The sequence below is a fragment of the Schistocerca gregaria genome, chromosome 9 (genome assembly GCF_023897955.1).
Source record: "Schistocerca gregaria isolate iqSchGreg1 chromosome 9, iqSchGreg1.2, whole genome shotgun sequence".
NCBI lineage: Eukaryota > Metazoa > Arthropoda > Insecta > Orthoptera > Acrididae > Schistocerca > Schistocerca gregaria.
Genome location: NC_064928.1, coordinates 237,586,648 through 237,875,005, shown reverse-complemented (window position 1 = coordinate 237,875,005; position 288,358 = coordinate 237,586,648). Strand labels below are relative to the sequence as shown.

Sequence of the window (288,358 nt, the reverse complement as noted above, 5' to 3'; positions counted from 1 at the left end):
GCCATTTCCACCTGGAGCCTCAGTTGGACCAGTGTTCGTGCTGGACGTGCAGACCGCGTGAGACGACGCTTCATCCAGTCCCAAACATGCTCAATGGGGGACAGATCCGGAGATCTTGCTGGCCAGGGTAGTTGACTTACACCTTCTAGAGCACGTTGGGTGGCACGGGATACATGCGGACGTGCATTGTCCTGTTGGAACAGCAAGTTCCCTTGCCGGTCTAGGAATGGTAGAACGATGGGTTCGATGACGGTTTGGTTGTACCGTGCACTATTCAGTGTCCCCTCGACGATCACCAGAGGTGTACGGCCAGTGTAGGAGATCGCTCCCCACACCATGATGCCGGGTGTTGGGCCTGTGTGCCTCGGTCGTAAGCAGTCCTGATTGTGGCGCTCACCTGCACGGCGCCAAACACGCATACGACCATCATTGGCACCAAGGCAGAAGCGACTCTCATCGCTGAAGACGACACGTCTCCATTCGTCCCTCCATTCACGCCTGTCGCGACACCACTGGAGGCGGGCTGCACGATGTTGGGGCGTGAGCGGAAGACGGCCAAACGGTGTGCGGGACCGTAGCCCAGCTTCATGGAGATGGTTGCGAATGGTCCTCGCTGATACCCCAGGAGCAACAGTGTCCCTAATTTACTGGGAAGTGGCGGTGCGGTCCCCTACGGCACTGCGTAGGATCCTACGGTCTTGGCGTGCATCCGTGCGTCGCTGCAGTCCGGTCCCAGGTCGACGGGCATGTGCACCTTCCGCCGACCACTGGCGACAACATCGATGTACTGTGGAGACCTCAAGCCCCACGTGTTGAGCAATTCGGCGGTACGTCCACCCGGCCTCCCGCATGCCCACTATACGTCCTCGCTCAAAGTCCGTCAACTGCACATACAGTTCACGTCCACGCTGTCGCGGCATGCTACCAGTGTTAAAGACTGCGATGGAGCTCCGTATGCCACGGCAAACTGGCTGACACTGACGGCGGCGGTGCACAAACGCTGCGCAGCTAGCGCCATTCGACGGCCAACACCGCGGTTCCTGGTGTGTCCGCTGTGCCGTGCGTGTGATCAATACTTGTACAGCCCTCTCGCAGTGTCCGGAGCAAGAATGGTGGGTCTGACACACCGGTGTCAATGTGTTCTTTTTTCCATTTCCAGGAGTGTATATTGTCAATGGTAATTATTATTCACACATACTTCATTATTCCACTTTGAATTCATCTTCACATGGGGTAGGTGATGCTCTGTTGTGTACATAGTTCGGTGTAGTCAGCGCATACACATCTTTCCCACTAAAGCGCGCCCTGCTAAGCACAACAGCGCAGACGCAGCACTCGTCCGTCTCCGCACTACGAGATGGCGCTGCCATAAAGGCGGACCAAATTCTGCTTCTGGCGATCTGCGTATTAATATGTATCGCAGCCAATGAGATTGCTGCTAACATAGAATCTTTTCTCCTCGCGGATCACACTCGTGCAGTGATACCTGAATGCTCGAGGTATTATAACGAGTGTACAGACCTCCTATTAGTCAGTCTGCATTACTCTGTGCCCAACAAGATTATCATATTCCTGTACATAACCATGAAAAGAAATGTATAGACACTTTGTCAAGTATCAGAGATATGTGAGAGTAAGATTAACGTACCAAGACCAAAGGAACTTCAGATTGTCAATTGTAAACAGCATCCAGAATCAAGTTACGTAATATCTATGATTTTTATTATTTTAATAAATGTGTGTGAAAATTAATCAAGTTCTGTTTAAAGTTGGTCGCCGTCAATCTGCTACTGTAAGCGTGCAAGTGGCATTTCTATCGTATGACCTAACGGCAGAAGATAAACACGGCACGATAAGACTACGGGACATATTGCTGACACTCGCCTACTTCGTTAGAGCGACAAGTCAAATAATGTGATGGTTTGTGTACCAAAGGTCTTACAGTACACACACCACATGCTCGTTGAGCAGATTGGAGTGGGTGGTGATGGTGGGAGGTTGTATCAGACAGATCTTGCATTTAACAATACAAGAGAAGGAAAGTTGCTACTCACCATATAGCGGAGATGCTGAGCCGCAATAGGCACAATAAAAAGATTCACACAATCATAGCTTTCGGCCATTAAGGCCTTTGTCAGCAGTAGACACACATAAAAGTGCGTGCATGTGCACACACACACACACACACACACACACACACACACACACACACACACACACACACACACACACACACACACCTCCAGTCTCAGAGAGCTGAAACTACACAGTGAAGTTTCAGCTCTCTGAGACTGAAGATGCGTGTGCAAGTTGCCCTTCCGTAAGTGTGTGTGTGTGCGTGTATGTGTGTCTACTGCTGACAAAGGCCTTAATGGCCAAAAGGTATGATTGTGTGAATCTTTTTATTGTGCCTATCGCGGCTCAGCAGCTCCACTATATGATGAGTAGTAACTTCCCTTCTCTCGTATTGTTACATTCCATCCTGGATTTTCCATTGTTAGATCTTGCATTTAGGTCTATTACAGGGACATAAACCATGAGTGAAGGGGTTGGGTTGGGGGGAAGGGTGGGGTGGATTCTGACTCAGTTCACTCCTCCATTCAATTGTGATTCAACTCCACTGCCTTCAAATCACCTACTGCTAATTTCCACCTTGCCTTACCATCATTCCTCAAATCCCTCAACATGCAAGTTAACCTTACATTCATATAAAGAACTGCAATCTACCACTTAAAAACTTATCCTGACCTAATAATCCTACATGCTGACAAAGGCTACACTACTGTGGTTTTGAACCGCAAGGATTACTTGGTGGGACAATGCTGTGAGCTGTCAGATTTGTCCACCTACAAACCACCTAACAGTGACACACATTCCGTAAACACAGCAAGATCTCCAGTCTCTCCTCAGATCATGAGACCCATCCCAGAATCTCTCCCCCAAGCCTCTGTCTGTCTTCATCCCTCCCACTCACCGCACTTCTACCTTCTACATGCCTCCTAAAACCCATAAATCCAACCACCCAGGATACTTTGTTGTGGCTGGTTACTGTGCCCCCATGGAGAGAATCTCTGCTCTCATAGACCAACACTGGCCTGTTACCCACAACCTAGCCTCTATATAAGACACCAGCCATCCCTCCACCAACTCTCCACAGTTCCTGTTCCTCTACCACATGATGCCCTGCTCATCACAGGTAATGCCACCTCCCTGTATACCAGGGGTGAGCAAACGTTGCACGCAGCTCATGAGCGCATAGCGCTGCATGTATGCTGCTGCCGTGCAGTCATCAACCGAGCCAGCAGTGGAGACAGCAGGCACGTTGTGGCAGCGTAATACCATGCTAACCTGCGGATGTTGATGAGAAGCGACCGCTTCATAGTGAACGTTGTATTTCAAGAACCGGAAAATTCAGAGTGAATCAAGGAAACGGAGAAGTGAAGGTTTGCTATCTTTTAGAAAGGAATGGAAGAATCATTTTTCCTTTGTGCAAAAACTTGAAAATTGAAAATGTTTAATATGTGGCTGTATTCTCTCTGGTCAGGGGAAGCTTAGCATTGAACGTCATTATAATAAATTTCACAAGGACGAGTACAATTTACTGTTGGATTCTGAACGGATGGGGAAATTGACTGAGCTTAAGAAGAGCGATCTGACGATAATAGATTAATCTAACGTAAGTTCCTGTTGCCATGAGATATCTGCAACTTTCTTTCATCATGTCTCTCATCTAACTGATATAACATTTTATGGAGCAATGTTTTCAGTTTTTCAGGACAACAATGATAGCACAGCAGTAAGTGCAAGTTATAAGATTGCACTTAATATAGTGACAGCTGGAAAATAATTTGCTGAAGGTGAGTTTATAAAGGAGTGCATCAGTGGCACTGCTGATTTACTTTGCCCACTGAATGCAAATTAGTTTCGAGCTATCACTCTTTCTCGGCAGACAGTAAGTCATCTTATAAGTGCCATGGCAGATGACGTTTACCGTCAATTAAGGAGTTCAGTGCAGGAGTTTATTGCAGTTTCCATCGTGCTTGATGAGTCCACAGATCTTTCAGACACTGCGCAATTAGTGATTTGTGTCCGGGGCGTAGACACTGCTCTGCACATAACAGAGGATTTTTTAGGTATGATATCTTTAGAAAGCACGACCACCGGTGCATACATCCTAAAAGCCGTTGAAGAAGCTGTCGATTCAGCTGTCTTAAACTGGGAACGTTTGGTGTCAGTGACAACAGACGGAGCACGTGCAATGAAAGGAGAATAAATGGGATTTGTTAGATTACTAAGAAAAAAGTTACAGCGTATGAAAGAATGGTTGTGGTAATGTACTCAAAAGATTTATTGAGCTGAGAATTCCAATAAATCAGTTTTTAAAGGACAAAGGAAGGTACGACCCCAAGTTAGAAAGTCCAGAGTGGATTGCCGGCCTTGCAGTTTTAGTGGGCATTACTGAACACATGAATGCACTGAACACAAGTTTTCAAGGAGAAAATCAGCTAATTCGTGAAATGGCTGGAAAAGGTGCCAGCTTTCACTAGCATGCTTGAGCTGTGGAAACGACAGCTCTCGTCAGGGAACGCAATACATTTCCCTACTCTGTCTACTGTGCGAAAACATAGTTGCAAACAATATGTTTCCGTACTTAGTGCAATAAAAGAGGAATTTCTCGAGCAATTTGGGGATATATCATATTTATCTCAAGCTTTTGAAAGGTTCTCGAGACCATTTGCTGTTCTTTAGATGATATTCATCCCAATTTGCAAATGGAATTAATAGATTTACAGTGCAATTCTCGTCTGAGAGATAAGTTCCTTCTGGCAAGACGTGTAATAGACTTTTATCATGACTTTCCACAGCAAGAAATTCCTCGCCTCCATCATGAAGCCGGAAAGCTAATGTCAATGTTTGGCTCGACAAACGTTTGTGAGAGATTTTTTTCTGTTATGAAAATTAATAAGCCTCTGTTAAGAGCAAACATCAGTTACGAAAATTTACGTAACTATTTGTGTTTGTCTGTATGTAGAAATTTTGTACAGACATTAAACGTATTGTAAATTCCACCTGTCATAATTAAATAAAACATATCGTAGGTAATAGGTACTCTTTCAAATCATGATTTCTTTCAAGCACTCCTGCTAACCTTATTCCATCATTCAATAAAGCAGACTAGGAAACAAAACACATTACAGGGGAAGGAGCTGAGAGACGGGTATGGTGGGGAGGGGAGAGAAGTGGGTGGCCAGCTTGCCCATGTGTTAACACCTGTTAACTGCACACGTGCAAGTGCACCACACACGAGCAGGATTCCTGCCCGCCCCTGCTCTATACTTACATCCCTAATGAAAGTGGCCTTGCCACTATTGAAGACTACCTTTCCCAAAACCTACAGCCTCCTTCTTAGTTGCCATAACCAACTGTACTCCCACCCACAACTCTTCTGCTTTGAATGTGTCACCTACAAACAAATCTGGGGTATGACAGTGGGCACCCACATGGCATTATCCTTATGCCATCCTATACATGGGTCATCTAGAGAAATTCTTCCTAGCCACCCATCCCAAACCCTCTATCAGGTTCAGTTTCATTTATGACATTTTTGTGATATGGATCTAGAGTGAGGACATCCTATCCACATTCCTTCAGAACCTCAACACCTCTCACATTTGCTTCACTTGGTCCTCTTCAACCCAACAAGCCACCTTCCTCCTTCCTCGATGTTGCCTCCACCTCAAAGATGCCTACTTCAGTATCTCTATCCATATCAAATTTACAGATCATCACCACCACCTCCACTTTGACAGCTGCTACTCATTCTGTATGAAGTAGTCTCTTCCATACAGCTCAGCCACCCGTGGCCATCATGTCTCTAGTGACAAGAAGGCTCTCTCGAAATATACCAATGGTCTCACTGAGACCTCACACAGCCTTGTACAGAAACAGATTTCCCGTGCCGTATCTCTCCAGTAATCCACCATCTCCCAAAGTCCCTCCACCCAGCCACAGAGCAGCATTCCCCTCGTGACTTAGTACCACCGAGTACAGGAGCAACTGAATCAAATTCTCCACCAGGGTTTCTACTGCATTTTGTTGTGCCCTGTTAAGAGAAATTCCCCTAGCCACTATCCTTCCAACACTTCCCACAGTTGAATTTCACTGCCCACAATACCCTACTCAACCCCAGGTCCCAACCCCTTGCCCTCCTGGCTCATATCCCTGTAATAGACGTAGATGTAAAACCTGTCCCATACATACCACCACCACCACCACCACCACCACCACCACAACTGCCACCACCATCACCTACTCTAATTCGGTCACAAGCATTACCTATCCCATCAAAGGCAAGGCTACCTATGAAACCACTCATGTGATATACAAGCTAAGCTGCAACCACTGTGCTGTGTTGTACATGGGCATGACAACCCACAAGCTGCCTGTCTGTTTGAATTGCCGCCAACAAACTGTAACCAAGAAATAGCAGGACCTCCCAGCTCCTAAGCCTGCTGCCCAACACAGTGTTCTTATTTCTTTGACTGCTCCACAGCCTGTGTCATCTGGATCCTTCCTACCAACACCAGTTTTTCTGAATTGCACACAGGTGCGAACTCCTAGCAATATATCCTATATTCCTGCAAACCTCCTGGCCTCAGCTTTTGTTAGTCACTGTCCCTCACCCACCTATTCCCTGTTCCCATTCCAGAATTACACAACCTTCCATCAATGCACCCACAGCAGGGTGGCTAACAGAGCCAAAAATGAAAATTCAAGATTTTTTCCAGGGTTTCAAGATTCAATTTTTGATGCTGCCTTCCAGTCTACATATTATCAAAATTTGTTCGTAAACATTCAAATTTTCTAAAGTAAAAGGTGTCTGTATGTCCATATTGTATATCAAAACTGAAAATAATAAAGAGAAAAATGGTGCACTGTACTCACCAAGTGTCTGCAGCTTAACACACAGCATTTCTTGTTATACTGTATAAACAAAATTTTTTTGTAAAATACTTATTACTGGTTTTATTTCATTAAGCTGAGTTTCTCTCTATATACAAGTATTCTTACAAAACAGTTTGCCAAATGATTTCAGGGCACAAAAAATACTATGATAACTCACTAAACATGAATGTGTTCATCCAGTAAGACTTTAAAACTAGTAAGAGAAAGAAATGTTTTTATTAAAAAATACCATTCCATCATTTGCTTTTCCATAACTCTGAGATCAATTCTTCTATTTCAGTAGCATCCACCAAACATCTCACTTTCTGAATTTACAGTCCTTTGGTTTTACTCCTTTTGCATTTTTTGAGAGATTCGTCCTCCATTTTTTTTTTTTTTTTTTTTTTTTTTTTATCACTCTGTATTGTAGCCAAATATTCCTTATACTTAGAATGTGTGAAACTTCTGTTGATAGCTATACATTCCATATGTCCTGCATCTTGGACTGAATCATAAATTCACCATAGTGCCACCAGTTTTTCTCCATGTGATATTCCAGTAAATGAGTTCGCAGGGAAGCCATGTTCGATACTTGCACTACCGTGGGATAATATAACAATATTTATTTTAAAAAATCCTTAACAGATTCACAGGGTTTATGTGAATTGCATATTAAAGCCATCCTAAATTTATCAAGATGAGTTTTAGAACTGTTGAAGGTTCTAAGGACATCCTTTACAAGTGCAACTGACTACAAAGATCCATATATTCTTGTTTTACACGGTCTGCCTTAATGTCGGAGTGTCTAGCTTTAGAAATTAGAATTTCTAAACAGGATAACTGTTTTTCTGCTGAAGAACATCTGTGAAGTCTATTTTCCAAAAGGAGTGGATTCTAAAATATTGGGGCTGATTACACACTGCATGAGAGAATGGTCTAAAGATTACAAGTCACTGTACTAGAATGGAGCCATGGGAATAGTCATGTGGTACTCTCACAGAAACGGCTCAACTAATGGCGCTGTTGTACCAAAAAAAAAAGCAAGTTTTGGTGCAAGCATTTTATCATTCAGAGCAACAGATATAGTTTTGAAGCTCTGTGAAGTTGTCACAGATTTGTTTTTTATTGATTCAGAAACATATATATTTTTTTTTTAATTTGGCAAAATTTCCAATGCTCTCTGAGCAACATCAATATTCTCTGCCCATCAGGTTGAACAAAAAATTTTAGGAAAGACTGTACATTTAAAGTATTCTACACATTTTGCTCTTCTAGCAGCAGAAGCTTTAAATAAATAATAAATCACACTTAGAGAGACAATAATGTTGCAATTAGTTTTTATTGTACCAATCTTAAATGCCTAATGTACCACATGAAGCCCTCAATTGTCCAACAGTGTTTACACTTTCATCAAATCCTACAACTATATCCTCACAACAGGTAAGTAATGAGAACAACAATTTGGTAAAATGGGGAGCAATCACATGGACTATACTTATGGAAGTTTCACACCAACAACATTGTGGTCCAAAATTAGACCAATGAACAATTTTTTCCCCATGCTGTGTCTAATTCACGATGTAATCGTACAAACTGTCAAACACATGTCCGTATGATTGTGTACTGCACAAAAGATGGCATTCTGGTCACTGGAAAACCATGCTAACAATGATGTTGGGATTCCCAGGTAGCCCCACATCTGCAATCACTGTGTACACAGTCACAGACAGAGCACTATGCCATAGAGAAGATGCTACCAGACTCTTTGCAGTGGAGTGCCAGAGAAAGAAAGGAAACAGGACACTCGCAAATTGATGTGGCCTGATGGCTTTGTGTTAATCATTTTGTTGTTTCTCGGATGTGGCAAATCTGTATACAGACTGAAACAGTATCCCAAAGACCAGGAGAGCTGACCATGTGTGACTTTAGCAGAGAGGACTGTTATTTGGCTGTAAAGGTATGACAATGCTGCCTTAGTACTGCATGCCAACTGACTGCATGCCAACTGGCATGTGAGCTCACAGCATCCACTGGACTTGTATTGAGGCAGATGGTGTGCAGAGTGGCTTTATTGCCGGAGATCTAGCTTGAGTCGTCAACATGCAACTTGGGCGTTCAAACAGTAGGCCAACGTTTTCACACATAGTCCCAATTTAGTCTGGAGAGTGATTCTCAATAGATTCATATCTGGAGGGAGTGGGAACATGATTTCAGGACCCAAAAATTATGTAAAGAGACCAGTATTGAGGAGGATCAATAATGGTCTGGGCTGGAATTATGTTTACCAATTGAACTTCGGCTCATGAAATTGTATGGATGAATTGGCAGTGTTTAACTGCTGTCAGGAATTGTGAGAGATCTTGGGACCTCATTTGCAGTTGTGAGGTGCTGTAGGCCCAGACTTTGTATCGATGGACGATAGTGCTGGACCTTATAGAGCAATGGTGGTTGATGGTTTCTTAGAAACAGAAGATATTTTAGGCATGTGGCCAGCTCACTCTCCTGATTTGAATTCCAAAGAGTATATCTGGGATGTACTAAGGAGACAGCTTGCATCACGTCAGCATCCACCAGCCCCTCTCCAAGGATACAAGCAGCTCTCAGGAAGAATGGGTGTTATTGCCTCAACATGACACTGATGACATGATTCACAGCTTGCCCTGCCATTGTCAAGATACAAGCAGCTCTCAGGAAGAATGGGTGTTATTGCCTCAACATGACACTGATGGCATGATTCACAGCATGCCCCGCCATTGTCAGGCCTGTATTGCTGCCAGAGGTGGTCACACCCCATACTGAGCACATTAACCAGTTGTTGGTATGTGTTTGTACAAATTCATTAAGTTGGATAAAACAAAGAACAGTTTTGTCTACCTTTATGAGTGTTGCAGTTGTTAATGTTCTGTATTTGTTACATTGTTTCTATTTTACTATCACCTGTTTATGCTGTTTTGTGGCAAAATAAATGCAACCTTGCAAAATTTCGTTTGTTGCTTTGGAATTTACATACTCCAGCCATGCTACATACTCTGTTAACATTGGGGTCAGCCATATTTTGTCAACTTTCCAAGTCACACTGCGAAGAGAAACAAAAACATGGAAGAATATTTTTTTTGTTCCTGTTTTAACACTTCTGGCTAGCATGAAAGGGTGATTTTTGTCACCGTGACTGTTTTGTCACTGATGTCCAGTCTGTAAGTATACATGGAGGTGCAGGCATGTTGCAATGTGACAGTCGGGTGGCACTTTTGTCCACCAGCCCACAAACAAGCCTGTGACAGAACTGTCACTGTTTTGCTAGGATTTAACAGCTGTGCTTGTGGGTGACAAAATTGAAACTTTCAGTGCATTCTCTGCTCCCTGTTTGGTTGCCAGCTGTCAGCACAATGGGTCGTATGAATAAAACGAAGAATGCACTTTATTCTCGGAATTATTTATGAATAAAGTGTGCTGAATAATTTCTTAATTATAAACCTTGACACCTGTTTCTCGTGACATGGTGCGTCACATTTAACTGAAATTATCTCGTTTTACCAGTTCTGGTTTGAAGTAGATGAAAAGTGATATATTCCTAAGATTTCATTCGCATTGTGTGTTCATCTAACTTTAATACTAAAATATTTTTTTTTTACCATGCATGTCAAAAATTAGGTTAAAAAAACTTTCCACTTTCTAGCTTGCCACTCCAAAGAGGGTACACTTTTGATTCAGTTCCTGATGTACCTGCCGAGAATCCTTCAGACCACGCAACAATGTAACAGTAGTAACTGAGTATGTAGCTTTAAATTCCAGGATGTTGATTGAATTCCCTGGCTTTGTGTTTGTTTCTCCTTTTCTTCTGTTCCTAACTTTTATTACATTTTAAGCTTAAAACTTGATATTTACATATGTACATTTTTTTTAGTCCCCCCCCCCCCCTCTCCCTCTCTCTCTCCCTCTCTCCCTCTCTCCCTCTCTCCCTCTCTCCCTCTCCCGCTCCCTCTCTCTCTCTCTCTCTCTCTCTCTCTCTCTCTCTCTCTCTCTCTCTCTCTCTCTCTCTCTCTCTCTGTCGGCATATAAACCACTTTAGAGAGAGACTGTGTCTCATCAGCTGTTAATACTAATGTACAGATTTTCCCAGTATTAGGATACCCCAAGAAGTAACATCCCAGATGCGGAGTTTTGATTATGGCATAAGGTCCACAGTCAATAATTGCCATTTACATTTATTTTCTTATACTTAGTTGATTTAGGATCTGTGCAGAAGAGTACTTCCTGGCCTACCTGGAAGGTACACACGTCATAAACTTTTGAAATACATTTTCTTTCTAGTTGCAGCTATTTCAGTGGGAGTTACCATTGTGGAACATAAGTTCTGATGATGTAAAACCAGTGGAAGTATGAGGCAAATTACTAACCATTTCTTGGAAACGAGTCAAATATTCTATATATTTCATTTATTTGGGATGTACATCCTGAAAAATCTGTTGACTTGTTTAAGGGGGTAGGGCATCAAACAGGTCGACTTGGAGTAGGAGAGGCACCACAGGATATTTTAATTTCCACTGTCTGTACTTTTACACATAAATTTGTAAAACTTTTGTCAGCATGACCAGGAAGGATTCAGGATTCATACTCATGGCATTGGAAGTTCAAAAACATAGCAAAATAATTTATATTAAAAGCAAAGATTCCAAGACTTACCAAGCGGGAAAGCGCCGGTAGACGGGCACAATAAAATAACACACAAACACACACACAAAATTTCGAGCTTTCGCAACCGGCGGCTGCTTCGTCAGGAAAGAGGGAAGGAAAAGGAAAGATGAAAGGATGTGGGTTTTAAGGGAGAGGGTAAGGAGTCATTCCAATCCCGGGAGCGGAAAGACTTACCTTGTTTGATTGGAATGAGTCCTTACCCTCTCCCTTAAAACCCACATCCTTTCTTTCCTTTTCCTTCCCTCTTTCCTGACGAAGCAGCTGGCGCTTTCCCACTTGGTAAGTCTTGGAATCTTTGTTTTTAATATATTTTCCCATTTTGAAGTTTCTTTCAATTTTATTTATAGCAAAATAATTTTTTTTACATGTGAAATTTCATAATTTTTCACTTATGATTGGCTGCATTTGTTGCTGTAGGTACACTTTTCTTCACAAGTAAGAGATTCTTTGATTAATTTTGCACAGTATTCAAAACTCTAGAATTAATTTAATTTATGAAAAAATTAATTCGCTGTTACATTTTAAACTTCATGTTAAGAAAAAAACTCAAATTACCTCAATTTTCACCACAATTTTAATGTTGTTGTGGTCTTCAGTCCTGAGACTGGTTTGATGCAGCACTCCATGCTACTCTATCCTGTGCAAGCTTCTTTATCTCCCAGTATCTACTGCACCCTACATCCATCTGAATCTGCTCAGTGTATTCATCTCTTGGTCTCCCTCTACAATTTTTGCTCTCCACGCTGCCCTCCAATACTAAATTGGTGATCCCTCGATGTCTCAGAACATGTCCTACCAACCGATCCCTTCTTCTAGTCAAGTTGTGCCACAAGCTCCTCTTCTCCCCAATTCTGTTCAATACCTCCTCATTAGTTATGTGATCTACCCATCTAATCTTCACCATTCTTCTGTGGCACCACATTTCGAAAGCTTCTATTCTCTTCTTGTCTAAACTATTTATCGTTCACATTTACTTCCATACATGGCTACACTCCATACAAATACTTTAAGAAAAGACTTCCTGACATTTAAATCTATACTCGATGTTAACAAATTTTTCTTCTTCAGAAATGCTTTCCTTGCCGTGGCCAGTCTACATTTTATATCCTCTCTACTTCAACCATCATCAGTTATTTTGCTCCCCAAATAGCAATACTCTTTTACTACTTTAAGTGTCTCATTTCCTGATCTAATTCCCTCACCATCACCCGACTTAGTTTGACTACATCCCATTATCCTTGTTTTGCTTTTGTTGATGTTCATCTCATACCCTCCTTTCAAGACAGTGTCCATTCTGTTCAACTGCTCTTCCAAGTCCTTTGCTGTCTCTCACAGAATTACAATGTTATCAGCGAACCTCAAAGTTTTTATTTCTTCTCCATGGATATTAATACCTACTCCGAATTTTTCTCTTGTTTCCTTTACTGCTTGTCAATATACAGATTGAATAACATCGGGGAGAGGCTACAACCCTGTCTTACTCCCTTCCCAACCACTGCTTCCCTTTCATGTCCCTTGACTCTTATAACTGCCATCTGCTTTCTGTACAAATTGTAAATAGCCTTTTACTCCCTGTATTTTACCACTGCCACCTTCAGAATTTGATAGAGAGTATTCCAATCAACATAGTCAAAAGCTTTCTCTAAGTCTACAGATGCTAGAAATGTAGGTTTGCCTTTCCTTAATCTTTCTTCTAAGATAAGTCGTAGGGTCAGTATTGCCTCACGTGTTCCAATATTTCTACGGAATCCAAACTGATCTTCCCCGAGGTCGGCTTCCACCAGTTTTTCAATTCGCGTTAGTATTTTGCAGCTGTGACTTATTAAACTGATAGTTTGGTATTTTCACATCTGTCAACACCTGATTTTTTTGGTATTGGAATTATTATATTCTTCTTGAAGTCTGAGGGTATTTTGCCTCTCTCATACATCTTGCTCACCAGACAGTAGAGTTATGTCAGGACTGGCTCCCCCAAGGTTGTCAGTAGTTCTAATGGAATGTTGTGTACTCCCGGGGCCTTGTTTCGACTTAGGTCTTTCAGTGCTCTGTCAAACTCTTCAAGCAGTATGATATCTCCCATTTCATCTTCATCCACCTCCTCTTCCTTTTCCATAATATTGTCCTCAAGTACATCGCCCTTGTATAGACCCTCTATATACTCCTTCCACCTTTCTGATTTCCCTTCTTTGCTTAGAACTGGATTTCCATCTGAGCTCTTGATATTCATACAAGTGGTTCTCTTTTCTCCAAAGGTCTCTTTAATTTTCCTGTAGGCAGTATCTATCTTACCCCTAGTGAGATAAGCCTCTACATCCTTACATTTGTCCTCTAGCCATCCCTGCTTAGCCATTTTGCACTTCCTGTCAATCTCATTTTTGAGACGTTTTTATTCCTTTTTGCCTGCTTCATTTACTGCATTTTTATATTTTCTCCTTTCACCAATTAAATTCAATATTTCTTATGTTACCCAAGGGTTTCTACTAGCCCTCATCTTGTTACCTATTTCATCCTCTGCTACCTTCACTATTTCATCCCTCAAAGCTACCCATTCTTCTTCTACTGTATTTCTTTCCCCCATTCCTGTCAATTGTCCCTTATGCTCTCCCTAAAACTCTGTACAATTTCAGTTTATCCAGGTCTCATCTCCTTAAATTCCCACCTTTTTGCGGTTTCTTCAGTTTTAATCTACATTCCATAACCAATAGATTGTGGTCAGAGTCCACATCTGCCCCTGGAAATGTCTTAACATTTCATAAATCTCTGTCTTACCATTATATAATCTATCTGATACCTTTTAGTATCTCCAGGGTTCTTCCATGTATACATCCTTCTTTCATGATTCTTGAACCAAGTGCTAGCAATGATTAAGTTATGCTCTGTGCAAAATTCTACCAGGCGGCTTCCTCTTTCATTTCTTAGCCATAATCCATATTCTCCTACTATGTTTCTTTCACTCCTTTTTCCTACTCTTGAATTCCAGTCACCCATGACTATTAAATTTTCGTCTCCCTTCACTACCTGAATAATTTCTTTTGTCTCGTCATACATTTCATCAATTTCTTCATCATCTGCAGAGCTAGTTGGCATATAAACTTGTACTACTGTAGTCGGCGTGGGCTTCTTGTCTGCCTTGGCCACAATAATGCGTTCACTATGCTGTTTGTAGTAGCTTACCCATACTCCTGTTTTTTTTATTCATTATCAACCTACTCCTGTATTACGCCTATTTGATTTTGTGTTTATAACCCTGTATTCACCTGACCAAAAGTCTTGTTCCTCCTCCCACCGAACTTCACTAATTCACACTATATCTAACTTTAACCTATCCATTAACCTTTTTAAATTTTCTAACCTACCTGCCCGATTAAGGGATCTGACATTCCACGCTCCGATCTGTAGAACGCCAGTTTTTTTTTCTCCTGATAACGACCTCCTCTTGAGTAGTCTCTGCCTGGAGATCCTAATGGGGTACTATTTTACCTTTGGAATATTTTACCCAAGAGGACGCCATCATCATTCAATCATACAGATTTAATCATACAGTAAAGCTGCAGGCCCTCAGGAAAAAATACGGCTGTAGTTTCCCCTTGCTTTCAGCCATTCGCAGTACCAGAACAGTAAGGCCATTTTGGTTAGTGCTACAAGGTCAGTTCAGTCAATAATCCAGACTGTTGCCCTTGCAACTACTGAAAAGGCTGCTGCCTCTCTTCAGGAACCACACATTTGTCTGGCCTCTCAACAGATACCCCTCCGTTGTGGTTGCACCTACGGTACAGCTATCTGTGTCATTGAGGCACGCAAGCCTCCCCACTAGTGGCAAGGTACATGGTTCATTTTTAATACATTTGAAAAATTATAGAGTTTTGCATTAATAAGCATACAAAGTTTGAAGTAATAGGATATTTATTCTGGATGCCACATGTACCTAAGTACAGAAATTTGTTTTTTGTGGAAAATGGCCATTAAAGTTTCTTCTTGTATTTGGCATTCTTTTACAACTGTTCAGCACCACAAGCAGGTTCTTTTTGATTTTATGAATCAGTTTTCTTCCTTTTCACATTCCTGTAATGCACTCTTCTAGATTTTATCACCGCAAAAAATTATTTACATGCTTTCACTACACATTCTCTATCGCATACAAAGCTCTGATGCAGTTCACTCGGCTTGATTCCCATTTTCTCTATAACATATTTCCTGCTTTGCACACCATCATTAAAACATGAGATTGCATCACAAACACCAAGTTTTGGCTACCTCCATGAAGAGTTTCTTCAATAAGTTTTCATTTGCAAGGTCCCTGAATATAAGTTTGATGGCTTCCTTTTAGATACAAGTTGTGGATAGGGTTATTGTCTGTGGACCTTTGTGGAAGTATAAGGCCCAAACTGCTTGCTTCATATTTTTCAAGTTGCCTGTGTTCCTTCTTATTGCCAAGCCATAATATGTCTGTAGCTTCTCAATTTCTGCTTCCGTCAGTTGCTCTTTCCCTTTTATTCCCTTCCCATTAGATAATTTTTTTCCTGAAAAATCTTGTCTCAGCCTTCTAAGTCTAGTGGTAAAATTTGTGATAAGACCTTATGGGATCAAACTGTGAGGTCATCGGTCCCTAAGCTTACACACTACTTAATCTAACTTATGCTAAGGACAACACACACACCCTCTTAAGTCTAGTACCAAGTCTTTTCTGTACATGTCCCTCACAATCTAATTTCTGCACTGTAGTCTCAGTACCACATGAAGCACATTTTTGAACCACAAGAAAAGCTTTAGTATCACCATCACCAAGATACTTCACATATTACAGGCCATGGGAGGCAACAGATCTATCTGACAGCTCCCTGCACTTCCATTTCAACACTTGAGCCTTCATAGTTCATATTATATTCATGATCTGGAATGTTTTTCACACAACTATGAAAAAATATGCTCAACACTTCAACATCTAGTACTTTGGCAATGTCAACAGATATTGTAACAACACCATTCAATGAGCATGCCTCCTTTTTTGCCAGGTACCATCAAAAGTGGCCACTATGTCCCTTTGCAATGATTACACTGAGACTTCTTTTACAGCCACAAGCAGTAAGTCATAATATCTCTCAAATAGCTGAAGGAGGTGGAAGATTGGCCACTGCACAAAGTGTTCTTGCTGCCTTCTGTCCCCTACCAATACAGCATATGCCATATGCCACCCTCAGATTCACATCATAACCTTTGTTTACGATTTTAGATGCCGTGCAAGACGCACCAACGTTGTATTTGCTGCATATCACAGATAAGTTCGTAGCAAGACCTTTCCTGGCACACTCATCTTCCACCACAGAAACACAATGCACAAAAAAGCAGTGCTTGCACATAACATCGTCGAATATTAACTGTGACAGTATGTTACCATGAGCAATAATATTACACGAACCTTCCGATTCCCTCCATTTTCATTAGCACCAAAAACAAGATTCCTTCTTGAAGCACTCAGCGGTGGTTGGTTTACCGGCTCTGAGAGGTTGCAGTCTTGAGTCATTGGTGTAACATTTGTTGTAGCACCCTTTACTGTGTATCTGTTATCCTGGTGAAGTTGTTTACGATTGAAGTAACGAATTCCAGGCATCTTGTGCGGTAATATGCCACAAATGAACACAGCCAAATGAAAATCGTTTCGAAATTCACAACACCACGCTGTCAGTCTTTCAAAACAAAGAACGAACAAAATCAGCGATCAAAACAATGCACTCAATAGCAGCAGACAAAGTATCGATATCAATAGTCCCATGGAGGTATATACCTCCATGAATAGCATGATGAATACCTCCATGATGAATAGGCCTTTCATTCACATATGACAATCTCTGACGCAGATATAAAACTTCCGAATTCTACAGAATACAGAGCGAAATACACTTACTTATGAGAGAAGAATGCTGCACAGAGGGATGTGGTGTGGCGGTGCATCTTGGTACACTTAAGACCAAATAATGTGTCTTGTAATCTCTCAAATATATACGTTTTATACATCAAACTATTCAAGAAGATGTGCGCTACATCTTACCCCCTCCCCCCCTTAAATACTTGTTCAGCCAGGCTCTCTTGACGGTGGAATCATGAAACCAAGACATGTTTAATTTGCTGTTCCTTTACTAAATTTCTCCACTTATTGCTCATTAAAAAATCATCCGTTATCTGTCCTAATCATTACCAGTTTACTAACACTGGATAAATAATCACGCCTACCCTGTCTAATAATAGGAGCTGAGGTCACTGTTTTTACAGCATACATACAGATGTACTTGTGAAAAACAGCATACAGTGCAATTACATACTTTACCCCACCCCTGGCCTGTGGCTATTGATTGGCTGCGTCCAAAGATTACTTAATGTAGGTGTGTTGTGGGGATGATTGGCTGTAACTCTATTAAACAGGATCAGTTAGAGTGTTTTGGTTTTGGCATATGGTGCATCCCCTTATTACCTGTTGAATTTTTCGGCAAACATTGAGAAAATAGCAGTATGATACAATTTTTTTTAGTATACTTTGATACTCCATAATAGCCGTAAGTATTGTGAGTATCCTTAATGAAATATGTAAATCTGTGGTAAACATACGCACCACCTAGATCAGGGCTGGGCAAATACCATTACGCGAGAGCAGGCACTTGCAGATGCATGCACGGCCTGTCCGCAGATCTCAACCTGGCAGCCAGCAGTACACCCACCATCTACTCACCTAGCCACGCATGTCACTGCACCGTGCAGAGCCACTTGGTGCATCCACTTCCCATCGTTTCTATTGTCTGTGCAGACATCGCGTTCAGTGTTTGTGATAAAACAGAACTAGTGGATGGAAAATGGCTGAGGAGGAGTTAAAACGTTGAAACGAAAGTCCTTGGAACTCGTATTCATTAATCCACAGTGAGAAGAAGAGTACTTTTTTGTAGGAACAGAAAGCGGACCACAGTGTTTGATTTGCAATGCAACATTGTCTTCATGGAAGAAGTACAAAGTGAAGCAACATTATCAACTGCTTCATGAGAAGGATGTAGTTGGTTTGAATAATGAAGAAAGAAAAACCAAACTTACTGAACTGAAGCAGAAAAGGGTAGAAGACATATGTATATGTGTAGATAATTATGACATTGATTCACATTATTACTGTTTTAATAATATGTTATGTGCATTTTCCATCACTTTTACCTTCTCCTGTAAGTATTTACAGGACGGAAACCTCATCATCCACAACGATGCAGCAATGACAGTAAGCTATCATGTAGTGGTAGCTCTTAAAATAGCTAAAACAGCACAGCCCTTGGAGAATTTGTGAAAGCCTGTTTGTTGCTGCTGCAACAATTTTGTGACCAGTAAGTCTTCCTGTTTTTGAAACCGTTCCTCTTTCACGGACAACGGTTTACAGGCGCGTTGAGAAATGGCACACGATGTGGAGGTTCAATTCAGAAACAGGATCAAAGACTTGGTTTTCTTTTCATTAGCATTGGGTGAAAGCACTGATGCCTGTGATGTTGCTCAACTTGCAGTCTTTTTGTGAGGAGTTGATCCTCCGTTTAATGTGATTCAAGAACTCCTCGATTTAGTGGCAATGCATTACACAACAATGGCTGTCAATATATTTTCGTCTGTAGAACATATAATAGAGAAATACGAGCTATGTCAGGAAAAACTTTAATCGATTGCAACATACGGGGCTCCTGGAATGATTGGTCACAAGTCTGGTGTCATTGCTTTGATACAAAAAAAGCCATCGGTGTCCAGCAGGAACTACCAGCAATACATTGGATTTGTCACCATGTTAATTTGCGAAACAAATGTGCCAAGCTAGCTGGCGTCATGGGCATGGTTATAGAAACTGTTAACATTCTGACTATACGGTTTGGGACCCAGACAATTCAATTTATTCCTGACAGATCTTGAGTGTGAATATGGCAATGTTCCATATTTTTGTGAAGTACGCTGGTTGAGTCGAGGTGTTATTTTAGAACGATTTTTTTAATTTACGTAACGATATAGCGTTATTCATGGATGCAAAAGGAAAACCGGTAAAAGAATTGGACGACCCACAGTGGATTTTAGACCTTGCATTCTTAACTGACGTAACCAAGAATCTGAATAGATCGCATGTAGCTTTGCTAGGTAGAAATAACGTAATTAGCGAAGTATTTGACACTATTTTGGCATTCAAAAGAAAACTACTTTTGTGGGCAATGTAACTGTCAAAAATGTTGTGTGTGCACTTCCCGAGCATTGCACTAGTTGTTAGTGAAACCAATTTGGAACAGGAAAGGCTCAAAGAACATTTCGATTGGTTTGTAATGGTGCTACAGTCTCTCGAAGGCATTTTTCATTGTAGATTTGAGGACTTAAATCGACTGGAATGCGATGTCAACCTTTTTGTTACTCCTTTTGCAGTTAATATTGAAAATGTGCCTTATGAAATTCAGTTGGAACTAATTGACTTTCAGTGCAATTGTATGCTGAAGGAGAAGTTTCGCCCTGCAGAAACCTTGGAAAGCTACAAATATTTCCCACGTGGATGGTTTCCATTGTTATTTAAAATAGCTGCTCGTGTGTATTGTTTTTTGGAACAACATACCTGTGCAAAAGTGTTTTCTCCATAACGAAACTGACATAATCGAAGCTTAGGAGTTGCCTTACTGATGTTCATCTGACTGGTGCGCACGCCTTATGACTAGCAATTTCACACTAAATATCAAGATGCTAGTTCAGAATCATTGTAAAAACTTGCAGGATAATGTAAATTAATGTGTATATCCTATTCGTAGGTAGTACCCTTCCTCTGAGCTACACGCTTCCGTGTAAATATAATGTAACATTTACAATACAAATGTGTTCATTTCTTAATCCTTTATTTATTTATTTATTTATTTTTATCCATCTTTTGATGTCGCCAGAAGAATTACAGCTGTTTGTACATTGTTTTACATAACAAAATGTGGTGTGCCTACTGTAAGACCTTCAGTACACACACCATCAGATTATTTGACTTGTCGCTCTAACGTCGCTTCTGCCGTTAGGTCAGATGATAGAAATGCCACTTGCATGCATAGAGTAGCAGATTGACGGTGACCAACTTGAAACAGAACTTTATTAATTTTCACACACATTTATTAAAATAATAACAAGCATAAAAATTACTTAACTTGGTTCTGGATGCTATTTACAATTGACAATCTGAAGTTCCTTTGGTATTGGTACGTTAATCTTATTCTCAGATATATCTCTGATACTTGACAAAAGTGTCTATACATTTATATTCATGGCTATGTACAGGAGTATGGTAATCTTATTAGGCGCAGATTGAAACTTGACTATAGACTGGTACAGACAAATGTAGAACTCGTACAGACTGGTGCAGACAAATGCAGACTGGTACAGGTAATATTGGGATACTGCCTAATCGGAGGTCTGTACACTCGTTATAATACCTCGCATGTTCATGTATCACTGCGTGAGTGTGATCCACGGGGAGAAAAGGTTCTACATAAGCAGAAATCTCATTGGCTGCATTAAATATTAATACGCGGATCGGCGGAAGCAGAATTTGGTCCGTCTCTATGGCAGCGCCATCTCGTAGAGTGGAGACGGACAAGCGCTGTGCCTGCACTGTTGTGCTTAGAGGGGCGCACTCTAGTGGGAAAGTTGTGTACGTGCTGACTAAGCGGAACTATGTACACAACACAAAATATTACATGGTAAAAATATAGTAATGTTGCACCCTATTAGCTTATAACTGTCTCTACATGCCTATCTATACCGAACAGTAAGCCTTAATTTATCAGCATTAACATGCAATCGATGTCATCAGAAGAATTATAGCTATTTGTACATTATGTTTCATACAGCAAAATATTACATGGTAAAAAATATAGCAGTGTTGCGCCCTATTAGCCTATAGCTGCCTCTATTCCCATATCTCTACATGACAGTAAGCTTTAATTTATCAATGAATTAGGTCATCTTTACAACTATTCTGAAATTCTTCTATACTATAAAAGGTATTTTCCTTCATCCACACTTTGGTTTTAGTTTTGAAAATATCCAGTGAACCAGTTGAGCCTGAATTACGTGTTACACTTTGCCCACATCTAGTACTGGGAGATGAAGAAGCTTGCACAGGATAGAGTAGCATGGAGAGCTACATCAAGCCATTCTCAGGACTGAAGACAACAGCAACAACAACTAATGGTTATCAGCAGCACAGCAACACGTGAAGGAAAAAGTGTTGAATAATTTTATGGCTATGTATTCATAACTAGATCGGGTTTTCTTAAACCTGATTGTGGGCATATCAATCATATTTGTTTGTCGATTATTGTGTTGATGAACAGATTTCCTTATAGTGTAGGGGTTTAAGTTTTCTTTATGTTTAATTGACAACAATATATGTAAAGAGATGGGACTGTGAGAATTTTAAAGTCTTTAAAATAAGGTCTACATGAGATCTTGTTGTCAGTGATTCCATAAAGACGTCTAATTGCTTTTTTCTGCCAAGTGAAAATTTTTTTGGCTCCTGGGGAGTTACCCCATAAAAGAATGCCAAATTGTAGATGGCAGTGAAAGAAGCCATATTATGAAGTAATAAATGTTGTGTAGCATGTGCGTAGTTTGGCTACTAGGTAGATATCTCGTGATAACATAATCTGTATGTGTGTCCCATGTTAATGTCGAGTCAATGTGTATTCCTAGTAGTTTAACAGATGATTACTCAGTGTTACTGTTTGACAGACTGAAGATTATCTTGACAGTCTTTTCATGGTTCATACTTAACTCATTAGCTTTAAACCAGATATTAGATATTTAGAGACATTCTTCACTTTCCTCCTTCAATTTATGTCTGCACCTTATTTGTGGCCATGAAAGTAGAACATATTACAATGGTTTGAAATGGTGTTTCATCCATACTTTGACAACTGTGCATGGCACTGGATGCACAAACTACAGATAACCATGTTTTACACTTAGGTCCCACACACACTTGTTGTTCCACATATGCTTGTCCTCCCAATAGCCCTGTACCAGTGCCATGTTCATGGATGCCTCATATGTATGAAACGGTTCGGATGTATATGTGTTCCACCTGCACTACGTACGTTAGCTTGTCCATACTCAGCTGTGTGCACGAAGCGCTCTCACAGCAGCACAGTTGGGCCCGGTGCAACGTGCATACCCAAGAGGCCAGCCACATTGTACAGCTCTGCTACCCACACTGCGTCTGATCACAGCTGCTCAGTGTTGCCCTTGCGGCTCACGGTGCCCTTGTGCAACCATGTGAGCAGCTCTCGTGCCCACCCCTGACGTAGATGATTCTGCCTTGTGACGATGAAAGAGTACACTTTAATGTACACTTGCCTAAATTTTTTTGTTATCATTTTCTTGAAGTCTCTGCATGAATATCTACCAGTACGTGTCTACTTATTGTAATTGTCACATGTTGCAACATTTTATGTAGTACAGATGTTATCTGCTGTCGTGCACCAAAATATATTACCTCAAAATTAAATTCTTGTAGGAAGAGCCACCACCTTGCTATTCGTTCGTGTAATAGTGTGCATACTAACAGAAATGACAGATCTTGGTGGTCACAAAATACTTTTATATCTATCTCCCACAGGTAATATTTGAATTTCATGAACATCAAAACCACTGCCAATGCATCAAGCTTGGACACCGAATACAATCTCTCACATTCTGCAAGTGTTCTACTCAAAAAAATAATTACACATGCTGTTGCTTTCCCTTTTACTTCTCCGATCTGAAACAGACATGCCCCCCACTCCTTCTAATGAAGCACCTGTACTTACTCATGTCTGAGTGGCCCAATAAATTAATATTTACTAAAGGTTTCTTCTCAATAAATTTAGCAATGCATAACTATTCAGTAGCTGATACAGAACTAATTTCCTAAAAAATGATGTTAACCCCAGAAATGGCTTCTGCTGTTTTTTGTTCCGAGTAGCTAGAAAGTGTTTGATCACATCAATTTTTCCTGTATCTGAAAGTATCTCTTCTGAAGAGGTGAGGCAACCTAAGAATTTTTATTTCCTCTTGCCTGAAATCGAGTTTTTCCAGATTTATAGTAATACCCTTTTCTGAGTAATTGTACGTGATCTTCCCATGTGCTGGTCATGATCAGTAAGTCATCTACTTAGACCATCACTCTACTTAGCAGCTCTGTGCCCAACACTGTGTCCAGCACTTCTATGAATACACCGGCGCTAACGTTTAGCCTGAAAGGATAAAATTCAGAATTGATAACCTCTACTGAAACAAATACATGTAGTATATATTCTGCTGTCAGGTTGTACTGCTATTTGCCAGTATGATCTCTCAAGTATCCAACACCATAAAATTTTAACTGTTGTTCATGTAAGTTCTCAGGTCTTGACCTAACCTGCACAATGATTTTGTTTATCTCCCTTGCATCCAATATGAGTCTCACACTCCTTTTAGGCTTTGTAATGGCTAAAAGAGGACTGCAGTATGGTGATTGTGAAAGCTCTATGATCTTCCAATTGAGCCTCCTTCCGATTTCTTTTCTTACTGCTTCCTTTTTCGGCCATGGTATCGGATGAGATGAATGACAAAATTTTTTGTGATGATAAGCATCGATTTTGTAACCATAATCTGAGGTCACTTCTCAAACACTTGTGATTATTGTAATAGTAATGTAGCTAACAAATATTTTTGCATCAGAGATAAGTAGGGAGGTTCTTTACCTTATCTTGTACCAACTGCATGTCTAAGAACTGGTTGTTACATTGTTTATTTAAAAAAATACTTTGTTTAACAGAATGGCAAATCTACATTGCTGTGTATTTTGTTAGGACCTGTTTTAGCTCGTAACTAGTTCCAGCGAAGTCTTATGTTTGTCCAATTGCAAATGACAGTTGTCATTACCCAAATTTATCTATAATTTGAGCTGCCAAAAGAAATCTACTCTGAAGATATAATGAAATATTAGTTTCTTCACCATAAGAAATGCATATTTGATTGTAACCTTGTTAAGGGTGACGGGTATGCATATTTGTAATTTTATTCCTCTTGATCTGCTTCCCATGGCAGTCAAAATTTTAGTTTTGAACAGGTAAGGGTGGTATATGCATAGTCTTTTTGATATTGTGAAATAAACTTATCGATATTACATTGGTCGAAGCCCCAATGTCAAGTACAATAGTTTCTAAAATATTCCCTGCTTTGGCATTTATTATTGCTATAATTACACCAATGTTTTCGTCGTTCAGTACCTTGCCCTCCTATAACTCACCTCTTACATTGTAGTCAGTATCATAATGTGAAAAATACATAATCAAAATATCCACAGGTGTACTGCTGATCTACAGTGGCCAACGGGCACAATATTTCAGCGATCATACATGTTGCCATCATCAGGTGAACTGACGGACTGAGCTCCTGTGAACGTGCCGGCATGGAGATCCGTATGCTATGGCTGCTCAGAGGGAACTGGGTTCGGTCGCGGCGGCGGCCGATTTAAATACCCGCGGCGCGCAGGCTCCGCTGTCCGCACCCCGCGCCATGGTCGCGCGGTGGAACAGATTGCAACGGCGTCTGTCCGCCGTGGTCGTCACAACTATACGTTTGCCAGATTTACTCTTGATTAACCCAATTGCTGGTTCCCAAGCCTTGCTAAAATTATAGCCACAGTCACGGTTTATGAGGTCGTCATTGGTGCACATTTCGATGGCCTCTCTAACAACGCTGTCCCAGTATCTCGACATCTGTACCAGAATCCTCATGCGTTCATACTCCATAGCGTGATTTTCCGACAAACAGTGTTCAGCGACCGCCGACTTGCTCGGATACATCAGTCGAGTGTGCCTCTTGTGTTCAAGGCATCGATCCTCAATGGTACGCATCGTCTGACCAATATGCGACTTGCCACATTGACACGGAATCCGGCACACTCCGACCTTCCTCAAACCGAGGTCATCTTTGGCGCTCCCCACCAGTGCACGAGTTTTATTCAGAGGACAAAACACAGTTCCGACCCTGTGTTTCTTCAAAATGCGGACGATTTTCCCCGAGATTGTGTTTGTATATGGAATAAACACAGTGCCTACCTCCTCCCTCGTGATTTCATCCATCTCCACAGGATATGCTGTAGTGTTTGGGCGGAGAGCACTTTGAATCTGCCACTCTGAGTACCCATTTTTTCGAAGTACAGTTCTCAGATGTTCCAATTCCTGGGGTAGACTCTCTGCATCAGAGATAGTGCGCGCCCTATGTACTAGAGTTTTAAGTACCCCATTCCTCTGTGAAGGGTGGTGGCAGCTGTCTGCGTGCAAATGCAGATCAGTGTGCGTTGTCTCCCGATACACCCCATGACCTAGGGTGCCATCAGCCCTTCTCTTGACCAAGACGTCAAGGAAAGGTAATTTACCCTCCGTTTCAGTCTCCATAGTGAATCTGACATTGGTGTGTATGGAGTTTAGATGTGTAAGGAAGTAGAGGAGTTTATCCATACCATGTGGCCAGATGACGAACGTGTCGTCCACGTAACTGAAAAAGCAAGTAGGTTTCCATTCAGATGACGACAGGGCTTCCTCCTCGAAGTTCTCCATGTACAAATTCGCCATCACCGGTGAGAGTAGGCTACCCATGGTGACTCCCTCCGTTTGTTCGTAGTATTCTCCACTAAAAAGAAAGTACGTGGAAGTCAAGACATGCCTAAAAAGTTCAGTTATCTTCTCGTCAAACTTCTGACTAATCAATTATAGTGGCTCTCGCAGGGGTACCCTCATATACAAGGAAACAAAGTCAAAACTCACCATGATATCTGACTCATCCAACCTGAAGCTATCAGGACATTTAACAAAATCCACGGAATTACGGATGTGATGAGAGCACTTACCCACATAAGGACTTAATATTCCCATCAGGTATTTGGCCAACAAATATGTAGGTGCCCTGATGTTGCTGACAATGGGGCGTAATGGTACCCCCTCTTTGTGAACCCTCGGGAGTCCATATAGTCTAGGCGGTACCGGACCTTGGGGTAACAATTTCTTAGCGTCACCCCCCGTTAAATCTGCATCCTTGAGAAGCGACCTCATCTTGTTCTCCACCTTCTTTGTAGGGTCAACGTGGTAGGAATCGTCATTTAGCAGGCTCTGCATCTTATCAGTGTAGTCCTTATGGGAGACAACAACTGTAGCATTGCCTTTGTCAGCCGGTAAGACAACAATTTCAGAGTGCTCTCTCAGATCACGAATGGCCGCCCTCTCTTTACTCGTGATATTTGACTTCATCAGCTTGGACTTCGTCAGCACGAAAAGTTTAACAACGTATTTCCTCAGTTGATTCAGGCGGAAGTCGAGCTGCAACCTGTTCAACAGCACTAACAATTTCTGCTACCGGAGTGAACTTAGGGGTGGGAGCGAAGTTGAGACCTTCCTGCAAAACCAAGACCACATTATCACTCGACACCATGCCACTCAAATTGATGACAGTCATGTATGGAACCTGCAGAGATGATTTGTCAAGGAGACGTGAGAACTTAGATGTTTGACATCCCGTTGCCTTTGCAACCCAGGTGACACCATCAATCCAATCCCAGGAAAAAGAAGTGAAATTACTGGCCAGTTGCAAATGTAGTTTGAGTAATTCCTGTGAGATAAACTCAAGGCTCCGGCAGGTGAATTGCACTCTCTCACGTACCAATGCTAGGCTGGCCCATTTCTTGATTCTCTTAGCTGCTGCAGAATCGCTGTGATGCATAACCTTAGTAAAATTTGGAACAACATTCTCTGAATGACATCACTTTAGAAAGGCAAGAGTACTTAGCAAACAACATCTACAGTGGCGCACCGTTCAAATTTCTTCATGCTGCGATACATCTCGTCCCCGTAAAGGTGTATAATGTGATTCTTGAGTTTCTCCTGGCGTATTTGATAATCAAAATATCCACGTTTGTACTGCCTGTCCACAGTGTCCAATGTATCTGGCATCTTGTTGCTTCGCTCGCCATTCATTTCATTATTGTCTTTTGATTACATTTTATATTTAGGACTGTCACTGAGTTGATTCTGCATGTGAAAATAAACTGTAAAAGTCGTATGAACATGTGTGCAAATTTTTATTGTTACAGAACTGGAACAGGCATTGAAGACTACACATATCCATGAACAAATATGAAGGCAAGTGTGAATATTATTTACCAAAATGCTGTTCAGGCACTGTGGTGGACAGACTAATGGTGGGACAGATGACTGATCCATCTTACAAGATGTGTGGGGGCTCCCCAACAGTTGGTAGCCTGTGACGTCTCACCAAGGCAGGAGCTGCACGTGTATTCAGTATGCAATTGTGGGTTGGATCAGTTAGCAGTCATGAGGCCCTGTTCAAGCTGAATATGCAGATGTGCTGTTTGTGTAAGGGTACTGTAATGGGTGTGGCTGTGACAGAATGCCAGAGATGTTTCCCTGATCGACAAACCTCCTGTGCCAGGGTATTTTCCATGGTTTTTGAACATTACATGAATCTGGAACCTAGCCATGTACATGCAACATCAGAACACAAGGCCGTACAGTCAGATGAGTGAAGTACGTGGTACAATGGTACAACTGAGTCCCACCACCAGTACACAGCACGTTAGTCATCAGCTCAGTATTCCACAAATGCAAGTGTGGCGTACATTATATTCCAATTGTTTTTACCCCTTCATGTGCAACCCTTGTAACATATGCATCCAGGTGAGTCAGTAAGCAGACAACAATTTTGTAAATGGTTGGCTGCATGCATAGATGCCATGCAATACACTTTATTTGCAGATGACGCTACATTTACATGGGCACCCACAATTCTCATAGATGGACAATAGTGAATTGACATGATGCTAGGGAATCAAGATTCCAAGTTAGGTTCTCACTGAAAGTCTACTGTGATATGATAGATGACCTGGTGTCAGGGCCTGTGTTCCTGCCAAATCGCATGGTATTAGAGCAGCAACAGCAAATGTACCTGCTACATGATGGATCGCTAATTCACTGTACCAGACAAGTATCCCAGTATCTGAATAACATATTTCCTCAATGGTGGATTGGTCATGGTGGACCCATTAATTGGCCTGCCTCATCGCCCAACCTAAGCTCGTGAAACTTCTGTTTATGGGACTGGTTACAGGGAGAGGTGTATGCTACGAAGGTGGATACATGTGAGGAACTTGCATCACTGACACTGTTGCCTGCATTAAAGTCCACTGAGATGATGTTTGATGTGCAACACAACACACTCTCCAATGCATTGACAAGTGCGTAGAGATGGGTGGGGAAATTTTTGAACAACTCTCACAGGATGGTCAGTCATGTGCCAGACCATTATTCTGTTCACTACAGCACCTACACAACATTTCAGCAAATAATGTAGTATGCCAATTGCACACAAGGTGGGTGCTGTTCCTTGAACACAAATTAAATGGTGCTTTGAAAAAATGTTCAAACAAAATTTTTGAAATTACTGAAAGGAAGAAAAGCAAGGGTCTATTGCTGTTGCATCTAGCTATGGAGAGCTAAGGACTAAGATAATTGGCAATATTTGGTCCTACCTCGTCTTCCGCTGATGTGGTCTTTGTGTATGTATGTAAATTTTCTTTTCAATTTTGGTTTCATATTTCCTTTATTGTTGTTTTCCAAATTTCCTTTTGGGCTTTTTTTGTACAATCTCGTATCATGCAACAAAGAAAATGTACTTCTTTATTATGTGAAGAAAGAAATTCTTTACGCCCCATGTGTGTGTGTGTGTGTGTGTGTGTGTGTGTGTGTGTGTGTGTGTCCGTCCGTCTTCATACCTTCCATAAAATTGTAACACAGCTTTGTCTTTCAGAAATATCTTTCAGACAGCTAAACATAAATAGTTACAGCAAAAGAAATGCATGAGTCCTGGAACAAATATCAGCATTCTGGAACAGCGTTCTTTACCTATGTGTTTTCAGTAGATATTTTACGAGTATTACTTTTATGAAAAGTGTAGACTTTTTGGAACTGTTTATTTCAAATCTAGTGTTGTGCAACACTAAAGTGTAGCTTAAATATGTATCTGAATACAGTGATATATTAGTTTACAAATTTTGGATTCAGTCACTTACCTTTTAATTTTGCACATATAATTTCCCAACACTTTCAATGTATCAGTGTCATGTCACAGTTTAGTTCCAGAATGATGTAACCTGATAAGTGAAAGTCTTTTGACTTGTCAGCCAATACTATGCATAACCAAACTATCAAAGAAACAGAAATTACTAAATCATTCTAACAGTTAAAAGTATCTACTGTTATTAAACTGTTTGCTGATTCTTCTTTGAATTACAGCTGGCGACTTGCTGTTGAATCATAAGCAAAGCACTAAATTGTCATACAAACTAGATAATAAAATCATGAACTCCCAGTCCACCAGTGAACCTGTTACAAGGTGTACCACAGGGCTCAATCTTTCTTTCCTTATATATATTAACAACATCGCGCAACCCATGAACTCCCACATTGTAAGCTATGCAGATGACATGTCAGTCTTATTCTATCGGAGCGAATCTAAAGAGCTAGAATCTCTTGCTACTAGTGGTGTAACAGAAGTAACAAAATACTTCAATTATCAGGGACTCAAGGTGAATGTCATCAAATCTCAACTACCGACATTTAAAACAGGCAGTTCTCATCACAAAAATATGAATAGTGTGTGTAATATCTGTGCAACAGAAAATGGTAACTGTAAATTCCTGGGTGTATATGGTGGTGGTGGTTAGTGCTTAACATCCCGTCGACAACGAGGTCATTAGAGATGGAGCGTAAGCTCGGGTTAGGGAAGGATTGGGAAGGAAATCGGCCGTGCCCTTTCAAAGGAACCATCCCGGCATTTGCCTGAAACGATTTAGGGAAATCATGGAAAACCTAAATCAGGATGGCCAGAGACGGGATTGAACCGTCGTCCTCCCAAATGCGGGTCCAGTGTGCTAACCACTGCACCACCTCGCTCGGTCTGGGTGTATATGTTGATGAAAATTTCTGGTGGACATACCACATTAATTTTGTATGCGGAAAAGTCAGTAGTGCCACTTTACCCCTTTCTCAATTACGGCATTGAACTATGGGGCTGTGCCTCTGATGTACATTTAAAAAGGCTACTACTACTACAGAAAAGAGCAATAAGACTTATACGTGGGATGGGACATAGAGATTCATGTTGTGAAGTGTTTGTGGAGCACAAATATCTGACAATATATTCTCTGTACATCTTCAAAATAGTTGTATTGCTTATAAGTCAACCAACAGAAGCTATCAAGGGCAGTGATGTACATGATCACAACACTAGAACAAAGTGTAACTATTTCCGTAACAGAACAACGTTAAAAATTACTGATAGAAGTCCATATATCAGTGGTTTGATTTGGTATAACAAGCTACCAAACTCTCTAAGAACGTATATGGTAAATGTTTTTAAAACAAAATTAAAATCTTTTCTAATAGAAAAATGTTTATATTCTTTCAATGAATTTTAAGATAGTGATTGTAACATGAGGCATTAGCATATCAGTTGTAATGTGATAATAAGTCTGACATTTGCAAAAGCCATCATTACGATGGCTCCACGCAAAGAAAATGTAAATAAATAAATAAAAATCTTTCATATAAGATGGAAATTAAATGGAACTGTAGAAAATGTTGAATGCAAATCCCATGAACATATGCTGAGTACATTGAGCATATTTGGAGAATTGGCATGACTCCCTCACAACCACAGTCAGCACGAAAAGAAAGAAACACATCACCAATTGAAGGAGTTGATGAAAGAAAGTGTTAATCCACGAAAACATTGTTTTGTTATTGCCAGCTACAATACATGCTTTGTTAAATCTGTAAATTGTAAATCACAGTTGATTTGTTGGTATATTTTACTACAAATTATTACACTGTTTTTAATTATGAAATCTTTTACATGTGGATAAAACTGTATACCCTAGGAAACCGTTTACTTGTAACATTTTCTTATTTTTCCTCTCCATTTAAGTGTACCAGGAGCTTTTTGAAACCAAATGTGTAACTAATTATCTTTTACCATAAAACAGTGTACCAGAACCACAAAACATAAGATGGAAAAGTACTACTAACACACAAGTCTTAAATCATTCACTACGTAATAATGCTATTTTTTTTCCTTAGTTTGGTCACTACACAAGTCATTTCCAAGCTGTCATGTTTGTTTTCTTTTTGTATGAGTAAAAAAATATTAAGGAATCAAAACTAGTCACATTCATCAAAAACAACACAATAGGAAGAAATAATACCTGTGAGTTTTTGTAAAGTGTAGTCACAACACAAATAAAGCAAGTCCAGATTTTCACTTTTTCCCAGTTCATTTGGAGGCTTTCAAAATATTGACAATAATAATAATAAAGTATAGACAGTATGTACGCACGTGAGTAATGATTTTGCGTCACCCTAATTTGTGTCAACACCTACACTCTGCAGACCTCTGTGAAGAGCAAGGCAGAAAGAACTTCCCATTCTACCACGTGTTAGGGGCTCTTCCTGTCCATTTGCTTGTGGAACACTGAAAAATAACTGCTCAATTGCCTTGTGTTCACTGTAAGTAGTGTAATATTTTTTCTTGAAATATTCCCAGTGAACAGTATCTTCCTTCAAGCACTTCTTCAATTAGATTTGGGGTGCAAATTTCTCGACCTCCGCTATCGGATGGAGAAATGTAGGGTCCCCCTGAATAGGTCAGGCGTGCACTACACACTGGAAGCGGCTACAAGGGTAGCGGAGTACGTGTGGAGTGCACATGTGGTTTTTTTAGGTTAGAGAATTCCCTCCCTAGGCTCAACAAGACGCCTCCTGAGACGCAGCAAGGTAGGAGTAGGCAAAATGCAACAGGGAATAACAATATTAATGTGCTAATAGTAAACTGCAGGAGCGCCTATAGAAAGGTCCCAGAACTGCTCTCATTAATAAATGGTCACAATGGACAAAAAGTTGGCTGAAACCAGGAGTAAACAGTAATGAAATCCTAAAGTCAGATTCGAATGTATACCGCAGAGACAGGCTGGATAGTGAAGGGTGAGGCGTTTTTATAGTGATAATAAGTGCAATAGTATCGAACGAAATTGGCAGAGATCCGAAATGTGAAATAATTTGGGTGAAGGTCACGGTTAAAGCAGGCTCAGACATGGTAATTGGATGTCTCTATAGGCCCTCTGGCTCAGCAGCTGTTGTGGCTGAGCACCTGAAGGATAATGTGGAAAGTATTTCGAATAGATTTCCTCACCATGTTATAGTTCTGGGTGGAGATTTTAATTTGCCAGATATAGACTGGGAGACTCAAATGTTCATAACGGGTGGCAGGGACAAAGACTCCAGTGAAAATTTTTTAAGTGCTTTATCTGAAAACTACCTTGAGCAGTTAAACAGAGAACCGACTCCCGGCGATAACATGTTAGATCTCCTGGTGACAAACAGACCCCAACTATTTGAAACAGTTAATGCAGAACAGGGAATCAGCTGATTATAAAGCTGTTACTGCTTCGATGATTTCAGCCGTAAATAGAGATATTAAGAAAGGTAGGAAGATTTTTCTGTTTAGCATAAGTGACAAAAATCAGATTACAGAGTACCTGATGGCTCAACACAGAAGTTTTGTCTCAAGTACAGATAGTGTTGAGGATCAGTGGACAAAGTTCAAAATCATTGTACAATATGTGTTAGATGAGTATGTGCCAAGCAAGATCATAAGAGATGGAAAAGAGCCACTGTGGTACAACAACCGAGTTAGAAAACTGCTGCAGAAGCAAAGGGAACTTCACAGCAAACATAAACATAGCCAAAGGCTTGCAGACAGACAAAAATTACACGAAGCGAAATGTAGTGTGAGGAGGGCTATGCAAGAGGCATTCAATGAATTTGAAAGTAAAGTTCTATGTACTGACTTGGCAGAAAATCCTAAGAAATTTTGGTCTTATGTCAAAGCGGTAGGTGGATCAAAACAAAATGTCCAGACACTCTGTGACCAAAATGGTACTGAAACAGAGGATGACAGACTAAAGGCCGAAATACTAAATGTCTTTTCCCAAAGCTGTTTCACAGAGGAAGACTGCACTGTAGTTCCTTCTCTACACTGTCACACAGATGACAAAATGGTAGATATCGAAATAGACGACAGAGGGACAGAGAAACAATTAAAATCGCTCAAAAGAGGAAAGGCCGCTGGACCTTGTGGGATACCAGTTCGATTTACACAGAGTACGCAAAGGAACTTGCTCCCTCCTACATATATGTCGCAAAGAGACCATGAGGATAAAATCAGAGAGATTAGAGCCCACACAGAAGCATACCAACAATCCTTCTTTCCATGAACAATACAAGACTGGAACAGAAGGGAGAACCGATAGAGGTACTCAAGGTACCCTCCACCACAAACTGTCAGGTGGTTTGCGAAGTACGGATGTAGATGTAGATGTAGCTTGTTTAGCATGCATCCTGGATAGCATTATTTTGTTTTCCAGTATTTTTGCTGGTAACCTGACAACTGAAATACTGGATGCAGAAATAATATTAGTCCGGATGCATGCCTGAAAGGTGTTGAAATAGTGTAATCATGTCTTTGTGGTCCTTACGGAAGTAATACATTGGAAGCTGCCATTCATTTCTCTACTCCTCACTTCTTAATAGTTCTTACAACTTTGCAAGCAAGCTTACTCTCTGTTTACTTGGCTCCACAGTCCTGCGGTATTGTAGAAATGACAAAATTTTCCACCTGGAGTATTATTAAATGTACTTATTCACATTCACCATTTCAGTTACTGAACCATACTTGAGTGACAGCTTTAACAACATAAATTGCTTAAACACCTAGTCAACTTTACATACTGTTCTCCAAAAAGCCAAATTGTGTTCTCATTATGTAGTGCCACAGTGCATGATTATTCATTTTAAGAAGGCTCTATCTTCATGTCAACCATTCAGTATGAATAAAATATAAGATTATTTGTCATGTAAGGAAGGGAATTTAGCATTTCACTAAAATCACACCGAGTAAGGTGGCGCAGTGGTCAGACACTGGACTTGCATTCGGGAGGACGATGGTTCAATCCCGCGTCCGGCCATCCTGATTTAGGTTTTCCGTGATTCCCCTAAATGACTCCAGGCAAATGCCGGGATGGTTCCTCTGAAAGGGCACGGCCGACTTCCTTCCCTAATCTGATGAGACCAATGACCACGCTGTCTGGTCTCCTTCCCCCAACCAACCACTAAAATCAGAACATTATCTCAAACCAGGGACTCACGAATGAATTATGAATGCAGTACTGATTCTAATAAATTCATGTGATAACATACTGCATTCTTAATTTCCACTGTGCATGCACAAGGTATGAATGTGCAGGATGCTACTACCCAAAGATCAAGTCTGTAGTGTCAGAGATAGAGTTTAACATAAATTCTATTATTATATAGGGCATTATTTAATAATTATAAATGCAAAAATTTTTTTAAAAGTGTCACATACATATCCAAAAAGCTCAATTCAGCATCTTTTGCACAGATAATAATTTCTAGAGTTTGCAGTGCAGAGTGTACAAGGTTAGTGTATATAGCTTATTTCGATTCTATTATATTCTATGGAATAACATTCTGGGGTGCAACTAAATGTTGCTTGAGAGAGGTTTTTAAATTATGGGAAAAAGAGCCATTAGAATTATTACACACAGCTCTCCACAAACACACTGCAAGCCCTTGTTCGTGCAGACAAACATACTTACAGCACCATCTTTGTACACATTAAAAGCATGCTGCAGACAAGAACACACTTGAGTAGTTTACATGTAAATTCAGATCTTCAAGACTACAATACACATATCTGTAAGAATCTGCATGTAGAAAGAACAAGAAAAACAAAAACTCAAAAACATGTGAGCCACTATTGAATAAATCTTTATAATGCTCTGTCACTCTGCATCAGGGGAACAGAAGATGAAGGAAAATTTAAGTCAGAATTAAAAAAGTATCTGATAAATAAATGTTTTTATAGCACAGGGGAATATTTTGAATCCTTAAATCACTAAGTGATAGTTGTATTGTCAATATCATGTTGTTCTCATTGTCAGTTCTATGTCTCATTTATACTCTTTTAATTCTAAATTATGTGTAATAGGTGTTTTCCAAAATGTACTAAATATATATAAATTCATCACATACGGTACATGTTTAAAGAGCATGTAAAAGAACAACCCATTAATTCAATGTTTTAATTTTCAACATATTACATAATGTTAATGTTATGTGTTTGATAGAAATTTGTGATATTCTGCTGTGCATATTCTGAACAGTATTATGAAAATTCCTATATCATGTAAATGATGCAAAGGATGATAATAAATGAAATGAAAAAATGAAATGTGCCTACATTCGGGTCACTGTATGTGCTAATTCAAGCAGTATACCAGACACAGTGTTAAACATTTCCTTCATTTGGTTTTCTCAAACAAAACAAATGTAGCTTTTGCTCACCTAGCTTAAATTAATGACTTCCAAAAAAGGTACATTTTAACTGATAATAAGCATTTCAACAAGTGGTTTCAAACAGACTCACAGATGTCCGTGCATTACTGCATTTTCATGTGCACAAGTCCTTAAATTTGCACTTTCAATGACCTAATTAGCTAAGGTCAGTGCTAATTAAATCATAAATGGCACAGCATATCAAATATTTTCTTAACAGTTATTCTTCAGCACAACCTACCTTGCACCACCTTTACAGGCCTTTCAGACTGTTTCTGACCATCCTACATTGATAATCAATTTATAAAATCAGGTTACTACATTTAACTACAAAGTTTGTAAAAACAATGGAAACTCCCTGCATAGAGTACCAATGTATAGTGTAAAAATAAAAAATTGAGTTACTACACTTAACTACAAAGTTTGTTCAAAGAATGGAAACTTCTGTTAGGAATATCAGTGATGTAAGAAAAGATAGATTGCTACTACCTGTACAGGAGACATGTTAAGTTGCAGACAGGCACAATTAAATGACACTCATATATAGCATTTGGCCAAAGCCTTCATTAATAAAGCTCACACACACACACACACACACACACACACACACACACACACACACAAAACCCAAGCACACCTCATGTGCACGACTGAGATCTCAGGCCGGAATGCAACTATCATGTGGGATACAAGCAGCAATCTGGAGGGGACAGTGAAGGGGAAGGGATGGTAGTGAGGAGTGTATTCAGGTTGGTTGCACCAATAATAACACCCTTTGAGCAGTAGTTCATTTATTAACCTCAACACATTCAAGGATCACAAAGAACTGAACTAAACATGGCGGAACAGCCAAAGATAATGTTTAGAGTCCAAAGATGAATGCATATCGATGTTGGTGCCGATTTCATCGGAGCCACAGTAGTATACAAGTGGGCAGAGAGTGTGAAGGGACTAGACTGTCAACAGGTGCAGTGTCAGGAGGTTGTGGAGCAGGGGGATGGGGAAAAAAGGAGTGAAAAAAGATAGGAGCAGGGTAGATGGTCAGGTGCATTGACAGAGTGCGGCAGACGAAGAGGGTGGAAGACAAGAATGTGGAGGAGAATATAGGACGGAGGGAGTGGGAGCTCTTGAGGGGAGGGTGGGGGGACAGTATGTTAGAGTAGGTTGAGGCCAATATAGTTACAAGAGCTGATAATGTTTAGTCAAGATAATTCCCATCTGCAGAGTTCAACAAAGATGGTGGTGGAGGGGAATTGCCAGGTGGCTCGGGTAATGAAGCAGCCACTGAAATCGAGAATATTACATTCAGCTGCATGTTGTACCAGAAAGTGGTCTACTTTGGTGTTGGCCACAGTTTGGCAGTGGCCTATCATCATCGTGAACAGGTGTTAGCAGCCATACCAATATAAAAAGCTGTGCAATGATTGCTAGTGACATGGCTGCTTTCCAGGCGACTGGCCCCTGATGACCAGAGGGGCTCCAGATGCTGGAGTTGGTGGTCAAGTGTGCATAAGGTGTGCTTGCTCCTGTGTGTGAATGTTGTATATTTCTCTTTTGCTGATGGAGGCTGTGGCCAAAAGCTTTGTGTAAGTGTCTTTTAATTGTGCCTGTTTGCAACTTAATGTGCATGTCATTTACCAGCTCTGCTGCAATCATTGCACAGCTTTCAGCTGTCCACTAGAATGAATGGCCACCACCAAACTGTGTCCAAGAGTAAAGTACACCACCCCATGGCACAACATGCAATGTGCTTGATTTAAAAGGCTGCTTCCCTACACAAGCCACTTGGATCCTTCCCTCCACCATCACCTTTGTTGAACACTGCAGATGTGAGTCATCCTGACTAAACTTTACCTGCAATCGTAATTATACCGGCCTCAACCTATGGTAACATACTATCCCCACACCCTGCACCCAACAGTGCCAATGCACCTGACCATCTACTGCGCTCCTCTCTTTTTTCCTCCTTTTTCCCTACCTCTGTGGCCTACAACCTCCTTACACTGTACCTGTTGGCACTCTAGTCCCTGCACACTCTACCGGACAGTGGGACAGTGTTTGTCTCTCTCCCCACTAGTACACTGCTATTCATTTCCCTTCCCCACCCCCTCAAGATTGCTGCTTGCATCCCACATGATTGTTGCATTCTGGCCTGAGATGCTGTAGTTGGTGGTCGTGTGCATGAGGTATGTATGAATGGTGTGTATTTCTCTTTTGCTGATGAAGGCTGTGACCAAAATCTTTGTGTAAAGTCTTTTAATTGTGCCAGTGTGGAACATAATATGCCTCCTTTACGGTAAGTATCAATCTATCTTTACCTACGCTGTTAAAAAGTTTGTTCATCTTAGACTGCATTGCTACACAAGTACATCTCTGCTGCAGAGGCACTACAATCACATGCAGAAAGCATCATTTTTTATTTAAAAAGTGATACAACATGTCATCACACTGGACAAATGTGAAGGCTACCTGCCCTATTTTGATTTTGGGTGCTGTGGAGCAACCAGCTTGCGTAGAGATGTGGCAAATCTTTGGCATTGTAGTAGTTGTACCAATCCCTCCATGTTTATGAAGGAGCAGCTTGATCTTGAAATTCAAAGCTCATCTGGTTGTAGCACAGATAGAACAGTTGTGAGCTGTAGTTGGAAGCAGTAAGATTAGGAATAGGGTAAAAGAATAGGCTGCGAGTGGGTGCATACCTAGTTAAAGGACAAAAACACTCAGGTCCTAGAGGAAGGCTGGGGAAACCACTGAATATCACTTGTTATTCAGCAATTCCTAAAACATTTATTAACCAACAAGAAATTCTTTTCCAAAACAGTAACCAGTATAACCATAAATATTTTCTCTTTTATTTAAAAAGAAAAAATGTTAAAGATCAAACATTAAGATAAATTATTAAACTGCTAATGCTATGTGTTAAGCATTCTGGACAGTATTCACAATTCTATAAGGATTACAAGAGATCACACACATTAAATATTAATAAAGTACAATTGAAATGCCTGACATCATTGAGGGATGAGCCCTCTGGCAGCACAACAGATACTAAGTGTAGAACTCTGTCCCCAGCCCCCCCCCCCCCCCTCTTCCTCCCAATAACAAGGAAAGTGAGAGCAAGTTGAGAGTTACAACATGTATAGCAAACATTATAACAATGAAGTGGTAAAACGAAACCAAGTCTTTGACCAAGCTCTGAAAACAGATATAAACATGAGAATAACAAAGAATCAAAAGTTATTTATGCTTTAAGTGTAAAATAAGTAACACCAAAATTTTGAAAAATGTTGAAGCCTCTTTCAGAAGTAGTATACACAACTCAAACTGTATCTTGACCCTTTTAGTATAAATGATTCTTTATTAACTCAGTGGGCACATCAAGGGTTTTTAAATACTTCTGCATCTACATCTGCACTGTGTAAACCACTGCGAAGTACATGACAGAGGGTACATGCCATTGTATGAGTTATCAGGCTTTCTTCCTGTTCCATTCACATATTGAGCATGGAAAGAGTGATTGTGTGGATGCCTCTGCATGTGCAGTAATTATTCTAATCTTATCCTTATGATTCCTATGTGAGCGATATGTAGGGAGTGTAGTATATTCCTAGAGTAATCGTTTAAGTCAGTTCTTGAAACTTCATTAATAGAATTTTTCAGGACAGTTTATGTCTGTCTTCAAGAGTCTTCTAGTTCAGTTCTTTCAGTATTTCTATAACACTCTCCAATAAATTAAACAAATCTGTGACTATTCATGCTGCCCTCTGTGTATACATTCAATATCCCCTGTTAGTCCTATCTGGTATGGGTCCCACACACTTGAGCAATATCTAGGGTAGGTTGCACGAGTGATTTGTAAGCAATCTCTTTAGTAGACTGATTGCACTTCCCCAGTATTCTACCAATAACCCAATGTCTACCACCTGCTTTACCCATGACTGAACCTATATGATCATTCTGTTTAATATCCCTACAAAGCATTACACCAAGGTTCTTGTATTAGTTGGTCAATACAAACAGTGACTTATAGATATTATAGTCATAGGATACTATGTTTTCTTCGTTTTGTGAAATGCAAAGTTTTACATTTTTGAACGTTCAGAGCAAGTTGCCAATCTCTGCACCATGTTGAAATCTTATCAAGATCTGATTGAATATTTATGCAGCTTATTTCAGATAGTACTTCATTATAGATTACTGCACCACCTGCAAAATGCCTTATTTTATTATTAATGATGTCTGCAAGGTCATTAATATATAACATGAACAGCAAGTATGCCAACACACTTCCCAGGGGCACACCTGAAGATGCTTTTACATCTGAGGGTGGTTCTTCATCCAAGATAACATGCTGTGTCTTCCCTACCAAAAAGTTCTCAGTCCAGTCACAAATTTTGCTTGATGTCCCATATGATCATACTTTTGACAATATGCATAGGTGCGGTACAGAGTAAAATGCTTTTTGAAAATCTTGAAACATTGCACCTACTTCATTGCCTTGATCTCAAGCTTTCAGCATGCCATGTGAGAAAAGTGCTAGTTGGGTTTCAATTGATCAATGTTTTCGAAAACCATCTTGGTTAGCATTGAGGAGGTCATTCTGTTGAAGATATCTCATAATGTTTGAGCTCAGAATATGTTCTAAGATTCTTGTAGTCGTGCGTGACCTGTGTCTTTTTGCAAGAACTGGGTACAGTTTTTTGTTCAAGGGATCTATGATAGATTATAGTGAGAAGAGGGGCTAACTCAGCCACAATTTCAGTATAGAATCTGACAAGGATTCATCGAGTCCTGGAGCTTTACTCAGTTTCTATGATTTCAGCTGTTTCTCAACACCACTTGCACTAATATTTATTTCATTCATCTTTTCAGTGATATGAGGATTAAATAGGAGCAATTCTCCTGGGTTTCCCTTTGAAAAGCAACGTCTTACAAACGACTTAAGCATTTCAGCTTTTGATTTGCTATTCTCAATTTTAGTTCCTGCCTCATTCGCCCTGGACATGTCATTTGAAAAGCAACATCTTACAATGGAGTTAAGCATTTCAGCTTTTGATTTGCTATCCTGCCTCATTCACGCTGGACATGTCGTTTTACAATATTCTGCTACAGTAGTCATTGAAGGTATCATGCATTGCTTTCTTGACAAACAAAAGTGTTCCTTTCAGCATCTCTCTAACTATAACCCTATCCTTTGTTTTACATCTGTTATGCAGTAATTTCTGTTTCTTTAGAAGTATCTTTACAGTGATTGTACACCATGGAGTTTCCACACATTATGAACTGTTCTACTGGGTACATATGTATCCAGTGCATGGTCAACAATGAAATGTGAGCCAGAGTTCCTCTACATGCTCGTGACCTGTGCTGAAAGTTTAAAGTTCCTCACTGAGATACGACATTGCTGATGTTGTGGTCTTCAATCCTGAGACTGGTTTGATGCAGCTCTCCATGCTACTCTATCCTGTGCAAGCTCCTTCATCTCCCAGTACCTACTGCCACCTACATCCTTCTAAATCTGCTTAGTGTATTCATCTCTTGGTCTCCGTCTACAATTTTTACTCTCCACGCTGCCCTCCAGTACTAAATTGGTGATCCCTTGATGCCTCAGAACATGTCCTACCAACCGATCCCTTCTTCTGGTCAAGTTGTGCCACAAACTCCTCTTCTCTCTTCAATACCTCCTCATTAGTTATGTGATCTATCCATCTAGTTTTCAGCATTCTACTGTAGCACCACATTTCAAAAGCTTCTATTCTCTTCTTGTCTAAGCTATTTATCGTCCATGTTTCATTTCCATACATGGCTCCTCTCCATACAAATACTTTCAGAAACGACTTCCTGACACTTAAATCTATACTCGATGTTAACAAATTTCTCTTCTTCAGAAACTCTTTCCTTGCCATTGCCAGTCTACATTTTATATCCTATCTACTTCGACCATCATCAGTTATTTTGCTCCCTAGATAGCTAAACTCCTTTACTACTTTAAGTGTCTCATTTCCTAATCTAATACCCTCAACATCACGCGACTTAATTCGACTACATTCCATTATCCTTGTTTTGCTTTTGTTGATTTTTATCTTATATCCTCCCTGCAAGACACTATCTATTCAGTTCAACTGCTCTTCCAAGTCCTTTGCTGCCTCAGACAGAATTACAATGTCATCGGCGAACCTCAAAGTTTTTATTTCTTCTCCATGGACTTTAATATCTACTCCAAATTTTTCTTTTGTTTCCTTCACTGCTTGCTCAATATACAGATTGAATAACATCAGGGAGAGACTACAACCCTGTCTCTCTCCTTTCCCAACCACAGCTTCCCTTTCACGCCCCACAACTCTTATAACTTCCATTCGTCTCTAAAGAATCCACATCAGTATTTTGCAGTTGTGACTTATTAAACCTACAGTTTGGTAATTTTCACATCTGTCAATACCTGCTTTCTTTGGGATTGGAATTATTATATTCTTCTTGAAGTCTGAGGGTATTTCGCCTATCTCATACATCTTGCTCACCAGATGGTAGAGTTTCGTCAGGACTTGCTCACCCAATGCTGCCAGTAGTTCTAATGGAATGTTGTCTACTCGTGGAGCCTTGTTTCAACATAGGTCTTTCAGTGCTCTGTCAAACTCTTCACACAGTATCATATCTCCCATTTCATCTTCATCTACATCCTCTTCCATTTCCACAATATTGTCCTCAACAACATCGCCCCTGTATAGACCCTATATATACTCCTTTTACCTTTCTGATTTCCCTTCTTTGCTTAGAACTGGGTTTCCATCTGAGCTCTTGATATCCATGCAAGTGGTTCTCTTTTCTCCAAATGTCTCTTTAATTTTCCTGTAGGCAGTATCTATCTTACCCCTCGTGAGATAAGCCTCTACTTCCTTACATTTGTCCTCTAGCCAACCCTACTTAGCCATTTTGCACTTCCTGTTGATATCATTTTTGAGATGTTTGTACTCCCTTTTGCCCGCTTCATTTACAGCATCTTTGTATTTTCTCCTTTCATAAATTAAATTCAGTATCTCTTCTGTTACCATAGGATTTCTACTAGCCCTCGTCTTTTTACCTACTTGATCCTCTGCTGCCTTCACTATTTCATCCCTCATAGCTACCCATTCTTCTTCTACTGTATTTCTTTCCCCCATTCCTGTCAATTGTTCCCTTATGCTGTCCCTGAAACTCTGTACAACCTCTGGTTCTTTCAGTTTATCCAGGTCTCATCTCCTTAAATTCCCACCTTTTTGCAGTTTCTTCAGTTTTAATCTACAGTTCATAATCAATAGATTGTGGTCAGAGTCCACTTCTGCCCCTGGAAATGTCTTAAAATTTAAAACCTGGTTCATAAATCCCTGTCTTACCATTATATAATCTATCTGATACCTTTTAGTATCTCCAGGGTTCTTCCATGTATAAATCCTTCTTTCATGATTCTTGAACTAAGTGTTAGCAATAATTACGTTATGCTCTGTGCAAAATTCTACCAAGTGGCTTCCTCTTTCATTTCTTAGCCCTAATCCATATTCTCCTACTGTTTCCTTCTCTTCCTTTTCCTACTGTTGAATTCCAGCCACCCATGAGTATTAAATTTTCGTCTCCCTTCACTATCTGAATAATTTATTTTACCTCATCATGCATTTCATCAATTTCTTAATCATCTGCAGAGCTAGTTGGCATATAAACTTGTACTACTGTAGTAGGCGTGGTCTTCATGTCTGTCTTGGCCACAATAATGCGTTCACAATGCTGTTTGTAGTAGCTTACCCGCACTCCTACTTTTTTATTCATTATTGAACCTACTCCTGTATTACCCCTATTTGATTTTGTATTTATAACCCTGTATTCACCTGACCAAAAGTCTTGTTCCTTCTGCCACCGAACTTCACTAATTCCCACTATATCTAACTTTAACCTATCCATTTCCCTTTTTAAATTTTCTAACCTACCTGCGCGATTAAGGGATCTGACATTCCACGTTCCGATCCATAGAACACCAGTTTTCTTTCTCCTGATAATGATGTCCTGTTGAGTAGTTCCCGCCCGGAGGTCTGAATGGTGGACTATTTTACCTCCGGAATATGTTACCCAAGAGGATGCCATGATCATTTAATCATACAGTAACCCTGCATGCCCTTGGGAAAAATTACGGCTTTAGTTTCCCCTTGCTTTCAGCTGTTCGCAGTACCAGAACAGCAAGGCCATTTTGGTTAGTGTTACAAGGCCAGATCAGTCAATCATCCAGACTGTTGCCCCTGCAACTACTGCAAAGGCTGATACCCCTCCGTTGTGGTTGCACCTATGGTACGGCTATATGTATCATTGAGGCACGCAAGCATCCCCACCAACAGCAAGGTCCATGGTTCATGGGGGGGAGAGGATATGACATTATTGATTTTTATCTAGCTTACTGTCCTTTGTACTTTGGTAATCATTACTACCACAACCGCATCCTGGTCACTTATATCAGTTTCGATGTGGATATCCTCAAAGAGGTCAGGTCTATTTGTTGCTATTAGATCCAATATATTTCCACCATGAGTAGGGTTTCTAACTATCTGGTTTAGGTAGTTCTCAGAAAATATATTTGGTAAAGTTTCACAGGATGTCTGTCACACCCACCACTAACAAAACTGTAATTTTCGCAATTAATTGTGGGATAATTAAAGTCTCCACTGATGATTACAGTATGATTGGGATACTTAATTACTAGTGAACTGAGATTTTCTCAGAAGATTTCGGTTACATCAGGAGATGATTCTGGAGGGCAATAGAAGAATCGAATTATAATTTTATACTCACCTCTGATACTGAGTCTTGCCCAAACAATTTCATATGCAGCTTCAATTTCTGTCCTGATGAATATGAGATTTTTGTCTACTGTGACTAGCGCAGGTGTTATGTAACTTGGCGGGTGAGGACTGGATGCGCAGTGGCACGGAAATCACGTGAATTGCCAACCAGTAGGAGTCAGTCAGTCGTTCTGTGCAGAGCAAGTTTACGATTGGTTTTAACATTTGTGTGTGGTGCTTTTTCGGAAGTTATTGCAAGGCATTGTTTTAATATGAGTGACAACAGCAAATCTCACTCAGTATTACACAGGCAGGCGAGAGAAATAATATTACGCGTATCAGTTCTTTAGACGGGAGCTGGATGTGGCAGCCACAGCTGACAAAAAAGCGTCGCCCACTGTTGCCAAGAACGAACAGTTGAAGAATGTGGTATCGGTTTGAGAACTGTACAACGGATCGCCAGTGAAGCCAAAGCATCTACTGAAAACAATGTATCACCTATTTTTAAATCACCTGGTAAGTGCCGAAATCGAAAGAAATTTGTAAGTGAGCTCGACGATTTCAGCAAGAATGTGTTATGGTGCAGACATGTATAGCCAAGGTGAATATCCTATGACTGATAAATTATGTTCCTACATGAAAGAAGCCGCAAGTTTCAATGGTACCAAATCTACCATGCTTAGAACATTAGGGGAGATGGGATTTAAATACAGAGAGAGCAATGATGGAAGAAAGCTGCTCTTAGAGAGCTGCTCTTAGAGAGAAGTGACATTGTAGCAGCAAGAACTGTGTTCTTGAGAGAAATGCACGAGATAAAACAAGCCAGAAAATCACGTATTTATTATCTCCATGAAACATATGCTCACCAGAACCATTCAAGACCAATGTGCTGGAAGACAAGTGACGATGTTGGTTGCCTCAAGGCTCCTGTGGGGAAAGGGAGACGCCTTGTGCTTCACACTGGTTCTGCAGTCACAGGCTTCATACCAGAGAGTAACAGAGAGTAAATTAATATCTAAAGCATCAAAGATGAAGGAATCGGATGACTATCACTCTGAAATGACCTATGCTGTCTTCAAGTAGTAACTTGTGCAACAGCTACTTCCGAATATGGCAGAGAATTCTGTTGTCATGAACAACGCAAGCGTGCACTCTGTACAAATGAATAAGGCTCCTGCTTCAAATACCGGGAAGGATAAAATTAGTTCATGGTTGTCGTCTAATGGAATTCCTCTCACAGCATCACAGACCAGAGCAGAGTTCAAAAAATGGTTCAAATGGCTCTGAGCATATGGGACTTAAAATCTGAGGTCATCAGTCTCCTAGAACTTAGAACTACTTAAAGCTAACTAACCTAAAGACATCACACACATCCATGCTCAAGGCAGGATTCAAACCTGCGACCGTAGCGGTCATATGGTTCTAAACTGAAGCACCTAGAACCGCATGGCCACTCTGGTCGGCAGAGCAGAGTTACTCATGCTTGTAAATACATACAAGCCTAAATACCGCACTTATGAGACAGATGAACTGACAAGACAGCATGGTCACCGAGTAATCAGGTTACCATCATATCACTGCTGCTACTACAATCCTATTGAACTGCTATGGGCGCAAGTTAAAGCCCATATCTCAGAAAGAAACAGCACCCTCCGAATTGCTGACGTGAAAAGATTCACACATGAAGCAGTGAGCAATGTAAGCATATCTGCATGGGCAAACTGCGTCAGACATTTGGAAACACTCCAGGAAGAAGATTTTAAAAAGAAAATCGACAGAGACTCGGTGATGGAGGCTTTCATAATTAATCTTCACGATTCGGATTCGTCTTTATCAGACAGTGAGGATGAAGACAATGTTTTGGGATATCTGTGACAGTACTGCAATGCTGTGGTAAGCAGTTAAACAGATATCATAAATCATAAGCTTATATTATGTAACTTGAGTCTAAATTTCCTGGCTGGTAAAGTAATTATAAAAAGATTTTAGTTTCTTACGCAATTTCGTTGTGGACTTTATTTAAAGCTTGTCTTCAGAGATTACACTTGTCGACTTTCTTATTGAATTATCTGTCAAAGTATGTTAAATTTCTTTTGTATTTATGCTAGTTGGACTGCTGTCTTCATTTTTGAAAAAGTAATTCTTCTTGCTTTCCTGAAAATTATTCCCAAGAAACAGCATGTGGAAACTTGTTTAATATTATGTATGACAATAACTATGTACAATAGACACAATATCAACAACTATAAATTATTTGTTGGAAGTTAGGAATCTAGAAATAGAAAGTGCCTTTGGTTCTTTTAATAACAATTTTTAATGTGTGACAGGCTCTTTCTAGATTTTCTGAAATATGATTCTTTCAGCTATGTGCCGAAAAGATGCTCTCCATGTAGGCTGCTCATACGTTTGCTTAGGTCACTTAAAAAACTGGCATGTAAAAATTTCACATGTGCGAATATTTCACCCGCAATCCAAACAAATAATTTTGACTACAGACAAAGCCATTACAGGGTGAACATATTCTCTGGGTTCGAAAGGGAGACAGAAATACTCCTGTATGTGCCGCGATTTTTCCCAGTACTCACAGGTATTGCAAAACATTGTAAGTGTATTATAAAAATTGTTTGAGTATCAGTAGGTATACATTTTTTCGTGAGGTTTCTTCTACTTTTCAATATTTTATTTTTCAAGGCAGCACAAGAAGATTGTATTTTATGAGCTAGAATAGGAAAGATAAATAAATGTGCAGCACTTTTCCCAGTTACTCAAGATGGTATTCTTGTGTTGATCAACAGACACAATAAACAATGCAAGTCTGTTTATTATTCTTGCCAATGTTCATAGCTTTTATTATTTTTACACATTTTGTACAACTCCATATTTTAAAGGCAGATGATTCGATGACAATGGATTTCTCACAAAGGCGTATAGGTATTATTGCGCTTGTCACCTTTCCTGCATGCGTGCGTACTTCAGTGCGCGGCTGTCGGTAGCTGACAATCGAATGGAGTGGTAACGCATAGTGTGGTTACACTGCCACAGCTGGCTCCCTCACCACTAACTGCTGGCTGCGTAGAACTCTCTCCATCAAAATACGTGACTCCCGCTCTAATACACCACCTGCATTTCCCAGTTTACTATCCTTTTGATATGCACTTAAATTTTCCTCAAAAATCTCACTGCTATCAACTTCAGGCTTCAACCAGCTTTCTGTACCTAGTACTATGTGAGCTTCAATGCTTTTCATGAGCACTTCAAACTCTGACACTTCAGTGCAAGTGCTTCGGCAATTTACCATTGGGATTTTAATACTCTCACCTGTGGGAGGCATTTCTAAGATTAAATTTAAACTTAAAATTAAGCACAAGCCACAAGATTTTAAAATCAAAACCACAGGCAAACAACAGTTTGAACTTATACTTAAAGTCAGGTCCTCAAAATTATGAAAAAAAAGAAAGCGCACTCAAAACAGATAAGCCAATTTCCATATGGGAGAAAGTTGAGCAAATGCCAGTGGTCCCTTCAAATAATCACTAATCAAATGTGGAATACAGCGGAGCAGCACACGTGAAGCTGACAACTAAGCAGAAGGCAGGTGCCAAGCTGCTTCAACAAACTGCAGACAACTGAGACAATTTTCTGGCGAACATTACAAATGATGCTTACCCATAAACAGAAGGAGAGAGGATGTGGCTCTGACCTCAACTAGAAAACCAAAGGAGGCGTTGTCCCTATGTCTGACAAGATCCTGAGTGACTAGGGCAGTCTGAGGTGCAATCTGTAGGCTTCACGGAATTATGCTAACTTCTCCAGGAGGAACCAAGAAACCATACGAGCTAGTGCAGCTAGGACACGGGTAGCCTGGCTGAGTGCATCACTTCAACAACCACACCGTCCTGTAAGGTAAGTGCTGGTCAAGAGTGCTCACACTAGAAAATCTGTGCACCAGCAATACTAGCCAATTACTCTCCAAGAAACACGTCAGACACCACGTCTGTCGGATACCACTACCAACTATCGACAACTTCAACCAACTCCACCTCACTCACTCCACTCTCTCCTTGTTACCACAGAGACGAAAGACCTCAAGAAAGTGCTCAACTCACACGGCCGGAGCTATCGACCGTGCATCATCGCCCATTGATCTAATTTGCTGTATAAGGAAAGATATGTTGCAAGTCTGCTGGCTTTAGTTTAGGTACCTCCAACAGCTATATTGCTCTGGAGACTAGGAGGAAAAAGTATGCAGCCAACCCAAGGAGTTTGGGGACACAAAAACACAGTGGAGAAGGTACAAGCTGCAGTCAGTAGTAGTCAGAGGGACGAAAAGACCAAGTAGATCCTTCTGCTGGAGAGTAGTCAAGGGAGGAGTAGCATCCGAACTAGTACAGAACTCCCTGGGTAGTGAATACCAGGTAACTAGTATTTTAAGCCAAAAGTAAGTTTCAGGATGTTGCCTGTGAGTTGGGCTATTGGCGGGAGGATCATGTATTTGTTGTTTGGAGAATCGGGAATAGCTGGGACCATAAGCTCAAGTAGTCAATTGAGGATCACAACAGGCATATTGCTGGAAATTAGTTGTTCACAGTATGTTTATATGTTAAAAATACAGTAGCCTGGTTGCCTTCTGTTTTGGCAGTAGCTTTCAAAGAGCACAAAACCCGTGTTCTGGCAGTAAGATTAACCCGAGGTTATTCTGTAAAGTTTTAGCCTGAAGTGAAACAAGCTGCTAGTGCCCACTGGAATACCTTCAGTACTGATGCAGAACAGCAAGTGAGGGACACGAAGCTGTACTATGCCGTCACAGACAAGACTATTTAACACACAAAATTTACTATTTACACATTTTTATACCAGTTACCTTGTTAGACCCCTATGACAACTGAGTGGTAACATTGAAGGGATTTCTGCCTCTGTAATACTGCTATTTTCTCTCTATTCCGTTTCGCATTGAAGCAGCACATTAATAAAAATTTGGACATAAGAATATTTTAATTATGTGTGGCACTATGGGAGGATATTTCCACAATATGCCAGCTAATTTCTTGGAAATTGTTTTTTCTTTTGACAAATTATCAGTTCCATTACTCTCGGCGATCTTCTTCTTCTTCTTCTTCTTCCTGACACGTTTCTGCTTATACACATTGATCACATAACCTCTTCCAAGCTTCTCTTTTCATCCACAGTCTATTATTCATCTTTTCCTCCCTCAGTAGGCCTTTCTGATTCACATCATCCTTCGCATGGTCTCTCCATCCTGTTCACAGTCTTTCAATTTTTCTTCCTCCAGATTCTGTCCATCCTAAGGCTCTTTTTGGAAGTCTTTCTTGTCCCGTTCTTTTAATGTGCCCAAACCATTTAAGCCTCTTTCTCCCCGTGGTTTCCTTTTGAGGATTGGTCTGAAAGGTGTTTCCTATTGTTTCATTCCTTATCCAGTCCCTTCTCATCTTACCCAGGATGTGTCATAGAAAGCACATCTCTGTCACTTGAATTCTGTTTAGATCTTTCTTTGTCCAAGTCCAGCATTCTGATTCATAAGCCAAAACTAGTAATAATGTGACTTGTATATCATGATCTTTGCTTTGGCTGGAATTTTCCAGTTCTGAGTTAAGTCTAATGGACAATAATGAAATTGAGTGATTTTATATGCTTTATGTAATTTCATCCTTGATATTTCGTTCCTTGCTTAGCTTAGATATTTTAAGCATCTGGTTCTTTAATAATTCTCCCATAACAACTTACAACATTCACTTATTCACTTTTCCTGATAATTTTCATTACTTCACTTTTTGTTAAATTTATTTCCATACCTACTTCTTCAGTTATCTTGTATCAGGTATTTAGGTGTTCTTCCAATTTTGGGTCATTGTCTTCCTAAATCATCACATCGTCTGCATATGCTACAATCTTATCATATGCTATTGACCCTTGGTGAATGTTTATAATGCTAATGTCCACGACTGTATTGAAAACCACTGGTGAGAGCACGTTTCCTTGTTGAACCCCTCTATCTTTTCTCAACCTTTCCGGTTCTTCTTCTTCTTCTTCTTTTTTTTTTTTTTTTTTCCCATTGATTGTATCACAGTACAGCCACTAGTTATACATGGTTTTGACTCTGAGTTGCATTCTGTTTGACAATTGCAGTCTATGGAGACCACGTCTCTTCCCTTCTAACAGCACCTTATGCATTTTTATATGAACCTCTGGAACTACAGTGTCTTTCCCAAGTTCTAGTTTCTGCTCTACTACCTGTCCAGCAGTAAATATGGTTGTCTATAGTTGATCTCCCGGGTCAAAATCATTGCTTTTCATCTCGTAATGGTGGTTCCATCTTGTTCCTGATTTTCTGTAAAAATTATCCTTTTTTTTCACAGAAATTTTTGAAGTATTTTTTCTATACTTCAAAACTGCTTCTTCCTCCTACATGGGTTATCTTTCTCTGTTGATGACTTCTGAAGTATTTTCGTTTTGCCTACTTCTGTTACCTAATATGTGATATAATATCTTCTTGTTATCCTTAAATCACTCTTCTATTCTTTTGTGAATTTTTCCCAAAATACCTTCTTATCCAGTGCTATAATTTTCCTTGCTGGTCTCCTTTGTTGTTTCCTTTTATCTCTATTATATTCTGTTTTGTTTTTCATTCATTCTCTCCCTTAATTCTTCTTCTTCTTGAGTGCTTCTGCAGTTCTTTCATTTCACCACAATGGAGTTTCTTTGTGTCTGACATTCATTAATGTCCTCCCACATGTTTCTTTTGCTGCCTTAATTAGACCCTGTTTGAAACTCCCACATTCTTCCTCATTGAACAAGAGCTCAAATTCCGAGTTCTGTCACGTTCATTTAGCCAACAGCACTAACAAACAGCCCCATGGTAGAAATTCTATCCATCTGTATTCTCAGAGGGTGCTGGAGGAGAGAAAAACTTCCATTGAGCATTCAACATCTTCTGTCACACCAGATGCTCCAGCAGCATCACAACCGAAACTTCAGTAAATCTGTTAACACAGACCTTTTGAACTTTAGTTGCTTGGGAGTAATGGTCTCAGATGTTTCCAGTGTCCTTTCAATCTTTGCTTGCGCCTGACACCTGTTGTATGTACTTTGTTTTCATTGACAGCTCTCTTTGCAAATCCTGGACACAATCATCTAATTTAAAATGCCATGATCATACATGAATGTGGTCTGTTTTGCATTCGAGCCCCCTCTGGTTTAGCCTGTTTGACAGACCAACACATGCTGGCAGCCTCACACTTACAGTATTACATAATAGGCCATAGCTACCTCAGGTGCAAAATTCTGTGTGTAATGAATCATGGTGTAATACAAGGATTTTTCAATAAGTAATGCAACACATATTTTTTCTTGGTCAGTTTCTGTTGAAAAAAATGAGGATTTTGTAATGGGACGTCATTGAATGTTCTTTCATTAGGCCCTATACTTTCATGAAGTTCTGTTAGGTGGTAGCCCTATATGTAGCCTTCAAAATGATGTCTGTGCTGGTATGTTCCAAGCAGAGAGCTGTCATTGAATTTCTTTTGGCAGAAAACCAGAGCATCACAAATGTTCATAGGTGCTTGCAGAATGTCTACAGAGACCTAGCAATAAACAAAAGTATGGGGAGTCTTCTGACGAGGCACCTGTCATCATCGCAGCAAGGTTGCCAACCCTGTCCAATCTCCCACATGCTGGCCAGCCACACGCAGCTGGACTCCAGCAATGTTGGCATGTTCAGACACACTCATTCGAGGTGATTGTTGGATCACAGTCAAACAACTCGGTCCTCAACTGGACGTCTCTGTTGGTAGGGCTGACACACTCATCCACCAGTTGGGGTACTCAAAGGTGTTTGCCTGTTGGGTTCCTCACAGCCCAACATAAGGCCATAAAGAACAATGAAGAACCATGTGTTTGTCCCAGTGATGAGGGTGCACTCTGCAGAAAGTGGTACATGGATGACGGGAACATTATTGAAGCAGCAAGATATTGGTTCTGACATCAACCAGTAGAATGGTAACATGAGGGAATATAGGCCCTCCCAGTAAAGTGATGTAAGGCCGCCCCTCTGAACAGAGATTATGATGAAAAATAGTGTGAGGAATAGTATACATAAAAAAAGAAAGAAAGAACATGTTGCATTAATTATCGAATGCGCCTTATACTCATTGTTACAATAATCAGCAAACTGTGAAGTTCAAAGTTTTGTGTAGTTACTAAATCAATAATACACATGCATAGTGCTCAGAGCCATTTGAATCATTTAATAAGACACATGCATATAATAAAAATAATGTAAGTAAAAATCATATATTATTTTGATTGAAAATATCATAATGAACATTTATATGCACAAAATCCAATAGACAACACTGTTAAAATACCTGTCACAAGACAATTGAAACATCTTTGCTTTATTTTGTATAACTTGTCATATGGCAAGTTAATATGTTCAAAAATATTTTGTTAGACACTGCTGAATGGCTTCATTAATTTTAGCAACTTTGTCATTTGATATGCAGCTACACTATTCTTTTTTTTATTTAATCATTTTTGAAATGTTCCTTTTAGGTATAATGTATTATAACAAACATGTACTTGATCCTTTTTATGGAAATATTTATGTCTTGCAAGAGAGAGTATGTGTTTGTTATAACACTTTATACCTAAACAGGACATTTTATAAATGATTACTGATTGCAGTTGTGGAATCCACAGTTGAAAACCTCTTTTATGATTCAAAGATGGTCTGAATTTGACCAACATTAATAACCAAAATAAAGAAAGTATTAAGTGATGCAGTTCCTAACATAATACCTTTAAGTTTGAAATTTTACAGAAGAAGAAAACAAAATGCAAATCTCACATTTGACCAAAAAAACACACATCACAAATTCTGCAGCAAAAACAAAATAGCTTTGTTGCATATTCCTCATAGGTCTATGTAAGTTATCTGATGTCTAAATAAACGCTCGAAATACAGTTTTGTAAGACATCACTGGATTTTCCAGATTATCTTACCCTGGAGCACTGATGGGTGATGTGCTCCACAGCCTTGCTATGCTACTATGCAGTCACACTCATGGCAACATGCCCCATTTGTATAGGATAGTAGTGGTACATTTGAATACAATTGCAAGGCACCAAAAATTTTGTGCTTAATATGGAACATGGTGCTGATATACACTGAAAACATTTGTTTGAATTCCTTACAAAAAGGGTAGTTGCTACTCAGCATGTAGTGCTACTCAGCATATAGTGAAGATGCTGAGTCACAGATAGACACAACAAAACGACTGTCAAAAAAAGCTTTTGGGCAAACCAACCTTCATCAGAATTAGAGAAAAAAAAGGGTAGAAAGGCAAGTCATAAAACATACACATTCAGAGAAGAGATTTAAAACTTATTTTGCTATCTCACTTTATCCACTGGACTGCGTTTCTGGTCTTCTGTTTTCAAATAATTTGCAGTAATAATATCAAAAGAAAGAGGGAAAATGTGTCTGTAGCACAGTTTGCGACTTTCAGTTACACAAGTCTTTTTCTTCATCTTTCCAATTAGTTCCATCGTTGATTTCACTTTTTAAACACATCAATTAAACTGCATTTGTTATCTTCTTTTTATGCACTTATATCACTGTAATTCATTTCCTGAAACAGATAAATCAATACATCAGTAGTATTTACCAGCAGGCATAAATTACATACAGATTGTACATAAACAATAGTTAAGTGGTTGGTCTTACCTCACGAAGTGTTGTGTCTCCCCAATTTCCTTATTGGATCAATGTTCTATTGCAAATATATATAATCAGAACAGCACCATCTGTCAGTAGCTGTACATCAGGGCATAAAATATTTTAGTTCATCAAACTGATTCTTACATTTGAAAATGAAGCTACATTTACATTCCACACAAGGATTTCAGGGACCAATAAAATTCAAATCAGACACACTTTATCTGCTTGCAAGAAGGTAGAGTAAATTCACGCAATGACAAAAAATAGTATAACATTGAGCATTACAATAATTTACAATTCAGATGGAATTAATGTAGATGTCTAGGTTAATGAGCTTCACCCTAATGATAACCGCTGTGTGTTTTCCCCAAGACTTGTTGTTGTTGTTGTTGTTGTTGTTGTTGTTGTTGTGGTCTTCAGTCCTGAGACTGGTTTGATGCAGCTCTCCATGCCATTCTATCCTGTGCAAGCATCTTCATCTTCCAGTACCTACTGCAACCTACATCCTTCTGAATCTGCTTAGTGTATTCATCTCTTCGTCTCCCTCTACGATTTTTACCCTCCACGCTGCCCTCCAGTACTAAATTGGTGATCCCTTGATGCCTCAGAACATGTCCTACCAACCGATCCCTTCTTCTAGTCAAGTTGTGCCACAAACTTCTCCCCAATCCTATTCAATACCTCCTCGTTAGTTATGTGATCTACCCATCTAATCTTCAGCATTCTTCTGTAGCACCTCATTTTGAAAGCTTCTCTTCTCTTCTTGTCCATGTTTCACTTCCATACATGGCTACACTCCATACAAATACTTTCAGAAATGACTTCCTGACACTTAAATCTATACTCGATGTTAACAAATTTCTCTTCTTCAGAAACTCTTTCCTTGCCATTGCCAGTCTACATTTTATATCCTCTCTACTTCAACCATCATCAGTTATTTTGCTCCCCAAACAGCAAAACTCCTTTACTACTTTAAGTTTCTCATTTCCTAATCTGATTCCCTCAGCATCACCTGACTTAATTTGACTACATTCCATTATCCTCGTTTTGCTTTTGTTGATGTTCATCTTATACCCTCCTTGCAAGACACTGTCCATTCCGTTCAACTGCTCTTCCAAGTCCTTTGCTGTCTCTGACAGAATTATAACGCCATCAGCAAACCTCAAAGTTTTTATTTCTTCTCCATGGATATTAATACTTACTCCGAATTTTTCTCTTGTTTCCTTTACTGCTTGTCAATATACAGATTGAATAACATCGGGGAGAGGCTACAACCCTGTCTTACTCCCTTCCCAACCACTGCTTCCCTTTCATGTCCCTTGACTCTTATAACTGCCATCTGGTTTCTGTACAAATTGTAAATAGCCTTTCGCTCCCTGTATTTTACCCCTGCCACCTTTAGATTTGAGAGAGAGTATTCCATTCAACATTATCAAAAGCTTTCTCTAAGTCTACAAATGCTAGAAACGTAGGTTTGCCTTTCCTTATTCGTTCTTCTAAGATAAGTCGTAAGGTCAGTATTGCCTCACGTGTTCCAGTGTTTCTACGGAATCCAATCTGATCTTCCCCGAGGTCGGCTTCTACTAGTTTTTCCATTCATCTGTAAAGAATTTGTGTTAGTATTTTCCAGCTGTGGCTTATTAAACTGATTGTTCGGTAATTTTCACATTTGTCAATACCTGCTTTCTTTGGGATTGGAATTATTATGTTCTTCTTGAAGTCTGAGGGAATTTCGCCTGTTTCATACACCTTGCTCACCACATGGTCAAGTTTTGTCAGGACTGGCTCTCCCAAGGCCGTCAGTAGTTCTAATGGAATGTCGTCTACCCCGGGGGCCTTGTTTCGACTCAGGTCTTTCAGTGCTCTGTCAAACTCTTCACACAGTATCGTATCTCCCATTTCATCTTCATCTACATCCTCTTCCATTTCCATAATATTGTCCTCGAGTACATCGCCCTTGTATAGACCCTCTATATACTCCTTCCACCTTTCTGCTTTCCCTTCTTTGCTTAGAACTGGGTTTCCATCTGAGCTCTTGATGTTCATACAAGTGGTTCTCTTATCTCCAAAGGTCTCTTTAATCTTCATGTAGGCAGTATCTATCTTATCCCTAGTGAGATAAGCCTCTACATCCTTACATTTGTCCTCTAGCCATCCCTGCTTAGCCATGTTGCACTTCCTGTCGATCTCATTTTTGAGACGTTTGTATTCCTTTTTGCCTGCTTCATTTACTGCATTTTTATATTTTCTCCTTTCATCAATTAAATTTAATATTTCTTCTGTTACCCAAGGATTTCTACTAGCCCTCGTCTTTTTACCTACTTGATCATCCGCTGCCTGCACTACTTCATCCCTCAAAGCTACCCATTCTTCTTCTACTGTATTTCTTTCCCCCATTCCTGTCAATTGTTCCCTTATGCTGTCCCTGAAACTCTGTACAACCTCTGCTTCTTTCAGTTTATCCAGGTCCCATCTCCTTAAATTCCCACCTTTTTGCAGTTTCTTCAGGTTTAATCTACAGGTCATAACCAATAGATTGTGGTCAGAGTCCACATCTGCCCCTGGAAATGTCTTACAATTTAAAACCTGGTTCATAAATCTCTGTCTTACCATTATATAATCTATCTGATACCTTTTAGTATCTCCAGGGTTCTTCCATGTATACAACCTTCTTTCATGATTCTTAAACCAAGTGTTAAGTATGATTAAGTTGTACTCAGTGCAAAATTCTACCAGGCGGCTTCCTCTTTCATTTCTCTCCCCCAATCCATATTCACCTACTACGTTTCCTTCTCTCCCTTTTCCTACAACCGAATTCCGGTCACCCATGACTATTAAATTTTCGTCACCCTTCACTATCTGAATAATTTCTTTTATTTCATCATACATTTCTTCAATTTCTTCGTCATCTGCAGAGCTAGTTGGCATATAAACTTGTATTACTGTAGTAGGTGTGGGCTTCGTATCTATCTTGGGCACAATTATGCGTTCACTGTGCTGTTTGTAGTAGCTTACTCGCATTCCTATTTTCCTATTCATTATTAAACCTACTCCTGCATTACCCATATTTGATTTTGTGTTTGTAACCCTGTAGTCACCTGACCAGAAGTCTTGTTCCTCCTTCCACCAAACTTCACTAATTCCCCAAGACTTAAGTAAATTGAAGAATTTATTACTTATCTATCATATGGCATATTTTAAGAGCTTATAAATCACAAGGATACTTGTACATATATAAAGATTACTGAACTACTACATATCAACACCTCAACATAGCTCTCCAACATAATATAATACAAATACCAATAGTTACAGGTGAATATCAAGCAGAGTTATTTATATAGTGTACCACTCCATTTGTCATTTTCAGGAAATCTTAGAAAACACTCTTGTAGGCATGTGCAGGACTCATTGATACAACATAAGAAACTGTCAGTCGTTCCCCTTAGTCACAAGATGATGATTTCCCCCATGTGTGGAGAGTTTATGCACATCTTCCATGGGCCATCCTGAAGCACTTCAGAGTAGTCGAAATTTCCCAAAGCTGGTCAAATCTGGGGAGTGTGTTCTGAATGCAGCTCAGGATCAGACATTTTGGGGGACAATTTAATTGCCTCGAGTGTTCCCATTCATCCATGACAGAATTAATCTTCAGAAAGAATCCTGGCTGTGATAAGAGTGGGATATCTTGATCTCAATCTTTTTTGCTCCACAGGAAATACATCATTCAATATCAGAAGGTCAGGCTTATCCACAATCTTCTGATATTCACATAGTAGTGTACTCTGCCATATGACTAGAGGAGGTGGGATGTGACTCAAGACAGATAACTGGTATGTGTTAACAGGCCGCATTGACTAACAAGCAATGTGCATGCATTCTTTAAGTAGCACCGCTGACTATCACATATTAATTATTAAGTCAGACAGACGCACAGTACTTTGCTGTTGCTTAGACCAACCTAAGGGTCCAAAATCTATGAATGTCTGCAGCCAATCCCAGCTAGTGCCACAGAGCAGATCTTAACATCAAATATTCCTTAGGTGAAAGTGACTTATCCAAGGTGATTCCAAGGTATTTTGGAAGCATGTTATGGTGAAGTTCATGTCCCTCAAAATAGACATAAAGGGTTCTGTATGCCAATTTATGGGACAGATGAAAATGTGCAACTCCTGTTTTATTTGAGTTGGGTTGTTTGATTTGATTTGATTTATTTTGTATTGCATAGGTCCAACTGTGTTGAGCTCACAAGGACATGGAATGAGTCAGTTTTTTACAAATACAATATGATAATCTTATAGCATATACAGACATTTGAGTACATAATTATATAAAAATTTATACAGTAAATTCTTTGAGCAGCAATACAGTAAAAAGAAATTACATATTTTCTTAGAATCATTAAAGCACTACAGAAAACAGATACAGAGCACATACAGGTACAGAGCTCAAGTCAAATAACATGCTTAGTGGCATTATGTCAACTTTTATTATACAATATTAAAATTTTACAATTTATTTAGTTAAAAATTCATCTAGACTGTAAAAAGCTTTTTCTAGCAGAAATATTTTTAGTGCTTTATTAAACTTACTCTTGTTATGAATCTCTGTCTTTCTCTGAGAGAATGAAGACATGGTTTTGACCCACTTACTGATTTTACAGATGACCAAAACCTCCTAGGGTTTCTACTCAGGTCAGCTGACAATTTCTTACTTTCAAAATCATTGAACACTTCTCTAATCGCTATCCTTACACTCATTTTTGCTTTATTCAGCTTTTGTTTATCAGCTATGTTTTTACTTATCTTGAATCTCAGATGAAGTGCTCTTTGTTTACATAGCGCTTTTCTAATATGGCTATTAAACCATGGTGGATGTTTCCTAGCCACGTGGCCTAGAGCGTCTTGTTACGGTCCGCATGACTCCCCCCATCATAAGCTCCATTCTTCCCTTGGGGATGGGTGTTTGTGTTGTCCTTAGCGTTAGTTTAAGTTAGATTAAGTAAAGTGTAAGCTTAGGGACCCATGACCTCAGCAGTTTGGTCCCATAAAGCCTTATCACAACTTTCCAATTTACAGTCTTCCCTATCCCTTAAAACCTTACTCAGAAAACGCTTGTCTAGGGCATATTGAATGATGCCGTTGAATTTTTTCCATTTGTTCACCACATCTTCGTCCTCATCGCCAAAATTTGAGGCTGACTGCTGAGATATTCTGAAATTTGTATCCTGTCACCCTTGCTGAGGAAGTATATCTTGCTACCTTTCTTAACATTACTTGTAGGACCAGTCATCATAGTTGCTGTCACAACTTAATGATCCTCTCCGTTAACTCATTCGGTAAGTTCAGGTCTGTTTATTGCCAGGAGGTCTAAGACGTTACCCTCACCAGTTGGTTCCTTAATTATCTGCTCAAGGTAATTTTCAGGCAAGACATCCAGTACAATTCCACACAAATCCCTGTCTCTGGTCCATTTTTTATGGCATTGCACTCCCAGTCTATACCTGGTAAGTTGAAGTCACCCATAATCACAACAGCATGACCAGGAAAATTACTAATGAAATTCTGCAAGTTCTGTCTGAAGTCCTCTACAACTACAGATCCTGACCCACGTGGTCTATAAAAGCATCCGATCACCATTTTTGACCGTTCTTTGGTACTCAATTTCACCCAGATTAATTCACATTCGGAACCTGTGATAACCTTACAAGATTATATCGAATTATTTACTGCAATAAAGATGCCACCACCATTGGCGACTAACCTATCCTTATGATAAATATTCCAACATGGACTTAGGATTTTGTTGTCACTGACATCTGGTTTCAACCAGATTTCTGTTCCCAATACTATCGGTGCGGCGTAACTTTCAGTAACTGATACTACTTCTGGGACCTTACCTTGGACGCTCCTGCAGCTTTCTAAAATGATATTAAATTTTATATCTCTGATCTGCAGGGATCAAGGTTCTCTGAGGACACTGTGGTTGATTTAACAGGCAAATCGTCTTTGATCCCAAGAGAAGGGTTCCCTAACCTAAAAAAAGCCTCATGTGCACACCACACGAATATTGGAATATCCTGTGTTCTACGACAAAGTACCGTTACCCAAGATGGCGGCGATGACGTCATCCAAGATGGCCGATTTTTGGCGGGAAGTTTGAATTTTGGCGGGAAAGTGCCACTCCCCCCTCGCTCAGAAAAATGGCGGGCTATTCATATTCCAACATGATAATGCGTCGCACTCCAGTTGTCTCTACTAAGCAAAGAAAATAGTGGGGAAAAAGGACTTGCCTTTATTATTTAATCAGTTCCAAGCATGTGTGTTCGCCACAGGTTCTCATCTCCAACTGGCTTCGTTGAAAATTCTCGCCATCAGAGAGTGCCACAGTGATGTCATTCAAGATGGTTGATTTTGACAGGAAGATACGACACTTGGCGTACCTCCACTAACCTAAGCATCCGACTGCCACCTCTGTCGAACTGGCGCCAAGTTTGAACTCCAACAGGATAATGCATAACACTGCCCTTAACTCTACGAAGCAAAGAAAATCGTGGGAAAATAAATGACTTGGCCTACCTCCACTATCCTAAGTCACCCGACCTCCACCTCTTCGAACGAACTGGCACCAACTTTTAATTTTGGCAGTAAACAAAGTACAATTCCCATATATCTACTAAGCTAACAAAATGGCGCAAAAGAAAAAAAATACTTGTACTAACCTCAGTCGCCAGACAGCCACCAGCTCCTAAGGATTCCTGGGAAAAGGACTTGGACATAACACTTTATTTAAACTATTCCATGCAGGTGTGTCCACCGCAAGGTCAGGACTCCAACTGACTTAGTATACATCACCACCACCAGAGGGCGCTCTCATCTGTGACGTAATCCAAGATGGCGACACCCAGTGTATTCACCAATAGCTCCAGACTCCAACTGACTTAGTGCACATCGCCACCGCCAGAGGGCACTATCGTGCCATCAGGTGATGATGCAAATACCATTATTCAAGATGGCAGCATACAATGTATTCGCCATCGTATCTGGACTCCAACTGACTAAGCTCATATTGTAACCACCAGAGAGTGCCACCGTGACGCCAGCTGATGACGCAAGTACAGTTATCCATGATGGTGGCTAACAGTGTGTATTCCACGAGGTCTAGTACTCAGTACCACTAGCAGAGGACGCTGTCGTCCTTATTGTGACATAAACCAAGATCGTGAGAAAAAATGGAGGGAAAACGACTCAGCTTGCTCTGGGCTGCTGTTGGGGGAGTAAGCATGGAGTGCACTCTATTTATTTTCAAACAACTTATTTAAGGATAGATTATATCTATCACACTGATACAAAACATCCACCCTGATGTGCCTAGGGTCATGTTGCACAGCCACAGACACACAACCAACTCGTAATTTTAGTACACAATAGCAAACTGCTCCTAAATAATTATTCACACTTATGTGTAGACACGCTCAGTACTCGTTAACTGTCCAAATAGCGCATAGCAGGGTCTACAGAGCCACTCATGAAATAAAGCAATCGACGCACGCAAGCACAGTATACTGCCCCCTGTCCTGTAGAGTACACATGGGATAACAGTAAGTGACACATCCGTCAGATGTCAAACTGCACGTAGCCCCTGCTCGGCTTCCGCAAGCATGAGGTGCAAGTACCCCCCTTCATACATAATGCATGAGAAATTCCTATCCACTAGACACCGATGATGACGCGATCACATGTACAGCCAACATGGCCGTCAACTGTCAAACCATGCACAGGACCCCGCTCGCATCCCACAAGTGGCGCCATCTCATTCACAGTTCTTTTCTGAGAAACTTCTATCCCAATATGTGTTCACCTAGACACACATGCTGACGTGATTGGGTCGAGCTCCAGCCGAACCAGACCAAAGTTGTATTAGGTGCCATTAATGACTGGGCGCTTATTTACAGAGCGTGCACTCCAAGCAGAAGTGAGAAACCACGCATGTGGTGCATTCCTCGCTACCCTCACTACAACTGCAGTCCAGCAAACACGCTGCAGAATTCCATTCCACAATAGCAGTCCCTACTTTCTCCTTACCGATTCTATTGGACCATAAGTAACGTTTAACTGATGCTTCACCGCGTGTAGATACATACCACCGTGAAGTGAGGCAGCCACAGCTTGGCTCCAGCGCGCTCTGTCAGTCCTCGGGCCGGCGGCGTCGAACACCGGTAAGTTACATGCCTCTATGCAGTCACCGTTATACTGCCATAGCATTCCAAAGCGCGCATTCACGCCAGTCTCATATTCGATGCATTGCTGCTACATTCTGACACCAGACAATGTACAGTTAATGTCTCCTCTTGATGACTGCACCTCAGTATCTATAGCGCATATAATTTTTCACGTAAAAAATCGCTCACCGTTATCCATGTACTCAATCTAGACGTCCCTCCACTCATCCTCTCTAGTCATCCCATTACATAAACAATAGTAACTTTACAATGCAATACATAAACAGTTTATACAGTGTAAGGCACACTAACTTTAAAATACAATATATGCACATTTTACACAAACAGCGCAGTTTTCTTTTATATCTGTACAGTACCCGAAAAAAAATTATGGTATGCCCACACTCACACTGCCTACATGTCATGATGCTCCCCCAGTCCTAGGGAAGCACTGTCAGCCTGTTATTTATTTCTACAGACACTACACTCAGTGGTAATAAACTATTTTACACTAGTCTCCATTTTGCACCGAGAACTAAACATCGCAATGTTGTCTACAATTCATCAAATACACACCAGACTCACAGGAATATTGGGGCATTAAACCGATATCCAGCCAGGGAATATATCACAGAAAACCGTCTCGATCCAGTAAACATGCAATTCATATCCCCCACCATACCAAATGATCCCCTTTATATCAGCATACCGAAGTCTCTCTGCTGGTTGGGGTGGCCGAGCGGTTCTAGGCGCTACAGTCTGGAAGCGCGCGACCGCAAGGGTCGCGGGTTCGAATCCTGCCTCGGGCATGGATGTGTGTGATGTCCTTAGGTTAGTTAGGTTTAAGTAGTTCTAAGTTCTAGGGGACTGATGACCACAGAACTTAAGTCCCATAATGCTCATAGCCAATTTTGAAGTCACTCTCTCAGAACTGATGTCCAACAACAGGCTCGTTTCAGCCCGGCACAAATGCGTTACTGTTTCCGCTTTCTTGCTCGCATTTCTACAGACATCTCCATACTCCTCGATTAAAACATCAACCGTATATTCGCCATAATATTATACAATTTACGCCGTCCTTCTCGATATCAAACACACAGCAGTAGCCTCCCAATCGCTAACACGACATAATGCACTAGATATAGACTGTAAATTATTTCTCCACAAACACCAAACTTTAGCGAGGTGCAGCATGCTGTAAACCATTGACTAACTATAAACAAATAGAGTAAACTTATATTTGTACTCTCGAATACCGAAGTCGATCATCTAACATATTCCAGATGATCAGTATTCTTACAAACCAACTAGCGTCTTTCCCACGTCTAGAGAACAGGCAAAGATGCATCCAACACACCACAATCGATCTGCCCTGAACTAAATAAAGGCACCAAATGTGCAGAAGCAGTCAACCTAACATTTTACATGGGAGAGAATTACGCTCCACCGCAAACGTACCATCTTCTCAAAGTTACACTTGATCACGAAAGCCGCCTATCACATACCAAGTATTAGTAGCTATTCGCTCGTCTAGAACATGGTAAAGTTAACTCTGATACATTCCCGCACTCCAACAGGCCTCTGCATTCGGAAGACTGATACCATTAACATGGGAACCCTAATCAATGCCACCACAGACTTTGCATGCACAGACACATTCTAGAAAACCCCTCACTTATATCTTCTATCATTATACTTACAATTAAATCTTACGATCGCGGTCTCAACTGAATGGTATTCGGCAATGACCGAAGTATCGGAAATACATTCTGTTCACCGCTGTGGCTCTGGAAATACCTATACTGTCCTTACAACTAACTGGACATGCTCTTCCCTTCGCTATCACAGTACTCCAAGTCAAATCCTTACCTTCCCTAAAAGAGAACATAGACATTTCCTTTACACAAACACATATACTTTATAAACCTGATGCTCAAATGCGAACATATCGCGCACCCAGCACTAATACTAAGTATAATGTTACCTCGTCAATAACTGGATGCATAAGATACCAAATAATACTGACCGAGAATAACAATCCGTGTGCATGTCTCTTACGTTCTTCCTGAAAGTCATACCACCGTGTCATAGACGTAATCGAGCAGATGTTAAAGAAAAAATCCCGATCTCAACAACTACTGCATTTTACTCTCACAAGCGCTCTTGGTTCTACAGGTGCACCCAAGTATCCATGTTGAAACCTATAACCGCTTTACGAATCAAGGTACGACATTACCTCTGAATGGTATGCTGTTTTTCGGACAAATACCGTGATGGCGATCGTAGGAATGCGTATTATCAGCCAACGATGCAACCTCGCGATAAACTCAATGAACTTTGAAAGTCATTGAGCTAAGGAACGTCGCATGTACACGGTATTTGCGACTCCATCACACCGCACCCAACTACATAATTCATTAGTTTTTGCAACATATTCTGTCTCGAGACCATATCAGATGTTCCGCGATACATCTGCTGAGTTATAGGCTATGACAGACAGTAGTAGTAGATGATGTGCTGATTGAGGTCCTAAGAAGAAAAATATACACCAACTTCTCAGATCTCGAGCCTTACGCTATATATATTAGTAATTACGTCCATTCAAAGACATACTTTCATAGGCTCACACCCACAAGTTAATCATATTTCACGCCCTCTCATATCTCTAAACGAGTCACCTTTCTCGAACCTGTCTGCTACAGTAAAATTACAACTTGGTTTTTAATCACACCCCTACACATCTCGCAGTCTCACCCATTTCTACAGCTTTCCACAACTGCTCGTTCCAATTTAAGTCGGTGAAAGACATATCCAACACCTTCTGCAACCCGTGTGGAAACAGATAGAGTTGAGTTACTGCAGCAGGGCAGTGTTTTGAGCATTCGGTGGAAATGCACGCAATGTGGTGCGTACCCAAATTAGTTACAAGTACTACAGATCCCCCAACAAGCTATCTTCGTTATTCTATACCCACCCCAACATAGAAAACTGTGTATAAAATAGATAGAAGGTGTCAAATGGCACTACTAAGTTTGAAATGTATACAACATGTACCAAAGGAGAATAAGGTAACACTAAAAGTTGCTGTGCAGATCTTTCGCTGTACTCTGAAACCGAAAGCTATTAAATAGAAATAAATTTTTCTGCTGAAGTCGATGTAATTACAGGTACCTTTTGTCAGAAATCCTGTCTACCGAAAAGTTACTGCACGAGGTAAATATTCAAACTAGAGTGCACTGATCTAAACTGTATGCTGACTACTAGCACAGAATTAAAACTTAGTGGTTTGCCGGAGTTTAATGTTTTGGGGAAATCAACCCGTGACAAATAAAGTATTTGTGACTCAGAAAAGAGCAATCCGAATTCTAAATGGAGCGAGTAGAAATCATTCGCACAGAAATCTTTTTAAAACACACAAAGTACGATGGTTGGAACTTTGGTAATAGTAGCAACTATTTATTTACAGCTCGTACAAAATAGATACATGTTTCAAAGTTTTAGTGACCTCCAAAGGAGTCACCAGCATTGTGTATAGCCCGTTGCCAGCGATGTGGAAGTCGCAGAATACTCTTAGCAGTGCCAGTTGTGTTGACAGTTCGAGCGGCGCGGTCTATTGCCCACCGAATTTGTAGCAGTTCTGAAGCGAATGCCGTGAAGTGTTTCCTTCAGTTTAGAAATCCAGTTGAACTTACGGGGCTTAAGCTAGGGGAGTGCAGCAGGTGGTGTAGCACTTAGCAGCCCCATCAGTCAAACAAATCAGAAACAGCTTGTAATGTACGTGCTTGAGCATATCCTGTCTCTACACTAGTCGTAGGCTGTATTCCTTAAATGAACAGCATAGAGACAGAAGTGATGACACTTTGTGCAGGACCTGACCATCATATTGCAGGACAATGCCATCCTTTTATGTCATACAGAAAGAGGTTCATAAGCAACAACATTTGCACAAAACTCACTATTTGACATGATCTTAAATTTCATTTTAAATAATTTATCGTACCTCTCTCCCACTGCAACAACATTTCCATCCTTTAAAAATATGCATATGTTGCCGTTAGACTGCTGTATCACACCTCTATCGATGGCTGCACCCAAAGAGAACAGATTGTAGGTTAACCGTGGAACATACAACACCTTGCTGATGTACTTCTCCTACCATTCCCTTCCAGCGTAGGCAGCAATATTAATGTCTCCAGATCCAATAGCAGGAATGCAGTTTCCATCACTGATATGAACAGGCCTTGCCTCTGCAAATTCTACATACGCGGTGAGTCACGAATGTTGATTGAACATAAACTGAAGAGCCAGAGGAACTGATACACCTGACTAATATCGTGTAGGGCCCCCACGAGCATGCAGAAGTGCCATAACATGAGGTGGCATTATCTTGACTAACGTCTCAAGTAGTTCTGGAGGGAATTAACACCATAAATCTTGTAGGGCTGTCCATAAATCTGTAAGAGTACTAGGGGTTGGACATCTCTTCTGAACAGCACGTTGCAGGTCATCCCAAATATGCTCATTAATGTTCATGTCCGGAGACTTTGGTGGTCAGCGGAGGTGTGTTCATTCAGAAAAGTGGAGGCACTCTGTAGCAATTCTGGTCGCGTGGGGCGTTGTGTTGTCCTTCTGGAATCACCCAAGTCCGTTGGAATCAACAATGGACATGAATGGATGCAGGTGATCATACAGGATGCATACATGCGTGTCACATGTCACAGTCATATACAAATATATCAGTGGTCCCATATCACTTCAATTGCACATGCCCCACAGCAGCCGGCCACGGTGGCTGAGCGGTATTACGCACTTCAGTCCGGAATCGTGCGACTGCTATGGTCGCAGGTTTGAATCCTGCCTCAGGCATGGATGTGTGTGATGTCCTTAGGTTAGTTAGGTTTAACTAGTTCTAAGTTCTAGGGGACTGATGACCTCAGATGTTAAGTCCCATAGTGCTCAGAGCCATTTGAACCATTTTTTGAGCCCCACAGCATTACAGAGCCTCCACCACCTTGAACAAGCCCCTGATGACATATAAGGTCCATGAATTCATAGGGTTGTTTCCATATCTGTAAACGTCCATCCTCTCGGTACTATTTGAAACGAGACTCGTCCGACCAGCAACATGTTTTCAGTCATCAACAGTCCAATGTCAGTGCTGAAGGGCCCAGGTGTTGTGTAAAGCTTTGTGTCATGCAGTTATCAAGGGTCCACGAGAGGGTCTTCAGCTCTGCACGCCCATATCGATGATCTTTTGTTGAGTAGTTTGCGGACTGACACTTGTTGATGACCCAGCATTTAAATCTGCAGCAATTTGCGAAAGGTTGCTCTCCTGCCACGTTGAACAATTTTCTTCAGTCGTCATTGGTCACATTCTTGCAGGATATTTTGCCAACCGTAGCCGTGTCGGAGATTTGATGTTTTACTGGATTCCTAATATTCATGGCACACTCATGAAGTGGTCGTATGGAAAAATCCCCACCTCATTGCTACCTTGGAGATGCTGTGCCTCATTGCTTGTGCACTGACTATAACACCAAATCTTGATAATCTGCCATTGTAGCATCAGTAAGCGAAATAACAACTTCGCCTGACACTTGTTGTCTTATATAGGCGTTGCTAACCGCAGCGCTGTGTTCTGCCTGTTAACATACCTCTGTAATGGAATACACATACCTATACCAGTATTTTTGGCACTTCAGTGTAAATTTTCATAGCAATTGATGGATGTGATATTGACAAGTACTTTCACAAGATGTTACTGAAAATTACTTTACAGTGTTCAAAAGGTGAAATTATATACACTCCTGGAAATGGAAAAAAGAACACATTGACACCAGTGTGTCATACCCACCATACTTGCTCCGGACACTGCGAGAGGGCTGTACAAGCAATGATCACACGCACGGCACAGCGGACACACCAGGAACCGCGGTGTTGGCCGTCGAATGGCGCTAGCTGCGCAGCATTTGTGCACCGCCGCCGTCAGTGTCAGCCAGTTTGCCGTGGCATATGAAGCTCCATCGCAGTCTTTAACACTGGTAGCATGCCGCGACAGCGTGGACGCGAACCGTATGTGCAGTTGACGGACTTTGAGCGAGGGCGTATAGTGGGCATGCGGGAGGCCGGGTGGACGTACCGCCGAATTGCTCAACACGTGGGGCGTGAGGTCTCCATAGTACATCGATGTTGTCGCCAATGGTCGGCGGAAGATGCACGTGCCCGTCGACCTGGGACCGGACTGCAGCGATGCACGGATGCACGCCAAGACCGTAGGATCCTACGCAGTGCCGTAGGGGACCGCACCGCCACTTCCCAGCAAATTGGGGACACTGTTGCTCCTGGGGTATCGGCGAGGACCATTCGCAACCGTCTCCATGAAGCTGGGCTACGGTCCCGCACACCGTTAGGCCGTCTTCTGCTCACGCCCCAACATTGTGCAGCCCGCCTCCACAGTGGTGTCGCGACAGGCGTGAATGGAGGGACGAATGGAGACGTGTCGTCTTCAGCGATGAGAGTCGCTTCTGCCTTGGTGCCAATGATGGTCGTATGCGTGTTTGGCGCTGTGCAGGTGAGCGCCACAATCAGGACTGCATACGACCGAGGCACACAGGGCCAACACCCGGCATCATGGTGTGGGGAGCGATCTCCTACACTGGCCGTACACCTCTGGTGATCGTCGAGGAGACACTGAATAGTGCACGGTACATCCAAACCGTCATCGAACCCATCGTTCTATCATTCCTAGACCGGCAAGGGAACTTGCTGTTCCAACAGGACAATGCACGTCCGCATTATCCCGTGCCACCCAACGTGCTCTAGAAGGTGTAAGTCAACTACCCTGGCCAGCAAGCTCTCCGGATCTGTCCCCCATTGAGCATGTTTGGGACTGGATGAAGCGTCGTCTCACGCGGTCTGCACGTCGCGCACGAACGCTGGTCCAACTGAGGCGCCAGGTGGAAATGGCATGGCAAGCCGTTCCACAGGACTACATCCAGCATCTCTACGATCGTCTCCATGGAAGAATAGCAGCCTGCATTGCTGCGAACGGTGAATATACGCTGTACTAGTGCCGACATTGTGCATGCTCTGTTGCCTGTGTCTATGTGCCTGTGGTTCTGTCAGTGTGATCATGTGATGTATCTGACCCCAGGAATGTGTCAATAAAGTTTCCCCTTCCTGGGACAATGAATTCACGGTGTTCTTATTTCAATTTCCAGGAGTGTATATGGGTCCTACCTAAAGTTAATCAAACAACCTGCTTTAGCGTCGTGTCAAAGACTATTACTGCATTGCCTATTATTTTCCTGCCCTTCTCGGCTCAGCTTGTGGTCTTGCTGTGTAACATTCTCACTTCCCACGCATGGGGTTCCAGGTTCGATTCCCAGTGGGGTCAGGGATTTTCCCTGCCTCGAGATGACTGGGTGTTGTTGTGTCGTCTTCATCAACATCATCATTCATCCCCATTACGGTCGGAGGAAGGCAATCGCAAACCACCTCCGCTAGGACCCTGTCTAGTCGGTGGTACAGGTTTCTCGCATCATCCCCTACACTCCTCGGAGTTTGGTACCTCATCATCATCATTTCTGCCCAGGTGATTTTCACAGTTGTAGGAATTCTGCTGTAAATTATTGATCTTACACTGGAACGCTCCCAGTCAATGTCCTGAGCTGATTTCCATGGTTGTAGGAATTCTGTGGTAAATTATTAATGTCACCCTGAAAGTGCTCCCGTTCAGTATTCTTCTCGTTCGTATTTCCCCTATTATTCCCATTATTCCCTGTTTTACCGGTAACACATTGTACTGCCCATCCTCTCCACAAACTCAAGAAATCTCTATATTGTTTCCATGGGGCTGTGGATTAAATCCCCCTTCAAATGATCTGGCAGGCGCCTTTACAGTGCGTGAATCTCTGTGAGTATGCCCTATGGTCTATTAAAATGCACCAATTTCTGCAGCTTACACACATAAAAATCGCGCATGCTCCCTCGGCTATTGCTGTACAGGTCCAAAGGCCAATTCACACTGGCCGTCATGGCACCATTACGTCACAGCACCATCAAGTCTGTATTCACACTGTCCTCACGTCAGGGCGCTTCAAGTCAATTCGTGTCATGTGATTTCAACTCGCGTAGCTTTCCACAACTTTTTTTGTATTTTTTTTCTATCCTCTCAAAGCGATTTTCGACTGTTTTCATGCATGAAGTTTACATACACAGTGTGGTAGCTTATACAGGATGTTACAAAAAGGTACGGCCAAACTTTCAGAAAGCATTCCTCACACACAAATAAAGAAAAGATGTTATGTGGACATGTGTCCGGAAACGCTTAATTCCCATGTTAGAGCTCATTTTGGTTTCGTCAGTATGTACTGTACTTCGTCGATTCACCGCCATGATTTCACACGGGATACTCTACCTGTGCTGCTAGAACATGTGCCTTTACAAGTATGACACAACATGTGGTTCATGCACGATGGAGCTCCTGCACATTTCAGTCGAAGTGTTCATACGCTTCTCAACAACAGATTCGGTGACCGATGGATTGGTAGAGGCGGACCAATTCCATGGCCTCCACGCTCTCCTGACCTCAACCCTCTTGACTTTCATTTAGGGGGGCATTTGAAAGCTCTTGTTTACGCAACCCTGGTACCAAATGTAGAGACTCTTCGTGCTCGTATTGTGGACGGCTGTGATGCAATACGCCATTCTCCAGGGCTGCATCAGCGCATCAGGGATTCCATGAGACAGAGGGTGGATGCATGTATCCTCGCTAACGGAGGACATTTTGAACATTTACTGTAACAAAAACGCTGGTACGTTCTGTTGCTGTGTGTTTCCATTCCATGATTAATGTGATTTGAAGAGAAGTAATAAAATGAGCTCTAACATTGATACTAAGCGTTTCCAGACACATGTCCACATGACATATTTTCTTTGTGTGTGAGGAATGTTTCCTGAAAGTTTGGCCGTACCTTTTTGTAACATCCTGTATACATGGGTGCTAGAGTCCGCATGTGTACGAAAGTGACATTTATTGGATTCAAGTGGTTTGCAGGTTGCAGGGATAGCGTGTATATTACAGAAGGAAGACAGAAAAGCAAAACAACACAAAAAAGGATGTGGTTATGAAAAAGCCATTTCATGGTACAGAAAAACGCACTGTTCAAGGATCTTGAGGAAGGTAAATGATCATCTTATATTTTATAAAGTCGAAGCATCAGTTTTTTTTATTTGTTATCAAATTGTACACAGAATCACTAAAAGGAACACAATGTTACGAGCTGTCACCACTTCACGTGAAAAATTGCTTGTTTCGTTGCTAGTAACGTGCAAATTTTTGTGCAATATTCGTATCTCCGTATCTCCCTCAGTACCTTTCCCTTCAAGATTTACAGGCTTTCTCTAAGTCATGTAGTTGGCTTTGAACAGTTCAAGTGCCTTATTTGTACTGGGGTTAGCAAGTGAAACCACATAAATATAGACCATTGATTCTTGCAAAACTATTTCATACACAATTCACAGAACTGCTTAGCAATGAAGAGGCCTGCCAAAAATACTTATTTAAGCAAACAACTTGTAGTATCTGAAGGTTTCAGTGCATTTCTTTATGTAACACTAAAAATCCCTGACAACCTTCAAATAAATTTCACCTACTAATAAGTCTGATTCTACGCATAGAACTTTCTTCACTTCAAATTGCAGCCATGTTGCTGTCCATTTCATTGTTAAATTTTAAATACGATACCAGTATCTATAAAAATCCACTTTACAAAAGTAACAGAGGGGAAGTAATTTAGTACGCTCATATCATACAGGTTAGACTGCTGTCTCACTGTTTCAGTTAATCTGTCGTTATTTATTATAAATTTTAGCAACAGAAATAAGGAAAAGAAACAAACAACTGATATCAATCACGAAAACCACAACGAAACAAACCATGGAGATCTGCCCATGTTCGTATATCGGGAGGAAATGAACTTACGGGTCACATGATCAGCAATGGACGGATGACATCATCCGTCCTAACTTTCTCCAGAGAAATCTTTACGGTGCCGTGGCTTGATGTGACGTGACGGGACGCCTAGTGGGGATGTTACCATTTGAAATGCATCGCAGAATGTTTTGTCGAGACGTTACAGCATTTGACGTGACGGCCAGTGCGAATTGACCTCAATTCACATTGTCCATCCTGTCAGGGTGTATTCACTTACACTTTCTTCCACAAGTTAAAGTTCTTGTTATCACTGGTCTGAGAGTGACAAGCTATAAGCAACTTATATATACAATGCTCTCTCTCAAAGTAGTGGAGTGTCTGTGATGCTGTATATACCATGACTGCCTGGAAAAACAAAATGCTATTGTTGCAGTTTCTGAAGATTTCATTTCTCTAATAAACATTATAACATGCAAATAAATTCCAGTTAGAAGTCAATCTACTTCTACCCATAGTAATTTTTTTTCAGTTCTAATTGCAGACATACTGCAATCCATTTCGTTGTAAAATTAAATGCGTATAAAAATGCACTTTATAAATGTTGCAGAGCACCAGTAAGCCTAATTTAGAAACACTACTGAGAATCCATTTTAGGCACGTGGATACACAAATGAGAAAAGGTTTAAAATGTCCATGAATCAGAATACTCATATTCTTTGACGTTATTTGTTACAAAAAAATAAAAAAAATACATTACGAAAATTCATCAGGGCTCAAACTTGAAACACAACTTCTCAGCTCACCTTCTTCATTGTATAATTTAATCACAGTTTTGTATACACCCATCCCTGGCAATTCCTTGCCTCTGGGGTAGGAAGGTTCACACAGTACCTGCCATGATCATAAAGAACAAATATATAGGGCACTGTGTCCTCTGATGCAGTAATTCCTTAACCTGTTCAGAAGAGCTTCATGATGTTTCTCTCTTTCGTTTTCTGACTGTGCCGGATGGAAAGTTTAAATTAGGAACTGAGAAACTGGTGATACCAGGAGATATGGCTTCTTCTTTTTGAGAAATTGTTTCATCTCCTGTATTTGAGATTTCTCTCTCTCTCCCATGAACCATGGACCTTGCCATTGGTGGGGAGGCTTGCGTGCCTCAGCGATACAGATGGCCGTAACGTAGGCGCAATCATAATGTTGAGAGGCCAGACAAACGTGTGGTTCCCGGAGAGGGGCAGCAGCCTTTTCAGTAGTTGCAGGGGCGACAGTCTGGATGATTGACTGATCTGGCCTTATAACAATAACCAAAACAGCCTTGCTGTGCTGGTACTGCGAACGGCTCAAAGCAAGGAGAAACTCCAGCCATAATTTTTCCTGAGGGCATGTAGCTTTACTGTATGGTTAAATGATGATGGCGTTCCTCTTGGGTAAAATATTTCGGAGGTAAAACTCGAACTCTTTACAGACGAGTGAAAAGACTGGTAGAAGCCGACCTTGGGGAAGATCAGTTTGGATTCCGGAGAAATGTTGGAACAAGTGAGGCAATAATAACCTTACGACTTATCTTAGAAGAAAGATTAATGAAAGGCAAACCTAAGTTTCTAGCATTTTTTGGACTTAGAGAAATCTTTTGACAATGTTGACTGGAATACTCTCTTTAAAACACTAAAGGTGGCAGGGCAAAATACAGGGAGCGAAAGGCTATTTACAATTTGTACAGAAACCAGATGGCTGTTATAAGAGTCGAGGGTCATGAAAGGGAAGCAGTGGTTGGGAAGGGAGTGAGACAGGGTTATAGCCTCTCCCCATGTTATTCAATGTGTATATTGAGCAAGCAGTAAAGGAAACAAACGAAAAATTCGGAGTAGATATTAAAATCCATGGAGAAGAAATAAAAATTTTGAGGTTCAACGATGTCATTGTTATTCTGTCAGAGACAGCAAAGGACTTGGAAGAGCAGTTGAACGGAATGGACAGTGTCTTCAAAGGAGGATATAAGATGAACATCAACAAAAGCAAAACGAGGATAATGGAATGTAGTCGAATTAAGTTGGGTGATGCTGAGGCAATTAGATTAGTAAATGAGACACTTAAAGTAGTAAAGGAGTTTTGCTATTTGGGGAGCAAAATAACTGATTATGGTCGAATTAGAGAGGATATAAAATGTAGACTGGCAATGGCAAAGAAAGTATTTCTGAAGAAGAGAAATTTGTTAACATCGAGTATAAATTTAAGTGTCAGGAAGTTGTTTCTGAAAGTATTTGTATGGAGTGTAGCCTTGTATGGAAGTGAAACATGGACGATAAATAGTTTGGACAAGAAGAGAATAGTAGCTTCCGAAATGTGGTGCTACAGAAGAATGCTGAAGATTAGATGGGTGGATCATATAACTAATGAGGAGGTATTGAATAGAATTGGGGAGAGGAGGAGTTTATGGCACAACTTGACTATAAGATGGGATCGGTTGATAGGACATGTTCTGAGGCATCAAGGGATCACCAATTTAGTATTGGAGGGCAGTGTGGATGGTAAAAATTACGAGAGATGAATACACTAAGCAGATTCAGAAGGATGTAGCTTGCAGTAGGTACTGGGAGATGAAGAAGCTTGCACGGGATAGAGTAGCATATAGAGCTGCATCAAACCGGTCTCAGGACTGAAGACCACAACAACAACAACTCTCTCTCTCTCTCTCTCTCCATAAAATATGGCTTTAAAAAGCTCATGATGTTCTCGTACTTCCACTCTCTGTTGTTCCTTACTGCCTTTGCACATTTAGATTGTTTGTTTAGTACTTTTCCATATTGGTCCCTTTGTGAGATCCACCTCCGCTTGCTATAGAAACTGAAATAAAAACAAGGAACTGTAATTTTACTCACAAACAAGTACACATCTAACGCTACATGATGTAAAAAATGTTCTTGGAATCAATTATCATAATAAACTTAAGATACACTGATCTGCCAGAACGTTATGACTACCGACCTACTATCGATATAAACCCATCCACATGATAGCAGTATCACCTGGCGAGGAATTATTGTTAGCCAGACACATGGACACTGCACGTAGTATCAATGAGCGTGCTATCTGTGTATAGAATGGGGAAGAAGAAGGTTCTACTGTTAGGTAGTTCTCATAGAAGAGGTGTAGGCCAGCAGTTGCAGGAAGTGCTGTGGAGTGAGTACCAGGTCACCAGCATTGTGAAGCCTAATGCAGGATTGGCGCAGGTGACTGTTAACATGGGGGGCTATGTAGGGATTTTACTTAGAGGATCAGGTAGTGATTGTGGGTGGGGCTGGTAAAGGTATTGATAGGGATGGGGAGTATGACGTAGATGGTGACCTGGAAAAGATAGCCACTCAGACTGGCAACATGAATGTGCATTTCGTGGAACTGTTTCAGTGTCACGATCAGCCTCATCTTAATACAGCCGTCAGGCTTAATAACATGAGACTTGGGGGTGCGCTGATGACAGAAGGCATGAGTCACATTTCAGTGGTGTCGGTGGAGTCTATCAGCAAAACGGGTTTCACTAGACACGGCCTACACCTCAACAGGTATGGGAAGGGGAGCTTAGCAAAGCTTATAGGCGACAGCATAGGTGGGGGTGGTGGGATCACTCATGGCAAAATTTCTGTAGTAGTGGGAGTTAGAGCTACACCTTTTTTAGATTGAAGTCAGCTGATAGGTGTTCCTGCTTAAGGGAAGTCTCTCTAATAAAGGAACCACTTTTGACAAAGCTTAGGTATCCGAGTAATGAGGGAAATAGTATATTTCATCAATATATACAAGGTATTAGAGATAAAGTTAGTGAATTGCTTATAGATGTTGACTCTGAAATTATTGGTATATCTGAACACTTCTTAAGTAAGGAAATAACTCAGAGGCTTCCTTTACCAGGATACAGGTTGTCAGGCAGCTTTTCTAGGAGCTCTTTTCGGTGTGGGGGAGTAGCCACGTATGTGAAAACCGGCATCCCATTTGAGTCAATTGATGTTTCAAAGTACTGCACTGAAAAGGTGTTTGAACGTTGTGCAGGTGTGGTTAAATTTAATGGAGCTAAACTTCTAACTGTTGTTATTTATAGATCCCCAGGCTCCGATTTCACAACATTTTTGCTAAAGTTAGAGGAGGTTCTTGGTTCACTTTATAGGAAATACAAAAAGTTAGTTATATGTGGTGACTTCAATATTAATTGTATAAGTGATTGTGCAAGGAAGAGGATGCTGGTAGACCTCCTTAATTCATATAATCTTATGCAAACCGTATTCTTTCCAACGAGAGTGCAAGGGAACAGTAGAACAACCATAGACAATATTTTTGTTCATTCCTCATTACTAGAACGGCATTCAGTTAGCAAAAAAGGTGAATGGCCTTTCAGATCATGATGCACAAATTTTAAGTCTAAAAGATTTTTGTGCTGCAACACATGTTAAATATAGTTACCAACTTTTTAGGAAATCTGATCTAGTTGCTGTAGAGGCTTTTGTAAACCTTATCAAGGGAAAAGAGTGGCAAGATGTTTATAGTGCTGATACAGTAGACGATAAATATAATGCTTCCCTCAATACTTTTCTCGTGCGCTTTGAAAGTTGCTTTCCGTTAGAACGTTCAAAACAGGGTAGTAGCACAAACATGCAGCCTGGGTGGCTGACTAAAGGGCTAAGAATATCTTGTAGAGTAGCTAAGTCTCAGGATAAAATTGAAACCATATGGTCAGCCGTAAAGGAATTGGCTGGTCTGTAGACACAGGTCGAGGATATAGAATCAGTGCGTAGTGGGAATGTCTGTGTTACTTATAAGTCGCATATATGTACACTACTTAACAATGACTTTCTGAATATAGCAGTTGAACTAAATAGAAACCTAGTCCCAACAGGGAATCATATTACGCTCGTAGAGAAAAGTGTTCCGAGACTGTTACCTGAAATGTGATTGTGCAAGGAAGAGGATGCTGGTAGACCTCCTTAATTCATATAATCTTATGCAAACCGTATTCTTTCCAACGAGAGTGCAAGGGAACAGTAGAACAACCACAGACAACATTTTTGTTCATTCCTCATTACTAGAAGGGCATTCTGTTAGCAAAAAGGTGAATGGCCTTTCAGATCATGATGCACAAATTTTAACTCTAAAAGATTTTTGTGCTGCAACACGTGTTAAATATAGTCATCAGCTGTTTAGGAAAGCTGATCCAGTTGCTGTAGAGACCTTTGTAAACCTTATCAAGGAACAAGAGTGGCAAGATGTTTATAGCGCTGATACAGTAGACGATAAATATAATGCTTTTCTCAAGACTTATCCCGTGCTCTTTGAACGTTGCTTTCTGTTAGAACGTTCAGAACAGGGTACTAGCACAAACAGGCAGCCTGGGTGGCTGACTAGAGGGATAAGAATATCTTGTAGAACAAAGTGGCAGTTATATCAAAACGTTAGAAATAGTCAGAGTCTAAATGCAGCTGCTCATTACAAACAGTATTGTAAGGTGCTTAAAACTGTTATTAGGAAGGGAAAAAGTTTGTGGTATGCAGATAGAATAGCTAAGTCTCAGGATAAAATTAAAACCATATGGTCAGTTGTAAAGGAAGTGGCTGGTCTGCAGAGACAGGTCGAGGATATACACTCCTGGAAATTGAAATAAGAACACCGTGAATTTATTGTCCCAGGAAGGGGAAACTTTATTGACACATTCCTGGGGTCAGATACATCACATGATCACACTGACAGAACCACAGGCACATAGACACAGGCAACAGAGCATGCACAATGTCGGCACTAGTACAGTGTATATCCACCTTTCGCAGCAATGCAGGCTGCTATTCTCCCATGGAGACGATCGTAGAGATGCTGGATGTAGTCCTGTGGAACGGCTTGCCATGCCATTTCCACCTGGCGCCTCAGTTGGACCAGCGTTTGTGCTGGACGTGCAGACCGCGTGAGACGACGCTTCATCCAGTCCCAAACATGCTCAATGGGGGACAGATCCGGAGATCTTGCTGGCTAGGGTAGTTGACTTACACCTTCTAGAGCACGTTGGGTGGCACGGGATACATGCGGACGTGCATTGTCCTGTTGGAACAGCAAGTTCCCTTGCCGGTCTAGGAATGGTAGAACGATGGGTTCGATGGCGGTTTGGATGTACCGTGCACTATTCAGTGTCTCCTCGACGATCACCAGAGGTGTACGGCCAGTGTAGGAGATCGCTCCCCACACCATGATGCCGGGTGTTGGCCCTGTGTGCCTCGGTCGTATGCAGTCCTGATTGTGGCGCTCACCTGCACGGCGCCAAACACGCATACGACCATCATTGGCACCAAGGCAGAAGCGACTCTCATCGCTGAAGACGACACGTCTCCATTCGTCCCTCCATTCACGCCTGTCGCGACACCACTGTGGAGGCGGGCTGCACGATGTTGGGGCGTGAGCAGAAGACGGCCTAACGGTGTGCGGGACCGTAGCCCAGCTTCATGGAGACGGTGGCGAATGGTCCTCGCCGATACCCCAGGAGCAACAGTGTCCCTAATTTGCTGGGAAGTGGCGGTGCGGTCCCCTACGGCACTGCGTAAGATCCTACGGTCTTGGCGTGCATCCGTACGTCGCTGCGGTCCGGTCCCAGGTCGACGGGCACGTGCACCTTCCGCCGACCACTGGCGACAACATCGATGTACTGTGGAGACTTCATGCCCCACGTGTTGAGCAATTCGGCGGTACGTCCACCTGGCCTCCCGCATGCCCACTATACGCCCTCGCTCAAATTCCGTCAACTGCACATACGGTTCACGTCCACACTGTCGCGGCATGCTACCAGTGTCAAAGAGTGCGATGGAGCTCCGTATGCCACGGCAAACTGGCTGACACTGACGGCGGCGGTGCAAAAATGCTGCGCAGCTAGCGCCATTCGACGGCCAACACCGCGGTTCCTGGTGTGTCCGCTGTGCCGTGTGTGTGATCATTGCTTGTACAGCCCTCTCGCAGCGTCCGGAGCAAGTATGGTGGGTATGACACACCGGTGTCAATGTGTTCTTTTTTCCATTTCCATGAGTGTAGAATCAGTATGTAGTGGGAATGTCCGTGTTACTGATAAGTCGCATATATGTACAGTATTTAATAATCACTTTCTGAATATAGCAGGTGAACTAAATCGAAACCTAGTCCCAACAGGGAATCATATAGCGCTCTTAGAAAAAAGTGTTCCGAGACTGTTACCTGAAATGCTCCTCCATGATACTGACAAGAGGGAGATTGAGGTAATAATTAAATCACTAAAGACCAAGAACTCTCATGGATATGACGGTGTATCTAGCAGAATACTGAAGAAGTATTGTTCTATGTATGTTAGCCCAGTACTTAGCCATATCTGTAACTTTTCGTTTAGGAGTGATCGGTTTCCTGACCGACTAAAGTACTCGGTAGTGAAGCCACTTTATAAAAAGGGAGACAGGGATAACATTGACAATTAAGGACCTACTTCTATGCCATCGGTGTTTGCTAAAGTTATCGAGAAGGTTGTATATACAAGGTTATTGGAGCACTTAAATTCATATAATTTGCTGTCAAATGTTCAGTTTGGTTTTAGAAATGGTTTAACAACTGAATATGCTATATTCTCTTTTCTCTGTTAGGTTTTGGACGGATTAAATAAAAGGTTGCGAACGCTAGGTGTTTTCTTTGATTTAACGAAGGCTTTTGACTGTGTTGACCGCAAAATATTACTGCAGAAGTTGAACCATTATGGAGTAAGGGGAAATTGGTTCGCCTCTTACTTTAAGAACAGAAAGCAGAAGGTAATTCTACGCAATATCGAGAGTGGTAGTGATGTTAAGTCCCAATGCGGCACTGTTAAGTGGGCGTTGCCCAAGGGTCGGTGCTGGGGCCACTGCTGTTTCTTATTTATATAAATGATATGCCTTCTAGTATTACAGGTGATTCAAAAATATTTCTGTTTGCTGATGACACCAGTTTGGTAGTGAAGGATCTTGTGTGTAATATTGAAACAGTATCAAATAATGTAGTTCATGAAATAAATTCGTGGCTTGTGGAAAATAATTTGATGCTAAATCACAGTAAGACTCTGTTTTTACAGTTTCTAACTCACAATTCAACAAGAACCGATATTTTGATCGGACAGAATGGGCGTATTATAAGCGAGACGGAACAGTTCAAGTTCCTAGGCGTTCGGATAAATAGTAAGCTGTTGTGGAAAGCCCATATCCAGGATCTTGTTCAGAAACTAAATGCTGCTTTATTTACCATTAGAACAATATCTGAAATAAGTGACACTTCGACACGAAAAGTAGTCTACTTCACATATTTTCATACGCTTATGTCGTATGGTATTATTTTTTGGGGTAATTCTTCGGATTCAAAAAGGGTATTTTTGGCTAAAAAACGGGCTGTTCGAGCTATATGTGGTGTAAGTTCGAGAACCTCTTGTCGACCCCTATTCAATAGTCTGGGAATTCTGACATTGCCCTCACAGTATATATTTTCTTTAATGTCGTTTGTTGTTAGCAATATTAGCCTATTCCCAAGAGTTAGCAGCTTTCACTCAGTTAATACTAGGCAGAAATCCAATCTGCATGTGGAATGCACTTCCTTGACTCTTGTGCAGAAAGGAGTGCAGTATTCTGCTGCATCCATTTTCAATAAGCTACCACAAGAACTCAAAAATCTTAGCAGTCTAAACTGAAGAGTTTCCTCATGGCTCACTCCTATTCTGTCGAGGAGCTCTTGGAAGAGCTAAAAAATTAAGCTAATTCCAGTGTTACATTGTTGATTTTCTTTATTTAAACTTACGACTTGTCACCTGAATATGTTTTTTTATGTTTCGTTTTATCTGTTTCTACTATCGTGTTATAATTTCATGTATTGACTCGTTCCAGGACCATGGAGACTTCTCCTTAATTTGGTCCCACGGAACAATAATTAAATAAATAAAAATAAAATAAAAGGTGCTTGACCTTGCTGAGTTTGACCGAGGGCAGATTGTGATGGCCCAAAGACTCGGCGCGAATATTTCAATTAGTGCACGTCCAGCACGAACGCTGGTCCAAATGAGGCGCCAGGTGGAAATGGCATGGCAAGCCGTTCCACAGGACTACATCCAGCATCTCTACGATCGTCTCCATGGGAGAATAGCAGCCTGCATTGCTGCGAAAGGTGGATATACACTGTACTAGTGCCGACATTGTGCATGCTCTGTTGCCTGTGTCTATGTGCCTGTGGTTCTGTCAGTGTGATCATGTGATGTATCTGACCCCAGGAATGTGTCAATAAAGTTTCCCCTTCCTGGGACAATGAATTCATGGTGTTATTATTTCAATTTCCAGGAGTGTATTTAGTTAAATAATTTGTCAGGAAATCGATTGCAGCATATGGGACATTATTTACTCAAGTTAGACAATGTGTGGAATAGCTTTTATGTAAATAATTTACGCAATCCAAGGTGGTGTTCGGAATATGTTTATCTAGTTAAAGAATTTGTCAGGAAATGGCTTGCATTGTATGGAATACTGCTTATTTAAACAATTTGCTAGGAAATCGATCGCAGTATGGAATATTTAAACAATTGCGGTGCTTTTCTATTCTAATCACACTTGGGTTAGTTTATATTTGCTGCTGAAGTCATGAGCGCTACGGCTCTTATTATTTATTGCCTCACTTATCGAAGCACACTGGTGTCCAAGCACAGACGGGAACATCAGAACAATTACGTATCAAACCGTTCATGACATATTTCGAAATCCACTGTCACTTTCTGCAGACAGAGAAATTACCACAATCTCATTGGCAAACCATTTCGTACAGATTGAGAAACATACAGCACTCATACTGCACCGACATTTAAATCCTGCAATAGTGGTCCACAGGTCATGACTGGAATGAAGTGCGGTGTAGCAGCCACTGTTTGGGGTCTCCTGTGCGTGTCTCTATCGTCAGGGCACAACATCAAAAGTGAAAACGGCCCATGTCCTAATTACAGATCACCTTACTGAATACCACCGATCACGGACCTTCATGAAACGTGGAATGTAGTGAGCTGCCTCGGGTCAGCTAGATTAGATTAGATTAGATTAATACTTGTTCCATAGAACATGAATACGACACTTCGTAATGATGTGGAATGTGTCAGGTTAATGAAAGATGTCTGTACAAGATATTACATTACACAAAATATTGCATGACACTAATGCTGCAGATTAAATCGATGAGTGAGCAGGGAGCGTTGATCATAGGCAATGTAATGAGGTCTTTCAGTTTCTAACTTCATCATAAGAATGCGAGGATGCTCTGTGACTCCCATATGCATAGGGAAAGGTGGGCAATCGTAATCGTAAATTACGCATTATGATCGAAGTGCTAGAAATACGTAGATCACTGGCTGGTATACTTTGGTACATATGTTCGACAATTAACAATGAATGGACGTACTGCACAGTCATCTATCTGAATTCGCAAAGTAGATGAGGGGCAGTTCAGCGATACAGAAACTGGGAAGCTTGGTGCCACGTCACTGGTCAGCGTTGTAAAAAACTGGTAAAATTGCAAAAACTTATCGCAATATCAACTGTGATACTTATTACAATACATCGGTGGTGTCTTTTACATCCCATCTGCCCACTGGTACGCTGTTGATTACCACATAATGATTAAGTGACATCGCTTGTTTGAGATGGAGAAAGAATCTTGGCGGAGGGGCAACACCTTCCAGGGATGGCCAGTACCAAAACAATGATCATGTACATGACTGCAATATGAGGAATCAATCGAAATAGAACACCGAGAAATCAGCTATCTCGTCACTGTGAAAGATGAGTTTAAATGTAAAGGTCGTAGGTCACCTTCGGACAGCAGTTTGGAAACGCTCCACAATACACCAAAGCTCTTCCAGTTTCTTTATGTTGTGACAGTCTTTTATTTCAATCATCCATCGTGTGTTGTGGGAGCAGCAGCAACATGATTTACACCGTGGCCAGTTTTCGGTGAGAGTCAATTGACCGAAACATGTTAGTGTCAGTTTAGAATGTGACACAAACCTCGAAGTCGTGGCAGAAAAAACAAAATGTGTGGCGGTGTACAAAGCGTGTTACAGCAGAAGAAAACAATGTATCAAACAACGAAACAGGGACCCTCTCTTGCGACTTACAGTCTGTGAGATATGGCCTCCTACAGTACAGGTGATGTAACTTTAAACTGATGTGTGCAAGCGACTTCGATCACTGGCCATCTGCTCCAATGGGATCAATATCTGTATATTTAATAGGATCACTACACATGCTCGATGGCGGCATGCAGACGATATATATATATATATATATATATATATATATATATATATATATATATATATATATATATATATATATATCAGAAGAGAGAGATGTGGTAAAAATCTTATCAAGTTCTCTGTCGGATGAAGTTAGTGGAGATTTTATAGTTCATAGTTTTTCTCTGTTGGATGGTACAAAACGATGATGAAAGACAGACCTTAGTGCGCCCTGAGGGACACAGACCTCCTTCAGACTATAGTACCTGTATGCAATTTGGAAATGCATAAAATGCAGTAGCAATATCCTTGTCTTTCTTCCAGCCTGTGTGTGATGGATTCTTATTAATTTTCCCAGTAAGAAACAGCACCGTCACTGCTTGTCCCGTCTTGTATACTACCTTTTGTTGCAGAAGAAAGCTCCATTCTGGTGCTGACCTGATCCATCGAACACCGTTGCTATGACAACATGTTCTCAATTCTATTGAGAAGTCAAAACACGATCCTGTCGCATTAACTCTGTTACTACACAGGTTGCAGAAGGTGTTAGGTATAGCGCTCTCCGAAATCTGCTCAGTTTCGACTTAAATTGGGACGATCACATGCGCAAAGCTGGAGGGGTGGCGTGGGAAGACTGAGGAGCGGTTACAAGATGCTTAGGGACTGTCTAGAACCACATTGTAGTTTTACTGTAGCAGACAGGTTCGAAAAAGGTGACTCGTTTCGAGATATGAGAGTGCTATGAATATGATTCACTAGTAGCTGTAATCATTAAAAGACATCATAGGATCCAGCGCAGGTATGTGGTTGAATCGAAAGACTTGATTCCAAAATTCATTCAGCGCGTCTACCAGAAAGCGTAACGCTATCAGCGACTCTTGTGTGTACCTGTAGTATCGAGGTCGCTTTTTGTGCATAGTGATGGTAACATAGTCGTTGTGATCGTGTTTTTAATAGCGCGGTCCTTACGCTTAATGTATTTAGCCGGAGGCAGTTTCTTTTTGTGGTCGGATTTGTTGGCGGAGCTACGACAACATGTTCCCGTTTCCACTGAGTGGTCAAAAGACGGTCCTGTAGCATTAACTCAGCTCAACCTGTTGCTACACGGGTTGCAGAAGGTGGTGGACATAGCGCTCCCCTACTTCCATTCAGTTCCGACTTAAACTGAGACGATCACATGGACGAAGCCGCAAGGAGGTCGGGGCAGAGGCTGAGGAACAATTAAAAGCTGTAGAGGAATTGTCTAAACCCACATTGGAGTTTTGCTGTAGCATATAGATTCGAAAGGGGTGACTCGATTCGATATATGAGAGTGATACGAATATTTTTCAACAGTGGCTGTAATCATTAAAAGATGTCTACATAGGATCTAACGCAAGTATGTGGCTGAATGGAGAAACTTGATTCCAAATCGCTGACAGCATTTCTACCAGAAACCTTTACAGTATCAGCGATCCTTGCATGTGCACATAGAACCAAGATCGCTTTTTATGCTGGTTTTTAATAGCAAGGACCTCATGCTTAATGTATGTTGTTGGTGGTAGAATCCTTCTGCGGTCAGCTTCAAATGTTGGTTCGCAGTAGTGTTCCTCGAAAAGAACATCATCTTCCCTCCAGGGATTCCCATTCGAACTACATTCTGACTGTAGTCCGACAACTGAAAAAGAAAAATTACTCTCACGATCAATTTAATTAATTACCGTATGAACTTGATATCAGTGGCACGCCGCCTTGCGGGTGTAGACGATGGCTAGGCACCACGGGTATGATTCTTCACTTGGTGTTTTTTTCGTTGCGGCAATACCTTTTAACGATATTTTAATCGTCTCCTTGTACAGGGAGAGACAATCATCGTAATAAAAGCAAATGTGTTTCTGAATATATAAAGTGATATATAATACAAAACTTACCTCAAGATACTTTGTATGTGGCGAGACATTTGGTTGCCTTAAGAGAGAGCTCGAAAGTTAGGAGGCCTCCTGTGGCAGTGATAGATGTTAGTACTCCATCATAATCGAAAAATGAGTTTAATATTCTAGTCCTGTGATGCATGACGTGACAGATAAGGAAAGATATTTTTCTACTTGATGAAAGAATACTTAGAGGGAATATAGCCTATACCACAATCCTGTGCAGGATTTTCACAGCAAATAAAGATACTTTAGCGACCTGAAAAGCGTGCATTGTCCAATTTCTTCTATCTACGAAAATAGCTCGTATAAATGTGAGGAATCTAAACTTAACACGAGAAATTCGAGGAATGTGGCCAACTACATCGTTGCCTCTGATTGGATAAGTAGATTTTTTTTAAACTGGGTGGTCTATGTTGGGGCAGAATTGTTTAGAACTACTGTATATGTCCAAGCTACAGCTGCTTGTTTCACAGTGCACTGCAGCAGCCTGCAAGGATGGTCATGAGAAGTTGGCAACCGAAAGTAACGGATTAGCTCAGCCTTTGATGGGTACAAAGAATGCACCTACCTGTCTGATTTTTCCCAAGGCAGCGAGGGCTGTCTAACTGACCAGTGTGTTGGGTGAGTGCGACAGAAGAAAACGTGTGTGTTGCGTGAGAGAATATTCAAAATGTTGGGCGTTTTCGATGTATGTACTGATAACACCTGAATTCCTACTTCTCCATTCATCCCTATATGCCCTCCATGGCCGGGGCTGGTGCATCCTTGCATACACATGCATCCACAACTGTGGCTGTGGCTGTATCAGAAATTTTCACTGACCTCTTAATGCGGAACTGGTGGTGTACATGGGTATGGGCACATTGCGTGTGGATGTCTGGAAGGTGAGTGTGCGGGATGTGCGAGTGTTTCAGTGATATCTGACATACCCACAGTAACTACTGCTATGGACTGGGTTATGGTTTAAGTGTGTTTTGTTTAGTGCTTCTCAGTACATCGAGGTATTTGGTATTGTAGTGGTATGTGCTATTCTGTCACACAGTACAACCTTTCTCCCTCCTTCCAAATGTAGCAGAGATAACCAATTTAGGAATTCTATACTGCTTGAAAAAACCAATCGTGACATCAAATTCTAGCATAGGGATCTATAACATCTAGCCACGGCATCTAATACTACTACAGATTGTATCACGGTGTGAGTGTGTCATGCTTAGTGCTTCTCAATACATTGCAGTGGACTCTGTCTTGCAGCAGTATTTGCTGTTGTCTCTATCCCATCATGCACTAGAACCTTCCTATCCTCTTTCTTCCGAATGTAGTGGAAAGAACCAATTTAGAAATTATATTGGGCTTGAAAAAACCCAATCACGGCGTCAGATTCCCGATTGGTGCCGATCTCTGACATATAGCCATGACAATTTACTGCCACGGACTGGACTGTGGTTTAAGTATGTCAGGTTTAGTGCTTGTCAGTACATAGCAGTGGACCCTGTCTTACTGTGGTATTGCCTATTGTCTTTATTGTATCGTGCACCTTCCTTCCTTCTTCCGATTGCAGTGGAGATAGCCAATTTAGGAATTCTACAGTACTTTTAAAAACCCGACCACGACGTCAAAGTTCCAATTGATCAAGTTATTGTGCCAGATAGTTGTATTCCATGCACGCATGCATTCAGGTGCTGGTCTCTCTGCTGGCCAGTGCAGACGGAGGCTACAATGTAGATGATGAACAGCACGCACTTCGTGATTGCTAGTTCATGTGATCGGTAGAATTTTTTTCATCAGACATGTTCAGTGGATCATTGTATGTCTGCCGTATGTTTCTCAATCTGTACGAAATACTTTGCCACTGAGTAATTTCTCCGTCTGCAGAAAGTGATGGTGTATTTCGAACTAACTTTTAGATATGTAAATGTTCTGATGTTCCCATCTGTGTTTAGACACCAGTGTGCTACGAAAAGTGAGACAATAAATAATAAGAGCCATAACACCCCTGACTCCAGACTCCAACAGCAAATATAAACTAAGCCTGCTCAGCATTTCCAAGTGTGATTAGAATAAAAAAGCACAGCAATTGTTTAAATATTCCATACTGCGATCGATTTCCTGGCAAATTGTTTAAATAAACTATATTCCATACACCAACTTGTATCCTGTAAATTATTTAAATAAAGAGTATTCCATACTATTCAGTCTATTTCCTGACAAACTCTTTATCTAAATAAATAAACTATATTCCCAACACCACCTTGGATCATGTAAATTATTTAAATAAACACTATTCCACACATATTCTAAATTGTTTAAACAATATTCCATACATTGCAATCAATTTCCCATCAAATGACCGATCAACTGAGTCTTTTTCACACCAATTTGTGAGAGGGGGAGGGGAGAGGGAGGACTGGATTTTTTTCAGAGGCTGGTCTTAATTAACTGATCGATTAAATTAATTAGTCAATCAAATTAATATAAAAAATGTGCTTCTTTTAGTGAGGGGAGTTCCCTGAGGGATCGCGAAGAGTAAAGTGGAGGGGAAGGGGGAGGAAGGAGAGGTTAAAGACCTGTCAATAAAAAGGAAGGATTATTCCAAGGGATCATAACCAAGGATGGATTATCCCCAGGTGTCTTAATCCTCTTAGCAGAACAATAGGTTAAAGACTCGTCAATCAAAAGGGAACTACAGGTTTGACACGTTTGCCCCTGAACGAATAGTCTGCTTCTGAATGTAGTCAACCCACACTACCGATCTTTACTGATACCCCTGTTGCCCTACTACTGTTGTCAAGATGTGTTAATGCACACAACAGTTCCTATAATCAATCTTTAGAATATTAATAACCTTCAACAGCAGTTGTGTACTATTAGGTCTTGCTCTCGTCCGTACTCTCTTCAGGTACTGCAAGTGATTTTTTTTATCAGCGTTTTTTGTGTCAGACATCGTGAAGGAATTGTGATTGACTGAATGGGTGAAGGTGGTACACAGATTAGTAAGTAACTAATGGATGGCATCATGAGTCATAAACAATCTACAGGGATAGCATAAGGTCTGATAACCTGTTAAAATGCCAATCAAACAGCTGTAACAGCAGTATAGAGGGCATTAGTATAATCAGCTGTCTTTACAAATAGCACTACAAAATATGTGGCGTGATAATTCAGTTTAACTTAACTGTTTATTATGCTGACAGTATGCTGTGGCAGGCGACCGTGACCGTAAACAAAGTGTCGCAGAGGTTTGGAGGGGTACAGGGGGAATAAACCACGCCTCTATCTCGAAGGGCTGCCAACGTACGTCGATATTCTGTGCTTCTACGAAAGCAGAACTGACAAATGGCCACAGGGATCACATATGCCTTTTGTTGTGATAAGAGTCGCATTCGAATCCCTTCATGAAGCAGGATTAGTTTCTTCACTCATTTCTAAATAAGAAAAAGAAAACAAGCAATCCACAACACAAAGCAAATTGAAGTACAGAAAGCACTTGATAGTGGCTACAGCGCAATTGTTTGGTGCGGCTGGCAGTGGTAGTTCATGCCTGATCTCTATCGCTACCTTATGCAACGATAGTTCGAAACACTCTCAACCTAAACTGTCATGGTATGGTTTCTGCACAATATGTAGGCGGTTGCTGTCAGAGACTTTGCTGGGTGGCATGAAAAAAACTGTTGCAGTGAACCCCTCGTAGTAGTGCCGCATGATATGCATAGAAAATTAGTGATTCACAGTGACAGTCATGGAAATCAGATCCTGAGTTTCGGCATGAGTTTTTATTTCATGAAATGACGATAATAACCACCGTTTTTTATTCTACCAAACTCTTTATTTACAAGCCACAGAACATCTATAAAGCAAGGAGATTATAAAATGTCGTGTATTTGAAAGTGAGTATTACAAATAGGAGATATAAATGTCTTGAAGACCTCAATTGCCACCAACCACAATATGTTGAAGTAGTAACCATGGGACAGTAAGTGCCATATGGGTCCGAATAACACACACTCAAATGGATTACGAGATGTGCCGGCCATGCTTGGCAAAACATGCACCATGCAGCAGTAATAGCAGAAATAGGAAGGACAACACCACCACAGCAGGTCAAGACCTACGATGTGAGCTACATGACTAGACCGCTGGATGTTAGTGAAACAAGTGCACCTCAGGGCCAATAAATAGTTGTGAATTTTGAGGCAGATTCATTTGGAGTCCAGCAGCGCCAATGTGACACCAGATCTATATTGGATGATAGACGACTGGGCACTGGCAGCTGCAACCATGAGTTCGTGACAAGGACAGACTAGCTGCCACCTGCACTGAGCCTCCTTGTGAGACTTGGTGCCACAGCACGGCCAGCCTGCTTTCCGTGCCCGTGATCGCCAGACTTCTGCCAGGGGGAAGCGGATCCTGTCATGTGCATGGCAGTCTCCACCCTCCTGAACGATGGACGCAAGTGGGGCCTGAGTCGCCGGGTGTGGCCATTCTGTAGCAAACGCCGCCGCAGCCAAAGTAGAAGGGCACCACTGATGTCAAGGCTGTGGCCTAGTGGCAGGCCACCTTAGCTCTGCTTGACATCAGCATCGCAGGGCAGTAACACACACATCTCTTTACCAGGGCAGATGAGAGCTGCTGTTGAGCCATTGCTAGCGAGGGTCACCAGAGTGGAATGTGATGTGATTTGAAGTTGCATCAAACATTGTCTCTATTGAGGTCAAAGTGGAGCGCAACAGTTGTGTAATCTGGTCGGGTATGACACGTGTAGAAGAAACCAGTTAACTGTTGGGTGTTTTTGCCAACCACCCATTTCCATTGTGACAGTTCTAGAGCTGTTCAAAGAAAGTCTACAGTCAGTTGTTGTAACCTCCCAACAGAGAAAAATATTTACAATATTCATATTTAGTGTAACCTCCCAACAAAAAGAATCTCTTTTAAGTTCCCCATAGAAAAATTTCTTTCCAGTAATAAAATTTCAAGTTTTAGTGTGAATTTCCATTAAAGACTGACTGCATCTCGAGATTAATAAGTTTTGACGTCAGCAGCGCTGCGTCATGGCCCTGTGAAATCATCCTGAATAAACGGAAAAATTCTTACCTCACAATGATGTCGCCAGGTAATGCTATCTATATATCTGATTTGATTTTAACAGGAGAGCTAAAACAGCTTAAGTCTAAACCACAACTGTCCGCACCAAAACTAGGTTTATTGTGCGGTATGGCTCCCTGTATACCTAGTAAAGCCAACCAGTGCCCTTAAATAGTGCAAGGAGTCCCTCTACCAGTTTTTTGTTAGGTACAATTTCTTCAGGTCTAGTTGTCCCGAAGATTCTGTATCTTTTACTCTCCAGTGCCATGCGTTCAAAGATTAGGTGTGATGTAGTTTCTTCTCCCTCATCACAGATCCTACATTTAGGGTCCTCTTCCATTATACCCATTATGTGTTAGCCGGCAGAGCATATTGAGGAAAGTGAGTTGTGAGGAGCAATTCCTGCTTCTGATGTGCTGTCTTTGTATATTCCCCATCCTCCTTCCTCAACGTACCTCCTGGGTTAGTTGGTACTCTAGTGAGAATCTTGTGAAATCTGGCTTGTGCAGCCGTGCCTTCCACTTCCTCACAGAATGCCTTCCACGATGCCTCCTTTGCTTGTCTTATTGCAAGGTTGTAACTGACGAGGGCCTCACGATATTTAGCCCATTGTCCTTTGCGTCTCGCAATATTAAACAGTCTCTGTACCTGTTTTCTTTGCATTTCCAATTTGTTATTCCACCAAGGAACCCTCCTATTTGTGCACTTCCTGGTGATTGCGCAGTTATCCTGATATGAGGTCACTATGGTAGAGGTAACAGCCTCTCCTACTTCCTCAAATTCTACTGGCTTCCTTGTCGTGGTTTTAATATCTGATAAGCCTAAGTCAAGGTCCCTCCTATATGTCTCCCAGTCTGATTTCCTGGGATTTCTATAAGTCATGGTCTGTCTGATTCCCATTTCAACCTTGAATTTAATGTACATGTGGTCCGATGAGGATGGCTCCAACACCACATGCCATTATTTGACATAGCTACCCATCGTCATGGAACCAAATGTTATGTCAATTACTTCTTCCCGTCTGCTATTCCTGAATCTAGGTTCATTGCCCCTATTCAGGACCTCTAAGTTGTTAGCTAAGAAGAATTCAAGAAGGTACTCACTTCTACTGTTGGTGTCCTTGTTGGCCCACACTAGGTTGTGGACATCGGCATCGCACCCCACCAGCAGTTGGTCACGTTGCCAATGACAAGTCTCTACCAGTCTCCTCACCTCCAAGGGGGGGGGGGGGAAGGTATGCTGAGGCCAAGACAATTTCCCTCGTGATACCTTCCTTACATTGCTGCATTTTGATGGTCACAAAGTCCCTAGAGCAGAAATCCATCATTGGCATGAAAGAGATGTCGTTTCTAACACAGATGCATATTCTGGAGTTTCTTAGATTTCTAGCATAGATCAGCTTACCTCCACTGCCTCCGAGGCCCGATACATTCCCTTTGTATAAATATGGTTCTTGTATCAGGGCCACGTCCACTTCCTGTCTCCCCAGGCAGCGGCTCAGGGCACCAGAGGCCCCTTTATTGTGCTGCAGATTAATCTGCAACACCTCCAGGCTCCGTCTTACTGCCATCTTTGAGGTCTGACAGTGACCTACAAGAACCCTAAAAACAGTTGCACGTCCTGCTCCCACATCGCCTTCAGGGACTTCTCACCAACCTCCACCACCAGGGTTCGTCCTTCTGAAGCAACCTTCTGGTTATTCACTCTCCAGTCTTCTGTCGGGACTTTTGGGTTCTGGGCCCCTATTTTCCCAAACAGAGTTTTGGGAGAGACTTCCTTAAGGATCTTGGGTAGCCATAATGATATCTTTGCGGTCTTAAGAAGCTCTGCTGCTGTCTTGACCAGCAGCTTTGCATCTTCCCACGGGGATATCATGGGCACCTTGTCCTTAAGCCATTCTACTGTGTGCACCCCCTCAGACAAAAATGAGTGCACCACGGTCTAGATAGACCCTCCTGCAGTTGGGACCTGGGCCAGCGTCCCCCCCAATCTTTCCAAAGAGGGCCATCTGTACTAGTTCCTCCTGATGCGAGGTAATGGCCACCAGTGGATAACCTTCCTGGATAACAGCCATCCTAAAATCTTAGGCTGCAGTACTATAGGTCTGTTTCCCTATTTCTTGCCTCAGTTTTTTCTGGACTCGCTTATCCAGGGAGGAGGGAGTCTTTGATTCCTCCCTTATCTGCTTACTACCAGTCTTTGACGTTGTGGGGTCTGCGTGTCCCCTTCAACCTGAGACAGTTTTTCCTGGGGGTCTTGGGTTCTAGTCCCTTTACTTCCCTCCATTTGTGTTTAGGAAGCCATTCTTTTCCTTCCTTTTCCCTCTGTTCCCTGAGTAGCTTCCTCCTTTGGGCCCCAGACAACCTCTGATCCTAATCTGGTCTAGCTTCTTGGTTACAGTTCCCACTCCTGGCTCAAGTCTAGACCCTGATTCAGTAGTTGAAGTTCCTTCCATCGGTTCAGTCTTTGATGTTTGGGTATCTGAGGTCTCAATTTGCCCCTCAGTTTCTTTTTCCTTTTCTGTAATCATGTCCATGTCGGTCCCACGAGATTTGGGGATATAGAAGGTCCACACCATGAATACCCAGCTCGGTGTAATGCTAATTACTCAGGGAGGTCGCCCGGTATCCCTGAGGCTCCGTTTCTGACACATCTTCCCATGTGCCATGCCCCCCTCAGCACGGATCACATCACATCTTGGGTTGGGTCAGGGAACAGGGTAGGACTAGGACTGGATACGGAAGAAGGGACGTCGTGGCGCACTCTTACTCTGATCCATCAGCTGAGGCCTTTCTGGCAGTAGGTCCTCTACCTTCGACATAACCCTCAGCTTCCCGCGGATACGCAAGCCTCTCCACCCGCATGGACAGTGCTTCGTCAAGGTGGTGTCCCCCGGAGAGTATCTATATATCTACTCCTATAAGAAATTTTTGCCACAGCCCAGTACAATGCTGGCCACTAGATTTTCATTTGTAGAGAAACAACCGATTTTCTTTCGCTTAATCAACATGAGTATCACAGGAAAAATTTGTAAAATCTTTAAACTCAGATAAATGACTGTCAAAAGCTTTCTTCCGAACAAAAGTTATTATTGAAACATTTCTGCAAGGAATTACATGGGACTTTAACATTATATTTGTTGATAAACCAGCTGTGGCAATTAACATATGTGTGTGGCAACAAAGAGCAATAATTTTTTTTACTACCACATACTACAATCGCTCAGACACTGCCATTGTTCTGCTTGACTGGCCCAACACAAGTCAACTGCTGGACTGCTCTGTCCGAACTCCAGAACTCAAGTGCTCTGTGCGAGGTACAAAACACGACTGCTCTCTGGGAGCTACTAAACTCGACTTAATGCTAACACTGCTCTGACCTGTGATTCTATTGTAGCATAGATATTCCACATCGCAGGCAGTAAGTGAGCAATCCATCGAAATTACATCTGCTCAAATGCGCTAGGGAATAGTAATGAACCCCTTACATTGTTTATAAATACCCAGATCAAGCAATACTAGTTGGAGGCGACCTACGAAGTATAGACTGTGTAGGAATAGCAAAACACAAACTATGATTTATTGGCAGAACACTTACAAAATGCAACATGTGTACTAAAGGGATTTCTTGCCCCACGCCAGTCTGCCCTCTTCTGGAGTACTGCTGTGCGGTGTGAGTTTTTTTACCAGATGGGGCTGACGGAGGACAACGAAAAAGTTAGAATAAGAACAGCTCGTTTTGCATTATCGCGAAATGAGGAGAGAGAGCCATAGACATCGTGTGTGAATTGGGGTGGCTACCATTAAAACAAAAGCGTTTTCGTTGCGACAGAATCTTCTCGTGAAATTTCAATCACCGATTTTAACCTCCGCCTGCGAAAATACACTACTGGCCATTAAAATTGCTACACCACGAAGATGACGTGCTACAGACGCGAAATTTAACCGACAGGAAAAAGATTCTGTGATATGCAAATGATTAGCTTTTCAGAGCATAGCAGAATATGGAATCGGTGGGTTCAAGAGGGTAATACGGAACGCCGTGCTGGATCCCAACGGCCTCGTATCACTAGCAGTCGAGATGACAGGCATCTTATCCGCATGGCTGTAACGGATCATGCAGCCACGTCTCGATCCCTGAGTCAACAGATGGGGACGTTTGCAAGACGACAACCATCTGCACGAACAGTTCGACGACGTTTGCAGCACCATAGACTATCAGCTCGGAGACCATGGCTGCGATTACACTTGACGCTGCTTCACACACACAGGAGTGCCTGCGATGGTGTACTCAACGACGAACCTGGGTGCATGAATGGCAAAACGTCATTTTTTCAGATGAATCCAGGTTCTGTTTACAGCATCATGATGGTCGCATCCGTGTTTGGCGACATCACAGTGAACGCGTATGGGAAGCGTGTATTCGTCATCACCACACTGGCGCATCACCCGGCTTAATGGTATGGGGTGCCATTGGTTACACGTCTCAGTCACCTCTTAATCGCATTGACGCCACTTTGAGCAGTGGACGATACATTCAGATGTGTTACGACCCGTGGCTCTACCCTTCATTGAATCCCTGCGAAACCCTACATTTCAGCAAGATAATGTACGACCGCATGTTGCAGGTCCTGTACGGGCCTTTCTGGATGCAGAAAATGTTCGACTGCTGCCCTGGCCAGCACATTCTCCAGATCTGTCACCAATTTAAAACGTCTGCTCAATGGTGGCCGAGCAACTGGCTCGTCAAAATACACCAGTCACTACTCTTGATGAACTGTGGTATCGTGTTGAAGCTGCATGGGCAGCTGTAACTGTACACGCCATCCAAGTTCTGTTTGACGCAATACCCGGGCGTATCAAGGCCGTTATTACGGCCAGAGGTGGTTGTTCTGGGTACAGATTTCTCAGGATCTATGCACCCAAATTGCTTGAAAATGTAAACACATGTCAGTGCTAGTATAATATATTTGTCCAATGAGTACCCGTTTATCATCTGCATTTCTTCTTGGTGCAGCAGTTTCAATGGCCAGTAGTGTAAATCACTCAAGAATGCTAAGAGAGTGTTTCAGCCAGATAGAGCAGATAAGCAATTGTTAGCATCTCATTTAGACAGTAAATGACGTCACTCAGTTCCAATAAGATGGACGTAGAAGGATTATAGGCAAAATTTAAGTAGATTGTAAATCGTAGTCTGGAGAGTTATAAGCCGAGTAAGTGGGTAACAGATGGAAAAGATCCACCATGGTTCATAACGAAATCTGGAACCTGCTGAGAAAGTAGAGGCTGTTGCACTCTCGGTTCAAAAGAGAACGCGCAAATGACGAAAAGCAAAGGTCACCAGAGATACGTGAAAATATTTATATGCGAAGCATACAACAACTACACCGCCAAATCTTAGCAAAAGATCTGTCAGGGGAACTGAGAAAATTCTGGTCCTATATAGACTCCCTAAGCAGGTCTAAGGCTTCCATTCAGTCTCTAGTTGACCAGCCTGGTGTGGCAATAGAAGATAGCAAAACGAAAGCCGAAGTTTTAAATTTCGCGTTCAAGAAATTATTCAAGCAGGAGAGTCGTACAAACATCCCGTCATTTGATCACTGGACAGACTCCCGCATGTAATACCAGTGAATGTAATAGTGACAAGCATCCCTGGCATTGAGAAACAACTGAAAGATTTGAAGGCAAATAAGTCACCAGTACTGGATGGAATCCCATTCAGTTTTACAAAGATTACTCTACGGTATTGGTCCCTTGCCCAGCTTGCATTTATGGCGAATCTCTCGCCCACCACAAAGTCCCAAGCGACTGGAATAAAGCGCAGGTGACGCCAGTATATAAGAAGAGTAAAAGAACGGACTCGTAAAATTACAGAGCAATATCGCTACTTTGGTTTGCTTCATCCTTGAACATATTCCCATTTCGAATGTAAGAAATTTTATTGAGGCTTATGTCCACGAATCAAAATGGTTTTAGAAAGCATCGCTCGTGCAGTACTCAGATTCCCATTTTCTCACATGATATACTACGAACTATGGATGAAGGGCAACAGGCGGATTCCGTATTTCTAGATTTTTAGAAAACATTTGACATGGTGCCCCATTGCACAGTGTTAACGAAGGTACGGGCATAGGGAATACGTTCACAGATTTATGAGGGATTGGAAGACTTCTTAAGTAACAAAATCCAGTATGTTTTCCTCGATGGCGAGTGTTCATCAGAGACAAGGGTATCTGTAGGAGTGCCTCAGGGAAGTGTGATAGGACAGCTGTTGTCCTCTGTATACATAAATGATATGGCACACGGGTTGGGCAGCAATCTGCGATTGTTTCCTGATTATGCTATGCTGTAGTAAGGTGTCAAAATTGAGTGACTGTAGGAAGATACAAGACAACTTACACAAAATTTCTAGTTGTTGTAATGAAAGGCAGCTACCTTTAAATGTGGGAAAATGTAAGTTAATCTGGATGAGTAGAGAAAACAAACCTGTAATTTTGTATACAGCATGTCGTTTAAATATCCGGGCATAACATTGTAAAGTGATATAAAATGGAACGAAAATGAGAGGACACTGGTAGGGAAGGCGAATGACTGACTTCAGTTTATTGTGAGAGTTTTAGGAAAGTGTGGTCCAGCTGTAAAGGAGACCGCATATAGGATGGTGGTGTGACCCACTCTTGAATACTGCTCGAGTGTTTGGAAACCATACCAGGTCAGATTGAAGGAGGGCATCAAAGCAGTTCAGAGACAGGCTGCTAGATGTGTTTCTGAACAACATGTTAAGTGTTACGGAGATGCTTCAGGAACTCAAATGGGACTCCCTGGAAGGATGGCGACTTTCTTTTCGAGAAACACTATTGAGGAAATTTAGAGAACCGGCATTTGAAGCTGACTGCCGACAATTCTACTGCCGGCAATATACATTGCGTGTAAGGACCACGAAGATAGGATACAAGAAATTAGGTCTCATACAGAGGCATATGGACATGGACTTTTTCCTCGTAGTATTCCCGAGTGAAACAGAAAAGGAAGTGACTAGTAGTGATACAGAGTCCCCTCCACCATTCAAAGTATGGTGGCTTGCGGAGTGCCTGTGCAGGTGTAGATGTATATTCCTCCCAATCACTAGTGGTTCATTGGACCCATCAGCCCATACCACTCACCCTCCTGAGTGCCGTCTGCACTCTGCAGAGCTGTGTCAGCAGTAGAATCTTCAAAGCCATCACCACGCCGTTTGGTGAGAGCAGTCAGCGCCTACAGTCACCCACTGTGGAGGACAAAGATGACTTGGCTATTGCAGGGGTACAGTTTTGTCGACACACAGTGAGGTGAGTGCAATCTTTATGTTTGGCTGTGAGGTCATTGCAAGTCAAGAGATTTTGCCAAGGGTTTACTTGCATTTGTAAGTTCAGTATGTGACAAGTGAAAACAGACGGTATTTTTGAGGAGGCGAAAATATATGCGTTAGTATTCACCTGGATGATATTGGGAATGTGGGCGTCAAGAGCAAGAGGTGTGGGTCATTGTCCAGTCACAAATCCCTGGAGTATAGAGAGAAGTTGTAGAGAGAGCAAATGGCTGGCTGATCAGAAAAAGGACTCGGTATGTGGGAAATATAATATGTTGATTATGGAGAGAATGAAAAGAAGAGTAAGAGATGAAGCAGAAAGAAGGAAAGAGGAGAAATCTGAAATGAAGATGAGCAGGCTTGTGGATAGTTAACATGTTCTTGGAGGACGTCCGGCTACCTTCAATATAGTTGGAGCTGTCAGTTCTGTGAAGAGTAGGGAAGGACATCATGGAGGAGTGGATGATCTTTTCAGAGGGAATATTAAGTTACTTGCCGATGGTGTCATAATGAAAATTCCTTGGAAGTTACAGGAGGCACAGAATGATAAGATAATTGAAGTTAAGGAGAATAATGTACAAGGGGTGTTCAGTAGGTAACGAAACACATCTTTTTCTCCGCCAATTTCAGTTGAAGAAATGTGGGCTTTGTTGTGAGACATCGTGGAATATTTCCGCTTCAGTTCTTATAGTTTTAAGAAGTTTTGATTGGTCACAGTGCTATATGTAGGCTTAAAATGGCGTCTGTAATGGACGTGTATTCCAAGCAAATCGCTGTCATTAAGTTTCTTTTGGCGAAAACCAGAGTGTCGCAGATATTCATATACTCTTGCAGAATCTGTAGAGGGACCTAAAAGTAAACAAAATGTAAGTAGGCTGTTTAGGTTTTTTTATTGGTAACGCCGCCGCCACGTAGCGCTCTGTATGAAAATCACTGGCTGTGCCGTGTGCAGTCAGTGGCTGGTTGGCATTGTTGTAATACTCGCCATTGTAGTGTTGGGCAACGGCAGCTGGATGTGAACAGTGCTTAGCGTTGCGCAGTTGGAGGTGAGCCGCCAGCAGTGGTGGAGAGAGATGGTGGAGTTTTGAAATTTGTAAGAATTAGTGACATGAACTGATATATATATTATGACTATTAAGGTAAATACATTGTTTGTTGTCTATTAAAATCTTTCATTTGCTAACTGTGCCTATCAGTAGTTAGTGCCTTCAGTAGTTTGAATCTTTTATTTAGCTGGCAGTAGTGGCGCTCGCTGTATTGCAGTAGCTTGAGTAACGAAGATTTTTGTGAGGTAAGTGATTTGTGAAAGGTATAGGTTAATGTTAGTCAGGGCCATTCTTTCGTAGGGATTTTTGGAAGTCAGATTGCGTTGCGCCAAAAATATTGTGTTTCAGTTTAAGCACAGTCTTGTACAATTTTTCAAAGGGGACATTTCATATGGCGACCCTGCCAGGATACCTCACTGGAATATTCTGATTTTTTCCTTGTAGTTTGTGTAATTACTGTAGATTTTGTTTATTGCTAGCGCGTAATTGTAGAGAGAATCTCCTTTGTAGTTGCAGTCTTTCATTGGTGTACAGTAAAACAGTTGTGGCATGCATGTAGTTTTGCACAAAGTATTTCGCAGCTGTGCTTGCAATTAACTAGATATTATTTCCAGTGCTATGTTAATGTGTTCTCTTATTTTTGCTCTTCAAATTGTGCTTTTCTGTGTTATAGTGTGTAATATTGTGACAGTAGTAGCGTCTGAAGTAAACTGAGACATGACAGTGAAGACAAAAGCAGTGTATTAGCGCCACCATGTAATGAATTAGCTAATGTTCAAAGTAGTAATTTGGTAATAGTACATAGGGAAATGGAGCAGGCTGCAAATAATGGTGTAGGCAGTGAAACAATTAGTGAACAGGGAAGCATTATCGATCAATTGGTCGGCAACAGCTCACATCAGGAATTCTAAATGACAGGACACAATCTAGGAAATACTGTACATTCACGTTTTTCGTCCTCACCGTTTTCTAAAGTAAGTCAAGACACATTTTCTTCTTGTCAAAATGTGAATGTTGCCGGCGCAACTTCACTGCCGAGAGGATAGGAACAAAAAAAAGTAGGGTTTAGGGACAACAGGTTTAGGTAGGATTTTTTTGGAAATAAATGATGAGGTATGATGATGGAAAATAAATAATGAGGTAAGAAATATGTGAACATATAACTACAAAAAGCATGCTTGGATAGGATTTTTTTGGTGGAAATAAATTTTGAAATAAGACGAAATATCTATGGAATGAAGTTTTGGGTTGGACTGCAGTACCAAATGTTACACTGAAAACAAACCCTCTTCTTTCCTTCTGTTATCCCACTATGTGTTTGTGTACCCTTGTGTATTTATGTTCTACCGGTCTTTATATGTTTATCTGATAAGATTTATGTTGCAGAATTTTTCTAATACTCAGCTACATGAACTATGATGAGGAATACTGTTATCCTCAAATATAATTTGCATTAATAATATGTTATTTACTTTGTAAAGATGTTAGACATTATTAATTCTGATCTGTTTTAATGCTCATGTGTGAAGTTTATGTTTCAAAAGTTATTCTGATCTTTATGTATTTACTTATGTCATAATTCTTGTAACACTGATGTATTTGTTATTTCGATTCTTTTGTAAAGCCTGTATTACTGCAAATGTTATCTGTACTATTATGTTCTTTATTGATATATTTTGTACCTTTGTTATTGTATTCTCGTGTTATAAAATTGTAATTGACACCAGTTGATCAAATTAAGTAATTTGTAAATTACATTTCACTGCACACGTTTCTGTTGGTCATAATATATGGGCAATGTATGAGAATAAGAACTGATAGTGTTTGCACGTGTGTTAATAATTCAGCAAGGGACTGGACAACAGCATTGCTGGTTCTAAGGACAATTCCAAAAACTTTGCGCGTGCACAAGTGGTGGTTGATAGACTTGCTATATTCTCCGCAAGACTCTTCGATGGTGATTGTGCACCTGCACAGTCGCAACAGATGGCTGCTGGCTATCTCTACAAGGACTGAAGTGGGTCTACGCCTTTGATGACTCACCAATACCATTATTTCTACAAGGACTGCAGTGGGTCTGCACCTCTGGTGGCCCACCAATACCGTAATCTCTACCAGGACTACAATGGGTCTACTCTGTGTTGACCTACCTACCAATATTCTTCAAAACTTCGACTGACTCTGCTGTGGGTTTGCTCTGTTGTGGCCCATTACCTGTCTGTATGTCAAGAGTCAGCACTGTCTTTCCGTTGGAAGGAAAACACTACTTCTTCAAGACAGCATGGAAATCCATCACTTCCATGTGCATTTTCTTTTACTGCCCAGACTTTGAGAAAAGCACTGCTATTTTACTGTGATGAATGATCAGGACTGTCTTTATGGACTGTGAGAAAATTTTAGCTTTTGACCAACAATGTATCAATAAGCGTATGTATTTGATTTCTTTGTTATTGTAATTATAATTATCAAAAAAATTTTCAAATCTGTATTGGCCACTGCCCAAAACAATTTGTAAAATTTTTTGTGGGGAGCATGGGGGCTATGTAAGTAGGCTGTTTAGGTTTTTTTATTGGTAACGCCGCCGCCACGTAGCGCTCTGTACGAAAATCACTGGCTGTGCCGTGTGCAGTCAGTGGCTGGTTGGCATTGTTGTAATACTCGCCATTGTAGTGCTGGGCAGCGGCAGCTGGATGCTAACAGCGCGTAGCGTTGCGCAGTTGGAGGTGAGCCGCCAGCAGTGGTGGAGAGAGATGGTGGAGTTTTGAAATTTGTAAGAATTGGTGTCATGAACTAATATATATATATATATATTATGACTATTAAGGTAAATACATTGTTTGTTCTCTATTAAAATCTTTCATTTGCTAACTGTGCCTATCAGTAGTTAGTGCCTTCAGTAGTTTGAATCTTTTATTTAGCTGGCAGTAGTGGCGCTCGCTGTATTGCAGTAGCTTGAGTAACGAAGATTTTTGTGAGGTAAGTGATTTGTGAAACATATAGGTTAATGTTAGTCAGGGCCATTCTTTCGTAGGGATTTTTGGAAGTCAGATTGCGTTGCGCCAAAAATATTATGTTTCAGTTTAAGCACAGTCTTGTACAATTTTTCAAAGGGGACGTTTCAAAAAGTACGACGAGTCGTTGGGCATGGTGTCTGTCATCATTGCAACAATGTTGTGCAAACCTGTCTGATATAACGCCTGCTGGCCGGCTGCGTACAACTGTGACTCCTGTAGATATCATGTGCTACCTTCAGGAAATTAAAGAAACAATATCAGCAAGTTCGTCGCCACAAAAATGCGAACTAACTTCTTCTCTATGACAATGGAAGGCGTTAAATAAGTCTGCACGCTCTAGAGGAGCTCACAAAACTTCATTGGACCGTTCTTCCTCACACAACCTACAGCCCGGATCTAGCAACGTCCGACTTCCATCTGTTTGGCCCAAGGAAGGAAGCACACTGTGAGAAGCAGTAGATGGATGATGGGGAGTTTATTTATGCAGCAAAACGTTGGTTCCGACGTCGACCAGTAGAGTGGTAAAATCCAGGCATATAGGCCCTCTCAGTAAGGAGCCTATGGCCGGTGTATTAAACAGAGATTGTGTTGTAAAATAGTTATGTAGCCATAAGAGTGGATAATATGGTGTATTTGAATCCTGAATAAAGCTAATCTGCATTCATAAAAAAAGTCTTGCATTCCTTATTGAACGCCTCTTGTAGAAGTACAAGTTCCAATATCCAGTGGAATTGTGCAGTCTGAGGAAGCAGGAATGAGTGTGGGATGTACCAAAGTGATTAAGTGTGGGGATAGCAACATGGATTACTTAAGTATAGGAGTATCTGCCTAATTGGGTGATAATGGGTGTTGCGTTGAGGTTGGAGAACATGGACCAGATGCACAGGGAAGTGCGTGTGCTGATGATATTAATATCGTGCAGAGTGAAACTGCAGACAACGTCGTTGTTTTAGATACTACAGGGAATACACAAGAAGTTCTTGATAGTTGTATTGCAGATGATGTGGCAGAAATGGTGCAGGCGCATGTATTTGCCCATGAACAGGATAAACGAAGGAAAAGAGAAAGGAAAAGGAGATGAGTTTGTAGAGTGGATGATGAAGTGGACGGGGCTGAATATGTTGAAGAATATCTGTCAGAGGGTCAGGCTATAGCATAAGTGCAAGTACTGGGTCACAGCATTGCAGGACAAGCAGCTGACGTGAGCAGTGGACTGCTTGCAGTGTGATGTATGCGACAAGCATAAAGTGGCGAAGGGTGCAACATGAGCCTGGGAATAAATGTTCTGACTGAACATCATGTTAAAGTTAACTTTTAGTGACAGAAAGCTGTTGTCAGAGTAGAGTTGCCGTAAGGATTGTCTATGGTACAACACAATCCAATTAAGCAATGCAAAAATACATTATGGGGTAATTCGCTTGATGTTGTGCCACCGGGCAGTAGGAAATTGTTTTAGGTGGGCAGGAATACCGGAAAACGAAGTTTTTGGGAGAAATTCAGTCTGTAATGAGCGCTACATAGGAAGGAAAAATGTGACTGTTGTCGAACTGTTGTGAGTGGTAGTGGTGTACATTGTTTTCTCGTGAGTATAGTTTAGGAGTATGTCTGCTATGAAAGTGTAGGTGGGAACTGTTGTCCCAGGGACAAAGGTCCGAAAGTTTTTCCAAAATATAGGATAAAAAAACACTGGATAGACATAAAAAATACCAAACGAATGAGTGTAATGGAACCAGACAACATTGTAAGTTGATGTCCTAAGGATAATTTTTTTAAGAAAGGAAGAGTGTCGTTTCAGTTTATGAGTGTGCAATGAAGAGTTAAAGGACGTTTGTTTTTAAGCATGGCAAGAGGCCTAGCAGCAAAATATTTTCCGCGATATTTCAGTTAATGAGAAGTCCAATGAATTCTTGAGAAACGTTGTGGGATTAAGCAGTATGAGGAGAGATTGCAGGGTAACAATAGCCATAGTAAGTATATGAGGAATATTCTGGTCTACATATCAGAGAAGAATACATTTGTAGAACTTAAGGAACATGGGAAGCAGCTGTTAAATTCAATGTAGAAACTATATAATGTTTAAAATTGCCAGTCTAGTATAATCTTGGAAGTGTATACATATTTTATAGATCAAGCGTGGAAGTAGTCACAGTGGTGAACCACTCCTTTAGTAACTGTTTGAGAAATATTGTGATCAAATTTGGTAAATTTGTAGAGCCTAAGGAAGATGGGAAGCAGCTATAAAATTTAATGTAGAAAGCATATAGTGTTTAAAATTGCCAGTCTAGTTTAATCTTGGAAATGTGTACTTATTTTGTAGATCAAAGGTGGAAGTATTCATGGTGGAGAACTGATCCTGACCAAGACCGGAGGGCCTGGATCTTCTTTATGGAGAGGACAGTGTCGTGTTGCTACTCAGAATTTCGTGAAATTTGTGAGGAAGGCACCTCAAAATGTAGTAGTAGCAACTGTGGGCTGCAAAGTGCAGTGGGGTGACTTGTGGGTCAGAACAACACATACTCAAAATTGCAAGACAGGCCAGCCATGCTTGGTGAAACCTGCACCACACAACGGAAACAGCCGAAGTGCGCACGACAATGTCACCACATAAGGGCGAGACCAGTGCTGTGAGTTGAGTGACTGGAGGCTGTGTAATAGTGCAACAAATGCGCCAAAGAACCATACAAATAGCTGTGAATTTTGAGGCAGATCTATTTGGAGTCCAGAAGCTCCACCTTGACACCTGGCCTATGCTAGTCGATGAGACAACTGGACATAGCCAGTTGTAGGCATGGGCTCGAGGCCGGGTCTGGTCAGCCGCCACCTGCACTGAGTCTCCTTGTGGAACACTGTGCCATAGCACAACCAACCTGCTGCCTGCACCAACTTTCACCAGACTCCTGCCAGAGGACAGTGGATTGTGTCGTGTCCATGGCAGTCTCTACCCACTTTTCCAGTGAATGAAAGTGGGACCTGAGACACCAGGTTCTGTAGTGAACACCATTGCAGCAGAAACAGGAGAGCGACACTGATGTCAAGGCTGTGGCCTACTGTCATGCCAGTCATTGCTTGGACTGACATCAGCACTGCAGGGTGCCAATACACGCATCTCTTCACTAGGGAGAAAGACAACATGTTGCGAACAGACACTGATCAGTGTCACCAGAGTGGGGTGTGTCTGCCTCACATTGCTAATGATCTGATGTGAATTTGAAGTGGAATAAACCATTTCTCTGGACAATGTGTGGTCCACTGGACCTACTGGCTCATCACTCTTCCTAGCAAGTGTTTTCTGCACTCTTCAGCAGTAAGAGTTATTACATTGAGTAGGAGACTGGGCTACTGCAGGCGATTATTCACAAAATTGGGAATAATGATTTTTACAGCCATTATGTATTTTTGTGCTTCCTTCACGTTAAGGAAAATCTAGATTACTTCAGCAAGAGGCATGAGATAAATAACCACAACACCTGCAGCAAACAGAGTATAAACTTAATAACTTGTTGACTGTGCAAAACAAGATACAGCCAATGTCGCCCCTGAGAATGTTCAGATCGGTACCCATGGAAGTGCAGATCACGCCACTTGATAGGTTCAAGAAGAAAATTTCAACAGACTAAAAGCTTTGTCAGATATACTCTGTCCAGGAATTTTTTTACTGCAAGGAAAGTGAATGGGTTTACTGACCTTTCTCTGAAACCAGTAAATCTGTCAGAGATCTAGAATGGCAATGTTAGATGAAATGCATCTATAGCAAAATACTTCAACTGTTCAGTTCTTTTGTAATGTTAAATATTATTTGCATTGTAATATATCAATTTTGTGATTCTTCATACAGGCTGTCCAGCCATGGCTGCTCAACGAGACAGACTTCGTAATAAATCTCCAAGTTTGTGGCAGTTCATTGTAGGGTAATGAATAAATGTGTGGAGTTACAGAGTGGATGGAAGTAGATTCACATCCCGCTTTAAGCTAATATTCGCTTTTATAGATCTTTGCATATGTAACAGATTCTAGGACTTTCTTATTACTACAACACTAGCGTGTTCTGCACTATTTGGTGTCATTTACGTATGATAATGCACTTTCCCAGGAATAAGTTTCTTCGATTGTCATGTTGGACGTACATCGTGCCATGTGAGTACACTTAGTCCAGTACTGAACAGTGAAAGGGAGTTTATGAGTTACCATCAGTGATACAAAAAAGTTGGAGTATGGTATCGAAATTGAGGAAATAACAACGATAAAATTTATTAAGGACCAAAGCAAACTTCAAGATATATGTAATTGGTCAATTTTATGTGACAAATTGCTGAGAAGTGTAATAACATTTAAGAGCATAGATATTTATTTGCTTGCATTTATTAGATACACATAAAATTATCAACCAATATTTATAAGGGAGTATATAGACCCTGTTTACCTTATCCATTACGTTTTATTTTTCTACATACCAAATAATATCACAAACAACTTTGTTTTTCTTCTTCAATATGACTGATTTTTTTCACATATAAAAGGTTATTTAATTAAAATTGCTAAATCAATTTATGTTCTTATTTATATCCAGTATAGGTGTCAGCCCTGTTCCTGTAAAATTTAAATTACTTTTCAGTTTCTGAAATCTAGCACCACTTATGCAAGAACAATCAATGGAAAAAATATCGAAGTCGTCATTGAGCATTTGTAATTTGTCATGAAAACAGATCAAAGTAATAAAATAAAGGCCATATACACCGGTTGTCCCTTCACATCATGGAACCACAACGTATTCATACTGTCTGACACATCTTGTCATTTTGCTTAGGTCATTCCGAATGGTGAAAATGAGGTTATGAGTTACCATCCACGATACAAAAACTTGGAATATAGTCTCAGCATTGCGGAACTAAAAACGATAAAGTTTATTATAACGAAAGCAAATGTCATAACAAACATCAGCATTTGTTTGCTAGCAAAAACATATACATTAAAACATATTAAACGATATTTGTAAGAGAATAAATAGTTTTACACTTAAAATGTTGCCGGCCGCGGTGGTCTTGCGGTTCTAGGTGCGCAGCCCGGAACCGTGCGACTGCTACGGTCGCAGGTTCGAATCCTGCCTCGGACATGGATGTGTGTGATGTCCTTAGGTTAGATAGGTTTAAGTAGTTCTAAGTTCTAGGGGTCTGATGACCACAGCAGTTGAGTCCCATAGTGCTCAGAGCCATTTGAACCATTTGAACTTAAAATGTTATTTAATGCGAATTGCCTCATCAGCTTACATTTTTGTTTATATACACTATGGGTGTCACCTCTGTTCTGTTATTGTAAAGGAGAATTAATTTTTCTCTTTCAGTTCTCTGACTTCACTTGTGGAAGAACACCGAATTGAAAAAAACTGAGATGCAACGGAATATTTACAATTTTCCCACGAAAAGAAATCACAATAACAAAATTAAGATTAAAGGAAACAAAAGCACAAAATAAAACATTATAAAAATGAACTTGGGCTGGTTGTACAATTCTCGTTTACCTGTTGGAGTAGAGCGACGAAAATTGGTTAAACTTTCTTCCGGAGAAATCTTGAGATGCCGTGACGTGACGCAACCTGACGGCCATTGACGTGCTTTATGATTCCGCCATTTGAAATGCGTTGTGGAATATTTTGACATTACATTGTGTGATAGCCACTGTGACTTGGCCTTAGAAAGAAAACAAGAGTTCAAAATAAACTACTATAACACTTAGCATCCGTTGTAACACTTCCCCCCACCAATCTCACAGTCAAAACTTTCTCCCGAGAAACTCTGAGGTGACATTACACTGATGGCCTGTGTGAATGCGTCATTTGAAATGGATTGTGGAATATTTTGATGTGATGTAACAGCAAGTGTGAATTGCTCCTTACAAACTTTCTTTCTTTCTTATGATGTCATGAACGTTAGCCAATCAGCTACCTATTCTCTGGCAGCAGCGAGAGGTAGACGTGTCATGCATGGGTCAGGCATGAACCTCTACTGCAACTCTCTGCATCAAAATATAAAGCTCTATTGTAAACTCCAAATATGGACTGACAATCTATAGGGAAAGTTGTGCTTTAGTATTATGGAAAATATTGTACTCAAGTGTAGCAATCCATATGTCACTGAAGTCATTACTGCAAGATGCCCATTTATAAATGCAACATTCTGACTTTATGCAATTTTGTCATATTTTGATGGTGTTGGACGAATGTTATGAAAACAAACACTCCAAACCGACATTTCACGTAAGTCACATAAATGAAAATCTGTAACGCAACCATCTGTTATGACGTGCTTATAATTATGTATTATTTATATTTTAGGACAATTAATCTCCAAAAAACGCACCACATATTATAAGGAAAGCATGTAAACTGTCTGAAGATGAATCATAACGATTTGAAACCGGTAAAGGTACTCTCTGAATAAAGGAACTGAAAGTAAATTTGTGGCTGGTTGCTGTCCCAACACCACCAACATTCTGACCTTACTCTTTTGTAGGACAAATATTTTAATTTTAACTACACTGCCATAAAAGATTTTGGCATAGGACAGTACTAAGGGAAAGTGTGCTAGCAATCCCTTCTGCAGGTTGGCATAAAAAGACAGATTCCTTAGTGCAAAGCAGGTAGAACAGAGATTTTGTTTTGCTATAAGGTCAGCTGCTCTTATTTTCTCTATTAAAGAATTACTAGCTGTCAGATATTGATTTGACAGATCTGTCAAATTAATATTGAAGGCATAAGTCAATCAAAATGTGAAGCCTTACAGAATATTTTATCAAAATATAACACTGATATTGTTGCTGATCAGCAAACGCATATTGAAAACGAAGATAAAAACGAATGAGAGAGGAGAACTTCCTGGCTTCGACTTATTAGGATCAACATGCATCATGCTTATAGAGTGGTAACTTATGTGCAAGCATCAATCTAGAATGGATATATAATCTCTGTTTCCGATCTCAATGACATCCACGAAGTTACAGTAAAAATGGTAGAATTTCAGCTATGTCAATATGAAAAGTATTAACAGTTGCAATCATGAACAACCATCAACTGTATAAGGGGATGACAACAATGAAAATCCATGCCGGACGAGGACTGGAATACAGATTTCCTGGTTTACATAAGCAATCATCTCAACTGCTTTGGCTATCTGTGCTCAACCCAAGACAGGACCCACACTCCCACATGTCGTCATTCCTGTTTCACAACTTGTACTCATACAGATTTTAAGTAATTCTCATACACGGGAGAATATTTTGATTGAAATTCTCTGCCTGGCACCAGCCTGTGACACAGGAATGATGACATCCAGAACTTTGGGTATGGTTGTGGAACATGCACAGATAGCCAAACCAGTTACAGTGGCCACACGGGTAAAGTAGAAAATCCAGGTTAGAGTCCTAGTCTGGCACAGATTTGCATTGTCTTAATTCCCTTTTTTAGATGACAGTTGTTCGTATTCACTACTGTGAAAACGTTTCAGGTATTTAAAAATGGCTGTAGTCGCCACAGTGCCTGTTCCTTTGGACATGCATGCGTGTCCAAAGGAACATTGTGTTGTTCTACTTAACAACACAGACACTGTAAGATCTTGCTGCATCAATCTCTTGATATTCGTAGGTCATTCCAGTATAACAACAACTCACCGTATGTCTCAGACGTTTTAACAGCCACCATACTCAGTGGAAGTATAAGGAAAGTAGTGAAAATGGTGAAGTCTTTGTAAACAGGGCAGAAGACAATAGCTTACATTTAGTGTTTGATGCAAAAGAGGAAGGAACATTTGTATCAGCAGCTTAGAGACATGAGTATAGTCCCAATATATGTTTTGTAACAATTAATGTAAATAAATTACCTCTCCAAAGTTAGTGAATCATATTACAAGACTTCCTACACAGCCATAACTGTCCAATCTTGATTGAAAGGGGGCAAGTATCCTACTCGTTACATCGTCTCCACGACCTAGATGAAACTTTAGAAAAGCAAATTGGGATGTATTTGTTAATAATCTGGACAAATGTCCAAAAGCAAAAAACTATTATGCTTGTTGGAGCTGTGTAGCAAAGAAGGCAATCTCTGGGACTACTAGAAGACAATCTAGGGACTACCAGAAGCACTATATTCCAGGTTGGAATGAAACTAATGAGAAAGAATATGATGAATTTCTAGAAAGAATTCCTTGAAAGAATTCTGTGTAATCGGATTAGTCCTGTGATCTTTCAGGCCTTCCTATTGAACAAGTGGGATTCCATCCATGACAGTTCTTTCCTTGTTCTAAGTGCAGCATATGACATCGTTTGGAGGCATGGACTATAAATGATCACAACTTGACAATTGCAGATGGACAACAAAACTAATTAACAACATGTTGGGAAGAACGTTGACAGTAACTGCATAAAAAGTGACTAGCTACCCAAAAGTATTGAATAATTGCTTACTACACTGATCTGCTCTCGCACTTCTCTTGTTCAGTTTATATATATGTGACATTCCTCCAACACAGTCCAGAACGTTTGGCTATGCACACGAGTGGGCAATAGCCATCAAACACAAAACTAGGAAACAATGAAGAAATCCTAACTTCTGATCTAGACACCTTAAGCTAATACTTCCATAAATGGAGGTTATGACCCAACTCAAATAAAACAGAAGTTGTCTGTTTTTATCTGTGCAATAGGTTGGCATGCACACCTCTTGATATCTGTTTGGAGGGAGACAAAGTTAAACATAACATGCATCAAAAATACCTTAGGATAAAGTTAGACAGGACCCTTTTTGAAAGAAGCACTTGACACGAACATCTGCTTAGCTCAAAAGCAGACATAAAATCCTCCATAACCTCTGTGGCATTCCTTGGGGATCATCAGCAGACACTCTTCGAGTCTCAGCGCTCAGATTGGTATACTCAACAGCAGAGTACTGTAAACCTATCTCAATTAACAGTCCACCAGTGAAAAAAATCATGTATAGTTTAATGAAGCCATGAACATTGTTAGTGGGTCAATATGAAATACTCCAACATACAGGTTACCTATCTTGACCCACAGTCCACTTACTCGTATCAGATGGAAGAGTGCATTACTCCATTAATGCAGGAAGGTTGCTGATGATACCGACCATCCAAAATTGAGTGATGTATTCCCTGTGGAGGAAAAAGAGTAAGCTCAAGACACTCTACTCTTATGACACTCAGGACTCTCACGGAAATTGAGTTCAGTACCATCAATGTATGTAAATGTTACTGGCAACAAAACTATCCTCCACAATGCCTGAATCTGCCCTGCATCCAGAAGAAATCCCTTGGATTTAACCAGCCTTGGGAAATTTGGACTATCCTGAACTGCATTCAAATGGGCCATGGAAGATGTACAGACACTTTCCACAAGTGGGGCAAATATTCATCAAAATCATGCGAGTGTGGTGTATCGACATCCAATGGGCCTACAAGGGCCCATTGTAGATTTCCGTACAGTGGTGGGTGATGTGATAAACATAAAAGACCTTGGTATCTGTATACAGCTGTTGTCATTCGTGTTATTTTATGCCGGAGAACTGTGTTTAACTGTTAAAATGCGGTAGTGTCATAATCTATAACCAGATTTGTGTATCACCTATGGATGTTCCCAAACATTAATGATCATGCCTTTCAGCCTTTTAGAATTCTTGTGCATGCGTTTTGGACCAGCTATGGTGATCAATGTCAATAAGACTTCGATTGGAACCACTTTACACCAGAAATTGGACTATTGTTAGCAACCATTATGCTTTCTTTTCGAAGAAGCAACTGGAACGGCAAACGAACTGGAGCACCTACAATAAAGAATTGTTGGCAATTTATAAGAGCGTGGAGCACTTCCACCCTCATGCCAAGGCCTGTTCAGCGACAACTTTCTTGCGCCACAAGCCAGTTGTACCCACATTCTAAAATTCAGGCGATAAGTGCTCACATTGACAGTTCATAAACATTCGAGTTGTTACCAGTTCACGACAGATGTTCAACATATCTGAGGTGCCAAAAACAGTCATCTCCTACCTTTCCTGTGTGTGTGATGAGGTTGCAATTTTAAAGTATGATGACCTCACCAAGGCACAAATGGCAGATCATCAGCTACAAGACTTACTAACTAATCAGTTTTCGAGTCTGTGATTCCAGCAGGTCGAGGTACTAGGTTACAGTGTTAAGTTATGGTGAGACGTCTCTTAGTAGGCACCATAGCCCTGTATCACACGAAAATTTTTCAAAATAGCATTCAACAGCTTGCACAGTCTGGCAAACCACAGAGAAATATCATTGTTAACATGACAGTGGAACATTTTGTGTAGTAATCGGTTAAAAAAGATGCTCACAACTAGACATACACCTGCCTCCACTGTCAGTCCTGCAAAGTGGGACATGATCTCCATGCTGATGTTGGGCATTTTTCGGATATAAAAGCGAGATTTCGAAATATGTATCTTGATATTGTGAGTCTCCCATCACTCTCTGGTGATTATAAATTCTTGTTCACAACGATGGACAGGTGCAAAAAATGGGTGGAGGCCAAACCACTAATGGAAATATCAGCTGAGATGGTGGCAAAGGCATTGCAGATTCCAACACCACCACACCACCAAGTACCACCCACCAGCAATGGAATGGTGGAAATGTGGCATATCTCACTGAAAGTGGCCTTTATGTACCAGCAAAAAAGTTGGACTGAAGTGCTCATTAGATGGATAAAGAGATTTTTGGCGAAGTTTTAATTCGTTCAAGACAGCCTATCCTCCCCCCAACCCCCTGGTGTAGATGTGGCAACATTGCACTAATGATATGAGTGTTCTCCCTTCCCCTCCACTTTCCCAAACATCCCCCTCCCCTTCACACCCCATTTCTCCATTCCCATCCCTCTCTCCTTTCTTCTCCTACCTCCATACCTCGTCTCCCCTCTTTCACCTCCAACCCTTGCTTCCCTCCATTCTCCCCCCCCCCTACATTAAAAAATCGCTCAGTCTGTCCTGAGCTGTTGGCGTGAAAGCACATAGGATAGTTCATTTTCTCTGTTTTGGTTGTTATCTCATTGGAATGTGGTTTCTAAAGTTTTTTCATGTTCATTTGGTCACCTTGTGAGTGGAGAAAGACTGACCTAGTTTACATTGCCACCACCAGCAGGCCTGCTGGTTCAGACTCAAAAGTATCATTCACAGCTTCAGGACCATCAATATACAGAACACATGTGGGAAGATAGGGAATGCCTTTGTCAGCTTTCACCTTTCCTTCCTGGAAAAAGCTTCTTGTTGACTACATCAAAATGTGCGAAGTCCTCTGGGGGTCTGGGGTGGGTATTTCCAACAAGATCGACATCCCAGGAATGTCTTTGTCAGTGTTCAACAGTCCTTTCTGGAAGGATGGAATATCTTTGTTGCATCTGACACAGGTTTCTACAAGCCAGAGACCGACACCCATTTCATTTGTGGAAATATGCTTGATGGCCTATGTGAGACAGACCAAAAGCACTTTGTCCTGAAATAGTGTTTCAGGTGGTTGGGAGCATTTGAGTCTGTAGGTATACCATGACTGTAGGACGTGGAGAGGATATTTTCGATATTATTCTAGCACTAGAGAGTTGCTACAGCCAGTGTAGCTAATAGCCTATAGCCCAATAAATTTGGAAAGGATGGGTAATAATAACAGGACAGCAAGCATCACTCAAGTGCAGGGGAGTAGCCTCCTTCAGATCTACAAGTGAATAGCTGCTCCTGTAAGTGTCCCACTGCTGCAGTTTTTTTTCCTTTATTAAATTTCGATTCCCCACAGAATGAGGGGGGGGGGGGGGGGGAGGAGGGCTGGCAGCAGCTTCATTTGCCGCTCTTCAGCGTACAGAAGAGTTAAAAGCATAATGAGAAGATAACAAACAATAAAAATATGCGAGAAAAGGCGACTTTTTAGAAACTGTAAAATGGCAGAAAGTTGTGGAAGTTAAAATGTAAAAACACAGGGCTGGTGATGCTAATTAAGACACACAGTAAGTAGACAGGCACAATTAAAAAACATGGCAACATTCTGGTTTCTGTTCGCAACACTTAAAAAAGGGGACATACAATACTGAACACTCATGTAAACACTGTACTATAGAGTAGACACGAAAATGACACCACAGCCTAAGGCAGATGCGGTGAGAGGGGGATCAGGACAGATGAGGGGGAAAATGTGGGAGGAGAGGAAAAAGCAAAAGGGGGGTAATACTCCAATATTTTTTTTCTTTATTGTATTCCAGTGCCCCATATAGGGCGGGCTGGCAGCAGCATAAGCGCCACTCTTCAGCCTAGAGACATACATTGAATACATGGAGACATAAAAAAAAACAGAAAGGAGGAAATATAGCGAAACATACATGTAAAAGGGAGAAACATAATGGAAGATAGCATAAAGAAGGGGGTGACTGTAAAATGGTTATGAAAAGCTAAAAACTGTACACAAGAAACCACACACTGTGCCGATTATAAGAAACACAAGGCGAAGTATGGCCGGAGGAAAAAAGTAGCAATGGGCGGTGTAGCACACAACAATCACTGACAGTAACACTATGCACAAGTCCAGCACACAATTATAATAAAATGGAAATGCCATTAGGCTAGGGCCTCCCTCTGGGTACTGTTCGCCTGATGCAAGTCTTTCAAGTTGGCGCCACTTCGGCAACTTGCTTGTCGATGAGGATGAAATGATCATGATAAGGACAAAGCAACACCCAGTCCCTGCGTGGAGAAAATCTCTAACCCAGCCGGGAACTGAACCCGGGCCATTAGGTATGATATTCCGTCATGCTTACCATTCAGCTACACATGTATAATCACAGCTCTTGATGGCATGGGAGAATGGCACCAAACTCAACACTGACATAGCACACTGATGATGATGAACAAGCTGAGAGGATCTGCCAGGGAGATGAGGGAAAAGGGAAGAAGGGAGGGATAGGTGAGGAGAGGGGGTAAGGGGGGGAGACAGGTGGGTGGCATGTCGGGGAGGGAAGGATGTGGGAGGGAAATAGTCAAGGAGGGGATGCAAAGACTCAGGGCGAAGGAGGAAAATCCGCTCTGGGAGAAGGAGGGGACAGGAAAGGGGGGCCTGGGGAGGAGGAGGGGAACAAGGGCAGGCTACATGTGGTATGTAGGGTAGATTTCACAGCAAAGTTCAACATCTGGGAGGAGGAGGTGCTGGAAATTGCCCTTATGAAGGAGATGGTGTGAAGATGGAGAGAGAGAGAGGGATACAGCGATAGAGGCGTGACAATGGGTGAAGGGTGGAGAGGAAAGAGGAAACTCCATGGGGGGATCAAGCCTGTGGACAGTGTAAAGGATGCAGAGATGTTGGGAGAGTTGGGGGAAGGGAATGAGGTCATACGTGTTGTCAAAGGGAAGCAGATACGGAAGGCAAGGCGGGGCACATGGTGTTCTAGGATTTGGAGGGCCGTGTAAAGGGGGGGGGGCTGAGGTCCAGGCAACACTGGCACAACAAAGTATAGGATGGATGAGGCACTTGTAGGTGTGCAGGATGGTGGAAGGATGCAATTCCCATATCCGCCCAGACAGGAGTTTCGGGAGGTGGAGGTGGGAATGGGCTTTCTGCTGGATGGTCAGGAGGCGCCAGGTGTGACAGAAGAGGGTGAGGCCAACGTATCTCAGGGTGGAGGTGAGCTGGATGGGATGATTATAAATGGTTAGACAGAAATCATGGAGACGGAAGGAGCAGGTGGTGTGGCCTATAATGATTGCCTGGGTTTTGGAGTGGTTGATACAAAGGAAGCACTGGTTACACCAAGTGGTGAACTGATCAAGGTGGGTTTGGAGGGCACGTTGGGATCATTGAAGGGTAGGATAGAGAGCCAGGAAGGTAGTGTCATCAACATATTGGAGGTGGTTGACAGATAGGAGTGGCTTGGGCATAGGAGATAGAGGAGAGGGGAGAGGGGAGAGCCCAGTGGAATGCCAGCAGTGGGATAAAAGATACAGGCGTTGGTGTCATGAAGGGTGCAATAGGAAGGACAGCATGAGAGTCAGGAAGCGACCAGACAGACAAAATTGATAAGCAGTGGACAAAATTGATAGACAGTGCGTAGGTTTGAAGTTGAAAGAGGAGACCGTGATGCCATAAGTGGTTATAGGTATTTTGAGGGCCGGGGGAAACAAAAATGACAGAGCAATCGGAGTTAAGTTGGAGGCAGGGAAGGTGGACGAGGATAAGGATTTGGTCTTCAGTGGAGAAGGAGGGTAGAAAGCTGCACTGGGTAAGGGGAAGGAGATGGTGTTGATTGAGGTGGTGATGGATACCTGCTCCAATAACTCCATGCTCCCTATATACAGGAGTCATGTAGCAACAGCATTGGCGAATGAAATACACTTATACCTGTTTATGAGTCACAAGTCGCATCCTAGCCAACAGAAATGTATGAAATATACAAAACAATATTTTTCATGACTGTGGTGCTCATATCTTACATGAACATGGCATCTCAAGACGAAAAAACTGGTGAGTCACATCCAGGATAGTCCAGCGCCATCTACCAAGTGTATTTTGTTCCTGAAGAACAGACTGCCCAGAGTTTTTATTTGTACCTGCCGTTTCCAACAGCATAAGCTGTGGCTTCCAGTCAGGCATTCCCTTGTGATCACACCTGCCACTGGCCACAGACCGTCATCACTACCTCCTACTGCACTGAGACAACTAGGCATAGCTTGGATGTAGAGTTCTATCTGCAATTCCACCCCTGACATAGACTTCCCAGTTTAAAAAAATCCACTTTACCCAATCTGAGGGTGGATGTTTCTCTTCCGTCCTTCCCTCCCTGACCCTCTTAGGCGCGCCCTCCACCCCATCTATCCTTCTCTCCCCCCCCCCCCCCCTCTAACACCACCCATTTCCCCCCTTTCTTCCCTTCTCCCTTGTATCTGTACTCCAGGTAGATCAGTTTGTTCTTCATCATCAGTGTGCTATGTCAGTGTTGTGTTCTGTGCTGTTCTACAGTAGCGTCAAGCGCTGTGATTTCAATCATATGCTGAACCTGCACATAGTGTTGCTATCCGTGATTGTTCTGCGATACGTCACCCATCGCAACTTTTATGCTCCAGCTGTACTTCACCTTGTGTTCTTTCAACCATCACAGTACATGGTTTTATGTGTACACTACGTTTTTAGATTCTTATCTCCATTTTTACAGTCAACGTCCTTTGAATGCTATCTTCCATTATGTTTCCCCCTGTTTTATATCTCTGTTTCGCTCTATTTCTCCTTTATGTTGTTTTAAATGTTATGTACTTACTGTCCCTTGGCTGAAGAGCGGCGCCTATGCTGCTGCCAGCCCGTCCCAGATGGCGAATTGAAGTCCAATAAAAAAAAAGTGGCGATGTTGTTGTCCACACAACTCGAATTTCTCACGCAAAATATGTATTATTTTCGAAGACAGAAGAACTCAGAGCATACACACGTTTTCACATCGCTACAGTATCATAACTTGTAGATTCTTAGTGTGAAAATAAGGTACAACAATATCATAGGCTATATTTCCTCTAAGTATTCTCTCCCCCAGTAAAAAAATTTGCTCATGTCAGCCTCAGACCTATCACTGGCGAATCCTCTTTCACCGCCCCAGACGTATCATGGATGGAGTCACGTTCAAATCCAATGTGTGGCGATGCCACCTTCAAACAATAACCTGACCATAACACATGGTGGCCCCACCTTCAAGCTATACCCCAGATGTAACATGTGATGAATCCACCTACGAGCTCTATCCCAGTACTATCCTGAAACTACCGTGTATTTTGGGGCACTTCCCATGAAAACTGATACACATCCATACAGAAAAATTGCGCAATTGCGCTATGTGCTTACAACTGTACTATGTGTATAAGCAAATTTAAAACATTTGGAGAGAAGTGACATCATGATCATGTGAGCAGAAGAGTCAGCATCTTTAATGTGATTCTTTAATTTCTCCAGGCTTATTTTATGACGAGATAAATCTCTGGTGAAGAGCCTAGTACGAGTGTGCATAGGACACAATATTTCAGCAATCGATCACGTTGCCATCATCAAGTGTGCTGATGTACTGATCGGCGGTGGGCCAGCGCCAGGTATACATAGGAAAAGCCCCCTCCCTCTCCTCTCACAGGCGCTTCCTATGAGTCGGTGCGTTCCGTGCCCCGCGTGCTGTCCAGGTACAGCGTCCATTCTCCCAGTGTCTGAGCGCTGTGTCCTACGCCTTCTCATTCAGGAGGTTTGCCACCACTGCTCTCGTTATTCTTCCCTCCTCCCCCGAAGTCGGTACACTCTGGGAAATATCCTTTTTCTTCTTAATCTGGGTGACCGTGGGTTCCCACGCCTTGCTAAGGATGTAACTGCTGCCTCGATTTAGTTGTGGTTCCCTTACTCTGATCTCTATGGCTTCTTTGATGTACATCAGCGCACCTGATGATGGCAATGTGGTCGATTGTCGAAATATTGTGTCCTGTGCATACTCATACCAGGCTGTTCACCCGAGATTTATTTCATCATAAAATACACCTGGAGAAATTGAATAATCACATCATATACCTCTACAGGGAGGAGATGTATCGCAGCATGAAAAGGATCGACAAGCTGCGTCATCAGAGAAGTAGTTTACTGACTTCTTTTGTTTTTCTTATGAAGTGCCGAGAAGACCGTGTGGTACGGAATTTTGCTAAGCTCAAGCATCTCATCAACTCAGGGGCACCCAGAAGAAACAAGAAATGGGACAGCCTAGCTTTGGTACGAGAGAGAGTTCACTTCACGCAGTGGCAGTTGGACACTACCAACAAAGAACTCCTACAGTTACATCTACAACTGGATGTGGAATTGGGTTGATGGTGTCACATGGGCCACAGCGGACTCAACCCAGACGAAGTCAGCTGAACAACAGGCATCCAAGTTTGAACATATATTAGAGAAACAACCTTCTGATGGCAGCAGAAAGACCATCATCAATGTCACTAACAAGGAACTGGATGATGTCGCTATTTTGGTTCTTAAGAAAGCATTGAATTTCGCTCCTATCGATGTACCCATTGCTGACATCATTAGCACAGTGGAACAAACAGCTGCTCGATGTCCACCTGAAGCTGCTGAAGAAGTTCGTTGTGAAACCTGCAGAGCTCTAACCAAAACAAAGCTGATGAAACCGAACATTTCCTACGGGGAGAGGGCTGCCACACGGGAGCTAAGAGAAGATCCAGACATAGTAATATTACCTGCAGACAAGGGCAATGCAGCAGTGATCCTATCCCAACAGGATTTTGCTGAGAAGATGTGGGGCCTACTTGGTGACAGCGCGTACCGCAATATTGACACTGATCCTACCAAGAGGCGCTGGCGCTTCTCAAGGATTCCGGCTTCCCTGATGAGATTACAAAGAGGCTACGCCCAAGGGCTGCTGTTCCTCCTAGACTATATGGACTGCCAAAGGTGCACAAGGAATCGATTCCGTTATGTCCCATTGTCAGCAATATTGGTGCCCCAACGTACCTTCTCGCCAAGCGCCTCAAACAACTGCTTAGCCCTTATGTTGGGAGATGTACACACCATATCTGTAATTCCATGGATCTTCTGGGATGCATCAACAACCTTACGCTTAAGGAATCTGACATACTGGCGAGCTTCGACGTGGTATCTCTATTCACTAAGTTCCGTTACAAGAATCCTTGGAACTCATCAGCCAGAAATTTGATGAAGAGACCACCAACCTTTTCAGACATGTTCTGACATCAGCTTACTTCTTATTTGACGGTGAATACTACGAGCAGACAGAAGCAGTAGACATGGGGAGTCCACTCTCACCCGTTGTTGCAAATACGTAAATGGCACATTTCGAGGAGGAAGCTCTTGAATCAGCATATCTAAAACCCATCTGTTTTTTCAGATATGTGGATGATACCTTCGTTATTTGGTCACATGGAAGAGATAAACTGGCAGACTTCCTCACACACCTCAACTGCAGACACAAGAATACTAAGTTCACCATGGACATAAAAACGGATGGGATGCTCCATTTCCTACATGTTTTGATTAGAAGACGAGCTGACGGCACTTTGGGCCACAGCGTGTATAGGAAGAAGACGCACACCAATTTGTGCCTACATGCAGATAGCTGCCACCACCTGGCACAAGAGAATGGCGTTCTCAAAAGTCTTGTACACAGAGCTCACGCCATCTCCGACAGGGACAGTCTCCAACAAGAACTGGACCATCTGAAGACCGTGTTTCGAGGGAACGGTTACAAGGAATGGCAAATTCGGAAGGCTCTACATCCCACACCTGGAGCACTGGTGGAAACTGAGGATGAACCTCAGGAGGAGGCGGCCTTGGCTATTATTCCGTTTTGTGGGGCCTTATCCGGAAAAATTGGATGCATTTTACGTAAACACCAAGTGAAAACCATCTTCCGTCCTCCAAGCAAAACCAAGAGCGTTCTTGGTAGTGTCAAAAACAACCATGGTCTACGTAAATCAGGATTTATCAGATACCTTGCCAATACGGTAGTGTATACATAGGTCAAACCATTCGTACCATTGAGGACCGATGCTGAGAACATCAATGGCACACTAGACTGCAACAGCCCAGTAAGTCGACAATCACTGAGCATTGCCTGTCAGAACTCCAAACCAAAGTCCTGACACAGACTTCCAAATACTGGGACTGTGTCATCAAAGAAGCCATAGAGATCAGAATAAGGGAGCCACAACTAAATCGTGACAGCAGTTACATCCTTAGCCAGGCGAGGAAACCCGCGATCACCCAGATTAAGAAGAAAAAGGATATTTCCCAGAGCGTACTGACTTCGGGGGAGGAGGGAAGAATAACGAGAGCGGTGCCGGCAGACCCTCCTGAACGAGAAGACCTAGGACGCAGCGCCCAGACGGTGGGAGAACGGACCCTGTACCTGGACCGCGCGTGGGGTGTGGACCGCACCGACTCATAGGAAGCACCTGAGGGAGGAGCGGTTGACGCTGGAATGACGAGCCTTTCCTTGGCTTGAGGTGGTGCAGTATAGACATACATTTGTCATTCCTGCAGTTCCTGTAAGAGAGAGAAATATATATTAACACTCTTGTCATTTTGTCCTGTCTGGTTTTACCTGAAAAGGAGAAAGACACACTCTGTTGAGGATTAGTAAAACTTAATCCCTCAGCAGGTCAGGCCAATGCGTGGTTGGCCTGTGATGTGGTTGTTGGCCCAGTCCACAGATGAGCCGGTTGTGGGAGTGTTCCGTCCTCTCGTAGAACTTCCTTTCTCGGAGAGGCAGGATCCCGGTTGAAACGCCCCTTTGAAAAATTATACAAAACTGTGCTTAAACTGACACACAATTTTTTTTTTTAGCGCAACACAATCTGACTTTCAGAAATCCCTACAAAAGAATGGCCCTGACTAACATTAACCTATACCTTTCACAAATCACTTACCTCACAAAAATCTTCGTTACTCGAACTACTGCAATACAGCGAGCGCCACTACTGCCAGCTAACTAAAAGATTCAAACTCTCTAACTACTGATAGGCACAGTTAGCAAATGAAAGATTTTAACAGAGAACAAACAATGTATTTACCTTTATAGTCATAATATATATATCAGTTCATGACACCAATTCTTACAAATTTCAAAACTCCGCCATCTCTCTCCCCACGTCCACCACTGCTGGCGGCTCACCTCCAACTGAGCAACGCTACGCGCTGTTAGCATCCAGCTGCCGCTGCCCGACACTACAATGGCAGACAACAATGCAAACTAGCCACAGACTGCACACAGCACAGCCAGTGATTTTCATACAGAGCGCTACGTGGCGTTACCAATAAGAAAACCTAAACAGCCTACTTACATAGCCCCCATGCTCCCCACAAAATATTTAACAAATTGTTTTGGGCAGTGGCCAATAATGATTTGATAAAATTTTTCATAATTACAATAACAAAGATATCAAATGCACACACTTATTGATACAATGTTGGTCAAAAGCTAAAATTTTCTCACAGTCCATAAAGACAGTCCTGATCGATCATCACAGTAAAATTGCAGTATTTTCTCAAAGTCTGAGCAATAAAAGAAATTGCACTTGGAAGTAGTGGATTTCTAAGCAGTCTTGAAGAAGTAGTGTTGTCCTTCCAACAGAGAGACAGTGCTGACTCTTGACATGCAGACAGGTAATGGGCCACAACAGAGCAAACCCACAGCAGAGTCAGTCGAAGTTGAAGACTATTGGTAGGTAGGTCATCACAGAGCAGACCCACTGTAGTCCTGGTAGAGATTAGGGTATTGGTGGGCCACCAGAGGTACAGACCCACTGCAGTCCATGTAGAAGTAATGGTATTGGTGGGCCATCGAAGGTGCAGACCCACTTCAGTCCTTGTAGAGATGGCCAACAGCCATCTGTTGCGACTGTGCTGGTGCACAATCACCATCGAAGAGTCTTGCGGAGAATATAGCAAGTCCATCAACCACCACTTGTGCACGCACTAAGTTTTTGGAATTGTCCTTAGAACCAGCAATGCTGTTAACCAGTCCCTTGCTGAATTATCAACACATGTGCAAACACTAACAGTCCCTTCTTCTCACATATTGTCCATATACTATGACCAACAGAAATGTGTGCAGCGAAATGATACTTAATTTGAAGAACTGGTGTCTATACAATTATAAATTTCATAACATTAGAATACAATAACAAAGGTACAAAATACATTATAAAAGAACATAAAAATACAGATAATATTTGTAGTAATAGGGGTTTTACAAAAGAATCGAAATAACAAATACATCAGTGTTACGAAAATTATAAGTACATACATAAAAGATCAGAATAACTTTTGAAACATCAACTTCACACATGAGCATTAGAACAAAACAGAATAATTAATGTCTAAACATCTTTATGAAGTAAATAATATGTTCTTAATGCAAATTATATTTGGGGATAACAGTATTCCTCATCATAGTGAATGTAACTTAGTATTAGAAGAGAAAAAATTCTATGAAACAGTACACAGAGACAGGAAGAAAATAAATCAACAAGGGTACACAAGCACATAGTGGGATAACACAAGGAAAGGGCAGGGTTTGTTTTACTGCAGTATTTTGCAAACAAAACTTTCTTTACTTCTCGGAGATCTCCCTTCATTCTTCATTATTTCCAAAAAGTCCTATCTATACCTGCTTTCTGTACTTTTTTCATATAACCTCTCAGTGCATTTCTTCAAATCCATCGCAACTCATTCTCTTATATAGGCTACCCCCTCTTAAGCTAACTTAAACCTACTGAGCTCAGATGCTAAACTAAGGGACGACGCAATGCAGCAGCACAAAACAATTAATAAATACAGCAATGACAAAAAAAAATGCAAGTAAGCAAAGCAAGCAGCAATAAATGTAATAACTTATATCTGAACATGACAAAGGTGAAGCAGAAAAAATATTACAGTAAAAATATTTAATACCTATGTCACATCTTAACACTAGAGTGATGCATCATGAGAACATACGCTAGCAGATAAGTTACCAAATCGTAAAAAAATTATTTTTGCAATTCCTGTGAAGGGAAATGTCTATTTGTGGTCTCTTTTCCAAGAAAGTACATCATAAAATGATTCTTTACTGGGTCTGTAGACAGAAAATACTGATATTAGTACATCTATTAAATTTTATTTTAACCAATGCTGCAGTGCAGATAGAAACTGGATATTAAACAAAATGAGCAATCTCTCAGCTAGAAAGACAATAGATATAAAATGTTTCTCATCATTTCATTTCAGTAAATATCATAAATTAAGAACTCTACAGTGTAATCATGTTTTCAAGTTTGAGGGTGTCGTATTTACGATGCTTTCTACAAAGGAATGTCAATAGCGAGGATAATGGCCTTTTTTTTCTCTCTCTCTCCACCTGTGCCACCGAAAGGCACACACTAATAGCTTTCTTTTGTCAGGTAGTTGTCGCGCAGCTGGGTGCCCACGACGCATTACGTGCAGGTGGTCACCTAACTGTCTTATCGAAATATTTACGACACCAGTTTCCGCTACAGTGGCAGTCTCATATAAAAATACTTTCACAGGTTGAGTATTTGCGTTACAAATGTGTAGAAAATTAAATCCTATAAATATAACAGCGTCCAAAAAGATTTCGACAACATTGTAATACATTCACGCATGTACACACATTTCATAATTCTTAAAGTACGATTCTTGGTTTCCAACATCCTTTTCCACAAACCAGAGTCCCTAACCACTACTCATTATTCCTTACCTTATTACACATATACATATTCGTCGACACTTCTTCAATATTTTATCATAACAGATACATAGCATAATCAAATAACTCATATAGCATCGGCATATTGATCATAAACATACTGCAACAGCATAATACACATAGTCATCATAATAATATCGTAACACCTCAGTCAACTCACAAAATCGTCGTAGCTTTTTCCAATAATTACAAAACCTAAAAAAATTCTCTGTTCATGTCAAAAGTGTCATCTGCCTCAAACGTACTTTTAAAAATCATGATCCCATACCAAATACATCATTCAAAGCTCGCATAGTATCACAATAGTTCCGAAAAAATATGAACATTTCACAAAGTACAGACAAAATAGAATTTCATAAGTGTGAAGTTATCCACCTGCGTAATTGCTTAAACATGTGTCACTGACGTACTAAAAAGGTGTTTGTTTCTCTGTCAAATAATCAGATAGCTGTGTAATTCTGTGTTAGAGAAATATGGTACCGATGTGTAAAGTTGTATAAGCAAATACCACATTAGCTAGGGCTCCTTGTGCTTGCCAAACACATGGTACACAAAGTAAGCGTGTACCCCCCTGAGGATTAATGTAATTATATCCTCAGGTGCTACAGATTACAGCAATGGAATGAATTGTATCACGGAAAACCTTTGTATCATTGTACTTCAAATATCTTTAAAAATAAATGTTTTAAGTACAAAATTAATCACTCAAATACGTGTACTGCAGCGCTAAACTGTGCGTCTTGTTGCAAGATAATCTCTGTGGAAGTGTTGTAGTTATCGTCCTCTGTAAGCAAAGTTCTGCAGAAGTCAATGTACTTACCTCATGATAAACAAAAGTGAAATGCTTTGCGTATAGATATTGTAGTTACTACGCTTATTGCCATGATGAAGTAAGTACTGTACTGTAACCTATTGTTGTGCTACAGAAAAGGCTGTCTCATTGTAGCTATACCACAAAGTTACTACTAAAACATGTTTTTCTTTCCAGAAGAATTCAGAAAAACTGTGCAGATATAAAACAGATACACCGCGAAAGCAACATTGTAAATTGTCACTCATTAGTAGCGTCGTGATATAATCGTGTAGCTGTCACATATACTAACTACTGTGTCATCTGGTATCTCACAGAAAGTACTTTAAATCCAGAATGTCTTTTCAACTAAACCAAAATGTTGCATTAAAATCTCATTAACAGTATATGTTCTAAGTATGTAAGCCTTATAGTCGTTACATAATCGTGCAACTAACAAGCAAGAATGTACAAATAACAAGAATGTGTCGTCTGTTCACTATAACAATGCATTTGTAATTTCTGTTTAAAAATGTTCCCTAGGTTCTAGACTGGATAGTTAACTTCAAAACATTGTTGCATGTTAACAGTTTCTCAGTGTGACAAAGCATACTAGAAATGTGAAGTGGAATGTTTTATGGCAAAGACAAAGTTAAAAAGCAGATTATATTTCAATAAACGGTTTTACATGTGAAATGTGGTGCAATCTTTTACTCTTCCTAGTGCGCAGAGTTTCAGTCTCAACGCAATTATCATGTGGTTACGTCGGTAAGGAACACTGGAATTTTGCTCAAGGTTAGCTTATGTTATTTTTCTCTGAGCCAGCCGGCGCACGCGGCTGCCTGCGGTGCGAGTCATTGTCTGTCTCTTTGTTGGCGCGCGCCCTTATTGGGATTAGGAGACCTAACTTCTACAAATTCACCTTAACGAGAAGGCCCTGCCCTGTTTGAAGCTGGCCAGTTCTGATGGAATTCAGGTCTGTCGTTACGATCATATCGTCTGTCGTCATGTCGGTAATTTCTGTAATTAATTTCTTGTCGGTCACGTGGTGGAGAATTTCTCCCTGAATCGTAACTGCGCACTGGACCGTTGCGTCTGACGTTATTCCGTCTCCCTTGATAATAATTATTTTGGTTTCCATAGTGTCTGTTTCTCTGATTGTCTCTGTGATAGTCATTACTACGGAAATGCGATCTTTCTCTGTAACTATTATTATTCCGCCAGTGCTTGTCATATGGGTGGTGTCTGTTTTGGTCACGATTTGCTTTGTAAGAATAGACTTGTCGTGTCCAGTTATTGTTTCTGTCGTCACGGAATTGTGACTGATGTGAACTGTGATTGTTGTGCTTCTGTTTTCGCATTCCGCGACTGTCTGTGTCAATTTCTAATTCTTGTAAGAGTCCCTGAAAAGCTTCAATGTCGTCTTTGCAACGCCCTGCCAAAATAATATTCCTTAAATGTTCAGGCAATTTCATTATGCAAATTCGGATGAGTTTTGAAGGGCTATATGGGTTTGAAAGATATTGATTCTTATGTAACATGTCTTCAAAATATTTGACGAGACTGGAAAATTCAGATTGTTCAAAGTGTTTCATCATCAAGATGCTATGTTTTACTCGGTCTTGTGTAGCTTGAGACCAATATGCTGAGAGAAAGGCATAATAAAATTCTCCTTCACTGTGGCAGTCGTGAATGACCGATCGCATTCTTACAGCTGGTTCATTCTCTAAATAGCCACACATAAATTCTAATCTGTGCTCTAATGACCAGTTGGGGGGGGGGGGGGGGGGGGGGAACAATGAGAGAATTGATGAAGCCACGCTTGTGGATGAATGTCGTTGCCAGAAGTTTTAAATGTTTTGAATTTATGTGTAGTAATGAACAGCTTATAGTCAAAATCATCATGTCGGCGAGTCGCATGTCGGTCATTCTTACATCGTTTCGGCGGTTCCATCTCAAAATTCAGTGTACCTTGCCAATTTCTTTCATGATTTCCGAAATGCCCTCTGTTATTATTTTGTGGTTGTTCTGTATTGCTATGTCCCTCTTCCCGTACTGGGGCGCGAGTGTCCTCTGTAATATGTAATTCTTGTATTACCTGTGTCAGCTGATCTTGTACTTCCCGGATTTCTCTTTGGTGTTGCGTATTAATTTGATTCTGATTTTGTTTGAATTTCCTAATTTGTTCGAACTCTTCTGTGTCATTAAAGACTACCGGTTTTGTGTCATTCAGATTATCATCTATCTTCGTAGATAAATTATTTAGCTGATCCGAAAATTCAACTACTTTCTCTGATAATGAACTAATGTCCTCCATGTGTCTTTCTGAACCAATTTTCAGAGTATCTACTGTGTCCTTTAAGTTTTCTTGAGTTTTTGCAAGTTGCGTAACCGAATCGGTAGATGCAACTGAGTCAATTTTAGCTTGCAAGGTCTCATGATTTTCATGAACAATTGTTTGCAGTTCTTTTATGGCTGCTTCGTGATTCTGTAATGCATTTTCATGCCGCGAAAAAATAGGTTGGAAATGCTCACAAATTTGTGTTTTTACGTCATTACAGTGTTTTTGACATTTCGATTCGATGTTATGTAACTCATTAGTTAAATCTTCACGTGTTTGTTCAAGTGTGGTGTCTAACTTTTGAAGCTTTTGTTCCATTGTGTCTAACTTTTGAAGATTTTGTTCCATTGTGTCTAACTTTTGAAGATTTTGTTCCATTGTGTCGAACGTTTGAAGCTTTTGCTGTGTTTGTCTCTGATTTTGTTCCATTGTGTTTAACTGTTACTGTGTTTGTCTCTGATTTTGTTTCATTTGCTGCATTAATTGCAATAATAATGTATTAGTGTCTGGAATCTGTTCCTCTATGCTTTTCGGCAGTGCATTTGCACCGGCAACATTCACATTTTGACAAGCAGAAAATGTGTCTTCACTTATTTGAGAAAACGGTGAGGACGCAAAACCTGAATGTACAGTATTTCCTAGATTGTGTCCTGTCATTTCGGATTCCTGACGCGAGCTGTTGCCGACCGATCGATCAATAATGCTTCCCTGTTCACTAATTGTTTCACTGTCTACACCATTATTTGCAGCCCGCTCCATTTCCCTATGCACTATTACCAAATTACTACTTTGAACATTAGTTAATTCATTACATGGTGGCGCTAACATACTGCTTTCGTCTTCACTGTCATTTCTCAGTTTACTTTGGAGCCTAGTATTACGTTTTTCACAAGCCATTATTGTCACAATATGTCACACGACAACACAGAAAAACACAATTTGAAGAGCAAAAATAAGAGAACACATTAACATATCACTGAAAATAATATCTAGTTAATTGCAAGCACAGCTGCGAAATACTTGGTGCAAATCTACATGCATGCCACAACTGGTTTACTGTAAAACAATGAAAGACTACAACTACAAAGGAGATTCTCTATACAATTATGCGCTAGCATACTACAAACTACAAGAAAAAAATCAGAAGATTCCAGTGAGGTATCCTGGCAGGGTCGCCATATGAAACGTCCCCTTTGAAAAATTATACAAGACTGTGCTTAAACTGACACACAATTTTTTTTAGCGCAACGCTATCTGACTCTCAAAAATCCCTACAAAAGAATGGCCCTGACTAACATTAACCTATACCTTTCACAAATCACTTACCTCACAAAAATCTTCGTTACTCGAACTACTGCAATACAGCGAGCGCCACTACTGCCAGCTAACTAAAAGATTCAAACTACAGAACTCACTAACTACTGATAGGCACAGTTAGCAAATGAAAGATTTTAATAGAGAACAAACAATGTATTTACCTTTATAGTCATAATACACTCCTGGAAATGGAAAAAAGAACACATTGATACCGGTGTGTCAGACCCACCATACTTGCTCCGGACACTGTGAGAGGGCTGTACAAGCAATGATCACACGCACGGCACAGCGGACACACCAGGAACCGTGGTGTTGGCCGTCGAATGGCGCTAGCTGCACAGCATTTTTGCACCGCCGCCGTCAGTGTCAGCCAGTTTGCCGTGCCATACGGAGCTCCATCGCAGTCTTTAACACTGGTAGCATGCCGCGACAGCGTGGACGTGAACAGTATGTGCAGTTGACGGACTTTGAGCGAGGGCGTATAGTGGGTATGCGGGAGGCCGGGTGGATGTACCGCCGAATTGCTCAACACGTGGGGCGTGAGGTCTCCACAGTACATCGATGTTGTCGCCAGTGGTCGGCGGAAGGTACACGTGCCCGTCGACCTGGGACCGGACCGCAGCGACGTACGGATGCAAGCCAAGACCGTAGGATCTTACACAGTGCCGTAGGGGACCGCACCGCCACTTCCCAGTAAATTAGGGACACTGTTGCTCCTGGGGTATCGGCGAGGACCATTCGCCACCGTCTCCATGAAGCTGGGCTACGGTCCCGCACACCGTTAGGCCGTCTTCTGCTCACGCCCCAACATCGTGCAGCCCGCCTCCAGTGGTGTCGCGACAGGCGTGAATGGAGGGACGAATGGAGACGTGTCGTCTTCAGCGATGAGAGTCGCTTCTGCCTTGGTGCCAATGATGGTCGTATGCGTGTTTGGCGCCGTGCAGGTGAGCGCCACAATCAGGACTGCATACGACCGAGGCACACAGGCCCAACACCCGGCATCATGGTGTGGGGAGCGATCTCCTACACTGGCCGTACACCTCTGGTGATCGTCGAGGGGACACTGAATAGTGCACAGTACATCCAAACCGTCATCGAACCCATCGTTCTACCATTCCTAGACCGGCAAGGGAACTTGCTGTTCCAACAGGACAATGCACGTCCGCATTATCCCGTGCCACCCAACGTGCTCTAGAAGGTGTAAGTCAACTACCCTGGCCAGCAAGATCTCCGGATCTGTCCCCCATTGAGCATGTTTGGGACTGGATGAAGCGTCGTCTCACGCGGTCTGCACGTCCAGCACGAACGCTGGTCCAACTGAGGCGCCAGGTGGAAATGACATGGCAAGCCGTTCCACAGGACTACATCCAGCATCTCTACGATCGTCTCCATGGGAGAATAGCAGCCTGCATTGCTGCGAAAGGTGGATATACACTGTACTAGTGCCGACATTGTGCATGCTCTGTTGCCTGTGTCTATGTGCCTGTGGTTCTGTCAGTGTGATCATGTGATGTATCTGACCCCAGGAATGTGTCAATAAAGTTTCCCCTTCCTGGGACAATGAATTCACGGTGTTCTTATTTCAATTTCCAGGAGTGTATATATATCAGTTCATGACACCAATTCTTACAAATTTCAAAACTCCGCCACTGCTGGCGGCTCACCTCCAACTGAGCAACGCTACGCGCTGTTAGCATCCAGCTGCCGCTGCCCGACACTACAATGGCAGACAACAATGCAAACTAGCCACAGACTGCACACAGCACAGCCAGTGATTTTCATACAGAGCGCTACGTGGCGTTACCAATAAGAAAACCTAAACAGCCTACTTACATAGCCCCCATGCTCCCCACAAAATATTTAACAAATTGTTTTGGGCAGTGGCCAATAATGATTTGATAAAATTTTTCATAATTACAATAACAAAGATATCAAATGCACACACTTATTGATACAATGTTGGTCAAAAGCTAAAATTTTCTCACAGTCCATAAAGACAGTCCTGATCGATCATCACAGTAAAATTGCAGTATTTTCTCAAAGTCTGAGCAATAAAAGAAATTGCACTTGGAAGTAGTGGATTTCTAAGCAGTCTTGAAGAAGTAGTGTTGTCCTTCCAACGGAAAGACAGTGCTGACTCTTGACATGCAGACAGGTAATGGGCCACAACAGAGCAAACCCACAGCAGAGTCAGTCGAAGTTGAAGACTATTGGTTAAAACTCGTTCTTTTCTTGTTTTTTCCTACATCAGTCACAATTATGTCTGTTCTTAATATGTTAGCTATGATTATACTACGGTTTAACGCCTACTGGCCTGTGTTCAAGAATCGTAATTTTTTAGTGTCTATGCATGGAACTGACATACATTACCATTGTTTTGTCAACATATGCAGTCTTGCACAGGGTTTTAAAAGAAAATCACATCATCCCCCAGCAAAGCACTATTGTTAAGATATGTGCTATCGAGTTCCATATGATCTGTCGACACGTGCTTTGTAATATGTACACACCACTATGCTAATAGTGACTAAATTATGTATAGCGGTGTACTGCAGGGGAAAAAAGCAGAAAATCTTAGTGCCACCTATAGCCATGCACGATATTACATCAGTATAAAACACTACACAGCAGATGTAATCGGAATTGATGGTTAAAGGTGTATGGTTTTTTTAAAGTATGCACTATATGCTGGCTGGTAAGATAATGTCACATGTATGAACTCCCACCCGGCCCCGGTCCCAGCACGGTCGGCCACGCCACGCCGCTGGCGCGCATGTAAACACGCCTCAAACCAGACATCCTCTAAGAAAATGAAATCCTGTCCGAACTGCTTTCGTGCCCATCCCGTCAAGGACAGTGTATCTTTTGTAATAAGAAAGGACATGTGCGAGCTGTGTGTAGTAAGATAAACAATAATTCCGAACTTGTCTCCCGTTCTCGTGACTCGCGTGGACGTCACGGCAACGGCAACAGCCATGATCGTGCTTCACATCAGCCTATGAATGCTAATGCCATTTATTCACAAAGCCTTCTGCTTCACGTGCTTCGAAAGCTCGTCGTGTGAATCAAGTTTTGCCAGACACTTCCTCTCGCATTCAGCGCGATGCGAGGAAACTTTTTGTGACTTTGCACATTTGTGGACGTTCTGTTCGCTTGCAGCTGGACATTGGTGCTTCAGTTTGTTTACTGAACAAATCTACGTATGACATGCTTGGTTCGCCCCCGCTTCGTCGTTTGCATTCCATGCTGACTGCTTTTACAGAACATGAAATCTACATCTACATCTACATCCATACTCCGCAAGCCACCTGACGGTGTGTGGCGGAGGGTACCTTGAGTACCTCTATCGGTTCTCCCTTCTATTCCAGTCTCGTATTGTTCGTAGAAAGAAGGATTGTCGGTATGCTTCTGTGTGGGCTCTAATCTCTCTGGTTTAATCCTCATGGTCTCTTCGCGAGATATACGTAGGAGGGAGCAATATACTGCTTGACTCCTCGGTGAAGGTATGTTCTCGGAACTTCAACAAAAGCCAGTACCGAGCTACTGAGCGGCTCTCCTGCAGAGTCTTCCACTGGAGTTTATCTATCATCTACGTAACGCTTTCGCGATTACTAAATGATCCTGTAACGAAGCGCGCTGCTCTCCGTTGGATCTTCTCTATCTCTTCTATCAACCCTATTTGGTACGAATCCCACACTGCTGAGCAGTATTCAAGCAGTGGGCGAACAAGCGTACCGTAACCTACTTCCTATGTTTTCGGATTGCATTTCCTTAGCATTTCCTTAGCGGATTGCATTCCATGAATCTCAGTCTGGCATCTGCTTTACCGTCGATCAACTTTATATGATCATTCCATTTTAAATCACTCCTAATGCCTACTCCCAGATAATTTATGGCATTAACTGATTCCAGTTGCTGACCTGCTATTTTGTAGCTAAATGATAAGGGATCTATCTTTCTACGTGTTCGCAGCACATTACACTTGTCTACATTGAGATTCAATTGCATTCCCTGCACCATGCGTCAATTCGCTGCTGATCCTCCTGCATTTCAGTACAATTTTCCATTGTTACAACCTCTCGATACACCACAGCATCATACGCAAAAAGCCTCAGTGTACTTCCGATGTCATCCACAAGGTCATTTATGTATATTGTGAATAGCAACGGTCCTACGACACTCCCCTGCGGCACACCTGAAATCACTCTTACTTCGGAAGACTTCTCTCCATTGAGAATGAAATGCTGCGTTCTTGTTATCTAGGAACTCTTCAATCCAATCACACAATTGGTCTGATAGTCCATGAGCTCTTACTTTGTTCATTAAACGACTGTGGGGAACTGTATCGAACGCCTGTGGAAGTCAAGAAACACGGCATCCACCTGGGAACCCGTGTCTATGGCCCTCTCAGTCTCGTGGACGAATAGTGCGAGCTGAGTTTCACACGATCTTTTTCGAAACCCATGCTGATTCCTACAGAGTAGATTTCTAGTCACCAGAAAAGTCATTATACTCGAACATAATACGTGTTCTAAAATTCTACAACAGATATACGTTAGAGATATAGGTCTATAGTTCTGCAGATCTGTTCGACGTCCCTTCTTGAAAAGGGGGATGACGTGATCCCTTTTCCAATCCTTTGGAACCCTACGCTCTTCTAGAGATTGACGGTACACCGCTGCAAGAAGGGGGGCAAGTTCCTTCGCATACTCTGTGTAAAATCGAACTGGTATCCCATCTCAGTGCTCGGCGTGTGTAGTTTGCAAGCCACATATGGTGCAATGACCCGTACAGTGTCTTTTCATGTGCTCCGCTCTAGTGATGCTACGAACATTTTTGGCATGGACGCATTTGACCTTTTTGCCTCGCCATTCAGGACAATGACTTTGCATCAGCGCTAGTGACCATGCAGACAGTGTTGCCGCTCTACGCGATGATTTTGCTGAACTCTTTTCTGACGGACTTGGTTATGCCACAGACTTTGAGCGCATGTTGTAGTTAAAGACAATGCCATCCCTATTTTCCGGCGCTCACGCCCGGTACCGCACGCACTGTGCGACGCCGTAGCTGCTGAACTTACGCATTTGCAAGACAGTGGTGTAATGGAACCTGTTTCTGCTTCGCAATGGGCTTCGCCTATAGTGTGTGTGAAGAAACCAAATGGTCGTCTCCGTATTTGTGCTGACTTAAAGTCAACAGTAAATCCCCTGACAGTGGTAGCTACATTTTCCTTATCGCGTCCTGAAGACATTTTTGATAAGCTTGGTGCGGGAAAATTCTTTTCCACGATTGACTTGCAGGAAGCATACTTTCAGATTACGCTCGCCGAACAGTCGCAGCGCTGTTTTGTGAGCAACACACCTTGGATTTTTCAAGTTTCACTGTTTCCCTTTCGATTGTGCTTCGGCTCTTGCTATTTTTCAGTCTTATTTGCAGCAGTTGTGTGCCACTGTCCCTGGTTGTGCCAATTATCTGGACATATAGTTGTATCAGGTCGCACCCCTGACGAACATTGCAGAATTTGTGTGCCTTGTTTACTGTACTTTTGCACGCAGGACTAAAGTGTAACACGGACAAGTGCAATTTTTTTCAAACTGAGATTCAATATTTAGGACATGTGATTAACGGATAGGGTATCCACCCCTCAACGTCCCATCTCAATGCAATTAGAGACTTGCCAGCACCCGGGAAGTTGAAAGAACTTCAGTCTGTGTTGGGCAAAATCACTTACTATATTCGGTTTATACCAAATGCAACGCAGATTGCAGCGTCTCTGCGAACGTTCCTTTCGTTTGGTCTTCGGAATGTGACGCTGCTTTCCACAAGCTCAAATCTGCTTTGTTGAGTGATCGCTGTTTGATTCCTTTTGATCCCTCCAAACCAGTTGTTTTGACTGTCGATGCATCTTCTCACGGCATCGGCACGGTTCTCTCACACCGCATTAATTCTGTCGATCGTCCAATCGCTTTTGCGTCTAAGTTGCTCAATTCTGCCCAGCAAAACTATTCTCAAATCGAGAAAGAAGCTTTAGCTATTGTGTATGGCGTAACTAAGTTTCTTGATTTTTTGTACGCTCGCAAGTTCTATTTGGTAACCGACCATAAGCCTTTGACGTCGTTGTTCCACCCATCAAAGCCAGTTCCAGCCCGTACTGCACAAAAGTTGCAACGTTAGTCTTTGTTTTTGTCTAACTACAATTACGAAATCTTGTTTTGGCCTACGGCCCAGCACGGCAAGGTTGATGCTTTGACTCGTCTACCTATCGGTCCTGATGAAGTGTTTGATTCTTACGAACTCTCCTGCATGTTTATCGATTCGCAAGATAAGGATTTAGCTGATGGTTTTCCGTTGCATTTTCGTCGCATTGCTGCCGCGACAGCCGCCGATACTTCTTTGAAATTCTTTTGCAGTATATTCGTACTCAATGGCTTCCATCTGCTACGCAAATCCGTGATCCACTTGTTCGACGTTACTTTGCGCAACGTCAAAACCTGTCTGTACACCACGGTGTTATCTTGTTACGAACTGACAATGACCAGTCTCGTGTGGTTGTACCTCGTTCGTTACAGTCGGAAATCCTCCGTTTACTGCACGCTGGTCATTGGGATATAGTGCGGACGAAGCAATTAGCGCGTTGTCACTGCACTTGGGTCGGCATTGATAAACAAATTGAGAAGTTGCTTGCTAACTGTCGATCTTGCGAGGAGCATCAATCTGCTCCCCGCCAGCGCTTCTTTGCGTGGCCGACTCCCACTGAACCTTGGCAGCGCGTTCATATTTATTTTGCGGGTCCTTTCTGGGACACCCGCCGGTTGATAGTTATTGATGCGTACAGCAACTTTCCTTTTGTTGTACCTATGTCCTCTACTACATCTGCCATCACTTTTCGGGCTTTAACGTCTATTTTTTGCATTGAGGGCCTTCCCGGAGTTATTGTCTCCGACAATGGCCCTCAATTCGTGTCCTCAGATTTTGAAGCGTTCTGTGCTGCTAATGACATTTGCCACCTGACCTCAGCCCCATTCCACCCCCAGATGAACGGCGAGGCTGAACGCCTTGTGCAGATGAGCAAGTTGCGCGCTACGCTCTCTCGCGAGCCCGCGCTCTGGACTTTCCTTGCTTCCTATCGCTCTCAGCCGCTGATGCTGTCGCTGCACAGACGAGAGTGGACCCTCGACGTGATTAGGAAGTTCTAGCGCTGGTGCGCTTCGCCTACCTCGTGGCCGTGTGGCAAGATTTGACGTGGAGGTATGGAACAACATGACGGTGTGCATATGCATTTCTTTTTCTTTTTTTAAATAATACCTAAAGACGACAGGAGAGTGAGAGAGAGACAGTAGAAGTGGAGGAAAACGAAAGGCCTCATGTGGCTAGTAGAAGGGACAGTAAGAGAAGCAGGAAAACGAAAGGCTCAAATGGCAAGCAGGTCTTTGAATGAGATTGGAGAGAAGAAGCAGAAGAGAGAATGAGAGAAGAAGAAAGACCAGAAAAACGAAGGCCAACCCAGCCGGTCACTGACAACTGACGGTGAGGCAGACACGAGCAGTACGAGGGGTGGGAGAACCGAATAAGGGGGAGGGGAGCGGTCCTGGGGGGGGGGGGGACAGTCTATGGACTGAGTGGAAGACTAGAACAAGGAGGGAAAGAAGGACGAGAGAATGTGGAAGAGGCGTGGAGCAGCTGGCAGGGAGGGGGGAGGGGAGAAAGAAAGGAAGGGAACACGGGGAGCGAGGAGGGGAGGGGAGAAGGGGCGAACAGGGATCAGGGGGCAAGGAGGTCATGCCATTGGGTGGTGGCCAGGCGATGCCAAGGGAAAGGATGAGAGGATTGACAGATTGGCGGCAGTGGTGGTAAAAGGAAACGGCAGGGGAGCATACACGGTCGTGAAGGAGAGCGATACCAGCAAGCACGTGAAGTTCGAGGGTGGGGAAAGGGTACGGGAGGCGGAGGGCGCGGCTCCCGTTCCCCAGCGGAATTGCTCCACGGCCTCGCCCATCGGTCGCTCCTGCAGCTATTTCACCTGGCGCTGCACGCTCCTACTGCTTCCCATTGTTGGCGCCGCATGCTTTGGTGGTCTATCGTGTTTTCTCTGGCAGGCAGCGCTGGGAGGAGGGGCGCATTCTTCGCCAGCTCGGCAGCGCCCTATTTCTCATTTGTGGTCCCTCCGGCACTGTCAAACGACACCGGAACCAGATTCGTTTGTTCCGTCCTCGGTTTTCTGCCGCCGGTTGTTTTCTGACAGAATTGGAGGCTTCGCGGCTTCCGCCGAATCCGCCCACGACGCCACCGACGGCGTCTCCGCCGCTCGCGCCCCCGCCGTCACCTGCACCGGTCGGGGGCCTCTTGCCGCCGCCGCAGCCGAATTCCTCCGCAGTGCTAGAACCGATGGACGCTGAGGCTGCCGTCACGCCCGTGGAGGTCGTTGCTCCGCCTCCTCATCCGAGCATACCCAGTAGCGGTGCGCAGTTTGGGCAGGTTTTCCACGGGGCGTTTTCCTCGCCCCTTCGCGAGCAATTGGGGATCGTGGGTGGGCAGTGCGCCCTGGCAGTTCCGCTGTCTGCCCCCTCAGCTGCGCCGCCGCTGGGTCTCTCCACCCGCTGTCGGAAGCCACACTTAACGACGGTGAGTCGTTTCAGGCGGGAGGCATGTGGTATCGATAGCTACGATGCCACAACGTAGGTCCGCTCTGCTAGGTTGGCACTATGAGAGACACCGACGACAGCGCCCTCTAGCCGGTGCTGTCGAGGTCTACGAGCTCTGCGACTGCTTCGACCCATTTTCGTCAGGTGTGGCCAGCCGGGACACTTCGCTTCAGCATCGCACCTACCTACAAAGTTATGTAATCGTTTATCACTTTGTTTTCGCACCAGTAAACCATTTTCTCACAGTACCGTCTTGTATTATCTTTTCCCGTTCCTACCCACACCCCACCTCCCAGGCAGGATACAAAAGATGGCGACGATCAGGGAGTAATTTTTTTTTTTTTGCATTTCCTATCATTTCCTTTTTTGCTCGGTAATGCTTAAGGTTTTTTGTGATTTCCCAGTGTGAATGTGTGGGTGTATGAGTGTTCCCACCATTCGCTATAAGACATTCATTTGTGTAAACCATGGCTTCTCCAAAGGAACAGGCTTCGCTGTCCGGTCTTGTACGTTTTCAGGCTCAGCAAATGACGCAGCTGCTTGCTGCCATAAATGGACTGGTCACACTACAGACTGCAGCTACTGTGGCGCCTCCGACGCCACCGCCTGTACCGACGCCGTCGCCATTTCGGGCCTTCAATCCTGATGTTAACACAAGCCAGAATAAATCGCCCAGCTCGAGGCACATTTCACAGCTTACAACGTACCAAGTACAGAACGGCTTGCTTTTTTCATTGCCAACGCAGGTGTTGTGTTGTACCGTGTGCTCGTGAAATTGTTGCCCAGCACCACATGCATTGTGAAGAAAGTCTGATGCATACTGTGTGGTATCGATAGCTACGATGCCACAACGCAGGTCCGCTCTGCTAGGTTGGCATTACGAGAGACACCGACGACAGCGCCCTCTAGCTGGTGCTGACGAGGTCTACGAGCTCTGCGACTGCTTTGGACCATTTTTGTCAGGTGCGACCAGCCGGTACACTTTGCTTCAGCATCGCACCTACGTACAAAGATATGTATTCGTTCATCACCTTGTTTTTGCACTAGTAAACCATTTTCTCGCAGTACCGACTTGTATTACCTTCTCCCATTCCTACCCATGCGCCATCTCCCAGGCAGGATGCAAAATACTGAGTATTAATTCACTATTCAGCTATCCGGAGACCCTCACAAGGCCTGTCACTGGGGCTTCTCCCCACTGCTGTGGGCCAGAATCTACTAGCCAACGAGCCAGAACTTTTCTTTGTATCTGCCACCCACAACAGACTTCACCCAGAAACATCAATTTGTTCTAGTCAGTGGCTACCTCAGCCATGCACCCAAACAACCAGCATAGCCGTCCTAGGAAACCAGCCACATATTTATCACTATCATTTCAGTTAAATATTACTATCTGAAGCCCCATTCTGCTGATATTCGACAATGCAAAAAGTATCAGAAATATCTCCTCCAGATGGCTGTGGCTCTGAGATGAATCTCACATTGAAATATCAATATCTGCAGCCTCCTTATGACTGCACATAATTTTCCACGAAAAATCTTTCATCCCCTTTACAGCTAATGATGCTCTGAAGTCGCAGTCTTCCACGACAGATCCATACCTCCCTTACAACCGGACATAGTCATTTTCTTTGCACACATCGGAACACAGACCACAGTATCTTTACATTCCACATATACTTCATAAGCCTGTTGGTCACAGTGAATCTATCACAAATCCTCTATTAACTATAATACTTCGCCAGTAACACTGAGCAATGTTGAGCGAAAACTGGCGAGTGGTACCAGCATTTGAGAAAGAGAGACATAATCACAATTGCAACGACCATGTTACAGTCACTCGGCATAAAAAAGTGGTCTCAGTTCTACAGCACACACAAGCATCGCTAACGCTATCTATGTTAAAAATTATACATGCTTTATAAGTTGAGGTATGGTATTGCTTCCGAGTGAAGTTGTCTTCCACATAAATATCGTGACAATGAATTTAGATGGTGATCGTGGGGTGTGTATTAACAGACCTAAAATGGAGGTGTGTGTCGCCATGGTGTAAGCTCCTAATAAAATCACCCTTCTCGCCAAATTTAAAAAGTGATTCGACTGAGGAACGTGATATTATGGATATATTCATAGGTTTATAGGCAAGGAAGGATGATGGTCGATAGAGAATGGTCACATACAGTAGATGGTGTGCTATTTGAGGACTTACCTAATAAAATGCAACGCTAGATTGTAGTTGGAGAAATGTATAAAATCCTGTGACCTATAGAACAGCTTTTGAGATATATAGTGTTACACTTTCTGGTAGAAATCCTGACTGCAATTTGGAACCAAGTCTCTCCATTCAATCATATACTTGCATTGGATCCTATGGAGATGTCTTATAATGATTGCAGACACTGGTGAATCATATTCGTAGCACTCTCATATCTCGAAACAAGTCACGTTTTTTCGAACCTATCTGCTAAGGACCCTATATAGAATAACTCGAGTGTAGTTTTAGGCAGTCTCTCTTTATCTTGTAAATGTTCCTCAGTCTCCACCCTTCCCTCCCTGTAGCTTTGTCCATGTGATTGTTCCAATTTAAGTTGGGACTGAGCGGAATTTGGAGAGCACTGCATCAACCAACTTCTGCATCCTGTGGAGAAACATGATGTGCTGAGTTAATGTGACAGGACTGTGTTTTGACCACTCAGTGGAAAGGGGCACATTCTGTTGTAGCTCCACCAACTGTGTACAATATGTAAGGGCAGCGTCAAACGGTATCTTCCTCATGCAACACCATGAGCTAGTAGGAAAGACAGTATGAGGAGTTGCAGAAGTGTTTCATACCGGGAAAATTAGGAAGACCCCACATCATATGGGACTGGAAAAAAGATGAGGATTTTGCTACTGCATTCAGGTGGATTTCGATACTGAATACAGCTACAACAGTCTGAATGAGATCTGCATCTCTCAGGGTGCATTCAAGTATATCACCCGAACATTCTCTCTGTCCTCGTTATTTTGTGCCATCCAACAGAGAAAAACTGTGAACTATAAAAACTTCACTAATGTCACCCAGTTGAGAAATTGATAACTTACTACAATGTCCCTCTCTTCTGATATTTCGAAAACAAGTACCATGCTTGTGTTGACATTGAACATATGTGGCGATCCTGTTAAATATACAGGTACCGGTCTCCATTGGAGCAGATAGCCAGTGATCAAAGTCGCTTGCACGGAACAGTGTAAAGTTTTGTTGCATGTACTATAGAAGAACCATATCCCACAGACTATCAATCACAAAAGAGGATCCCTGTGTTGTTCTTTCATGAACAGTTTGATATATTGTTTTTCTGCTGTAACACATCCCAACAGTGTGTGACTACAGCTTTGTACGCTGCCGCACATTTTGTTTTTCTGCTATAATTTCGAGGTCTGTGTCAGGTACTAAACAAATGTTAACATGTTTCGATCCATTAGCTCTCATAGAAATCTGGTGTAAACTATGCAGGTCCCACAACACAAAGGATTGTTGAAATAAAAGACAGAGGCGTTGTTTCTTACTGACAAAAAGTGGAGGATATCACAACATATGGAAACAGGAAGAGTTTGCAGCATTATGGAGCTTCTGCAAACAACTGCCTAAAAGTGATGACCTCTACATTTAATCTCATCTTTCACACCGATAGTGTAGCAGATGTCTAGGTGTTCCTTTTCAAGGAGATCAAGAACATTAATTCCTCATATTGCAGCCATGTACGCGATCACTCTTTCGGTGCTGGCCATCCCAGGAAGGTGTTGCTCCCACCAAGACTCTCTCCACCTCAAACAAGTGGTGTCAGTCGATCGTTGTGTGGTGATCGAGAGCATAGCATTGGACAGGATGAGATGGAAAAGTCACTGTGGATATGGGATGATGTATTGTAGTAAGTACCACAGCTGACTGTGTGATCAGTTTTAGCAAGTTTGCCAGTTTTTGTATAATTTCAGTGTCGACCAATGACATGGCAGCATGCTTTCCAATATCTGTATCATCACTAAGACACCCCTCCACTACTTTGCATGTACCACTTACTAGATTTCGAATGTAGAGAGGTGACTGTGCAGTACATCCTTTCAAGGTTAACTCTAGAGCACATACACCAAAGTATATCAGACAGTGTCCTGTACTGATGCAGTTAGGTTATCTACATATTTCTAGCACTTCGATCATAGTGTGTAATTTACGGTTACGACTGCCCATCTTTCCCTATCTGGGTGGGAATCACAGAGTATTCTCGCATTCATGGGATAAAGTTGGAGATTGAAAGCAATCCATGCATTGTCTTTGACCAACCCTCCCTGCAACACTGTCGCCGATTTAGTTTGCAGCTGACCAGATGTTGGAGGCTACTATACCCACTACATTCCACATCTCATGAAGGAACAGAGCAACCTGAGTCCGTAACTGCTGTTCAGTGAAGACTGTTCTGCACAACTCTTACTCATTGCACCCATCCAAGTGCACAAGATCTCTCCAGATGTGCACATGTTGAGGAGGTTAGCACTCCTTGTCAGTGTATAGTAGACATGACAGTGTTGTGGTGATATAACAGGTGGTTAAGAAGAAATGTGTGGCTTATGCATAAGGGAGCTCCAGATAGATAGAGGTTGAAGCACTTTACCTAAATCAAGTGTGCTATCAGTTCTAAAGTATTGTTTATTGTTCCAGCATCTGGGGTCAGCAGCAAGAAGGTCGCCTGATGCATGCGGCATTCTTGACGTTTTTTATCAAGCCGAATCTCAAGAAGCTGCTGCTCTCTTTCTTGCTGCAAAGTGTCGCCTTGCGGTAGGATTGCAGCCGGCTGGCGGGCGCACTGATCTCTCTCCTGCTGTGCCTCCGAGATCGGTTTGTTGATCTGCCTCTCTTGACGCTCCTTCATCGCTCGTGCATCAGCCAGCTCCTCAATGACGGAGGTAATTGACTTCTCCCTGAGCTGCAACTTTGGTGCGTCCTTCGGCGTGATGGTGCTGGAAGCAACAGGAGGCGCTGCTAACGTCCATTTCTTCACCATTGTCCGTCTTCGTCGCAGGAGTCGTCATACGTGAGGGGCCAGATAAGGCCATCGTCCGAGCAAGCTCATCCGAACGGTGATCTGCCGACCCGTCTTCCTGTTGAACACTCCGTGGAAACTCTCGTTTATCCAAGACACGCTTGCGCTTCGGCCTCTCAGCGCGGTGTGTTCACGAGATTTCAATTTCCGGTCCGTATCGTCTGCGCAGCCAGACACTATCCAATGTCTGGGTGCTCGCTGTACGGAAAGAATATCGCAGAACTGCATGCGATCTTTGTTATATTTATTTTGTGTACTGGGCTGTAGTGTATACACATTCTGATGGGTTTGTGAGTGTAGGTGTAGGAGATACGTATGTGAGAAATTGTGACTTTAGGAGAACTCATACGTACTAATTTCAGTTTTCGTGTGCATTTCACAGACTGCGTATTTTGAAAAGGGTAAGTACTTTGTAATGATGATCATCGGTATGTCAGTAATTTATTTTCCCCTCAAAATAACAGCGCTGTAGGTCGTTGAATGGCAGTATAAATAAAGAAATGGCCAGGAGTTAGGAAATATTACATGTGAAGCCAAATACATTGAGATTTTTGTAGTCAAAATGTATGAATCGACTAATATCCAATAGTGTCCAGATATTAAAAACCTAAAATACATATTATTGATGTTCCACAATAATATCATTTCGTAGTTCGTTATAAACCCCTTTCTATGTATTCAAGTTCGTAACATGTTTGCGTTCCACCAAGTACCGACGGAGTACTCAATAAATGTTGACTTATGTAGTTATTACTGAATCTTAGAAGAGAGTTTTTAAATTTCCATCTTGTAGTAACAGGTGTCTGAAAGCTAGGATGAATTAACTAGCGGAAAAGAAAATTCAGTTTGCTGCATACATATATCGTTTTTCTGATGATATGACATTCTTAAATGTACACCTTAGTTGCGTTATTGCAAGTACTCAGTTTGCACATTTGCTACAAACTGGTACTATATTGCTCCCTCAAGAACAGCTAAGACATGGCAGGAAAGTTGGCCGAGTTTTTTGCCGCTCCTGCAATAATTAGGTTTCCCAAGTACTCCAACTTAACGATTTGCGCTTCGCTAGTGTCGCTGATGAATCTGTTACAACAAATGTCAATCCTCAGAACTTTTTTCATTATTAGTAGCTGTTTGTCATGTGCTCAAACAAATTATTACACAGTTACTGCCAATATATGTATACAGCTTGTAGTAATATGTTAAATCTCCTGTTGGAGTGTACTCTTCGATTTTAAGTATGAATGTTCAAGATTAATTTATGTTCAGTGTAGTGATTAGAGGTAATGTCTTGTTCATAGTGGTGGTAATATTGTTTTAAAGCATAAGCTGGTTTGATTTTTCTATGGAATTGTAACAACAGCAGTTTCATAATTGCTTTGAAACTTTGCGGTGACATGCATGCAGTGTTGAGAGAGACTTACTGATGTTATAGGTAGCAACTTATTTTTTGCTACAGGTGGTGATCAGCTTTGCTGAGTCATGGATTGGAGACCTAATCAGTGAGTATTGAGTTCAACATATTCACTATGGCAACCTATATTTATCTGTAAAGAAACTTGTTTCCTGCATAAATAAAGCCAGTCATCTTTTTGTGTTAGATTTTGCATTATTGCTGAGTGTTGTCATTTACATTGTGGTTTTGACCAAGAAGTAATATGACTTGTAAATATCAAAGGAAGGAAACTATGTTTGGTCGCTGGTAATGGCTGTATTGACAGGCAGTATGAATGTTCATCCTGTGGGGGTGCCCTGAAATTAGCTTTACATGTGTCAATTTTATTCCATTAAGAATGATGTGTTTGTTTCTATCTGGTAGGAGGTTCTGAAACAAATAAAAATTTATTTATTTAGTTTTTGCTGTGATGTCATCAATATGATGGCTTTTGTAAACATTTAATATTTATGGGTCTTAGTGACGTAAGTAGTAAATACAACAATCTCTCTTTCTCTGTCTCCATCCTCTGACAGACAAGAACGCCATTCCTCACTGAATGTTCGGTATTATTCTTTTAATACAACCTGGTAAGGCTCCCACACTGATTGAATTATTCAAGAGTCTGTGGAACTTGTTTTGCAAGCCACTTCTTTTGTGAATTCATTATATTTTCTTAACATTTCCCCAGTTAATCTGTCTGGTATCTACTTTCTTACAATTTGTTTTATGTGGTCATTCCAATTATAAGTTGTTCCATGTGGTTACCCATAGACAACAGCAGCATCCATGCTTTGCAGACTGTCCAACTTCATCCACTAAATCATTAATATATTTTGTAAACACTAATTGTCCATTCATGACCCCTTGGGGCACTCTTGAAATTAACTTTACATGTATCAATTTTATTCCATCAAGAATAGTGTATTTCTTTCTATCTGCCAGGAGGTCCTGAAACCAATCCAAATTTTGTTATTTATTTAATTTTTTGTGTGGCATCATCAGTATGAGGGCCATTACAAGCATTTAATATGTATAGGTCTACTGCTAAAAGTAGTAATTACAACAATCGAAAATGCTTATCAAAATACATTACAATTTTTACACTTCGTAGTCTGACAAGAATCATTAGATTACCACATATATAAAGTGTATCTTTTATAAAATCATCTCATTAATTTATAAAAATGCTTCAAACATCTTACCCCCATCTTATGGTTACATTATGTTACAGTATACCAGTGGTATTTTTATGTTGTTGTTGATGTTGTTGTTGTTGTGGTCTTCATTTCTGAGACTGGTTTGATGCAGCTCTCCAATGCTAAATTTGTGATCCCCTCATGCCTCAGAACGTGCCCTACCAACCGGTCCCTTCTTCTTGTCAAGTTGTGCCACAAACTCCTCTTCTCCCCAATTCTATTCAGTACATCCTCATTAGTTAAGTGATCTACCCATCTAATCTTTAGCACCACATTTCGAAAGCTTCTATTCTCCTCTTGTCCAAACTATTTATCGTCCACGTTTCACTTCCATACATGGCTACACTCCATACAAATACTTTCAGAAACGACTTCCTGACACTTAAATCTATACTCGATGTTAACAAATTTCTCTTCTTCAAAAACGCTTTCCTTGGCATTGCCAGTCTACATTTTATATCCTCTCTACTTCGACTATCATCAGTTATTTTGCTCCCCAAATAGCAAAACTCCTTTACTATTTTAAGCATCACCCAACATAATTCAACTACATTCCATTAGCCTCATTTTGCTTTTGTAGATGTTCATCTTATACCTTCCTTTCAAGACACTGTCCATTCCTTTCAACTGCTCTTCCAAGTCCTTTGCCGTCTCTGACAGAATTACAATGTCATCGGCGAACCTCAAAATTTTTATTTCTTCTCCATGGATTTTAATACCTACTCTGAATTTTTCTTTTGTTTCCTTTACTGCTTGCTCAATATACAGATTTAATAACATTGGGGAGAGGCTACAACCATGTCTCAACCACAGCTTCCCTTTCATGCCCCCTCGACTCTTATAACTGCCATCTGGTTTCTGTACAAATTGTAAATAGCCTGTATTTTACCCCTGCCACCTTTAGAATTTGAAAGAGAATATACCAGTCGACGTTGTCAAAAGCTTTCTCTAAGTCTACAAATGCTAGAAACATAGGTTTGTCTTTCCTTCATCTTTCTTCTAAGATAAGTCGTAGGTTCAGTATTTTCTCACGTGTTCCAATATTTCTACGGAATTCAAACTGATCTTCCCCGAGGTCGGCCTCTACCAGTTTTTCCATTCGTCTGTAAAGAATTCGCGTTAGTATTTTGCAGCTGTGACTTATTAAACTGATTGCCCGGTCATTTTCACATCTGTCAACACCTGCTTTCCTTGGGATTGGAATTATTATATTCTTCTTGAAGTCTGAGGGTATTTCACCTGTTTCATACATCTTGCTCACCAGATGGTAGAGCTTTGTCATGACTGGCTCTCCCAAGGCCGTCAGTAGTTCTAGTGGAATGTTGTCTACTCCCGGGCCCTTGTTTCGACTCAGGTCTTTCAGTGCTCTGTCAAACTCTTCCCGCAGTATTGTATCTCCCATTTCATCTTCATCTTCATCTGCATCCTATTCCATTTCCAGTACATCGCCCTTGTATAGACCCTCTATATACTCCTTCCATGTTTCTGCTTTCCCTTCTTTGCTTAGAACTGGGTTTCCATCTGCACTCTTGATATTCACACAAGTGGTTCTCTTTTCTTCGAAGGTCTCTTTAATTTTCCTGTAGGCCGTATCTATCTTACCCCTAGTGAGATAAGCTTCTACATCCTTACATTTGTCCTCTAGCTATCCCTGCTTAACAGTTTTGCACTTCCCGTCGATCTCATTCATGAGACGTTTGTATTTCTTTTTGCCTGCTTCATTTACTGCATTTTTATATTTTCTCCTTTCGTCAGTTAAATTCAATATTTCTTCTGTTACCCAAGGATTTCTACTAGCCCTTGTCTTTTTACCTATGTGATCCTCTGCTGCCCTCACCAAATAGCAGAGATGTTCAGTTGTTGACAGGCACAAAGAAAAGAATGAAAACTTTGCTGGTTTTCAGAAGAAATCTTCTTACGAGCTAGAATGCAAGTAGATGCGCGTATGGATCCCCATCCCCCACCACGCACAGGCACGCCACCCAACATGCTACCCACCCCAATCCACCTGCAGAACTGCAATCCAAGCATTGTGTGTCCAGCTGGCACAATGTAGGTATGTGCATTGGTTTTTGTATGTGTGTGTGAATGGGGGAGGGGGGGGGGGGTGCAGTCTAGTTTGTATTTCAACTCAGTGTCTCAGTTACTATTTGTTGTGTGGTCTCATTTACTCCTACCTCACTGTCCATTTCATATCAAACAATAGAAACTCCATGTAGGAGTATCAGTAATGTAGGAGCAAACAGATTGTTACTTACCATAAAGAAGACATGTTTAGTTGCAGACAGGTACAATTAAAAGATGCTTACACAAAGCCTTCAGCCACAACCTTCATCACCAAAAAAGAAACATGTACCATTCGTACACACAAGATTCACACTTCTTGCACACAACAGCCAACTCCAGCAGCTCGCACCAGAACACCACTATCATTTGGGATGGAACCAGTAATCTGGAGGGGGTGGGGAAGGGGTCATACTGTACTGGTTGAGGAAAAAATGGAATGCAGTTTGGCAAAGCGTGCAGCAACTAGAATGCCAAAAGATGCAATGTGAGGAGGTTGTGGGGGGGGGGGGGGGGCAGGTGGGAAGGGAACGAAAAATGAGAAGGGAGGGGGATGTGTGGGTGCATTGGCATAGGGTGGGAGATGAGATTGGGGAGAAGATGATAGTACAGAAGGAGTGAGGAGTGACAAATGGGTGGTTGATGTGGGGCAGTGTGTTACATAGGTTGAGGCCAGGATAATTATGGGAGTGGAGAATGTTTGGTAACAATAACTCCCCTCTGCACAGTTTGGAAAAGCTGGTGGGGGGGATAAAGATGACTTGGGTTGTGAAGCAGCCATTGAAATCAAGCTCAAGCATGTTATGTTCAGCTGCATGTTGGTCTACTTTTCTCTTGGCCACAGTTTGATGGTGACTGCTCATCCTGGCGGACAGATGGTTGGTAGTCCTACTAATATAAAAGCAGTGCAATGATTGCAGCAAGCTGATAAATGACTTGGCTGCTTTCACAGGTGGCACGGCCCCTGGTGGGGTAGGATAAATATGTGACAGGACAGAATAGGAAGTGCTTTGTTTGTGGATTGGGCAGGCCTTACACCTGGTTCTTTCACAGGGATATGATTCTTGAGGCAAAGGGTTGGTATTGGGAATGGTATAGGGATGGACTAGAATGCTGTGGAGGTTAGGTGGGTGATGGAATACCACTTTTGGAAGGTTGATCTTAGAGAGGATGTTCCTCATCTCTGGACATGATGGTAGGTAATCAAAGCCCTGGTGAAGAATGTCGTTCAGTTGTTCCAGTCCAGGGCGGTACTGGGTGATGGAGGCGGTCATGTATGCATGAGGTGTGCTTGTTTGTGTTTATGGATGGTGTGTGTTTCTCTTTTACTGATGACTGATGTGGCCAAAAGGTTTGTGTAAATGTCTTTTAATTTTGCCTGTCTGCAACTGAACGTGTCTTCTATACAGTAAGATCTGTATTTTCCTACATTGTTGTCAATTTTATATGAAAGTTTGGTACACTGTTTGTGACTCATCAGGTACATGGCTACAAGTTTCGTTGGTATTTAATGCCCACAGTTTAAGAGAAGCCCATAGTTACCTGAGTCAAAGGTTTGCTCAGGTCTAGAAATATTCCAGCTGTGTGCATTCCCAGTTCTATTTACTGTGGTCTTCATGGGAGACACTGACATCAGTCGCCATGCTAAGGCCTTTCCAAAATCCATGCTGTGACTTGGTAAGCATTTTGTATTGTGAGACAAAAGCTGTGAGTTGCAATAGTTTAACGGTTCCAAATATTCTACTGAAGTGAGGGTTAGTGATGTCAGTCAATAATTTGAAAGGTCTTCCTCACTCCTTTTCTATTTATGAGAGTTACCCAGAAAGTAATGCACTACATTTTTTTCTCACCTGCCACACCATACAGCAATCTTTTCTAAATCGCTTTGCAACTGATACTGGTCTTTGGAAGACCTTACTAGACGGTAAATTACAGCATCTGCGAACAACCTAAGCGAACTGCTCAGATTGTCACCCAGGTCATTTATATAGATCAGGAACAGCAGAGGTCCCAGGACGCTTCCCTGGGGAACAACTGATATCACTTCAGTTTTACTCGATGATTTGCCGTCTATTACTACGAACTGCGACCTTTCTGACAGGAAATTACGAATCCAGTCGCCCCATAGGCCCGCAGCTCGATTAGAAGTCGCTTGTGACGAACGGTGTCAAAAGCTTTCCGGAAATCTGGAAATACGGAATCAACTTGATATCCCCTGTCGATAGCAGCCATTACTTCATGAGAATAAAGAGCTAGCTGCGTTGCACAAGAACGATGTTTTCTGAATCCATGCTGATTACATATCAATAGATCGTTCCCTTTGAGGTGATTCATAATGTTTGAATAAAGTATATGCTCCAAAACCCTACTGCAAACCGACGTCAATGATATAGGTCTGTAGTTCAATGGATTACTCGTACTACCCTTCTTAAACACTGGTGCAACCTACGCAATTTTCCAATCTGTAGGTACAGATCTATCGGTGAGCGAGCAGTTGTATATGATTGCTAAGTAGGGAGCTATTGTATCAGCGTAAGCTGAAAGGAACCTAATTGGTATACAATCTGGACCTGAAGACTTGCCCTTATCAAGCGATTTGAGTTGCTTTGCAACCCCTAAGGTATTTACTTCTAAGAAACTCAAGCTAGCAGCTGTTCGCCTTTCAAATTCTGGAATATTCCATTTGTCTTACCTGGTAAAGGAATTTCGGAAAATGGCGTTCAATAACTCCACTTTAGCGGCACAGATGTCTCAGTTGTTGACAATAAATATCAGCAGTGGTGAGTACACCTGGGGGAAGCAGCTCCATAGTTCACCATACTGTTACTGGTCCACCATATGCATAACATTATCTTTTGTGCATGTGCACAGGTCTTTGTAGGGGGAGTTCCTGCTTTGTTTGAGCTCAGGCATTCCTTTCTTTACATTATGTTAGCATAAAGACACCATTGCTCATCACTGCTTATAATAAAGGATAGGAATGGTTGGGTTTGTTCACGAGTCAGTTGGCGACGGACAGGCAGGGGTGCACCTATGATTTTTGTGACTTTGGCATGGAGCATGCTGTGCCCATACACCCTATTTTTGAACCTTCCCCATGTCATGCAAATATCACACAATGTCAGGATGATCACAGTTTATCACATTTGCCTGTTCTCAAGTACACTACATCTACATCTACATCCGTACTCCGCAAGCCACCTGACGGTGTGTGGCGGAGGGTACCCTGAGTACCTCTATCGGTTCTCCCTTCTATTCCAGTCTCGTATTGTACGTGGAAAGAAGGATTGTCGGTATGCTTCTGTGTGGGCTCTAATCTCTCTGATTTTATCCTCATGGTCTCTTCGCGAGATATACGTAGGAGGGAGCAATATACTGCTTGACTCTTCGGTGAAGGTATGTTCTCGAAACTTCAACAAAAGCCCGTACCGAGCTACTGAGCGTCTCTCCTGCAGAGTCTTCCACTGGAGTTTATCTATCATCTCCGTAACGCTTTCGCAATTACTAAATGATCCTGTAACGAAGCGCGCTGCTCTCCGTTGGATCTTCTCTATCTCTTCTATCAACCCTACCTGGTGCGGATCCCACACTGCTGAGCAGTATTCAAGCATTGGGCGAACAAGCGTACTGTAACCTACTTCCTTTGTTGTCGGATTGCATTTCCTTAGGATTCTTCCAATGAATCTCAGTCTGGCATCTGCTTTACCGACGATCAACTTTATATGATCATTCCATTTTAAATCACTCCTAATGCGTACTCCCAGATAATTTATGGAATTAACTGCTTCCAGTTGCTGACCTGCTATTTTGTAGCTAAATGATAAGGGACCTATCTTTCTATGTATTCGCATCACATTACACTTCGCTACATTGAGATTCAATTGCCATTCCGTGCACCATGCGTCAATTCGCTGCAGATCCTCCTGCATTTCAGTACAATTTTCCATTGTTGCAACCTCTCGATACACCACACTGATGTGGATAATTGAGGATTAATGCATTTAAATTATCTTCATCAAATCCTGAACATCTTTCAGAAAGTGGAGTGTCACTGACGTCAAAATGACCCTCCTTAAAACAAGAAAAACCATTTTCTTGCTGTTCTCTATGGCATTATTTCCATAAATAGCACAGGTGTTTCTGGCTGCCTCCATTGCTGTCACCCCTGTACTGAACTCAAAACGGAAGAATATGTTGGAAACATTCTGATTTCTCCATTTGGCAATTGCTTTTTTTTCATCCATAACTCTACTCACTACCTCCAAATGACAATATGTAAACTCAAATAGCAACTGAACTGAAAATAAAAAATGATAAAAAAATAATAATAGATAAATGAACCCATAATAAATTCCATAATAAATGGAATACCAACATATAAAACAAACTCCATGAATTTATGCACCGACCTAATACATACAAAATAGCATAGATGCAGCCAGGTCATGGGGCCATATATGTGTGTTCGCATTGCGTATATGTGAATGTATGTGTGATTTTTGTTCCAAAAGAAGAACTTTTGGCTGAAAGCTGAAATGTTCAGTAGTCTTTCAGTTGTGCTTGTCTGTGAATCAGTGCCTCCTCTTTGTTGAGTAGCAATCTATCCTTTTCATGATGATGTTTTTTTTTGTTCCTAGATTTTACATTGTTTTATTATTATTATTATTATTATTATTATTATTATTATTGTTATTAGTATTACTATTATTACTGGGCAGGTATTACATTACTGTTCAGTGAGAACTGGTGCTGTAGACCATGTGTTGCTTCAATTGTTTGTACCATTTGACAGTATGTTCTAAGCTCCAGCAGTTCTTGTTGTTTCATCTCGACATTCTGTCCAATAACTTCCTAGAGAACATATAGTGACAAGTGTTTCTTTTATTATTGTATTGTGTTTCCTGTGGTCTGGCTTTCAAAGTAGCTATCCTTTCTACTATAATCATCTCGCCACCAGTTTGCGTTCTGCATTAAATTGTTTCAGGAGTCCTTAGCTCTCCAGTCTTTCTAGTTCTTCTAGTGCCATTTTTGGATACAATATTCATTCACAGGTCTTTCTCAGCATTTCTCATGTTGAAACATTTTGTTCTGTTAGGTGTTTGGCCACTGCTAGCAGGCAATATTTATGCCTCGTGTCTCTCCTAAAAGTTGCCAGATCTCATTTCCTGGTCATTTGAAAGCTATTATTAATTTAATTTTTGTGACCAAATGTAGTAATGATCCCAAACAAAGACTGCTCATTCAGTCTTTCATGAAAGATTAACTTTCAATAGAAAATGTTGTTTTAATTCTAACTACAGACCATCAACAATGGACAGAGACAGAGACAGAGACAGAGACAGAGACAGAGAGAGAGAGAGAGAGAGAGAGAGAGTGAGAGTGTATCCTGTGGCAGAGCATGCTGTATAACATGACAGTTGTGACCTTGTGCCTCTTTCACAGGTGCTATCTGGATTCTTCCACCCAGCATTAATCTACATTTACATCTATGAGGATAATGTGTAATTCACACTTAAACACTTAAGTGCCTGGCAGAGGGTTCACCAAAGCACCTTCACAATAATTCTCTATTATTCCACTCTCAAACTGCACACAGGAAAAACAAATATCTTTCTGTGCAAGCTCTGATTTCTGGTACTTTATTATCAGGATTGTTTCTCCCTATGTAGGTAGACGTCAATAAAATATTTTTGCATTCGGAGGAGAAAGTTGGTGATTGAAATGTTGTGAGTAGATCCCACCACAACAAGAAACACCTCTCTTTTAATGCCGTCCACCCCTGTATTGTGTCTGTGATACTCTCTCCCCTGCTTCTCGATAATACAAATTATACTGTTCTTCTTTGAACTTTACCTATGCACTCTGGTAATCATATCTGGCAAGGATAACACACCAAGCAGCAGTACTCCAAAAGAGGACTGACAACTGTAGTGCAGGCAGTCTCTTTAGTAGATCTATTGCATCTTCTAAGTGTTCTGTCAATAAATTGCAGTCTTTGGTTTGCCTTCCCAACAACATTTTCTGTGTGTTATTTCCAATTTAAGTTGTTTGTAATTGTAATTCCTAAGTATTTAGTTGAACTCGCAGCCTTTAGATTTGACTGATTTATCGTGTAATCAAAGTTTAATGGTTTTTTTACCACTCATGGGATGACCCCACTTTTCATTATTTAGAGTCAATTGTCAATATTTGTACCATACACATATCTTATCTAAAACAGTCTGCAGTTGGTTTTGATCTTCTGATAATTTTATTAGACAGTGAATGAAGCACCAGCTGCCAACAACCTAAGGTGGCAGTTAACATGGTCTCGTAAATCTTTTATACAGATAAGGAACAGCGAAGGGCCTATACTACTACCTTGGGAAAAGCCAGGAATCACTTGTTTTACTCAGTGACTTTCCATCAGTTAGCTCTCAGGGGCTTGGCATTCATTTGCTGGCTACGGGCTTGGCGACCCAGGGGTTCCTGAGCTGGGGACTGGTTAGTGCTGCCAGTCCCCCTGCACCATAAACTCTGGGCATGCATTAGCGACCACCGTGTGGCATCGCTATGGAATGTTGTGTGTCTCAGGGGAAACCTGTATAAAGAACCCTTCAGTCTCAAGGTGTGCATTGTGTGTCTCAGGGGAAACCTCTATAAAGAACCCTTCAGTCTCAAGGTGTGCAGTGCACTGATGAGATGCATGGCTGCTGAGGTGGAACAGTCATTAGCGGGCGACCTCTGAGGAACCTGCTGCACCTCAGTTGTATAAGATTTACTCATGCATGCGGCGCTCTGTCCGAGTGGACCCTTATTTCCCTAGCTGCTCATGGGACCAAAATGGATCCTCCGAAATCTTCCTTTCCTCCTCCCAGTGTAACAGGTGAGCCACTGGAAGGTGCTAACACCCCAACTAGTGAGAGGGCTTGGGTAGCCAGCCCTCCAGATGCGAAAGTAAGACAGCACACAGCAGTAAAGAGTAACAGAGCACAGGATGGTAATCAGAATGCGTTTTTAGTAATCAAACAGAAAGAGGGTATTTTCGAGATGGTCTCGCCTTTTTACATCCAGAAGAGCTTAGAAGGAATTGCTGAGACTTTAAAATCTGTGAAGCAGTTGCGAAATGGGACGCTATTGTTTGAAACATCCAGTTCCCAACAAACTGTTAATCTACAGAGTGCAAAGTGCCTGGGCAAATATGCCATCAATACAGAGATCCACAGCACTTTGAACTTCACCAAAGGTGTTCCAAATGCCAGCATTTTGGGCATACAACCCTTGGGTGTAAAGAAGAAGAGACATGTGGAAACTGTGGTAAGGCCGCTCATGAAGGAGTTGGTTGCTAGTCTCAAGCTAGATGTATAAACTGCTCTGGGAAACACCTGGTGAGGCATAAAAAAAAAATTAAAGGTCCATGCAGCCTCCCACATTTGCTTTGACTTTTGCGTCCATTTTTCAGAAGCCTACTCCAAAATATGATGCCTCTATAAATTGGAGACGGCGAGTGTTGGCACAAACACTGCACATGTCAGTGCACTTGCCAGGCAGCAAGTGATCCAACACAGTAGCCCCCCCTGCAACAGCAGACAAAGCTACAGTGGCCAACTTGATCGAGACCTGCCTGAGCCTGTTCAGAAGCCCAGCACAGCCATTACCATTCCTCCTCCAGCTCAAGCAAAGCCCGCAAAACCGTGAAAAGCTACTGTAAACAGAAACAGCTGGTAAAGTCAAGTGATAAACCATCCGACCATGTCGATCTGATTCTGCATGATGCTTCATGTGAATCTTCCTCAGAGCTGTTGGAGTATGAGGGATGTGTCGGGCAATCATCTCGACCCATGACTGCCGTTCCTCCTGCTCCAGTCTCTCCACCCAGGCGGAGAGACAGGTTGAAGTTGCTACCCGCGTGATAGATGGTTCCAATCTTTAGTGGAATTTGTAGAGTTTCAGGACGCATATGGAGGAACTTTGTCTACTCTCTCAGGGTAGACCACTGTGTCTGTGTCTCCAGGAGACTCTTTTTCTGTCAGTCGTACACTCCTGAGCTTCGGGACTATGTCCTCCACAAGAAGGACGACGTGAGTGGCGAGAGAGCTAGTGGAGGAGTCTGTATTTTCGTCAATACTGACTACCACTCCTCGCCTCTCTGCCTTACGATGAATTTACAAATAGTTGCCGTATCAGTGCACTTGCATCATCCATTGACATTATGTTGAGGCTCTTGGTGACCTCCTTACACAGCTCCCCCACCTCTTCATCCTCTGTGTTAATTTTAATGCTCACTATGTACTTTGGGGCTCTGCAACTAACCTGTCTGCAGGGAAGGGCAGTCGAGAGGTTTTTCATGTCCTCGTGTGTGTATTTGCTAAATACGGGACAGAGCACACACTTTTGCACTGCAGCTGGGTCGTTCTCAGCCATTGATCTCTCACTTTGCTCTCCAGCCCTTGCTCACGTGGCTCAGTGGGAAGTGGTCGCCGACTTGCCACTTGCCAGATGGGGTGGAACCCAATAGGAAGCTGCTGCAATGGGTGCTCTGTAGAGCAGAGTGGACACTTTATGAGCAACTAGCCCAGATTGAATACTGTGCCGATGTTGAGGAATGGGTGGATCATATTACCAAAATGATCCACCACACTGTTGTGGCATCCATTCCACAGGACAGAAGAGGCACCTTGTCCCTTCGTGAAGGGACAAATGCCACTCTGCAATCAGGACTAGGCATGCGGTTCTGTCTAGGTTCAAGTGTCAGCCAATTGTGGAGAATCCTGCAGCCTTTCCGATGGCGAGGCCAAGGTGTTGCCGGATTATTCGGGAGAGCAAGAAGAGGTTGTGGCAACAGTTCCTGAACACCATTACTCACTCCACAAAGAGTTCTATTTTATGTGAGACCATCAGGCAAATTTTAGGGAGAGGTGCCCAATGGCTGCTTTAATTGGGAGTGGCACACTGCAAACCAATCTGCAAGACATTGCCCAGTTGATGGCGGCCTATTTTGCCATGGTTACTGCAACTAATAGTCAGGATCCAGCTTTCCAGTGCCATAGAATGGTTGCTGAGAGTGGCAGTTTGGATTTCCGGTCTGCCTCTGATGAAGGTTACAACTGCCCATTCTCCATGTGGGAGCTGAATTCTGCATTGTCTGTGGCTTGTGACACATCCCCTGGTCATGATAAAATCCATTGTAGTATGCTGCGACACCTCACCAACAGAAACAAAGGTAGCCTCCTCGCACTTTTTAATGCCATTTGGGCGTCAGGCCATTATTCTGACTCGTGGTGTGAGGCCATTTTGATTCCTCTTGTAAAACCTGTGAAGGACTGTGCGCAGCTGAGTAGTTATCGCAGTTTTGCCCTCACTAGCTGCCTGGGAAAGGCCTTGGAGTGGATGGTCAACTGCCGCCTGGTCTGGATGTTAGAATCCAGTCAACTCCTTAGTCTCTTTCAGTGTGGGTTCAGGAGGTATTGCTTCACCTTTGATAACCTGGTCCTCCTGGAGGCGGCTATACAATAGGCTTTCCTGAACCGGCATCACCTTTTACGTATATTTTTTGACATCGAGAAGGCCTATGATACTGCTTGGAGGCATCTTATCCTTGAGCAGCTTGGCAACTGGTGTTTTCGTGGTTGTCTTCCCATTTTTATTTGGTCCTTTCTCTCGCCAAGGTATTTTCGATACAGAGTCGGTGGCATTCTGTCTGAGCTGTTTGAGCAGGAGAACGGTCCCCCTCAAGTTAGTGTTTTAAATGTGACTGTCTTTGCCACAGCTATTAATAGTATTACCTCAGCAGTGCTAAGTCCTGTCCAGTGTTCTTTGTTTGGGGATGATTTCTCTGTGTTTTTTTGTTTTTCTCCTCTTCCAGTCTTGCCATGACAATACATTATTTGCAACTCACTCTTAGACATTTGGATTAATGGCCGCAGAAGAGTGTGTTTAAGTTTTCAACTGAGAAGTCTGTGTGTGTTCTTTTTAACCATTCTCATTCCATTTTAAATTTTCCTGAGTTGATGATAAGGGATACTGTTCTTAATTCTACAGACATAGTGAGGTTTCTGGGCCTTATATTTGACAGCAAACGTACATGGTTGCCACATCTTAAGGGCATGAAGAAACTGTCACTTAAGGCTCTCAGTATTTTAAAATGTCTTAGTCGCACTACACGGGGAGCAGACAGGACTTATCTGCCCTGGTTTTATAGGGCATATGTGCGATCTTGGCTCGATTATGGTTGCACGGTGTATGGGTCTGTGAGACCTTATTTGAAAATGTTGGTCATGGTGCTTCTTGAAGGCATTCAATTTCCACTGGGCATTCAGAACAAGCCCCATACCAAGCCTCTGTGCAGAGGTTGGTGAACCGCCATTTCACATTAGGCAGTGTCTTCTTAGTGTGCGCCAGATGTATAAAACTCTGTTCACACCATACATACCTGCATACCATATTGTTGCTCGGCTTCCACTGGCATGGGTTTTTCATACCAGGCAACGTGCAATGAGGCACTGTGGGATTCGTGCACAGGATTGCCTTCTAGAGACGGACGCGGCTGGTCTTAATGTTTTACATCGAGGTTGGAGCAGATTTCCACCCTGGCTCCTCCAGAGACCTAGAATTATTTTAGATTTGACTAATTCTAAGAAGGATAGTTACCAGATTTTACATATTGATCTATGTTTCATGGTCATTTACACTGATGGCTTCAAACCTGGGAATTCCCTTGGCTGCTGCTCTGTCCTGTTCCCAGACTGTGTCACCAGGATTTGCCTTCCCGTCGAGTATACGATTTTTTCAGCAGAGCTCCACGTGATCCTGAAGGCACTGGAGCAGATGTGTCGTCTTCTGGGCAAACGTTTCCTCATCTACTCCAATTTCCTTAGTGCCTCACAATCATTGCAGAACCTGTACCCAGCTGAGGAGTTGGTCTGGCTCGTATTTAGCCAATTGCACTTGCTCCAACAGTGGGGTAATCACATGTAATTCTACTGGGTGCCTGGTTATGTATGGATATGGGGCAATGAACAGGCCGATCGGGCTGCCAAGGAGGGCCTGCATAGGACAGGACGTGACACAGTGTCCTATTCCCTCGCAGTATGTCGCTTCTGTCCTGCCAGGAAGGGCGTGCAGTTGTGGGAGGAGTGGCTGGTGGTGACGGCCAATAAGCTGTGGTTGGTGAAGTCCACAACCTGGCCATGGTGCTCCTTCTGCTCAGGTGGTATGAAGTCACACTCACTCGTCTCTAGGATTGGGCACTGTCCTCTCACACATAGCTTTCTATTGTGGCAGGAGGATCCCCTATTTTGTGATGCCTGTGTTGAGCACATCTCTATCCGCAATGTTTTAACGGAGTGCATTTTATACTGTGATGCAAGGGCGGCAGCAAAATTAATGGGGATCTGCCCTCTATTTTAGCTGATGATGAGACGAGTGTACTTAGGGTTTTAAAGTTTTGCGATGTGTCTGGCCTCTGGCCTAAACTTTTAGGCTGGAGGTTTTAGTGTGTTGTGGTGACTGGCACCTCCTTTTTTTTTTCTTTCCTTGCAGTCCACTAGCCAAATCCTCTGTTATATTGTTTTAGCTCCTTCTACCACTTTCTTCCTGTGTCATTCATGTTTTACTGCTGACGCCATGCTTTGTCCCATGCTTTGGTGTATGGCCGTATGGTTTTCCACCCTTTGTTACATGTGTTTTACTTGCTGTTTTATCTTTCTGTTCTGGGTCTTTTACCGACACTCGTCTCAATCTGTTTTTGTGCGGATGCTAAAGACCATGCCATCAGGTGCCCTTATCACCATCTCCATCCATCCATTTCCATCAGCTACTATGAACCGTGACCTCTCTGTCAGGAAATCATGAATCCAGTCCCATAACAGAGCTGATATTCCATAAGCACACAATTTTATTACAAGCCACTTGTGAGGTACAGTGTCAAAAGCCTTCTGAAACTGTAAAAATGTAGAATCAATTTGAAATCCCTTGTCAATAGCAGTCAACACTTCATGTGAGTGAAGAGCAAATTGTGTTTCACAAAAACAGTGTTTTCTAAACCCATGTTGACTGTGTGTCAATAGACCATTCTCTTAAAAGTAATCAGTCATATTCAGACACAATATCTATTCCAAAATCCTGGTGCATATCGATGTTAATGACACAGGTCTGTAATTCAGTGGATTATTCCTGTTGCTTTTCTTGAATATTGGTGTGACCTGTGTAACTTTCCAGTCTTCAGGTCTTTTGTCAAGCAAGTGGTTGTATATGTTTGTTAAGTATGGAGCTATTGCATCAGTATACTCTGAAAGAGTCCTAATTGGTATCCGGTCTGGACTGGAAGGTTTGCTTTTATTAAAAGATTACATTGCTTCACTGCTTCGAAGATGTGTACTTCTAAGTACTCATGTTGGCAGCTGTTCTTGATTCAAATTCTGGAATATTTACTTTGTCTTAATTTATGTTAATTTGTTCAGTCTGAGCCTATCTTCTCAGTAACTATTCCGTTCTACAAACCCTTTTAGTTTTATAATCTGTCTCTTTTTTTTTCCACCCCTCCACACACAGTGCACTTAGCTTTTTTGCTCTTATTAACTCTTGGTCGATGTTTTGTAAGTAATCTCAATAATGCTTATTGCTGTTCCTTCCATGTCTAACTTGCAGATTTTCTAATGTCATCTGGTGCAGTTCTCAGCAATCGGCCTTTACTTTTCATCGCGTCATGTAAGTCTTGCCTGACCCAGAGTTCTTGGTGACTTTTCCAAACTCTCTCCATTTCCTCAACCCCACCAGTCCTTTTTCTTCATCCGTCTTCCTTTCCGTTCAATCGTTCTGCCAGGAGGAGGAGTCTGCCAGGAGGAGGAGTCACTGAGTCTGAATGCTTGCGTAGTTTGGTTCCACATTTAACTTTCTTATAAAATTTGTGTGACTTGTAATGTATCTACTACAATGGTACATTTAATTGTTACATGCTGTAGGTTTCTTGATTAATTCTTTTAAACAGTAGTTTTCAATAACGCTTAATTTTTAACCTGTTTACAAAAGAATGCAATGTGCTAAATCTGTGTAGAAGAAATTGCAGAAAGATAATTTTACAAGACGGCAGATCTGCTGGGGTTGCAGATTCACTCTGGTATTGCCTTGCCTGCAGTAACAGTTTTCTGTGTACAGTGCAGGTACAAATGGGTGCTTCATACTTTTACAGGCTATTTCTTAAATCTTGACAGTCCTCCTCCTGTTGTCTTTGACCATTTGGGTGGACTGTCTTCAATTTTTAGACTCAATATACTGATTTGTGCACATCTTTCTTGGGTAGCAAAATGATAGTCTTGCCTACTATGTAATAACTAACTTTCAAACCTTACAGATAGTTGTAGCCTTTTAATTGTTTCTCCCTCAAAAGGGCATTTATCTTGTATTAGGACATTTGCTATGGGAAGTTTGCTTGGTGGATAGGTCAATTTTTAGCCCATAATCTTAAAAATACACGAGGTCTGTTCAATAAAGAACGATCATACTTTTTTTGACAACATACGTATACTCATCCTCATAATTTTGATGGTCCTTCTCAAAGTAGTCTTCCATGAATGCAATGCACTTGCCCCAGCATTTCTGCCAGTCTTCAAATACATGCTGGAAACCATTTTTTTGAGAGGTCCTTCAAAATCGCCTCCACAGCCTTTACCAGTGCTTCTGATGATTGATAATGCCTCCCACATGGGGCTAAACCCGTACTATAGGGAGGGTGAGGGATGTACTTCACGTTGATTTTTGCAAGATATTCAGCAACAACATTGGCAATATGTGACTGCTCGCTATCGTGGTGCATCATCCAGCCTGCTTCACGGAAATCTGGTCATTTGCGCTTGATATCAACTTCCAATGTTTTCAGGACATCCCTGTAGTATTATCCAGTTACAGACGTGTGTGCAGGTACAACATGCTGCTACAACATTCCTGAATATTTCCAGAAGTAAAGCTGTGAGTACCGGCTGTGAGTCGTGCTTCGGTAGCTCAGATGGTAGAGCACTTGCCCGTGAAAGGCAAAGGTCCCGAGTTTGAGTCTCGGTCGGGCACACAGTTTTAATCTGCCAGGAAGTTTCATTCCTGAATATCAAAGAATGAGATGACCATAACTTTCCCAGCAGAAGCAACCACTTGGGTTGGTGATGGAGATTTCCACATTGAGTTTTGCTGTTTGCTCTCAGGATCAAAATGGTGTAGCAAAGTTTCATCAGCAGTGATTACATTTAAGGGAGGGGGGGGGGGGGGGACAAAAAAAACTCTGGATCTTCCTTTAACATTGACTTTAACTGTGTGCAGACCTGCACACGAGTGTCCCTTTTATTCGGGAATTGACAGTCTAGGAACCCATCGCACACAAACACGTGTTGTGTGCACTTTTTCTGTCACTTGTGGGTGGCACCCAGTGAAATGTTCAGTATTTCAGATAGTGATCTTAAGGTAATTCATCGATCCTCTCTCACAATGACAGCAGCATTGTTGATGTTTTCTTATGTAAGAGCAGTAAATAGAGCACCAGGTGCACCTTCCTTTGATATTGGTCATTCCCCCTCTTTAAGCATTTTAAAGCACCTTCGAGCTGTGCTGTAGGGAAGAACAGACACTCCATAGGCCTCCTGTAACATTGTATAGGCCTCAGCTGAAGTTTTGTTGAGACGAAAACAGAATTTCAAAGCCACATATTGTCCCTCACGTGTTACCTCCATTGCAGCAGCAGGCGATCCTGAACATTTCTGACCTTGGGAACCAGGAGTCCCAACAATGAAACTATTACAGCATGTTTGTTGCACATTAAGCTAACAGGATATCGTAAGAAATTTTAGCACAAGAAATTATGACCATAAAAAAATTATGACCATTCTTTATTGAACAGCTCTCGTAAGTGAAAATAGAACAGTCCCTAAAGTGTAAATATCTATAAAAATGATTTTTAAATTGTTTAGATTGTATACATTGGCAGAATCACTGTTTCCAGTCTTGGTAGCAGTGTTGAAAGGCTTCAACTGGTAGGGCCTTTAACAAGTTGGTCATGTCGTTTTGAATATTCTTGAGAGACCCAAAATGACAACCTTTTAAGACATTTTTCAATTTTGGCAAAAGAAAAAAAAATGTGAGCCAGGCCTGGAAAATAAGGGTGGCTGTGGAGCAACAGTAATGTCTTTAGAGGTAAAATATTCTGTTATATACAAGGCCGTGTGACGGGGTGTTGTCTTGATGCAGACAACTCACCTGTCTTCATTGTCTGGTCTCACTCAATTCACCCTTTTCTTTAGCCTTTTAGGGACACTTCTGTAAAACTGTTTGACCAGGGGGAACAAATTCTTTATGCACAATACCCATGCTGTCAAAAAGGCAAATCAGCATTGTTTGGATTTGCTCATTTGGGCTTTTTTCAGTCAAAGTGATGATCTCCTTTCTCACTCACATGACCAATTTTTGCAATTTTCCCAGCACACTGACATAGTAGGCAGCGTTCACTATTTGGCTGTGGGGAACAGACTTTCTGTGGACCACACTATTGGCATCAAAAAAAGACCGTTGACATTGTTTTCACTTTCAATTTGCTCAGTTTTGATTTTTTTTTTTTTTCAGTTTTGGGGATATTGAAGTGTATGCCACTTGCAGCTTTGACATTCTGTTTCATTGCTGGTAATGATGTCCAAGAAATAAGTTAAAAAATCAGCGCATTCGAGAAATTCAATTGCAAGAGGCACCTGATGATTCCTCCGATTGCCCATCAAAAGCTTGGGAACCAGTTTGGCACACACCTTCCTCATGTGCAATTTATAGTTCACTAATTGTACAGTTGCTTTGGGACTGTTAAGAGTTTCTGCAATCTTCTGGACACTCAACTGATAGTCAATTGAACAGATCGCACACATGGCCCAAATTGTCATCGGTTTTGGTGCTTGATGACCGTCGAGTGTGTGATTCATCGACTACCTCTTCCTGGTCTTCCTTAAATGCTTTCATCCACGGCGAAACTTGCGAATTTGATAGAGCACTGTCCCCGCAAGCTTGCACAATCAATCAGTGACCTCCAGAAGAGATTTGTTCAGTTTCAAACAAAATTCACTGCATAATGTAGCTCAGGTGACTATTTCATTGCCTTTTGAGATGCAGGCACTAAACAGGGGTGCACAGAGACAGCAGTCCTGATGCCCCAACTGCCCAGACAAGAGTGGTGAAGGCATCACTGTGAAGCTGAAAGTCCCTCCCCCAATTAATCCAACCATTTGAAATTCTATGTGGCCACTTGAGGTACCAGCACAAAAAAATTCAGACATTTGCTGAGTAGAAACATCTTACAAGTTTTGAACTGCACATAGTGTGGCATTTTGAACTTCTGTGACAAAGATTTGCTTAGATATCATATATTAATGTGTGTAAAAGTTCCGTTAATGATGCTTTCTAAAACTAGACTGAATTCAGTGACAGTCCATTTGCCGCTACCAGTCATTAATTTTTGAGAAAAAACACTATGCTGCATTTTAAAAGCTTTGGAACGATGTTTCATGACTGTAACAATACATAAACTATTTTTCATTCTGATTTCAAATCTTATTTTGGTTTTTCTTTGTCACACCAGATTTTTTTGTGCAAATCACATCCGAAGTTTTAGCTGAAATCACATTTTTTCTAACAGGAATTTTTTTTAATTGCATTAAAAGTTAATCATTTATTTTGTAATATTGTCCAGAATCATTACACACTGCATTAGATGAAACAGTGGCACACATTTATTCAAAAATGCTAATAATTATTACAAAACCAGCACATGTCTGACAGTTTAATTTCCGTTAGCTGATTTCACTGTGTCGAGGTCTTTCTAAGGTGGGATTGAAAGGTCTCTTATTCGATTGTCTCCGTACTCCAATGTCATCTCTCAGTAGTATAAAACAGTTTCAAGCCATCGTGTTTGTTCGTTCCACCTTCCCTGGTATTTCCCTTCCATCTTCTTGATATCCTCTTGGAACCATTATCCTTCTTCTTCACTGACATTGGCATGGTTTGCAGGAAAAAATTCAAAATGTGAATGTGGAAAATGGAGCTTCACACATGTGTTGCATCCTAATTTCGTGAGACTGCAACATTACTTTAACTGTGGTTTTACAATTTGGATGTTTGTTGATGCCCAAAAGTTGGGCACTACATTGTTAAATTAAACCCAGGCCCTTTACACTGAATTCATTGTACTTTCAAGCAAACTGTCTTTCATTAAATTTCTGATCTGCGGCTCCACAGAGATGCCTTCTTTAAGTTTCTCATTAAGTACTTTTGGAAATCTTGTTACTGAGCACAGTAGGCTGTCACCATCTTTTGGAAGTGCTTTAGTGAAGGGTGTCGTTAATCCAACCTTGCTGTGATGAGGTGGTCATAGTATCTTGCTTGGATGACCAACTGCTTCATTTATCATATTCTGTGAACCAGGTTGAAGAGCGAATTAGTTAAGTACCAGTGCTGGTTTTTCACTCAGCTGTCCCGCTCACAAAAGAAACTAGACATTTTTGTGTAGCCAGATTGTTCATCAACTTAACATGCTAGCTACTTGCAAATTCCCACATACGTCCTAGAATGTTTTTCATGATTCACAGTTTCAGCACAGCATTGAGGCCCAGTGTACTGAATGGACAACAAGTATTGAGCCAAATAAATTTCCATTATGGAAGAGTATGCCTTTCAGGCTACATTTTGATCAGTCTGTAAACAATCTCCACTGCTTTGTATCATAGATCACATTAAAGATATTCAATAAACCCTCAGTATGGCAACAAAAAAACCCTATGGTCTTCTTCTTTAATTTATTAATTTCTTTTCATGTGCCAAAAGAATGATACTCTGGCTGACTTTAGTAGATGACCCAAGCAATTTGGGAGCATCTTTTGTCAGATTCAGGTCACATGTTAAATCATTTAGTTCCTTTTGATTAAATAACTCTAGTGCAGCTCTTCCAGCTTGTAATCATCACTCTCCTTTTCTGAGTTGCTCTCCTGTTGCAAGTCTTCAACAATGGAAGGTGGAGTTGGAGGAGGGGGCTTCACTATGTGTAACTGATCACAAGACTGAATAAATGTTAGGATATTTTATATCCTCCTTGCTTTTTGCGCTGTGGCCTGTGATGGTAACAGTACTAAGGGAAAACAAAGAGATACACATGATTTTGTGGCTCCTTCCAAACTATGGGGATTGCAAAAGATATTGATTTCCTTTTCCCATTTTTCCACATCGTCTATGCATTGATACCTGTACGGTCTACCTTGTGTGATGCCCAGCTTTGGTTACTATCACCAAGTCTCACACACAAAGTATGTGTAGTACATATTTTTCATGAAGCTATTAATGTCATATTTCACTTAGTTACGTAGCTACCACATACATAACAGAATGCATTTGGGCTACGGGACCACTTTCGGGAACTCTTTACTGAGAAACTGCAAATCTACATTTAACAACACAAATGTAACCTCGTAACAGTATAGCATACCAAACAGCTAGATGGGAGTGACAGGCGAGGCTAACTACTCCAAATTACTAAAATAACATTTCCCTTACTTGCAATAAAATTTCTCTTTGTGGAACTTGAGGTTAAATGAAAAATGCACTTATTTAATGTGGAAAAACTATATGTTGTAACAGATCTGAAATCTGCACTAAAAAGTAATTCAGAAGCAGCAAAAATTACGCAAACATCAAAAATCATGTAGAAAACCTTTTTTTACATTTTCAAGTGTTGAAATTACTCCATTAGGTTTTATTATAATACCTATATGTACTAGTTTGGATTTTCAGCAAAGTGAATTATTTCTGCTTCTTGGATGTGTGATAGAAGGTCCATTATATGTAACAAGAACAAAGGTGACCCCATATTAATTCGTGTTCTAAAAATGTAGATTTTATCCCCATACTGAAGTTGCTGTTTCATTGTGTGCAACTGCTGAATTTCTCAGTGCAACACGTAGCATCCTGATAGATAGAGAAGATGAAACCAGTTAACAACATGGTCTTTGATCCCATAATATTTGAGCTTCTGTAGGAGAAACTGCAAACTGAAAATCATGTGCATTTGACATATCACAGAAATTACCAGTTGGAAAAATTTTATCTTTTAAATGTTGTATAATTATACTATTTAGTGTATCAAGTGTGAAGGCATTTGCATGCATAATTTTTTTCCAGCACCTTCATGGTGGAGATTAGTCTTAGTGAGACCGGTCAGTACTAATTAACATCTGTCTTATTGCCTTTATTGTAAAAGGGTTGACAGTAACACATTTCAGTCTGTCTGGAAGTATCCCTCATTATAGTGATACATATTGGAGTATTCATCGTATATCAGTGAAGAATAGTAATGCTTCAGATCCTTTTTTTACTCGTCTGACGACCACTCAGCACCCCGACCGTACGGCGAGTGTTACCTTTAGTCTTATAGGGTGTTGGCTGTAGGCTGTGTTCTTCTAGAATTCTGAGCCCGTTTATTGATTTAATATCTCTCGTATAACAGGCGGGTGCTGACGCAAGTCCCAGTCACCAAAGATCCGATTATAGAAAGAGGACCAGTACTATATGGCGGCAGAGGGAAACCACAATACCAGCGGCAGCCGCTGCCCGCGGTGCAACCACACCGACCGCTGCCCACGGTGCAGCCGCGCCACCCGCCACCTGTGGCACAGCCACCTGTCGTACAGCAGCCAGTGGTGCAGCAGAGCCACTACCAGTCGCCGCCTGTGGTGCAGCCGCCTATCGTACAGCAGCCAGTGCTGCAGCAGAGCCACTACCAGGCCCCACCTGCGGTGAAGCCACCTGTCGTGCAGCAGAGTTACTACCAGTCCCTGACACACAGCACTGTGTCATCCCAGGCTGTGCAGCAAGCAGCGGGCATGTTTGCACAGACAGGTAAGGAAACTAGACTGTTCTGTCTTACAGTAGCTGTTAATAGGCATCTCGCTTCTTACCTAATTCTTTTTACGCTAGGAGGGTGTGCTGTCCGCTTCTACATTTATACCCCACTAGCCACCTTACAATGTTTGCTGGAGGGTGCTTTGACTACAAGAGCCACTTGCTCTCTTTCCTGTTCCAGCCACAAACAGTTTGCGGGAAGAACAGTTGTCAGTAAGCCTCCGCGTGAGCACGAATCTCTCAAATAAATTTTTGTTTTGTTTTTTGTTTTTTTTAGTTAGATTTATGTAGGGTGAAGCAGTATATCGGTTGACTTGTGTAGGAATGTATTCTCTCAACAATGTAGGTAAAGACAGATTGCTATTTACCGTAAAGAAGACACGTTAAGTTGTGGACAAGCACAGTTAAGACACATACATAAAGCTTGTATCCACAGCCTTCATCAACGAAAGAGAAACACACACCCTTCATACAAACAAGCAAGTGCACCCCACGCACACATGGTTGTAAACTCCAGCACCTCGGGCCAGAAGGCATTCTGGCCCGAGATGTTGGAGTTTGCGAACATGTATGCGTGGGGTGCACTTACTTGTTTGTGTGAAGGGTGTGTGTTTCTCTTTCGTTGATGAAGGCTTTGACTGAAAGCTTTATGTATGTGTCTTTTAATTGTGCCTCTCTGCAACTTAACGTGTCTTCTGTATGGTAAGCAGCAACCCGTCGTTTCCTACATTGTTGATATTCCTGACTGTAGAGTTTGAACACACTCTCTCAGAATTTTAGGAATAAACCAGACCGTGACACAAAATGTCTCTCTTGCAGCATATGCCACTGGAGTTAGATAAGCATCTCCATTGGTGTTTACTAGATCAACTTTAACTAAGTGCATTGCTCTTCTTTGCACTTTCTCTGTTTCCTCCATCAATCTAGCTTGGAAGGATCCCAAACTGAAAAACGTTATTGGAGTATTCATCGAATGAGGATTTAATAAGCTACCTCCTTTGTGGGTGAACTACACTTCCCCTCTGCCATGGTCTGCTCCCCCTGAGACAATGCCCCTTGGTCTGTACCCCTCACCACACAGCCCCTTTGGTCTGCTGCCCGCTCTGTGTGTACACTTCCCAAATCCATTCATCCACACCCCAAGTGCATCCACCCCGGCATGCCCCTAGCCCCTGTCCCACCTCAACATCAGCCCGGAACCCCCCCCCCTCCCCCCCAGCCTTCGCTGCCTCCCTTGGCCCCCACCGCCACCCTCGACCCTCGCCGCCACCCTCGACCCTCGCCGCCACCCTCGACCTCGCTTTTGTCCCTTGTCCATATCCTTGCACCCTGACCCTGTCTCTCAACTTTCGCTTAGTCCCATCCCTCACTCACACCTCCCACCTGCCTTCTATATTCTACACCTATACTATCCCCTCCCTTCTCTGCTTCCCCTCCCCTCTACCTCTCCAACTTCCTCCCCTCTTCTGCTCACCTCAAAACATGCCATTTTACTTCCCTCTTCCCCTCATTCTTACTTCCAGCCTTCCTCCTCCCCTCTACCCCTCACCCCCACCACTCTTGCTCCCACCCCCTCACCACAACTGCCCTCACCTCTCCGACCTAAACACTTGCTTACATGCCTGCCCCTCAGTCCCCACCCCATCCTCAGAACCTGCTCCACCCTGCTTGTGCCTGGCCAACACCCTCTTGTACCTGTCACCCCCCCCCCCCCTCCCCGATGCCATCTCTCTCCTTTGTCTGCACCATGTCTTTCCACCCTCGTCCCCTGCTGCCTCCAGCTCTTTATCTCGTACCTTGGTCCGTTATTTCCTGCCTTAGCTATGACTTCTTCTCCTGCCATAGCTCTGCCTTCTCCTTCTCATGCCTTAGCTCCGACTTCTCCTCCTCCTGCCTTAGCTCCGACTTCTCCTCCTCCTGCCTTAGCTCCGACTTCTCCTCCTCCTGCCTTAGCTACGACTAGCTACGACTTCTCTTGCCTTTACCCACACCTCGCCTCGCTTTACCCACACCTCCCCTCCTTTCCTCCTTTTGACCCTATCTCCACCCTGTGGCCTCCATGTGCCTGCCTCGTCTCTGTTCATGACCCCCCGCCCTCCCAATTCTATTTGCCCTGTCCTCTTTCCTTTCTTTTTAATCCCTCCTTCTCTCACCTCCATGCATCTCCTCTGACCTTTCCCTGTACACTGATCAAGTGCTAGCTCCACCCATTGTTACATTACCATGTCATCGTTTTCCTTTATTCCTTTCCTGCCACTAGCCTGTGTTCCTTTAAGGTAATCCATTTGGAACTGAAAAGGAAAGGTAATACATTTTTGTTCAATATGTGGTGCAGTAAGTTTGTTTGTTTGTCAGCTCCCTAGTTCTTAGATTGTAGTCAGCTCCCAGTAATCATTAATTTTTCACCTTCTCGAGAAAGAACATAATTTTCTTTTGTTATGTAGAGAAACGGGCAGTCATTGTGCAAATGGTGATAAAAAGTCTTGTTTCAATTACGTTCACGAAATAAAATCATTACAAAATGTTTACTTCTGTTATTTACAGGAATTGCAGAAGAATTCGTGGAGTTGAACTCCTCAAATTCCTTAAAGTTTGCTAACATGCACGGTGATATTCTTACTGATATCGGTCGTAATGCTAGCCAGTGGCACCAGATCACTGTAAGTACATCAGTTTCTTTTACATAGAAATCTAAATGGTAGCTGTAATATATTACAGAATTTTTCAATGTGTATTGATAGAAGTCAAGAAAATTTCTTCTTGAAAAAGTACTACATCAGACAGGTGGTAGATCCATCATATGTCAAAGTGTGTAATGTACCTGTGACATACAAAATTTCTTACTGGTCTCTTTTCTTCTATTTTTTACTGCAGAAAGGAAGAACTAAGGTGGATGATTAACTGACTAAAGGAAAATCACAGAAATGAAAGATTCAGAACAATTGTATGCCCTTCCTTTTGCCCTACTCTTATGTATAATTTTGCTAGAGTGCGAGATTTGAAGTGATTCACTAACGTGAAAGTAAAAAACCCAGTGAAATGAATGAACAGTTGATTTCAGTATATGCAGGTAATGGTATGAAGCAGGACACTGTAATAATGTGGCAACAGTGTGGGCAGTCGAGTCCAGAATATGAAACAGTATTGGCTACCCAGGTATATGATGTGGGAGTTGTTGGGAATCCTTAAAATTGCCATTGTGAAAGGTCAATTACGACAATTCCAATATTGCTAACTTATGGCTGTGTACAGATGGACGTTGCTCTTTATCTGTAGGACAGTGTTACATAGGGACCAATCAGCAGTCGTTTATATCTGGAGAGTGATTGCTTGCATCTGATGGGCATTTTTTTTCGAGATTTATTCATCTCAATATACAGTTTTCTGCTGAGGCAGCACTATCTGTTTAAGGATGTTACTTTTCACCAAATACAGAATTGTCAGATGTGGAGATACCCTTGGACGAATTAATGTTTTATGCACTTCAAATGTCCCGGGTGAAGGTTTCTGCCATCTTGAATTATGCTTTCACCTTATACCAGGCAGAACCTTCACTTCTTCTAGATGTTCTTCCCGTAAAGCAACTTTTACTGTGAAGAAAAACAGGCTATGTGCTCTGGACACAATCTAGTTTGTTGTGGAAACTACAACTTAAACTCAATTTACAACTCAACTTCAATTTGCAATTCAGTTTGCAACTTAATGTTAGCTGCTTCACAAGAACATCTCGTCTGACAGACTTCTGTCATCAAGATTATTCTCTTTTCAATTTTGTACATTCTTAGATCTGCATTGACAAAAACATGGAACTTCACCAGGGAGGAGATTCGTGGTGCAATGCACGGCACTGCAGACTCTGAGCGATTACTTGTGATGATTGAAACTTGCCAAAAGGATGTCTTACAATGGCCCAGCAACACTTCGAACATAAAAATCTGTCCCAACAAACTAAGAATCACCTCAATAGTATAACTAATGATAATAATGCTATATTTATGAGAAGCATTTGTGAATATTGCCAGACTTTGGCTGCACTATGCATTATTGACAGGAAAACTTGTACATGGGCCAGGACTTCAACCTGGATCTTCCACTTGACACTAGTGGTCACCTCGTCTGCCTCGGCCACTGAAGCACTCTCCCTGGACCTACCCAAATTTCCGTATCTCACTGCTTTCATCTACATCCTATACTTGCACAGATATTGTGAGTCCCATATGGGAAGAGATATGTGATTAAAGTCAAAGCTCTTTATTAGGCATAAAATGCATGAATGTCTGAAGGACATTGCAAAGTACGTTAGAACAACACACCCACTACAATGTAGTATTTTACACTAAACAACTGGTCGAATTTAATCATATATCTCTTCCTGTATAGTACTCACAGTATCTCTCTCTCTCTCTCTCTCTCTCTCTCTCTCTCTCTCTCTCTCTGTGTGTGTGTGTGTGTGTGTGTGTGTGTGTGTGTGTGTGTGTGTGTGTGTGTGTGTGTGTAGGGAAAAGCAGCATTATGGAAATTTGGATTGGTTTGGGGAGCATGCTCGGATGGTCAAGGCAGTCTTGTGGAAGTACCAGGTTCGAGTCCTGGCCTGTGAACAAGTTTGCATTGGCAGCAGTGCATAGTGCAGCCAAAGTTTAGCAAATGCAAATATGATTCTCATATTTCATATGACTGTTGATTGCTGCAGTGCCTGTTCCTTCAGACGTGCGTGCATGTGGGGAGGGCTTAAAAGGTGATGAGGACCAAAGTCTGTAACTGGAAAGTTCCACATAGTGGAAGGTGCTACCTCTCCCAGCCTTATAATCTCATACTGTTGTCATTGTCACTATTATTACAATGCACAACAAAATTAAAGGATCAGTTTCTTTTTTGTCTTCCATTCTGATGCATAAGTTTGAATTTCAGCCCAAAGGTGCCTACAGTTATCCTCTGTAGTGGTGGAAAAGCGTAGTGCCGTGCAATGTCACCCTCAGGTTTGACAACACTTAAAACAGCGAATGTTGACCCGTGTGGAAAATAGGCCAGAGCTCAGATGCTTATGTGATGTATAAAGTGGGTTAATGATGTCACATTGGCACCAGATTCAGTCACAGTTCTACCCAGTGCCACAGTCGATGTGTCAGATGATAACGAGGTCATCAGAGCCCTCTTACCCACATTTCATTCCTTCTTTTAAAGCCTTTGCGATGGAAGTCTGAATCGCAACACCTGGAATTGAAATTGTGCAGTTTTTGTACATGTTGCTGAGGAAAACATTTCAGACATACCGCCACTCACAAAGATGGCTTCAGAAGATGACATAAAGGGCATCAGTGAAACCACCGCTTTCCTTCCGACTTCGATTCCCACACATTTTGCGGTCAAAACAACATTTTGGAGTGTGGTGAGCAAAAGGAAGACATTTTTGACAACATTTGGCACTGTTGACATCACCTGAACTACTCACCCCGTTCTCAACAGACATCACAGAGCTGCAACCCCATTGAATATGATCTCACTCCTTTGGAGTGCAGTGCAGTTGCAGCTTTTGCTCTAGTGTACAGAGTGAGTCCAGTAGGGACTATTCAAAACCATTTGATGAAATTTGAACGTGATGCAAAGCAGTAAAGGGCCTTATGTTTTTTCAATGTTCCTGTTTCACACTCTCCTGTGGCAGGATCACGGAATGGTGTGAAACTGACACACGCGTGAATAAAACAGTAAAATGTTCCTCTAAGACCCCCAAGTTCAGCAGAACCATTGGTGGGACCTGCCCACACTTATTGAGTAATTTGAAAATGTTTCTTTACAGGAAAAACTTGTGAAATACTCCTAGTTGTGTGCAGCAGGCAAGCCACGGAAGGATGTCAGCTAGTTGGTTACATGCAGGCGCCCCTGGCAACTTCACAGGTTTTCTGTGTGACAGTACGTTTTTAAAATTTCCAGTAAATGTAGGCAGCTACTACTAAATATTTTGCCAACCTGGAGGTTTTAGAGGGACCCTTTGCTGTTTTATTCACGCATATGCCAATGTTGCACCCTTCCGTGATCGTGTCGCAGGAGGGTGTGAAACAGTAGCATCGAAAAAACATAAAGGTCCTTTGCTGCTTTGGATCACATTTAAATTTTGTGAAATGGTTTTCAATGGGCCCTACTGGTTCCATCCGGTGCACCAGAGCAAAAATTGTCATAGCGCTGCACCCAAAAAGGGAGAGATCACTTTCAGTGGGCTTGCAGTTCCGTGATGTCCGCTGAGAAGGGTTGAGTAGCCCACAAGATGTCAGCAATGCTGAAGCCCAAAGGCTGTTAAGGATGTCTTCCTGTTGCTTAAAACACTACAAATGGTTGTTTTTGACCACAAAATGTGTGGAAATTGACGCCACAGGGTAAGGCGTGGCTTTACTGATGCCCTTTCTGCCACATCCTGAGACCTTTTCGTTTCGATCCTGAGTGTTGGTGTGTCTGAAATGTCTTCCTCGCCTGCTCACTCGACCCTGGGCATCGCGGTTCTGACCTCCACCGCAGAGGTGTCAGTGGAAAAAATGAAATGTGGCTAAGATGTGCTGTGACGACCTTTCAATTGTGTGACACATCCATTGTGGTGTTGGGCTGAATTGTGGTTAAATTTGGTGCCAGTCTGACATCAGGAACCCACTTCACATGTCACATGAACTTTTTTTCTGCATGTTTTGACACCTTACCATTTGGAGGGTTGTCAGGCTCAAGAATGACATCGCATGGTACCACGCTTCTGCACCATTACGTAGGAGGGCTATAGGCACATTTGAGCCAAATTTCAGACTTATGCAAAAGAATGGGAGACAGTTATGAAGTTGTGCAGAGGGTTATTATTATTGTTATTGTTATTATTGTAGTGACCACTTAACAACACTCGGTTTATGTATGTTCTCTGTTGTTTTTGCTTTTATCCTCTACTCATTCATCTTCTCCCAATGTTATCTTTTTCTTTCTTCTGTCCGTGTTGTCCTGCCCCCCCCCCCCCCCCTCCCCCCCTCCTCTGCACAACCTTGAAAAATTAAGGATGTTGATTGAAAAGTGTTTGTATTATTTCCTATCCTTTGATTATGTTTCTTTTAGCGTCTTTCTAATTTCTGTGATCCATGCTATTGTTGATTTCTTACTCCAGAAAGAATTGTTCTTTTGGCCTGTTCTGTTTCATATGGTAGAAATGTCCAGAAAAAAAATTATCATTACTTTTACTTTTCCATTTCCTATGTTGTTATGATGATGGTGGTGGTGTATGAAGCTTCATATATTTTACTTCCAGATCAAAACTCCCGTTCCAGAATATGAGAGAAGATTTGTCATCGCAGCCATCAACAAACGAATATCTCCACAGAAAATTACGCCTTACTTTGTAAGTACACTTCCTTTTTCATTTCACGGTAGTATTTTTTCTACATTCTTTGGCTTTCATTTCTCTCACTTGCCATGTGATGATTTAGCTCTCGGTAGTAATTACGTTCTGTATAGGCACACCAGATGAAAAATTTGGTATTGCCAGCAGACATCATACTAATAGGGGCAACATCATGCTAATAAAGGCAACACCAGGTCTCTAGTCTCAATAATGGCATCAAAGTAAGAGTGAACAGGTGTGCTGTATCGAGCTGTGACTGCTCAGTGATGATTAGATCCCTTATAACTACCAAATTATAACATTATTGATTGCTACATTCCATATTCTGTTACAAATAGTTCCAAACTTATTTTATGGTATTTAGTGTGCTTCTTCTTGTGTAATAAGGTGCCTGAACGTATGAAACCAGCACTGTGTGTGTGGGTGAACTTGGCTGTTGTCATGTTGAAAAATGAGAGCTTCCACAGTGGACTCACCATAAGATGTAGTCACCAAGAGTGTTGAAATAAATGTCCTCAATTCACGTTTAAAGTGACACAACTGATTGAGCCTATCTCACACTCTGAAAAAGTCCTTAAGTTGGGACAGGATGACCCGTGCCCTGAACTACACCCTCTGCACATTTCAAATGTCCATTTGTGTGCAGTTCCTTGCACGGTGTTCACTTGAAAATGGTCGAGAAGATCCTCCGTATTCTGATGGCGCCAATTCTTACTAGGTTTGAAACAAATTCCCGTGACGAGGTGTGACATTTGTCTCCGATCCATCAATAATTCCTCTCTGCCATTCTTCCGAGCTCCACATATGCCTGTCTCACTGCTCTGATTCTGTACAGCCGACTGGCACATGTCCACCACTTCACTGCCACAACTTTCGTCAGCAGTGGAGGTTTGCACGACTAGCCGGTAGTTGCTCTACGATGACAGTGTGTTAAGAAGGTGACTAGCATTAAACTGGTCAATGTCAATTAAGTTAGCCATTATATAGAGTATTAATAATAATGATTATAATGCTAAAAGCACAGTATTTTTATAATCATGCAGGAAGTTTTAAAAATTTACAAGGTTATACTATTTGTGGAGTTTCACAACTTAACATTAATGGTACTCGCCATTCAACAAGACTGACAACTTTCAGCCAACAGTATTTTCATAACCGCTCAAAATATGAAAATGATTAAAATAATTTTGCTTTGCAAACTTAATAACAATCTGATAATCTTTATCCTTTATTTTCCAGAGTATGTGGATATTACCTCGTCTGACAACTCTATATAAAGTATTTAGTGTTTTTCATAAAACGCTAAGGGCAAATTTTGGGATGGTCATTAAAATAACTCAGCATGACCAAATTGCTTTCCTTCACATATTCACATTATTTGCATGTAGAAATATTTATTTGTAATTCATATAACATATTGCACGACTATGGTATTATGAATACCACTTTCCTATGCTGGAGGATGGAAACTATTTGCAGACTTGAGATTCTTTATTATTGAAACTCCACCTTGTGAGAAATAAGTCTACGAAATGAAAATGAGAATATTATAATAATGATAGATTGATACTCACTGCAATGATGATACTTTGTATTGAAAACATGCACAATGAGAACACTGTTACACATAGAGCTTTTGGCTAAAGCTTTTCCCCCCCCCCCCCCCCCCCCCCCCCCAGAAAGCACGCGCGCGCCTGCGCGTCCACACACACACACACACACACACACACACACACACATATAGATTTATACAAACAAGCAGGCAGCCACTTCGGCCAGAATTCAGCTGTCATGTTAAATGGAAGTGGCAATCTGGAGTGGGATGGGGAAGGGGGAGGGAGAGCTGGATACGGCTGTGGTGGTGGGGGCGGGGGGGGGGGGGGGGGAGGGAGAGAGAGAGAGAGAGAGAGAGAGAGAGAGAGAGAGAGAGAGAGAGAGAGTGAGTGCTTTCTGGCAGAGCATGCAGGGATTAGGTGGTGGCAGGACAAAGCAAGTTGGCAATGGAGAGAGGACCCAGATACCCCAGGTTGTGAAGAAGCCTTTGAAATCAAGCATGTTATGTTCAGCTGCCTGTTGTGCCACAGTGTGGTCCACTTTGCTCTTGGCCACAGTTTGGTGGCAGCCATTTGTCCTGGTGGACAGCTGGTTGGTAGCCTTTACAGTGAGCAGTAATATATCTTCTTCCTAATATTGTTGATATTGTAATCTGAACTTTCCATTGTTTGCTGGAGATTGAGAGAGTTATTTAAATCATTTTATTATTCAAAAGCCATGTCATTGAGATGAGGTTTTTGTGTGATTGAAATGTCGCTTATGATAAGCTGTTAATTATAAGATCATGGTGAAAAGATGTGATTCTCTCATTTATGAACTTTTGTTTTTGTTGTATCAGTACAAATTCAGCATTTATGCTATTCAATATCAATGTGATTTGCAGAATAGACAGCTTTTTAAAGTAGTCATTTTGTGCTATTTCACTCAAGAGACTGTCCACATTAATCTTTCTTGTTGAATGGTTTATTACTGATGGAAATTCACCCAAAATTGAAGTTTTGTCAGGAGTCTGTTCATTATTATTTTCACAAGTAAATAAAAGAATTTGGACGTGTCCATACTACTTCTGAAGATCTCGTATTGGATGATATCCTGAAACTACAGCTGCAGATGAAAATGTTATGAAATGCTGTGTATTATATTGTACCTTGAGTTATTACAGATATATGAAATAATTGCCACCTTAAGCGTATCAGAAGAAGAGAGGGTGAAGGAAACCTTTGTACAAGGCTGACACCACATTTTTTGATTGCTGACCAAAACGAAAAACAGTCGGAGCAATACTTCAATTTTTGTGCTGGCTGGTTACTGTGGATGAGATGTGAGTCTACCACTTCAGCCTGGGGTGGGGGGAGGGGGCAAAGAAAAATGCAATCAAAATGAGAATTGAAGCTGGCACTCCACCATAAAATGTGATGTAGCTTTCATTTGCCTGCAAATATACGACTAGTGTTTCCTGGGTTCAAAAGGGATTTTTCATATACATTACTGGACATAGAGTGAAATGGTATGTGGCAAATGTTAAAATTGATGTAGACTGCCTGGGTGAAAAAGTATATGAGAAGAGATTCGGTTTTCAAAAAGATAGTTTTTCATTGGGACAATTCTGGTGCCCTTAGAGGTGTTTGCAGTGGAAAACTGAGTGAACTTAAATAAAAGTCTTACAAGTCTGCCCTACCCATCACGTTCTTAACATCTGTCTTCCATGTACTGCCACATCCAAAACTTTGCATTTACAAAACTTGTACATGGAGGAGGATACTATTCTGTGACTGCTGCTCAAACTGCCTGCTGCTGATAAACACTTTAAAGAGTTGAAAACAAGTAAGTCGTCATGTCAAGGTATTATACAGTCTGGTTTCACAAAGAGTACTCTTGTGCATTGACCACATATTTTGCTTACATTTATTATGAATCTCTTGCCCACCAGAGTATCCCATATGACAGGGGTGGGGGAGGAAAAAAAGAAAAAAAAATAATGGAGGCACCTCCATGACATAAGCAAGGTAAAATAACAGAGGTGCAGAATTACAGACCAATATCCATAATGTCTTTTTTTATTTTACTATGTCCGCCCTTGTGTACAGTATATATTTTTTGATGTAAGGCATGTGCTAGTCATTTGTTTACCTGCTTTGGGCTGACTTCACCAGATATGATGTGCCTGTGTGCTGCATTCTTACAAGGCATTAATTTTGTACCATTTATATCAATGTTAAGCAGATGTGTTGAACTGAGTATTTGCCATTCTGCACAGTACACAGCAGAATGATGTTAATGCTCTAAGAACTTTGCACTCAACAATAGCATGAAAGCCAAAATCTAGACTGTATAGAACAAAAATACAGTAATGTACAGTCAAATGGCAGTATATTCTTTCAGAACTTATCAATATCCTTAATGTTGGATTCTTGATTAGAAATAGAATTATATTATAATAAATTTCCTTGAAAGAGAAAACAGTCTATCCACAAATCATACAAATTTAGAAACAATTTCTTGTGCAAAACTCAGTTCACCTTTAAGGAATAGATTTCGGATAAGTGAGTTGCTCGAAGAACTTTTGAGTAATAGAACCCAGTATATTATCCTGGATAGCAAGTGCCCGAGGCGGGATTCGAACCTGCGACCGTAGCAGTCGCACGGTTCCGGACTGCGCGCCTAGAACCGCGAGACCACAGCGGCCGGCTTTCAAACAACAGAAGTTTGTAAAAATGTATAAAGTCGGAACAGAATACTAACCACTACTCTTAAACTAGCTTTGAGATTGGGAGAACATCTGTGATTTTCCCCGAAAATCGCACCGTGTTTGTAAGACGGCCTCCCTACGTTGACTGATACCAGTTAGCCCCCTGGAACAAAAGACCTCCGTCCTGACCGTCACTGACAGTAAAGAGTTCAGAGAACAAACAAATGGAACTCAACATATTTACTGTAACTTTTTCCCTATGTGCTGAAATGTGGAGCATATATCACGGATCACAGTGGTGTGAGAATTGTACTGCAGTGTCGATCTGCTCGGCGTCGTTAGTCGCTGTGTAGAGGATGTGCGCAGTGTATCTATAAATTTTGTCTACACAGTGGTTGTATTATACCTCCCACAGATTCCTACAGCTGAAACTACTACAGTACAAAGATTCATGTTTGCTCATGAGCAACGACCAGAAACTCAAATGAAGTATTTGTTTGTACCTAGGAAGTTCTCTGAGTACACGTAAACATTCTGATGGGTAACACGAGCAACAATCTGTAACTATTTTCTGACAACACTGTTGTGTGCAGGAAGGTGTCATTGACGAGCAACTGTAGGTGGATATGAGATGACTTATGTAGAATTAATATTTGTTGTGGTTAACTGCAGATTGCTGTAAATGTGGTGAAATGTAAGCTAGTGCATATGAGTAAGAACAACCACCTTGTAATGTTTGAATGCAGAATCAATGGTGTGGTGCCTGACACAGTCTCTCCAATTGAACATCTAGGCATAATGTTGCAGTGACTCAAAATGGAACAATCTCAGTGTGTCAGTTGTAAGTAATGTGAATGGTTGACTTTATTGTTTAGGGGACTGATGAAATCAGATGTTAAGTCCCATAGTGCTTAGAGCCATTTGAACCATTTGATACTATGTGGGAAGAATCACAGCTAGAGCCCTCTGTGGGATTCTGGATTTGTCTAATTTTGGCACAGTGGTAATTACACGAGGTGTATGTCAGAGTAAGTAGTACAATTGTGACTCATTTTGGAATGTCAGCTCTGAGAATTTTGTAGGTGGGACACCCCACAATGCAAGACATCTATCTGACCATGCCTCACACTGCAGTTTGTTGAATGTGTCCGTCGATGTCTCAAGCACGAATGTCTCCTTTGTACCATGTGTGAGCTGATTAGTGTTTGTATTTCAGTTCAGTTGAGGAATGGAAGCAACATACAAGCTTGTGGGATGAGCTGTCACTTGCATCCTGCCCTCATTTGGGTGGTAATCCCTCTGTTACACTCCCTGCGTATCTGGGGATTAGAATAGGCCTGTCATTAGAGGTGACTAACAGGAGTTGCACAAGTTTCGGCCTTTATGTGATGGTCCCCTGTAGGGTTTGATCTCCATTTTCAAAATTTTCCCAAAGAGTGAGCCAATTGCGGAAGGGCGCCTTACATGATGCGTCTTGTCCATTGTGCATTGATATCTTTAGCCCACTTTCTCATCGTCACATTGCAGGCCAACTCATTCTCCATCTCTTGGGTAACGACACCTTCCTGGGTGCATTTTCCACAATGCACTATCCAGTGTTGCTTTCTGTGCCGACAATGACCATTGACTTCTTTGCACCTCAAATCCAGAATGGTAGCCAGTATGTTGTGGTAGGGCCACCATGTACCTGTTGGTTGTAGTCCCCTGACAACACAGGGATTGCGCCGTTAACTCCCCACGTATGTGCCGAGGAGTGGATGCCCATCACCCTGGGGCATCAGGACTCTCAGCAAAGGCCATGCTGCCAGGTAGCGGGTGGAGCCCGTGGGGAGGGCCCCTGGTCGAAGTGGGTGGCATCAGGGAAGGCCCCTGGTCGGAGTGGGTGGCATCAGGGAGGATGGTACACAATGAAGCATACCACGTCATCACTTTGCTGGCTATCAGACACCAGCTGTCTCTAAGCATTTCAAGTCTCAGTACAATGCAAGAAAGTATGACCCTAAGTCATTCCTCTCCCTGGCCACACTATTGGAGGAACACCAGGCTAAGGATGTAAAAGAACTCATGGGGACTCCTTTGTTTCGATGAAGCCACAGTTTTTTGTAGAGCATTTAGAGGACAAGTTTGGGGAGGTGGAGGGCTTGTCCAAAATGAGCTCTGGGTCAGTCTTGATTAAAAAAGGCATCCTCTGCCCAGTCATGGGCTTTAATCACCTGTAACCAGTTGGAGGATGTTTCTGCTACCATCACACCACATAAGGTTTTTAATATGATCCATGGTATTATATTCCACAGGGACATTCTTTTGCAGTCTGACAACAAGCTGCACCCAATTTAGAGTGGTGAAGTGTTCATTTTGTGCGGCGCGTCCATTGGGGTCCGAGGGATAATCTGGCTGCCACCGGTGCCTTCATCATGGCCTTCGAGGGTGACACCTTACCCTAGAAGGTCAAGGTGATTGTCTACCGCTGTGATGTCAAACCATACACCCCTCTCCCGATGCGGTGCTTTAAGTGCTGGAAGTTCGGCCATATGTTTTCCTGCTATACTTTGAGTGTCACATGTTGAGATTGTGGACGTCCATGACATCCCAATACGCCATGTGCCCCGCCTCCCATCTGTGTCAACTTCGGAGAGCATCATTCACCTTGCTCGCCAGACTGCAGGATTTTACAGAAAGAGAGGAAAATCAAGGAATACAAGACCCTGTACTGACTGACCTACACTGAGGCTGAGAGAAAATATGAGCACCCACATCCTGTAGCTATGACCTCCTCATACGCTGCCGCTACAGGAACAGTTGTAGCCCCACCTATTTCGCAAATTCCAGTCGGCTGTCGGAGCCAGAAGGCTACACCTGCCCCCTTGATGGGGGGGGGGGGGAGGGGGCACAATTACCCCTTGTTTCTACTGCACCACCTAACTCAGTAGCACTGCCCCTCCAATCATCGCAGACACCAATCCCCACTTCCCAGCCAGAGAAGCATAAGTCTTCTTCAGCTCCTTTCACCAGGAAGGGATCCCTTGGGTCACTTCCTTCCCAGGTTTCTACTAGTGGAAACGTGAGGTCCGCCACTGGCTGAAGTGCCCAAAAGCAGCTGGTTGTAGGGCTTCACAATCGTAGTCAGTCCCGGAGACTGAATCAGTGAAGCCCTCCCAGCCAGAGCAGTGAGAAAAGTCCTAAAAGAAGACCCTTAATACCAAGGAAACTGCTGTGGCACCCACACCACCACTGCCTACAGGCTCTGCATCTAGGGATGAGGTGGAGGTTCTGGCGTCTGCTGAGTACCTGGATCTCACCGGACCCTCAGAGACAATGGATATAGACTGCTCAGGCAATAAGTTGGTGGCAGACGGTGGCCCTTAGGCGTAAACTGCCTCATCGAATGTTCGATACCTTCCTGGTCTCACAATGTTGTGCTCCAGTGGAATTGCAGCAGTTTTTTCCACCACCTGGCTGAGCTATGGCAACTGTTAAGCTTTACACCTGCTTTCTGCAGTGCCCTCCAGGAAACTGGTTCCTAGCAATGCCGACCCCTGCCCTCCGCAGCTACAAGGGATATTACAGGAACTGTAGTGACTATAATAGTGTCACGTGCCCCTTCAAACCCCTCTTGAAGCTGTCGCTGTCAGGATAAGGACGACACAGGATATAACTGCCCACAATATATATCTTCCTCCAGATGGTGCAGTACCCCTGAACGTATTAGCTGCAGTGATTGATCAACTCACTAAACCTTTCCTACTTTTGGGAGATTTTTAAGCTCATAACCCCTTGTGGGGTGGCACCATGCTTACTGGCTGAGACAGATACGTCAAAACTTTACTGTATCAGTCCGACCTCTGCCTCTTACATACCGGGGCCGCCACACATTTCAGTGTGGCTCGTGGTAGTTACTCGGCCGTTGATTTATCAATTTGCAGCCCAGGACTTCTCCCATCTATCCATTGAGGAGCACATGACGACCTGTGTGGTAGTGACCACTGCCCCATCTTCCTGCCACTGCTCCAGTGTCAGGCCCCTGGACGCTTGCCCAGATGGGCTTTAAACAAGGTAGACTGGTAAACTTTCACCTCTGTGGTCACCGTTGCCTCTCCCCCATACGTTAACATCTATGTGATGGTTGAGCAGGTGACCACAACAATCGTTAATGGGGCAGAAAACAATGATCCCTCGCTCTTTAGGGTGCCCCTGGTGAAATGTGGTCCCTTTGTGATTGCTGGAAGTCACTGAGGCAATTACGGAGTTTCGGTGAGCTCTACAGTGGAATAAGCGGCACCCTTCCCCGGAGCACCATGTAGCCTTTAAGCGGCTCCATGCTCGCATTCACCAGTATATCAAAAGACAGAAGCAGGAGTGTTGGGAGAGATAAGTCTCGACCATTGGATGCCATACGTCACCTTCTCAAGTCTGAACAAAGATCAGACATCTTTTTGGGTACCAGACCCCAACAGATGTCCCTGGCATTAACATCAATGGCGCGTTGTCTACCGACACAAACATGATTGCTGAGCACTATGCTCAAGCCTCTGTGTTGGAGAACACCCTTCAACAGCGGATGGAAAGAAAAGTCCTCTCAGTCGCTACCTGCCACAGTGAACCCTATAACGTCACATTTACAGAGTGGGAGCTTCTCAGTGCCCTTGCACATTGCCCCAACACTTCTCCTGGGCCAGATCAGATCCATGGTCAGATGTTTAAACATCTCTCATCTGACTATGACTACAAGTATCATCTGTTCGTCATCTTCATCTGGATCTGGTGTGATGGCGTCTTTCCATCGCAATGGCGGGAGAGCACCATCATTCCGGTGCTTAAACCTGGTAAAAGCCCACTTGATGTGGATAGCTATCATCCCATCATCCTCCCCAACATTCTTTGTAAGCTGCTGAAACATATGGTGTGTCGGCGGTTGGGTTGGGTCCTGGAGTCAAGTGGACTCCTGGCTCCATGTCAGGGTGGCTTTTGTCAGGGTCGCTCTACCACTGGTAATCTTGTGTCCCGTGAGTCTGCCATCTGATCAGCCTTTTCCAGAGGCCAAACCTGGTTGCTGTCTTTTTTTTATTTTTTTTTATTTACAAAAAGCGTATGAGACTAGCTGGCAACATTGTATCCTTGCCACATTATACGAGTGGGGTCTCCGAGGCCCACTCCCGATTCTTATCCAAAATTTCCTGTCACTTCATACTTTCTGTGTCCAAGTTGGTGCTTCCCATAGTTCACCCCATCCCCAGGAGAATGAGGTCCCGCAGCAACTGTAGGGCCATCCGTCTCACCATCTCTGTATGCAGATGACTTCTGCATTTTGTACTGCTCCACCAGTATTGGTGTTGCTGAGCAGCACCTACAGGGAGCCATCCACAAGATGCAGTCATGGGCTGTAGCCCACAGTTTCCAGTTTTCGGCAACAAAGTCGTGTGTTATGCACTTCTGTTGGCGTTGTACCATTAGTCAGGAACTAGAACTTTATCTTAATGACGATCCACTCACTGTAGTAGAGGCATATTGAGCTTAAACGGAAGTGCTGGCAGCTCCTCATTGCCCTCCGCTGCCTGAGCAACACCAGCTGGGGTGCAGATTGCTCTATGCTGCTGCACCTGTGCAGGGCCTTTTTTCAATCCCGCCTTGACTATGGGAGTCTGGTTTATGGTTCGGCGGCACCCTGAGCGTTGCGTTTACTCGAACCAGTGCACCATTGTGGAATTCACCTAGCAGCAGGTGCTTTTAGAAAGAGTCCTGGTGGAGGCCGGAATCTCTCCATTGCAGGGTAGGCGTGTGCATTTGCTCTCCAGTTATCTTGCACACATTCGTAGTTCTCCTGCACATCCGAATTACTGTATCCTTTTCCTGCCCACGGCAGTTCATCTCCCTTATCAGCGTCCTAGATCAGGTCTTACAATTGCAATTCGTGTGTGATCCCTTCTCTCCAAACTGGAGTCATGGCCCTTACCACCTGTACTTGAGGTTCATTCACATACACCTCTATGGTGTACACCTAGGCCTCAGCTTCACCTGGACCTTTCACATGGCCCTAAGGACTCAGTTAACCCTACAACTCTCCACTGCCACTTCCTCTCGATTCTTGACATGTACCAAAGCCAAACGGGGTTTACACCGATGGCTGATGGTGACGTTGGCTTTGACTATGTTCATGGACGACATATAGAACAGCACTCCTTGCCCGATGGCTGCAGTGCTTTCACTGCAGAGCAGGTAGCCGTATCTCGTGCTCTGAGCACATCTGCTCGTGACTAGGCAAGTCATTTCTCCTATGTACTGACTCCTTGAGTAGCCTACAAGCTATCGACAAGTGCTACCATCTTCAACCTGTGGTAATGACCATCCAGAAGTCCATCAATGCCCTGGAATGGACCAGTCGTTCAGTGGTATTTGTCTGGGCAACGAACTTGCCGACAGGCTGGCTAAACATGCCATGTGGAAACTGCTTATGGAGGTCGGCTTCTCTGAAACTGACCTGCATTCAGTATTACGCCGCAAGGTTTTGTGGCTTTGGGAGACAGAATGGCATAACCTCAGTATGCACAACAGGCTGTGTGCCATTAAGGAAACTACGAATGTGTGGAAGACTTCCATGCGCGCCTCTCGCATGGACTCTGTGGTTCTCTGTCAGCTCCGCATTGGCCATACGTGGCTGACACATGGTTACCTCCTCCATCGCGAGGACCCACCTCAGTGTCACTGTGGCTCATGAATGATGGTCATCCATCTCTTGCTGGACAGCCCAGTATTAGTCGCTCTGTGGCGGACTTTTTCCTTTCCCAGCACCCTACCTTTGGTGTTGGGCGACAGTGCGTCAACAGCAGCTTTAGTTTTACGTTTTATTCGTGAGTATGAGTTTTATCATTTGCTCTAAGTTTTAGCACATAGCCTTTGTCCCTGTGTGTCCTCCATCATAGTGCTTTCATGGTGGGGGTTTTAATATGTTGCAGAGTGGCTGGCTTTTCCTTTTTATCCTCATGGTCAGCCAGCTGTGGTAACGTGCTTTCTTGTTTTAACATCTTCTAGCTGTTTCTTGCGTCTTTGTGGTTTTCATGTCCCCTTTTGTGGATTTAAGTGTTTGTTGCCCTTCAGTCATTGTTGTAGTTTTCCTTTCATTATGTTTTGTTTTATTTTGTCTCATTGTCTTATTCTCACCGTTTCGGCATTGTGTGCTTCGGAACAAGGGACCAATGACCTCATAGTTTGGTCCGTTCCCTCCTCTTTTAAACCAACCAGCCTCTGTTGCAAAACCAATTTTAGCTCACCCTACGTCAAGTGTGGTAATTGTTGTGTGGCAAACTGCTGCAAACGAACACTCTTGAAGATGGGGAAGTTAGCAGAGTTGCAGACTGCGGCCAAATGTCGGTTGCTGACCTGTTCCTTTCTCGTTTATGAGAGTTGTCTTTTAAATTTGTATGGATGAGCACTAGATTGTGCTTATGAGATGTGACATTAGTGTGATTTAAAATTTGTCATTTGTTATTGTTAATCTGTGACAATGGTGTTTGCAGTTTGTTTACATTGAGTGTTTGAAGAAATAGTAAAGAAAAAAATGAAAATTTTGTGTGAAGTTTTTCATAAAACAATTTTTTGTGATTTTTTTTTTTAAAGGCCTGACTATGACGGTTCCTCAAACCACTTCATTTGAGTTTTGGTAGTAGAGTGCGTCTCTGACAAATTTGATGAGGTTGGTATCTGGTGTAATTTTGTGTTATTTGTAAATTTAGTAACTGACCTTAAAACAGTCTGAATCACCAGGTTGATAGAGGGTTGGCAACTTTGAAGAAGTAATATGAGCAGTATAGTAATATAAGTAGTATAGTATGTAGTATATAAGCCTTTGGAAAAGACTGTTTATAATTTTGTGGAATATCTATGGACAGAGGCATCATTAGGTGTACGAAAGACTACAGTGCATTTGTACATTTGATTTTGCATCAAAATGTAGCTCCGAAAAAGACCAGTGTGATCAAAGCTTAAAAACTGTCAGCTGATGCAAGAAAATCTTCAAAAGATTCCACTGAGAAAATGTAAAATCCTTATAGAAAAAAATTATAACTTGAGATGGAACTGAAATATTATCTAGAAAATAAGCAGCAATGTACTGTGTTCAAAGACAGAAGTTTTTTGTTCCTTTCAAAATCATGTTTTTAAAAATATCAACATCTGAGTGAGAAAAATGTTTCTAAGAGGCAGTCACTGTAACAAGCGCTCTCGAAAGTAATGCCTCTGACCTCTTTTGTATGTGTCTGTTTTCCTCTGCTTGCAAGAAGACTTTTTGTAAAATTTCAGCACTTTTGTACTGTTTTGTTTTGTATTTACACTCGTATCTATATTTTGACCATTCTTTTGCAGTTTCGCATGGAAAATCTACGCATAACATTCTTTGTGAATATGTGCGGGTTGGCACTGAGAACACTTTGCAGGAGAGATCTTAAAGTGCCGTACGTCTCTGACAAATTTGATGAGGTTGGTATCTGGTGTAATTTTGTGTTATTTGTAAATTTAGTAACTGACTTAAAACAGTCTGAATCACCAGGTTGATAGAGGGTTGGCAACTTTGAAGAAGTAATATGAGCAGTATAGTAATATAAGTAGTATAGTATGTAGTATATAAGTAGTATGAAGTAATACTAGGTGTTAATCAATAGTGTAGAGTACATAACTCATTTGTTTACTTTGGACTGTTTGGAGATAAGTTTTTGTTAATTTAGTTGCTTTAATTCCATAGTAGATGCTATGTCTTAAAACTGTTGTTTTGGAAATTTGTCAGCTGGGAGAAACAGTGGTGAAGTTTCTTTTAACTGTATGAAGTCGTTCGGTGTAAATGGGTCTTAAGTATATTTTTGCACTATAACATACCTTATTGATTTTTGATTTATGCTGCCACTCTGCTGTCACCATATGGTGTTGGTACCAAGTGTAGGTGAACAATATTCAACATTTTTTTGCTTTTAATTTATTTGCAGTGTAGCACTTCTGAGGGTTACAGACTTAATTTTCACAGTGATGCAGAACAATGTTAGAACAGATACTTAAAAACCTCACATATTTGTGAGAGTTCAATCCAAAAGATTGTCTTTAAAGAGCGTGACAATTATCCACCTTGCTAGAAGTGACACTAGCACAGTGTCCGTGCCTGCTTGTAGACGACATTGATTGACTTAGTGAAGTCTTATGGAATGTAGTGTCATGGGTTTTGTTAGTCATTCAGTTCATACAGCATAACATACTAAAAGCCAAGAGCAACCTTTTCTTACAACAGGGTGTATACGACCCGGGAGATCGGGGAAAAACCTGGGAATTTTTTAGAATTCCGGGACCTTTTGTTGTTTTAGTTTTCAGTTAAAGTTTTGTAACTTTGACTGGTAAGAATCAATACTCTAACAAAGGAATACTACTGCAACAATAAAACATGAACGGGGGAAAATAAAACATAAATTGCAAAGAAATGTGCCATATACAACAACAAAACCCTGTGCTCATACAAGCATTTGCCAACAGCAAAATGTGTCAAAGGTTTTAGGAAGATGATGCAATGCTTCATAACAACAAATTGCCTCCGATGAGCGTGATGTCACATCTGTTTACATTAGATTCATTTTAGCAGTTACGAATGGACTCGTGTGCATGCACAGTTGAGTGGCATATGAGTAATACGTTCTCCCGTTTCTGGCTACAAAAATGTGGCTGCTTCTTTGTAAGCAGTTGCAGCAGCAAGCCACGAGATGCAACCGGGAAAAAAATCTTACTGCTGCGCCCAAGGCGCCAGATTCATGCAAGTGCAGTGGGCTGAGATCTATGAGGGAGGGGCGGGGGGGGGGGGGGGGCGTTGTGCCAAATTCATAGTACTTCCACAAAGTGCCTAGCATCCAGCGCACGTTGGTCTATCGATTACTCATATGATTTTGATGCGCACCCCTGTTGGGTTTTGAACACACTCTGTAAGTTGATTTCTGAATGAATCATAAGACGCGTGGGGAAGCCGTGCGGCCTGAGGTGACTTGTCATGGCTCCTCCCCTCGGAGGTTCGAACCCTCCCTCTGGCATGGGTGTATGTGTTGTCCTTAGCGTAAGTTAGATTAAGTAGTGTGTAAGCCTAAGGACCGATGACATCAGCAGTCTGGTCCCATGGTAAAAAAATAAAAATAAATCATAAGTTGATTTTTTGAATGTGTGGATAGTGTGCATGATGTCTCTGTCAGGGGAATCCTTGTCGCATCTAGAAATAAACTTTCCTGCAGGCAAAACGGGACCGGGCTATACAAGCTGAGCGGAGTAAAGCTGAACGAGTGAACGCCAATTGCTGTCTGATTATGTGGTTGATTGGGTTTGTGAATGATCAGCGTTATTATAATTACTAGGGAAATCCATAGATTCAGACTACCAGAGTGGAAATAAATGACTAACAGGAGTAACTGGTAAGAGAGATTACGTATTATCTTCTCGGTGTATCAAGCAAAATTAAATTTTGTCAGAAAATTTTTGATCAGATTGCTACACTAGTAAGGGCCAGTTGTACAGTCTCCGTCTAGCAGCCGCTTAAGTTCTATTCTGGAAGTAGCGTGGTGACAAAGGCAGGAATAGTTCCAGAATGTTTGTTAGAACGAGTAAGGAGAGGACCAGGGACATAACACAAATTAGGGAAGTATATGATGAGTCCAAATTTATATTAAGATCTCATACTACTACTTTTCGATCTCATGCTCGATAAGCTGGAGCGTATGAATGAAATGTGAAACTATTTTCTAACGTAAAGCTTTTTGCTTGTAGTAGGTCTAATAGGAATTTTATGTTGGTCTTCACGAATTATATTCTGACGTGTTATAAAAATGACCATTTGTGCCAAAGCAGTCTAGTTTATTTGGTGTATGTTACAATTTCCGCAGTGTTAGAAAGGCCTATTTTGTTTTATTTAGCAGACAGTGACAAAATAGACGTAATCAGATTGAGAAACCACACCAGTCTTGGGTACTATTTGTATTAACAGCTTACGCTGTATTAGACAACGATATTTCGATTTTTCATGTAGCAAAGCATTTGCCAAACTTTGATGAGGTAATAGATTCAGTCGCAGAAAGGAAAGCACGCTATGTAAAGCAGTAGCAAGATTAGAGAGAAAACAATGCTAGCAGCTAAGGATTGAAGAAATGGGTACTGTATTGCTTGTCTCTTGCCTTTACTGGTTTTGTGTATCCTATATTTAGTTTTATGTCACCCAAAACAGGAAGTTATTAGCTAACAGGCAATAAAGAGTGAAAATTTTCTGAAGAGTTCTTATTCTTCCGATTACAAATAATCCCATCTAGTATTAATTGCGAGTTGAGGGGCAGGATGTCAAACCAGGTGACTGGGAGCAGCAGAGGCGCCACAGGACATTTTAATTTCTACTGTTCTGAATATGGTTTGATGGCATCCAGTACAAAATATACACGTTTCAATCCCACGGAGCGAAATGCAGTGATGTGCGATAGAAGAATGCTGTGTGAAGAGGTGTGGCACTGCACTCTGGCACACTTAAGACTAAATAACATGTCTTACATTTCCTCAAACATATATGTTTTATGTATCAGACTCTTCAGAAAGATGTGCACTACAAAATGAACGTATTTTTGAAATCGATTTTTTAATTTTTTGACGTATCTGAAAAGCTCGAGGGAGGGGTGTGGGGCTGGGAGGGGGGAGGAATTTCCACTTTTCTGACAGCTATGTATTAATCGCCTTGTAGAGCAATGAAGTTATTTTTGTCAGTTTGCTAACAAAATTTGGCTTTTATTAATCTTTTACGCTGAGGCAGTCAACTTGTTTGAAACAAAGTGTTTATTTCCATGCTATTGGCTAATTTCAACTGCTCCCTGCATTTCAAGTGCACGTTTTCATCTTCTAGCACGTATGGCATTGTGCCATAATAAAGAATCAAAAATGAGTTAATACAGTACTGGTACTCCAAGAAAATTTACATCCCGAAACCCACTCTGAAAAGCTTAATATCAGGTCGAGGCCTACTTCATTGGGAATCTGGACATACGAATGTGCTCTTTAAGTATGCACTTAAAATATGCCATTTTAGTATGGTTCACAAAATTCCGATGCTCTTGGAGTATTGTCTGTTGACTTTTTTCTTTTGTGACATAATGTAAGATCTTTTATTGTTTTACACGTACAAACATACAGGCTTCCTGCGTCATAGCAGCTGCCAAAGTGCGATGGTGCCTGTTATCTTGCACTCTCTGACGACTACTGAAGTGAACCTGTTTCTAACAGGTCACGGGAAAAAATTGCTCATGGTTGTTTGAAAAGCGTTACTTTCAAAGTAAATTTCCTTTTACGCAATTTGAACTATGTGTGAGAATGTATGATGAATTTCTTAAATCACAGAGCGTTTGATGACGAGCCATTTAGAAGTATTTCGAGTGCAGATCGGACATTCATGTCATCATTATGAACAAGTTGATATAGTGCTGTGGGAAGCTCTCTCTCCTCTGCAGTAGCTAATTCGTTTGTGGAGAACTTCGAGGACAAGTCACTGGAATTGGCTAAAAATTTTACTGGCGCATTTGTGTGATATATATTAAAGTGTAACACGCACAAAAAATATAAACATTATATGTGAAAGCTTAGCTTTTCTTGTAACAACATTATGTATATTAATTTAAAAACATTAACTTTTCCTGTTTGTGTATTCACGCTACATAAGTGATGTTGCTATTAGCTGCCTACATCACGTGTCCTGTGGTCTGAATATCCACTGTCATCGGCTGGTGGGATCACATGACATGAGCTATGACTGGCTTACAAAAGCAAATCGCAATATCAATTACAATGGTTCGGAAAGTAACATGCAATGTTTGGTGGAATTCGAGTTTATACTTTTGTAATAAAAAAATATGCAGCGTACATGTTGCTGCACATCAAAAATATTTCCAAAAGGATTTTTCTTCCCTTAGTTTCATTTTCTGAAGTGCCGGGAAATTCTCCGTCCGTGTATAAAAACATAACCCTCAAAGGATTGAAAAGTTTTATAGTTCCGAGGGAAAATATACTGTCACTTAATAGCATGGAAAAATTGTGTTTTCATTCGGGAGAAAGTGTATTTTTAACCGGGAAATCTGGAAATTTTTTCCCTGTCTGCAATTGCAATATCAGCAGTGTAATAAATAAAATTGCTTTATCATAATCTACAGACTTCACAGTGTGTGTTGACAGCAGTGTTTTGTTTTGACAGCTCACTGTCGTCGAGTTCCTTATTACTAAAGGAAAGGAAATTCGTCTCTGACTTCAGTGGGGATTCCGAGGTGTGTGTGTGTGTGTGTGTGTGTGTGTGTGTGTGTGTGTGTGTGTGTGTGTGTGAGCAGCCATGCGTTTCGTGCAGTTACCCATGAACAACATACGTAGTACGAGTATGTATCAAGGAGACTGACATGTCACTATGAATGAAATCGCAACAAAGCTTGAGATAGAACATTGTGAAGTGCAAGAAATGGTTCAAAGCTTCAGTTATTAAAAAATATTTGTCCATTAGGGCCCCACATTTATTGATGAGAGATCACAAAGTTTGAAAAAGAAATGTTGCAGAAAGACTACATCAGAGAATTTGAAATGAAGGAGATGCTTCTTGGTAAGTGTTGTGACATTTGACAAAAGTTGGCTATCTGTATTATCAACTGACTAGCCTGTAACCCACTACTATTTACAGTTTGCTAGTCTAACATGTCCAGGGGCAAGAAGAAATTCATTTACAGTGTTTCACATAATTATTGAACACATTTAAAAATTTAAAGTTATATCATAATCTACTCATTAAGAATTATAATCTTACAAGAAAAATGTAACACACAATACGATTAGTATTACAATTAGAAACTGTGTCTATATCTTGATGCAGCAGACTTTATTAATTCGTGTTTGAAAATGAGAGCACCTAGTGACTTCTGACAAACTTTACATATAATTTGAAACCTTTACAAATCTTTTTCACCGTGACCCTCCCTCCCACACACACACACACACACACACACACAAAATGCTTAAGGGAAAAATGTTTATCCCTTACTACATTTTAACTATTCATGCCGTTAACTTCTGCATCAGGTAAAATATTTTAATATATTATTTCTTTATCACTAACTCTGTTCATAACACATTTTGCAGGCAATATCTTTGTGATGTACCTGCAACATTATATCATTGTACGACACACAGTACAAGAGATATGATGTCATAAATATTGAGATGTGTGAAAAACTTCGTTTTGCTTAAAACTGAGTGCAACTTACACAGATTATATCACCCAATATTTCATATTGACAGCACTTAGTGACTTCCGACAAATAATTTCAAAGCTTCCCTTATTTTTTCGTCACTTACATGCTTAAAATCAAATGTTAACACACTAAATCATTACTAAAGTAATCATATGTTTGAACTTGTTTTATACATGAGCATTTTTTATTCTTTTAGAATCGGTGGTTTACTAGTTTAATAGAGCAGAGCAAGCAGCAGAGATAAATTTAATGGCATACGGGATGAGGCACCTGTTTTTACATGGGCTGGATAAAAGTAGTGGCAACACTGTTATAATTCATGCCAGACTTTATTGACTGACATTTACCATATTACAGGCTCTCGGTATAAATATCCCACATCGCGATCAGCTCACCCACACAGGTACTCTGTCAGTGCATCCATATCTGTCTCACAAAGTCCGCCTTATGGCATGGATGATGCCTTCTCTCATGTTGTAGTGTGCGCTACGAGGAGGTTCCTTCATTTAGGCAAACAAGTTCAGACCACACTGACTAATTTTGTGTGAGTACAGTAGATGTTCCAGTATCTCCCACCCTTACAAGTCTCCACGACTTTATCTTTCTACAAAATAACGCGAAACTACATGTCGTCGATAATTCGATATAGAGGGTGTTCGACTGTTGCCCTCACTGGTACAGTCTTCAGATCTTGTACCCATCAAAAATATCCAATTTCAGATTGTCGACAGACTGACACAATACCACTCGCCTTCTACTACAGTTGATAAACTGGCATATAGTCGATACTGCACAGAACAACATAATTGCACTTGTGTTTGAAACCCAGTTAAACTCGATGGCCAGTTGTGTTAGAACTGTTGTTGGTGCCAGAAATGCCACTTATGTACCCTTAATTTTGCACCTTGTATGCTTTCAGATTAGTTGAAAATGATTAGTACTTAACAGTGCCTGGAAATCTAACCTTTGGAGATGATTTTGTGGAATGTTTTTGAGAATTGCATCATACTGCTTTAGGATATTAATGTCTGGGCACTGTGCCGGAAGTCCTATAAGTATAAAGGTAATGGAAGAGAACTGGGCCATGTCTTGCAGCCACAGCCTGTCACATGGGCACATGTACTGCAGACAGGTACGTGAACAGCACTTTGTTCTTTCCCCAGAACTGTCATCAACAGCATTCTGACATTTACTGGAGGACTGTGTTCCACACATTTACCCAAGACACACCTAGAAGCTGTGATGTCATAACTATAAAATTACAGAGAGATGGAATTGCTTGCCATAACTTACCTGACAGTAGAGGAAATACGTTCTACCAACAGGCATGTTGAAAAGTGAAAAATAGGCATGAAAAGTGAAAATCTGTGGCTAGGTTTTAGAGCAATTTTTCCCTTTTTCTGGTAGGAAAGATGGATATAGGTCAGTAAACGTTAGGAGGGGAGGGGGGAGGCAGCTCACTCGGACCCACGTGCTGTGAGGAAGGTTCTAACTTTATTTGGTGTCAAATTTTGTTCCTGACGGTAAAAACCAGCTACAAAGCTAAATACTGCTTGTACGTAAGAATAGTATTGTTATATTCTTTGGATTCATATACAGTATTTTCATTTTAATGTTGTGTTACTTCTGCATCAATGACAAAATTTTGCTTTTTTAATCTGACAGATTGAAATGACAGTCAAACTGTTCAGCAAACATTTCAACCTCTCAGAAGCTCTGAAAGAAATTATTTCAAGAAGACTGGACAGTCCAAAAAAGTTTTTGGATCTCTCTTATATAAACAGCATTCCTGGTGAGTACAACATACTTTTTGTGGTTGCATGCGCTCTCTCTCTCTCTCTCTCTCTCTCTCTCTCTCTCTCTCTCTCTCTCTCTCACACACACACACACACACACACACACACACACACACACACACACACACACAACCTCCTTTGTTCTATATCATTGGTTCTGTAACTGTAATTAAGCTTAACTAACTGCACAACAAAACTCTATAGCTTACCTGCCAAACATTATCAGAAATTTACAGAAGTCATAGAGCCTGAAGACTGCAGTGCTCAGTTAGAATAGTATGTTCCGTCGCCACCCTCGGGATCAGTGGGCGCCCATCAGCTCGCCTGCAGGCTACCCACCGGGAAGCTCTATTGCACGCAGTCTACATATGGGAGAGCCCCTCAGCTGGCGCAGTAGGGCTGCGTACACTAGGACTCGTCTCTCTGACTGCTGATGCCTCAGCTGTTTGCCTGATCACCTCAGCTGGAACAGTTTGGCTTAGTGTTGTTTACTCCCTGCATTTCTGACGTCCTTGAGAATTGATACTTAACTTCTTGTGCTCTTCATTACATCATGTAAGGTTTATCTGATCTGGAAATTGTCAGCTCATTTAATGTGGAAGAGCTTTCAGAAGATATAAACAGAGAATAAGATGAATTCATAGCCTGTCAGTACTGCGGCACTCTTAGTGCATTTGTGTGTGTGTGTGTGTGGGGGGGGGGGGGGGGGGGGGGGGGGGGAGTTACCGAAGTATTGTGTACTACATTATTGTTTTCAGCAGATGATTAGAGTGGAAACAGGTTATCAGAAGAGACTGGAAGTGATGATAAATGTCAGACTTACTATCCGTCACATCAGTCGCAGAAGCTGGTGTGCAGAAGGTGACGGTCATTAGCTGTAACTTGCCATATGAACACTGAGAAAAATTCTTGTCATAAATCCTCTGCTGGACTGTGCTAGAGTTTCCCTAACAAATAAAAAAAAATAGAGAACTGAAAGCCAAATCTGTGTACATAACAAGTATTAGGGGAGAAGAATATTAGTAAAAATGATCTAAAACATTTTCCACTCCTGTAATTGTCGCCTCACCCTCCACCCAACAGTTTCCATCCTTCCGTCCTGCCACTTGCTCCCACCTTCCCATCCACTCACCCTCACTGTGCACTGCTCTCCCGTAATGCACTCACTGATGTTTCCCCGTCTCTTCTCCTCCCCTTTCGATTCTTTTCTTTCTCATCTGTCCCTCCCCAACAGCCTCTCGGCTCTGCACCAGGCAGCCTTGTTCCCACCTCTAGTGCCTGCACACTACTAGGTAGACGGGTTCCTCTTCCCCCACTCATACCACGCTGTCCTTCCTCCTTCCCCACACCACTACACATTGTTTCTCCTATTTGGTGCATTTCAGTTTCATTCTGGCCGGAGCAACCAGAGATAGTGGTAATGTGTGTACGAGGTGGGCTTGCTTGTGTGTCTGTTTTTCGTTAGTGGTAAAGGCTTTGATCAAAAACTTAATGTGTAACAGTCTTTTCACTGTTCCTGTTTGCAACTCAACATATCATCTTCACGGTGAGAAGCAATCTGTCCTTTCCATAATTGTTGAATTACTGCTTACTTTGATGTGCATATATTTGCATCTTCTTGACAAATGTAAGCTTTTTGAACTTGCAGATGTGTAGACTTCAGCTAGCAGTGTAATATAGGCTGATACTTTAGTCATAATCAGTAGAAGCCTTTCATAAATGTAAGTGGCGAGCATCGATAACTTCTGTTGATCTGTCATCCTAAGTTATGTGTAATACTATGTTGCTAATTTCCGTGTTACGTTAATGTATGTGCAGTTGGATAAAACCAAATTTTTCTTGCCAGAAGGCTTTGCCATCAGTGGTTTGAAGCATATGCATATCTGTGTGTGTATCAGGCCTTTGCATTCTAGGCACCGAACTTTCGTGTTAGAAACAGCTCTAGCATTTTCTGACTTCGTATAATGTAATAATGGACAGACTTTGCACAATAGTCGGCAACAACTTTCCGATTGCAATATGACGACAATGTGTGTTCGTACTCTCTGTGCTGTGCTTACAAATTCAGAAAGTGCTAGAACTGTCTCTAATCTGGAAGTACATTAGCTAGTACATAAAGCAAAAGGCTACACATTCAGGCCACTGAATATGCCTTTCAAAAAAACAAACTCAAAATTTGTGTGGCATGAAAAGATTGGTTTTTATTTAGTTGCAGATATAACCAGAAATTTAGCATCCATGGTGAGATCTGCTTGCCCCCAAGGATTAACAGCAAAGTAAAATATTTATTTGAACAATTCCCCCCTTCCCCCAACACAGTTCAGTCTAGTAATCTAACATGTAAACGCTGCAAAGTATATTTTCAAAAACACAAAATTCTGTAAGTTTTACTGGACACTACAATACCAGTGGTTATCTGTATGGTACTGTAAGGGTGCAAATGTTTATTGATATAAAGCTGAGAGTTGAATCACGGAGTATTTGTAGTTAAAAGAAAATTACATTCTATTTGGATTGATGTGGTGGTGATTTATGTTGGATATTCCGGGGGCATCAGACAGATGCTTGTAATGTCAGAATAGGCAGGGGCCCAGAGTCTGCAAAACAGTGCTGCACTCTGTGGAGCACCACCCATGGCGAAGTTCCACAATGCTGGTACTTTCTAACTGAGGAAACCTAAGTAATAATGCAGAACCGAATTTGACTCAGAACTGTAAGGAGAGTCTGTTAATGTTGTTATCTGGTTGCATGAGCATACTGTTGATCATAACTGAAACAGATTTCTTATAATAATAACAAATCCCTTTTATGACCCTTCACATCAAAGGTCTGCCCACAGTACTCAGCAAAGCAGCTCCTACCAGTGATAGAATTGCTGGCTCCCTTTGCATACTTTCGATAAATTCAGCCCTGTGGCATGCAGTAAAGGCCAAAGAAGCATTTATTCTACTGGAGAGTGTGCTAAGGCTGCCATGTAATGTTGATAACAAAACACCTGTCAAAAAGCTATTGAATGACCTTTGGGATTCTTGCACTTAGAACAACAAAAGGAGTGTATTGGATTTAAAGAGTTCTCATTTGATGATATTGGCACACTGAATTTTAACTCATGTAATCTTGTGTTGTCTCAGTTTGTAAACACACTGTCAGAAACATTTTACATATTGGTTACAATAATAGATACATTTTCTTGTTTCAAACTTATACAACTACTAATATACTCCATACTTTACCATCTGACCAAAAACAACAGACTTGCATAGCCTAGCTTAGGTCCTTTACATTAAAAGTTACAACACACAGTGACAAGTTCATTACTCGTATTAATATGTTCACAAAGTTGTAATGAAAAATTACATATTCACAAAGACAGTGTGTAACATTGAGTTTAACAGTAATTAAGAAAATATTTGACTCTGTTCCTTTTCATATAATATTTTGTAAGGTAGTGGTTTTGAACATTTGCTTTTGAAATATGCAAATTTCATATTAAATGCGTAATTATTTTGATTACAATTTTTTGTAGAAGTTTCAAAGCTAAAGTTACATTATTTATGCAATCAACAGCTGTACGACGACATTAAGGATTATTAACTACTGGACTATTTACTACTTGAATAATTGGTCTTAACTTTGCTGAGTGTTTTTCTAGGACTTACAGTTTGATAATTTTGCATATGAAAGCAATGTCCTTTTGCATTTGAAATTATTGATTTAATGGAAAAATGTATACACGTAATTGCAAATTATCCTGTTTTATAATCATCTAAATTAAATAGTGTATCTAACTTTGTGATTTACAGGCCTTTCAGCTATTCTCAATAGTATTAAGATAATGAATAAAAAAAATGTAGGAATAAACACAATCATGGTAATGGATGTTTAAGTTCTGTTCCTATGCTCGCAGAAAATATTTGTGAATTAAAAGAGTATCTGCCTTTTTGCAAGAACACAAATTGTTAGATTTTGTAAAGCTGATGTTGGACAGCTTTTAGATGTTTAAGAAACTTAATTGTATGATGGCACACCTGTGTTTGCTCTGTTTTTTAACAATTAATTGTTGTAAGCTTTAAGACCAACTTCTGGTTGTCAGCACCAAAAGAAAATGCTGTACCTGTCCACTCCTCTGACAGCAATTCAAAAGATACAGTTCCCTAAATCGCACTACAAGTGGCTCTCGGTTTCACACAATTTCACAGATAGCGGCACTCTGTACAACAGTCCACCCCTTTTTCCCCTTCCACATGTTGGGTCATGTAGTGCGAACTCACGGACTTCGAGCTGCATAACGAGGCCAGTGCAGCTGACTCCAGCAGATTCACATGCTGTTTATGTTCTTAATGATGACATCGACTCCTGCTTCACTCAAGGACTTCTACAGTTTGCTGTGTAAACTGGATTCTCGTGTGCCATTCACTTGATGACTACAGGCAGCCTCGGTTCAGTGCATCGGACTCACACTTTGTGTAAACTGTAATTGTGCATTGGGGCAGCAAAGGAGACGCGTACCATGCAGTTACACACACACAAAAAAAAGGTGCTTACATTTGTTCTGATGTACACTACTGTATTAAAACAAAGTTGTGGTTGAAAATCCATCAGATGTAAGTAGTTGCAAGTCTTTTTCTTACAATTTCTCTTAAAGAATTAAGCTGTTCCATTGCAGTATAAACACAGATCCTGCAGAAAATCATGTGTTTATTTGAACACATTTTTGTACTCTCACTTCAATTATGAGTGATGTTAAATTATAGTCTGTTCATAATTACTTCATGATTAATAGTTACAAGGAAGCAGTAAGGCGGAGGCCCATGTGGGAGGTACGACGTGCAGTCCACTGCAGATAAAATTAAAATGAAAATATTGTACAGCTCTTCCAGGATACAATGATGCATGTTCCATCTTTGTAAATCAGATAGTTTGTCAGATTTAGCACATTAAAATTAATATAAGATTACACGTGTTCTGTGTGGGATGCGTCAGCTCTGCATCGCACCTCCATGCACTCATGCTGAACTGTCAATCTTAAAGTAATTTTGAACAGACTGTAGAAGGTATGTCTCACATGCTGTTTTGTGGCTACATGTAGAATAATAAATATTACATCAGTAGTATTCCAGTCCCTAAATTGTGAAGCATGTTATTGTGCCAAAGTGGTTAATGTATTGTATAACAGTTTGTGATAGCCTTTCCTTTTGGTACAAATAACTTGAAAACAGTGTCAAACATAACCGAAATCGGTGTACCTGGGTACAGTTCCTAATATGTCAAAAATTATGTTTAGTAGCTGCTGCCTCGGAAGTAGTTGTGTGAATCTAGAGTTGCTCGAAGGCAACATTCACGAAATTTGAAATATATCGATCATCACACTGATGATTCTGTTTTTCCCATTTCTAAGAGATCCAGGAAATGCTGTTTGACCCGACTGATAATTGGCACATCCTGGACCAGATGCTGAGGGTCGCAGAGGTCTCGGCGCCTGGGCTCGTTGCCCTCAGACTCGCGGGTAATGGGATCACGACGCTGACCCTTCTTTGGGATTTTCTGGTACACTCCAAGTGGAAGTCTCTACGAACTCTGGATGTGTCAGACAATGAGGCAAGTTCCACTTGGTTAAAGTTTTAAAATGTCAGTGTTTGTATTTCCCATGTCTACTGAAAAGCTTAAGCATGTTTCATCCAGCCTGAGATCATTAAAACCAGAAATGAAGACTGATGCAGTCCACAATTGAAGTAAGAAACTAACAGGTGTCAAAACTGCCATTCCGTGAATTTGTGTGTCACTGGAATGAGCTTTATGCCACCAATTCGCTACACGTGACATGCAGATAAATATTTCTGCCATGTTAAAAGTGTGTGCCAGGTGAAGACTTGAGCCCAGTATTGTGCTGTATCCACAAATCTTTTATCCTGGCTTTCTCACTCCAGAAAGTATGTAGGAGTGTTTCAGTGAAGTTTGAAAAGTGCGACAGTGAAGTCAGCAGATTTGAGGCTGTGAGGGCAGGTCTTGTGTAGTGGCTAGATAGCTCAGTCAATCTGAGCATCCCCTGCAAAAGGCCATGTTCGGTGTTTGAATCCCAGTCTGTCAAACACATTTTATGTGAAAAGAAGTCTCAAAACTGTTAACACTCCAATGTGAAGTGATAAATTCATTCTGGAAACACAGTCTAACAAAGTGCAATAGTGAAAATGGAAATTGCACAAAGCTAGCTAATTCTTATCAGTTTCATTGTCCTGATAATGAATATCATGAAGAAAAATAAACCTCAGCTCTAGTTTTTGTTTCACATAGGTTTTCATCCATAAAGGGATATAGAAGGAATTCACTGCCTTATATGTATCACATGTGACAAAAATGAAACAATATAATAAAAATGTTATTCAGCCCTCAGTTCAGTACCTTGCTTTGGTTATAGTTTAATCCATGAACAATGGAGGGCTGCACAGGCCCACACAGTGTAGAGGCACAGATGGGGATTACAGTGTAGCCGGTTGCAAACGGCTGGTACTGTATGCGCATAGAGATGTAAACATCAAATAGTTCGTAAGCTTGTGTTTAGGGGACAGCAGAGAAAGTTAAGTTCCCACCACCACATGACTACCATGGTGAGACGACCAGATTGAAAGGAGTAAGATGTGCAGTGTTGTCTGGCACAGCAAGTTGCAATTTGTGGTTCATGCTGGGCATCTCTGAGCATGGAAGTACGAATGCTGCTGTCCAGTGGCAAAATTAAAATTTACAGATAATTATTATCATAAATCACCAGAAAAACTGCTGCCGTGCACAGTGTGTCACTGCTACCTATGGAGACATAGTCTACCTTAAATTAAATTATATTCTGAATTCTGAAGTGAACAATTTTAATACCACAAGAATATTGTATGTAATATTGGAAAATCTTTTGCAACTGTGATAAACATTTTATTTAGACCAGATGCATTTCACTTTATTTTAAAGCACCTCAACCGAAACTGAGTTGATAAATTACACAAAGTGAATTGTGGACTTATAAAAATATAAAAGCCAAAATCTATTAAGTGTCAGTGAAGTGCAATGTGCTAAAAAAATGAACTTGTTTGAGTGTGTCTGTTATACACAAACAGTTATTTCGTTCTAAAATACAGGTCAGTCAAGACAAATGTTGACTGTGATCTTACCAGTGCAGTGACGTGCAAAACTACAACAGGTAATAAAGTGTCTCAGCAATGTAGAAGCCAAAAGACTCTCCACAGATCTTTCAAAATAAAGCAGAATGCATGTTATGAATAAAACTTTTATTGCAGTCACAAAAGACAGAGTATATCTCAATATTACCGGTAAAACAGCGACTGGGAAAGAGAAGATATGGGGGGGGGGGGGGAGAGAGATACAATGTGAATATGCTTGTGTGCCTCACTTTACATTGTTAAATTGTTTTCAGTTTCTGCAACCATCGTCATCTTCATCGCTGCAGTCCGTGTCAATGTCTGACTCATCTGGTATTATGACGGTGATGAAGATAGGATCAAGGAGATTGTCAATTAAAATTTTCCTCTCCATGTCCTTCTCGTGTAGCTATTTTGGGTGCTAACCACACTCAAACCGTGCTGAAGGTGTTGTGCTGTCAAGAACTTTGTGCACAAGCCTTTCTGTGTCAGCAGTTTTAAATGTCGGGTTTCGTTCTGCGACATTCCCTTTCACTTGTCTCTGTGTTCCTGTGCAATGCAGTCATTTCATAAACTTTTAGACGAGACTTATGAAACCCTTAAAGATTCGACAGTTCAGCCCAAGTTTGATTGACAGTGTTAGGTATCTTTTTACTTGCAAGCCACAGCATGATGTTTTTTTTTTTTGTGGGAGCGTTGTTAACAATAACTGAGTGATAACTCGCTTTGTGCATAACAACTGCTGTATTTGCAGGCATTTTAGGGAGAAACTGTTTCCTAAACCATAATTTAAATGTCTCTGTGTTCACTTCAGAATGATAATCTCCTGAATTACTCCATTTTGCTTTCTGGAATGAATAAAAAGCAGAATGATGTGAAGCACAATTATTCAACCACCTTTTACCAACTGGTACTTTAAAGCTACCCAAACCATCACTCGATTTCCAACATGCTTTTCTTGAATGATTCTGGTTTACCCATGATTCATCCTAGCAAAAAATGTTCTAATTGCCATATTTTCTTCTTTCGAGAACACTTTCTAAGTACTGTACCCTTGAAGCTGCAATATTGCAACATTCCATTAAAAATTTTCGTTTGTCATATGTATTTACATGTTTGAATTCTGTATTTTTCAGCACTCTTCACATTGAGGTACACTGCCTTTAAAATTTATAGTTTCACAAATTTTCACCATAACTTTTTTGACAGTAGGAAAATCTCCTGTCTTACACATATTGAATACAACTTGTCTAAGAACATCTCTGTTGAAGTTGTTTAAATTTGTGACAGGCTTCCCACAACTGAGATGTTTACCTGGTCATCTCCAAACTGAGCTACCACTTGTCTGGACAGAAAATTACCTTCATTGGCAGTGCAATCCATCGAATAGTTGTCAAGCTGACGATCGAGTTCACAGGTGAACAGCCGGTTATTACTGTCCAACGAGCACAGTATTTCAGCAAGTGACCACGTTGCCATCATCAGGTATGCTGACAAACTGACTGCCTAGGCGCCGGTGCCGGGCTTTTATCTCCTCCCCCACCTCGAGGTGTTCCGAATGGAGTCCACGCCCAGTCGTGGAGCATCCATCATCTGTTCCCTTTGCGGTCCGCACCCAGGGACTGGCAACATCTTCTCAGCAACTCTGACTGTTCTTGAAGTCAGTTCATTGTGGAATGTTTTCTTTTTTTAATCAGGTTCAACGCGGGTTCCCAGGCCTTACTAAGGATGTAACCGCTATCTCGATTGGTCAGCAGTTTCTATACTCAGATCTCAGTAGATTCTGTAGTGAGACAGTCCCAGTATTTGGACGTCTGTGCCAGAACCTGAGTCTGGTCGTAATTCATTCTGTGTCATTCCAAGAGGCAATGTTCAGCAACAGCCAACTTGTTGGGCTGCTGCAATCTGGTGCGCCATTGATGTTCTTGGCAATGATCTTCGACAGTACGCGCTGTTTGACATATAAGTCATACCACATTTGCAGGGGATCTGGCAGACTCCAGGTCTCCAAAGTCATAGATTGTCCTTGACATTAGCAAGCAGTGCCTTAATTGGTGGGCGGAAGACAGTCTTCACTTGATGTTTCTGAAGAATTTGACCTGTCTTTTCCAATAAAGTGCAACAGAACGGAATAAAATGCTGTGCTCCCTTTCTTATGAGGTTCCTCTTCTGTTTCCTCTGGTTGTACAGTCAGTGTGGGACACAGAGATTTCCCAGTTTGCTTCTCTGTGTATCCATTTTTCCGGAAAACAAAACTGAGGTGTTAAAGTTCTTGGGTAAGGCTCTCATTGTCAGAAAGGGTACAGGCCCTGTGAACCAATGTTTTGAGAATCCCGTTCCTCTGCACTGGATAGTGGCAGTTGTTTACATGTAAGTAAAGGTTGGTGTGCATCTTCTTACGGTACACGCTGTTGTGCAGCGTGCCTTCTGCTCTTCCCTTAACCAGGACATCCAGCAAGGGGAGCACTCCATCCACTTAGACTTTCTTGGTAAACTTGAGGTTCTGGTGTATGGAATTGAGATGTATGAGAAAACAGTTCAGCTTGTCTTGACCATATGATAAAGGTGTCGTCAACGTAGCAGAAGAAATGGGTAAATTTCCACTGCACTGAATCTAAGGCTCCCTTCTCGAAATGTCCCATGAACAAGTGGGCGACGACTTGTGAAAGTGGTCTCCCCACGCCATTTTGCAAGTGAGTATGTTGGAGCGCAAATGTTGCTGACATATCTGAAGTATATGCTTAGTCCTTGCATTGGAAAAGGTCCACATGACATTCACAACTCAGTGGATTTTGTCCGGCAGCTTAACAATTTCAGATTTTTTGATTCAAACATCCTTGTGAGTTTCGATGTTGTCTCTCTGTCATCATGAAGGTGTCTTGGAACTTATAAGTCAGAAATTTGACACAGAGATGACCAACCTTTTTAGGCGTGTCCTGACATCAACATATTTTCTCTTCAATGGTGGATACTGGGAGCAGACAGGAGGGGTAGCAATGGGGAGTCCACTTTCACTAGTCATTACCAACTTGTTCATGGAACATTTCTAGGAGGAATTCCTGGATTCAGCACAGTGGAAACCTACCTGTTTCTTCCACTGTGTTGACGACACCTTTTTCATGTGGCCTCATAGTAGAGGCAAGCTGAATGGTTTCCTCGTACATTTCAATTCCATACACCAGAAGATCAAGTTTACCATGGAAGTCAAAGTGGATGGAGTGCTCTCCTCTCTGGATGTCCTGGTGAAAAGATCAGATGACATGTTGGGCAGCAGCGTGCACCATAAAAAGACACATAATGACCCTGTGTGCGGACCATGAATGGAACAGATGTTGCCTGGAGCCTGGGTGCAGACCACATTCAGTACACCTTGGAGGAGGGGGGGGGGGGGGGGGGAGTAGATTAAAGTGTGGCACCCGCATCTGATGATAGCAGTGTGGTTGTTTGTTGCTTGCTGAAATATTGTGCTCATTGGACACTAACACTTGGCTGTTCACCCGTGAACTCTTTCGTCACGAAGTACGCTGGGAGAAATTGAAGAAACACAGTTCACAAGCTGATGCCACTTGCTTATGCAGTGTGTTCCTGAAATCTAGTAACATCTGTGTTAGATCCACTGTTTCCTGCTTCACTTTCAAAGAAAGTGTATATCCTGTAAATTGTGTCTTTTGCTTGTTCCTGAAGTATTTGTTGCTTACCACCACCATCAGCCATGACAAATCGCAAGAAACTGAATAAAAATCCACCAAATAACTGCGACAATCATGTTCAACACTTGCACTGGCCAAAACACTCACAGCAGAGTGCTGAGAAAAACGGCTGAACAGTCATTGGCTGTAGGAGGATGATTTCGCACCAGGTGCACAGAATGAGCCTAAACTCGACCACTGTCATTCGTGGCTGCAACTGTAGTATTGTACGTGGTGGTAAGTGGAAAAAATTCTAACAGTTGACCAAATTGAAAGTAAAAAAGGTATCTTCATTTGTCTGAAGATTTGAACACTTTCCAGAGAGAAGCAATTGGATGAAATGTTACATGGTGACGAGAAGGTTGCCTGGGAAAGTTTCTGAAATGTTTTTCATATATTAGGAAATAAGAGAGGTCAGAATTATAAGGTCCCTATGACTTGTTTCTGTAATTCATTTCTTTCACGCTCATCTCAACTTCACAAGTGATAAGCCAAGCAGGAAACTTGCAGCCAGTTTAAAGTTAGAACAAAAATTCTTCATAATGTTGTCTGGACATTGATAGTGGTGAAACTGTTTGTCTGGCTTTGGCAGCTAGAGCCAGTGGTCATGGGTGTGTGTGTTTTGCTTTGTGGATGTGCGTGTGTTGTCTACTTTAGAAGAAGGCCTTTTGTCCGAAAGCTCACTTATTTAGCAGTCATTTTGTCGTGCCTGTTTGCGACTCGACATCTCCACTATATGGTGAGTAGCAATCTGTCCTTTTCATAATACTGTAATTATTCCATCCTGGGTTTTCCTGATCTTGTTTGTTTTACTGTTGTGTGTGTGAGCTGTTCAAAAAGTATCAGACCTTATTTTTATTGCTGAAAACAATAATGTTATTGGCCCACAACCACACTATATGTTTGTAAGCATACATAGTGCACATGCCTGATTTTTTTCGGGACTGCAGAAACAACCAGTTGCTAGCTAGCTGTTGACAAGTGGACATCTGTAAGTGGCAGTCGTTGGTTTTTGTGTTATGGGCAATATGTCAGAAAAAATATAACAAGATTATTGCATCAAATTTTGTTTTAAGCTTGGTGATTCTCAAGTGTGATAAGTATTTGGGGATGAAGCATTGGGCACCACACAGATAAAGGAGTGGTATAACCACAGCCGAGATAGCTGGTTGTCAGTGAAGAGTGGTGCATTGTCAGGGACGCCCTCAACATCTGCAAATGAGGTTGTTACGGATCACGTAAAGACCGTGGTGATGCAGGATGGATGATTCACAATCAGATAACTCACACATGACATTAAAATTAGTACTGGGTGCATTCATTCCATTTTGATGGAACATTAGACCTCAGGAGGATCCCAGCAAAATTCGTGCCAAAGTTGGTAACAACTGAAAAGAAGCAACTTCGTTCGGAGATCCTACAGAATGTGCTGGATACTGTGAACTGTAATCCCAACTTTCTTAAACAGTGATCACTGGTGGTGAGTTCTGAGTTTATTGGTACGATGCAGAAGCAAAGTTCCCGTCTTCGCAATAGAAGCATCTGTCATCCTCGAGATCCAGTGAAGTGTAGCAGGTCCACAGCAGTGTGTGAAAGTGATGCTTTTTTGACTAGGTTGTGTGGTCCATCACAAGTAAACCCCGGAAGGTACTAACTGTTACGATGACGATGAAAGAGTCGTCAGCAATGTTGACAGGTGGCCAATGCTAAGTAGAAACATATAAATCACAGCAGGTGTGTCAGTAACATCGATAAGGTGCTGGCTGCGTGGTCTGGATCTGTAATGACTAAAATAATCAGAAGTCGGTTGTAAAAAATAATACATATTGTACTTAACTGGTTGTACAGAATTCTTGTTGGCTGCATACATATAATTATCTCACTCAGGCCGTACATTACTAAGCACCTTGTTAGAGGTTGCTTCCTATCAGCTGAAGGCTATGCTACTTTACTAGTTGACGTTCCGAGCAAGAGTGGATGAGAACTTGCTAGAAACTTGATACAAGGCGCACAGCAGCACTAGCAGTGCTGGTCACGGCTTGCAGGTGCAATGATACTAATATGGTCCGCAGTCGATAACTGCAACCTCTGACAAGTGTGGTATCGAACGTTGATACCACATTCCTCCCCCGCAAATCTGCGAACGGCCGTTAAATATGGCTTATGACTGCCGGGTGGAGGTCCCCATGCTGACGTGGAGAGCCTGACTGCAGGAGAGGTGTGCCCACCCGCACCCTGCCATTTGGACCGAGGGGAGACAGGAAACGCCTGGAAACGTACTCCACGGTGCACATCAACATGAGGTGTCTGCACTTCTACAGCTATGGGAGGAACCGAACGGTTGACCTCCATCGGCTCGAGGCACCCGACCAGCAACAAAAACTGGAAACCAGGAAGTGCAGACTGTTCTACGGCAGTGGACGGCATTGTAACTGGAATTTCACTGTGTACTATCACAATTGAAGGCCCCTGATCCACATGGTCATCTGGTCGCCGCAGTGATGCTGGCACAGCGGGCGACTCCGGCATGAGACATGATGTCCACGCTGGCGCATCATCGCATGGCAAAGGTGAAGCTACGGGCACTGCCACCCAGGGGCGAGGAAGAGGTCCCCGCCGGGGGTAGCCCCGTTGGCGCCGACACTGGAAACATAGGGCAAGTGATAGAAAACCCATGACTAAAGAGGTGCATCTGATTCTGGTGTCTGCGCACCTAACCAGGTGGACCTGATACGACAAACATAGCGCAGCCAAGATGGCGAAGCATGTGCCCTTTCAACCATCAGCGATTGCCGCGGAAATGACGAAAGTAGACAATATCATCTGGCAAGAACTTGTGGGTCTACCGTGGCAAGTAAACGCGGTGCGGAGGATGCAACAAATTCATCAGAGTTCTGTGAGGACGACCAAGCAACAATTCAGCTGGCGAAGCATCGTCATGTGGCTGCGATCACTTCAAAGATAAAAACAACAAAAGAGCGTCCTCACGAGAATGAGAGTTGCGCAGTTTAGACATTTGTGACTTAAATGTTTGAACGAATCTTTCAGCGGCTCTGGTAGATTGAGGGGAGAACGGTGCTGAAGTTAAAAACTGATTACCATTAGCTGCACAAATTGTTTCGAACTCTGCAGACACAAAATGAGGTCCATTGTTGGTGACAATGACTTGTGGCACTCCTTCTATGCAGAATATAGAAGACAAGGCTTTGATGGTAGCAGATGATGTCGTTGAGGACATACGAACAACAAATTGAAAAAAGCTAAAAGAATCAACAAGAATTAACCATTGTGCATCCCAAAAAGGACCAGCAAAATCTAAATGTGAGCAATTCCATGGCAAAGTGTAATTAGGCCAAGAGAGAGATTTCTGCGGTGGTGCGGATGGATTTTCTGCACACACAGAACGAGGACAACAAATCTTGGCTGTGTCAGCATCAATGCCAAACCAGGTACAGTGACGGCGAGCTAACTGTTTTGCCCGCACGATACCCCAATGACCTTGGTGAAGAAGTCGTGGCACAGCTGACTGCAAAGAATGTGGAACAATAACACAAGACTGATCGTTCTCCGTGTGGAGCAAGAGGACACCACATTGGACAAAAAGTTTGTCTGTGCACAAAAAGTGATGAACCAACTGATCTTTTATACGATTTTTAGGCAATTTCGTACTGCCGTAACACATAACAACACTTAATACTGGGTCGTTAGCTGTTGCTGTGGCTGTACGACGAAAGTCAACAGGAAAACTTTCTACATCAGCATCATTTTGCACATCAATGAACATACAAGCCTGTTCGGAAGAGTTGCACAGCAGGTCTTCAGCTATTGGCAATTGGGATATAACACATTGGCATTACCATGCTGGGCAGTAGGCCGATAAAAGAAGCCGCAACGGTACTGCGAAAAAAATAGTGACCAACGAATAAATTTTTGAGCCTTACACGGAGGCACGGGCTTTGACGGGTGAAACAGACATCAAACGCTCACGGTCAGTGAGAGCTGTAAACTTGCAACCATATAAGAAGTCGTGGAATTTCGTAACTCCTAAAATCAAAGCAAGAGCTTCCTTCTCGATCTGCAAGTAGTTAACGGTGCGCAGAGAGTAGCTTCGATGCAAATGTGATCAGGCGATCGTGTAAATTTCAATTTTGTGAACAAGACCAGCTCCGATCCCAAAATTGGAAGCATCAACCATGAGGACATGTTTTGAAGGATTGAAGGGCATAAGACATGTACTGGATAACAACGCAGATTTAAGCTTATGAAAGGCATGTTCGCATTCAGATGAATAAATGAATGGAACGTTCTTTTGACATAGTTAGAGTAACGGTGCTGCAAGAGATGATGCGCGAGGCAAAAACTTGTGATAATAATTGAGCTTTCCAAGGACAGATTGTAATTCTTTAACTGTCTTGGGTGCTGGTAGTTCTGATATTGCTCTTAAATGATCCGGACTTGGATGGATGCCTTGACAGTTTATTATGTGTCCCAAGTAGGATAGCTGTTCAGAAAAATATGTACACTTGGCCTTATTGAGTAACACTTCAAATAACTGTGTCAAATTATGCAAATGTTTATGCTGCGTAGAACCAGAAACTACAATGTCTTCTAGGTAATTAGACACTGAAGGAATCAACGCACAAAGAATCTGTAAGTGCTACTGAAATAGTGCCGGTGCGGAGGCATATCTAAACGGTAGCCTCTTAAACTATTAGAGACCCAAATGCGTATTCACGACAAGAATCTTCTGGGATTTGTGATCCACAGGAATTTGAAGATATGCGTCTTGCAAATCTAACTTAGAAAAATATTTGCCTGGAGACAATTTGTCAAACAAGTTTTCTGGACGTGGCAAAGGAAACGTTGCAACAGGAAGCTGAGGATTGATGGTGGCTTTAAAATCCACTCACAGTCGCAATTTGCCTGATGGTTTTTTTTAAGATAACCACTGGTGAAGCCCATAGTGATGCTTGTCACTGGTTCAATCACTCTTTGTTCCTCAAGTGCATGAAATGTTTTAGCAACTTCACCTCAAAGTACGTGAGGCACTGTGCGAGTGCGGAAAAATTTAGGCTGTGCATTGTCCTTCAATTCAGTATGTGCCTGAAAATTTTTTGCGCAACCTAAACCTGTCAAAAAAATTCAGAATACTCTTGACATAGTTCGGAAACGCTGTGGGAACACGTTTAGTGACAGCTAGTACATCATCACGCACGATTAAGGAGACTACATCAAATAAATCAAGACCAAAAATATTTAGTTAAGGAGACTACATCAAATAAATCGAGACCAAAAATATTTACAGATGAGGCTGAACACAGTATATGAAAAGAAACCACTTGAGTTTGCCCATGGTATGTCACTGGCAAACTGCACAGTCCTACAACTGGGATACTTTGACCACGGTAGGTAGCTAACGTACCATTTTGCATTACGCAATGGAGGTGAACCGATCATTTCGTAAGATTTATGATTCATGAGTGAAACAGACGCTCCAGTGTCCAACTGAAAAGAATCATATGATTCCGAGTGTTAAAAGTCCACAAAAAGTTTGTTCTGCCATTGGCAAAAAATGTCATTCTGGAAAGCAATGTTGACGGGCAAATTATGCGCGTCGGGATTCTTACATCGGCGTGCACTGGCATCGCAAGCAAAATTGTCGCACTCGGGCAACGTCACAGGTACTCGAGGTGAATTTACAACATTTATTTGCATTGCTTGTGGCTCATTGTGATTGGAAGTCTTATTCCGGAAACCGTTCCGGTGGTAGCTACTTTGTCCGGAAACGGGATACGGAGCGTCAGATTTTTGTCTTGTGAGGCACACTGCCTGGACATGTCCCTTCCTGTTGCAAAAATGGCACATGGCCTTGCACGATGGGCAGTTGTGACGCGAGTGCTTTGAATTACAATGCGGGCATGAGCGCAAAACAGGCGGCTTCTGCCGGTGTGTAACAGGTGTGTTTCCTGGAAGTGAATTGGGCAGGCACGCACCGAGCTGGTACAGCATCACGTACGTGTGGTGCGCGCACAGCTGGCTTGCTAACCTGACAGACAGCGGGAGACGATTCAAAAGAATTTGCAGCAAAGTCCAAAGTGTCCTATAGGTCTAAAATGTCAATCACCTGTTCTAAAGTGGGGCTGGATAATTTAAGAATTTGCTTCCTAATGCATGTGTCTGAAACTTTTTATGCAATAGCATCCCGTACGATTATGTCAGAATATGATATGCCACAAAAACATGAAAATTCACAGTCGCGAGTGAGTCCTTGCAAAGTGGCTACCCACTCACAGTAATTACGCTGAGGTGCACATTTTGTATGGAAAAATTTGTACCACTGAGCGACAACATTCACACTTTCAGAACTTTTTGGGAATAGTTTGAGGAGGATGCAGCACGATGCCCAGACACGAGATAAAAGCGCATGCATCCGTGTTTTACCTTCGATGTCATATACAGCAAGGTGGTGTGAAAACTCCATGTGCCACTCCTGCCAGCTTTCCACTCTGGCGTGGAATGCGCAGAACGGTGGGGCTGTACAGCCGGCTCCTGTGCAGCTGGTACTTGTGACACAGCTTGTTGTTGTCCCTGGACGAGCTGTTCCAAGGCGTGCAGTAGTGGACGAGAGCTCGCTAGAAACTTGATACAAGCTGCGGAGTGGCACTGGTTGCAACTCGCAGGTCCAACAATACTAATGCGGACCGCGGTCGGTAACTGCAACCCGTAACAAATGTGGTATCGAACGCTGATACCACACTAACATCAATAAGTAATAGTACCAAGAGGTTCTATGGCACATTTTTGAAGCAGTGAGACACAAACGGCGGGACTTGTAAGCAGCAGGCAGTTATCACCCTGAACACGGTAATGCACCTGCTAATCATTCGCAGTTAATTCAGAGATTTGGTCAAACCCAACACGACTGTGGTTTGACAGCCTCCCTAGCCCCCTGACCTAGCACTGAGTGACTTTTGGCTTTTCCCTAAAAAGACAAAATCTCTGAAAGGGATCAAATTTCAGAACAGGGAAGACATTATACAGACGGAGCAGCTGTGCACCACACAAAAAGAGGCTTTCCAGTAATGCTTCCAGCAGTGGCAGCAGCATTGGGAGAGATGTGCAGGAGCTGAAGAGGACTACTTGGAAGATGACTAGTGTCAAAAAATTGTATCTGAATGAAGACTGCTTTTATAAATAAGTCAGATACTTTTTGAACAGCTATACTATAGTGTTACCTACTGTTATTTTACTTCTTCATTACAAAAGAATTAATGGATGGTTAGTGTATGTCTGGAAAGGAAAGAAAGAAAGAAAAGATAAAATTATTCAGTTTGTTTTAGTTTAGTAATTTTGTGAGTTTATGTATTGAGTATTATCAGTGCAAAAGTTTCATATTATTTGAGTGAGTGCTCGCCTCAGAAATTCAATGTTATTAACAACATTCCTATGCTAAACCTTTCTTGCCTATGTTGCTACTTAAATAAATATATCTGAAGCAAAGTATTTGTCTTAACTGCTGTTTTTCTGCTTTTTATGTGTAAATAAATGTAGAAATCCTAAATATAAGTAATATATAAATTTTCAATGAAAATTAGTATTCCTGAACAGTGCACCATCTGCAACTTTGAGAATTCTGTAATGTGTGAAGCTTCTGCTTGCTGCCACCAAAAGCTTTAAACATAGTGGCTCAGAGAAAAGAGAGGAATCTCCCTTTATGCAGGAATCCCCAAAGCACCAATGGAGATTTGTGGAGGACAGTGTCAAATGAGTTGCGAAACAGCTGTGACTCTGTGCTGCGGAATTATGCAGACCAGTGAAGAGAAGCGACACTTCATTTGGGGAAATGGATTTCAAGTTCCTCACCATTTGTGGCCAGGTTTTGCCATGCTGTAATGTGGGATGTGGAATTGCATAAAGAAAGGGTTGTACCCAGGACTCTAAAACATCTCTTACATATCAGTTCGCACTACTCTTATTATGTGCACTTTGTTTATGTTAAGTTTGGCTTTAAAGCGAACAGGCACTGTGATCGGTAATTGACCACTGTATTTAGTCGAAATAGGCCCTGCTTATTTACCAGGTATTTTTTTTCTTGCAACAGTGGAAATGATGCAATGAGGCGAACTAAAGCATTGAAAATCTTCATTATTTGTTCTGTGCTAAATAAAGGTCTGGTAGTAAGTCACTGATAGTCTCAGACATTCACTTTGTCTTTCCTTCAGCCAGGTCTGCGCATATTACATTGCTGAGTATTGGTTGCTCTTTGTCTTTTTTCATCTCTGTTTATATGAATTGTTAAATACAGTATTTCACTAGACTAATTAGAAACCACTTTATGAAGTTGATAAATAAAACTCCACTTTAAAAAAAATTGTTTGTAATGGGAAATGAGCTGACATCTTCTGTTGATGCTGGGCAGTGTACAGAATTTGTAATTAGGAGTTGAGCTGACTTAATTTACACACTGTACAAACAAAATTGCAAATATTTGCTGTCATATGTCAGTAATTTGCTGCCAGGATATTTTAGTGCAAAGTCTTCTTGGTGTCTCGAGGTCTGATGAAAGTAGACTGAGCTCTGTTTAAAACTATGCTGGCACGCATATATAGTACCAAATCGTCACTGCATGCATTTGTAGAATGTGTGTATGTTGTAGCAAGTCTGTGCATTGTTGTCAGTGTCCTCTGTGGTGAAGGCTTGTGTCTTCAATATCTGATTGTTTGTATTAGTACAGTAGAATGACACCAGTTACACAGAGCATGAAGTTTTTGTATAAAAGGATTTCCACGAAAATGGATAGTGATCCCTACTACACACAAACAAACACCACAACATGGAAGAGGATGATGCTTTAAAGACTACAGTCTACTTCCTACATATTGGAAATATTTCCACAAAAATGGGCAGAATACTAAGAAAACATAAGGTTAAAGTGATCTTTCATCCATTAAAAATCTCGGCACTTCTCGGATTAATAGTAGGTGACTTAGAGCTGTGCAAAGCAGGTGTTTATAAGATTCTTTGTATGGTAGCTTGCATACAGGATGTTACAAAAAGGTACGGCCAAACTTTCAGGAAACATTCCTCACACACAAATAAAGAAAAGATGTTATGTGGACATGTGTCCAGAAACGCTTAATTTCCATGTTAGAGCTCATTTTAGTTTCGTCAGTATGTACTGTATTTCCTCGATTCACCACCAGTTGGCCCGATTGAAGGAAGGTAATGTTGACTTCAGTGCTTGTGTTGACATGCGACTCATTGCTCTACAGTACTAGCATCAAGCACATCAGTAAGTAGCATCAACAGGTTAGTGTTCATCATGAACGTGGTTTTGCAGTCAGTGCAATGTTTACAAATGTGGAGTTGGCAGATGCACATTTGATGTATGGATTAGCACGGGGTAATAGCTATGGCGCGGTGCGTCTGTATCGAGACAGATTTCCAGAACGAAGGTGTCCCAACAGGAAGATGTTCGAAGCAATTGATCGGTGTCTTAGGGAGCACAGAACATTCCAGCCTATGACTTGCAACTGGGGAAGACCTAGAATGGCAAGGACACCTGCAATGGACGACACAATTCTTCGTGCAGTTGATGATAACCCTAATGTCAGCGTCAGAGAAGTTGCTGCTGTACGAGGTAACGTTGACCACGTCACTGTATGGAGAGTGCTACGGGAGAACCAGTTGTTTCCGTACCATGTACAGCGTGTGCAGGCAGTATCAGCAGCTGATTGGCCTCCATGGGTGCACTTCTGCGAATGGTTCATGCAACAATGTGTCAATCCTCATTTCAGTGCAGATGTTCTCTTTATGGATGAAGCTTCATTCTAACGTGATCAAATTGTAAATTTTCACAATCAACATGTGTGGGCTGACGAGAATCTGCGCACAATTGTGCAATCACGTCATAAACACAGATTTTCTGTGAACGTTTGGGCAGGCATTGTTGGTGGTGTCTGGATTGGACCCCATGTTATTCCACCTATGCTCAATGGAGCACTTTATCATGACTTCATATGGGATACTCTACCTGTGCTGCTAGAACATGTGCCTTTACAAGTACGAAACAACAATGTGGTTCATGCACGATGGAGCTCCTGCACATTTCAGTCCAAGTGTTCGTACGCTTCTCAACAACAGATTCGGTGACCAATGGATTGGTAGAGGCGGACCAATTCCATGGCCTCCACGCTCTCCTGACCTCAACCCTCTTGACTTTCATTTATGGGGGAATTTGAAAGCTTTTGTCTACACAACCCCGGTACCAAATGTAGAGACTATTCGTGCTCGTATTGTGGACGGCTGTGATACAATACGCCATTCTCCAGGGCTGCATCAGCGCATCAGGGATTCCATTCGACGGAGGGTGGATGCATGTATCCTCGCTAATGGAGGACATTTTAACATTTCCTGAAACAAAGTGCTTGGTTGCTGTGTGTTTCCGTTCCATGATTAATGTGATTTGAAGCGAAGTAATAAAATGAGCTCTAACATGGAAATTAAGCATTTCCGGACACATGTCCACATAACATTTTCTTTGTTTGTGTGTGAGGAATGTTTCCTGATAGTTTGGCCGTACCTTTTTGTAACACCCTGTATAGGGCAGATGATGTGCACTATTAGGGAGCAGTGTGAAGACCAGCGGGGTACTCGCCCCCTCTGGGCTACCAAATCCATTACCGCGTAACACTGTGTGTCACTGGTCATTTGCGTGAATAAATGAAACAAAAGTTGTTGCCCATACTTCAAACTTTTGGAACTCTGTTATTGACAAATTAGCAGAAGTATGACTGTCTGAGGCTCATATCAGTTGTGACCATGGTTTTCAGTTAGATAATCTGTGGAATCTTTTTACAGAAAAAATTTGTGCTCTGTAAAACCAGCACTATTCTGTGATTTTATTGTATGAAGATAATCAATCTTGTACCAATGAGGTGAGTGCTCACCACAGAGTGTGGTCACAGTAGCGTACATATTCACAGTAGATAAGAATGTGTTCTAATGGTGTGTGTGCAGTGACAACAGGGTACACTGTGACTCTCCTTGCCCGCTTTCAAACAGGAGAGCTCGTTGTACTTTTGCCAGTATATACCTGAAGACTCTGCATCAAAATTTTGCAGCTGCAAGTTATCGACATTGGACATTTGCCTGAAGTTTCATGAAACCTAATGATTTTTGTATTTATTACGAATTTTGGGTTTTATGTGACACATGAAAGTTTAGCTTCAAGTCACTTATTGCTGTGAATTATCCATTGCTTTGTTAATGGTACAGGATATTATTCACATACAGAGTTTGGGCAAAGTAGGGAGAGTATCCACAGAACTGAGATTTCCTGACATTAAAGCTATATAGCACAGCAGAACTTGAACCTCCAAAACAGCAGCAGAATGGCAGGTAAGGGCATTGCATACAATTTATGGGAAGAGAAATTTTCTCAATCCCTCAAAAGGTGTCAGAGGAGGGCATGTAAGATGAGACCAATTTCCCTCTCATGGAGCAAGTAGTTTTCTGGCAGTTTGATGAGTTATTTTCCAGGAAACACCATTCAACAGGTAATAAGAGAGTGAGATAAAAGGTCCCTGTCCAACAGTGAAGGACTATTTCTTGGGTTAAAAATGCACTTAAACCTCTGCATCATCCATTTTAGTTCCTATTTACGCATACCTTAAAGCATGCCCAGAGTTTGCGATAAAACAAATGAGTGGGGTCCCTCGCATTTACATGTGCCACGGAAGTATCGCAAGACAATGTAGAGTGATGAAAGGATATGCAGGCATTTCAGTTGTCATCTGCTGTGGCTGTGGACAATAAGAAAAGAAGAAAATGGTTATTGCAAATGAAAAAATTATAGACAAGTGGTCAGGAGAGTAGAGGAATCCTGACTTTTCTTTGAAAATGATATTTAGATGAATATACCAAATTCCATTAATGTAAATAAATTGCTATTTTCCGTTGTAAACACCTGACTATATTTATTCAGAAATCCCATCATACCTGCATACTGCACCTATCTGTTAAGCCTACATCCAGATAATGCAGTCTGTTAAAGAAGGCATATTTTCGTTTATATCATTGTTGGGGTAATCTTCAGTCCTTAGATTGGTTTGATGTTGTTCTCCGTGTTTGTCTGTACTGTGCAAGCCTCTTAATCTCTTTGTGACTACCACGAGACACATCTATTAGAGCCTGCTTACTATGTTCAAACCTCGGTCTCTCTATACATTTTTTACCTCTGCCTTCTTACACGGTACAAAGAAAACCGCCTGACCAGCGCATTGTCAGGAGAAGGTCTAGCATACGAGTACGCGAGCAAAAACCTGCAGAAACTGCAGTCAACTGTCTGGCGCATTCTGTGCAGTTGTCTGTTCGTAACTGTTCTGGCACTGTCTACTTGGGGTGATGAGCTTCGTTTTAACAGCGATGTTCTGATGCTACTAGAGGAAGACAATTTTTCACAGAAGTCAGTTTTCAGTGACAAAGCTATGTTCCGTGTGTCTAGAAATGTGTATGGTCATACTGTGCATGTTTGGGGCACAAAACATCCACACGAGGTTTTGGAACACATTTGTATCTCACCTAAAGTTAACATCTTCTGTGCCATGGCCTGTTCAAAAGTTTACGGACCATTTTTCTTCATGGAGAAAATTGTGACTGGTTTTTCATAATTGGACATGCTGCAGTAATGCTTTGTGCCCAATGACAGCAAGACAGTAGAGGTATCGCTTTCAACACCACCATCCTCCTTCAACCATTCTTTCAGCCATTCTTGATTAGCTCAGTGCTGAACTGTATCTACATTTGATCGAATTTGTCTCCCATCGTGAGTCTCTTCTGCAGTGGTCCCCGCAGTCACCAGACTACATGTGATTTCTTCTTATGGAGGAATGTTAAAGATTGTGCGTTTTTGTTTCCACTGCCACTTAATTTGGTAAGGAAGGATAACACTGTTAGACATGGGTTCTATTTCTGATATTAAAGTATGTGCTTCTAGACCATTTTGCCGTGGGAAATTCAAATATGTACGCAAAATATCGTTGTCAGGGATACTTTTTATGTAGTATGTATATATATATATGTATATTCACAACTTATGGCAAACACAGAGACGTTATAGAGAAATACGGGTATGTTGGCGCATCCAGCAGTGGTAGAACATGATAATTTCTTGTGTAACAGCAGGTGGGAAGAATCAAGACATCATTAGGTTATCCCCCGCCACACCTATGTCATTAAGATCACCTGAAACATCTCATTAACCCGAACGGCGACAGCCGTCGCTGACTCGGCAGTAAAGCTTCATGTCTCCTAGGGGCAGGTGCATCGAGTTTACAACAGTGGTGTTAGCCGCAATTTGTGTCAGTCTTAACGAGTGGGTGTTTTGGCTCACAAGTAACTGTCTGTAATAATTCTGAGCAAGGTTGAATTTTTTAGTTCCTGTGTGTAAACTGATTAAGCCTGGTGCTGAAGGTAAAACAACTGCTTGTTTTTACACATCAGCGTTCCTCTAGTTCCCTACTATTAATTTAATACAGGTGTATTAACAAAGTGGTATTTTTAAATTTGCAGAAATGCCACGTTGTCGTGGATGTCGATATAAGCCGGACAACTTCTGCTATATCTGTGGGAAGTTCACTTTTGCCAGAAATAGGAAGAAAATTTCTTCAGTCATAAAGAAAGCATACAAACATTACTTTGGAGTAGAGGTAGGAGACCAAGATAAAGAATGGACACCACATTTCTGTTATGCTACATGTTACTGCAAACTAATTCAGTGGTGGAAAGGTAGAGAGAATGTGGCGTTTACTGTTCCCATGGTGTGGAGGGAGCCTAAGGACCATGTTACTGATTGTTATTTCTGTCTAACAAAAATTCAGGGTTTTACAAACAAAACGTCAAAGAGGCACATTGTTTACCCAGATCTGCCTTCAGCGAGAATGCCAGTGCAGCATTCCGACAACCTTCCAGTACCTTCAAGAGCTCGAGGTCAAATTCCGAGTGACAGTGAAATAAGTAGTACTGAAGAAATCTCAGATGATGATTCTTTATATCGCTGCACAAGTGAGTCATCGCCACATTTGTTAACACAGGCAGATTTAAATGATTTAGTACGTGATCTAGGATTAAGTAAACAAAAGGCGCAGCTGCTTGGTTCAAGATTACAAGCGTATAATCAACTGCACCAAAGTACTAAAATCAGTGTGTTCAGGCACAAAGAACATGCCTTTATTTCTTATTTTTCAATTGACAAGTACTGACATTTTGCAATGATGTTGCTGGTCTGATGAAAGTGCTGAACTTCACTTATATTTCACAGGAGTTGAGACTTTTCGTAGATGCATCGAAAAAAAGTCTGAAGGGTGTTTTGCTCCATAACAGAAATAAAATACCCTCTGTTCCAGTAGCTTACGCTAGTTTGACAAAAGAGAATTACGAATTCGTACAAAGGATGCTATATTCATTAAAATAAAATGAACACAAGTGGAAAATGTGTGCAGATTTCAAGGTAACTGCTATGGTAGTGGGAATGCAACAAGGCTACACAAAGTATGCTTGTTTCCTTTGCGAGTGGGGTAGTCAAGACCGAAATTCTCACTATGTGAAAAAGAAATGGCCTAGGCGAAGATGGAAAGTTGGTGAAATGAATGTACAACGTAAAAGTCTGGTAGCTCTTGCATATATAGTACTTCCACCGCTTCACATCAAACTTGGCCTGATGAAACAATTCGTGAAGGCCATGGATACAACAGGCTGTGGGTTTGCATATCTAGCTACCAAATTCCCCTGCCTTTCAGCTGCAAAAATAAAGGAAGGTGTATTTGTGGGCCCACAAATCAGGGAGCTGCAGAAAGATGCAAATTTTGAAGCATGTTTAACTGATAAAGAAAAAACCGAATGGGACTGTTTCAAGATGGTGTCGGAAAACTTCCTTGGAAGAAGAGGAGCTACTAACTACAAAGCAATGGTGAAGGATATGACCAAAGCATATCAGGATTTAGGGTGCAATATGTCTTTGAAGGTACATATGATGGACTCTCATCTGGACTACTTCAGAGTTGTCGTGACGTATCAGATGAACATGGGGAAAGATTCCATAAAGACATTTCTACCATAGAATGGCGCTATGAAGGGAAGTGGGTACCCTCTATGTTAGCAGATTATTGCTGGAATATCATTCGAGAGAAGAAAGATTCACAATACAAGAGAAAAAAGGGATGTGTATTACAAGGCAGTGCCTCATTGTTTGTCAATTTTCTGTAATTTCTCATGTCAAATAAATGCTTCAAAGTGTATACACAAAGGTTACTGTGTTATATGTTAGATCCCACCCTCCATTAATGAACTTATAACATCATAAAGATATGTATTTGTTTGTCGAATTTCACCTCACGTTTGCTGCACTATATCTGAAACTGAAAAGAGAAATATAATTGTGATTACTCATAAACTATCCATGACAGAAAAAAACCAAAAACAGTTTTCAATTCAGCACTCAAAATACAACTAGGATCACAATATTTTATATGAGAAATAGGAAAAAAGTTTTTTAGAACAGTGTAATTAATACTGACTGTGATATGTTGGGACATGTATGTATAGTGTTTGATGATTGTATTGGTACTTTTACATAAGCCTGTATATAGGCTTGAATTCTGTTCTGTGTAATGTAGGGTAGCAGCACAGGGCCATCAAGTTCGTATAGTACGTGCAACTCCATGGCCTGTTGTGCTCTGAAAACATCATATAGACACTTGAGCCTAAATGTACATCTACAACCGTACATTGCAAACTGCTATGAAGTGCATGGCAGAGAATGCTTCTTATTGTAAGACATATTATCGTTTCTTGTGGTTCCATTTATGTACAGCTTGTGAAAAGAATGACTGGTTACATGCCTCTGTGCATCTGGTATTTAGTCTATAGTCACCGTGGACCCCACAGGAGTAGTATGTTCATAGGTACTGACTTAGTAATAGTTTTTGAAACTTTGTAAGTAGTCATTTGTGGAGTAGCTTGCATTGATCTCAAAGTGTATGCTATGTTTTGGTTTTCAGCATCGCAGTGATGCTCTCCCATGGGTTAAACAAACTTCGGACCATTTATGCTGTCCAGTATCTTCTTTTAGTCACCCTTCACATAGGTCACAAAGATTGGATCAGTATTCTAACGAGGGATGCACAAGTGTTGCACAAGTGTTTTGTAAACAATCTATTTTGTAGATTGATGGTTTTCGCAGTATCCATGTTGCACCACATTGAAAAGGTATTGAGATCTGACTGAATATATATGCAGATTGTTTCAGATAGTATTTCATAATAGGTAATAGCCTGATCTGCAAAAACTCTTAGATTGTTTTTAATAGTCAGGTCATAATAATGATATACATTATGAAATGCAAGCGTCTCCATAGAACACTCTGAGGCACGCCTGAAGTTACTTCTACATCTGTCGATGACTCTCCATTTGAGATCACGTGCTGCATTTTCCCTATACGAAATGCCCAGTCCAGGTACAAATTTCTTTTGATACCCCAAATCATTGTACTTTCATTAATAAGCATTGATTGTTACTGACTCCAACACTTCTTAGAAGTCAAGAAATGCTGTTTCTGCCTGATTGCTTTGATCCACAGCTTCCCGGATGTCACGTGAAAAAACTGCAAGTTTGATTTTACATGACAAATCCTTTTGAAATCAGGCACACAGTCTCCAACTTTGTTGCAGTTAGTAGAGTCTATCCTTGAAATTAAAATTGTATAATATGTATTGTTGCTATAAACCTTCCACTGGTTTCAAAAAATTGTCCGTACAAATTTCCTCAGATGTGAGAGGGTGTCAAATATGGTGCATATTTTGATAGGTAGTACTTCGTGTCCCTCTGTTTTCCAATTGCCAGAACATCTTTGTGGATACGTGCATTGTAGTAGATACAATTATTTTCTATTTTGTAATCTAGAAATCAAAAATAATTTATATGCAGAAAAAATTATGAGTCAAACAGATGGTTGCAGTGGGAAGCAGAAATTGAAGGATGATCTGGTTACTAGAGTAACGGAAGGGGAGGTGGGGGGGGGGGGGGGGGGGGGGGGGGGAGAGAGAGAGAGAGAGAGAGAGAGAGAGTAATACAGCATCATAGTGGCCTCACAAATCGAATATGACTATCCTGTCAGTACAGCTGTCCTATGTAGTAGCACAGGCCCAGAAACTTTATCATTTCTCCTAGTGCCATTCATTTCACAGTTCAGAAGATGGTGTAAATATTAAGAGATTGTAAGGCTGTACTGTTGATATCCTCTGTGCACACCTGAGTTGTACTAGATGAAAAAATAAGAAATCGTGCATAATTGTAAGTCAACCAATAATATGTGGTAGCCACAATCTCTGCACTCACCACAAATACGTGGTTTTTAGTGATTTGCTATGTATTGCTGGGCATGACAAACTTAAATGTAGAAGTGGTTTATTTTTTACAGTGGAAGTACAATATCTGCCAGGGAACTCTAAAAAAATAATAAAATGGAAAATTGAGCAATAGAAAATCCAGGATGGTACGATGACAGTATTATGAAAAGGATATATTGCTACTCACTATATAGCTTAGAAGTTGAGTTGCTGCTAGGCACAGCAAAAAGACTGTCAAACAAGTAACCTTTCAACCAGAAAGGCCCTTTTCTCAATTAGGCAACACACACACACACACACACACACACACACACACACACACACACACACACACACACTGGCTGTGGCTGCCGAGGTCAGGCTGCTAGTAGCAGTGCATGATGAAAATAGCAATTTGGATGGTGGGGGTAAGGAGGATGCTGGGACTGGGAGGGAGAGGGATAGTGGGGTAGGGGTGGAGGATCGTAAAGTGCTGCAGGGGAGACCATACAGGGTAGGCAGGTGGGAGGTTAGGCAGAGGATGGGTCAGGGAACAGTAGGGTGTGTGTGTGGGGGGGGGGGGGGGGGGGGGGGAGAGGTGTCTTTGTTCCTGTCCAACATTCGTAGGTATGGATTAAATAGAAGCTGACAATTACAGGAATCTGAAAAGAAACGTGCATCTAATGGCGTAGTGATTGTCAGAACTCAAGATCTAATGCCAACAGCAATGTGGCAAAAACAATAACTCAGTCTTTTCACAGTCCAGTCACTGAACAGATTGCTCTTGGCACCTAATAGTGCTGTTAGTCATTTAAATATTTGGGTATGATAATCAGATATGGGCATTGAATGTCAAGCTGTCTGGCCATAACACTGTGAAACCATCAGAAATTGTGTAAAAATCATATTAAATTTTACACAAAAAGTGTGTCTGACGTTATGTTACACCTCACTTAACTTACATTTTGTTTTGTTGAACAACATGTGCAGCACTAACAATTTGACAGGCAACATTGTTTCAAACTACTGTCTGTCTTCAGTAATCTGACAATTTGTCATTTCTGTTTTCAGGTAAAGAGCACTGGTACTGTTTCATTGTCTCGTACTTTACAGATCTCAGAAGTCTACTTGGATTGTAATCCAATATGTCACATGCTTAAGAGAGATTCATACATAAGGTGAGTGCTGTGTTTTGATAACACGATTTTCACAAGAATTACCTTGTAGTAGTTGATCACTAAGAAGTAAGTAGTGTGTCATTCCAATGACTATTAACTAATTCTTCTTCTTCTTTCAAAAAGCTAAGTCTTGCCTGTGCACCCATAGTTTTCTGTCTCCAGTAGTCCTCTTGATCTCCACGTATTTTGTAAATAGGATGTTCCGTTCTTTCCTTCACTATGATCTCATCTTGAGAGCTGCTCTGTAAAAGAATATCACGTCTTAATTAAGTATCCAGTGAGTTTTGCTCTGTGCTGGTCTGTAACTTTCAGTCGTTTTTTCTTCTCTGGTATTTCTTCTAGAGCTATGTTATTCATTTTTCTTAAAGTCCAGCTGGTTCTTGTAATTCTCATTTAGGATCTGGTGCTGCCAACAGGTCGCATTTGCCATCTGTAGTAACGTTTTTTTCCTTTAGTAACTTCTAGTTACTTTTTCTTGTTAGAAATCACTTTTTTGGCATTATGAAGTGATTTGGATAGATTGGTAGCGGGGGCAGGGGGGGGGGGGGGGGGTTGGGAGAGCAAAATCAAAGTGGTGTTTCTTCCATGAAACTGGGTGTTACATTTTACATGGAAAAATCAGGGCATTTTTAACCTAGTATTGAAATTGAATTTTATTGAGTTTTATAAATCACAAATAATGAACAAGTTTGTTCTACAAGAAAAAAGCAACTCATTGATGTAGGCATCTTTAACATTCACCTTGTACATAATCCTTCTTTTAAATTATTGCATCATCTAGCTTGGAGAAAATGCTTCTGATTTGATTGTCTCTGTATATAACTTTTTTAGTGATTAGCTGTCGATAATGGAAGACTTCGAACATACAACATTCATTGAGGTTGTATAGGCTTCAATTCATAAAGAATAGGCTATCCAGATGGTTAACACTGGAAACCGTACTGATAAAACAACTTACATTTTCTTCCACCAAAGAGGACTGCTGTAGCTCCGTATACTGGGTACAAACACATTGTTTAGCATCTGAAGAAACCCACAATAGAAGCTGAACTGTCATTTCTTTGCTCCACTGCATGAATTTTTACCCAGTACACTGGAACATTCCAGAAAAAAGAGCCATTGATATGTTGGCTTTACAGTGAAATGAAGAGGCCTTTTCAGGTTATCCGGGAGTAATTTGTAAACCACTAGTACTGTAGATGTGTGAACTGTTAGAAAATATTTTAAAGGAATCCAATTTGCTTCCTCTAAACGACATGTTTTGTGTTGGTGAAATTACAGCAGCTGTTGAGGAGATAGCTGAGAAGAACCACCTACTGTTCTTGATGCATGTTAAGCAGTATTTTACAGAAGCGTGTAAAAACATTATTCGTAAATGTAACCTGGTAGGGCCAAGGACTGCAGCAATTCCAGTTTCTTCATCACATAACAGAACAAGAGCTAAAAAGGCAATTATCTTGTAAGCATGGCAAAAGCATTACCACTGGATATTGATTGTGACCAGCTAATGGTTGAGTGGAATCATCTCCAGTTGGAAACCACTGTAAGTTCAAGTACAGCACAAACTCCAGTTGACAGTTATTGAAAACAAATCTGTAAGACAGGAGAACCAAATTTCCCCATACAAGTAAAGTGGTGAATACATCTCTAGCTCTGCTGCACAGGAATGCTGTGGTTAAAATGGTTTTTCTGCATTGAGAAGTTATCTTACAGAGTACTTGGCATCAGTCTCAGAAAAAACTGTCAACGCAGTGATAACGGTAAAAGATACAATGAAATGGTATGACAACTAGCCAGAAAAAGTACCTGTGACTGAAAGGCTGTTTCTTTTTTTGTGCAGTGTGTATACAAGAAATACTAGAACTACATAGAAAAAGAAAGGAGAAAGGCAAAAGAAAAGGAAAAACAAAAATATGAAGAGGGAAAACAGGAAAAAGGAAGTCAATAAAAACTTGCAACGGAAAAAAGGAGATTTCATCATGTGAAGAAATACTTAAACAAAAACAGTAATAACAGGAAAAATTTATGGCAGCTAATAAGTTGACCTCTGAAGAAAATGAAAGACTTAAGGTTGCCTTACAGAAGCAAGATTTGCCCAGGCCATGTTGACATATGCTCTTCAGGTACAGAAATTAGTTCAAAAATAACGTGCAAATGCTCTCCAGTCTTGAGTTGATTAAAGAAAGTGTTTCAATAACATCATTTTTAAACAAAAACCAAAGAATAGTAAGTGTTAATTTCTCCAGTGCCACTTTCTAAACAATTATGTACTTTTTTATCTTACCTTGCTTTCTGTACATGACTTATGGTATAAAATGTTTAATAATGGTAGGAAGTTTGTAAACCGTACACAACTTTTGTAATTAATGGGTAAATAGTGGCCAATCCACATTTAAAATTTCTGTGCAATACATTGAAATTTGATATTCAGTTTATACAGTGAAAAAAAGCAAAATAAGGATGAAGTATGTTGCTTTTGACAGACTTTAGAATAAAGTTTAAAGAAATGATTTCTTTCTATTTTTACAAATTTAACTTTGATCTTAACCAGTTAGTAGGTAGGGGACATTCTTCTCTATAAAGCAGTGTTATTTTTGAAATACATATTGTCCGGTCATAAAGAAAGTTAGCCACTTTTTTGTTAAGTTTTGTCACTTTTATCACCTTTTTCACATGCAAAAATTATTGGTAGTCCTGAAAACCACATTTCCATAAGCCTGAAGCAGCTTTACCCTGCTTTGCTAATGTCCAGGTTTCACATCTGTATGTCAGAACACTCCATGCAAAGATCTGTACAAATCTTTTCTTAGTGTGGCCACTTACATGTTTATTGAGCAGGAGGTCCTTCTTATTTTGGAAGGCAGTCTTTGTCTGTGCTGTTCTTCCCTTGATTTCCTGAAGACATCTATTGTTTTCCTTCACAATGCTACTGAGATAGTGAAATTTGGTGACTTCCTCAAGTTGCTCACTGTGTCTTTTTATGTCAGTCTTACCTTCACCTCCTTTCTCATCTGTAACCACGACTTTTGTCTTCTTAGTATTTGCTTTTAGTTTTAGTTCTGCTATCTCTTGAGTTAAAACAACAAGCTTTTTATTTATTTCCTTCTCTAAGTCTGCCTCTGCTGCAGTGTCATTTTCAGATCTGATACAGGGAATATGTGTACCATTAATTTTTATTCCAGTGGTATTTTCTTTCATTTTTGTTAGTTCCTTCCTAGTAAAAGTATTAAATAATTAGGTTGAGAGAAGGCGCCTGTGTCACAATCCCTTTTTGATTTTTGCGTCTTCCTTGCTACTATTAATAATCAAGTCCTACTTTATACGTTGCTTTAAATATGTAAAATTTTTGATGGATGTGACAAGAGTGTTCTATAATCTATACAGTCCTCTGAATTTGACCTCTTGGGTAGTGCAATTAGTTCCATCTTTTGTGATGTCAAGTGGGATGATCCTCCCCTCATAACATTTACATACCACAGTAAACAAATTACTTTTGAAGTTGTCATTGCTGTTTGGTAGAAGCTCTGCAGGTATGTCATCTGTACCCATTGCTTTATGTGATTTTAACCTATTTAGTATAAGGAAGAACTCTCCTTTTTTATGACTGATCCTTCATTGTTTTCATAAATTAGCTCTTCATCATCATTATACTCATATCAGCTTCCAATTCCAGCACTACAGTACAGTTCATCAAATCCTCTTTCTACCTGTCGCATATATCTTTACTACTAGCCATTTTAAAATAATGGCATAGACTAAATTAAGTAAAAATACAGTATCTAAGCAATTTCTTTTATAACATTATGTATACCAAGTTGTTTAGCTTCATTTTCCATAGATCATTTGCAAAGTAAATCGTAATGGTGCGGAGCGAGTGTTTTACATTCACATTACAAATTAATTTGTAAATGGGGCCACATGCTGAACATTTATAAGACATGGGTGCTTTCTTTCTTGCTTTATTTTCTTTTATTTTTTAAGAAATGTGTGAGCTAGTAATTCCTATCCACCACTTTTTATATAATACAATTACACAACAATACTGTTTCAGGTTTTCATCTGTCTTTAATTAGCATAATATAGTCATCATTATTGCTGTCAGCATTCTGAATGTTGCAGCTGCACTGTACAAAATGGTTTTCAGAAACACACAAAAATTGTAAATTGACTTTAATTATAAACAAATGCATAATGTGGCCTTGAGGGGAATTTTGCACTGCAATAGTCTGTTCTTGTTGTCTTCAGCCTGAAGGCTAATTTGGTGCAGCTCTCCACTCTGCTCCATCCTGAGTGAGTGTCTTCGTCTCTATTGCAACCTACACCAATTTGAACCTGCTCGCTGTAGTCATCCTTTGGTCTCCCTCTATATTTTGTACCGCTCACTGTAGTAAGTTGACTATTCATTGATGCGTCAGTAAGTGTCCTATCAACTTCTCCCTCATTTTAATTGAATTGTGCCATAAATTTCTTTGTTCTCCAGCTCCATTAGTTATTTGATTTACCCATCTGATTTATCCATCTTCTGTATCACGACACTTCAAAAGCTCTTATTCTCTTGTTGCCAGAGCTGCTTATTGTCCAAGTTTCACTTCTGCTCAAGACTACACAAAAGGAAAATACCTTCAAAAAAGTCATACTGAAACTTAAATGAATATAATATATTAACAGATTCCTCTTCTTCAGAACTACTTTTCTTGATACAACCAATACACATTTATATCGTCCCTACTTTGAACATTGTTACTTTTGTGCCTAAGTAGCAAAACTTGCCTACCACATTTAGTGTCTCATATCCTAATCTAATTCTCTCAATATCACCTGACTTATTTCAACTACTTTACACTACATTTGTTTTATGTGGTTGATATTCAACTTTGAATCAGAACCCGCCAGCCACATTTGGTGTCTCATCTTCTAATCTAATTCTCTCGATACCATCTGACTTAATTTAGCTACTTTCCATTACGTTTGTTTTATGTGGTTAATATTCAACTTTTAATCTCTTTTTAAAGTCACTGTCCACTCTTTTCAACTGACCAAATTCTTTGCTGTCTCAGGCAATTACAATGTCACCAGAAATCCTCAAGGTTTTTATTTTTTTGTACCTGAACTTCAGTTTATTTTCCAGATTTTTCCTTGGTTTCTCCTACTGCTTGCTCAGTCAGTGTACATATTTTAGTAATGTTGAAGATAGGCTGCAAACTCTGTCTCACTCCCTTCTCAACTACTGCTACCTCTTTATCTACATAGATACTCCGCAAGCCATCATACGGTGTGTGGTGGAGACTGTCTATACACCTCTGTATGAGCCCAAATTTCTTGTACCTTATCTTTGTGGTTCTTATGTGCAATGGTTGTTGGCGGCCAAAGAATCATTCAGCAGTCAGCTTCAAATGCCGGTTCTTCCTTTCCCTTGCATTTCCTTCAGTTATCATTCTGTTTAGTTATTATTCAATGGCCACACTTGTTCATCTTCGGGAACTAGTTCACTGATGATCGGGAACTAGTTCACTGGTGATCGGGAACTAGTTCACTGGTGATCATTCCTTTTTGGGAACCATTCGTTTTTATTCCGTCACTGTTCATATGTGGATTTGCGACACATGTTCCCAACAAAACCATTACTTCTGCATGATAAATTCATTGATTACCTAATGTACACATGTTGTTTACATCGATTTCCATACCTGACATTTTTGTCAGAATGCATCACATTAGTCAAGTGATGTGATGGGCCAGCGATTGTAAGCCAGGCAGAGAGAGCCCAGGACAAGCTGAGTGGAAATTATGGAGCCTATTTTTGAGCTGTACCGGACAGTACTAATCATCATTAACTTTTGAGAGAAGTTCATAGTTGTAACAATTGTAGTGCCTTGGTTTTCAGTTTCTTTACAGAAACTCCATTACAGAAAATTATGTATAATTGCACAGGCATTACTAGCATGAAATGACTGGAAGTAAACTATCACCTGTCAAACCAGCATTAATAGTTTTATTTTAAAATTTTTGGGTGTGTAAATTAACTACACATCAAGGGTCATACTCAGTTGGAAGTGAAGATTTATTTGGAAAATTATTGACTTCAGACAAGAGAGCTGAGAAACTGGTTTGTATTGGCAATGGCAGCAACTACGTAAATGTGCTGGAAGATCATCAAAACTTAAGAAGTGAAAGAAATGTGATTTCCTCTTCTCCCTCCCCCCCCCCCCCCCCCCCACCCCCTCCCCAGTTACTTAGAAGATGTTTGCAACTGAAAAAGGTAAGCAGTTTTTGATCAGTTAGTGGTTGAAAAGTGTCAAGGTACATGCATGGAATCAGTCATCAGTTATTAGAGAAAGAGAACTTCTGAGCAATCAAGGGGAACCATTAACAGATGAGAGTAAAATGAATATGCCACTTCAAAAGCCAAAGCTCCATATTTAGTATATATCAGGTTGCCAGTAGTAGAAGAAATAGTCCCATGTGCAGCTTTACAAAAGCTGAAATATTATACATAGTTCCTGTTCCTTGTTCTGTCACCTAAATCTTCTGAATTAAAAATTAGTAACTACACTGAATCTTGAAGTAGAACCAATAAACAAAGATACATAAGAATTTAAGTAGGTATTGATCAATCCCAGAAATTATATTTAAACAGTTTGATTTGAGTGTCAAGTTCCTTAAGACAGATTCTTCACAGTGGCATGTAAATGAAGATGTCAGTGCTCTACAACTAGTTACTAAAGTAAGAATGGTAAATTATCCAATTGAGACAGATCATATAACACTGTAATAAGTAACTTACAAAAAGAAAAATGAGGAATAGAACCTACATATACAAGGATTTGGGGCAGAAAAAGACATTTTATCACAGAATAAGAATGTTTAGAAGAAAATGTGATTTCTCTCTCTCTCTCTCTCTCTCTCTCTCTCTCTCTCTCTCTCTCTCTCTCTCTCTTTTCCCTTCGCATTTGACTCCCTCACTTGATAAATAGCAAGTTTATATGTTGTATTAATAAAGTTAATGCAGCAATACTGTATTAATAATTAACTTGAAAGTAATGAGATTTTTTGCTAAAAAGGTAGTTTTAAACAACATTCGTTGAGATAAACACTTAATAGGATTTTGTACCATTCCACACTTTTTCAAAAGGAGAGGCTCCCTTTCCCCATTTCCTACTGAGTCAGAATCACAAACAGTTTAATATATATGAAACCAGGAGGAGGAGGAGGAGATGATAACTGATACTAGTCTCAAAGACTGCATGTGAAATGAAGAATGAAGCAGAGTAAGCATTAAAAAACTGTGGAAAAAGGAAAAAAGAAAAACTTGCCTTGTCTTAAGTATGTTTTCTTCAGGTGATCAAGATGTTGAAGAAATTATCAGATTTCTTTGTTTGCTGCCTAAAAAACATATATTATGCACAACTTACTTTTTTATAAGTCATACAATATAAAAATGTTGACATGGGACATGAAATGAGTGACTGCCAGAAAAAGAACAAGATTGGCTACAACTGAAGTGAATGGCGAATGACAGTGCTGGGGACAAGACCAGCTGTGATCATTCGCAGAATGAGACTGTTCGCGATGAAAGTGAACGGTGAACCACTTTTTCTTGCAGAAGTCGTTCCTCAGTCCTCCTGTTCACTTTAGAGAACAGTTCCGTTGGACCCATTTGTTCATGGACGACCCACGTCTACGTACAACTGCCTTCTAGTTTCTGTACAAGTTGTATTTTAACCCTGCTACCTTCAGAATTTCAAAGAAGGTATTCCACCCAACATGTTCAAAAGTTTTCTCTCACTCTACAAATGCTGTAAATGCAGGTTTGTGTTCCTTCAACGTATGTTCTAAGATATGTCATGTGTTCCTACATTTTGCCAGCCGCTGTGGCCGAGCAGTTCTAGGTGCTTCGGTCTGGAACTGCATTGCTGCTACGGTCGCAGGTTCGAATCCTGCCTCGGGCATGGATGTGTGTGATGTCTTTAGGTTAATTAGGTTCAAGTAGTTGTAAGTTTAGCAGACTGATGACCTCAGATGTTAGTCCCATAGTGCTTAGAGCCATAGTGTTTTGATAACAGGCCCGTCATACCATAGGTCTAGTACGGCCGTTGGTGAGTAATGTGTGGCCACACTGTTGGCAAACGCAGCATACAGCGCATGCGCAGGAGAGCCACTCTGCAATTTTTTGCAGAGGAAGTTTGAATATTGCACCATCTGTCTATCTGCAAATCATTGCGCATGCGCGATTTCCGCACCTGCGCATTCTTCGCGTGTGTGTTCTAGAAACGGGGTGTTGCCGTGCGGATACCATCAGTCATACCTAGCCACCAGCTAGGTTGAACCACCTGAAGATGTCGGACAGTTTTTCTGAGGGAATACTGTGGAATTTGCACAACATGATCTGGCGGCAAACCCATGAAGACTATTTACAAAGATATTTCTTATTGTGGTAGGATATTATCACGGAATTACAGTCACCAATTTCTCCTCTGATTGCAAAAATATTTTGTTAAGTGTATAGGTGTTCATTTTTTTCCTCGCGCCGTTAGTGTTGAATAATAGAGAATTATTTTGAAGGTAGTTCAGTGAACCCTTTGCCAGACACTTATGTTTGATTTGCTGAGATGCCATGTAGATGAAGAGCAATGTTAAAAATCTATGTGTGAACATGCACTTGGAGAAAGGTATTGAGAAGTGCCATGTAGTGTTAACCACACTGAGATGCAGTAGCATTGTCTCTGCAGGCATTTCAACAAAGGACATGTGAAAGTACTAGTTATAGTGTGAAACACAGTTTAGTTTTGTTACAAATTGTGATTTACAGCAACTGAGGCAGATGTGTGATGTCATGCAACTGTATGGACCAACAGAGGCTGTAAGGTATTTATGGCAGATTCCAATTCATTTTGGATGTAAAGGAAAGTGCTGGTCATAAGCCAAGTGCAAGTTGGCAGTAGACATTGTAGATGGATCATGACAGATTTTCTCACAAAATTGGGGTCTGTGCAAGAATTGGCATTAGAGAAATTGAAATTGATGAGAACAGTCTTAAGTCAGTCATTCCTAAAGATCTGACTACGTGTAAAATTTGGGGCTTCGTAAATTAACTGCCAGACTGAAAGCAACAATGGCAAGGAGAGGTTTGATTGACTCATATGTCTTAGATCCATCATTTCTGCCAATTGTCATGACAGGGAGTGACAGTTGGGCTACCTGTCTGATCAGTAGTCAAGTAGATGACTCTAATACTCCAAGTACACTCTGTCTATGTCAGATTTTGAAAAATATCTGACATTTTGTGACGTCTGAGGACAAATTGGTTTTTGATGACATTTTTCATCTACATTATAACATAACCATAACTGTGGTCTATCTACTGGGGATAATTTTATTGGTGGATAAAGGTATTTTGTTTGTATCTTATTTTGTTTTGTAGTGGCCATCCCTGAATTTTATCTTTCAGTTTCTTATTGACTTTACAAGGGCACACTTTTTTAATGTTGCATGAGCAAGTTCCTGTTTAAAGTTGAAGCACTAAAGAGTTTTTCTGCAGCTTTACACCTTTGCATTGATTTGATGTTAAAAAAAAATACTTGCTCCAATCTCTCAATTTTGGTGGTCGTTTTGTAATTATATAATGACGTTAGTATACTAAGTTTTTATCAGTTTGGAGCAAAAAATTATGTTTTTTGTTTCTTCTTTTCTAGTGCCATCAAGGCAACATTTCCCCGTATTGCAAAATTGGTGAGTGCTCTAAAATTTACATTTAATAGTGTATTTAATTAAAGTAATTGCTTGTAGTGCTTGCTATGTGGTTCAGTGTCATGCATTTATCAAAAGTGGCACTAAATGTAAGTCACCCTAGGGAAAACACTAAAAGAGTCATTTAATACCATGTAATTCTGCTCCTGAATGTGATGACTGTCTGGATTTGATTAGATTGGGCAGCTACATCACACCTGGGTTAAGACACTCACTGAGGATTTGAACACACAATTTCACCAAATTGTGGGTCTGCTGGTGATTGTATTTTACGTACTGCTTCAACATGTCCCGCAGATTCTCTGTGGAGTTCAAGCAAGGTAATTTTACAGGCCAGTCAAGATGTATTAGTGTGGGGGAGTGTATAGAAAACCAGTAACATATTTTTCCAGCCTGATGAACTTTCCTTGAGATATAGTGATGGCAGTACCCTCTTGTAGGTGACTGCAAATGTTCCTCACATACAGTTTCCATCTCACTGTTCTCTTGTTAATAGATTCGGATGGACCTTCATTCATTGCCTGCAGCAATTCCTTCAGATTTGGAAGCGATTTTGATTCACAAGCCATGAAATGTGTCTTCAGTCCCTCTCAGTCGCAATCTTTTTCTGACCACAATTCAGACGTGGTTACATGGGTGCTTGTAGGCTCATCGAGCTGTTCACTGCGAAACACCCACAAGTCCATTAGTGTCACACACTTATGGCAATGTACACAGCCCAGTACTATCCCCCCCCCCCCTCCTCCCCCCTCACATCCTTACATTTACCCACGTTTACATACAATGTACGCTTGAAACCATTTCAAAAAGCAACCCACCATTCAACACTGTTTGACCAGAAGGATTGTCATTGAAGAGGTACCAGTCCTTCGATCACATTTGATTGTGTTAGATTTTTACTCCAGTGTGTTGTCTTTGGTTGCCTCGGTGTTAGCTTGTAGCAAGAGGTTTTTGTAAAATCTGGGAGACATCAAACATTTTTAAGAGTACTTGGATGTTAGCATGTTGTTCTGTCAGTACTGAACACACATCTGTTTAAGAAAACAACCGCTTTTGTAGTAGAAGTAGAGGAACCTAGTGGGAGGACCCAGCACTAACAACCTTCTACTCATAGAAAGGAGTTGTCATTGCTTTTAACTTTCCCCATGTATCCCAGAAACTAAATGCTCACCAAGAGGCGTACCCCCTCCCTCCTCCCCCTCTTCCCTACCCCCACTCCCAAACCCCTTCCCCCTCCCTACCCCCCCTCGACACACACACACACACACACACACACACACACACACACACACACACACACACACAGTTCATTTGTTGTTGAAAACATCCTTTTTACGTGATACATTGCTCCTAATTCAGAACAATTTCCTTCATCTGTCACCTGAACATGTTTCCTGTACACTCACTTGTATCCTAGATCTTTCTCTGTTGATGAAACAATAATTAACTTCCAGAAGCTCTTGTTTTTTGTATAAGACTTTTTTTTTTTTACAACTATTGCTAAATATATGCTCCTTTATGTCTGGAAAACCCCACTAACAAAGTGTCTGGTGAATTGGTGTTTGATTTTCATTGGCTATTTTGGTAAATAATAATTAAGGTCATTCCATATGGACAGAAAGTGATGGCACCTGCATTGTAGTCTCTTGGACACAAATGGAATTTACTGGCAGTGACAAATACAACACACATGCTCACTATGGAGCAATCCAACTAAAAGCTATGTGAAGGAAAGAACATACGGAAGGAATCACATCAGCGATGTCAGTGTTCATGGATTGCATAATGACGCCTGAAGTTTTTTGGTGAAGTTGTAGTTCCAGTTCTATGGTAGAAATGGGAGGAAGACAAACTCCAAATTTAGACAAGTGAAATTAAGTTTTTAAAAGCCTTACTTGGAGATAGAGAAAGTTTGATATTAGATAAGGGCAGAAAGTTGGATATTAGATAAGAGCCTTACAGTGGACTACTATTTACTAAATTAAAAATTATCAACATAAGGTGGTGTGAACATCATCGTGGGTACGTGTTTATAAATTACCAGCAAGAGCCATGAATTATGCTACAAATTAAGAAAACGTTATGCAGGAAGGAAAAGGACATGTGACAGAGATTTATAAGTTGTCTCTGCTATTTTTGTCTTCAAAATCTGTAATAATGTAACATATTTTATTTTGCCAATGATGTTATAATTTCTAGCTACACATTTTGCAAATACTAGTGTTTTCTGTTATATGGTGCCAGCAGGATAGTGTTTGATTATGTGACCAATATCAACTTGCATATTGAATGATGAAAGACATAGAGTTTTTGAATACAGAAGCTGAAATGCTAATTCTTATTTATTTTGTTTTTTGGAGTTACTTTAGTGGATATAGATAGAAATGCAAATGCCATTACCTGATTCAAATTGATGCAGCTAACACATTGCTACAGAGACAGAACCAAATAGTGGGAGAATGTGAATATGTTCAATGCTTTGGAGGAGGTATTAATAAAGCTCTTATGTGTGCACCTCCCCCCCTCCCCTCCCCCCCTTTTCATGTTATTCTGAGCCCATTACTATTCTTCCACTGTTAATGATTTCCAGTTTTGTTTGAATTAGTAGGCAGTTTCACATTTTTTTTGGGAAGGGGGGGGGGGGTGATACAAGTATTGTTGCCAAGCCAAATAATGATGCACATAAATAAAACTTTTTTGTGGGATACATTTACTGGATTGACAGCAGTGATCTTGCACTGAAGTTTGTGAAACACAGCTCAGTCAGACACTTGATTTTCTCCTAGATTATTTGAAACATGAACATCCTTCATTTTCAGTGCATGAGTGCAACTAGAGAGAGGAAATTTAGACCCTATGTAGTTTGAAAATGCTCAACAAAAACCACAATAATAAAACACACACACACACACACACACACACACACACACACACACACAAAATTCATACAAATGCAGCTCTCACACACATGATCACTGTCTTTGGCAAGCCCACATTTTGTCTACTCATAGAATCATAGTATAAAGAGTAACACTTGCCAGAATAGACTAGTTAATTCTACACAAAACCTGACCTCCATTATCCATAGTAAATCAAACAGAGGAACATGGGTGGAGAGAGAGAGAGAGAGAGAGAGAGAGAGAGAGAGAGAGAGAGAGAGCTGAATTCCTAAGTTATTGTACACACTGATCTATTGTTTATAGTCTCTTGTGATAAGGAATTTTTCTTCACGAGTTTGTTAGTGACCTCTTGATACTTTTTGTTTGGTCAGCACTTAGTTTGGAATGCACTGGGTCAGATAATAAACACTGCCAGCTTTGAACATAATCCTGCTTGTCCAACACAGTTACAGCATTGCCCTATTCCATGGGTAAGTGAATGATATCAAGGTCCACCCAGAGTGTGAATCCAAAGCAGCCCTCTCAGCCTCTTAGGCGAATCTGCTTCTGCCGACATACTGCAGGCTTCTCGCCTAACCTCCTCAGAACAGTCTGAAGGTTGCATAAAATCAGCCTGCTCAAGAGAATTAACCTCATTCAAAAACAGATCTCCCGTGCCTTATCTTTCCAGTCACCCACCACCTCCCAATGTCCCACTGTCTAGCCACAGAGGAGCATTCCTCTTGTTACTCAGTACCGCTTAGGACTGGAGCAACTGAATTACATTCTCTACCAGATTTTTTACTACCTCTCATTGTGCCCTGAAAAGAGGAATATCCTGCACACAGTCCTTCTCAGCCCTCTCAATGTGGTATTCTGCTGCTCACCAAACCTACACAATAGGCTCGTACATCCCTACATAACCCCTGCTTCTAGCTCCTTGTGCCTTGTGGGTCATATCCCTGTAATAGACCGAGGTGCAAGACCTGTCCCATACATTCTCCTACCACCATCTACGGCAATGTGGCCACAAGCATCACCTGTCCCATCAAAGGCAGGGCTACATGTGAAACCAGTCTACTGATTTACAAGCTAAGCTACAACAACTGTTCTACATTCCCCCCTGGAAGCTCATCACTCTTTGGTGAGTTTTTCTCTTCCATGCTGCTTGTCTATCCTCTTGCTGTTCTTTCCCCTTCCCTTGCGGAAAAAGTCTGAGCTGTTTTTGGAAATTATTCTACATTTTCAGTAGTCAGTATCAGAATATTCTCCATTGTTTTTTGTTTGTTTTTTCTTTCTTCGTTCATCTTCTCCTATCCTTCCTCCACTTCGACGATTGAGGTTCCTGTTTTCCTCCTCCTTCCCTGTGTGTTCCTGCGTGTGGCGTGTAACAGGTGACTGGAAATGCGTAATTCCCAGCCCAGGGTCAACAAATAGGATTTGCACTTACATTGCCTGAGCTGCTATGTTCTGAAATTGCCGATTGGTCCCTCTGTCAGGTATTCAGGTCCCCCTTCTGAAGGGGGTCGCGAGTTGGAAGAAGCACACCATCGGAGATGCTGGCAGTTGTGGGGGATTTTCTCACAGAGAGCCAATCATCTTGACAATCAACTGCTATGAAACGTAAACGGAATGAGGCTAATGATTCGAAGTTCCTCCCAGCTGCACCGTGGTTCCTTGTGGTTTCACGTACTGAAGACGGTCAGTTCGTCGTAGTGGTAAATCAGTTTATTATTCAGAGAGATGTTGGTGCAACTGCTGGCACTGTGAAATCCTGCTCTCGTTTATGCAATGGAACTTTGCTGTTGGAGGGTATTTCTGATTCTCAAGCATAACAACTGCTTGCAGCTTCGCTCCCCCACGGCTATCATGTTCATGCCAAGGCCCATCAAATGCTAAATTCTTCACTTGTTATTTACACGAGTCTGCTCGATGGTCTGACCAAGGCAGAAAACCAAATGTACCTCTATGATCAGTGTGTCATGGCAGTCCATCAGGTGATGAAAAAAAGTAGGTGTCTCTTTAGTTCTCACGTGCACTCTCTTTCCCACTTTTGATAGAAATATTCTTCTGTTAAAGATGAAAGAAGGTTATGAAGTTATCACAGTCAGACCGTGTATTCTGAACCCGATGCGCTGCTACCAGTGTCGGGAGTCCTGTCAATACCCAGCCAAATGTGTGACCTGTAGTACAGAGGGCGATTGCCTGCCTTCTCCTCCCCACTGCATCAACTGCAGCGGCAATCGTGCCGCCTCCTCCTGCTATTGTGTTGTGTATCTCAATGAACGGACTGTCCAGTAGATCCAGGTGCAGGAAGAAGTACCTTACCAGGTTGCTCGCAGGTTGTCGGCTAGTCGCATATGCTGCACTCTACTATCTGGCACCTACAGTAATGTTCTTGCTACATGTTGCTCCACGAAGAATATGGCCACACAGACATGTGACATCAAATTTAGCACTGTTTTCGTGAATTCACCCAGTATCGTGGTAGCGTTCCCATCTCCTCCTCCAACTGTGCAACATGCTACCAAACTGTCACCTCATAGGGTGAAGTCACCAGCTACACAACTGGCAGGCCGGAAAGAACAGAAGGAATGCTCACATGAAGACTTCCTATGTCCCTCGAGCCAACAACATCTGAGTCTACTTCTGCCAACAGGAAAAGCGCAAAGAAGTCGAACAAAGGCAAATGGTCTCCTCCTTGCCAACTCGAAGATCCTCTTCGGTGGTGTCACTGCGTGATACCTGCTCTCAGGCAGTCTCCGTGTCGCCAGAGCTGGACTCCACAGGTGACAGAAGAATGTCAAACACTTCTGTAGACCTCATGGAGCAGGATCCTCTGTGCCCTGTAGCAGTGAGTCTTCAAAGGCTGGCACTCGGAAACTGCCGAGGTGTCACCCTTCATTTTTTCCTCGTCATTACATTCCTCCAATGGAACATTTGCGGTCTTAAATCTAACAAAGAGGATTTACGGCTGCTCTTAGAATTGCAGCATCCATTTGTTCTTTGCCTTTAGGTAACAAAATTGCGTCCTCACAATCACTTTGAGCACCCACATTTCTTCCCGGTCTGTTTTGACCTTCCCTCCAAGGATTGCACTCTGTCATATGGGAGTTATGCTGCTCATACGGGATGACATTCATAGTCAATCCATCTCCCTGGCAACCCGCCTTCAAGCTGTTGCAGTTTGTCTTTTCCTTCCTCACTTGGCATTTTCCCTTTGTACCATATACATCCCTCCGTCATTCAGTGTCAGCAGAGCAGACTTCCTCCAGCTTATTGGGCAACTACCTCACCCCGTTTTGCTGCTCGGTTATTTTAATGCGCAGTATCCCATTTGAGGTTCTCCCAATACCTGTCCGAGAGGTGCGCTCTTGGCTGACCTTCTCTTCTGCCTTAACACAGAAGCTCCCATATTCCTTTCGGACTCCAGGCACACCTGTTTCCATTTGGACATATCCTTCTGCAGTGCCCACTTTGCCCGTTGTCTTGAGTGGTCCGTTCTCTCTGGCACATACTTGAGCAACCATTTCCCTTGTGCTATCTTTTGCTGACACCTATCCCCCCTACATGCACACCCAAATGGCAGCTTACTAAGGGCAACTGGAGGCTTTACTCCTCCCTGGCAACTTTTGACGAACATTTCCCCAATCGTGATGACCAGGTAGAATATCTTACGAATGATATCCTTACCGCCGCACAATGTTCCATTCCTTGTGCTTCCTCTTTACCACACCATGTTCTGGTCCTTTTGTGGACTGAGGCATACCATGACACAATTTGTGCACGGAGACATGCTCCCAGCATATTTACCGTCATCCTATGATGGCAAGCTCCATTCATTATAAACAGTTGCATGCACAGTATCATTGCATTCTTCAGATAGCAAAAAAGCTGGCTTGATTTCATTCACTAGTTCTTTTAACAGTTCCAATCCCTCTTCTGTCGTGTGGGCCAACCTCCGATGGCTCTCTGGAATCAGGATGCATATCCCAATTTACAGCCTGACAGTAGCAGACGATATCATCGTGGATGCTATTGCTATCTCGGACACCCTGTGCTGCCATTTTGTGGAGATTTAGAGCTCCTCTCACTATCACCCTGCATTCCTACATCGGAAACAAGCAGAGGAGGCTCAGGGAATACCCTTCCCTTCTCAGAATCGTGAGTGCTACAATGCCACCTTTACTATGAGGGAACTAGATCGCGCTGTCACTTCATCCCGATCCTCCACCCCAGGGCCAGATGATGTTCACTTTCAGATGTTGCAGCACCTTTCTCTTGTGGGCAATCACTTTCTGCTTCATACGTGCAACTGAATCTGGGCAGGGGACACATTTCCCAGATGCTGATGTGAAGCCAGTGCCATACCCATGCCTAAGCCCAGTAAGGACAAACACCTTCCTTCCAGCTATCGCCCCATTTCTCGCATCAGCTGTGTTTGCAAGGTGATGGAATGTATGATTCATACCCAGCTATTACAGTGGCTAGAGTCTCGCAATTTACTAACAACTGCACAGTGTGGATTTCAAACACTCTGTTCTGTTGTTGACCCTCACCTCACTTTGTTCACCCATATCGTGAATAGTTTTCTTCGGAAATCCCAGACTGTGGCAGAGTTTTTCGATTTGGAGAAAGCCTATGACACCTGCTGGAGGAGTAGTATCCACCGTGCACTCTAAGGAGTAAGCTCACTAAGGAGTAAGCTCGTCAGAAAATAACGGTGATGCATATGTATGTATGAAACAAACACAACAAAAGAAAACTTTTCTTGCTACTGGTGTTAAACAGTCTCACAGAAAGAATATGGGGTATTTAGATGCCTGTGTCTCGACTCACATCACTAATGATGGAAAGAAGCTCCATATTGTCGAGCCATGTAATAGTTAAGTGACAAGCATGGGAGGTGATGGCTTAGTAACAGAGACTATGAAGTGTTGATCTGACCTCCTATACTGGTGATAAAACAGTACAAGAAGAAGCATCTGATGTCATTCATATCCCAAACACAGCTGTAAATTTGCTCTCAATTAGTAAAATTGTAAGCAAAGGGCATAAAGTGACTTTTAACAAAACAATTGGGTTCATCTACATTGCAGAAGGTGAACCAAATGCCTTTTAACAAAAAAAAATTGGGTTCATCTACACTGCAGAAGGTGAACTAAATGCCTTTTGACAAAAAAAATGGGGTTCATCTACACTGCAGAAGGTGAACCAAATGCCTAAGAGTGGCATCTATTGTTTAAATACATGTAAAGTGAAACAGTGCTACTATACAAAAGATACGCGATTCTTATGGCATCGCAGGCTAGGACATATGAATTGTAAAAGTATGCTACGTTGTCAAAGGTTTCGGCAGGACTAAATGGAGATATCATAGTGAAGGATCCCTGTGAGTTGTGCCTTATGCGAAAATAGTCACGTCTCCCATTCAGACCGAGCAAAAGGTATATTAACATGACTTAGACTTAATACATTCTGATTTGTGTGGGCAAATGGAGACAATCTATTAGTGGAAATCATTATTTCAAAGAACTGTGACTGACGCCCGAACAACAGGGACTTATATACATTGACAATAAAAAATAGCACATTGAGAATGGCTAACTACTAGCTGAAATCTGGATTTGCATAATAAAATCCAAAAAGGCCGACTGATTGCTGCACTTCATAATTTATAAAATCATTATTTTCTCTTATTTATTGATGATTTTTCAAGATTCAAGTTTGTTTATTTGTTGAAGAAAACATCTGAGGGAACACAGATATTTGTAAACCCCAAAGCCATGATGGAAGACCAGGCAGGGAGAAATATGTCAATGATGAGCTAAAAGGATTTATGGCTTCTAAGGATATCATCCCCCAACTTACAGTATGTTATAATCCACAGGAAAATGGTGTTGCCAAGGCTAATAGAACATTGGCTGAAAAGGCTCATACTACGATGTTTGATGCTAACCTACCAAATGAGTATTGGGTTGAAGCTATGTCTACAGCTGCGTACCTATCAAATCGTTTACCATCCACCACACTCAGAGATAAGACGCCAAATGAACTTTGGCATAGGAAGAAAGCCTTTTTTATCACATCTGAGAATTTTTGGCTGCAGTGCAATGGTTCACATTCCAAAACCCCAATGCAAGAAGTGGGAAGTTGCAGAAGTCGACATTTGTAGGCTACTGTCAGGCAAGCAAAAGCTATTGATTCATCAATATGGAGACTGTCCAGATAATTGTCAGCAGGGATGTAAAATTGCTGGAGGATGGAAGTTTTTCTAGTTTGAAGACAGAGGAACATTATCTTGGGATTGGAACAAGAAGCAGTTCTTCAGGACAACAGTACTTCACAAACTGAAGAAGAAATTAGATCAGAAGACAGTGCTAATGAACCCTTTTATGCCTTTGACAGTGATTCAGTAGAAACTGAAGCTCAAGACAAGGGTCATGAGAATCGAAACATAGTTCAAGAGGTTACACCTCGAAGGTCAAACAGAGAACCAAAACCCAAGACATGGCCCAATCATGTTACTTACCATTTGAAACAAGGACTTCCATGTGAGGACATTGATATCAAAGAAGCTTTGAAAGGGGCAAATGATGAAGAATACAAAAAAGCAATGAAGAATGAATTTCCATCCATAGTTCGTAATAACACATTTGAAGAAGTAGACCTGCCCAGGGGACACAAACCACTCACGACGAAGTGAGTATTAAAAATAAAACCTGGGAGTAGCAGTACACCAGAAACAGTTAGGGCATGTCTAATTGTAAAACGATGCACTCAAGTTCCGGATGTTGATTATCAGGAAATCTTCACACGAGTGGTCAGGCATACATCCGTTAGATATCTCTTGTCTATGACAGCTCAAGTGACCCTGAAGATTGACCATGTTGCCATGACTACTGCTTATCTCTATGGAGACTTGAATGAAGAAATTTATGTCATTCCACCAGAAAATTTTGTAACTCCTGGAGGCTGAAGAAAGCTGTTTATGGACTCAAACAGGCTGGTAGAAATTGGAATCAAAAAATTGATGAGGTATTAAGAAAACTGAAATTGAATAGATCAAACACTGATCCATATATATATTTTCACAGAGATGGCACCAAACTAGTCATCGTAGCTTTATATGTCGGCAAAATGTTGTTATTCTCTAATGACAGAAGTTTCTCGAATCAGTTCAAAAGTTCCTTGAAGAGTTTTTTTGAGGTAAAAGATTTAGGACAGGTTTGCCAATGCCTAGGCATGGAAATTAAATAGGATTGTGATAAAGGAACAAATTTGGATCTCCCAGAAATCCTAGGAAAAAATTGTTCCGGAGAAATTTGGAATGAGTGAAGCCAAGCCGGTGTCAACACCACTTGAACTTGGTTTGAACTTCGTAGCAGCCGAATCAGGTGATATCGAACTACTGTGTCAAGAAGCAATAGGAAGTCTTCTGTATGGAATGTTGAGTCAGGTGTTGTTAATGTTGAACATCTGCCTTCTGAAGAAATGTTACCCAATGCTTCCAGGAAACCATTTGGCAATGACAGACATGAAACATGTATGAGAACCGGTGGCCTTTTGAAGTAAGTGGAAGAGTGATAGGACATTTAGACTTCATAATTTGTGTCACTGTTAATTTAGGGGACATGTAAAGGTATGTAAATTGATATTGGCAGTTCTTTTTTATTTTTTTTACTCCATTGTGTTGTAATTATTTGGTGGTTATTATATATTCTGGGGTGTTTAGTTCTTGTTATACACAAACTGATTAATTTGTAAAGCTTTCACGTTTATATTAAAAATATATCAACAGATAAATATATTCGAGATTAATTATATGAATATAATAGAGGGAAACATTCCACGTCGGAAAAATATATCTAAAAACAAAGATGATGTGACTTACCAAACAAAAGCGCTGGCAGGTTGATAGACACACAAACAGACACAAACATACACACAAAATTCAAGCTTTCGCAACCAACAGTTGCTTCATCAGGAAAGAGGGAAGGAGAGGGAAAGACAAAAGGATGTGGGTTTTAAGGGAGAGGGTAAGGAGTCATTCCAATCACCGGAGCGGAAAGACTTACCTTAGGGGGAAAAAAGGACAGGTATGCACTCGCGCGCGCGCACACACGCGCACACACACGCGCACACACACGCGCACACACACGCGCGCACACACACACACACACACACACACACACACACACACACACACACACACACGTATCCATCCGCACATATACAGACACAAGCAGACATTTGTAAAGGCAAAGAATTTGGGCAGAGATGACAGTCGAGGCGAAAGTACAGAGTCAAAGATGTTGTTGGAAGACAGGTGAGGTATGAGCGGCGGCAACTTGAAATTAGTGGAGGTTGAGGCCTGGCGGATAATGAGAAGAGAGGATATACTGTAGGGCAAGTTCCCATCTCCGGAGTTCTGACAGGTTGGTGTTAGTGGGAAGTATCCAGATAACCCGGATGGTGTAACACTGTGCCCAGATGTGCTGGCCGTGCACCAAGGCACGTTTAGCCACAGGGTGATCCTCATTACCAACAAACACTGTCTGCCTGTGTCCATTCATGTGAATGGACAGTTTGTTGCTGGTCATTCCCACATAGAAAGCTTCACAGTGTAGGCAGGTCAGTTGGTAAATCACATGGATGCTTTCACACTGTCGTACCCTTGTACTCTCTGCTGGAAATATCACATTGCCACAAAGAAAAATTATCCTAATCCTACTCCTAATGATCCAACTCCCCAAGACACTATCCAAATTGAACAGTTCCGTCCTCCATCACAGCGGGGCCCACCTCCTCTTCCTCAAAATCACCCTCTCCAAACCTTCCAGTAATTTCTGACTTCCAGCCTTGCCTCTCAATCCTTCTTAAAAAACCTTAATCCTACTCCCAACATCACCACTGCTGAAGCCCAGGCTATCCGTGATCTGAAGGCTGATCGATCCATCGTCATTCTTCCGGCTGACAAGGGTTCCACAACCGTGGTACTTGCTCGTCGGGAATATGTGGCTGAGGGACTGCGTCAGTTTTCAGACAACACTACATACAAAGTTTGCAAAGGTAACCCCATTCCTGATGTCCAGGCGGAGCTTCAAGGAATCCTCAGAACCTTAGGCCCCCTACAAAACCTTTCAGCTGAATCCATCAACCTCCTGACCCCACCGACACCCCACACCTCTACCTTCTACCTAAAATTCACAAACCCAATCCCCCCCCGTCCCCCATTGTAGCTGGTTAACAAGCCCCCACAGAACGTATCTCTGCCTACGTAGATCAACACCTTCAACCCATTACATGCAGTCTCCCATCCGTCATTAAAGACACCAACCACTTTCTCGAATGCCTGGAATCCTTACCCAATCTGTTACCCCCGGAATCCATCCTTGTAACCATTGATGCTACTTCCCTGTACACAAATATCCCGCACGTCTAGGGCCTCGCTGCGATGGAGCACTTCCTTTCACGCCGATCACCTGCCACCCTACCTAAAACCTCTTTCCTCATTACCTTAGCCAGCTTCATCCTGACCCACAACTTCTTCATTTTTGAGGGCCAGACATACCATCAATTAAAGGGAACATCCATGGGTACCAGGATGGCCCCCTCGTATGCCAACCTATTCATGGGTCGCTTAGAGGAAGCCTTCTTGGTTACCCAGGCCTGCCAACCCAAAGTTTGGTACAGATTTATTGATGACTATCTTCATGATCTGGACTCACACTGAAGAACAACTCCAGAATTTCCTCTCCAACCTCAACTCCTTTGGTTCCATCAGATTCACCTGGTCCTACTCCAAATCCCATGCCACTTTCCTTGACATTGACCTCCATCCGTCCAATGGCCAGCTTCACACGTCCGTCCACATCAAACCCACCAACCAGCAACAGTACCTCCATTTTGACAGCTGCCACCCATTTCACATCAAACGGTTGCTTCCCTACAGCCTAGGTCTTTGTGGTAAACGAATCTGCTCCAGTCCGGAATCCCTGAACCATTACACCAACAACCTGAAAACAGATTTCGCATCCCGCAACTACCCTCCCGACCTTGTACAGAAGTAAATAACCAGAGGCACTTCCTCATCCCCTCAAACCCAGAACCTCCCACAGAAGAACCCCAAAAGTGCCCCACTTCTGACAGGATACTTTCCGGGACTGGATGAGACTCTGAATGTGGCTCTCCAGCAGGGATACGACTTCCTAAAATCCTGCCCCGAAATGAGATCCATCCTTCATGAAATCCTCCCCACTCCACCAAGAGTATCTTTCCGCCGTCCACCTAACCTTCATAACCTCTTGGTTCATCCCTAAGAAATCCCCAAACCACCTTCCCTACCCTCTGGCTCCTACCCGTATAACTGCCCCTGGTGTAAAACCTGTCCCGTGCACCCTCCCACCACCACCTACTCCAGTCCTGTAACCCGGAAGGTGTACACGATCAAAGGCAGAGCCACGTGTGAAAGCACCCACATGATTTACCAACTGACCTGCCTACACTGTGAAGCTTTCTATGTGGGAATGACCAGCAACAAACTGTTCATTCGCATGAATGGACACAGGCAGACAGCGTTTGTTGGTAATGATGATCACCCTGTGGCTAAACATGCCTTGGTGCACGGCGAGCACATCTTGGCACAGTGTTACACCGTCCGGGTTATCTGGATACTTCCCACCAACACCAACCTATCCGAACTCCGGAGATGGGAACTTGCCCTTCAATATATCCTCTCTTCTCGTTATCCACCAGGCCTCAACCTCCGCTAATTTCAAGTTGCCCCCGCTCATACCTCACCTGTCTTTCAACAACATCTTTGACTCTGTACTTTCGCCTCGACTGACATCTCTGCCCAAACTCTTCGCCTTTACAAATGTCTGCTTGTGTCTGTGCATGTGCGGATGGATATGTGTGTGTGTGCACGCGAGTGTATACCTGTCCTTTTTTCCCCCTAAGGTAAGTCTTTCCGCTTCCGGGATTGGGTGTCTATCAACCTGCCAGCGCTTTTGTTTGGTAAGTCACATCATCTTTGTTTTTAGATAAATATATTCAACATATATGATGAGAATGTCAGTGTATCCACACTTTGGTCTCAGCCATTTTGGGCTTATACTACATTACTGATGTCAACTTGAGGGTAGAATCCTTTACGGTATCAGAGTCAGCAGCTGTGGATCACATCTATGAGAGGCACCAAATTCAAGAGTTGATTTTAAAAAACAGAAATTCCAGAAGCAATTTGGCATTTTCTCTTTCTCAAAATATGTAGTATCCTACATAATTTCTGTTAAATTCTCAGAATTTTTCTGTTTGGTACTTTTGAGCTGATGAAAATAGAAAGCAATTGCAATTAAGAAATTAGACAAAGAAGTTAAAAAGCAAACATTGTTTATAAATCCTGTTACACTGAAAAGTGAAAGTTCTCCTTTCCAGACACTGTAATGCTGTGTACTAGTGTTAATAGGAAAAATATAAAACATTGAAATTGTCTGATATTTCACTACTGAAGGTACCATTCCTATCAGAATATTATCATCTTTCAAATAAAATAAAATAAAATACAACAAAACAGCTTTTCCCATTCATTAATATTTTATCAAAAGTCAACTGTTTTGCCACCTGTGGTGGCATATATTGTGGACCAGGAATGTTTTACATAAAACTGTATAAGGCCGCTTACTTACTCCCTGCCCACCCGCCCTCTCACTCACTCACCCACCCTCCCACATGCCTGAAGTAGTGAGGACTATTCAGTAAGTGAACTTCCACAACAATGCATTTGCTCTTGACATTACTTGACAGCACTTGCAAACGCATCTGTTGATGCATATGTTTGCAAAATTGAAAAGTGGTCAATGCAGAAATGTCATGCATGCACCAGGTAGATGTGAGAATCATTAGGCAGTGGTTATAAACTGAAACAGGCCTATCATCAATGTCAATGTATTTTTAATTTTGACATAAGGTTTACAGCCCCAGTGGAATGATAATTTCAATCTTCAACACCCTCAATCTTTCTTTCCGTTCTTCATTGACTTAAATTATCACAGAACAGCCTTTTCCAGTGCACAAGAAAAATGACTCTTCTGTGTCTATGCCTGTGTTTATGACCTTTTTAAAGCTTAAAAAAAAATTTTATCCTCTCTGAATGAATATGACTTCCTGAATATAGTGAAGTATTTTTATAAATTTATTCTTATATATTTTTAAAAAGTATAAGATGTCAGTTATAAGATTAATTCATTCCATTGCCTAAAATATTACTTTTCTTGTATTTAAACCACTATAAGTATACCTTACATGTTTTATGAAATGCAGACTAGCAAAACATGCATTAAAGTTTCCTTTATTTACGTTGAATAAAGGAAAAAAAGTGTATGCTACCTGACAGCTCTTATTTCTTTCTAAACCCACTGTGTGTATTCTATCGTCATTGTCATCATCATCATCATCATCATCATCATCCATTAGCAGTTTGGGTATCTTGTGTTCTGTGACTACAGAAACTGTTCACACATTGGACCATGTCTTTATATCAATGCTTCCCTGGGGTTGATACTGTAGCACTTTGCCTGGCAATCTGTTCTCTAGCATGCTAAGAACAAGCTGGTGCTATTTAGATTAGTGCTTTGTTCATCAGATACTTTTATGTACCATTGTTTTCATACACATTCAGTTGTCAACCATCTCACATCCCTTAGGGAATGTGAAAAATTTCATCTGCTTACTGTCTACTCGGGCTTGATGTCAGACTTTGTTTTCATATAGAAGCTTTTTTTTTTTTATTTCACATTGTGAAATATTATGTTTCTTTCCTCATTTGCTTATCAACACTTCTTTGTAATCTGTTGACAAAATACTGAACTGCAAATGTAGAAAGTACTATCTGTGCATATCCAGTGCTTGAGTGGGAGCAACACTGTCAATTGATGTGTGTTAGGATACTTGATGATTGTACAATGACTGTTGGAAATCAGTGTTGCTTGAGAGGAATATTGTCAGTTACAAGTTCTGAATCTCACAAGTAATCAGATCTGTAAAATGTGATAGAAAGTTATTTAGTTCTTCTTTGACATTCCCCACCAGTTGCTACTTGAGTTCAAAAGAATGAAATGTTTCTTTCGTGGTAGTTAGGTGAAAATAAGTACAACATTTTAGGTCAGAATTGTGAAGCAAAACTATGTACATGTTATCCATAATGTGCACCTTGCCAGTTTTCTTGATTCCTCTGTCAACAATGCAACTGCAAGAGGTCCTTTAGTTGATAAGTGATTGCTCGATGTTCCTCCTCATGATGTTTTTGTTCGGTGTTATGCAAGAATTTATGTCCCACCTCTTCACTAGCTGCTTTCAGATTTATAAACATGTATTCATACCGATTTCCAATCTGTAGATTGCGACACACAATCTCTTTCACAACAAGAACTTGTTAATTGTTCTGTGGCGTTTCCATGTTTACATATTGTAATGTGTGTAAAACGTCAAAGAATTCTCACATGTATTAATGTTGTGTTTGGTCATCTGACACATACACACATGCATACACAAAACTATGATAAGCTGTTGAACTGTTTTTCCCTTATCTGTTATATGCAGGGTGATTTTGTGGTAAACAAAATGTGTTGTTAGTGTAACATTTGTAATTGTATGTGTTTTATTTTGTATTAAGGATGGGACTTACCTACACACCACAGCACATCTGCCTTACTGGAAGCCGAATTTCATTGTGAATGGTACTGGTGACCCAGGTGAATTTGCTGACCAGTTCATCGAGCACTTTTTCACCCTCTATGATGACCCTGATCGAATGAAACTCCGTGGATTGTACCATGAGAAGGCTTACTTCTCACTTTGCAGTTTATATTTGGATGCACAATTTACAACTCCCAATGCAAGGTAAAAGGAAAGTCAGTCTCTCTCTCTCTCTCTCTCTCTCTCTCTCTCTCTCTCTTTTCCTTTCTCACATAAATGAAATAGCTTTGGAAGACAATGGAAACCACAAATTAGAATGACATGGGTTTGAGTGCCTTAACCACTACACCAGGTCACTCTGAGTTTATTTGCGGCAGTGGGGAATTATTCAGAATAATATTTCCAGAGTGAATTTTCACTCTACAGCAGATTATGTGTACCAGACTGGGACTCGAAGCTATGGGATGGGTCATAAGTCGGGCAGGGAAACTCAGTCAGGAGAGCATTTGGTCACCGAAAGACAAATATTCCAGGTTTGAATCCCAGTCCAGCACACAGTTTCGATCTACCACTAAGTTTAAAGATAATATTATTTTAAACATTAGCAATTTTCTTATATTAGACCAGCCCCTCAGGTTTGATATGATGTCAGATTCCTTCTCACCCTGTATCAATGAGTGACTGACTTATTTCCATTGTAAAAAATGCCTGTGGCTTTGTCAAATGTTACAATGTTACACATCCATTATTTTGCTTGTATATTGCCTTCCTTTTCGGTTTCCAGGGGATCAGTTCAGAAATTCTATGCACATAGAAATTTGAACCAAACACATCATTTCATATATCCTTCGGAAATGGTATATGCCGCCGCCGCCGCACCCCCCACCCACCCACCCACCCACCCACCCACCCACCGCTCTCTCTCTCTCTCTCTCTCTCTCTCTCTCTCTCTCTCTCGCGCCCACACACACACACACACACACACACACACACACACACACACACACTTTTCTCTCTTTTACCAAATTAACAATTCCGTGATACCTCAGGGGCCAGATTTAGACTTTTAGTTCAATGTGCAAACTGTTTTTATTTTGTGTGTTATAGTCATGGCATTCACTGTTGTCTTTGTACAAAGGAAAGTTATTACATACAAAGGTCAACAAGGAAAAAATATACTGTGAGGACCTGTGAAGGATCACCATTTTGCGAAATAAATAACTTGTATGGTGAATATCACTCATTACCCTGATAACTTGATACTTTTTTTTCTTTTTTCTTTTTAACTATCCTTTGACATTAATGAATAAAAGAATCCAAAAGAGGAAGCTTTAATAGTATCTACTTCAGCCACAGAAGCAGTAATTCATAGTGCAAATATTGCTGAGCTATGTCTTTCAAAAAGATTAAGAATGTGGGTTGATCAGTTACATTTGCTGTCTCTATAAGGACCCAGTAGTTTTGTATCTTCAGATTTTTAAATTGGTTTATTTCTAAACTTTTTCTTAATTTTTTCAAGATTTCTTTGAGACATATGAAACCTCCTATAATGGGTTTTATCTGCATTGAGTGATAGACCATTTGAAGAAAACCAGTTTAAAATTTTAAACTGTACGTATCTCGTTCAAGATGGTTCCCATGACAATTCATCAGTGAGAATTGAAGTATTGTCTGCAAAAAGGATAATTTACTCTTTATATCGAAACAGAGAGGGAGGTCATTAATGAAAAAAAATATCGTTGTGGCACACTGCAATTTAAGGTCTCCCACTCAGAGGAGGCAGGTTCTCTGAATGGGTCATCAGCTTTACAGTCTGATTCTAGTCCTTTAGGTATTACTGAAGCCATGAGTAAACAGTACAGCCAAACCATATTATTTGCCCTTTTTCAAAAGATTGTTGAGGAATTTGTGGAAGTTGAGATGATGAGAAATATCACTACAGCTAATTTTAGTGGTCCAAGGACAAATCCTTGGAGAAGTGTATTGAACATGTTGCATAAGACTGAACTCATATATTTCAGTATTCCTTAGAAATATTGTCCGCACCAATGGACTATTTATTTTTTAATAACTTAATTATTCTTTCAGTATCATTTATTGAATAGAAGGTAAGGATATCTGTGGGGTTCTGTTGCTGATTACTTTCTGTAGAAGAACCAGTGCTTCATCCACTTCTCTGCTGCTGTCAAAAAATGTTTGTTCAATATTTCTGCAACCATTTCAAATTTCTTTATAATATTGTCACCTTTTTTAATTTCTATTTGTGTCATGTTTCCTGTTTTTCTGCCAGTTTCCCTCTTTTTATCACATTTCAAATTGTTTTTATTTTGTTTTCTAATTTTTCAGTTTTTATGCACATATTCTTAGATTTATTTATTACCTTCCTTAGAGTGCTACAGCTAAGTTGTAGTGCTGCTGTTTCTTGGGCCGAACAAGTTTTGTGAGAATTGTACATCATCCTCTTTGTTCTGCCAGATGTTTGTATTTCCGCAGTGAGCCAGATCTTCCTGTCAGTGGTTACATGGCCCTTTTTTTTTTTTAAGAAAGGTAGCTTCAAAGTAAGACATTAATTCATTTACTTGTTATTGACATGCTTCACTGTAAACAGGGCTCCAATCTATCTCGTGCAGGCTGTAGTTGAAATTTTTAAAGCTCTCATCAATCATCACCCTAAAAGATTTCCAATAACACTACGAACTGTCACACTGTACAGATTAATGTCTGTCAGTGTAAGTCATTGACCATCATGGTTGGACATATAGTGTGATACCATTGACTCTTGGCTTATTTATAGGTTTGTCAATCATATTTTGACAGTTATTAATACCCCTGGTTCGAAAATCCACCACTGGCATCACATTAAAAGACTCAATCAAATGTTCTAAATCTACATTACTATTGCTCTCATTTAGAAAATTTAAATTCATATCACCTGCAGTTATTAAATTCTTGGATCATGTTACCTGTAGGAGCCCTGTAAAGTACTATCACTGCAACTGGCAAGTCATTTATAGTAATCTGTACTCCACATATTTCAATATGTTCTCCATGCAGTGACTCTTTAAATCTAATGCTTTGTAAGATATATTATTTTTTTACGTAAATTACACCACCACCTTTCTCAAAGATAGTTCTGGAGTAATGTGTTGCTAGACAGTAACCATTAAGCTGCAACATTTCAACATCTTTCCTGTGGTCTTCACTGACACATAATACATCAACCTTTACCTCTTGTGGATTCTCTAAGAGAAGATAATTTCATTTATTTCACTTGTAAGTCCCTTTATATTTTGGTGAAAAATTGTCATTGCTTTGTTATTTGCAGAACCTGCATCCTTTTGCCTAAAATAGAATCCCAGGGCTTTGAAGCAATAGGCTCATTGTTAGCTGTTTCACTGATATTTTTGCTTGAAAAATGCTGTGATGAGATTGCTTGAGCCATTTGAGGGGAATATGTTTCGAGATGGAGTTGTTATTGTCTACTTCCACAGTTGTGTCAGTCAAAAGAGTACCTAATGCTTTATTTCCATATTAATTCTGGTAACAAAGAACACTCAGAAAAACAGAATGGCAACTTTAAATCAAGCATTGGTAAACATCTATAGAAACAAAGATATTCATATTGCACAACAAATGTGCAACATTCAAGAAGGCACAAATTGCTGTCATTTACGTAACAATATCTATAGCAGAATTTATCAATTCAATATCACGATGCTTGTATGGCCTGTCAAATTTTGTTATTGAAAAGATAGTGGACATTATACTAGACTCACTTTGTTTATTAATAAATTAGATTTTTTATGAGTTGTTCTTTTCCAGCCTGCTTAAAGATAACAGTAGTTGTCCCTGTACATAAAAAAGAGACAGGTTATTTGTTGATAATCACTGTCTTCTCAAAGTGTATGACTGTGTATCATCATAGAAGCACTGAGGTGCTACGGCATTCGAGATGCAGAGCTCACTCTTGTAGAATTCTATCGTGACAATAGCAAGCAGAAGATACACTTTAATGGTATGAGCTTTGTATTCCCAAATATTTCAAGACACGTGTCTCAAGGTTCTGTACTGGGACCCTTGTTGTTTATAATCCATATTAATGACATACTAAGTATCATGCCATGTAAATCTGTTCTTTCATTGTAATCAAAAATGACATAGGGGACCTAAAGGAACAAAGCAAACCAAAGAATTTGTAGTGTCTGGTTTAAGGACAGTGGATTACCTGTTAATCAGAATAAAACTGAAAGTGTTATTTTTAATCTACGCAATACCAACAACAATTGTATGTCAATTAAACTTCTGTCTGTAAGCTTGAATTCCAAATTAACCTGGAAACTCCATACAGATTCTGTATGTACTAAATTTTCAAGAGTCATATACCTGATACTTAGATTTGGAACGTGTGAGTGAAAGCAGGTCATATTACGAAATTTTTTTCATAGCCATATAACATACTTCATACTGCTTTGTGGCAGCTCCCCTAGTGCAGAGAGAGTTTTTATGTGACAAAGAAAGGCTGTCAGATGTGTATTGAGTGTCCTGAAAAACAATTTATCTTATAGGCCACTTTTAAAGAAGCTGGTTGTCATAACAGTCCCATCATTATTTGTGCTTAGTTGCCTGGTTTACACAAAAGAGAACACAGAGCTACACATTAAGGCATTCATTTCACTGTAACAATACATGTTGTTGTTGTTGTTGTTGTCTTCGGTCCTGAGACTGGTTTGATGCAGCTCTCCATGCCACTCTATCCTGTGCAAGCCTCTTCATCTCCCAGTACCTACTGCAACCTACATTCTTCTGAATCTGCTTAGTGTATTCATCTCTTGGTCTCCCTCTACGATTTTTACCCTCCACGCTGCCCTCCAATGCTAAAATTGTGATCCCTTCATGCCTCAAAACATGTCCTACCAACCGATCCCTTCTTCTAGTCAAGTTGTGCCACAAACTTCTCTTCTCCCCAATCCTGTTCAATACCTCCTCATTAGTTATGTGATATATCCACCTTATCTTCAGCATTTTTCTGTAGCACCACATTTTGAAAGCTTCTATTCTCTTCTTGTCCAAACTATTTATTGTCCATGTTTCACTTCCATACATGACTACACTCCATACAAATACTTTCAGAAACGACTTCCTGATACATAAATCTATATTCGATGTTAACAAATTTCTCTTCTTCAGAAACGCTTTCCTTGCCATTGCCAGTCTACATTTTATATCCTCTCTACTTCGACCATCATCAGTTATTTTACTTCCTAATTAGCAAAACTCCTTTACTACTTTAAGTGTCTCGTTTCCTAATCTAATTCCCTCAGCATCACCTGATTTAATTTGACTACATTCCATTATCCTCGTTTTGCTTTTGTTGATGTTCATCTTATATCCTCCTTTCAAGACACTGTCCATTCCGTTCAACTGCTCTTCCAAGTCATTTGCCGTCTCTGACAGAATTACAATGCCATCTGCGAACCTCAAAGTTTTTACTTCTTCTCCATGAATTTTAATACCTACTCCAAATTTTTCTTTTGTTTCCTTTACTGCTTGCTCAATATACAGATTGAATAACACCAGGGAGAGGCTACAACCCTGTCTCACTCCTTTCCCAACCACTGCTTCCCTTTCATGCCCCTCGACTCTTATAACTGCCATCTGGTTTCTGTACAAATTGTAAATAGCCTTTCGCTCCCTGTATTTTAACCCAGCCACCTTCAGAATTTGAAAGAGAGTATTCCAGTCAACATTCTCAAAAGCTTTCTCTAAGTCTACAAATGCTAGAAATGTAGTTTTGCCTTTTCTTAATATTTCTTCTAAGATAAGTCATAAGGTCAGTATTGCCTCACGTGTTCCAACATATCTACGGAATCCAAACTGATCCTCCCCGAGGTCCGCATCTACCAGTTTTTCCTTCGTCTGTAAAGAATTCGCGTTAGTATTTTGCAGCTGTGACTTATTAAACTGATAGTTCAGCAATTTTCACATCTGTCAGCACCTTCTTTCTTTGGGATTGGAATTATTATATTCTTCTTGAAGTCTGAGGGTATTTTGCCTGTCTCATACATCTTGCTCACCAGATGGTAGGGTTTTGTCATGACTGGCTCTCCCAAGGCCGTCAGTAGTTCTAATGGAATGTTGTCTACTCCAGGAGCCTTGTTTTGACTTATTTCTTTCAGTGCTCTGTCAAACTCTTCACGCAGTATCTTATCTCCCATTTCGTCTTCATCTACATCCTCTTCCATTTCCATAATATTGTCCTCAAGTACATCGCCCTTGTATAAACCTTCTATATACTCCTTCCACCTTTCTGCCTTCCCTCCTTTGCTTAGAACTGGGTTGCCATCTGAGCTCTTGATATTCATACACGTGGTTCTCTTCTCTCCAAAGGTCTCTTTAATTTTCCTGTAGGCAGTATCTATCTTACCCCTAGTGAGATAAGCTTCTACATCCTTACATTTGTCCTCTAGCCATCCCTGCTTAGCCATTTTTCACTTCCTGTCAATCTCATTTTTGAGACGTTTGTATTCCTTTTTGCCTGCTTCATTTACTGCATTTTTTATATTTTCTCCTTTCATCAATTAAATTCAATATTTCTTCTGTTACCCAAGGATTTCTAGCAGCCCTCGCCTTTTTACCTACTTTATCCTCTGCTGCCTTCACTACTTCATCCCTCAGAGCTTCCCATTCTTCTTCTACTGTGTTTCTTTCCCCCATTCCTGTCGTTCCCTTATGCTCTCCTTGAAACTCTGTACAACCTCTGGTTCTTTCAGCTTATCCAGATCCCATGTCCTTAAATTCCCACCTTTTTGCAGTTTCTTCAGTTTTAACCTACAGTTCATAACCAATAGATTGTGGTCAGAGTCCACATCTGCCCCTGGAAATGTCTTACAATTTAAAACGTGATTTCTAAATCAGTGTCTTACCAATATACAATCTATCTGATACCTTTTAGTATCTCCAGGATTCTTCCATGTATACAACCTTCTTTTATGATTCTTGAACCAAGTGTTAGCTATGATTAAGTTATGCTCTGTGCAAAATTCTACCAGACGGCTTCCTCTTTCATTTCTTAGCCCCAATCCATAATCACCTACTATGTTTCCTTCTCTCCCTTTTCCTACTGACGAATTCCAGTCACCCATGACTATTAAATTTTCGTCTCCCTTCACTACCTGAATAATTTCTTTTATCTCATCATACATTTCATCAATTTCTTCATCATCTGCAGAGCTAGTTGGCATATAAACTTGTACTACTGTAGTAGGCATGGGCTTTGTGTCTATCTTGGCCACAATAATGCGTTCACTATGCTGTTTGTAGTAGCTTACCCGCACTCCTATTTTTTTTATTCATTATTAGACCTACTCCTGCATTACCCCTATTTGGTTTTGTATTTATAACCCTGTATTCACCTGACCAAAAGTCTTGTTCCTCCTGCCACCGAACTTCACTTATTCCCACTATATCTAACTTTAACCTATCCATTTCCCTTTTTAAATTTTCTAACCTACCTGCCCGATTAAGGGATCTGACATTCCTCGCTCCGATCCGTAGAACGCCAGTTTTCTTTCTCCGGATAACGACGTCCTCCTGAGTAGTCCCCGCCCGGAGATCCGAATGGGGGACTATTTTACCTCCGGAATATTTTACCCATTAGGACGCCATCATCATTTAATCATACAGTAAAGCTACATGTCGTTGGGAAAAATTACGGCTGTAGTTTCCCATTGCTTTCAGCCGTTCGCAGTACCAGCACAGCAAGGCCGTTTTGGTTAATGTTGCAAGGCCAGATCAGTCAATCATCCAGACTGTTGCCCCTGCAACTACTGAAAAGGCTGCTGCCCCTCTTCAGGAACCACATGTTTGTCTGGCCTCTCAACAGATACCCCTCCGTTGTGGTTGCACCTACGGTACGGCCATCTCTATCGCTGAGGCACGCAAGCCTCCCCACCAACGGCAAGGTCCATGGTTCATGGGGGGAGGGGGGGTAACAATACTTGTGACAAAGAAAAGATTGACCAACTGTTTAGAAGACTAAGCAAGACTAAAAAAAAAGAATTATACGTACCATAGAGTAAAACCGTTCAGTGCACTGCTACCAGAAGCACACACTACCTCATTAAAAACATTCAGAAATGTTGTACAAAACTGACTTAAAAAGAAAGAAGGCTTTCTGTGTAATATAGGAATTTCTCAATTTTGCAAAAGAAATTAATTGTGTTTATCGTATGAAAATCTACAAGATTTAAGTGCTTTCTTTAATATAGTTATATGTATTATTATGCGTTATTCAGTTTTACAAACTATTAACATCAGTAGCATGTAAAATGCTCGAAGATGAAAATATATAAAAAGCTGTCATCAGAACCTTGACGATACTCCCTCCATTTGGAGAAGTTGAGTCAGCACCTCGCTACAACACTTGAGTAGGTGTCTTATACTTGTTAGCGAATGTGTCACCATATTTGTGGAAAAAGATGAACAAATTACAGGTGTAGCTTTGATTAGGGTCACTAGTATCATAGGGAAAAAATTTCTCATGTCCTTCCAACACAAACAAAACAGGATTTTTCCAATGAATTAAATGGATTCCTGTAGGAAGGCGTTACCTACAAACAAATCTGTGGTACGGCTATGGGCACCTGCATGGCACCATCCTATGCCAACATATTCATGGGCCACCTAGAGGAATCCTTCCTGAAAACCCAGAATCCTAAACCTGAATTCATTGTTGACAGCTTTGCTGTCTGGATTAAAGGTGAGGACACCCTATCCACATTCCTCCAGATCAGATCCTCAACTTCTCCCCCCTTTGCTTCACCTGGTCCTACTCAACCCAACAAGCCACCTTCCTAGATGTTGACCTCCACCTCAGAGATGGCTACATCAGTACCTCCATGCATATCAAACCTACTAATCACCAGCAACACCTTCACTTCAACTGCTTCTACTCATTCCATACCAAGAAGTCCCTTCCGTACAGCCTAGCCATCCTTGGTTGTCGCATCTGCAATGATGAGCAGTCCCTCTCAAAATATACTGAGGATCTCACTGAAGCCTTCAGTGACTGTAATTATCGTCCCAACCTTGTTCAAAAACAAATCTCCCATGCCTTATCTTTCCAGTCTCCCAAAGTTCCACAGTCCGGCCACAGAGGAGCATTCCCCTTGTAACTCAGTACCATCTGGATCTGAAGCAACAGAATTACATACCCCACCAGGGTTTTGATTACCTCTCTCGTCATGCTCTCTATCCTTCCCACCCCTCCAACAGTGATATTCTGCCAGCCACCGAACCTTCACAATATACTCAATAGACTTAGACCTGTCTCATACATCTTCCCACCACCACCATCTACTCCAGTCCGGTCACAAACATCACCTACCCCTTAAAGACAGGGCTACCTGTGAAACCAGTCATATGGTCTACAAGCTAAGCTGTAACCACTGTGCTGCATTCTGTGTAGGCATGACGACCAACAAGTTGTCTGTCTGCATGAATAGCAACTGACAAACTTTGGCCAAGAAACAAGTGGACCACTCTGTTGCTGAACACACTGCCAAATATGATATCCTTCATTTCAATCACTGCTTCACAGCCTGTGCCATATGGATCCTTCCCACCAACACTACCTTTTCTGAGTTGCGCAGGTTTGAACCTCCCTGCAAGATATCCTATGTTCCCGTAACCCTCCTGGCCTCAACCTTTGTTAGTCACTGTCCTCGCCCAGTAGGCCCCTTCCCTGTTCCCATTCCACCACTGCACAGCCGTTATTCCGCCACCACACCCAATCTTTTTATTTCTCTCCTTTTCTACCTGCAGTACTTCACTGTCGGCCACCCCCACCATACTATCCCTTCCTCTTTCCCCAACAGCCTCATCCTTACCCCCCAACCAGTCACAATCATGCACTGGTGCTGCTGTTTGCAGTGTGGGTTCAGTTGCCTGAGGCTGCAGTCGTGTGTGTGAGTTGTGTGTGTGTGTGTGTGTGTGTGTGTGTGTGTGTGTGTGTGTGTGTGTGTGTGTGTGTGTGCGTATGTGAGTCTAGTGTTGACGAAGGCCTTAATGGGCGGACGCTATAATTGTGAGTCTTTTTGTTGTGCCTGTCTGCGACTCAGCATGTCCACTGCAGCAACTTTTCTTCTCATAATATTCGTTATTAATACTTTCTCTTACAAAAAAATCATGTCTCAATAGATTATCTTGTATAAAATGTGGGTTGACAGATGACAAAGTACGTAGTATGGATAAGATTAAGACAGACGAGTTTGACAGTCATTTTTCATGGGGTTCATTGTAGCCATGACCTTTTTCTTTTTTTCTCTGTACCCTCTAAACACCTTCAAACTGTTATGCCACAGAACAAGTGGTCCACACACAGCAGGTGGAGATGCTCGTTTGCTGTCTCACCTTGGAAATGTTATATGTTCAAGACAGTCTCCCATCTGCACATATAACAACAATATTTCCCACTTTGGGGTGTCCTGATACTTACTACTAAATGTAATGAATATCTTTCATTGTCATGGAAGCTTGGAAATGGGGCATGTCATTTCATAAAAATGTTAGGTCACACTTCACAATGCTGTACATCAGCTCACTTATGAGACTTAACTTTTACAACACGTTCTTGATGAAAACAGCAGCAGTGATCAATTAGTAAATATATGGCAGAGAAACAATGTTTATGCTGTGACTACATTCTGAGGCACTGTTCAGAAAAGTGTGTATGGCTCTGGAACAAACGCTTTTCAAGCCAAAATTGTTTTCTGATTAGTAAATTGCTTTTCTTACTGCTGGTGTTACTTAGATTCATATAACAGTGTTGTGGAGAATGTAATTAGTTAAAATCAGTAAAATAATAGGTGACACTGTGTTTCAGTAAGATACACGGGGAAGTATGGAATCTGTTCATATAAAGAGGATTTAGGCTCGTGTAGGTGATCCAGCCGTACTGGTTTTCTCAAATCACTGCTGATGAAGACTGGCACAGTTCAACAAATAGGCCACAACCATCACCTTTCCTTTTGTTGCCCAATATTAAGACGTGTGAAATTAAGTACATTTTTATGCCCTTTGTATATTATTGTTGTGTTAATTGTTCGTATCGTACAGAAATTTCAGAGTTGCATGATTGATTAATTGGATGTATTAAAATTAGTTCTGGGTAAATTATAGATTATCCTAAGCTTTTGTTTTTTGCCACTAGTATAGAGGAGCATCTGAATAAAAATAGAGTAAAAAGAATGGCAATCAGAGTTCATCCTTGATAATTGTATGGGATAGATTTGTAATGTGTGAGGGGTTTAACACATGCCCCAATCACTTGCAGTTTCAATGCTAATGTCACCACTATTTTTAAGCCTTTATGTTGCTGTCAGATCACAAAATTATGAAGAAAGTTTTTCTTGGTTCCAGATTGTCTGCTTACATTGATCAGACCCGAAACCTGTTACGTTGCTCTGATCTGAAGAAGGCGAATGCTGCACTAACACACGGCTCAGAGGAAATCCTCGAAAGATTATCGAGCTTACCCACTACGCAGCACGATCCCTACACCTTCGCTGTGGATCTTTTGGTACATACGGTGAGTTACTCAGCTTCAGTTACTCGGTTGTACAACCATACCTGCTTATGTACTCTGGAAGCCACCATAGTGTGCACAGTGCAAATGGGTTATCTTACGTAGCAGTATCATTTTCAATTACCTGTTCCATTTCCACGTGTTGGGCATGAAGAATGACTGCCAGTAAGTCATGACACTAAAGGTTTATGTTTGCTATTGAAATGGTGGAAGGAGTGGACACACACACACACACACACACACACACACACACACACACACACACACACACAGCGAGAGAGAGAGAGAGAGAGAGAGAGAGAGAGTACATATCAGTTCTTGGCTGCTTCTTTTACAGCTTATATATGTATGAGGCATGTTCAGCAAGTAAGTGCACTGTGACCCTAACAGTCTGTTTCTTTTAGCGCTCACAACACTGTGTGGTAGAAAGGGATACCCTGACCAGAAAGAGCATTGCAGGGACACAGTAGTTTGTAAACTCATGTTGTAGTGACCAGTTGTATGAAAGATGTCAGTAAGAAATCCTTGCAGGTGTGAGTCATGTGCTTCCTACTTGTGGAAGGGATAACACAACCAGATTTTTTTCACGAATCAAAACATTTTATGGCAAAGGTGTTATGAACAGGAAAGCTGCTTTTAAGTGGTGGAGGCAGTTTAGTGGAGGCTGACAAATGTTATGATGAACGAGGAGTGGATGACCTTCCATTTTTACTGATGAGTTGCTCCAAAAATTCTAGGAAACTGTTTAAAGAGTGCCATTGACAGTGGATGAAAATTCTGTGATGTTACCACAACTCTCCAGAACTCTTACAAGACTCGCAGAAAAGCTGGGCTAGTGGAAACCATGTACAAGATGGGTCCCAAAAAATCTTACTGAGCAGCACAAGAAAAATTGGGTCAGTAAAAGCCACGAGTTTCTTGAGCTACTTGAATTGGAAAGAGAGGATTTTTTTTAGATCTATTGTGACTGGAGATGAAATGTGGGTGGTTCATTACACACCTGAGACAAAAAGACAGTCTCCAGTGTGGTGTCACACCAATGTCCCATCTGCCAAAAAATTCAAAACCATAATTTTAGGCAAAAAATCATGGCCTCGGTGTTTTGGAACTGAAAAGGCATCAATTTGGCCAAATTTCTGCCTCAGGGAGATGGTCAATGCAAAACAATAATGTGAGACCCTAAAGAAACTCAGAAGTGGCATTCAAAACAAAAGGAGGGGAATGCTGATGAGAGGCGTGTCCTCAGTGCACGACATTGCCTTTCCTTGCACAGCCTTAGCCATCATGGCACTCTCGGACTCATTTGGTTAGGATGTTTTGAATCACTTCTTGACTTTACACCTTTAGATTATCATCCTTTCATTTCCCTGATGGCAGATATGAGTGGAATTAACTTTTCCACAAACAATTTCTTTTTAATGGAAAAAGTGTACTTAAAAAAAAAAACTACTACACCTACTCCCTGTGTGTGTGTGTGTGTGTGTGTGTGTGTGTGTGTGTTCACATTTTCTTTCTACTGTGTAGTTCCATAGAGTATGAGGTTCTTGCAAATTATCACTTTTTGCAATATGTTAAGGAGCCCTTTATTTAAGTAACTCTTCAAGACCTTACCTCAGTAATACTTATTTTGCACACTCCAAATAGTTCATGAGATAAAGCAGCCACAATAAGTAAAAGTTCTTTTGCTAATTGCCAACATAAACAAAACACTTGAAACTTGTAGAAAATTGATAGTAATTAAGTAAAGTCAAACTGCTGAGAAATAACTAGAGACAGTACCTTATGGTCTGTGGCCATTGGCTTCTACAGACTAGTTAGTGACAACACACACTGCTTCTCCCTCAGTGCAACAGAAATTTAAGTCCAGTTATGTCGCAAATGTTAGTAATTAACCATTTCCAAAGTTTAAAGATTTGTACATCAACTGTAACTAGAGTTATTTGTCACTCTGCATGTGTGTAAAATATTAAGAAAAGAGTTGTTTGCACTGTTGCTACTTGTTTAACTGTTTAATGTGTCACAACATTTTGGAATCTGAATGGGAGTATTCAGAGTGTTGTGGCAGTACACAGAACTTGTGACAAAAAACTGCCTGCCACTCACAACAGTGGAAGAAAATCTAAATTTGGTTGTAGAGACCATGTAGTAGAGAATTACCAACAAGCAGTTAAGCATCTGTCCGAACCTTAACAAAAGAGGGCATGTAGGATGTACAGAATATAAACTATTATTCACTGGTAACAAGTGATATGATCAGATGTGTGTACTTAAACACTGTTCCCAACCACAAAATGTGTCTTATGTATGGAGATAACCAGAGGAAGTTTACAATCCAAACTGATCTCTTCCAACTGTGAAATCGTGGTGGTTTTAGTTGATAATAATGTGGTTTTCAGTCAGTCGTAAGGCTAAGTGATGTGTGAAACCCTTTTAAGTGACAGTGTTCATTCATTGGTGGTGTCGGAACACATTTTCTGTGTGCCTTGTATATTTGCACTGTGTGTGCCATGTGAAAGTAAGCTCATTCCCTGAAATACAGAAGCAATATACAAAACTGGAGGGATGTGACTATAATTTTGTACTTCAAACGTCAGTTACCTCTAAAATGTTCCTTGGTAAATTTACTAAGAGGAAACAAGAAGCTGTATGATCGTGACAATGAAAATGGAGGAACTCCACCTTAAAAACTGAAATAGCAAAACGTAGTCATGCCTGTGTAACAGATGTGAATGGTGTGCTAAGGAGTGAGATGATATTTGCACAACATATACTTTAGATGTAGACTTTGTGCATTTTCAGTGAGATATAACTAGCATTTGGTATTTTTTAAATGATGAAAATGAAGTGAAACATTCTGTTTTCTTTCTCCCCCAGCCGAAGATGACCGTACTGACAGTAACAGGTGTCTTCCGGGACATTGCTAAGCAGAAAAGTTCTCATAGACATTTCTCACGCACTTTTGTCCTCCAGAGACGAGAAAATGATGAATATCAAATTACTAATGATATCCTGTATATCTCAAATGCAGCTACACGTGAGGCAGAAGTAAGTAAATCACACAAAATCATTTTTTTAAAGTGTAATATATGTATCCTTATAGAAGTGTTGTCACTTTTATTATTCCAATCATAGGACACACATGTATGAAGAGAGATAGTGTGAAATCTGGAGTTTGTAAGTGAGGTGGATATCTTAAGACTGTGGAAAGTTTGAAAAATAAATGTGTAAATCACTTAGCAAACAATTTGCAACCCACTCACCTCTTCTTAACACTGCAATGTCACAAAAATGTGTCCAGGCTCACACTTTTTAGGCCTGTGTGTGTGATCCCACTATGAGCCTAACAGCACCATAGTCTTTGAGGAACTGTAAATCGACAGATCCAGATCAGCTTCCTGTCCTACTATTACTATAATAAATTTTGGTTTTACATAAACCTCTCTCTTTATGTGCAGTATGTGGTTAATAATACTACTGCACTTAGAGAACTACCAAAATCCAGCAGCTGTAATTGAAACACTCAACTCTAACAGGGTCCCTTCAACATACCCAACAATATAAAAAAAAGAAAAAGCATTCATAAAGCTCTGAGTATCTCACAATCTCCCTTCAACATCCCAGCAATATAAAAAAAGAAAAAGTATTCGAACAGCTCTAAGGAAAGAATGTTTGAAAGCTAAACGAAAATTGGATGTTGTAGTTTTCAGAAATTCCCACTTTAGAAAACCAGATAAAGAATGCAGCACTTCCTCCAGCTAATTATTAGCTCCTTTGTCGTACATGAAACGGCAACCACATAATAACACCAACTGCTGTCATGCTAAAGTGTTGAAGGCTGTCTAATCGGACTCATAGCCATCAGTAGTACTCTAGGTCAGTGTTCCATCAGACCTGCTATCCTGCCTCCTATTTCATGATTCCTGGGCAACTCTCCAAATTTGGTAGACTTTCAGTACTGTGGTTGCAGAACTATTGGCTTGTTTCTTCCTCAAATTCATTCTACTGGTCCAGCCCCTCTAAGGCTCATAAATTACTCTCTAGTTTCTGGCTCTGCTGATGTGTCAGCCAGAATAATAAAATGTTGTGCTATCTAGAGTTACCTTTGCAATCTGTCGGTGAGTTAAGGAGTGTGTCCTGAAAACTGTAAAATTCAGTCACTACGCCAATATACCATATGTATTACAGACCGATTTCACTCCTTCCCTTGTTCTCAAAAAGCTTTGAGAAAATAGCTCACAGTAGAATAGTGAACCATATTTCTGAATATAATCTATTAATGACAACTCAGTTTGGCTTCTATTAATATTTCTGTATTGTGCGCTCACACAAGGATAACTGAACAACAAAAATACCCTGTTGGCATTTTCTGTGAGGTTACTGAGCTCTATGACAGGGTGGATTAGGTTGTTGTTGTTGTTGTTGTTGTTGTCTTCAGTCCTGAGACTGGTTTGATGCAGCTCTCCATACTACTCTATCCTGTGCAAGCTTCTTCATCTCCCAGTACCTACTGCAACCTACATCCTTCTGAATCTGCTTAGTGTATTCATCTCTTGGTCTCCCTCTACGATTTTTACCCTCCATGCTGCCCTCCAATGCTAAATTTGTGTTCCCTTGATGCCTCAAAACATGTCCTACCAACCAATCCCTTCTTCTAGTCAAGTTGTGCCACAAACTTCTCTTCTCCCCAATCTTATTCAATACCTCCTCATTAGTTACGTGATCTACCCATCTAATCTTCAACATTCTTCTGTAGCACCACATTTCGAAAGCTTCTATTCTCTTCTTGTCCAAACTAGTTATCGTCCATGTTTCACTTCCATACATGGCTACACTCCAAACAAATACTTTCAGTAACGACTTCCTGATACATAAATCTATATTCGATGTTAACAAATTTCTCTTCTTCAGAAACACTTTCCTTGCCATTGCCAGTCTACATTTTATATCCTCTCTACTTCGACCATCATCAGTTATTTTACTTCCTAAATAGCGGAACTCCTTTACTACTTTAAGTGTCTCATTTCCTAATCTAATTCCCTCAGCATCACCTGATTTAATTTGACTACATTCCATTATCCTCGTTTTGCTTTTGTTGATGTTCATCTTGTATCCTCCTTTCAAGACACTGTCCATTCCGTTCAACTGCTCTTCCAAGTCCTTTGCTGTCTCTGACAGAATTACAATGTCATCGGCGAACCTCAAAGTTTTTACTTCTTCTCCATGAATTTTAATACCTACTCCAAATTTTTCTTTTGTTTCCTTTACTGCTTGCTCAATATACAGATTGAATAACACCGGGGAGAGGCTACAACCCTGTCTCACTCCTTTCCCAACCACTGCTTCCCTTTCATGCCCCTCGAATCTGATAACTGCCATCTGGTTTCTGTACAAATTGTAAATAGCCTTTCACTCCCTGTACTTTACCCCTGCCACCTTCAGAATTTGAAAGAGAGTATTCCAGTCAACATTGTCAAAAGCTTTCTCTAAGTCTACAATTGTAAATTATAAAATTCTTTAAGGGAAACTAAAATTATATGGGATTAAAGATCTTCCCCTCACCTGAATTTAGTGATATTGTAATGACAGGAAACAAATAGGTGCATCTGCAGCTGATACGAGGGAATAAAAGTAAATTGAGATGTTCTTGGCCTGCCCCTTTTCTTTGTCTACGTAAATGTTTTACTAGGTACATGGAATGACTCTTCCAATACTGTAATGTTTGCTGTAGACATCTGAGATAATAGTGGAGTGAGCTTTTAACTGGTTCTTGGCCAACACCTTAACCCTTAATGTTGCGAAAACTCATATTAATCCATTCCTGGCAAATAAAAATCACTTTGAGGTACCAGAAATAGATATCAGTGGCACAAATATTCCAGATGAGCTTCATGTGTGAAGTTCCTCGATATGTAGGTGCATAATGAATTGGTACAAGCAGGCAGATAAGTTAATCAAAAAGCTTAGTTCTGCCTGTTTTGCGTTCATAAACTGGAACTGTCATAGTGTTTTGACCTGCAGGCAATATTCCTAGCATACGTGACACATTTGCACTCATTTCTCCCCTGCGGCATAACCTTCTGAGACATTGCAAAGTGCAAGAAATGTGCAGTAAGAATATTGTGTAAAGTTGATCGTTCCCTAATGGTTAATAAAAAGACCAAATTTAGGATGAATGCTGCTTCATTAGCCACTCTTCCTACAATATATCTGAATACTTGGACTCACATTTCCGAAAGCAAAATTTTTGGTTTACTCACATTTTTGAAATGATCTCTTAGTTTCATCATACGATTATTTAATGGGTGTAATTTTTTTTAGTTTAGCTAAGCATTTCAACACCACAAATATATGTGTCCTTCCCCCCTGGCCCGTAGAAATGTTAATGTACTATGTTCTGTATGTATTACTGTCTCATATCCCTCTAGTAGTTATTTAAATTTCTTGAATATGCACGCTACTGACAATGTTTCCTTTTCCATAACACTGTGACTTTGTTCTTGTTGTGTGGCATTCTACTGGCAAAAAAAAAAAAATAATAATAATCTATTGGTTTTTGCCCCAATGTGTGATCAGTTACATATTTGGAATATGTGAGAGCCCAACTCCTCATCTGCTTCATTTATTTTTGAAAATTCTTCGTGACAGTGTATATCCCATCTCCACATTGTGTTCTGTTTTAATAACCGTATCAAACTTGGCACTGAATTGGTGATGAATTTTTGTAGAATCGTAACATATACCTAAAAAGATGTGAATTGTTTTTTATTAGTAGGTTCTGGGCACTTCATTTTAACATCTAATCTGTGTAGATCTGCCTCAATACCAATAGTATTGACACCAATAATTTCACCTCTTTTCTACTAAATTGCGATTTTGACAATTTAATGGTAGCACCTAGGAACCTAATCTCTCAAAAAAATTCATCCAGTGTTAGCAAGTGTTCTTCCCATGTTGTGGATCTTATAACTATGTCATCAACATTTAGCAACACTTTACTTCTTAACTCGTTTCCCAATTCTTTATCCAAAGCTCTTATAAAAGTGAGACTAGGCAAAATGGTAGCACTTCAAATTGGTACGATCTTCCTTCATACAGAAATGCCTTATGCTTTTGCAAATCTTCGTGGAGGGCAATCTGTCAATACCCTAATATCAGATCCACTGTGCTGATGTATTTTACTCCTTCAAACTTTGCAAGCAGTTTCTCTGTTATGGAGAGTCTATCTCTCTGGCTCTGTTTTTCTGTCTACAGTTCATCCCTCCAACACTATACATACATACATTACCATCTGGTTTTTCAACAGTGACTAATTGATCATTATAACAGCTAGACATTTCTGTAATGTTCTTTCAGTTTCTTTTTGTACTAACAACTTTTTCAACACTGGTATGGTTTAGAGTCTGACATAAAATGGATTGTGTTTTTTAATCTTCAATCTATGAACAAAGTCTTTAATAACATCTGCGCATGTTAAAATGCATAATAAAGAAATCATATCTTCCTTTTCCTCAATGCTTAGATTCTTTGATTTGTTGGTGTTATCAATCATGTCTGCCTCATTCAAGTGTACCACATCTGAGCCATAACTGGTGTCTGTAATTTTGTTTTAATGTAGTTTCTGTCAATAAAGCGAGTTTTAATCTGCGTGTGTTTCTCTTTGTGAAATGAATGACAGGCAAGTCATCCCCTGTTAGAAATTTTAACAATAAGTTGATGTCATACAAAACGTCTGTGCCTAAAATCATAGCTATATTTAAACCTTTTAGTGCAAACATTACTTGTTGAAATGTGCATGTGTTTAATGCAAATTCGATAAACAATTGTGCATTCACCAGTTTGCTTGTCATATCTGTTATTCCAGTTATCTGTAGTCCTGTGACTGTTAGCTGAAGGAATGCATTTAACAAATTATTTTGCTTTAAGAAATAGTGATTACTACTGATATGTCACTACCAGAGCCTAAAATGACTTCCACAATTGTGTTATCTACAGTGCATATGAATTTTGATTTCATACATTCTTTTGTTCGTGTATTTCCTTCGCCTAGTAAGACATCTTTTACACTCTGCCCATAATTGTACCTAATTAAGCTAGGACAAATTTGTTGTGGCTCATTTTCTAGTGCACAAGCCTCTCCTCAGAAGCGTATTAGTTTTCCCTCTCTCTCATACTTGTATTGTCAAATGTGTTATTGTGATAATTTCTGCTGTTCCTGTTTCTGTATCTATTCCTTGAATGGTTACAGTCACACCCGTTGTGTTCCCTGTTTCCTCCATTCGTAGCACTCTCCCTGGTGGGGCGAGATCCTGTGTTAACATTACTTTGTTCGTTATTTTGATATTGCTGCCTGGGTGCCATCTTTCTGATTGCCTTTTCACTGTGTCCACTTGTTCTAGATATTCCAATAAGTTGTTCTCTTTTCTCCAGTCCTTTGCTAGCAATTTGTCCCGATTCTTGCTTTGTTAAGGTGCCAGTCCACAAAATATCTGTACCCGTTCCATGAACAACTGTTGTATCGTATCAGTGGTAGAAGCTCTACTCTCAATTTCTTTTGTGCCCCGTCACTCCAGTACTTAGACTTAAATGCTGTTTCGAAATCATTGTAAGTTGTGAATTATTCTGCCCCACTGTTCAGTATCACCCATCAAATGATTTATTAAAAATCATACTTTATTAAAATCTGACCAGGAATCAGCAACATGCTTGTAAATGACTTTAGAATTGAAACAGGGTGAATATCACACAAAGGTGAAAACTTGGTGAATTTATGATTTAATCCTTTGCTTAGTGTTGCGGTAAAGTCATCACAGGTATTAGTTATGTCCTGTTTTTTAATAAGTCTGCTACCTCTAGTCTTAGTTCTTTCTTCGTCTCCTCAAGAATCGAAGAGTTACGTTGTGTCACTGCATTTGTGTTTGAACTTAAAAATATAACAACTGCTTTTTCATACATACATATATACATTTTTGGTGTAAACTTCTGGTTGTTGATGTACGTTGACAAGGTGGCTGGTGCAGAAGACTTTTTCTGCCATTGACTACTTTGAGCACATCTTCAGCTCTCTTGGAACGGCATGGAGACCAGGCGGAATACCTTACACAAATAATAAAATGCACACTAATTAAAACTTCGTATTCTAAACAATTATTCTGGATAACAAAAATGCATATAATTTACTAGTGAAGCTTGTTCATTTATATTCAAAATTAGTACAAGATTTCACTTCCACTTAATGAAATTATTCATTTCCAAACTGTGCGTACAAAATATCTGGAAAATCTTACACCCTCACAAATCCTGAAGATAGACATTGGTGACTGTCGATTTGCTTCCGATGAAGAGGTGCGCATTTGGGTACAACAATGATTCTGTAGGCTTCCACAAACATTTCAAACATTTTTACCCAATGGCATTCACCATTTCATCTTGCAGTAGGATAAAAGTATTAACAGTTATAGTAATTACTTTTCAAACAATTAACAGTGTAATTACTTGTTTAGGTCTTGTTTTCATTTGACTGCCCCTTACACATATATAAAGAAGAGGTAATTAGCAGTTTGAGTAGATTAGCACAAGTTGTTATTACATTTCATAGAAGTGACCAGCAGTAGCTGTTCCTACCTGTTCATGTATATCTTGACTTGTTCCATAACACTGAATGTCCTCCTTCATGATGGGATTAACAGAACACACTGTGTGATGAACAAAATGAATTACTGTTATTTCCTAAAAGAATTGTTGACTTATTTCCTGTTGGATCATAGGGCAGCAGTAAAGACCTTCCATCTGGTTGTGTTGGCAACCAAACATTTCACTTCACTCCATGTTTTACCAGCTTTCAGGGCTTCTTCTTCCACCATTCTTTTCTATATCTTTTCGGGCAGCCACGTCTATGTGTTCCTTGTGGGTTCCAATCCAGTGCTGCCGTTTCAACAGCTTGTTATTTGCATATCGCGTGACCAATCCCCCTCCATTTACTCTCCTTTATTTGTTCACGGAGTGGTTTATTTGTTCATGGATTGGTCGCTGGTTTGTCATCTCCAACAATTCGTCATTTGATATAACATCTGGCCACCTCATATTTATAATTTGCCGAAGACACCGGTTTATGAAGACTTGCAGCTGCTTTACAATCATGTTTGTTACCTTCCATGTTTTGCAACTATACAGGAGGACTGACTTTGTGTTGCTATTGAACAAGCACAGCTTGGTTAATCTCGAAATGTTCTTATGATGCCAGACAGGGTACAGTTGTACAGAGGCTCCATTTGCCTTCCTTATCCGACTCTTTACATCCTCCTTGCCTCCTACATCTTTACAGATGGAACTTCATAGATATACAAAGGAGTCTACCTGTTCCAATTCCTTTCCATACACTGTTTGCTTCTCTTGTTTTTTATTTTGCATTCTCATTTCCTTAGTTTTCTGGACATTTATTTTAAGTCTTGCAATTTCTGCTTCCTCTTCCATCATTCCTGGTTTTCTTCCATGTCACACAATCTTTGCGAGAGCAGACATATCATCAGCAAAGTCAAGGTCTTGCATTCCCCACCGAATACCCCTTCCCCTACAATCAACAACTCTTTTTCTTACGCTGTCCAGTACCAGCAAGAACAAGGTAGGTGACAGAATACATCCCTGCCTCACCCCAGCATTTGTTTGGATAGAGTCAGTAAGCTTCCCATTGTGTGGCACCCTACATTCATATCCATCATAAGTGGCTGTAATATTACTTACTATCATATTCTTCCAGGGTATGCCACATAGCTCTCATATTAAGTGTGTCAAATGCCTTTTCAAAATCAGTAAATGTAAGGTAGTGTGTGTTCTGCCATTCTGCACTCCGCTCAAGTATTATACGCAGTGTGTTGATGAGATCGACACAGTTTCTGTGCTCTCTAAACCCAGCTAGCTCGATTCTCAGTCATGCCTCGACTGAGTCCTTCATATGATTTAGCATCAATCTACAGAGTACTTTACTTGGTACAGATAGGAGAGCGATGCCTCGCCAGTTATTGCAGTTGGTTCTATCCCCTTTCTTTGGCATCTTAATAATCAGACCTTCTTTCCAATCCTTTGGCATTTTCTCTTCTGACCATATCTTCTCAAACAATGGATGCAGTAGATTTACGGTGGTGTCAATGTCTGCTTTTAGCACCTCAGGTGCAATATTGCCCATTCCTGGAGCCTTCCCGTTCTTTATCTGTTTGAAAGCTATTTTAATTTCAGTCTTAGTTGGTGTGTTTACATTGATTCTGTGAGTGGCATCTGGAAAATTCCATTGCCTCTCCCCCTCTACAGGTTGCTCTCTGTTTAAGACTTCAGAATAATGTTCTCTCCATCTTCTAAGTTGGTCTTCTTCTGTCGACTCTCCTTGCTTTTCACAGGTCTGTTCTTGTTGAAACTTTTTTTGGAAAACATTCTAGGGATGCGGTACAGCTCGTTTGCATCAGCCCTTGCTGTGTCTATCTCTGCTCTCCGAGCTTGCTCATCCATCCACTTTCTCTTATCATTCCTCACACTCCTCTTTATTTTATAGTAAGTAGCTGCATACTCAGCTTGCATTCGAGTTTTCTGCTGTCTTGTTTTAGTCATATTTAATTTTGCCTTAATCTCCTTCCTACAGCTGGTCAAATTCTGTGTACACTCAGACATCCAATCTTTCTTCTAATGGTTTTTAAAGCCAATGACCTGTTTGCACACATTGCAATAGATGTCCTTAATCTGAGTTCATGTATCATCAACACTGTTTTCATGATTTTCCTATGCTTCTCGGAGTGCCTCGTAGCGGTTCCTTAGTTCAATACAGAAAGCTTGTTTTGATGTTATTCTACATTTTCCCACATCATATTTTTTGTTCCGTTGTTCGAACTTTCTATTTGTAGCCAAGATTTTTAGTCTAAAATTTGCAGCAATAAGGTTATTCCACACGTTCATCAGCAACCTTCTAAATTTTTTGCTTAGCGGTATGTGATCATTTTGGTTTTCCGTTCTGTGATCAGGGGATACCCATGTAACCTTATGGCAATTATTGTGTGGGAATAATCTACCTCCAATCACCAGTTCGTGACTGGCACAGAAATTTGAAAACATATCCCTATTTTCATTCATCTCTCAGATACCATGGACTCCTTTTACATGCTCTAGCCCTTCATTGTTCTTTCCAACTTTTGCATTTAGGTCTCCCATAATAATCAGTATGTCTCTCTTACTGTTACTTACAATGGCGTCACTTAAGGAGAGGTAAAGATATTTTTTCTGCTCAGTATCTGAGGTTTCTGTAGGAGCATAGCATTGGATGTCTGTGACATTTTGAATGTTTGTCTTAAAACGTGCTGTCAATGGTCTTTCTGAAACCGGTTTCCATTCCATAAGGCTCTTTTTTGCTCCATTGGTTCCATTTCTGTGCTCTGCATCCTTTCCGGCAGGTCCAGAGTATAAAAAGGTGTATCCATCTTGTGTTTGGATTTCTCCAAAATCTAGGCATCTCACCTCACTAAGTCCGAGACTGTCCAGTCTGTAAGTTTTCATCTACTTTGTAACCTGTTTCAGTCTGCTGGCTTCTCTCAGTATTCTAATATTGCAGAAACCTATTTTCGTTTTCTTTTTTGTGGCAAAGGTCATCATATTTGAGTCCGTCCGACTGTTCTTTTCTGCTGTTTCTTTAATCATTTGTTTTTGGGAATGCTGGCGATTGGCCCACAGCTCCCTAGTCTGGTGGTGGGGCTGCCACCTAAGAGCCTCCAGTCTTGCCCGATTTTCTATTAAGGGTTTACTCCCCTAGGTCAGCTGGCTTCCCTACACCTGAGAATCCCCCCTTCCCTTTATTATGTTTTGAGATGGCAGGAAAAGGACAGGCTTGGGATAGGTGAAAAGGACCTATGGGCTGTTGTGGGACACACTTCGTCTGGCTCCTTCCCCTCTGCCAATCCGGCATGGCTGACCCTTCTGGTAGCTAAGCTACCGTTGGTATAGCTCTCAGGATCCAGAGCACGCAAACCTCCTCGCCCGCACGGACAGTGCTGCTGTAAGGCAGTGTCCCCTGAGGAGGCCTAAAAGAGTGACTGGTATCCAAATGTTACAAAATTAATGATTGGAAAAGCTTCCCCAACATTGCAGGAAAGTACCTTGATACTGGTACAGTGAAAGCATCCAGAGTGACAGTGGAATATCCTTCAAAAATCCTAGTTGCATTTGCTTCCATCCTAACAACTATTGTGGTCTTCCACCTTTTACTTCACATATATAAAATTACTTACCAGAACAAAATCTACACTGAAATAATTGCTCTGACTGCCATCTCTGGAGGTTTTAAAATGATATCTTATAAATGGAAGAGTGGCAATGTCTCATTTGGTCCAGAAAGATTGTGATAAAAAATGACAAAAAAGAGAATCCACTTGAAGCAGAATGTCAACGAAAGGATTATTAAGAGGAGTCAAAATTGGCTCACCTTCCACTTTGTTGCATAATATTTGTTATATTCTTTGGTTTACTGAACCCATTGCAGTCAAATGCTGGCACCAGTCCATTTAAGAGGTTTGCATACCAGTATTAACTGTGGACTCACTGGAAGTTACCTAAAGAGGAGGGGGAGGGGTGGACTGAAAAATTATTATTTTGACACACACAGTTTAAATAACGCAGCAATGCCCTATTTTATCATCTGCATCTTCCCACACTAACATTCTTCGAAGTAATTCAAATCTGAGTTGTTTAGCTGGATCATCAATCAGCATAGTTGGGAACCTTCTGTTTCTAACAGTATCTGTTCCCATCATCAGAGTCATTAGGGCATAAAGCTATGAACAACAGCTTTTGGTATTTGAGAGTGATTTTTGGATGTAAAAACTGGTGGGTTGTTATGTCAGCAGTTTCATAATGGTCCTTGCCCTCTTCACATTATTCTTAGGTGTCTGGCAATGTTTCATTTCGTCCAGAAAGAGGATATACAAGAAGATATACAGAAGGAGGAGAAGATTATATACAGAAGAAGGATATACAAGACCTAGTGCCAAATGCCAGAATGTAGGTGCAGCTTTACGATTAATCACTTCACTTTGTTGAGATGTGTGTCAGTCATCAGGACAAGTGCACTACCCATTGTGATAGGAGTGCTATAGCCCCCTACACTAAGGATGAGTTTCTGAGTGATTTAGTGGTACTGCTGAATGTGGTTATTGGAAGTTACGTTAATAGTTCAGGGTGCACAAGAAATATTTTTTGGAAACTTCATATCAGTATTTCATATTTTTTTTCCAATATTTCCAAGAAATAAATTTGAATGAGCTAAACATTTTGCATTTATCACACTGTTAACTCATTCCTAATTTGGAATGAGTGTTGTTTATTTACCTCTGTTAATCCATTCCACTCTGTTGAAGATTCTCTTTCATGGTGAGATATTTGTAATGTGATGTATGACTAAATAAATGGCTAATTATGTTATCACAGTATATGTACTTTGTTTACAGGAGGCATTCAAGTATGTAAGACCACCTAAAAAAATAAAGAAAAAGCGACCAATGCCTAATTTGTCAGAGTGTGAGAAGGAGTCCATGACCGGAATGGTTCAGCAACTGACTAGTATGTCAGCTCTATGGTCACGAAAGTATGTACCATTAATTTTGTTGATTTACTTCATATTATGTATAACTCATTGACAGTGGAGGAAATACCACAAGTACAGTATTTGCTGCCTCCGTTGACGAAGTTGTTGATAGGCACTTCTATAGTGGTGGCGGCAGTGTTTTGGATAAGGCCTGTTCAAATTGATGTATGGAAGGAAACAGATGGTATTTAACCAGAAAGGGGAAAGTTCTCCAACACTGGTACTTGCAGCAATGTCCTGATTTCAATCTCAACCCCTCCCCCTCGTGGGTTTGTGCATGGCACACACGGGCCCCTGTTATTGCAGCCAATTCTTCTTTTCCTGGCTGCATTTCCTTCACCTTGCACTCCCTCCCTATCCTTGCTCCTTCCCCACTGCCCCCCCCCCCCCTCCTTGCCCCTCCCAGTGTTCCGATTTATATCCACTTGGTTTCCTGTATTGCTTGCTATTTTCTTCCCTGTGTCTGCTCTTTCATCCTTTTTGGCATTTAGATCCCCTCTTGAGGTTTGACCTCCACTTCAGAATTTCCTGTTTTTAATGTGAGCCATTTGGGGAAGAACTCCCTTCCTAACATCGACAGTGTGGATTCCTCTCCCTCCTTCCTTCCCCTCTCCCTTCCCTGCTGTAGCCCCCTTCCACCCTGCCAGGCCACCAGCATGTGTAACTAATTCGTGTGGTGGGTCTGTTATGTACCCATATGGCTGAGCCCCATGACAACACAGGAATCACACTACTGATACCTGAGCTTTTGCCTCCCCATGTATGCCAAGGAGTGGTGGCTTGTCTTCTTGGAACATCAGAACTCACGGCAATGGCCCCCGTGCCAGGTGGCCCTCGCAGTGGCTGGGTGGCACCCGTGGGGAAGAATCATTGATTGCTGTTTCTATGAGCCAACAACCTTCCCTTACATAGCTACACCATGGGAGGAGGGCCAGGCTTGCTGTCTTCAGATGAAACACTTTCCCCATTACCTCGTCTGTACCAGGACAGATGGGGATACATTCACTGCCACAAAGCCATTGTTTTGTGGAAAATATCAAGGACAAGTTTGGTGTAGTCCCTTAGCAAGATGTGGTCGGTCTCCCTGTTGATCAAAGCTTCTTCAGCCAGCCAATCCACAGCTCTTTGTGTCTGTGATCGTCTTGGCAGTGTCCCAGTGTCTGTTAATCCTCACCAATCTCTGAATATGATCCAGGGAGTGATTTTTCATAGCGATCTCATCCTGCAAACTGAGGAGGAATTCTGGGCTAATGTGGAGCGGCGTGACATTCATTATATTAGGATCGCAAAGACAACTGCATCGATGCTAGTGCCTTCATTCTGGCTGTCAAGGGAAATACCCTCCCAGAGAAGGTCAAGGTTATTTGCTAAGAGGAGTGAGCTGTACGTCCCTCCATCTATGCAGTGCTTTCGGTGCTTACGTTTTGGGCATATGTCTTCCTGCTGTACAACGGACCCTGTGTGTGGTGTACAATGGACCCTCTGTGTGGTGACTGTGGACACCAACTCCATGAGGGAAGCCCTTGTGTTCTGCCACTCCCCTCCCTCTCTGAATAGCCCAGCTTATAGTAGAAAAAAGAAGATCCAAGAATAAAAGTCCCTGGATTACCTGTCTTATGCTGAGGCTCACTAAAAGTATGATAGTCTCCATCTAGTGTCACTACCTTCAACTTTTGCCTCTGTTACTTCATTTCCTCCTCCTACCTCTTCCTTATCCCAGTCCTGTCCCCCTCCCCCTCCCCTGCAGTTCCCCCGACCTCCCACCTGGGAGCTGCCCCCTCCGCCTGAGGAAGTATTCCCTCCCAGGCTGGAAGACTCCTACCACTACTCGGCCATGAGATACTTCATCTGTGCGCCTCAAGGTCGCCTGCTCTTTTTCAGTTCCAGATCTTGCAGATGCCTGTACTCCTATGCCCTGCCCTCCTCTACCTCTGAAAGAGGAGGAGAAGAAAAAGAAACATAAATCTTTATTGTTTTATGTATCCTATATTTAATTTTCTGTCACACAAAACAGCAAGTTATGAACTAATAGACAATAAAGAGTGCAAATTTCCTGAAGAGTTCTTGTTCCCCTGGTTACAAATAATCCCATCCAGTATTAACTGTGAAGATTTTCCTCTGTCGTAAATATAGTTTGATGGCATTCGTTACAAAATATAAAAGTTTGAATTCCACAGAGCGAAGTACAGTGATATGTGATAGAAGAATGCTGTTTGAAGAGGCATGAGAGTGCACTTTTTTACAGTTAAGACCAAATAACATGTCTTACATTTCCTCGAACATATGTTTCATGTATCAGACTGTTCAGAAAGATATACGCTACAAAATGAACATGTTTTGAAAAAATTTTGGCATCTCAAATGCTTTGGGAGGGTTCGTAAATGTCGTAGATCCGGGGCAGATGCGCAGAGCTGTAGTGAGGAGATGGGTAGTCTCCAAGTGACCCTTATTTACATTTAGTGATTCTTCTTCATTTACTGCTTTCACGTCAAGTGAAAACAAAATGGATCTCTGTAGCTGGGAGCTATCAGTTCGATTAAAATACATTCGCATAATTATGGAGGGCTAAAATGTTATTAGTTTCAGGCCTTATTTTATTCTCACCTTTCTGATAGTCAAGCATTAGTCACCTTGCAGAACAATGAAGCTATTTTTGTTGGTTTGCTAAAGAAATTTGGCTTTTATTAATCTTTTCCTCTGAAGCAGTTAATTTATTTGAAACAAATTGTTTAATTCCATGCTGTTGACTAGTTTCAGCTGTTTAGTGCATTTTAAATGCACGTTTGGCATTATGCCACAATAAAGAACTAAACATGAGATGATACATTACTGGTACTCCAAGAAAATTCACATTATGAAAACCACACTGAAAGCTTAATATCAGTTCGAGGCCTACTTCATTGGGAATCTGGACACACAAAGATGCACTATAAGCCAAATTATGCATTTTAGTATGGTTCACAAAATTCCGATGCTCTTGGAGTATCCTCTGATGTCTTATTTCTTTTATGACATAATGTCAGATCTGTTAATGTTTTACACATACAAACATACGGGCTCCCAATGTCGTCATAGCTGCGCAAGTGCAATGATGCCTGTCATCTGCTATTCTCTGACAACTGCGGAAATTAACCTATTTCTAGCAGGTCGTGGGAAAATATTGCGAATTGTGGTTTGAAAAGCATTAAAGCCTAGTTTACACGACGACATTGGGTTCCGCCACTCATTGTGTTGAATGAGTTGCATGAAAATGGTTTCATATATGTGTTAAATGAGTTGCGTGAAAATGGTTTCATATATGACTGTAGACATGGTGACACCAATATACACGTCAGTTTCATCATTTTGTGGGTTCCTGAGTCGTGTCTCAAATGAAAGTTTTGGCAGCTGCACGCCACACGAGTTGTGATGGAATTAAAGCCATTCCTATTCTTGTTCATGGAACTGTCAAAAAGGCGGTGTAGCACTTCAAGCTGCAATAGGTGTTGCTTGTGCTGCATTAGTAGTTTGGTTCACTGGGAGCTGCTATACTGTGTTTAGCAGAGAGGATATTTGCTGGCTGCAAAACTGAAACATCTGCCTTAGCTGCGTTGCATCTACTGCTGGCAGACTCCTGAGCAGGGTTAAAATAGCTGGGGTGGACATGTTGGAAGAGACAAGTGCAATAAACAGACAAGGCAAGCAAGAAAAATAAGTACAAAAGCTAAGAAAATTTTGGCGTCGGCCACATGAAAACACTGATTAGCAAAAATATAACAGACTGTTAAAGCAAGTAAACAACCCTGTAAATAAAAGTCGAGACAATTAAGGTGCCAGCAAAACACAAAAGCAAAATTCCTTAGCCGTGAGATGTGGCCCTTTTTTTTTTTTAAATCGCCATCCTCAATTTTTTTGTATCTTGCAAACTTGTCCAATATAGGGTGCCTAGGAAGCTGTTTTCTCTTATTGCTAGACAGCAGTTCAAGCATATCATATTAATGGAGTTTATTACAGTAAGTTAAATTGACAATACTTAACTCTGCATTTTCACAAATGGGTGTCGCAAGCAAATGGTGGCATGCAAACAATCAACGTCCTTCGGTATATACAATTTCATTGCAAGCAAAACAGTACTGTTCATAAATCACTGCAGAAGCGTTTGTATCATGGCTCATCATCCACTGCCCTCTCTGCTCTTCAAAAACTTAGTATTTGGAGTCTGCCATCCGATTGACCTTTTCCCGCCGTCACCACCTTATTGCCGCCTTTTTTTGACCCAACAAAAGCCTGTGATACTGTTTGACGATGTCACATTCTCACTACTTTGCATGATTTTTATACAGAACTTTTTGTCACTCCACATCATCAGCGTTTCAGTTGATCTTCACACAGTTCTCCCATTTCAGAGATAATGGGCTCCCACAGGGATCTGTACTGAGTGTCCCACTCTTTGTAGTGGCCATTAATGGTTTTGCAGCAGCAGTTGGGTCCTCAGTATCACCCTTCTCATATGCTGATGACTTTTTATTTCCTTTTGCTCATCTACTGTTGGTATGGCTCAATGTCAACTGCAGGGAGCCATACAAAAAGCGCAGTCGTGAGCCCTTACCCCCAGCTTTCAGTTTTCAGCCCCCAAGACTTGCATCGTGCACTTCTGTCACCGTCGCACTGTCGACCCACATCCAGAAATTTACCTCAGTATGCAACTACTTAACACTGTGGGGACATATCACTATTTGGGATTGGTTTTTGACACACACTTAACTTGTCATCCCCATCTTCATCAGCTTAAGCAAAAGAGCTGGCGACATCTTAACACTCTTCAAAGCTTAAATCGCACCGACTGAGGTGCAGATGGCCCTGCACTGTTACAGCTGTACAAAGCCTGTGTAGAGTCCCACTTTGGCTTTGGGTGTTTGGTGCAGCATTGCCCTCAGCAGTGCATATGCTGTACCCTATACACCACTGTGGAGTTCGACTTGTGACAGCTTTCTGAACGAGCCCAGTAAACAGCATACTTGTGGAAGCTGGGGTTCCTCTATTGTGGATGAGGCAACAATGACTCCTTGCACGTTATACCACACACATTCACAGCCTATCTCAACATCCAATTTACTGTCTCCTTTTCACTGACACGACGATTCATCTCGCACACTGGTGGCCCAGAACGGGGATTGGAACTACAGTGTGCATCCAGTCCCTTCTCACTGAACTCGAGTCTTTCCCTCTTCCACCTTTTCTCCGGGTCCACTCACACTCACTTCCATTGTCCATGCTTCGGCCACAGCTTCATCTGGACCTATCACAAGGGCCAAAAGACTCAGTTCCTTCTGAGGCTCTCCGCTGCCAATTTTTCCGTTTTCTCAGCTTTTGATAGAGAGGACTTGAAGGTACAGGCTGTTTTCAAGACATTGGTCCTACTTCACAAGACTATATATTCTGCATGAATGGAGACAGAGACTTGAAGGAAATTTCAACTTACGCATCAAAACTAAAAGTTTACCTCAGCCCCAGTTCTAAGTTGCCATTTCGTGATGATGTGGTTGGGGGCTGCCCACTCTTGATTGCTCATTCGTCCCATTACACAATAGCAAAAGACGTTTTGCATTCTTCATTTCAACACGTGCAGTTCTGTTACTGCTTTGTAAGAGGCATACAAATCTTGCGTTGCGTCATTGACCTCCCAGGTCTCCTTGCAGTGAACTGTGACACCATGTTACAACAGTGCTGAATTCAGTAGTTCTAGACATGCTTGGAAAAGTATGAGACGAGGTTGGTTAAAATACAGATATTGGCCGTGCATTTGTTGGTGAAAGGTAAATAAAAACTTAACCCCAAATGTAATTGTGGAAAATTGTCTGGTGTTGTAAGTCCATGGATGTGAAAAATATGTCATTGTAAAATTAGATGATTCTTTTGAAAGTAAAAACTTTATAGTCCCAAGTGTCAGTTGAAAATTATCCCTAGTTTCTGTATTCATTCATATAGAAATTATAGTCTTGTGAAATTGGTCAAAATTTACCGTTTGGAGAATTGAACAAAACTGAAATAAACTTAGGGGATAGGGTGGCCTGTAGTATTTTGTGATAAACTAATTAAGTTTGGAAGACCATCTGAGCAGTCCTTTCAGATTGTTTGCTGATGATTCTGTCATTTGCCTCTAGTAAAGACATCATAAAATCAAAACAAATTCCAAAATGATTTAGACAAGATATTTACATCATGCAATAAGTGATAATTGACTCTAAACAATAAAAAGAGTAAGCTCTTCCACACAAAAACTTAAAAAAAATCCATTTAACAATAAAGCTCACAAATTTGAAGGTTGAATCAAACAATGGAAAAATCGAGGATGGAATAATTACAATATTACGAAAAGGATATATTGCTGCCCACCATACAGCAGAGATATGGTCTGGACACAGCAGCCACACACAATGGTCATTGTGTGTGTGTGTGTGTGTGTGTGTGTGTGTGCGTGTGCGTGTGCGTGTGGGTGTGGGCGGGCATGTGTTGTCTAATTCGGAAGAAAATGTTTTGGCCAAAACCTTACTTGTCAAACCTTACCTGTTTCACTGTCTATTTGTTGTGCCTATCTGCGACTCATCATCTCTGCTGTATGGTGAGCAGTAATCTATCTTTTACATAATATTGTCAAATTTAAAGATCATTGTTTCATGTAAATACCTAGGCGTTACAATTATGAACACATTACAATGCAACTGTCATATAGAAAGTGACTGATTTTTGTTGACAAAATACCTACTAAAGGGATTGCCTACAGTATGCTTGTCCATCCTCTTCCAGACTATTGCCTCATTGTATGCAGTCCTTTCCAGATAGAGTTGATGAGTAACGTTGGAAATGTTTGAAGAAGGGCAGCCGATTTTATATTATTGCAAAACAGAAAGAGAGAGAGAGAGAGAGAGAGAGAGAGAGAGAGAGAGAGAGAGAGAGAGAGAGAGAGAGAGTCATGAATACTATAAGCGAGTTGAGGTGGCATCATTGAAACAGACATTTTTCACTTTTGTGACATTTTCCACAAAATTTCAATAATTAACTTTCTCCTCTAAACACATTGTTGACTTCCACCTAAATACGGAGAATAGACCATTGTAACAAAAGAAGAGAGATTAGAGCTCACACGAAAAGATTTTTGTGTTCAGCAATGGAATAGTTGAGAAATTGTGTGAAATTTGTTTCGTGAACACTCTACGTAAGTGTGCATTCCAGAGTAGTTTTATAGATGTTGTATCCAGATAAGGTTTCCATAACTAAGTGTAAGGTGTGTCTGAAAGAGAAAGTTTGCTATCTGTGGGTTACACTTTTGACATGTGACAATGAGGCATTGACTCTGAATACAAACACTGTGAGTTGTTCAGAGAACAGAATTGGATCTATGGTGGGGGTGTCATGTGGCAAAATGACCAAATAAGGTTTACAGAATGAGATTTTCACTCTGCAGCGGAGTGTGTGCTGATATGAAACTTGCTGGCAGAAGTGGGGCTGTGAGGACGGGGAGTGAGTCGTGTTTGGGTAGCTCAGTTGGTAGAGTCTCGGCCCGGCACACAGTTTTAATCTGCCAGGAAGTTTATGACCAAATAAGGTTGTTTAATTGTAAGAGATGAGAATAAGGTTTTTCTTATAATTTTGAATTTGGTCAATAGTAGCAGTTCCTGAGAGCCTACTGTAGTGCTACGGTAAGGAGAAAAGTTTTGTCTTAGCATGAGGACTGTGTTGTTATAAATAAAATCCATCTTTATTTCACTGTTGTGGAATTGTTTTCTTTATACACCTTTGTAGATTAACAGTGATTTGTGTCTCTCACGCAAATGGCTAATTTCGAATACTGTGCCATTATAAAACTCCATTGCTTTTGATTTGGGCAGTAATGTTGCTACATCTGTCATGTGAGTCTTTCAAGAGGAGGACAGCCAATTTGAATTCAGGTGCTCATATCTTAACATTTGCGAATGAAGCAACAGTTTTCTTAGAAACTTTCACCAAGCCCAGATGGTTTTCTGCTGGTGATAAAGATGGTCACAATTATGGTTTCAGAGAAAAAGAGTGTCGAAAATGAATAAAATAACTGATGTCATAGTGATATTGGGAACAAAGAGTACATTCAGCAGAACTAACTGTGAGAAAGTGCCATGTGCATTGAAAGAGGGAGGAAGCGAAGAATCTTTTGACAAGATTTTGCACCCACCCAAGGGAGATATTGTTGATGATCATCTGGGGTTAGCTTTGCGTGACTTACATTTTGTGATGGTAAACATTATGGCAGTCATAGATGGATATATTGCATACTTTCCAGAACAACATCTTAGGGGTGTAATCCAGTCACTGGACTGAAGTACTGCGTTGAAAAATTGATGCGTTTTTAATCAAGAAACACATTTCCCCTGCAAGCTGAGAACTTTAACCCTTTGCCCCCATGTGACAGAGTGACTAAGAAGCAGAACCATGTTTCATTTCAAAAGTGTGGCAACTACAAGAAAAATTTTCATTTCTCTGGGTACGTGTTTGAGGATGACTGGCAAAAGGAAGTTCTGTTTGTGTAAGCTTTAGATTCAGAGTTGTTTGCTTCATTTTGCTGGTCGCCATTATTTCGTATTGAAATAGCTGCAACTTCTCAAAGTTTTATTTTGATTCAACTTGTATTCTTGAGTGACTTAAGGTTTTCTTCATGCTGTTTGGATTTCCATGTCATCAGAAACTAATGCTACTTGTTTTCTCAGGTGCCTGGAGGATACTGACTGGGATATGAAGGAAGCCCTCCAGATTTTTCTGGAACTTCATGAGATGAGCAAAATTCCAAAATCTGCATTTATCACCTCAAAATAGTAATGAAGAAAACTTGTTCAGCTCTCAGAAGAGACTGCATCTCAGTGCTGTGTATGTTGTGTTAACTGTACCTTGAAACAATTGCCTGTAAATAAATATTGTTGTAATTTTGATTGTGTATTGGTGTTTCAAAGTGTGCAGAAGTTTGACAGAAAATTGTGCTGAGTGGGTGTTGAATGTGGCTACACTCTTTAGAACAGAACCATTCCAGTGGGGATTATACAGTATGCTATTTGTATGTTAATACTTTTCAGTAATTGCAGAATGAGGAAGGAAAGGTGTCAACGTTGTCTGTAATGGTGAATTTTCAGGCTACAGCTATTTGGAAAGACATGTTTTAGCAGTTCCTCTGTCTACGTTCTATGTTGATTGTGCGTTAATGTGACATACTTAATTTACGAATATTCATGTAACATACTCCAATGCTTTCATGTTAAGTTCTTCATAGGAATGTATGTGGAAGAAAAGTAAAAAAATGATTTACTAATTAACTCATTTTTGTGCTGTTGTTTGCTGGCATCTGTGTGTAAGTGTATTATTTGTTTTTCACTTCTTACATAACTTGTCCAGTATTTCTTTGCAAAAATTATTCATTAAGGGAGCAGGAAGGATTTTATCAATAAATAGCACTTACACTGATGGCAAAACATTACTACCAACAACAAGACTGTGAATGCCATCTGACAGTGTTGCGGGCGTGTGAAATGGTATGTAAAGTATATAAGCAGAGTAGAGAGGAATCATTGTAGCAACAATATGGGCTGCAAATGGGGTAATCCACTGACATAAGTGAATGGTTAACTGCTGTGACCATGGACCCGAGAATGAACATCTTGAAACTGGTCAGCTGTTCAAGTGTTCAGTGGAAAGTTGTTAGAAGGCGGAGGCCACTCGTGGGTCTTGAATGCCCGTGCCTCATCTCAAAATGCGGTGTTTGGAGGCTTGCGTGCTCTGTAAAGTAAGACAGGCAGTGATTTGTGGCAGGTCGGATGACAGAGTGGAATGGTGGTGCAGCCAAGTGTTTGACAGCTCACCATTCAACACACATTATCAAATATGGGGCTCCACAGCAGACAGATGCTATGTGTCCCTGTGCTGATTCGATGACACCTACAGTTACGATTGCAGTGAACACGGGATCTTTCAGAGTGGACTGTGGATCAATGGAAATGTGCGGCCCAGTTGGGCAAACCGTGTTCTTTGTTACATCGAGTCTGCGTGTACGATTACTCCGTCCTCCAAGCGAATTGCTCCTCTAAATTATCACTGCTCCACAGACACAGACTGGTCAGGACAGTGTCGTAATGGGTCGGGAGTCTAATGGCAGCTGCAAGGTGGCAAGAACTGTCTTTGTGTTCGTCAGAAGACATTAGACTCCCACACGGGGTACCCTGGATTTGTATGCTAGGGAGGGAGACAAATGCCTTTAGGGACTCTGCAGAAAGAGTCAGTGAACATAATTTTTTATTATTCTGTTAACTTGAACAGTCATTCGTGCCCGTCCTAGCCCCAGGCACAGCCTTTCATCGTCCCGTGACATTCTGGCATTGGCGGGACAGGCACGGCGAATTGCCCCGTGGCGTACATGCACAGATGGGAGGCAGATCTGCACTCGACACAGCTTACCAGCAGGGCAGTAGCTGAGAGACGCCTTCTGGTGTGGTGGCCTGGTGCTCAGTGTGTGACAGATGGCATTGTGTGCCAGAGTCAAACCCTATACAGTTGGCCAGAGGGCAGTATCTGTCGCACACCAGTGGCACGGACTCAGGTGGCCCTCCGTTCGTGCTTCAGACAGTGAGGCAGCAGCAGGACGATCGACGGGTGGTCTTGTAGAGATGGCAGCACAGTGTCGGCCCGGGCATTCGGGCACTGAGCTTAGGTTCTGTGCTTGTTGACGGTAGTGGAGACTACATTGCAGGGACGGTATTCATTTGCGTTAAGTGTTGGCGTGTGTCGACACGGCACAGCTGTTTGATGATGTCGGGATGGCCCCAGGGGGATATAAATACTGCTGTCCGGAGCTGATTGTGCTGCGAAGTAGTTCTGCTGCATTCCTCCATTGGCCTGGAGTCTGTTAAGCTGTGGTCAGTGCCCTAGTGCACTGTCATTGCCTCACAATAGGTGGTCAGCACAGAAGCGGCTCAGCTCGAGTCGACACAGGTTGCAGACTGGCATTAGGCACTGATTGTTGTGCTAGATGGCACTGGGCTGTCACTTTGGCCTCTGTTGTTACATTATTATGGTAAGGGGGTTATTCACCTGGACTTTTGTAGGGCATGTTTTTATAATCAAAAGCATCATGCTGGTGTTGGACTGTAACTTCATTGCATACCACTTTCATTCTACAAGGTTGGTGGCATCTTCCA

At 41.4% G+C, this 288,358-nt stretch overlaps 2 protein-coding genes across 2 annotated transcripts; both read left to right on the top strand.

The window, feature by feature from the left end:
* Positions 1 to 19,865: 19,865 nt before the first annotated feature.
* Positions 19,866 to 20,264, top strand: LOC126291535 (general transcription factor II-I repeat domain-containing protein 2B-like). The gene has a single exon (XM_049985036.1). It carries the CDS (start codon positions 19,866 to 19,868, stop codon positions 20,262 to 20,264), a length of 399 nt encoding a protein of 132 aa, XP_049840993.1.
* A 122,726-nt stretch (positions 20,265 to 142,990) lies between these two features.
* Positions 142,991 to 286,105, top strand: LOC126291657 (nuclear RNA export factor 1-like). The gene is made up of 15 exons (XM_049985230.1): positions 142,991 to 143,404; positions 144,463 to 144,505; positions 167,191 to 167,582; positions 170,130 to 170,245; positions 174,856 to 174,945; positions 187,547 to 187,660; positions 195,121 to 195,247; positions 200,650 to 200,849; positions 224,541 to 224,647; positions 234,340 to 234,376; positions 250,949 to 251,175; positions 262,390 to 262,558; positions 265,430 to 265,600; positions 277,030 to 277,166; positions 285,887 to 286,105. The coding sequence occupies exons 2-15, from the start codon at positions 144,486 to 144,488 to the stop codon at positions 285,990 to 285,992; spliced, it is 2,013 nt and encodes a 670-aa protein (XP_049841187.1). The 5' UTR covers positions 142,991 to 143,404; positions 144,463 to 144,485; the 3' UTR covers positions 285,993 to 286,105.
* Positions 286,106 to 288,358: the final 2,253 nt, after the last annotated feature.

What these genes read in the sequence shown, in the direction of transcription:
- LOC126291535 (XM_049985036.1), top strand. Translation starts at nt 19,866, where the DNA reads ATGTTGTGTGTGCACTTCCCGAGCATTGCACTAGTTGTTAGTGAAACC.
- LOC126291657 (XM_049985230.1), top strand. Translation starts at nt 144,486, where the DNA reads ATGGATTGGAGACCTAATCA. An exon ending in GGGCATGTTTGCACAGACAG is followed by an intron (nt 167,583 to 170,129) that starts GTAAGGAAACTA and finishes TGTTATTTACAG; the next exon opens with GAATTGCAGAAGAATTCGTG. An exon ending in CAGCTACACGTGAGGCAGAA is followed by an intron (nt 265,601 to 277,029) that starts GTAAGTAAATCA and finishes CTTTGTTTACAG; the next exon opens with GAGGCATTCAAGTATGTAAG.